The sequence below is a fragment of the Amblyomma mixtum genome, chromosome 7 (genome assembly GCF_055824585.1).
Source record: "Amblyomma mixtum isolate Tamu chromosome 7, ASM5582458v1, whole genome shotgun sequence".
In the NCBI taxonomy this organism is placed as follows: domain Eukaryota; kingdom Metazoa; phylum Arthropoda; class Arachnida; order Ixodida; family Ixodidae; genus Amblyomma; species Amblyomma mixtum.
The window spans coordinates 6,574,728-6,834,415 of NC_143018.1; the positions used below are offsets into that span (position 1 = coordinate 6,574,728).

General features: G+C 47.1%; 8 protein-coding genes across 16 annotated transcripts; 6 read left to right on the plus strand and 2 right to left on the minus strand.

Moving 5' to 3' along the window:
• Positions 1–14,237: 14,237 nt before the first annotated feature.
• On the plus strand, positions 14,238–18,440 carry LOC149334856 (endothelin-converting enzyme 2-like). Its single transcript, XM_089553681.1, has 2 exons — positions 14,238–15,905; positions 18,074–18,440. Exons 1-2 carry the CDS (start codon positions 14,296–14,298, stop codon positions 18,438–18,440), a joined length of 1,977 nt encoding a protein of 658 aa, XP_089409807.1. The 5' UTR covers positions 14,238–14,295.
• Positions 18,441–23,860: 5,420 nt separating this feature from the next.
• LOC149334857 (uncharacterized) lies at positions 23,861–38,879 on the plus strand. Of its 3 annotated transcripts, none has more exons than XM_089551487.1 (11): positions 23,861–23,920; positions 25,482–25,568; positions 27,041–27,103; positions 27,604–27,682; positions 30,718–30,803; positions 31,593–31,646; positions 33,923–34,054; positions 35,677–35,788; positions 36,302–36,461; positions 36,936–37,030; positions 38,719–38,879. In XM_089551487.1, the coding sequence occupies exons 1-11, from the start codon at positions 23,885–23,887 to the stop codon at positions 38,808–38,810; spliced, it is 996 nt and encodes a 331-aa protein (XP_089407613.1). In that variant the 5' UTR covers positions 23,861–23,884; the 3' UTR covers positions 38,811–38,879. The 3 variants fall into 3 exon arrangements, with proteins under 3 accessions (XP_089407613.1, XP_089407611.1, XP_089407612.1); XM_089551485.1 differs by lacking the exon at positions 23,861–23,920 and adding an exon at positions 23,927–24,704; XM_089551486.1 differs by lacking the exon at positions 23,861–23,920 and adding an exon at positions 23,927–24,704 and having other exon boundaries at positions 33,947–34,054.
• A 3,327-nt stretch (positions 38,880–42,206) lies between these two features.
• LOC149334858 (uncharacterized) lies at positions 42,207–58,158 on the minus strand. Its single transcript, XM_089551488.1, has 4 exons — positions 57,776–58,158; positions 56,131–56,314; positions 51,293–51,447; positions 42,207–47,044 (listed from the first exon to the last, which is right to left on the minus strand). Exons 1-4 carry the CDS (start codon positions 57,968–57,970, stop codon positions 46,772–46,774), a joined length of 807 nt encoding a protein of 268 aa, XP_089407614.1. The 5' UTR covers positions 57,971–58,158; the 3' UTR covers positions 42,207–46,771.
• A 3,011-nt stretch (positions 58,159–61,169) lies between these two features.
• Positions 61,170–112,206, plus strand: MAN1 (LEM domain-containing inner nuclear membrane protein MAN1). 2 transcript variants are annotated; one of them, XM_089551490.1, is made up of 13 exons: positions 61,170–62,042; positions 65,288–65,434; positions 67,585–67,670; positions 72,604–72,739; positions 76,127–76,218; positions 83,478–83,536; positions 92,975–93,126; positions 94,575–94,676; positions 94,756–94,849; positions 102,138–102,395; positions 104,435–104,540; positions 109,355–109,433; positions 111,895–112,206. In XM_089551490.1, the coding sequence occupies exons 1-13, from the start codon at positions 61,481–61,483 to the stop codon at positions 112,053–112,055; spliced, it is 2,034 nt and encodes a 677-aa protein (XP_089407616.1). In that variant the 5' UTR covers positions 61,170–61,480; the 3' UTR covers positions 112,056–112,206. The 2 variants fall into 2 exon arrangements, with proteins under 2 accessions (XP_089407616.1, XP_089407617.1); XM_089551491.1 differs by having other exon boundaries at positions 72,658–72,739.
• Positions 112,207–113,033: 827 nt separating this feature from the next.
• LOC149334860 (uncharacterized) lies at positions 113,034–124,696 on the minus strand. Its single transcript, XM_089551492.1, has 7 exons — positions 124,479–124,696; positions 118,390–118,719; positions 117,095–117,222; positions 115,496–115,771; positions 114,674–114,790; positions 114,367–114,503; positions 113,034–113,581 (listed from the first exon to the last, which is right to left on the minus strand). Exons 1-7 carry the CDS (start codon positions 124,578–124,580, stop codon positions 113,376–113,378), a joined length of 1,296 nt encoding a protein of 431 aa, XP_089407618.1. The 5' UTR covers positions 124,581–124,696; the 3' UTR covers positions 113,034–113,375.
• Positions 124,697–125,073: 377 nt separating this feature from the next.
• Positions 125,074–158,710, plus strand: LOC149334861 (transmembrane protein 209). 3 transcript variants are annotated; one of them, XM_089551495.1, is made up of 16 exons: positions 125,074–125,345; positions 126,431–126,507; positions 126,587–126,718; positions 128,175–128,337; positions 129,374–129,452; positions 133,193–133,274; positions 134,515–134,595; positions 136,898–137,046; positions 139,789–139,851; positions 141,681–141,777; positions 146,397–146,522; positions 147,368–147,468; positions 153,772–153,886; positions 157,131–157,225; positions 157,386–157,459; positions 158,230–158,710. In XM_089551495.1, exons 1-16 carry the CDS (start codon positions 125,194–125,196, stop codon positions 158,282–158,284), a joined length of 1,641 nt encoding a protein of 546 aa, XP_089407621.1. In that variant the 5' UTR covers positions 125,074–125,193; the 3' UTR covers positions 158,285–158,710. The 3 variants fall into 3 exon arrangements, with proteins under 3 accessions (XP_089407621.1, XP_089407622.1, XP_089407623.1); XM_089551497.1 differs by having other exon boundaries at positions 125,095–125,149; XM_089551496.1 differs by lacking the exon at positions 134,515–134,595.
• A 750-nt stretch (positions 158,711–159,460) lies between these two features.
• Positions 159,461–179,149, plus strand: CtsK1 (C1 family peptidase 26-29-p). Of its 2 annotated transcripts, none has more exons than XM_089551493.1 (10): positions 159,461–159,619; positions 161,864–162,010; positions 165,584–165,777; positions 169,558–169,843; positions 172,635–172,827; positions 174,310–174,606; positions 175,233–175,365; positions 177,481–177,639; positions 178,125–178,311; positions 178,901–179,149. In XM_089551493.1, exons 1-10 carry the CDS (start codon positions 159,577–159,579, stop codon positions 179,083–179,085), a joined length of 1,824 nt encoding a protein of 607 aa, XP_089407619.1. In that variant the 5' UTR covers positions 159,461–159,576; the 3' UTR covers positions 179,086–179,149. The 2 variants fall into 2 exon arrangements, with proteins under 2 accessions (XP_089407619.1, XP_089407620.1); XM_089551494.1 differs by having other exon boundaries at positions 174,310–174,503; positions 175,274–175,365.
• Positions 179,150–182,603: 3,454 nt separating this feature from the next.
• Asx (transcriptional regulator additional sex combs) lies at positions 182,604–246,332 on the plus strand. 3 transcript variants are annotated; one of them, XM_089551501.1, is made up of 15 exons: positions 182,604–182,719; positions 183,951–184,033; positions 184,462–184,570; positions 200,580–200,688; positions 202,222–202,373; positions 209,404–209,494; positions 212,780–212,892; positions 215,849–215,882; positions 225,224–225,303; positions 226,771–227,054; positions 228,661–228,790; positions 233,572–233,692; positions 238,762–238,994; positions 241,185–241,796; positions 244,866–246,332. In XM_089551501.1, exons 2-15 carry the CDS (start codon positions 183,978–183,980, stop codon positions 245,415–245,417), a joined length of 2,676 nt encoding a protein of 891 aa, XP_089407627.1. In that variant the 5' UTR covers positions 182,604–182,719; positions 183,951–183,977; the 3' UTR covers positions 245,418–246,332. The 3 variants fall into 3 exon arrangements, with proteins under 3 accessions (XP_089407627.1, XP_089407626.1, XP_089407625.1); XM_089551500.1 differs by lacking the exon at positions 182,604–182,719 and adding an exon at positions 183,209–183,425 and having other exon boundaries at positions 184,465–184,570; XM_089551499.1 differs by lacking the exon at positions 182,604–182,719 and adding an exon at positions 183,210–183,425.
• The last annotated feature ends 13,356 nt before the right edge of the window (positions 246,333–259,688 follow it).

Below are 259,688 nucleotides of genomic sequence, written 5' to 3' on the forward strand. Positions count from 1 at the left end.
CAAAGCAAGAGGTGACGCCCCCGCCTTCATCGAAGCACGTGAAAGGATAGAGCTTCGCCAGGCACATGGATACACTCAGTACATAGGCGTCACCACCATTGCTGGTCTGATGGTGGTGACGCGCGCATGCTATACAGGGCAATCAAAAACTAAGCTATTCAAATTTGCTAAAATTAGATGCGGAAAGCGGTGAAAGTGCTCCAGAGATTCTTAAAGGACTCGGGGTTGTATTCCCGTCTATAATCTTTAAGTTTTTAGTGCGCGCCCTCTGTCCCCGTGACATAGTGGTCGATGGACACTTGAAAAGCTCATTTCATTGCCGCTCTTTTTCCTTTTTTTCCCCTTTGCTCCCCTTCTCAAGTGTAGGGTAGCCTACTGGGCATCGCCTGGTTAACCTCCCTGCCTTTCCGTCCATTTCTCTCTCTCTCTCTCTCTAAACGCTGAGAGGTAAGTGAAATCCACGTGTGCCCACAAGTTACGCGGCCAGGCAGACACAGTGTGGGGTAGCGTGAATGTTTGCATTGGAAACATGCAGACGGCTTCCTTTGCAGACATGCATTTGGTAAGATTACTTTACGGAACACGCGTGTTCCGAGATATTCGCCCCCCAAAGTTTCCAATGTTTGCGCCCAATTATGCATGCGGAGCAGTGACAGTTGACGCGAAATTCCTCCCTAGTATGACGCAGCCGTCGTGTCGGGCGTGTCTTCCATTTCAGCACCCAAAAGAAGGACCGTTATCAGCTACATCGGTCGCTCTATGTCGTTGGCGGATGAATGCTGCGTCCCGCCGGGAGGATTTTCGCGCCGACCATCGCCGCCTTTCACTCGCAACTACGCGGATGAGCTGGAAATTCTGAAGCGAACATCTCGGAACACACGCGCGCTAGAATTGTAGCAAATGGAATTGTGTCCAGATTAGACTGCGTCTGAGCTTCCAGTGTAAACATGCCCGCTTACAGCAGTCGCTAAAAAGTAGGTTGGTTTATGGGGGTTTAACGTCCCAAAGCGACTCAGGCTATGAGGGACGCCGTAGTGGAGGGCTCCGGAAATTTCGACCACCTGGGGTTCTTTAACGGGCACTGACATTGCACAGCACACGGGCCTCTAGAATTTCGCCTCCATCGAAATTCGCGCGGCGGGATCAAACCCGCGCCTTCCCGGCCAGCAGCCGAGCGCCGTAACCCTTCAGCCACCGCGGCGGGTGGACTTGGATGATGAAGAAGGATTCATGTTGACGATGAAGCACTAAAACGCGCACCCACTACGGTGGCATATTGAACGATGGGGAGGATTATTTTATTCGGTCCTTACGATCTGCCTGTCTGAGAGCATGTATCCAGTCACAGCAAAAGCTACAACGAAGTGCAAGAAGACTTACACGAAATGTATTTCGAATACAACATTAGACCATCCCCCCCCCCCCCCCCCCCCACACACAGCTTCTCTGCGGATAACAAGTCCACAGACGCACACCGCAATACATTAGAGGAACATTCATGCACAAATCTCCTCGAGCTTCCTTCCTTGTGCTCAGCGATAGTTGTGAAGAAATAGCCCCTCGTATTAACGTAGACCCACGCAAATCATCTATTCAGGAATAGCGGCTCGGTGCCTGATAAGAGCTGCGCTGCCATGGTCCTGCAAGCGTTCCGCAACAAAGTGTAGAAACTTCCTCATCAGAATCTATGAATTGCTGGTAGCAGAAAACTCGCGCAATCACACTTGCCGCCTTTTTTATCCCGTCATCATACCAACAACCACGTAGCACTACAACCGAGGTGCATTTTTTCATAAAATCTAGCATCTGAACGTGCCCGTGAACCCCCCGCGCAACGGAGCAAACGGCGCGGTTTTGCGCGGAGATCCTCCTCAGATTGCGCGGTGTCGCCGCAGCGCGTGGCCTCAATTTCGTGAAAATCGCCATAAAAAGCTGAAGCGATCACGGCGAGCGTCCACTCCCAACAAGTTTACACACGCATTGTCGTGATTTTGCTTCGGATACGTTTCCGATATCGATTTATAGGTCAGCACCATTCCGCTCTACTGCTGGTCATTCTGTGACGCGTAATTCCGTTCTGTCAACGATACAACACCTCAACTTCCGATTTCACCTCCCGGCTCACCTCAATTCTTATTAAACGGCGAGTTCGGCTAAGAAACATCTCAGAATGCAATCTAACAGGTAGCATACACCCAGGGGAAATGGTGTACTATTTGCGCTCAAAACGCAGCATTAATCTATTGCGCCGTAGAGCTGTAGTAGCGGTACAGGTGCGCTACTGTACCGCTGCCAGAATGGAACCACGCTTTTGAGATGCAAATCCATACTCGCTCTTCTTGCCCTGGTCAGCAGCAGAGTCTGGACTCGCCGGGAGCGGCCGCTCGCCGGCGTCAGGGGCGCGAGGTTGCGGGGCGTAGCCGGGATTGTAGAGAGTGGTGCCGCAGGGCGGGTAGCCAGCAGGGCCAGGAGGAGGGGGTGCCCAGTAAGGGCCCGGCTGTGCCTGGTATGGCGCTGTATGGTAGTCCCCGGCGTAAACCGGACCTGCTGGCGGAGAGGCGTAAGCCGGACCTGCTGGCGGAGCGGCATGGGAATAGGGTTCATGAGTAGGCGCCGCCGGCCTGTAGTCTTGGTTCGGGTAGGCGTATGCGGGGCGCATAATCTAGACTCTCCCCGTGCGGTTGTCACACTGCCTGACGCTAACGATCTTCCTGGTCTGAAGACGGCGCACGATACGACAGTGTGTGACCGCTTCTTCTTCTTCTTCTTCTCATCCTCTTTATAATCTCCTCCTCAGCTTCCTCGTCTTCCCGATTCGGATTCGGATATGTGGCTTTCCCTTTGTATCGGGTGGTCCTTACGGAGAAAAACCTCCGAAAGTGTCCTAGCCTATTCTGGAGTCTTCCTCGTCTTCATGGAGATTTCTCTCCATAATGTCAAACGACGTTTGATTGTTTTCACCGCATCTGCCACGGCATCTGTCCCTCCAATATCTGCTGTTGCAATGGCAGCCGCATTGCCATCAAGTGGCCGGAGCGGCGGGAAACCAAGGGCCTGCGCAAAAAGGGTTCCAACCGGATGTTGTGGCTGAAGCACCGGACAGGTCAGAACTACGTGTACGGCCGTCTCTTCCCCTTGTTGGCACACCACACATGTCACTTCCGCTTCGGTTGCGTCAGAAGCAGGTCATGTTGATGACGATGACAAGTCTGCCAATGAGACAGGTTTAATCGCTGCTCTTGCTAATCCTACTTAATCTGGGACTTTATAGCCTGTGACAACCACTTTTTAACGTGTGGTCACCCTTCATTTGAGCGAGTTAAAAGACCTTCTCCAGCAAATTTAGAATTTAATTTCTCAGCTTTGGACGCGTGGTATAAGCACTCTTGCCTGTCCGTTGCAGTTGGTATAAGCGTCATCACTATCACTTGTTCCAGTCACGGCACCCTCCATATGGGAGGCGTGTCCAACACACCCAAAGTCCGCGCAGACGATCAGTCCGAAGTTCTGCTCGGTTATTGCAATCGTATCGAGTATGATGGTGGTGATGAACATTCACTAATTCGATAGCATTAAAGTTTTCAACACACCAACCCCCCCCCCCTCCCCCCCAAATTCACTGGTTAGTCGAGAGAGGTGACGTGACCTTAAGACGTCATCTCAACCTGCCCGCCGGATTGTGACCAACCTGTTCCTAGACAGCACCCTCTATAGAGAATCGAAGTCAAAAATCAGGAGAAATGTGATATGTGCAAATGTCGGTCTTAGCTTAGCGGACACTTCCTCTAGCAGTTAGCAGTTAGAATACGGCAGCTGACAGACGGATAGTTGCAAAGAAAGTGACGAAAACAGACACAAAAGTTAAAACACGAGCCACGGCAAGTGTAAAATGTAATGCTGTCGTATTCCTTCCCTGAATGTGACTTAAGCGTCCCCATAGTTTTTCATTTGTAGAAGGGAGAACCGGCTCCACACGAAAAATTCAAGTTAATACCTTTATTTTCAATGCCTTTATCGTCAGTGCGAGGTGACTGTGTTCAGTTTTTGATGCAGTATTCCGCCCCTATAATTCTACCATCGTATACATCCGAGCGTTCTTTCTCAGCCATGTGAATACTGCACATGCGCAACAGGCATACGTAAACCCGGTCTCCGCTAATACGTCTCCGGTGTGCTAAATCTCTCCAGTGTCACTGCCCATTTCTGTAATCTCGCCGCTGCTAGAGTACGAATTCCTGATTTGGCCAAATATAGTCTGAAGTGGCTTGTGATGAATTAAATGATTGAACTTTTGACCATAAAGATAAAAATGAAACTTCTTCACTCCAAAAACTAAAGCCAAAGCTTCTTTTTCAAGCTGACAAACCACCTTTTCTGAGGTAGTAAGCGTACATGGTGCATAAGCCACCGGCCGAACAGTTCCATATTCTGCAATGTGAGATAGCACCTGCGCCATACGGAGATACGTGACAAGCTAACTGCAACGAGGCTGTTGGATCATAGCAGACGAGGACCTTCGATGGAACGAACAACTTTTTGATCTTCTCAAATGCCTCCTTGTACTTGTCATCGTAGGGCTGTGTTGTACCCTGATGAACCAATTTATAGAAGGGTGCCACGACTGTTGCTAGCTGTGGCACGAATTTTCCATAATAGTTCACAGCTCCTAGCAATCATCTCAGCTGTTGACATCTTCAGGTGCGGTGCATTAAGGCCCCTTTTTCTTCAGCTCTCCGGATTCAGTCAGAGCAAATAACATGTCCCTACTACTGTAACTGCTCTTAGAAGAGAGCGCACTTTTTAATTCTAACCCCACGTGAAGCAAATATTTTGCGACCTTCAGTCAAACTCTCCGAATGGCTCCACGGAGTCTTGCCTGTGATAAAAACGTCATCCAGGTAAAAAGACACTTCAGGTATTCCACTCAACATGTCGTCCTTGAACCATTGGAAAATTGCTCGAGAAGAAGTAATCCCAAACTGTAGACGATTCGTTACATACAGACCCTCATGAATGTTGATTGCCAACACCTTCCGGGACTCCTCATTCAAAACCACTTGCAGATAAGCCCTTTTGAAATCTATCTTGGAGAAGGTCTGTCCACCAACCAATACTGAAACGGCCATCTACCCTTGGCAACGTTTAGTGCTCAATATCAAACACAGGATTTACAGTGGCTTTGTAATCGCCACACAACCAGGTGCCATCTCTCTTATGAAACTCGCTGCTTGTTGAAGGTGAAATGACATCCTGTGCCTCCACCTTCAACAACTCCTCTTGCACAGCAGGAATAGGCGCAAAAGTAGCGCTTCTCGTCTTCAGAAACTTTGGCTGGCTTCCATTTTTTAGGAGCAACCATGCCTTTTCTCCAGAAATCCAGCCTAGCTCATCCTTGAGCACCTCCTTGTACTCTTCCAAAATCTCGTTCAGTTTGGCAAGAGACTCGGAAGCCTTCTTGCTTCCATTCAAGCTATTAAGTATACCGCAATGGCTTTCCGATTCAACTCAATCTGCTGCAGTCATTCACGTCAAAGGGATGGTGGACCGGGCTGACCCAGCACATATAATGGCAACAACTTCACCACGTCGTTGAGTTGTATCTCAAAGTCGATCACCCCAGAAGGCGTAACAGTTTCGCCGGTGTATGTTCGAAGTCACAACGAAGTTGGGCGCAAGCAGACTGTCGGGAAGTTCTCGTTGAACTGCTGCTTTGAGGTGACGGATACGGCAGCCCCTGTATCCAATTCTATAGTCAGTGGGGACTTGTTGACCATAACTTTTAACATGAGAGGTTGATACACCGACGACTTCCACAGTAAACGACTTCTGCGCTTTCTTCGGTCCGCCGCGGTTCTTCCTCTTCGCGCAGGATGCAAAACGAACCCGCTGTTTTCCGCCAGTTTTCCCACACAGCACAAGCATGCGCCCAATGTTTACTTGATCCATCCACAACGGTGGCACTCTCCTACACGATGTTTATGTTTTATTTTGGACGTGTGCAACTTGTGAACGTTTGCCTCTTGAACACTAGCAGCCCCGTTCATTCCCGAAGCAGCTTTGATAGCTGCGTCCAACATTGCAGCTCGGTCAACTGCTCATTGGAAGGTCCATCAACGTCTTGTCTTCGGCGAACAAGGTTCGCTGGATGTCGATACGCAGCAACCCACAAATAAAACGGTCGCGCAACGAATGGTCCAAAAATAAACCAAAATCACACGTTGCTGCAAATTTGCGCAACGCCTTCACAAGCTGTGAAAATTTACTCGCCTTCCATTTGACCATTGCCGCCGGGGTGTCTCAGCGGTAATGACGCTCGGCTGCTGACTCGGAAGACGGGGGTTCGATCCCGGCCGCCGTGGTCGAATTTCGGTGGAGGCGAAATTCTGAAGGCCTGCGTACTGTGCGATCTCAGTGCACGTTAAAGAACCCAAGTCGACATTTCCGGAGCCCTTCACTACGGCGTCTCTTATAGCCTGAGTCGCTTTGGGATGTTAAACCCAACTCACCTCTGCAGGCGGCAGCGATTGTGGCTCAGCTCGAGCCAGTGGGCAGGCCCGTGCACTTTCCTTTTCATCCTCCGTTCAGTCGCAGCAACAACGCAAAAGAAGAGGTCCTAGCAAAAGGTCACCCAGAGCTAAGATCCTTTACGTTTCAATAATTTCCCTGCTATACTGCTGAAAGAAGAACATTGGAGGCGACCGTGAAACGACTGGACCCTCGTCCTCTCTCTGAGGAAACTCTTCTGGGCGCCAGGGCGATTGGTGCCGTGTGACAAAGGCCGTGCTCAACTTTTTGTGTGAAACAGGCCTGGATAGCCGTCTGTGACCGCCTGTGCACTACCTTCATGGTTAATGACATGTGTCGGTGTTTGTGTTGCAGACACCAGTTTTATGTGCTTCTGCTCACCGCGATGCGAGTGCCAGCCAGAGTGTGCGTGCGTGCGTGTGTGTGTGCGTGTGTGTGCGTGTGCGTGCGTGCGTGTGTGTGTGTGTGCGTGTGTGTGTGTGTGTGTGTGTGTGTGTGTGTGTGTGTGTGTGTGTGTGTGTGTGTGTGTGTGTGTGTGTGTGTGTGTGTGTGTGTGTGTGTGTGTGTGTGTGTGTGTGTGTGTGTGTGTGTGTGTGTGTGTGTGTGTGTGTGTGTGTGGACGGACATCACCCGTGAAACTCATTGTATTATGCCATCATCAACCTTCATTCGCACTTTCCCTTTCCTCCCCTTCCCCTGTGTGGAGTAGCAGGCCAGGGCCATGTTGCCACCGGCCGACCTCTCCACCTTTTCCTCGTTAAAATTCCTTTCTCTCTCTCTCTCCCTCGGGGTTCGGTCCTTGGTTCTTTTTAAAGTTCAGCACTTATCAAACATGGGTTTACACGCTATTTTACATTCCTTTGTGCAATCAGAGCATTGAAGCGGCAGTCCGCGATCTTTGGAGTTTAAGCGGCAGGCTAAGGTCTTTGTAGTTAATCAAATACTTTCTTTGTTCCCTTAATCTGTTATTCATGCAATGCCCTGTTTGACCCACGTACATTTTGCCACAAGATAGTGTAAGTTCGTAAACCAGCCCTTCAATACAATCTAGAAATCTGCTCTGATTTTTTGCCTTGCATGCATTCCTTGGCTTCGTCACAAGAGTGCTAATACGGCTAAGTATAGCTTGCACGGAGCAGGAACGTCTACATGAACATCTAAATTCTAACTTCTTTAGGTTGTAGGACAATGTATGCATGTAGGAAATGAGGACCGTCTTTTTCTGCTTTCTTGAAAGCAGAAATTTGTTTGGAACAGAATATCTGTTTGAAAACCAGAAACAGGTATTCCTGGAGAATTCTGAAAACCCACTACTCCAAGTTCATCAATGCATTCCTGAACGCCCGCTAACAACTTATCCTGAGGCAGGGAATAATACAAGTATTTTATGTCAATGGACACAGCACTGACGCGTTTCTCGGAACAGGAATTCAAAAAGTCAAGGACCTCGTCAGACTTCTTTTTACCACGAAACGATCGGTAATTCGCAGAAGGGCTAGTTTCTCTTGCAAAAAGAGTGCCAACGATTTCTGCCATGATTCATTTCGTATATTATAACTCGCAACGGGCATTCTGGCTTATGAGTTTTTACGGAAAAGAATAAATCTATGTGATCCTTATTGCTGTTTACAATTGATTTCACCAGATGTTGCAGGTTCAGCCTGCCACATAATTTCTTTGCATTTGGTTTGAGCTTATATTGACAGCTCAATGTCATCACGTGGTTGAAAAACTTTCTTTCTTTCTTTCTTTCTTTCTTTCTTTCTTTCTTTCTTTCTTTCTTTCTTTCTTTCTTTCTTTCTTTCTTTCTTTCTTTCTTTCTTTCTTTCTTTCTTCCTTTCTTTCTTTCTTTCTTTCTTTCTTCCTTTCTTCCTTTCTTTCTTTCTCTCTTTCTTTCTTTGTTTTATTGATTTCCATTTTTACACTTCCGCAATGGCATCTCCAGCTTTGAAATGAAGTAGTCCATAGGACCATGCATACAGTGAACCCACCTTCTTTGTGCGCTGGAACAACACACAGAGTGTGTTCTTTGAGAAAGCCCCGAGCGAACATTCGTAAGCTCTCCCGGCATAAGCACTTGTTCCCGTGCCTCTTCGTGTCATGTTGCAAAGCTGTAACTCTCCGCTGCCAAATCCTCAGTGCTTTCGGTGCCACACTTGCCCATACGCCTTCTATGTGGGGGAGCCAGTCACTCGCGCGATCGCATAGAACACGTATCGCATGCGTAATATCCGATAGCTGACGGAACATACACTGGTGCGTGACGCACCAAGGGTTCTCGCCTTCAGGCTCGCAATCCGGATGTGGGTCACGCGTTAAAACATTCTACACAACTTCCGGCACGAAAATTCATTCGTTTACTGACTTATTTAGTGATCAATAGATCGATCAGGGGCATCCGGGAGCCCTGGCTTCTCGTGCTGCCGGATGTTGTTGTTGTTGTAGTAGTAGTCTTTGACAGATAATGCGCCTGCCAGCCACGTCGTTGTTGTTGTTGTTGTTGTTCACCTTCTAGAATGGCGCATACCCACACAGGGGGATCGGCCAAGGAGAGGGGTGCATAGAGGATTTTTGTGATGTTTTTTTTTGTTTTCTTGGGAAAATAAATAAATAAAGTAATAAATAGAAATAACAGAATGCTAGGGAAGAGAAAAGTCAACAGAAGGCAGAAAGACCAAAAAGAAACGGGAGATGCATAACGCACGCAGGAGATGGACTCTGCAAGATCTGTAGCAGACGGAGTTGAAAAATAAATAAATAAATGAATAAAAATAAAAATAGTAACAGAAAAAAATTGTAATGATGAGAAAAAAATATTAGCAAGGTAACCGATTAGATTCCAGTAAAAAAAAATGGCGGTAAAAACAGACCTGTGGCTGTAACCAAGAATGGTGGCACCAAATGACAATATGATCGGGCTGCTCAAACTAAGGCCAAGCTGTTGCAGTGGTTGCTCTAAAAATCGTCGTCTCATCATGGTGAAGCGTCGACAAAACAGCAAAAAATGGTACATTGATTTTTGTTCACCACAGAATGCGCAAACGGGAGAAAGCGCCAAACCAGACCACGTCGAGCTCCACCTGCTCGAGTAAGAAAACAAAGAAGAAGAATATCCGCCCCCTCAACAGAAGCAGATCGTTTCGTGTCTCGAACAGCCATGTCAAAAGACACGGGGACCGAAGAGAAGAGGAAGCGCGGCCGTCAGACACCCAAGGCCCACAAAGGCGCAAGCAAAACCTCGGCCAACAAGTCCAAAGGGCCGCCCGAGGGAAAAGCTGCGCACCGAGGTGGACTCAGCGCGGCTAGCACTCGGCCCGTCTCCCCCGAATCTTGGACGGCTCAGTCCTCCAGGAGAGATCCGTCCGACAGCATCGCTGCTGCTTCTGCGGGAGCGGCGTCCCCGGGCGACGCGGCAGCGACCACCGAGGCGTCTGGAGCCGTGTCGCCCATCTCGATCCAGGCCGATCCGACGGCCCCTTCCCTGACAGATCGGTCCACGGCTCTCCTCACATCGGAACAGTCGCTGGTGGCGGACGAAGGTCGTCGGGCGTCGCAGCTGCCTCGCCTCCCGGGTTTCAAAGGTTCCGAAAGTGGACAGGCCTCCAACAGGCTCGTAGCTCACGGCCTCGAAAGCATAGTGAGACGTTTTTGTTTTTCTTTACTTGCTTTACACCCCTTTCACTAGCATTTCTCCTCCATCCCGCCGCGGCCGGGGTCGAACCCGCGTCTTTCGGGTCAGCAGCCGAGCGCCATTACCGCTGAGCCAGCGCGGCGGCTGATAGTTTTGATGGTCTTGGATCATGATTAGGAACGCCAGCGCTATCTCGAACCACAAGGCACGCTGCAGCGCGACTAGAGGGAGGCGTCGTTGTTGTTGTTGTTAATGTTGTTGTTGTTGTTGTTGTTGTTGTTGTTGTTGTTGTTGTTGTTGTTGTTGTTGTTGTTGTTGTTGTTGTTGTTGTTGTTGTTGTTGTTGTTGTTGTTGTTGTTGTTGTTGTTGTTGTTGTTGTTGTTGTTGTTGTTCACCTTCTACAATGGCGCATACCCACACAGGGTGGTATCGCACGATCGTGCGTCGCACGTCGCACGATCGTGCACCCGAGCACATTTATCTCGCCCGATATAAATCGGTGGTGCTCGCAAGCACCAGACGGGGTGGTTCCCTAGTTACGGGACGCATATGTTTCCCTTCCAACGTCCTCTTTGAAACGGGGTGGCGACAGTTGCCACCATGCTCGTTTTTTTTGTTTTTGTTTTGTTTTGTTTGATGTGATAGCTTCACTCTGCTAAATAAAGCCGGGTATCACCGTGTGTGCAACATGACCTTCGGGAGAGCTGCGGGAGCTCAGGTCTGACGTCACTGCCAGGTCGCGTGGTCGGGTGACGTCATCAAAACCTGCCCACTGGATTGAGAGCAAACTGCCCACTATGGCAGGTGGCAATTAAATTAATGATTGATCGCGAGAGGTTGCTCGGGAAGATCAACCTGGGTCGCATAAGCCCCTCCCGTTGCTATAGTTGACATTAACTAATTAACGCTGTTTCGTCGTACCCTTAAGGCCGAGCTTAAGTGTCCCTCCAGTCTTTTTTTTTCTTTTGTTTAACTGTGTTGCAAATTAGTCTTAAAATTCGCCATTTTCTTTAAATACGTTTTCCTTCACTTCTAACTCTATGTAACCTCTATGCTTTTGAGCCACCAATCTTCCAATTGCTTTTTGCTAGCTTCCACCGCAGATTTATTTACGGGACCATTATCATCTCTAAACCCTAGGACCTCAGGAAGAGTGACTGTGCCTGCATCGACATCCGGATGGGTACCACCACATCCGAGGATTAGATTTTCAATTGTGTCTACAGGTTTACCACGTACAGCACATGTGTCATCTTCGTTTTTTTTTTTGTAGCTGCGCGTTTTAAGACACCCTGACCTATAGCTTCAAAATAGTAGGGCATTATATATTAAGTTATCGCAGAACGATTACTTCCTGATCTGCCTTTTCCAGAATCGACATAGTTCTACACTATGCTTCTTTTTCATTGAATTAATCCAATTTTTACCTTCTGCGTTTTTTACCTGTCATTTAATGCTCTTTCTCCGTGTTCGTGTCCGGTATACTTACTGGTTGATGTCCTATTGCTTTTCCGCCATTGTGACACAACGTTCCTTCCGTGTAAGTATTTAAATACCTTAGCTGCCCACCTGTTATCGTCCAGTTTCCTCAGTCGTTCATTATATAGTATTTTACTCTCAGCTTCCTGTGCTTCGGCCGATGCCCAGCCCATATCCCCCTGTACTGCCTCGTTTGTGGTTTTGCCGTGGTCGCCTGGTGCTAATCTTCCAACAGCTCTGCGATTTACTTTTAATCTCGACTGAACTTCTGTCCTTAAGCACAGAACCGCATTTTTAAAAGTAAGCCCCGCCACCATTATTCTTTTCCAAATGCCTCTCAGTACTTCATATTTGTTATATCCCCATAATTCCTTGTATTTCATCATGCCGGCATTTCTTCGTCCTTTGCTCTAGGAGACTGTTCGTGGTTTTCCGTGTATATCTGCCCTTCGTTTAGCCATATCCCGAGGTATTTGTATTCGGCCACTCTGGGTATTTCATGGCCTTGTATTGTAAGCACCTCATCAGTTGTATCATCGAAAATCATCACACCTGACTTATTAGCGCTAAAACTTAAACCTAGAGCATCTCCTTCGTCTTCACAACAATTAACCAGAGTTTGCAGAGTTAGAGAGCAACAGAGGAAACGCCCTCTTCGTATGCTGGAGGATCTAACACTTACCATCAGTGAGATGTTTATGGTTTATGGGGGTTGAACCTCCCAAAGCGACTCAGGCTATGAGGGACGCCGTAGTGAAGGGCTCCGGAAATTTCGACCACCTGGGGTTCTTTAACGTGCGACAACGCACAATACACGGGCCTCTAGAATTTCGCCTCCACAGAAATTAGACCGCCACGGCCGGGATGGAACCCGCGTCTTTCGAGTCAGCAGCCGAAAGACGCGGGTTCGATCCCTGCCGCGGCGGCCGAATTTCGATGTAGGCGAAATTCTAGAGGATTGACTCATTTTCCGGTACGCGTGGCCACCATTTCCGCCCATTAAGGCTAACTGAAAATCATTTTCTAAGTGACAATATCCGTGAACTTTATTCACCTATAAGTGATGCACCTCTGTATGTTATATATGTGCGTTTAATTTCTATCCCCCCGTGCTCACTGTGTACAATTTTTATGCGACAGCGTATACAGCTCATTCGGTCGAAAAGCCGTCGCGTAGTCGGTACCGCTTGTCGGATATAATTGGGGGCTGCGTAAAAAAAAAAAAAAAAAATCGTATCATACTTGCCACGGTGGCTCGGTGCTTGGGGCGCCGAACTGCTCAGCCGGAGTACCCGGGTTCGGGCCCGACCACGGCGACCGTGTTTTGAGGGCGGCGAAACATAAAGAAAGTTAGGCAGTGGTTCAACTCTGGCGAGCCGAGTTTCATGTAGCTAAAGCCATATATACGTAAGCAAGCGATGTCTGTCGGATGGTCAGAAGCGACTTGCCGCAATGTTCGAAGATGTACAGTCTTTGTCAAAAGTAACCAGGCTGCACGTTTTGCTTCTCAGTCGTATATTAAAGCTATTATGCCAACCCACAAACTCTAAATCCCTGTATGGTAAGAAGAACCCCTCTTCTCACCTTCAAATAACTTTTTGATCTTTAGGGAAGCCGTGAGGACTCTACTATACGAGTGAGAAGCAAACCATACAGCCTGGTTACTTTTGACAAAGACTGTACATCACTATACATGCGTTCCTCAGCGAGCTCTCCTTCCTCCATAGCGTCTAAGTAAAGCGCACAGCTCTCGTTATATATACCTTATACCTGAAGTCACAACTGTGAATTGAATCACGTGCCACAACGTGTTTACCACATGGCTTTCTTACTGCCTCTGCTGAAACTTGCAAGATCAAATAACCATAAAATAAACATAAAATGCTTCCTGCGCTCGCACCGAAGACTGTGACGGCCGTAAGGAAACCAGTGCGTGGTGTACCAAGTCAATTTAAATTTGCCGCGGTAGATTTTAATGCTCACCGCCATGCAGCGCGTGCTGGCGGCCCCACAAATTAGAAGAGCTTGTCGATATTTCCTGAGCCTTTGTAAATGAACAGGTCTTGAGAAAAGACGAGCCGTCCTTCTAGGTTTTGGAAAACGGTAGCCAACTTAGGCAGAATGTCAGTCAATTGTTACTCATAACACATTGCGGGCCAGTCCATTTCCTACGTAACTCATTCGAACTACGACAGTGTGTCTCGTATGACTTCCTCACATGAACGGTGTACTCACGCCTGTTTCCTGATAACTGCGGCTGACAGAATTTAGCGGAATTTAGCAGATCGTCATTCTAAGAGAGCCACTGTAGTTGACCGGACAGCCTTACCTCGACCCCTGAGTACCGTTGAAGCCAAGCCAAAATAGGTGTACTTGTGTTTACATTCCAGTGCTCCCCCGTCCATCGAACTGCTGGAAGCATGCATGTTTGACATCTAAAATCATAGGTTTCCTTATGACGCACTAATCATAACAATCCGCGCTAGTGACTCGGCGCTAACCCACGCAGCCATTTTGATCAAACTGCATTGCTTTTTTTTTTTCAGTCGAAACCTATTTCTCCGCCCGCCGCGACCCAAGTGCCAGTCCAGAAGCGAAGCATCGCTGGCGCTGCCTGCTTCTTCGCAATCGTGGTATTCGTGCTTTTGATCCTAGTGCAGATGGTATTGCGCGTGACGCCGAAGCCTCCGAACCGCTTCTGCCAGACTGAAGGCTGCATCCGGCACGCCAGGCTCCTCACCGTTGACCTGAACCAAAGCATCGATCCGTGCCAGAACTTCAGCGCCTACGTCTGCTCCTCCTGGTTTAAGCGTCAGAGCTCCGACTACCTCCACTATTCCAAGTCGGCTATGGACGACGTCCGCAAATCCTGGTTCCCGTCCTTCCTCGGCATGCTCCGCGACGGCTCGAGAACTCTTCACGCCGGACGCAAACCCTTTCTCATGTACTCGGTTTGCGTGGACGAGCCGTCTCAGTACGGTTCCGACATAAACAAATTTCGCGAGTTCCAAGACACCCTCAGAGTTCCTTGGCCAGAGGCGCCGGAGGCCCGGAGCGCCAGGGCACTCGATGTCCTGATGACGCTAGCATTTAAGTGGCAGCTGCCGATCTGGCTGCGAATCAGAGAGCCTCGATCGGCGTCGGCGCTAAGCTGGCGCTTCTTCATAGATCCGGGCCCTCTTATACCACTCATGAGGCAGCATCACCTCAGTTCCAGGGCGGACGAGTACGTGCGCTACTGGACGTCCTTCTACAACCACCTTGCACACGGACGCGACAAGCCTGCGCTTGACCATGCTGCCATTACAGCAATGTACGAAATGGAGGGCGACGTACTCAACAGCCTCTACGCTGCCAGAATGCCTCCAGTCCTGCAACCCCTGATGACGCCAGTAGCGAGCATGGGCGCGCACACTCCGTCCCTAGAGTCGGAGCAGTGGCTCCAAGCTTTGAAGCAGCTGAAGCTGGATCCAGAGGCAGCATCCGGGGACTTGGTTCTGCTCAGTGACGCCGGCTTCTTCAGGACCTTCGGGCAGGTGTTCGCCAAGTACAACAACACCCAAATGATGGAGCTCATCGCCTGGTCCTTTGTGCAGCTCTGCGCGCCGGCCGCCGACTATCGCCTCCTCGTCATTCGCTACGGCACCGACACCGCCGCGAACAAGTACAAGCCGTATTTCTGCGAGCGTTTCGTCGAGTCCTTGTACAGCCTCTTGGTCGTCTCGCTGTACTCGGTAACGCGCATGTCGCGGCAACAGCGCGCCTTCATCAACGCTGGATTCGGCAGTCTCGTCTCTGCAGCGGCGGCCATGGCCAACGCAACGCCCTGGATGGACGAAGCGAGCCGGCTCCTTGCCGCCGAGAAGATGGCTTCCACGCGCCTGCGTTTGTGGCCGCCCGACCAGTACCTCGTGAACGGCACACTCGAGCAACTCTACGAAACGTTTCCCAGCGGGGGCCTGTCGTTCGTCGACTACTGGGTAACGGCGAGCCGCAGCACGGCCGCCAAGTACCACTCGCTGGCGGACGCGGACGCTTTCGGCTACCCGGTAAACTACGCTCTGCCGTACCACTACTACGACGGGCCCCTCCGAACCGTGAGAGTGGCGGTGGGCGCAGCGACCAACCCTTTGTACTACGCTGACGGGACAAAGGCCATGTTCTACGGGGGCCTCGGCTTCTTGATGGCGCTGAGCTTAGTGAAGGCCTTGGACAGTCAGGGGCTCAAGTGGCACCCAAACGGAACGTTCGGCGACTCGTTTCTGTCCAGGTAACGGAAAATAATTCGTTACTTTCTCCTCATTCCCGGCTCGAGCTTCGTCGCCTTACTTCACAACGTGAGGTTTGCGGTGCAGCTCATGCCTTGGCCATGCTTGACCCTCGTCAGTTACTGTTGCGCCATCTGTCATGACACTAAGCAGCTAGAACCGGTGTAGTAAACCCTTTCGTTTGTAGATGACTCATGTCTACATGCATCAAGCGGTTCCCTTACATTCGAGGCTGTCGAAAGCGTCCAGGGCCCCGTTCAGCGGAAAAATTGGTGACCTCGCGTTGGCGTTTTGCCGCGAAACTAAACGTCAAACGCGGATCTGCGCAATGAAAGTAATCAAGAAACATGACGTAATGTGGATTAAATTTCCTAATGCGGAGTAATTTTATTAAGTAAATTCTATCTGCTTCCAAGTTAATTATATCTGCTTGGTGGGCACAAGCGAAGGTTTATATTGGTGTCCTGTCGTGTTTCACGAAAAATGGCTCTTATGACTGTATGATGAAGAAGCGTGTAAATTGCAGGGGTCCGTATTACGCAAGTAGTTAAGGTAGTAGCAGAGTCATGGAGGAAGGAAAAGATCTAAATTTTCCTTTCTCCATGAGCACAGTGCATATCCTCCACGATATCCTCTTTGCTTGATGTGGCATAGTGGCGCCGACATGCGATGGCCGTCGCGAAAACCTCGCGATCTATGTACGCCGCTACAATAGATGGCGCGCGAACGCTATTAAGTGTAAAGCCCGTTGTGCTTATAGTCTCCGTTTTATTGCTCAGGGTCCGCATCCGAAGAGAGTCCGCTGAAATGACCGATTAACTCTATCGAGTCATAAGGCGGAGTGTAAGTGTCCCCCTATTTTTATGCGTGGTCCAATACCCACCGGGCGCATACACTGAGCGTCATTAAACAGTTACTTTTAATCCACTGTCTCTGCCTTCTTGGACCTCGGCCCTGCTTCACATACTCCTCTCAACAACACTGTTAAAACCGATGTATTAGCACGTCTCCATGGCAGAGCAATATATCGAATCGCGTTGTTTTTAAGATGTAGCAGCTTGTGGCACTTTCCTTTTCTTTGTCATATGACGTAACCTCTCCCGTTTACCTGTGGTCGAATGAGAATTCTGCGCAGATTAGCTCGGTCAGCAGCTGCGTGTTCTGGGGAGTGCGAGATTTCGAGCAGGCGTCACCCGTGGTCATGCTTGAGTGGTTATTTCGTTAAAGTGCGGTACGGTTTCGGATCACACAAAGTACAATTTTGAGCTTTGTGGACTTAAGTGGAAAAGATGGAGCTGACGAAGTACTAGACCAGCTACTTCTTACACCGTGTACTAGACAGGATACGGCAATAGAACAAAACAGACCGACTGTATACGTTGAACTGACAGACGAGGACCTCACCCGCACAGCTAATTAATTTCGGATTAATAGTGCACAACGAGTGGACAGATGTCCTGCCTACTTCGTTGGATGCACATGAGTACCTGTCCGGTCTGGTTCAGCAGTAGTGTCCTGTCTACGCCAACTGCGGCGTCGCTTCTTGTATTCGGTTCCGCGCCTGCGTCGGCAATGACGCAAATCTATCAACAGGCCCAGTTGTTTGCGCAAAGCTCATTGACGACTTTGGTCTGAGCTCCGCGTTCATCCTTTTTCATACTTCTAGTTGGTCATCGGTTATCATTCATATGGCTGCTGGTTGTTCGTTTCCAATTTTTAAGGCTTTGCACTCATCATCCATTTCACCCCTTTTTTTACCTTTGACACTACTTTGGTCTTAACGCTTCATTCTTCACCTTTTTTTCCACGTTTCTTGTTGGTCATCTCGTATCACTCATGCATTTGTATCGTTTTCGGTGTTTAAGAGTTGCTTGGTCGTGACTGTTTAGTGTTGTAGAGCTGTTTGCTATACATTTGTTGGGTTTTTTTTTTTTCGGATAGCCATGATAGTATGTTACGTGGTTGCTATTGTGCTTCATGTGTTAGATATCTCTCAGAGATCTATTCTACTGCGTGTGCGTGATTACACGGATGTTACGGCGTGTTGGCTTACATAAAGGCGGGTTTGGCGCGAAATAAAATTCAGTTGCAAGTTGAATCATGAACCAACTAGCCCAAACTAAAGTTCTTCTCATTGATTTGGAGCTCAAAAACCCGCGATGGCCTGCAGGAACTCGACGGCAGCGTTTGCGGTCAAGGACGGCTGCTTGAAGTCGGCGGACAGCGGACAGCGGGGCGACAGCAAAGGTGGCAGCAGCGTGTTTCCCGAGGTCCCCGCGCTCGAGGTCGCCTACGCCGCGTACCGTGCCTCCGTCGTGGACGCGAAGGACGACATTTCGCAGAGGCTGCCGGCAGGACTGTCGGGCGATCAGGCCTTCTTCATGACCCTCTGCTACATGACGTGCTCGCGCGAGCGGGGCGTCGATTGCAACAAGGCGGTGCGAAACTTCGCGCCCTTCGCTGACGCATTCCGCTGCGCCCGCGGCACGGCCATGAATCCCGACACCAAGTGCTCCTTCTTCGGGAGCTCACGTTAATGCCCTCCGCTGTGGGATGGAGGGCGCTGCGGTCTTTTCAGACACCGCACTTACCGAAGAAACGAGGTAGATTCGAAGACTGGACGGAAAGAATTTTTTGCGATTCAAACGGCTTATTTAACGATCCAGAAATCAATTAAGAAGCTTTGTTTCGTTATCGATGGTAAAAACAATAACTCGCCTGCCATTCATGCGCACGCTCACAAAATCCGTGAGTTTGCTTGTTTTTTTGTTTTTCCTGGGCCTTACTCGCCCCATCCACATGTATGTTTGAAGTTGAAGTTTATTTTACCACAAAGCAAAAATCGAAACATGAGATGTGGTAGGGTAGGTGGGAAAAAAGCTACACATTAGTAGCTTGACTAGCCCCACCTCCCAATAACTGACAGCGGACGCTTTGACAAAAGTGAGTAGCACAAATTCACGCAACAAATGTCACGACAGCGAAGTTAGCTTGCATACAATAGACATCAAATTCAAACAACTCTATTACATGTTTCTCAAACGTATGTTTTGTTTAATATCAGTGGTATTCTTGTTAAGTTTATATAATTGTTTAAAACAAGCGGACGGGTCTTGACTTCTTCAGGGTGTCGGTTCTGTGATTGAAAATGCACGTGACTTCTTTTGTGCATGATGCCTGTGCCCCACAGAGCTCCCGCATAGTGACGCAATGTGTCTCTTGCTGCCCGGTTTAAATTAGGCTGCTGTACTTTCTAAACGGGCAGTGGTCGGGGAAGCAGCTGCACACTGTCTGAAGTCATTTAATGCTTCCTTCCCGCGTTTAAATTTGCCGAAAGAATAGCGAGGAGGAGGATATGCGCGTAATATTTGCAAGGATGCAAGCATAGGCTCGCATCTCTGCAGCCGAATCCTCGTGCATTGTCACAGCAGTCAGTGGTCTTGACAATGCAAACGAAACGCCGCTTGCCACTCCCGCTCACCTAGTGTTGTGCCAAGACAGTTGCCGGGTTTTGTTTGGTGGCCTTCGATTGTCTCTCATGTAAAGCCTGTTTTTGTTGTTAAACGTACTACTCCCGTCAAAGATGCGGTTTCATTTATAATGATTCTCTGCTCTGCATCCGCCGTCATGTCTACGTCATTGAAGTCGACCTGTGCGCTAGCTTTATTTCTTGTCCAGCTGCGTGGCAAAGCTACACGCTCCGAGCTGCACGGCGAAAAAAACTGAAAAAAAAGATACAAGTGAAAGATCTGCTTCTTAGTCTGCATTCTACCCTTTTAGAACTTTCCCTGATAGTGATGATTTTACCACGTGCTGCTCCTGGACCTGATAGGGTAACATCAAAAATGATAAAGATCCTCTTTGAGGAGTCTCCTAATTTTTTATTACAGCTGGTAAATTATTCGATCAAACATGCTTGGATTCTTCCTGAATGGAAACTCGCCAAAGTGATTCCTTCCCCTAGAAATAATGGGGGCGGCTATTCTCTGGAAAATATTAGACCTATTTCATTGACATCAACGTGGTTAAATTAATTGAAAGCTTCGTACTCCTGCGTGTTTCGGAGATTGTGGACCGCGAAAATATCCTCATGCGCCTTCAAATTGGTTTCCGTCCAAAATGTTCCATATGGAATGCACGTGCCGACCTCGAGAGTCGAATTCAAATTAAAAGCGACAAAATATTCCTCAAGTTAAGTATTTAATATATCTTGTCATTTATGACGACAACCTCGCATGGCGCATGTTGCTGCAAAAGGGGCTCGTGCTGTGGGCATGTTACGTAGATTAAATATCCCCCCCCCTCCCTCCGGTAATCCCCGGTCTGGAATGCGGAGAGATGCACTTTTAATGATTTATGTTGTGTACGTCCGACCAATTTTAGAACTGGGATCAGCGCTTCTTTCTGGTACAACTGCTTACAAAATTCGCCCACCCGTTCTTCTGGAACTGGAGGCGCTTCGGTTGTGCCTTGGGCTCCCCAAATTTGCAGCTAACTACGTGTTTTACCTTGAAGCCCGATTTACCTTTATTATCTAGATTTAAGTTTCTCATTGTTCAGACGTACCTCAGGATATATGACACAAGTTTCCACCGATCCTTGCCCGTTTTTTGTTGCCAATCGACCTCCTTTTTTTGGGGTCCACTGGCCTAGATTTCATACCCCTCAGTTTCGACACAGAACAGTGGGTCTTCCGTGAAAATTGTCTATGATGACATTTTCCCCAAAAATTCTAAGCATTTACTACGTACCCCGTATTTTAAATGGATTGTCAGAAGGCCATTTACAAAGCCTACCTATAGCGATTGCTACTGACGCCTCCCAATGTGATGAAAAGGCAGGGGTGGGAATATATTGCCCGCTTCTAGATTGGTCTTTTTCTGTGCGCCTACCGGATTTCACCCCAATTTTCCAAGCAGAGTTCCTGGCGGAGGCTTCGCAAACTAGACCCATCTTTCTCTGCAGTGGCTGTCATTACAGACTCTTTTTCTTTGTGCTCGTCTCTTGCTTCGGCTGTGGATTCTCCAATCTTAAACACCTTCCTATCATTGCTCCCTCCAGATTTGAGCCTTGTACATATGATATGGGTACCTGGTCATAGCAGTATGACAGTCAATGAAATTGATGATAGCCTGGCAAACGCGTCCCTCAATGACCCCGTGCTACCTATCCTCCCGGCTACAGCGTACATCACAGCAGCGAGGTTTCGGCGAAGTATTTTACTTAGCATGACACCTGAATCTATTTTAACGTCTTATGATTTCCTCAATCTCAGGTATTCGTGGAGCAGGAAATCATGTCATTCACGGCAGTTTGAGGTCTCTCTATCTAGGCTGCACTGCCGGATCCCACGCTTAATTTTGATTTGCACAGGTCTGGTTTGGCGCTTTCTCCCGTCTGCGCATTCTGTGGTGAGCAAGAATCAGTAGGGGAAGCTTTGGGCCAGTTGGTCTGGCATGTTGGAGAGGAGGAATAACCGCGAACTTCGACGAGACTGGACAGGACGAGCGGTACCGCTCGTCCTGTCCTCTTCTCGCTCTTCAGTCTCGTCCAAGTTCGCGGTTATTCCTCCTCTCCAACAAGAATCAATAGACCATTTCTTGTTTTGTCACCGCTTCTCAAAACCACTGCAACAGCTTGGCCTTAGTTTGAGCAGCTCGATCATATTGTCCGTTGGCGCCGTTGAACACAGCACAGGTCAGGTTTTACCACCATACTAATTTTTTTTCCCTGCAGTCCAATCGGCTACCTCGCCAACATTTTTTATTATTATCATTGCCTTGTTCATTTTATTATTAGAATTGTATTTTTTTATTTAATCCCTCGGCTACAAATCACACAATGTCCATCTCCTCCGTGCGTTCGTTATGCATTTGCATTATTTTTGTGCTTTGTGTCATGCGCGTGTGTTTGTATTGTGTCCTACCAGACCTTCACGCGCGTGCGACCTGTATATATTTATATTTATCATGTACATATGTAAATAGATTTATTCCCAGTGTACCCATCCCCCTGTCCTTTCTACTATTCCCTCACCTCTTTCTTTTCACTTCTACGCACTGCCTGCTATCTTTTATTTCCGCTGCCCCAGCTCAGGTGCTTCCAGCCACGATAGCAAATGCCGGAGTAGCAAAAATTCTTTTACCTTCCATATTCAATGCAATTAAAGCCACTACTACTTTGCATTATGCATTTGCGTACTTTATGCATTTCCTGCTTTATTTCGGTGCTTTTGCATTCTGTTTACTTCTCTCTCCCCCAGCAATCATTTCTTTTTTAGCCATGAAAAAATTCATCCGAAAAACTCTGTGCACCCCAATTCTTGGCCCCTGTGTGGGCCTGTGCCATTGCACGAGGTTAACAACAACGAAAACTTTCTGAGCGAACGCCTGAAGCACGCTGTCAGGGAAGGAAAAACTGGGCAGAAATGGAAAAGAGAGGAAACACAATGACGAATTGCTGCATTTATTGAAAGCACTGTGGTGGTGCATACTAAAGCTTGCAATGAGCCCAAGTTCTCAGGTGACGCGGCCACGTTACCGAGCCAAGTCGACCGCAAAGTCGGCAGCCATGACGCTTCACCACATCCAGAACCTTTTCAAGGATGAACTTGGCTGTTCTTCACGAAAGGACGGCAATATAGGTGCACTTCTGTGTCAGTTTCTTTGCAATTGTCGGTTCGTCAACCACCATATTCGGACTGCTAGCTGCTGTAGCAGGTATCCACTATACTGTGACGGAGCCTGCATTTGCTCATGTCACATTTTTAAGAGCGTTAGCTCTTACTCATCACGTTTCGAGATTTCGTGGGGTCTGCTACCACTCTGAGATCACAGCGCCATCTATGGCAGCAACTAGAAAACAATGCATCTCGCACTGAGACTTGTAGTGTCATCTACAGTAGCACTGTAGGAACAACCACCTGCCGCGTGCAAATGATGACATTACGGAACTCGACATTGGACTGAAGAAACTTTATTGATCTAAAAGATCAATTGGGTGGGATGAATGGCCCCCTAACGGAGGGCGACCTCTGCCACCCAGTCCGCAAGCTTGGCTTGCGTGTTCTTGTCAGGCTCCCTCAGGAGCCTAAGCCAGGTCTCCCGGGAGGGAGCCGGTAGAACGTCTTTTGGTGGTGGATTTTCCTTACAGTCCCATAAAATGTGTTCGTCTGTTGCTATGCCACCGCAATGTGAGCAGTTGGGATCAATGGGTTGTGTGGTAATTTTAGACAAAAGAATGGGGGTCATGACTGTCCCAATTTGGGCTCTACGTAGGTTTCTGGCCTGTTGTGTGGTAAGGTCCGGGTGAGGTGCAGGGTAAAGTTTCCGCTCCTCACGGAGCTGATTGGTCATTTCTCGGTAAGTGAAAGTTTCGTTCATGTGAGACTCCGAGACACTCCCCGATCCCTCCCAGTTTGCTAGATCTTGGGCATATCGGTTGTATATGTAACAACAACTGAAACTGTCTAGGAACGTTGTTGAGAGCCCATAGTGGCTGAAGTAGCTGAAGTGGTCTCGAGGGATCTCCATGCAAACTCCCACGGCCGCTTGATGCATAGCGCAAAGCGAGGTCGCTTTGCGCTTTGTATCTAGCGGCCGTGAAACTCCCATAGACGGGTTGCCAGCTTTCCCTCTAGGTAATAGCTATGGTAATTAGTATAGTAGTAATAGTAAGAAACTCTATGGGAGCCAGGCTTTCAGCACTGAAAGATGGTTGCACTCGCCGCTATTCTAGTTCACTATACGCCTAATGGCGCACTTTGAAGCAATGCTTGTAACTATCTGTAAGTATCAGTAGGTATGTGTGTGATGGGTAAATAAATAATGGAGGAAGTTTTACTTCCTCCATGGTGTAAATACAGATTAACCGTTCAAATCGCTGAGTGGTTCAAATAGAGCGCGCTTGGTCACCTGAATTGTTACATTGATGCTGCGGTGCTGCCGCATGGCGGCAGCAAAGTTATCCAAGGGCTCAAAAAATGCCTACCGATTTCGTGCCACCTGCAGGTACCCAGGTATTGCGTAGTACTGCTACTTGTTAGAGCATGGTTATTTTAGAGCATTACAGAATAGTCTCTTTATGAAGGTACTGGTCAGAGAAGACCTCTATGTAGTTAGCCAAGTTGGCCTCATTGCCATAAACACTTTCTGAGGAGGTCATTTCCCACCTCGTTTTGCTTCACTAGCTTTGCTCTACTGTAGGAAACGTAGCGGGTTTACTCTAGCCGTTGTAGCTATGTCTGCTGTCTTCATGGCTGGTGTGTATGATTTGTGTCGCAGGAGTGAGCATCCGTGTTTGAGCTGGTTAGAAACGGTTTTTTGCCTTCAACTCGTCATCATGTGCTGAAAAGCCCTCCCTCCCCTCGAAGTGTCGCACCTAGTTTGGTGCCGAGCGCAAGGTATGCATCGTTCCGCCTGCCTGCCGAGGAGGATGTCTTCGACGCGATCGTTCCGAGACCCCGCTGGACATTTGCGCAATGAAGACGCGGCCCGTGTGGCGTTGGCGCTCGCACCTTGCCTCTAGCGCTCGTGCCTCCGTGCCCACGGCGCCGTACTGCTGGACTCGTTGGGACTGCGTACTGCAAACATGCGCGTGCTTGCCGCCCTTGCTGAACCGACATGACTCTGATGGAGCGCGCAGGCCCTGGGGAACGTTGTCAGCTGCTGCTGTTGTCTGTCATCACGTAAGGGCCTTGGGAAGCCCCTACGGCGGCACGACGAACCATGCAGAAGGAGGGGTCTCCCGTTTTTCTTCGGTACCACCAAGGTAGCGTTCGTGCTGTGTCCTTCAGTCCCAGGGTAAGGCTACCTGCGTCGCTGTTGGTGGGTCAGCTGTTTGCAGAGCTGACAACGCGTACCGTTCTGTGTGACGTATTATCTACGGACGGCGAACTTGCTGCACCTTCGTCGAATCTGGCGTAACTTTTTTCACTCCGTACCTTACGACCATAGCAGCAATCAGCGCCAGCTGCCTTGTTCGCGTTTGATAAGATTGCGTATTTTGTTTCTGTTTTGCTGTATTTTTTTTTAAATATAAATGCTGCGCAGATAGTCTGTTGGCGAGTTTTCGAGTCATAGCTGCGCGTACTTGTTCCAGCTCCTGAAACATCCTTGCACTTTCCACGGTACCTGCGTTACCACGTATGTGCTGCTGAAAAAAAGCACAAGTAATTCGCAAAAAAAAAAAAAAACAATGAAGGCAAACACTAATTGCTCCCACTATCCTCGCAGAATTGACCAATTTATTGTGTGTCTTAATCGAGAACTAGTTCACCTTGATGCCTTGGCAAATAAAAAAATATCAATGTAATTTCATTGGCAACATGCAAAACACTTTATCAAGGGTAAAGTTTGTTAAAAACACAGGTGCTGTGCTGATTGTTCTGTCCTAAGTATTCCGATTTTCAAGCAACTTCTGTCTCTCCATGTGTGGGTAGCTTCTTTGTTGTTGCCGTTTTTGTTCTACTGCAGTATAACCTGTGGAATGCAAACCAGCCCAGCAGCGGCATTGAAGTTTTGAGCAGTTGTTTTCACTTTGTTCTTCTCGTTAAATATTTGTTCTTATAATGCCTACAGGACAGGTACCTGTTCTGCTCTGGTGCCTACGATGGGAAGGTCAACCTTTACACAGCTCAACACATGGAGCTGCTCATGTGCTATCAGGTGAGGCAGTTTTTGGCTGCCCTCTTATCTGTCACTTTTCTTATTAGCTTCCTTAAAGGGACACTGAGGAGAGCTCTATTAATATTTTTTTTATTGCAAAATCCGATAGTTCGGCATTTCATGGCTTTGTTGCCACTTGGCCGGCAGCGAAAAATGCATTTATTTCTAAGAAATTTGGATTCGAAGTTGAAATAGTTTTTCCCGCCGCTCTGATTCAAACTTGGGATTCTCCTATGACGACACAGGACTAAGTGACGTGAAACATGACATAACGCAGACTCCGTGATTTCTGACGGCCAGCAGTGCGGCCCAGCAGCAGCCAAAAAGAAAGCTACTGCCGGCCGCACGTTGAAGGCATCTATCGGCTATTGCGGCCGTCGCTTCATTTACGTTTACACCGGCGTTTTGCCAGCGTTACAATGGATCCTGTTCTCGAAGTCGTCAACGAAGTTCTCGCAAATAGACACCTTTAGCATACCGTGTACCTTGTTACCATTAGCGGAATACCAGGAGCCCGCATACCGTTGTGAGCAGGCGCTGATTGGTCCCGGCGCTGCAGGAGCGCGCGTAGCTGTCGGGTACGTGGCGCCATCTGGCGACGTCAAGGAGATTTGCGCATGCATTTGCTGCGCCTCAGTGATTCGTGGCTTCTCGTGTCCTAGTATTGCTAGAACTATTGGTTCTAGCAACACAGTTTTGTCCTATGACGTCATGAAGCTTGTACTTGCGAGTTTGGCCTGTGGCGGCGATACCTGTATTTTGGTTCTTGCTCTTTTCTACGTTACAAGAGCTTTGTTAGTATGAATGGTGTTTTTGTAATCAGGAGCTGGTATTCTGTCGATGCGAGTCAACTTCAATTTCTCCTCAGTGTCCCTTTAATCCTTTACTTGCCCTAGTGGAGAAGTCTAGTCTAGAGACTGTTACAGTAAGCTTTTACTAGAACAGAAGAGTGCCTTACTTTGCATTTGTTACTAATGTCTTCCAGTTCTTTGGGGAACAGGGTATAGTTAAAACTTGATTCGAAGCAACTGTGACATTCATACAGTTAGAAGGAAACATGCACTCCTGAGTCTTGGCATATTATCTTTACCTTGTGAGCGAAAGAAGTAAACTGAAAATATATTCTTATGGTGACCTACTTGTCACTCTCAGTGTCTCAAGCATCCTTCAGTAGAGACTTAACAGAACCTGCAGGGTTGTCCATACTTAGTGTGAACACGTTAATGTGTGGCTGCAACCTTCGGAGCGAGAGTGCGTGCGACAGAGCTTTGCTTCGTAGCGAAGTGGCTAAAGCACTGCCTTCAGGTCCCTCTGCTTCTGTGCCACTTTGCTTCGATGCGCAGCCATGTTGCGCTCCAAAGAGTGCAGTCATATGCTCGCATGTTCACCCCAAGTATGTATGGCCCTGTTCTCCGCAGCGCTAAATCATGGCTGTGTGTGCTTGATGTGTGTGGATTATGTTTCACCACCAGGTTGCATCTGTGGGCATGACACGGAACATCAATGCAGTCCGTTTCACCAGTGATGGCTCACGTGTAAGTTCCAAGAGACATTTTTCGCATCGATTTGGGGACCATTTACTGGGCATCGGACAGAAACTGCTTAACATGTTTGCTGTTTGTATTGTTGGTGTAATGCCTTCAGTTCCTAAAGTAATCCCTGTACTTCCTTTGACAACCTTAGATGAAATTCACAGCCGTAATGCATTTAGTTTAGCTGTGCCGCTGATTGTGTTCAGTACCAGGCGTCTCATTTCTAACATGGATTGCTTCGAAGGGCTGTGTTCGCATTTAAGCCATACTTATAAGCAAATCAGTCAGGTTACTCAAGCCACTACCAAACCTTGCAGCCTGTAAGCAGCATAACACTTTGAACAGAGGTGCAGTTTTGGTAGTGCTGAACTAAATGCTACACTGCTGAACTAAATGTGCAAGTAGTTATCCAAGTGGGTCAGTCTTGACAATATCACAAATACCCTTGCAGTGAAGGAATGACAGTTTGCGGGGCTCATTGATATGTTGCTTCCTGTGTGCAGATTCTCGCAGCCACCACAGCCAGGAGGTTGGCTGTGATAGACGTGGAGCGCGGGGAGCAAGTTATGACCTACGACAACTGTGAGTGGCCACTCTGGGCTGTCATGCCTCTGCCGTAACTTTGCTCAAAGTGCCTGCTGGAGTGTGCAGTTCTACCACTGGGGGTCCTGTATAGAGAGATGTGCACTCACTTTCAGAGTGCACGGTATATTGCAGTGGTAATGCAATGCAGCCGTGCTCTTCTGTCTTGCAGTCATTCCTGACAGATGCCACGCTTTCTTTATAAAGATAGCTGAGAGAAAACTGACGCCAACCAATATTTTTTTTTACTTTGCCCAACGTTTCGGGACCAACTCGGTCCCTTCTTCAGGGGTGACTAAAGTGTGCCAGCAGGAGCGGAGTACTACCTTCGCTTTCCCTTTGTTAGCACAATGTATTTGGAGGGGAGCGTTCCTGGAGTCTTATTCATCGCCGGCTTTGTGAGCCGGATGTGCCATGACTCCACATGTCGCCTCTTGAACAGGTTTGGCTCCACAGCCAGAGCGCTCACCTCCTCGAAGGCTATTCGGTGGTTGGCTTTATAACCACCGAAAAGCAAGGCCCGTTGCTTTTATTTATGAATTTCTGTTTTTTGCGCGAATGTCTTCACTTGTTTCAATACTGTTAGTCAGGCGTATTTTCATTCGTTTTTCGTTATTCATTTCTTCCACATGCTTCCGCACACTGGAATAGGCTTCCCAACAGCTTTGGTGAATGTAAAACGTGTTCAGAGTTTCTGTCTTTATTGTCACGCAGTCTGCAGTAGATTTATATCATCCCGTTTACTTCATATCTTTTGGCTGGCATTGCGCTTCATGCGATATTGTACCCTTTCCATTTCTGTGTTGTGAATTTTGCACCGCGGTTACCTGAAGACCGTTTGCCGTTGAGATGACTTATCGTTGTTATGTATTTTGTTACTTTCTTGCTTTTACCAACTGTGTGTAGCTTTTTTTAAGTTTTCGTTACTTGTTTATTTTCCTCTATTTGTCCCCCCCTGCAATAATGCCCTTGAGGTGCTGCAAATACTTGTATAAATAAAAATAAATAAATTTTAAGTACCTTCTACTCAACGTACTGAGGTGGGAGCATCGTTACAGAAGCAGGATTCTTGTCTTTGCTCCCACTGCCTGAAGCTGTTTAAGTGAGGGCATTCCCACGAGCATTCCCTTAAGTTTTTGACAAAGGACAGGTCCGGTGACTTGTCTCGACATACGCTGTTGCCTGTTTGGGTTGGTTGGAGGAGGTCGGTCACCAGTTCAAGGCCTGTTTGATCAGCCAACATCGAGGAGTGATCTCCCCTTAGGCATGTCTTGCTGGTAGGCCCAGGCCATGTGTCTAGCTTTCATGTCTCCCACTACCAGCTGGTTGGTGCCGGCAGCTCTGGAACTATCATAAACGATGATCGTCGTCCTTCTGAGCCCTTGGCGGACTGTACAGATTCGGGATGAAAGTGCTACGTTGACCTCTTTTCAGCGGGAGGGTTTCCACTAGCACGTGATTGATAATGTGATGTTGGTAAAGTGTTCTCAATGCCGTCATCGATTTGTGAACTGAAACCACCTCCCTTGGTGGTCCCATGTGTTGAATTACATAGCAACCCCATAGATTGATGGCCTGGTTCCAAACTTCACAGCGGGGATTGCCCCCGGTCTAATAGTTGAAGCACTAACGTAGCGACATGGCGTTCAGCGGCAAGCAGCACCAGTGCAATGTTGCTGAAACTAGCACTGCTGTGGTGAGCATAGCCGTTGCCTATGATGAGGCAGAAGTTGCGATTGTGGCCTACCAGGTTGTCGTTCCAAGACTTCAGCCACTTGGCAAAAAATTAGCAGGTAATTCATGCTCTTCCATGCTCTTCGATTGGACACTGGGACAAAAAGCATGTTCTGCAAGCATCGCTGCTGAGTCTTCTTCACTTTATCCTTGTTCTTCAAAATGGTGCTTAGCGTGCTTCTTGGAATATCGTGTGCTGTGATGACTTTGGATTTTTTCTCACCTCGGTCAACCTGCTTGATAACTTCCAGTTTCGTGGAAAAGAGCAGGTTCTGTCATTTCACTGCTGCCATCACGCTTACACAGAGACAACGAAAAGCATGCGAAATTGCCAATGACAGGACGACGCACCGTACATCAAAACTGCGTAACAACGCAGGCACAACTGGCACAACACGCTGAAAACACGTATTCTGGTTGGCTGGGTTCACGTCCGCTCCCTATGTCATGGAAACTCCTCGTTATAATTGGTCTGCACACGTAGCACCATAGCACTAATAGCACCCACGGGCTGATGCAGAAGCGCTAATCTCTGGAGGTGTCCTGAGGGAAGGCTACTTTTTGAGTCGACTGGAATTGTCCGAAGTTCGATCAGACCTGCGGGAAGCTAACCCCCCCCCCCCGAGATAAGTTGAGAGGAAGCCAAAATTCTTTAGTCGTCGGGTGTAGCCCAAAGTTCAATCTATCGGATGTAATGGCTAATTTTTGTACAGTGTAGCTGTGCATTTCTCTATATACATTTACGATGTACCTTTACGGTGCTCAGAAATTATTCGATAAAAGGGATAATTCGATGTAACTGGGTTCAATATTGCCACGCGCCTAACGCGCCGCGCGGCCTCCGCACTGAGTCGAAGACGACGACGAAGCGGCGGTGGGCTCTCGAGGCGCGCTGTTCTGTTCTGTGTCGTGGAACCTGGCTCGATAATTAAAAGAAGGCTCCCAGTCTTGGGTTCTTCCCGACGTCTACCTTCACGGCTCCTCTGGTCGTGACAATATAATACGGTTCGACTATAATGTGTTACGTATCATTACCAAGAAAGGAGCACATAACCAAACATTAAGTACCCATACTCCTTTAATTCATTAGTCCAATATGCATCTTCGCAGAAAAATAAAACAAATCAAAGTAAGAGGGTGCAGATAGAAAGGTATTTTCAACATATTTTCAACACATGGCTTGAAACAGTGTTCCTCAAAAATGGAAGGACCGGTTTTGCTTTAAACATTCCTGCAGAGGTTAATTTATGTACTGTCATGTTCTCGAGTGAGTCTTATTCCGGCTCTGTCTCCATTGGCAGGTGCCTACGACACAAGAGAGAGGGCAAGCTTGGCGGCAGACCCCATCTGCCCCAACATGGCCGTCTGCAGCTCTGCCAATGGGAAGGTGTGTACAAAGCTTAGCTCATTTATTGTTAGAGTGAGAATTGATTCTTTGCTCCTGTGTTAAGGGGGGACCCTGGTCTTGAAAAAAAAATTTTTATTAATGAAGTCACAGTTATGAAATCTTCAGGGAATATGTATTTTTGTGTGCTGATTCTAAATATGTCATTTAATTTGATGTAAAACAATTCCTTGAGCACTTGTGCACTTTTTATGCAAGTATTTTGTGAAGAGTTCTGAAGAAAATTTGCTGCAGGAAACTCGCTGAAATGTATGCCATTGGATTCTCTTGATGCCAAGGAATACAATAAGGGTAAAATTGTCTTCCTGCCTATCATAGAACTTAAGTTATAGAGTTTTGAAGTTGTCGCTTCAGAAATGAGAAGGAAAGTGTGTATTCCTGTTTCTGAAGTGGCAGCTTCAGTACCCTATTACTCAAGTTCTATGATAGGCAGAAAGACAATTTTACCCTTATTGTATTCCTTGGTGTCAAGAGAACCTAATGGCATACATTTCAGCAAGTTTCCTGCAGCAAATTTTCTTCAAAACTCTTCGCAAAATACTTGCATAAAAAGTGAATAAGTGTTCAAGGAATTGTTTTACATGAAATTAAATGAAATATCTAGAATCAGCGCACAAAAATACATGTCCACTTAAAATTTCATAACTATGACTAGATTAATAAAATTTTGTTTTCAAGAACAGGGTGTGCCCCCTTAAGCTAGAAGTTTCACTCGTTATGCTTTGCACTCTTTCTTTCTCTTTTTATTCTCTCTGCTTTTTTGTTTTGCAGGGACTAACCTTGTTTGACCTTCGGATGCCACTGCCGCTTGACTTTGTCTACGACGTGAGTGCTTTTCCATTTTCAGCTGAGAAACCGAAATTGTTTCCTAGGTGTTTTTGGCTACTGCTGTTCCCAGAGCTACCAACTATTGGAGAGTTCTGGTCTGCTCTTTTTTTTCATGATTTTTTTTTGTTATTTTGTCCTATTTTGTACAAATTGTGTGCTGTGTTTTAACAGATGCGGCCACATGTGTTACCACACCCGAGACCAACCTAAGTACTGTAAAAACACTGAGCATCCGCCCATGATCGAATAAGTGCCCACCCTCCTTTTGTTGACTTTATGAAAATTTTCTTTTAAAACCGAGCAAGCGTCGATGCTATTATGTCTCATGTCCCGGAGATGTCCAAAAGCACAGCAAAGACACATCTAGTCCCCATTGTTCGATATCTCTGCGATGCTTATAGGGGATATTCAAAATTCTGCAAGTGCACTTTCCCGCATAACAATGTTGCCCCCAACAAGATGGCGGACCATGCGTTTCCAGCTGAAACAAAGCAAGAAAGACTGGTTTTTTGTTTGATTCTTCCAAAATACGTTTGTCACATTCTATCCACACCTTTAGCGCCTGTCCTGTAGACCACGTAGTTCATTTGTAGCGAAGTCGGCCATCTTGTCTGGGGCAACATAGTTATGTGGGAAAGCGCACTTGCGGAATTTTGAATATCCCAGTGAGGTCAATCAGACGATACACTGCAGCTCAAGGCCAAGCAATCTCCAAAGAAAAGCTTTGGAGTGTCAGAGACCGAGCCAGAAAGAAGATCTAGGAACTGTGTATGTTGCATAGGAAAGGGGAAGCCAACGAACTGTAAGCCGTATGCAGTGGTGCTAGCACAGAGGATCTCCAATCATGTTGTTACATTATATGTCTGTTTACTTTCTTCTCATGTGCATTCGTTTTTGTTCAGGAAAGGTGTCAGGCAGGGAGACACGATCTCGCCAATGCTATTCACCGCCTGCTTACAGGAGGTATTCCGGGGACTGGATTGGGAACAGTTGGGGATAAGAGTTAATGGAGAATACCTAAGTAATCTGTGATCCGTTGATGACACGGCCTTGCTAAGTCACTCAAGTGATGAACTACAAAGCAAGATCGACAGGCAGAGCAGAACGGTGGGGCTAAAAATTAACATGCAGAAAACCAAAGCGATATTCAACAGTCTAGCAAGGGAACAGCAGTTCACAGTTGGTAGTGAGTTGCTGGAAGTAGTAAGAGAATATGTCTACTTAGGGCAGGCAGTGACCACTGATCCGGATTATGAGAGGGAAATAACTAGAAATATAAGAATGGGGAAGGGCCCATATGGCAGGTTCTCTCAGATCATGAATGGAAATTTAGCAATACCCCTCCAGAGGAAAGTATACAACAGCTGTATTTTACCGATACTCATCTATGGAGCAGAAACGAGGAGGCTAACAAAGAGGGTTCAGCTTAAGTTAAGGACAACGCAGAGAGCTATGGAAAGAAAAATGATAGGTGTAACGTTAAGAGATCGGAAGCAGGCAGAGTGGGTGAGGGAACAAACGCGGGTTAATGACATCCTAGTCGAAATCAAGAGGAAGAAATGGGCTTGGGCAGGGCATGTAATGCGAAGGCAAGATAACCGCTGGTCCTTAAGGGTAACAGAGTGGATTCCAAGAGAAGGCAAGCCTAGCAGGGGGTGGCAGAAAGTTAGGTGGGCAGATGAGATTAAAAAGTTTGCGGGGATACGGTGGCCACAGCTGGCAAAGGACAGGGTTAATTGGAGAGACATGGGAGAGGCCTTTGCCCTGCAGTGGGAGTAGTCAGGCTGATGATGATGATGATTGCTGAGAAAATTGGTCTGAAAAATTTTCACGGCTCTGCATTCAGATTCATGACGTTTACCAAAAAGGGTTCCATGATCACCATGTTGAAGTGAATGGATGTGCAGCCTAGCCTCTGGGATTCACACAGAAAAAAAAAACGGTTGACACATCGGATTACTTATGAAATCAGCCGGTGATGGCGACACCTGTGTCTTGTTTGCTGACCTTTTTTAGCCCATTGTCACTGAAAGTAGCTCCCTTGTCATCGGAATGCAGTAATCTACACAGAGTTCAACTTGTGTCCAGCATCCGTTTAAAGTAATCATTCAGGGTATCTCCAGCTAGCTGAAGTTCTTGAAGCTCTTTTTTTTTTTCCCCTTATCAGTCTGGAACAGGAGATGTGTCAGCACGAATGGGTGCCTGCTATCTAGCGAGCTTCGTTTCACTGGTCACCGCAGTGGGGACAGGAGCCCCATCTACTATAAGCGTAGTGCTCTGCTCTTTCTTTTGTGCAGCTGCACGATCATGCCATTCGGGACCTGCTCTTTCTGCACAGCAGCTGGCCGTTTGTGCGTAGTCACCAGAGCACGGTGCTGTCACTGTCTGAGGACGGCGTCTGCAAGGTGAGCTGGGGGGGGGGGTGCGATTTATATCGTAAAACAGGGGTGGATCATCGCAATGCCACTTGAGAGAAGCTACTCTTGGTCATAATAGAACAGTGTGTGAAAGTCATGCATTGCTTTGTGCATGACTTTCAGGTCAATTTTTCTCATTGCTGGATGTATTTCCATAAAATTTTTTTGAGCATATTAAAAATAATTTTATGCCTGTGCTCACAAATTCCCACTGTTGTATATCTCCAGAAAATTGCGTTTTAATATATATATATATATATATATATTTAAGCAAACAAGGGAAGGGGATGAGGGGCTCGTTATAAATATGACAGGAGCCAACAGCCACAGAAACCAAGGGCCACAGGGGATTTTTTTTAGTTATTTATTTTATGGTGTTGATCAATTTAGAATATTACTGAATATGTTATCGTTTAAAGATAACTGATTAGAAAAGCAGAAGAAAAAACAACCACCTGCCGCCGGTGGGATCCGAACCCACGACCTCCGAATTACGCGTCCGGTGCTCTACCTCTGAGCTACGGCGACGGCTGTCAATTCTTCTGCTTTCGAGGGTTCTCACACAGCTTCCACCCTCTCCGTTCGATGACGTTCTACGTCACACCTGCGGTAACTCAGGATGTTCTATGTCCGCCGCTTATGAACGTGGGTGGCGCTGATGAACACTCTCAAGGTTAGGTTACTTGTAAACATAAATACCCCCGAAAGCAGAAGAATTGACAGCTGTCGCTGTAGCTCACAGGTAGAGCACCGGACGCGTAATTCGGAGGTCGTGGGTTCGGATCCCACCGGCGGCAGGTGGTTGTTTTTTCTTCTCCTTTTCTAATCAGTTATCTTTAAACGATAACATATTCAGTAATATTCTAAGTTGATCAACACCATAAAATAAATAACTTTAAAAAAAATCCCCTGTGCCCCTTGGTTTCTGTGGCTGTTGGCTTCTGTCATATATATATATATATATATATGACATATATATATATATATATGACATATATATATATATTATATATATATATATATATATATATATATATATATTCCTATAAATCTTGTGAAAAGGTTTCAGAGTTAAGGAAATGTGACTGAAGAAGATTGGTTGAGCATTCGCTGCATTCCTGCTGGCATGCTACAGGCCTCGACATTCTCGGAATTTTTTTTTTTCGCAAAGCGCAGATTTTAGTTTTGAATGTTTGCGAAAAATTTCGAACATGAAATTTAAAATTCGCAGTTTTGAAAAGCAAAGAATGTCTTGATCTGCAACTCTGGTCCCGGGAGTGCAACAAAACAAACGAAGGTCAATATAGGTAGAACAACAGTCATGATGAAACTTGCACCCCAAGGTGGGCATCTAAGCGGAAAACCATAACTGAAAAAGTCTCCATTGTTCTAGCATTTCGCTCATGAAAAAATTTTTTAGAGTACTTTCCAGTCGATTCCAGCAATGAAACTTCAGGAGGGCATAAAAAAACAAGGCATACAAACGGATACAACCTTTTTTAAACAATTTTTTTAATCTCAGAGCCAGTGTCCAGCATGTCCAAACTATCCCTACCCAGCATGTCCAGGAGTGCTGGATGTTGTGAATTCTCTCTGTGTGCTCTGTGTAGGTGACCACACTGGACGGCCGATATTTGCACAGCTTTGACGTGGGCCACGAGGCAAACTCGGTGGCTGCAACACCGGAGGCCTACGGCTCAGAACTGGAAAACGGCTTCCGCAGTGAGTGCACATTCTACTTTCGTTTCTTCTGTTCTCCTCGCTCTTTCACGATATATGGTGGGTGCACAACTACCAGATCTCTGATATGAGGGTTAGAATGCCGTGCGTACTTTAGTAACAGGAAGTTCTTTTGAAGAGAGAAATGTACAATATCACCATCATCATCATCAGCCTGACTATGCCCACTGCAGGGCAAAGGCCTCTCCCATGTCTCTCCAATTAACCCTGTCCTTTGCCAGTTGCGGCCACCGTATTCCCGCAAATGGTGCTCCAAATGTATATTGCCAGTAGCATCACTGGAAGTGCAATAATTTCCAGGTTAAATTGGATTAGCTCACTAATAGGAAGGATATAAATTTTCTTAAAAAGGCAGAGTGGCATGAGTATGATAGGGGCTATCTGAAATGGATCTCAAAGCTTGATTGTAGATGTGTATGAGTGGAGCTAGATGAGTGTGATAGGCAAGTCTTCAGGAGCCAGTGCCGTGTTAAAGCTTCATTGTGCTATGTGCAGGTGTGCTGTTGGTTGGGGGTGCCACAGTGTCGGGATACGTCCCGGATCTCGGGGTCCAGGAGAGGCTCCGCGAGCACGGCGACAATTCTGTGTGGAAGCTGCGGTACACCTCGAACGGCAGTCTGCTGTACACAGCCTGCAGTGGCGGCATTGTCAGAAGGTCAGCTGTTGCTGCTGTCGTGGTGATTGCAGTGTTGTCAGAGGGTAATCATTGGAGCTCTGCTGGCTGCAGGGCAATGCCGTGTTTTCGTGCTCCTGCACCTTGTGATGGAGCAAACGTGCGAAAATATCACATCTAAGCACAGGCTCACTAAGCCCGTGCTTAATATTGAGCTTTCCGCAAGTTTGCTTCGTCGTAAAGAGCAAAAGCGCAGAAAGAGGGGCTGTCGCGCAAGCCAGCTAAAGATTTGGCTGGCTGTACATACAGTAGAACCTGATGATATGATTATGGTTGATCCAAATTTTGGGATTATATGAATTTTAAAAATGTACCCACTAGAGTGCGTTACATACAATATGTTGTGGTTCAAGATGATTGCGAACATGCAAAGGCGCCTGCCAGCAGGTGCCTGGCAATGATGATGCCTAAGCTTTCCTTAAAAAGCACTCAAGGTTTGAGGGGGCATGCCTGCAGATACCGGCGCTACCCTGACCATCACAAGTTTTTGGGCGAAGTCCTCTGGCATGAAGCAAACATCCAGGACATGGATCTGTCACCATACGACGACTGTATCCTTTGGATGAATCCTGCAAGTGAGGTGGCTGCTAACTTGCTCACCAGTTGCACCTCTGACGTTGCAGGCAGGGCTTACAACATTGGCATAGACACGCCGGTTCTGTAACAGTCACTGGTGATCGCAGTGTAGCTTGAACATTGCTGCAGTTACGTAGGAGCTGCCTCTAAAGGCAGCAGTGGGAAATTTGGTTCTTTTAGCTAGCGAGAAATATATTTCCAGGCAAGATGTCAAGCATCTGACTCACTCGAAACCTCAACAGTCTTTCAGGCACTGTGTAACCAGGGTTTATAAGAGTCATGTACAAAGGTACTGGAAAATATGTTGTGGTTGTACAGCAACCATAGTCCTCCACAGGCAAAGTGATGGAATACCAGTAAGAAGGACGTCAGGCAGGGAGAAATGATATCTAGAGCTGTTCACTGCGTTTTTGCAGGAGGTGCTCCGAGATCTGGACCAGGGAGAGTTGGGGATAGAAATTCATAGAGAAAAGCACTGTGTTCTTCTCAGATTTTCTAATGACATAGCCCTGCTACGTAACTCGGAGGGGACGAGCTGCAAGGCATGATTGAGGACAGGCAAAAGAGCATGGTGGGTGTGAAAAATTTATTACAGACGATTGCGATAGTCGGCAATGCGAGATTTGAGCGCAGCTCTTCACACACTACCTGCCAGTGGTGGTAGGCAGTGTGTTACGCTGCTAGCCACCCTCCATGATCTAGCCATGGCGGTGCACAGTTATATATTGCGCTCTATGACCTTTGTAGAGTTTAGGACGCGTCCACAAAACTTTTCCTTAATTTGTGCACCCCCTTCTTGAAGCCTTAAAGAAAAGAAGTTTGCAAATTATGCGAGTAAATACAGTAAGTTGGCAGTGCAGGGCCTCTTAAGGTAACGAGTGGATTCCAAGGGAAGGGTAGCACAGTCAGGTGAGTGGATGAGGTTAGGAAGTCTGCTGGGATAAGGTGGCCACAGCTGACACAGGACAGTTCATTCAGGTATATGGGAGAGGCCTTTGCCACGGAGTGGGCATAGTTAAGCTGATGATGGTAATTTTGTCCTTAGTTGAGCCGTGCTTTTAGTACTTTTAGGTCCTGGCAGTCTTGGTGCTGTAAGTAGCACAAGAGAGTTGTACAGCTTTCGTCCTCACTGTTCGATCGTGTTTCACGCCACACTCATGGTAATACAGGACGTGCTACGTCCGCCACTGGTGAGCATTCTGAAGGTCCCATTGCACTACACGTAAATAGCCCCGAAAATGGAAGGTTGGGCAGCCAAAGATTCAACTGCATGTAGCTCAGTTGGTAGAGCTCTGTAATTCGGCGGTCATGGAGTTCAGACCCTACTGGCGGCTTGTGTTTGTTTTTCTTCTGCTTTCTAATTGGTTGTCAGCAAGCATTAAAGAAAGATTTATTAATCTCCCATTGGCCCACGCCACAAATTAAAAAACATCCCCTGTGCTTCCTGGTTTCGATGACTGTTGGCCTTCTTCATGGGCACAGTGCGATTCATGTTTCTTTTGTCCACAGGAGCAGACGGTGCATGCGACTGCACCGCTGTCTAGTGAGTCTTTCATTGCTAGTAGTACTGCAGCTGATGTGCTGAATTCACTATAACAACATGGCTTTGCATGTTGTTCTTTGTTGTGGCTCCTTTTTTCTTACCTTGACGTTGTTGTGGCAGTCTTGATCACTGCATCCAAGGACAGATCCGTGGGAGTGCTTCAACTCGGCCCACCTAGCCACGGCTGGACCGAGTACTGCGAGGTCTGCTGAGTGTGAATGAAGGCAGCAGCCAAGTGATTTGCTGTCGCATATTGATTAAAGAGCGAGAGATTTATTGTCCCTGGGATTTCTTAATGCTGTGTCCAGAGCATCAGCTGAATCCCGTGCACCTGCTGACACTGACACACAGTAGGCATTGGGGTAAAGAAAAAAAAAATGGCCGCCAGTTATTATGCCTGTGTAACGCATAATTCAGCTCAAGCTGTTTGCAATGCTCAACACACTGTGTGGCACCCTCTATGCGCAAATAATGCAAGAGCTAGTTTACGCCACTGTGCACAGAAGGCTCCATGGTGTGAGCAGTGCCACTCTCCCTTGCTCCTTTTTTTCTCTTTCTTGTTTCGCCAATGCCGCAGAACCACGAAATGTGCCTTTCACAGCTGTCGCTCTAGAAGTATCGCGTCACTTCAAAGCAGATGATGATTTTAATGATGTCTAGTGGGTTGTTTTTGGATCAAATGTGTATAGTGCAATGCACTTTTTAACCCTCTACCTACATAGGTGGAAAATCGAGTAGCTATAACTGGTTGTTGCTACATCTCGACCAACCTGAAAAGTCTCTAAGCAGCTACTGCAGTTGTCACAAGCAGTAGCATTGTCTTCCACCGTCCTGGTACTGCGCAGCTTTGGCCGATTCTTCATGCAGCTACTTTCGTGACCATGTGCCCAGTACCTGTGATGTTCGCTCTGAAGCACTGCCAAATGCAGCATAGCAGTACATATCCTTCATTTTGGAAACTAAATGGATTGGTGTGCAAAGGCCAACTCTCTCAAAAGTGCTACAGATGTGGGAAGTCGGCACCTGCTTCAGTAACCTAGAGCCAGACAGTTGCATTGGGCCTTTCACCTAGTTGTAACAAGCATTGCAAGCGCAGTTTTTCTAGTTGCTTGAAACTGACCAGCAACTTGAATGACAACAGCACACTTTCATTGCTGTCCTCATCAATCTGGCACAAGATGGTTGACATGCTGCAGTGGAATTCAACTGGGAAGTTTCATTTTGGGGCCATAAATTTCAAGTAACCTGTCACTGGGCAGGGGACAAATTTTACTACTGCATCCAATACTAGAAAGATGAATGCACAGTTGCGTGCATTACCAGCTTACAGTCAAATTTCACGTGTGAGGGTGCTGGTCATTTATGCGACGTGTAGGAGCAATTTCATTCATGTTGCAGTTGCCAGTACAAGAAAGGAAATTGGCAGATTTAAAAAAAAAGAAATGTGGTGACTGCACCACTTTTTGTTTGTTTGTTTGTTTGTTTGTTTATGGGGTTTAACGTCCCAAAGCGACTCAGGCTATGAGAGACGCCATAGTGAAGGGCTCCGGAAATTTCGACCACCTGGGGTTCTTTAACGTGCACTGACATCGCACAGTACACGGGCCTCGAATTTCTCCTCCAAAGAAATTCAAGAGAAGTCTATGATGTTCAAAGATTCAAATCAGTAGAGGCTGCAGGTAAAGTGTGCTAAGTATATTTGCGCTAGCACTTAAAATTGCGACCTAATCTTTAAATAAATTACAGGCTTCTCCTCTAAGCACCAGAGAAGTGCAGAGAAGCTCAGTGTGACGTTACGGACAGATTTAAAATTTTTGCTGCCATCACCACGCCTAGCCATGCATTGTTGGATGCTGCAAAACAGCACTCGGCAGGCCTTGCCTTCAGTGGCATTGGTTTTATTCCTTCAAAGAAAGAGTTTATGCATTGGAAATGTTTTGGTGCTGCAGATGACGTCATCATGCCCCCCCACTTAGCACTGCAGATAAGCTTGAAGGCCATCGTGATTTTAAACGTCAGTTATGTCGCCATTTCAAATGCTAATCCCGAAGAACTTCGCATGCTTTACCTGCAAGTTTGACGCATTTGATCTCTTCAGTCTATCCGAATTCTAAAATCTCCACAGTTGCCCTTCAAAGGTGCACTGAAGAGGAATCTGAACTCGCCTTTTTGCCGCGGGAACTCGATCTACACGTTCCGAGCATTCTTAGAAACTTCGACTTATTGCCCTGTGTGGCCGATTTCTCTAATTAAATCGAATTAACGTACGGCTCCCGCCTTTATTTTTTAATTCCCCCTCGTACGGTGGGCGGAGTCGACCAACGCGTGGAGTGCCTTTCAGCCAGCTCCGTGGAGGCTTTGCTTTCACTTTGTTGTTTTTTGGGTTTCCGTGAATAAATAGTTTCATTCGCAGATAATATAGCCGCAAAATAAGCCCGCAGAAATAAAAATACGCGCCGACTATTTGCTTCTGCGGATTACTACGTATTACTCCGCCGATGGCAGAGCGGCAAGCCGCCACGGGACTGGGTGAAAGGCACTCCGCGCGTTGGTCGACTCCGCCCACCGTACGAGAGAGAATTTTAAAAAAAAGGCGGGAGCCGGATATTAATTCGATTTAATTAGGGAAATCGGCCACACAGGTCAATAAATCGAAGTTTCTAAGAATGCTCAGAACATGTAGATTGGGTTCCCACGGCAAAAAGGCGAGTTCAGATTCCTCTTCAGTGCACCTTTAAAAGGGTATGGACACAAAATTTCGAACCCTGACAAATAATATGTTTCATGGGCATTAAAACGTGCCCCGTAGCAAGTTAGTCACAGGTGTTGAGTGGAACACATTTTAATGCAATTCTTAATGTTGTCTGAGCAGCTGCTTGCCGTTTGCACCGAAGTCTAGTGACGTCAAGGTGCCCTTTCCCCAATCATGGCAACGTCACCGAACCCAGAGGTTGTTCACAGGAACAACCAGCGCTTATCGGAGACACCAATGTCTGGTACCAAACTGTGGTAGTCAAGGTTGGCAGGCTGATCAAGGTGTACTTCAGAGCTGGCGCAGACAGAGACCAAAACTAAAATCATTTGCAATTAAATATTTACTTTGTGCACTGGTGTTTTGAGCTCATTTTCATGATTACTCAGCTCGTAGGCCTCTTTCAGGGCAAAAAGCAGGAACCAAAACACTTGTCTACACCCTTTTAAGCAACATGAGCTACGAGGGATGCTGTAGTGAAGGGCTCTGGATTAATTTGGACAACATTGAATTTGCTGACGTGTGCTGACATTGCACAGTAGACGGGCATTTTTGTATTTTTCTTTCATGAAAATACGGCTGCTGTGGCCAAGATCGAACCCATGACCTTGGGAATCAGTAGCCAAACATTAAAACCACTGAGCTACCATGGTGGGCACTGGGCTTCATGTAGCTATACTTAGACTGATCTTATGGTAGAAAGCTCGAAAATTTGAAACTTGAACTGCATGCATTCTGCAAGTCATTTCCTTTTTTTCTTCTTTTCTTGCTGAAAACTTCGAAATATAGTCAACTGGAACCTGAAAACAGTGTGGAAGGTGCAGCTCGAAAACTGTGGCTTTGCAATGAAAGAGTCTTTTTGTTTGTTTTTCTAACTCTTGTTTAATGACACACCACGAAAAAACGAATGTTGGCAGTCGAGGAAAAAAAAAATGGGGACATGCCCTCAGATGAACAGGTGGAGTAAGCAATTTGTGGCAACGACTGCCTCGCTACTCTGAGCATGCAAACAGACAACAATGCAACAGCAACAAATAAAATGGCAGAAAAAAAAATACATCTGCACAGGTGCAGCACGTAAGCTTTCCAGGAGACCCCTTTGGTCACCTTTCGTTATCAAATTAAAGAAACAGTAGTGGTAGGCATGATTAGTCTGAAGACGCTCTGCCAGGCTGAGAAAATCTGCACAATGAAAGCTCATCAGCAATAAATTACTTATTCTGCATTGCAGGAAAATCTGCCGGCATTGTCAGTGCAGTTTTTGGTCACAGAAGATGCAGCACTCATTGCTGGCATTAGAAGAAAAAAAAAAACAAGCTCTTAACACTGTATTATCACGCTTGTACGCATCTGCATGTTTACTAAAACACAAAACAAGAAGCACATTCATTTTGCACCATCTAATGCAGGCACCAAGGAAAGTGTTTTTCGAAACTGTTTTCACCGTGCATAGACGCAACCTTGGAATACACAGAACAAGGGTATCGGCCAATCAGCAAACCTTCGGAAAAGTGTGAGCACTTTTTTGTTGAGTCAATGAGTGTTGTGTTACTCTAAAGGTAAGGAGGGGGAGGTATGATATGACAGTAAGCTGCACCACATAAAGACAGTGCTATACAAAGCAAACTAACCCAACCTAGTAAGACTCTACAACAGCCACCACAGCTTACAAAGACTAAAAATCTGTCCCCTGAAGTCTGAAAGTACATAATACCTCGAGCACACATACACACAAAAAGAGCTACTGGTTTTAAGCACGCATACCAGCAGAATTATGCATGTATACTAGTGTACATGCATAGAAGAAAACATATAATACGCATGTGTGGCAGAAACCTGGCATTACAAGGATGACCAAGTCCCAATTTTGCCAGCAGTCAAAGCTGGGCACACTAGCAAAATAATTTCAATGTGCGTACACCCTAAATAGTAACAAAAAAAAATTGCGAATGCACATGACTGAAAGTCTCAGAGTTGCTTGCCAAGTATTGTTGGACCGACACCGGTATCTTGCACATTTTGTGGCAAAGAAAACAATGCCGTGCCGTAATGCGGCTGCCCCACTATTAATACGAGCAGCCATGAGAAATACCTAAAGTACACTCACACAGTTGTCTTTAACAACATCCCGGCAAACAGTTGCTAACCTAACACACCCCCTCACAAAAGCTGCGCAGGTGTCGGCAAAACACGAAGAAACAAGGACCAAAAGGAAGTGGCATTACTCTGTGCAGCAACAAGAACTAGTGCTTGTGCCGTTCGTGCCTCTGTTCATAGATGGCGCCACCGAATGGCACGTTGAACATCGTAAAGAGCTGTCGCCAAATCTTGCACTACACAGCCACAGTAGCCAGCTGTCTATTTCTTCTTTTTTTTTATTTTCACCAGCAAGCTGCTCAAGAGTTGACACAAACCTTCGAAACTTCGCATTTCAATGACCAGCTGTGTGTGTGCCCTGTAGCTTCCACCATGTTGCACAACTTTTGTGAGGGAGAGAGTTTACACCCTCAATCTTTGGCAGTGAGGAGAAGCACAAAGGCAGATACAGTAAACGGCTACCATGGCAGTGGATGGAAATGGAGGGCAGGAGTGTCCAACGACACTCAGAGAAAAGGGAGACAAAGTTATGGTAGCCACTCTTGGAAACGCAGAAGTGCAAACTTTACCCGAAAAGGACAGACCAGAAGGCACGCTGTAGAATATTTGGATCGCACAACAGCACACAGTAGACGCCGGAAGTGAACAAGGCATGACCAGCTTGCCATGTTATGCTGTCTTGTTTTGTCTTGTGTCCAAAGGTGCAGAAACTAGACAGCCATTTAAGTTGTGGATTTGGTTCCACAACATTTCTGTTGTTATGAATCTTTGTAAACGGCATCTTCCGAGACCTTCGATGCACCAAACTTTAAATCTGTACCTGCATACACTACAGTCAACAAAACACTCGACATAAGGGCCCAAGACAGGTGTAGCAGCTAGACGTGCATTATGCAAAGGCCAAACGCTGTGCTCAGTCAGGGAAGGCACGTGAAGATGTCAAACAGGTAACCAGCCTCCTCCTATAGATGCTAGCACCATCATTCGAGAAAAACGGGCCTCAATGGCTGAGGACATTTGTGGTGAACACTGGCACATTTTCATGCCTGAATCCGATTCAGTTGGCCAGCACAAAAAAGTGTGCAGGATAAAAATGAAGTTCTAGATTCTCATATTCCCACAGAGTGCCCAAAGGCATTGAGAAATGTTTAGGTAAGGTAACAAACATCAGCAGAGTGAAGTGCTTTGAGTTCTAGCGTGATGCTTTACTAAGCCCAGGCAAAACTGACACTTTCCATTTCAGGTGTAATGCACAGGCCTTGCTTCATAAAGTTCAAACCCACTACAAAAGTGGTGGCTCACAAGGTATTCTCACTTTCCACTACCAAACACTCCTAAAGGGTCAAGCTCATCATCGCCTAGGAACACATACAGGTAGAAAACAATATGAGAGGGGACACGGGAGAGCATGACTGCCGTACTTCGCAGACCGCCATCGCTGAGATATGGCGAGAATTTATGGCAAAGGTGCATACCCAGTAAGCATGACCGGCTGCTCCATTCTCGTTGGCTGTTGGCAGCGGCGCTTTGCGAAGGACGGAGGCCACGCGCTCCCATGTTCCCTCTCATAATGCTTCCAGCTGTACAAGCAGAATCCTTTCAGTGCTGCATTTCAGGCCTACCTCAGGAAAACAACTGTACTGCACAGGAGCACCTATGAGAAAAGATGGAAAACTTTTGTGCGTCCTCAACTTCGCAGCGGTTTCCTGCAACAGGTTTTGCTCTTCCTTCTTCACTAATATACAAAAGCATCACCGAGCTTAAGCTGAGTGACTTAAGTTTGCCACCGAGTATGCACACAAGAAAGTTTGTGTGTTTGCACAAGCTTCTTTTAAGAAAATGGCTTGGAGTGATACTGATGGTGAGGTTATGCATGACATGCAGCTGTGACTGCAATGACTCATTCTGCTTGGATGGTGACATGGATGCAGCATGAATAGAGAAGTTGAAACTGAACAAATAAAGCTCACCAGAAATATACATTTGGAACGGCACACATCACGTGGTAGCAGAAAAACCTTTGGCATTTTGGCAACAGATGCAACAGATGCCGCACGGTACGTACAATGTCGGTGCTGCATCAAGCCCGTTGCCTGGTGCTTCAACAAAATCCTGCAAAAGCCTTCACCTCCACCAGCACTAGGCTGCCACCACACAGTTCAAGTCCACTGAAAGATAAAGGTTTTTCCAATTGTCCCTGGATACCACTGTCACGCGCTACCCACAACCGCCCTAAATTGCAAGTTTTTCGACCTTACCATTTTGCCTGTCCCTCAGTAGAAGACGAAATCTCTGCTTTTTAGGCAGCGGTACAGCTATTCAACACCGCCAGTTGTGACGATGTTTTTGAAGCCAGATTCAGTGTTGGGCATCAATCTTCATCGCTCCAATATGATAGGCGAGGCAGTGATGGCTGTCAGCGCAGTGTTTGCTGAGCTGCCATATTCTCCCTGTATCAAAGCCTAGTCACACATTACCCTGGTCGATCAGCAACATTCATTAGCACTGCTTTGAGATAGACACTGATATCTGCCTTAATCTCATGTCAACAGTTTGGCATTTGCGTAGATAGAACCATGTGACATTCCAATGTGTTTTTTTCCCTCAAGTTCCCAAAGTTAGGGAGTTGCCCTACGTGCCACATAGCCAATATTTGCTAGTACGTAGACGCAGCAGTTTCACTGCTGCCCAGCGGACCCTGGGGTGGCTAGCTGCACAAAAAGCAATGACCAGATCAAATCTCATGACGGGAGCTTGTGCTCAGCTCTCAAACACTTCAACGAAATGAGGGTGAGAGAGAGAGAGAGAAAAAGGTGACTCGATTGGAAGACAAGGACATCAGTCAAGTGTGAAGCTCAATTGGTCACTCCAGGTTTGAAAGAACAAGAAGGATGCTAGGCAGTCTGTGGCAACTGTCCTGACAATTACCGCTCATGCAACCTCCAGTGATAAGCACAGACATATAGGACACAGAAGCTCGCCAGTGGCTTGAGCATGGACAGATGTCTAAGTTATTAAGAAGGCAACGATGGGGGTGCACTGCTGGTGGCACCTGGTGGCAAGCAAGCCTACTGAGACTGCCAAGCGAATGATGCCAAAACAAACCACGGCATACGCTTCACTGGTTCACTAAATGAACCACGCGCTGCAAGTCGAATACTGGCACCAATAAATCAGGCAACTATGTAGTAACGGCAGTCTTTCCAGCCACCAGATGTCACCAGCTTACAGCAGATCAGTTTGCAAGCACCTGTGACGTTAAGGCACCACACTAGAGAGCAGGGATTTACGCCCCGCACAGAATTACTCTGCAATCGAAGGTCGCTATTCAATGGCAACGCGCGTGTAGGTGGGGAAGAAGGGAGCCAGCCGTGAGTTGCCAGGGGGCGCCACGTACGACCCCTCTGAGCGGCGCACCACGTAGCTGTTTTCGGGCACGGCGTAGATGACATCCGCCTCGGGCAGAGTGACCACGGTGAGCTTCTCGCCCGTGCCCGGTGCTTCCTGCACGTGGCTGCGAGCCTCGGGCAGCTGCACGGGCCCTGCCACACTGCTGGGGGCTGCAGTTGTGGGGGCGCTGCTCTGGTTCTGCGGTGCCTGAAAGGTACATCACCAGCAAGGAAAAGAACTGCCTGTGGTAATGCTGCATGATGCCAGTCTGAGTGTCTAGCAACTTTAGGTACAAAGCGGTGTGACTTGTAAGCACTGAGGAGAAAAAAAAGGCTGAGGCTTAGCTTAGGTTAAGCCTAGTCAGATGCGAAGCATATTGTCGCCGAGTTGCATATCGAGCGCGCCGCTTGGCTAGACGTTCTTCACGCTCTTCATCAGTCTCTGTAGCACGCCGCAACTTTTGCTTCTCATTCCAACGAGCAGCCCTGTCTCCAGCAGGCATCTCTATCCCGTGTACGCCTAGCAGAGGCAGGCGCACCCCCTTGTATACCGCCGCTCCAGCATCACGTGTTCACTACAGCGCACCTGGCGGCAGAAGCAGGAAACACATTGGTCGCGACGCCTCGCGCGACGGCGCGAGCTGGGGCCCCGTTTCTCATCTGCTGTGACGTCACGCATCACGTGGTATGACATGGAGGTCACGAAAAGTCAATGGTAATGACACCGCCGCGCTCGAGGAGCTGGGTTGGGCTATTTTAGTATGCTTCGCATAAAAAATGATGGTCGATTTGCGTAGTTAGGCCAAATGCAAATTAAGTGCACTAGCAGTGTCATTTTCATTTCGGCTCCGGTGCTCAGATCCAGTGTTCACATAAGGCTGCTGTTCGGATAGCAATAATGGGCTAATGTCCGTATATGGCATTGGTCATTCTCTCCATTCATAGATCCCTGGGAGTCTTCCCACCACTCCTGGTGCAGCGGTCAAGTTAAGATGCGTCACTGCCCTTCTATGGCAGGTGCTGCCATCGGTGAGAGACTTGGGTTGCGACCCAGGTTGCTCTTCCCGAGCATCGTCTCACGATTAACTGAGCTGCCGCCTGACATGGTGGGCAGGCTGCTCACCTGCCACAAAAGAGGCTTTAGACATACAGACAACGGCTAAATGCGGGGAATGGCCGCTATAAGTGCTAGCGCACTACAACTCGGGAGAGAGCGCGATGCTACACGACCAGCCTTCGCAAGCCAAGTGCTCATGAAGCCATTCCTCCCCCGGTGTTTTGCCCTCCGAGTCAGTCCCTAATATTCTGGTGTCGGTATGTTTTAGTCGTGCATCAGTGTGGTCCATGGCGCAGGCGTCTATACCAAGAAAGTTGGTCTGCAGTCAGTTTGCTGCACTGGTCCGCAATGCGACGCGCAATGGTGATGAATATCACCACAAGCTGTCAAGCGGTGTGATCACTTGGAAGGGCGACTCTTTACTTTTTATGACTAGGCTTCAATATTATCACCAAATGCGCCCTCCTCGGTTTTCTTTTTGTTTTTTCCTCCATGCTTGTGAGGGAAGGCAGCGATGTGGGGTAGGTGTGCGCCATCTTACAATAACGCACCTTGTGTGGTCGCTCATGGTAGCTCATCCATCCATAATCCGTCTCTAGAGATAGATAAAGAGGGTGAGGGAAGTGCAGTGGAGTACTGGAGTAGCCCAGTGCAACAAGCAATCAACAGGTGTGGGGATGGAGGGGTTGGTGTTGGCTTGTTTGTGGCGTGTACAGTCGCGGGTAAAAAAGATTAGCACACATGACGGAACACCAGAGCGCCGGAATGACAGCGCGTGGCGCTGCGGTTGGCGAAGAGGTTGATAACGAGAATGCCGGGCCGTTCCCATTCTACAGTATTAGGGGGGTTCAGTGGACTGCCACGGACAGCAAAATTGCTGGCTAAAAGCAGCGCTATCATCTATTGTTCCCGCAAGTTCCTTTTGACAAACCATCGCGGACATAAAAAAAAAACAGTAATAAAAAGAAGCAATCTTTGCTCATGATAACCGAGCCAAAATAAATGCCGCAAGCACAGTCACGTAGGGTCGGCACTTCGACGCTCGGGCGGTGCACGCTTGATGAAGCTTACTTCCTGCCGTCCCCCCCTAGGCTGCAAACATGGAAGCGGCCCGTTAGGCGGGTCTGCGTACCGCAGCGCCGCGTGGTGAGATATACGAATTCTAATCGCCAGTGATCTGTGCTAATATTTTTTGCTCGCGACTGTACATAGGTGCTGCGGCCGGGGTAAACCTTGTGGTTTAGTGTAGCAGCTATGCGGGCTGTGAGGGTTTGTGAGGGTGCACAGACGTCACAGCCACTGCAAATACACTTATACAAATACAAAATTAGAAGTACACCCACGCAGCTGTCACAGTAAAACGAGAAATTTTGCTTAATTCAGGTGCACTTGTTTGAGGACGCCAGCACAGGTATACTAATTCTGGTAAAGCTCTGAAACCTCTTTCCACTTGACATCATTGATTCTCAAGACTAACGCCAGTCTGGGAAGCAAGCAAGATGCAGTGGCATTGCTGTCGCCTGATGGGAGCAACAGCTGGAGGCATGGCCCATAGGAATGCATGTCAACAAAAATTTGCATAGTTCTGCGATTTCACAGTCCACCTGTGAGTCATCCTTTCGCCAACAAAAGCCGAGCAGATCCCAGAACAAAATGTAAAAGCATCAAGCGTCAATTCAAACTCAATGAACAATTAGCCCGTCCCTCGTGTTATACCCCATTCTCTGGACCTTTAAAGTACTGATAATAATAATAATAAATAAACTGTAATATATGTATGCCTGTATAGCAGCCCATAAACACAGATGTAGACAAAGCATTCCAAAATAATTCTCATTTCGCAGTGCGCCTCATAGGCGGCTGTTCGTTAACACAGTGTTTACAGACATGCGAGATCGGTACTGGATGTCAATGTGAGAAACGGGAATGGGAATTTTTAATAATGAATTGTAACGGCTTGTTTTTTAAAACTTGTACGTGGCATGACCACTGAACAGCCTTCACTCTCCATTATGCGCGCCTTATATGCCCACTTTCAAAACCATTTCTCAGGCCCTTTATGCATGGGCTGGTGATATGATTCTGGCCATTTACCTGGATTACAGTACGATCACTATATACCCAAAGAATGAAAAAAAACTGCGCAAAATGACGAGGACGAAAGGAACGAATGGCGTTCCTTTGCGCTTCGTCCTCGTCATTTTGCACGTTTTTTTTTTCTTCGACCATGAACCAATCAACCCACAAGAGCGTGCTGAATATACCAGCTATTCCCGTCTGCAAATGTAAACATCCTTATACTGCACGGTCACGTGACCTATGCGTCAAGTGACCTTACTATGTGATGATGTCACTTCATGCAGTATTACAAGATCTCAGGCGGGGGGGTTAGGCTAAACCAGCTGACACTATAAAAGTCATTTCAGAGCCCATCTTGCTTTACAAGTACCGTATTTTCTGGTGTATAAGACGCACCCGCCATATATGCAGGCTGTCATTGAAAAAGTTGGTATATAAGACACACCCGTGTATAAGACGCACCCCAATTTAGCCAGTTAGGCTAGTGAGGCTCAATTAAACACCCTTGCGCCACCATCACAAAATTCACCATACCTGTGAGAAGTTCTTAAGCAACGCTAAGTGATCGAAAAAGCAACACTCAAGCCGTACCAGCCCACGTTTTAGCAAAAAAGAAAAAATGAAAGAACTCTCCTTTGTCCATAACAACATTTTATTTTTAATTAAAACCTTTGAAATCTTCATCTTCGGCTGCGCTGTCAAAAAGTTCGTCCATTTCTGAGGCAACGCAGCTGAAACATTCTCTTCACATTACGTACGTACTACATACACTGAGAAAACAAAGTTGCAAAGGGTGACTAAAAAAAAAACGCCGGCTTGTCTTGGCTTGTCTTGACAATGGCGAGAAGCGCGATTGTTGCCACCTTTTGGCATTTCATTTACTTTTGCTTGGCGCCTCCGAAACGGCCGCGTGTTTGCGATCCCGGAAGTCGTCATCCCCGCCGTTTCATGATAAAGTTCACCCAAGAAAAGTTGCGCACGGCGGTCCCTGTCCCCGTGTTGAAGTATTAACTGTGTTACAACCGCGTCATTTGTAGTAATATTTTTTCAGTGAAAAGAGCTTCAACATGAACGTGAGTAATTTCTGACCAGGCAAAAAAAAAAAAAAATCAAGTATAAGACACACCCTTGTATAGGACGCACCAGCAATATTTTTGAAAAAAAGCCGCCTCTTATACACCAGAAAATACGGTATGTCACTTCATGCAGTATTACAAGATCTCAGGTGGGGGGGGTTGGGCTAAACCAGCTGACACTATAAAAGTCATGTCAGAGCCCATCTGGCTTCACAAGTACTAACATCGTGCCCTCCACACCCACCTGTTTGGCAGTGACGTCCCTCTGGAAGGCATCAAATGTAACCAGACCAGCCCCGTTGCGGCACAAGTCGGGTACGGCCACACCAGCACAGACTCCTCCCAGGACATGGCACGTGTAGGTCAGCACCACTTTGGACAGGATGACTGCAAACAGGGCTGCCACAACAAAGCCAGGGTCACTGGCGGTCAGATCCGCCTACAGTGTCGTGTTTAAAACAGACTCACGCTCGTACTTACACAAACACACTAACAAATTTGAGGCGGACAGCAGCAGAAAAGCACGAAAGAGCTCTTGACATGTGACAAATGTAACCAACAAAAAAAAAAAGATACCTCATAAGAAGGCAGCTGTCAATGACTTGAAAAATTACAGACCGATCAGCTTACTGTCTGTTGCCTACAAGGTATTTACTAAGGTAGTCACTGACAGAGTCAGGACAACCTAGGACTTCAATCAAGCAAATCACCAGGCAGGCTTTCGTAAAGGATACTCGACAATAGACCATATTCACACCATCAATCAGGTGAAGGAATGAGCAGAATATAACCAACCCTTAGACATAGCTTTCATTGATTATGAGAAAGCATCTGACTAAGTGGAAACCTCAGCAGTCATGCAGACATTGCGGAATCAGAGTGTAGAAGAGTCTTACGTGAAAATACTGGAAGATATCAATAACGACTGCACAGCTACCATAGTCTTCCATAAAGTCAGCAACAAAATTCCAGTAAGGAAGGGTATCAGGCAGGGAGACACGGTCTCGCCAAAGCTATTCACCGCCTGTTTACAGGAGGTGTTCCAAGGCTTGGATTGGGAACAGTTGGAGATAAGAGGTAATGGAGAATACCTTAAGTAATCTGTGATTCGTTGATGACATTAGAGAGTTTTAGTATAGCGTTAGCGTGATAGCGGACCTTAGGGAAATTACGTTAGCGTACCGCAAGCAACTTATCCCCACAGACAGTTTTAGTGTAGCGTTCTGAAAACGTTAAACGCCACCTGCTCTACATGGATGCGAACGGTCCTTCTAAAATGGTCGACACTGCCGCTAACTAGCGAAAGTATAATATTTCTGAGTTTTTTAAACAAATTATTACTGTAGTGCTTATTTTCGTCTGCAAAATGACCCCGAAATGTAAATAAAATGAAATAAAAAACGTAAAACAGTGGCGCCGTCTAGTCACGGCAATGTTAACTTCAAGCAGTTCGAGCAAGGATATTTGCTATCACATGACGTGTAATGTCAAAAAAATTATTATAAATTCAATATAAACTCGCTTTACATCATTTAAGTCCATAAAACACCGCGAAAGCGCTCAAAATCTATTTTTGTTTTGTTCCGGACGTTTGTGCTAGGTTTCGGCTGCGTTTCGGGCAGTTGCAGACGGTAGCAGTGCAGCTGGAGGTCCCATTAGGCTTGTGCACTCCAGAATCGAGAGCGTAGCTCAAAAACTGGGCTGAATGGCAGCTTATACTTTATCGTCGAAGCAAGGTAAGTCATAGTGAAAAGCAACTGTACCAGTAGTTGCCGGTAAACATGCCGACCGGAATCGCAAGGACTGCTGAATCGGCTGAAGCGGGCGGCTCTCGCTTGGAAGGACGCCGCCATGTTTTCACGCTAAAGCCGCAACTGCCGTAACGGTAACTTCTGAAAATTGCGTTCGTACGCTAACGCTATTTCTCTGTTAGCGTTCTGCGCATGCGCAGTCTGGGCCTGTTATTCCGCTATGCACGCAATTACGCAAAGCCCGCAATACTAAAACTCTCTATTGCCTTGCTAAGCTACTCAGGACATGAACTGCAAAACATGATCAGTGGATTAGATGGGAAGAGCAGAATGCAGAAATCCAGAGTAATGTTCCAACAGCTTTGCAAGGGAACAGCAGTTCACAGTTTGTAGTGAGGTGCTGGAAGTAGTAAGAGAATATGTCTACTTAGGGCAGCCAGTGACCGCTGATCCATATCATGAGAGGGAAATAACTAGAAATATAAGAATGGGGAAGGGCCCATATGGCAGGTTCTCTCAGATCATGAATGGCAGTTTACCAATATCCCTCGCGAGAAAAGTATACAACAGCTGTATCCTACCGGTAATCAGCTATGAGGCAGAAATGTGGAGGCTAACAAAGAGGGTTCAACTTAAGTTAAGGACACCGCAGTGAGGTATGGAAAGAAAAATGATAGGTATAACGTTACGAGATCGGGAGCGGGCGAAGTGGGTGAGGGAACAAACGCGGGTTAATGATATCCTAGTCGAAATCAAGAAGAAGAAATGGGCTTGGGCAAGGCATGTAATGCGAAGGCAAGATAACCGCTGGTCGTTAGGAGTAACGGAGTGGATTCCAAGAGAAGGCAAGCATAGCAGGGGCCGGCAGAAAGTTAGGTGGGCGGATGAGATTAAGAAGTCTGCGGGGATACGGTGGCCACTGCTGGCAAAGGACAGGGTTAATTGGAGAGACATGGGAGAGGCCTTTGCCCTGTAGTAGGCCTAGTCAGGCTGACGATGATCGCGTTTGTATTCGACAGCTTCATATAGTGTTGTTCCTGTGCCCATGCAGCAATGAAAGTAGCGCAGCGTTCATGGCACAGAATATATCAGCTGCACTGTCTGATGCTGCCTTCGTGAGGTAGCAGCACAAGAGCTGAGCCGACAGAGCAGTCGACATATACGACGTGACCAGCATGGTCAGCAAGGCATTAAAACTTCTATCAATTGATGCATAACCGTGGGCACTAGCTTCGCTTTTGACGCGGCCCCTGTTTCACACCCACTGCACTTCTGCTTCCACTTGGGATGCTTTGCCCATCCGGGGAACACAGACGCAATGATAGACCTTGTAAGCCATCAACGTGCTTAGCTGGCAGTTACTTACTGTTTCAATGCCGCCTTTGTATTGCTTTTTTTGGGTCGACATTGTCTTTGTCGGCAATGTTGTAAGGGCTTCGTTAGAGACGCTCATCGATCTCCGATTGTGGAATCGAGAGTTCAACTTCAGAGGGCAATTTATGGCACCTCCTCATTTGCTATATGCTATAACCAAGTGGTGCGGCCAAAGTTTCTCGCTATTGCACTACTTTTGCTCTAATACATATTTTGACAGTAGCACAGCATTCATTCGTAATAAGCGAGCGTTTGTTATATGTGTGGCCATTATAAGTGGGCTCGACAGTACTGAAAGAAAAAAAGTAATAATCTAGAGTCCGCACCTACAGATAGTCCGCAAAACACAAAACTTAAATCTTTAATCATGCATAGTCCACAGACCATATATCGGAAATTACAGTACTTTGCTAAGTTTACTGACTAATATATACGGTATAAAAATTGTCAAGGTAGGCAGGAAGCACTACTTCGTGCTGCAACACATCATAGTGACATCCTCAACATGCAATGGTGCTTCCAAGTGTTACTAAAGACACCAAAGAATGGACGGCAGACTGAAAAGACATAAGACACGTGTGTAGGTACACTAACAACCCAAAGTTTATTCTTGTCACACAGAGTAAATAACTGTTGTCAAAATGATCAACACCCAGACAATTAATGCCATCATGCACAGCAAGCAAAAAGACACAATCCAATAGAATTTTTTTGTTTACACACCACACCCAAGGTATGTGAGTTCCTTTGCCGATAAAAACACCATGCTTCTTGATCTCAAGCACTCGTTCCCAGTATTTCTCCTGTTAACTGATCTTTAGCCCTTTCCAGAACACGGATTTTAGAATCAAGCCCAGAAAGTGCTTCATTCCGGGTACCCGGCAATGCTTCTATCTTCGAAAGCTGAGAAAGTGCTCAATGCCATGCAAAGCAGCAAGCCCACTATGTTGAATGAAAGAATTCTGAACAAGAAACTGACCACCATTCCGTACATTCACCGGGTTTTGCAAAAATGAAAAAGAATTTGGAAAAAAGCAGGAGTTTAGGTTATTTTTTCAGCTCCTCACCGCCTTTCCAGACTGTCTAGATGCGTCAACAAACCAGCCGATGAAGGAAAGAATCCATAATACGGCGTAAAGATCCGCTTCTCTGTTGGCTTAAAGATCCCCAAAACGTGTCCAAAATAAAATTGAAAGTTCAGTGCAGTTGTGTGTGTGTCATTGGTCTGCAAGCGCTGAGATTCGATGATGCCAGACCACAGGTATTGTCGAAGTCTGCACACATCCATGCGCCTTACAGTGAACACTTATGTGGCCCGAAAGCTGATTTTCAGTCTTGTACTAATGCCCATACAATCTGTCGTTTAAACATCTGTCCAGCTTATGTAGCATAACACGACAGAGGAATGGAATGCACCACTTGCTTTACACAGCTGACATGCTTCTGGCCGTGTTTCTTTAAACAAGCCTGCTTATTTTTTTTGAAGTTCTGCATTCACTTTTGCACATATCATTCCCAGACGTTAAAACCCCTACAGCTGCCCATTTGCCCACTTTTTTCAGATTGTAGGTATGACATGAATATACGGAGTGTGTAAACAAAAAAATGGTATATCATCACTTTATTTTTTTGCACTCTGTGCATGACTGCACTGATCTTCGGGGTGTTTATCACTTGGCCGCAGTTATTTATTCCGTGCGACAAGAATAAACTACCAGTTGTTGATGCGCCTATGTGTGTGTCTCTTGCCTTCTTCTCCAGTCTATTTTGGCCGCTTTCAGTAACAATGTCAAGCCTATTGCCCACCAATACGAGCTATAGCTTCCGTCATGGCCAAGGTGCCACTCATCTAAGCAAGCAGCCAGCCAAAACACTTTAGGTTAAAGCTGTGGGCAACCCTGTCTACTCACTCTGCTGCCATCATGGCCCGTTAGGTGTGTGAAAAGAAGCAACTTACCAGCTGTCCTGTCGCCAGTGTAAGAAGCAAGACACGTGACAACGTTGAAGCTGACGACTGCAACCAGGAAGGAGAGCAGAACATGCACTGCTACCAGAACTCGGTTGGGGTGCCCCTGTGCCCGTACACGACGGGGGGAGTACGCGGCCAGGGCAAAGGCACCCGACACGACGCACACCACACCCTGCAAGGTCAGCCGCAACTCAGCTACACCCTACTGACTGTCACGCTGGAAAATACATTGAATAATACAGTGCTGCACAAAATGATGAAAAATTTTCCTTGCTTAGGTCAGTTTTCTCCATGGACCCGAGTTTTGGAAATTTTTTTCACAGGTTTTGTCAAACACCAAATCAGGCATTTTTTAAATAAAAGAAAGAAGGTGCGCATTGCGACAAGACATGTTAACATGCTATGTATGCTAAACTTGACACCACAAAGCCACTTGTAATGCCTACTGCACCTTGCCAGTGGCGATACAGAATTCTTTCATAACGAGAATTCTTTCATAAAGAAAGAAGTACCTCTATGAAATGTCATCAGAGAGAAAAATACCACCACAAAGAATATTTAAATGAAGAGTCTGTAAACAAGATGCACGGACTAAATGCAACAGAAAATTCTTACGTGCTCCTAATAATTACGCAACACCAGGTACCCGCGTCAACAGACCCCCTTCAATTTGGCTGCACTCGCTACACTACTGCTGCGAAGTTCTTCGGTGATGCAGCCAGCGTGCAGCATCATTTCAGGCAGTTCTAACGCAGCTTGGCACTGGCTGCTTCCAAAACGAATGATCAAGTGTGCAGGGCTGACTGTCTGCTAGCCTTGGCATTGCATGGGTGCCTCATTACTTTACTGAAAGGGAGTCTAATTAAATGTCTGTCCTTAGAAAAGCATATCAAAAATGAGAATTAATGCAAGCTTATCGAGGTAGTTGACTACTGCAGGAAGCATTAAGCTGAGTTCCGGTCCAGTTAGCTGTTGTCAGGTTCTTGATACGGGAGGGCAGACAGCTAGATGGCAGCTTTTATAAATAAAAGACTAAAAATGTGCACCAAATTTTGCCCTTTACATTCAGCAAATATGAGTTGCCAAATCGAGCAAACTCTGAAACATGGAGGCAGACCGATACGTAGCCCTCCCTTTCCAAAGATTTTCTCGCCCATAACAGTATGTCTTTAATCACAAAACAGATAACTGGTCTACTACTAATCAAGAAAAAGGGCTTTCCGCGCGTTTATCATTTATCATTCTTCTAGTGCGCACTATGGAAGCAAGCATGTAAAATCTCAACACACGGTGTCCGTAACGCTAAAGTTCACCACACTTGCTTGCCCAGAAACGCTTGCCTGTAAGGAGACTAACGAAGTGCTGCGACAATTACTCGCTACAACGTACGCCAACGACGCACTCGCTCAGTACAACGTACCCTAGCAACACGCCGCGCTCGTCGGGGCACTCTGCATGTTTCGCGCATTTCGCGGAAGTTCTTCCGCGGAGCTGCTTGAGAAAAGCCGGGAGGACAGATGTTCGACGCCTGTACGCATGTGTACACGGCTTTTCCCACACGACGTCGCGGGTGAGCGCGCTACGCGTGTGTGCGGCGCCGCGTTAACACGGTGCTGGACAAAAGCAGACTCGCCTGTAGGAACGAGGCTCCCGTGCGGTCTTTGCAGTTGTGGTCCAGCGTGAACACAACGTCCGCGGCTCCCACAGCCAGCAGGCCCAGGCCGATGATGGTCTGCAGGATGGCCAGCACGAAGCAGGCCACCCATCTCCGCGGGAGACGTCCGCTTTTCGGCGCGTGCTGTCCTTTGGCTTTCTCGCGGGACGCCATCTTCTCCTCGGCCGCCGAACTGGGCGTGGATCCTGCTCCTCTGGCATTTTTTTGGCAACTTTCGCTCTCGGGGGACCGTCTACAAATATAGCCGCGCCTCCACAGCCTCCGCCGGGCTCGGAAGCTGCGGCCAGCATCTTACCGCTGGAGCTGTTCATTCATACTAGTCGCGAAACTAGCGATGAATTCTGCGTGTTGTAACTTAAACGCGCCACACTAAATTTTGCCATTTACAATTTGTGGCGCCACCTGGTAGGTAAAAAGTAAACGAGGAATTAATAATTTTGTTAATGTATAACGTTTTGGTAAATTGATATATTTATCCTAGACGTCGCACACAATTGACACAACTGATCTCGATTTTGTGGATGGTGGTGGTGAAAAACATTTATAATACAATAAATATTTACAGAGAGGTGATTGGGGTAGGCCCTATTGGCCCTTTCCCCTAACAATACTAGGTGGAGCCCCTATTCCGGGGCCCCATTGGCAAGCAACGCCGCCCGCGTCCGGTGAACCAAGGCCTTTTGGGTCTTTAGGTCCTGACAGCCGAGCAGGGCCGCCTCCCAGTCCTCTCTGGTGGGGTTGGGGTTGGGGGGGATAGATGGGTTTGACTGACACGCCCAAACCATGTGGAAGGTGTCAGCCACCTCCCCACAGAACTGGCACGCGCCATCAAATGATGTATTGAAATGTTTAAGCACCGCCGGGCACAGTACAGTGTTAGTAAGAATTTTGATGAGGAGGCGCTCGTCAGCGCGATCCAGACCCTTACAAGGGGCCGGGTAGCGCCGGTGCTCCTCCTTGTAGTAATCGGTGATTTGTTTGAATGTAATGGCCAGATTGTCTGATTGGGAGTACCCTTCCAAGGACAGGGAGATAGCCCGGGGAGAGAGTGCGCTGGAAAGTACTGGACAGAGAGCACACTGGAGCGTGACATATGTACCGCGTGTACGCGCGAAAGTTGCACTTGCGCGCTGCCCCGTACTTTGCGCTGTTTAAAAATGACCACAAACAACTACATTGTTCACGATCTGGTTCGGTTTATCGGGATTTAGCGTCCCGAAGCGTACTCAGGCTATGAGGGATGCCGTTGTGGAGGGTTCCGGAAAAGCCGACCACCTGGGGTTCTTTAACGTGCATTCACATAGTACGCGGGCCTCGAAATTCGATCGCCATGGCCGGAATCGAACCCGCGTCTTTCCGGTCAGTAGTCGAGCGCCATGATCACTATATAAGCCACCGCGGCGGCTTTTCGTGACGATGCTCCGCCTCAAAGCGCTCTGCGCGCTCGACGATGTGCTCAGACGGCCGTTTTTGCACCATTCCCAGCAAACCAAAAACCTCTCAGAGACGTCTAGCTAGACGTCTCTGAGAGGTTTTAGGTTTGCTAGATTTCTCGAGCGTTGCTTGGTACTTAATGCTGGAAACCTTCTGAATGGCACGAAATTAAACAACAGACAGGAAGCTTGTTCCTCGAGGCCTGGAGCGATAGGTGTAATTAATTTTTGTGGGGCGAGAGGGACCCTCGATCGCATGCCAGTACTCTCCCAAGGGGGCGCATATTATAGGTAGTAGAGAAACCTGGAGACCAAGCTTAACTGCTGCGCAGCTCGGACCATGATCTCCAGCGCTCCTACTCGTCCAACTGGCTGAAGAGGCCGCCGGACCTTCCGGCCACTCAACACCTGCCCCGCCGGCCGCGGGGGTCGGGGGGAGTTATAGTTGCCTTTCTTTGTTACGCAATAAAAGTTTTCATTACTTATACTTGTGGATCGTACGTGCTTGTATGCCGTTCGCGCGCGCTGAAATTGGCCAATGACCGATGGGGTAACCGCCGGCCGAGTTGGTAGCCGATGTGTTCGGCCTACTCGAGCTCGGACCAGCGTCGGGCAATGGCATGGCCAACTGCTGTGCCGGCCGCAAAAGGCTAACAACCGACCACTGACAAACTCCTGACAATAGTCGGCCGCCGACGCACACAACGTACGCCGGGACTGCTAGCCGCTGAAAACGCTTATCTTGATCGTAAGTGTAACAGCCGGCAGACGTTTTTCAAATATACGAAAGTATGACATGCAGTTGATCTCAGATTTGATTGCGCAAAGAACCCAGACAACACAAGTACATCCTCAGGATCGACGTCCTGAGGATTCATTTTTGAGGACAATCTGTTGTCCTGAGGACGTCGTCTTCTAATCCAAAAGGTCCTCATTTAGTCCTGTTGTCCGGCCTGGATATATCCTCAGATTTTCTCTGGAGGACTTTCTCAGTCTGTTTTCAGGACATTAGATAATGATATGTAGCCCGGGGAATGTGGATCACTGTTTTCTTAATTATTGTAGGCAGTGTGGACAGGGGTTGTGAGAGCTTTATTCGTGAAGGCTAGCCTTGGGAGCCCATGGGAACACTCCGAATGAGGGAGTCCAGGGAGATATGGGTTGGGCGTCGTTCGAGGTTCGGGAGGCCATCAGCAAACTGAAATATGATCAGAGACTCACTCGAATGGAGGAAACAAGGTGGGCAAAAAAGGTGTACAAGTATCTGTACATGAAAAGTATTAACACAAAATGGATAACCCGAAAGCTATAAGAACGAAGTATTTACGGGTGAGAGCGGAGGTAAAGAAGACGGAAAGAAAGATGTGGAAATAAAGAATGCAGGAAAAATCGGCGCTAGGCATATATAGGACACGAAAACAGGACATCAAAAAAGAGCGATTATTCGATAATTCGCGGGGCAGGTCACTGCTTTTTGAGAAGTGGATATTTTGTGCTCTGCTTGTAAAACGGAAACGGAGACCATAGAGCACTTGCACGGCCGCTTGATGCAAAGCGCAATCTAGCGGCCGTGGCACTTGGTTCTGAGGTGCGCAGAACTCCCAAGGGGGGGGGGGGGGGGGGGGGGGGGCGGAGGGGGGGGGTCAGCAACGGCCATAGAGATAGCGCTGGGATTTACTGGGGAGGACGGGCGAGTGGATGGGAAAAGCGTGACATTGACGAAGGGGAGGTTGGAGGATTGGTGGCGGAAATCAAGGGAGGGGTGAATTTCGAGGGGAAAAAGATAGACAGATTAGACATTGTAAGAGCGAAAGGGAAAGAAAGGGAAAATAAAAATAAATTAACAATGGGGGAAGTATAGGCTAGGTGGCGAAAGCTACCGCCCGGTACAAAGGGTAAATCCTTTATCATCCATCCATCCATCTATCCAACAAAAACAAGCCGTAGACGGGTAGACGTTGCCCGTCTCCTTTTTCCGCCGTTGTTTACTGGAGCCCCATTCTACTCAGATAAGCTGAATAACGCCGTGCAGTGCTTACAAGCAAGGGACTCGTTGGGGCCAAAAGACAAGCGCAAAACACGCGGTCATCGATGGCAAACTGGTGTCGGAGCCGGCTGAGCTGACGCCCACGCAAGAGCGGTGTCGCGGAGCGCGCCATGACGAGCGCGTGCTGCTGACCGTCCCACGTTCCGCCGGGTCCGGCTTGCTGTCGAGCGCGCAACCGAGGCCATGGGTAGCCGTCGTCGCACCCCGCAAGACCTGGACGACGACAGCCTGCGGGCGGCGCTATCCAGATACGACGAAAACGTCGGTCCGATCACGGACACCACGCGTGCCACATACCAGCGAAGGCTGTCGCAGCTCCAGAACGGCGCCCAGAGCAGCGCGCGCAGGAGTAGCCCTGCTGTGTCGGACGGTTCCGCGAATCTGGCCACCTTAAGCTCCGATGACAGCGACGCGGGGAGCAGCAATCAGCGCAACACGCGTCGCAGGTCAGCAGCCGCCGCAGCGCCGGTACGAAGGAGGGCGAACGCGACGACAAACACCGAAAGGGCGCGGCGCTCGATGCCCGCGTCCCCGCTCACGCGTCCCAGCTTGAGGAGCCGCACTGTGCACACATCCACGTTCGCGGATGAGTTCTCGGACACTGACAGTGACGGCGCGCTGCCTTCGCGGTCGCACCACTTCCAGACGTCGCAGGCATCGCCGCTGTCACAGTACAGCAGAGCGCCATACCAGCCTCCGCAGACGCCACACAACAGTAGCAGTTTCCTCGTGCACAAATTTGACGGTGAGGCCTGCCTTGTGGACCCGCAATGCAGCGTTCGGTGCCGTGTTGCAATTTTGGGTTGTGCAAACCGACATGTTTCATCAGCGCGTTGTTCCGTTTTTGCTTCCCACCACATTTGAAACATTGCTGTCGCGCCCAGAATTTGAGCCTGATAGCTCGCTGTTAGCAGCGGAACGCGTCGCGTGTTCCTAAAGCCTCTGCAACAAGTGTCCAGGTGCATTGCTAAAGTATTCTTTCATTCTTGCAAAGCTCCAATGTGTTTTCAGTAAGATTGGGCGTTCGAAAGGTACTGAAGCTATGGCAGTCATTTACCAATGCATAAATGTGTTCCAGTTGGCACAGCAATGTTCAAGCTGCATACATTCTTGGATACCTTATCAGCTGCCCTGTCACCTTATTGCCATGACAAGAGAATTGGCCGGCAGTGCCAACTTAGCAGCTGAAAGGTTCAGGCTAATTGGGATTTCTTGTGGGTGTTCATAGCATGAAGAAGGAATGTTGACAAAAAGGGAAGAAAACTTGCGGTAGAGGCAATAACTTCTTTATTTCGCGTGCAACAGAATATGTGTTAGGAAAGAGGAAGATTATGCAACTGAGTTGCCTATTAGATAGAAATGGAACATGAGGAAACATCCATCATTGCATGCTTTATTCTATTACACCGAAGCGTGAGAGTGTTGCCAATGGAATGGGGACACATTTTCCCATGTGCACACACGTTGCAACACACTGGTGAGCACCAGCAGGGTGTGTTTTTCTTGTGGCTTGCACAGCTATGTCGCCAGGTTTCTCTCAAGTTTAGTCAGCTCACCAGCGGTTGTGAAAGCAGCTGTGTGCAGCAAAGCAAAGAACAAGCCTGTTATTGCCTCAGTGCCTGCAAAAAAAGTTTGCCACTGAGCTTGAAAATGTGCGGTCACCATCAAACAGCCTGACAGTGCCAGCAGCCACTTGTGCACACACCGAGCTAACCAACCAGCTAAAACAGAATCCCGTATCCTGTATGTCTTCTGTTTGCCCGTGTCTTTCACACTGGTAGGTCACCATGTATGTTCAACCTAGCCGTCTTGCTATTGTGTTGATACAGAGACTCTGTGGCGGCACTGAGCAAAAGCTTAAATTAAGCAAGCAACAACCAGGCAAAATCATGGTTGGACGCGGGCCCTCATGCCCGTGACCACACGCTAGGTGCTTCTGACTGGGCTGAAAGCCACACACTCCAACATTTGTGCTTCATTCTGACCGCGCAGTGCATTCGAAAAATTGGCTGTTTCCTGAAAGGTTACGTATGTGAGCATCACCACAATGCGCGAAGCGGGCTGCTCAATTTCACTCCCACCAATGCGCATCTCTATTCGAAGACTGCTTTGAAACACACACAGGTACCAACCAGTGAACTAGAGAGGCTACTGAAGCCTCTTAAACAACGGTGTCTAGAGTCTGACGAAAACTCATCTGGCGAGAAAATGGTATCATTCTGAAAAACCTAACACTCGCCAAGAAAAGGACAGGAAAAGGGAAAAGGAAGAAAGAACAATAGGGTAAAAACAAATGACGTTTCGGGACCTCTACGGATCCCAATTAACACCTTGGAAGTAACAAACACTTGTCGTGCTAGAGGCCTGTGCTCGAGGCCCGTGTAATGTGTGATGTCAGTGCACATTAAAGAAGCCCAGGCGGTTGAAATTATCCGGAGCCCTCCACTACGCGTGCCTTATAGCCTGAGTTGCTTTGGGACTTTAGGCCGCATACACCAATCAACCAAACCATTTTGAGTTCTAAAATTGCAACACATGCAGTTGACCTGAGAGATCAGGTAGCGTTGCATGTGTGACTCCAGGCAGAATAATTCTACGGAAGCTATAGTCAGACACAACTTGTGAACAAAGCGGCAGATTCTCTCATTGGAGACCGCTCAACCAATGGCATCATGACGTCGCAGTAAACTGTTAAGGCTGTTAGCCTGCCTTCGCAGGTGCGAGGTGTCTGACCACAATGACGTTGTGACAAGAGGTTGATGCCAGTGGTTGGAGCACCTCCTTTAAGGGGCACCTGCCATACTTTAAAGAACCCCAGGTGGTCGAAATTTCCGGAGCCCTCCACTACGGCGTCCCTCATAACCAGAGTCGCATTGGGACGTTCAAGGGACAGTGAAGAGAGCTCTATTAATATTTTTAAAAAAGCAAAATTCAATAGTTCAACATTTCATGGCTTTGTTGCCACTTGGCTGGCAGCAAAAGATGCATTTATTTCTAAGAAATTTGGATTCGAAGTTGAAAAAGTTTTTCCTGCCGCTCTGATTCAAACTTGGGACTCTCTTACGATGACACAGGACTAAGTGACGTGAAACATGACGTGCACATGACGTAACGCAGACTCCGTGATTTCTGGCGGCCAGCAGTGCGGCCTAACAGCAGCCGAAAAGAAAGCTACCGCCGGCCGCACGTTGAAGGCATCTATCGGCTATTGCGGCCGTCGTTACTGTCGCTTCGTTTACGTTTGCACCGGTGTTTTGTCAGCGTTAACATGGATCCCGTTCTCGAAGTCGTCAACGAAGTTCTCGCAAAAAGACACCTTTACCCTACCGTGTACCTTGTTACTGTTAGCGGAATACCGGGAGGCCGCCTACTGCCGGTGAGCAGGCGCTGATTGGTCCCAATGCTGCAGGAGCGCACGTAGCTGCCGGGCACGTGGCGCTATCTGGCGATGCCAAGGAGATTTGCGCACGCATTGGCTGGCTGCGCCTCAGTGATTTGTGGTTTCTCGTGTCCTAGTGTTGCTAGAACCATTGGTCCTAGCAACACTGTTTTGTCCTATGACGTCATCACGCTTGTACTTGCGAGTTTGGCCTGTGGCGGCGATACCTGTATTTTGGTTCGTGCTCTTTTCTACGTTACAAGAGCTTTGTTGTCAGTATGAGTGGCGTTTTTGTAATAAGGAGCTGGTATTCTGTCGATACAAGCCAACTTAAATTTCTCCTCAGTGTCCCTTTAAACTCCATAAACCAAACCTAAACCAAACGTTGTAATCATGTGACAGGCTGTCATGTCCTCATTGGCAGAGTTAACTGTTCAGCATTGGCAGTTCGCCAAGCTACGATGAGCTGGAACACACTTGGCAGTTTTCAGTGTCGCAAGTGTCACATCGGCCAAAAAATGCCAGCAGTTGTGTACTGTTATGAAGTGGTGTGTTAACGGTAGCCTACCAAACCAAATCGGGACTTCATACGATTTGTTGTTGTCTTGCAGATACAAGTCGGGGCAATGGTTACACAGCGCTTGCAGAACCGAAGCCCCGCTACCAGTGGGTCTCGTTCGTGTTGCTCCTGGCTGCTGCCTGCTTCTTTGTGTTCTTGGGTGCGGCCTACCTGGGCGTACGCTACCCGTCACACATTGGTGAGCTCAGTATGGGTCACGTATGGAAGCGACTGTAAATTTGTATTGCAGCGGTGTGTCGCAGAAAAATCAGTGTTATAAAGCTGATTTAAACCTTTTGGTCATGTTTCCATTCTTCCCTTTCGCTTTTCGTTTAGTTTATAAAATGTGCAAATAGAGAGCAGACTCTGCAGCTGTTATGAAAGAGTGGAGACCCCAATTTTCATGGTGTGTTCTAGCTTTAGCATGAGTCGCGGGGATTAAAGGTGTAGCACCATGTGGAATTCGTCTGTGACCAGTAATTAGTTCGTGATTGAATCTTCTTCCACCAGGCTGTCTCTTTTTCTGTTTCAAGAGCTATGCTGTAGCTACAACGTCACAGGTGTGGTTGAAGTCATTTGATGAGCCCAGTAACTGCAATATAATTGGTGCTCGTTCCTGTGATGTTATTCCGGACCCTGAGGCAGTCATGTGCAAGAGTTAGGGTGAATCAAAACGACAAAGCAGCGATTGTTTCACAGTTTTAGTCTACCTTATGTAACCTCAGTGCTGCTGTTTGTCACACCTACAGTTCAGTTGTTGAATCTAAAACTGAAACTCCGCATGAGAGAGAAAAAATTCAGTAATGAAGTGTTAACTATTCACAGGCAAAAAATTACTTTCGGTGATCTATGTTGACTAATGTCTAACTCACCATTCTGAAGAAGAAAAAGAGTTCAGCAAAAAATTTGTTGTCTCTACTCCTTCAATGATTGCTTAAGCTAGTAGCATTAGCAACAAGTTTCAGTATACTGTACCCTTAGCTAAGTCAGCACAACCTAGCTGAAACTATGGGGGTGGCTCGTGTTCCACCTGAAGCGCACCCGTCATGTTGTTATAGAACATGCTTGAAAAAGGTCTTAGTTGTGAAGCATAAAAACGTGTATTTTTCAGTGAACAGAAAGACGAACAATGAGATAAACCATGTAGCTCTTTTATGGTAGCAGTGCAAATATCACAGGTCTTTTCAGGCTGTAGGAAATTCAGCAGCCAAAGTGAACGTGCATTTCGGTGGTTGTTAAAGGTCTGCAGGATAAGGTACAGGTGTAATAAAACAATGCATGAGCATTAAGGCAACAACAAAACATTTGTAGAAAAATGGGGAAGTTTTAATTAATGCATTTTTAATTAATGCACAAGGAAAGACACATCAAAGAAGTACACTGCTATACAAAGTCATTCAAAACAGAGCGTTGTGTGAAGGTCCTACACAAAAATTTTAAATTGTAATGTTGGGGTTTAATGTCCCGAAGCAGCACTGGCTGTGGGACACCCTAGTGGTGGGCTTTGGATTAATTTAGACCAGCTCAGGTTTCTTAACACAGCTAACCGTGGTTCTCGAGAAAAAATTCTGAAAGTAACACATGCATTTGGCTTAGTTCGCCTTCCATGATCTTTGATGAACCAGCGCAAGAAGTCAACGGACAAGTAGAAGAAGGATGGCGTGGGCTGAATCACTGAACTAACAACTTTTATTTCAGAATAAACAGGGACAACATATTACATATTTATACAGTGTCTAGTCCAGACCCATGACTTAGAAAGCTATTAAGAACCATTTTGATCTTGAAAACTTGTCAGGAAACACCAATAAAACCAGAAAACGGCATGACAGGACAGGCAGAATTTTTCCACATGAGGGAAGGCATTATCCAGCAAAACCTGCAAAACTATTTTTTTTTTATGCAAAAGGTGAAAACTAAACATTGCTAAGATGAACAGCCAATAAGAAACACTGCAAAAAACCCACGGTGATAACAGTGAAAGCCATGATCTTAAAAGCTAAAAACGATAAAATAGGTAAAAGGCCAACAAGCAACACAGTAAAAAGCTAAAGAGATACAAGGAACAGTGAAGTAAAAGCCAAGTGAATAACTAATGGAGGGTACAGCATATGAAGAAAATAAGGCAAATGTCATGAAACACATTATAAAGCTGGGTTGCACGACCAAAATATGGAATCACATAACAGGTAGGCAAGTTGTTTTTCAGAAAGTAAAACTGAAGGTTTGCTTGTGCACTGTTCTTTCAAAGCTAGTATCTTGGCTGGCTCAGTGATTTCACGAGATCATATTTCCGAAAGGGTCTTCAACTTTAGTGTCAAAATATTGTTGGATCACTACTTGTTTCAGGTCATCTGCCTTCTGATGCCAATGCACAAGATCGGCCGCGTGCCGATGCACCTTTCAACGTCACACTGTGTGAGAACAGCCGTGAGGTAAGCATTGCTGCTTAACCATTTCATTCCTTCCCCTCTGACTTTGATTTGCTGCTGTCGTACTCCAGCAGTCACACAACATGCATGGCTGCCACACGGACAACGGCTTTCCACTGGTCTCTTTCCATGCTCTCTAGGGCGCCCTCCAGTGTTTGTTTTAACAGCTATTAAGACACTAGCACCCTCGCATGGGTGGCACTTGCGGACGTCTTTGTCACCGCACAACCTACTAACAGTGCGTTCTTAAATGTGTAGAAATTTGTACTGTAGTACTTTATGAAGACTTGTATCTCATGTGGGGATGGTTGCACTCTCAATGGACACCTGAACCGTGCTGTGATGTTAGGGATGAAAAGAGGAAAGGAGGAGTCGCTGCAGGGAAGGAATCGGGATCAGTTTCCACCGCTCGAAGTTCTTTTACACGTTCTGACATAGCACAGGCATCTTCAGCATAATGGAGATGCGGTCGGAGTTCGATCTCATACTCTCACACTTGGCAGTTCAGCAGCCTAGGAAAGGAACAGCAGTCTATGATAGGCAGCAATGCCCCGGAAGTGATTGGAGAATGCGTCTAGTTAGTGCAGGTAGCGACTGCGTTCCACTCCGTGAGTGTGGAATAACAAGGAGAATAAGAATGAGGTGGAGTGTGCTTGGTAGGCACTCTCGCATGACGACTAGCAGTTTACCAATATCCCTCAAGAAGAAAGTATTTCAAGAGCTGTATCTTGCCAATACTTTTCATGGGCCATAAACATGGAGGCTAATGAAAATGGTCGAACTTAAACTTAAGGATAATGCAGCGAGCTATGCGAAGGAAAAAAAAACAGGTGTAATGTTAACAGACAGGAAGAGAGTTGAGTGGGTCAGAGAACAAATGCGAGTTACCATATATTGTTGATTATAAGTAGACTCTGATTATAAGTCGACCCCTCAACTCGCGACCCCCTTTGAGCAAAAAAAACGTGAACTCCAAATTTAGGTCGACGCTGCCACACCCTGCGGTCCTAGCTCGTCCAAAAAGTTTTTCAGAAGGCCGAGTCATAAAGAAACATTTATTTGTTCACGAGACATCTCTGACTCATTGTCGCTTGTGAGGACACAGTCGCGATCATCATCTTATGAGCCACTGCTGCCACTGGTTTGTTGATAACAAGTTGCTATCGTATTAAAACAAACCTTTGGTGCATATCTCAATTAAATTCAAGTTTTTTAAGCAGATCCACTTTCGCGCCGTGTCTGACAACTATTATGGAATTACGAGCATACGGGGCGTGATATTATCCGGTCGAAATTACCTACTTTTGACCCCGCATATACATTGACTTCGGTTATAAGTCGGCCCCCCAGCTTTGGAAGGACATCAAAAAAAAAAACGTCGACTTATGCACGGCAATATGTGGTATACACCTGTCACACGGGCATCACAGAGATAGCCTTTGACGCTAGGGGCCTTAGAAGTGAAGGCGCCCGTCCCAGACATTTGGCACCTGAAGCAGCAGCTGTTGAGGACATGTGATTGCAGCGCCATCCAGCGTAGAAAAGTAAAAGCAAAGAAAATATGATATATAAAGATCTTTCTAGTTTTTCTTCCTGGATGAGTGCTTATATTTTATGCTCAGATCTCTGGACAGTAAAAATGCTGCAGCAGTCGGCAGCAACTCTGAGTTCGCAAGGTGGCCAGGGTGACAAAACCTGTTGCTGCTGATTAGAGAAGCTGTGAAGGAAGTAAGGTGAAAGAAATTCCCAAGCTCAACGAATGAATTCTAGCTCTTACTTCGGCTCCCTTGCGCACAGCTGTGGGCACTAAACCTCAACGACTTGTTAACGTTTTGTCTTTACCATGTAGCTGTATCACTGCTTCTTCGTGGTTTTGCTCCTTTGGGGAAGCGGGCAGAGCAGGTGAGGTAACAAACGCGGATTAATGACATCCTAGTCGAAATCAAGAGGAGAAAATGGGCTTGGCCGGGGCATGTAATATGAAGGCAAGATAACCGCTGGTCCTTAAGGGTAACAGCGTGGATTCCAAGAGAGGGCAAGCGTAGCAGTGGGCGGCAGAAAGTTAGGTGGGCAGATGAGATTAAGAACTCTGCGGGGATATGGTGGTCGCAACTGGCAAAGGACAGCGTTAATTGGAGAGACATGGGAGAGGCCTTTGCCCTGCAGTGGGCATAGTCAGGCTGGTGATGATGATGGCTTCCAAAGAAGGCAAGCGTAGCAGGGGGCAGCAGGACAGGTGGATGGATGGGGTTAGGAAAATTGCGGGGATAAGGTGGTTGCAGTTGGCACAGAACAGGGTTAATTGGAGGGATATGGGAAAGGCCTTTGTTTTGTGGTGGACTTAGTTAAGGGGTGATGTGGGGATCAGATTGCAAAAATCGCGAAAAAAGTCGATTTTTGAAAAGTACACTTTTTGGCATCTCCAACACTGTTTCTATGTTGTGGTGAAATATTTCACCCAAAAATCAACTTTAAGCGCTCCAAATAAATATATTTGTCGGCATCTACACATAGAAAGTGTGTGTTAGCTTAAAACTTTCAGGCTTGTTTTCTCGAAAGTTTGTTTTCAGCTTAATACCTTGTTCGTGGAAAGCGTAGCACAGCAATGGGTGCATGGATTTTTACCCTGTTTTGTTGTGATCACTGAAATGTAGTCTCTGTCAAGACAGTCTCAGATTTACCATTTAGACTCACATGTTTTTATTACATGGCAATAGGGGATATTCAAAATTCCGCAAGTGCGCTTTCCCGCATAACAATGTTGCCCCTAACAAGATGGCCGACTTCGCTATAAAGGAACTACATGGGCTTCAGGACAGGCGCTAAAGGTGTGGATAGAATGTAAGAAACGTATTTTGGAAGAATCAAGCAAAAAACCAGTCTTGCTTTGTTTCAGCTGGAAACGCATGGTCCGCCATCTTGTTGGGGGCAACATTGTTATGCGGGAAAGCGCACTTGCGGAATTTTGAATATTCCCTATTAAAGCATGACACATTCAAAACATAAAAGAAGGTGCATATTGTGTCCTTTATAAAAAAGAGCAGAGAAATTAAAAAAAAAATTTGAGAGAGTCTTTATTTACTCCGCACTTCTTAGTAAATATTAAAAGCATTTACAGACCTGTAGCTTTTTTTTTTGTCATGCTAGGCTTTCCACAAGCAAGCAACATGGGGACGACATTAAACAATGATAAGAGAAACTACTAAAGCTTTCATTGCGAAACTTTATATCTGATTGTTTGATGCTGTTTTAAGCCGGTCTTCCAAATTTCATCACTCTAAGTCGAAAAATAGAGAAGTTGCCTTCGATCCCCTCATCCCCCTTTAAGCGGGTGGTGATGACCTTCACACCCGCTGAGCTGAACGGTATGACTATGAGGGTGTGCATGTGATCTGCCAGCAACAGTTGCTGGCTAGCGTGTCCTGGTGTGACTAGGTGGCCTGTATTCACTGTCCATAATTTTTGTCCAGGTGAGGGCACCATTGTTCAGCAACATTCTAGTCCCAGAGGTCTAGCGCCATCTACACTTGACATTTGCCAGTGTACTCATGCTTCCACTGGACAATGGTGTGCACTGGAATCGTAGGTTGCAGGGACCTCCTTCATGTTTCTAGTCTAAAGCATGGTGATGTTGCTACAGAAATAGTTGGCGAGCATTGCTTTGGACAATGCACATGGTGTTCATTCCACATGTCTCTGCTGTGCTCGGCTGCTGACCCGAAAGACGCGGGTTCGATCCCGGCCGCGGCGGCTGAATTTCTTTGGAGGAGAAATTCTAGAGGCCCGTGTACTGTGTGATGTCAGTGCACGTTAAAGAACCCCAGGTGGTCGAAATTTCCGGAGCCCTCCACTACGGCGTCTCTCATAGCCTTAGTCGCTTTGGGACGTTAAACCCCATAAACCAACCAACCACATTTCTCTGCTGTTTTCGGCTGCTGACCCGAAAGACGCAGGTTCGATCCCGGCCGCGGCGGTTGAATTTCTTTGGAGGAGAAATTCTAGAGGCTCGTGTACTGTGCGATGTCAGTGCACGTTAAAGAACCCCAGGTGTTCGAAATTACCGGAGCCCTCCACTATGGCGTCTCTCCTAGCCTTAGTCGCTTTGGGACGCTAAACCCCATAAAACCAAACCAAACATTTCTCTGCTGTCTGCTCAGCATTTGCTCCTGCACATTCTCAGGGGTAGGCATGCTGGTAGGCATACTACGGTTGTATATTAACTGGCGCCTGACACGGTGCATGGATATACTCAGCGACAGCTTTTCTTGGAAATGAAGGGAAGGTATTGGAGCGGAGCGCCCGCAGTTGTGTGATTCTGCCTAGCAGTTGGCAGCCTCCTTCTGCCTGTAGTGCTCCTGTCCCTGTGGTAACGTCATTCCATTGCTAGAGTAGCTGGCACCATCTATTGAAGCTTCTTGCAACTACACTTTCTTTGTAAATTTGTTATTGTCAAGAAAAGTTTTTTTTCCTTCTGTTTCCAATATTGAAAGTTTACAGTAGTTGGTTGGTTGGTTTATGGGTGTGTTTAACGTCCCAGAGCAACTCAGGCTATGAGAGATGCCGTAGTGGAGGGCGTAGTGTAGTGTAGTGGTTTACAGTAGTGTTTGAAGTATGTCTTATATAACGAATATTGACAATGTATTATGTTTTAAGAGAAAACAAGTAACTGCAAGTGGGGACTGTATTCCACTGCTCAGGTAGAGAGGGCATATTTTTCTCCATAGCTTCCACTTCATTGCAAGAACAAGTTAGTGATGTGCATGTCAAATAGTCGTCATTTCTCTTTTGTTTTGCACACTGTTACAAGTCCACGTTTTCATGAGTAAAACTATTTTGTGCCTGTCATTTGGTTTTCTAGTCCTTGTGTTTCATTGTAAAGTCATTGTACTTGTTGTCATTGTTTCATAAAAAGTCATTGTACCACCTTGTCCTGTAGTTCGCAGAGGACACAACACACACTGCATGGAGGGCTTTTGGGGATGGCTTGCAGAAACCCTGCATCAAGGAAGCTGATGTGCCGGTTGCCTTGGAACTGGCCGGACGAACACAGAAGCTCCTGGGCCGCATTGCAGGTGTGTGGCAGAATGTTCTCAAGCAGATTCTCAAGACTGAAACAGATATTTGCTCTCAGAAATGCTTGAAATGATAATCATGCATATCTGCTTGCTTACTTAATGGTTCAAGTTGAGCTTGCACCCGTGAAAAATATTTGCGTATGATTTTTAGGAGGTTGATGTGTTATATGCATAGGTCGGCACACTCACCACACTCACTCATGAGTGTACATGAGTGAGTGTGGGTGAGTGGTTGTGAGTTTGAGTTTGTGGATGTAAGTGTGGGAGGTTATTAGTGTGAGTGAATGGTTGACTGTGAGTAGTGTGTGTGAGTGCGAGTGGTCAAGAGTATGAGTGTGGGATGAGTGGTTGTGAGTGTGAGTAGAGATGAGTGTGGGTGCGAGTGAGTGGATGTGAGTGTGAGTGAACTGTTGAGAGTGTGAATGGACGTGTGTGTGAGTGAGTGGATGTGAGTGGGTGGTCATGAGTGTGAGTGCGAGATGAGTGGTTGTGAGTGTGAGTGATGACTAGTGTGAGCTCGAGATGAGTGGTTGTGTGAGTGGAGATGAGTGGTTGTGTGAGTGGAGATGAGTGGTTGTGTGAGTGGAGATGAGTGTGAGCGTGAGTGAGTGGATGTGATTGGGAGTAGAGATAAGTGGCGAGCGGTCATGAGCGTGAGTGGCTGCGAGTGCGAGATGAGTGGATTTGAGTGGGGTGGTCGTGTCAGATGAGTGGTTGTGAATGTGAGTGATGACTAGTGTGAGCACGAGATGAGTGGTTGTGTGAGTGGAGATGAGTGTGAGCGTGAGTGAGTGGATGTGATTGGGAGTAGAGATGAGTCGTGAGCGGTCATGAGCGTGAGTGGCTGCGAGTGAGAGATGAGTGGATTTGAGTGGGGTGGTCATGAGTGTGAGATGAGTGGTTGTGAGTGTGAGTGATGACTAGTGTGAGCACGAGATGAGTGGTTGTGTGAGTGGAGATGAGTGTGAGCGTGAGTGAGTGGATGTGATTGGGAGTAGAGATGAGTCGTGAGCAGTCATGAGCATGAGTGGCTGCGAGTGCGAGTGGACATGTGAGTGCGAGATGAGTTGATGTGAGTGGGATGGTCATGAGTGTGAGATGAGTAGTTGTGAGTGTGAGTAGAGACGAGTCGTGAGCGGACATGAGTGGTGAGTCGATGTGAGTGGTTGTGAGTGGACGTGACTTGCGAGTAGATGTGAGTGGCGGGTAGATGTACTCGGGTAGCGTGTACTCGGCTATTTTCATGTTGGGGGAAGCCAATATTCACTGGCGAGCACACTCGAGGCAGCATAAGGCATCATGCTGGTGTCTTTTTTACAACCAAAGCAGAGGATTACGCTGGCGTGGGAACGACAGTCTTTCATTACTGTTCGCCTTACTAGTTCACCGTTGGCGTGGGCGCAGGCCCTTTTGCGGGTGCAGTGAACCGCCACGAGTTGTCAGGTCCTTTGATTAAATTTCGCATTGCCTTTGCTAGAAAGGTAGATATCTCTTATCACACCTGCTATACGGCTCGAGCTCATATACGCAGAGTTCCAGTGCTTGTTGCTGAAACGATTGTCCACTTTTTGACAATAACTAGTGTAAGGTGGGATCTCAAATACTGTAGTGGATGCTTAGGTTTTTTTTTTCTGTGCCCGGGTGTGTGCATTGGAGAGCTCTGTTCTGACCACAGACGCAAGGTATTGCTCTCCTGATTACTCATTACCTGTACTCAGAGGAAGTGTAAGATCCTGATTCTATTCCCGTTGTAGTCCTTGGTTTCTGTAAAAATCAGTAGCATATATGCATTTCGAAGAGTCTTGGCCATGGTTTTTTTTTATTTATTCTCTTATCATGGTTTTCTTTATTTATTCTCTTATCAAAGTGTGTGGTCATGTTTTTTTTTAATTTATCCTCTTATCACAAAAACAGCGCTCAAAAGCAAGGACTTGTTTTTCGTGAAAAGGAATCAATATTTATTTATTTATTGTATTTATTTATTTATTTCACATACTGTCAATCCCATTGGGATTTTTACAGGATGGGCATATAGTAAGAAGGTACAAAGCGAATACAAATGGAATGGTATACATTAACCCTTTCGCTGTCGGGTGTTTCTGCCCGTGACGCACCCCCAGTGTCGCACGCTTCCGGGATGATGGTCCCGCTGTTTCAACATCAAAATCTGGCGATGCGGAACTCGCCTCTTCCTCGGATGAGACGCTGTCCTGTCCGAGTCCGAATCCGAGCTCGGCTCGTATTCAGAATCGGAAGAGCCACCGCTCCAATGCGCAGAGGAAGGTCCCGCGCGATCAGCCATATCCGAAAGTAACGGCGCGCAGCGGGGGTGTGCTTTCAGTGGCCCGCAAAACGGAGAGAAATGGGACGCTGTGTAATAAAGATGAGAGAGGGAGATGGAAAAAGGCTAAAACAAAGTTAGAGGAGCTTTACGTTTGCTGCTGCCAGCCGCAAGCGAGGGTGCGACGAGAGAGCGAAAGCAGCGATCGAGTCATGTGTCGGTTTCTTTGACTTTCTCGGAGTGGCAACGGCGCGCGTCCTTGAACTTGAAGCGCCGTACCTCACACGCCGACAGAAGAAAAATAAAAACCTGCAAAACAGCGGCAGATGGCAGAACAACCCTTGGACCCATAACCACAAGCGCGCGCGTCATGATCCGGCGAACGCGGAGCGACCGCGCCACTCAGCAAAGAGAGAGGGGTGGGATGGCAGTCGCTCCGTACTCTTCCAATACACGTACCAAAACAGTAAGGAGAAAATACGAACTTGTAGAAAGATTCAACAGATGGCGCGGCTAGTGCAAGAGCGTCAGCTTTGCGCTCAAGCGCGAAATTTTGAACGCACGATAGAGAACGTACCGGTACGTCAGTGACACTGTGGGGGGGAAGCGCGAAAACGTACCGGTACGTCCGTGACAGCGAAAGGGTTAAAAACACTGTTATTTGCAAGTAACTACATGAGTATGGGAAAAAAAAACACAGATAACAGAAAATAAAACACATAACGAGAGTATTTTTCACAGAAAAGGGTGCAATTTTATACATTTGATACGAGTGGTCTGTTGTACTTGAATAATTATGATTTAATTATCTATTTAATTATCGCGCAACTGTTCTTCTACCAAAGTTACAAATTTCTGCAAAGATGTATTAGTAGTATTATATGTATTATATGTATCAGTATATGTATTATTATATGTATTATTATATGTATTAGTATATGTATTATTATATGTATTAGTATTATATGTATTAGTAGTATTAGATGTATTTAAAAGCAGACTCAGCATGTGAAGAAACGGTCTCCAAGGTTTTTGCATCTCTGACTTGAGCGGTGAAGTTCTTTTTGCTCTGGAGGCTGCAAGTGTGTGTGCCCTTTTGGCAGGGGACTACGAGTGTGGAAGCGTGCCCTACCGCTCCCTGACCAGTGCTTCCTGCCTGGAGTTCCTGCGGGCCAGCAGTCCATCACCCATCGATGTATGTCACGCTTGTTGGCTGTTTTGTGTTCGTGCTTGCATCTGTCTCATTGCGGAACTAAGGTGCTAGCGGGGGACACTGGTCTTGAAAAAAATATTTTTATTAATGAAGTCACAGTTACGAAATCTTCAGGGCGTATGTACTTTTGCGTGCTGATTCTAAATATGTCATTTAATTTTATGTAAAACAATTCCTTGAGCACTTATGCACTTTTTATGCTAGTATTTTGCGGAGAGTTTTGAAGGAAATTTGCTGCGGGAAACTCGCTGAAATGTATGCCACTGGGTTCTCTTGACACCAAGGAATACAATAAGGGTGAAATTGTCTGCCTGCCTATCATAGAACTTAAGTTATAGAGTTTTGAAGTTGTCGCTTCGGAAATGAGAAGGAAAGTGTGTATTCCTGTGTGTGGCCGCCGCGGTGGCTCAGTGGTTATGGTGCTCGGCTGCTGACCCAAAAGACGCGGGTTCGATCCCGGCCGCGGCGGCAGAATTTCTTTGGAGGAGAAATTCTAGAGGCCCGTGTACTGTGTGATGTCAGTGCACGTTAAAGAACCCCAGGTGGTCGAAATTTCCGGAGCCCTTCACTACGGCGTCTCTCATAGCCTGAGTCGCTTTGGGACGTTAAACCCCATTAACCAAACCAATTCCTGTGTGTGAAGTGGTAGCTTCAGTAACCTATTACTCAAGTTCTATGAGAGCCAGGATGATAATTTTACCCTTATTGTATTCCTTGGTGTCAAGAGAACCCAATGGCATACATTTCAGCGAGTTTCCTGCAGCAAATTTTCTTCAAAACTCTCCGCAAAATACTTGCATAAAAAGTGCATAAGTGCTCAAGGAATTGTTTTACATGAAATTAAATGACACATCTAGAATCAGCACACAAAAATACATGTGCCCTGAAAATTTCGTAACTGTGACTAAATTAATAAAATTTTCTTTTCAAGACCAGTGTCCCTCCTTAAGGGGGGACGAGGGTCCAAAAACTGTCCTTTTTATTTGTGGCTCAAATCTCATGAAATTTTGCACACAGATGTGTTTTTCTCTTCTGATTGCAAATAAGTAGTCATAATTGAGCTGGTGGTCTTAGATCGAAAGTTAACTTAAATTCTAGAGTGTAATTAGGTAATTTCTTACGCCGCTTTAATGAACTTTCTCATTGCATTTTGTTGCTTTTAATTACGCGAATTGATAGCCAGCAAATTCTCATACCCTATGACATTCTTACTTTTTTTGTTTAGGCCACGTATAGATAGCAATTTACAATTAGCTTAACGAGTTGCAGTGTCAAATACTGTGACCTTTTACTCTCGACATAGTATGTCAGGATGACATGCCTTTAGAGAAAAACGAAGAATGTCACCGGGTATGAGAACTCCCTGGGTATCAATTCATGTAAACAAAAGCAACAAAATGCAATGAGAAAGGTCATTAAAGCTGCGTAAGAAAATTACCTAATTACATTCTAGACTTCGTAGGATCTAAGACCACCAGCTCAGTTATGATTACATATATGGAATCAGAAGAGAAAAACGCATCTGTGTGCAAAATTTCATGAAATTCTAGCCATAAATAAAAAGGTTAGTTTTAAGACCCTCATCTCCCCTTAAGATTGCACTGGGGAGGAATCTGAGCTAGTCTTTTTGCCGCGGGAACATGGTCTACACGTTCCGAGAATTCTTAGACACTTCGAATTATTGCACTGTGTGGCCGATTTTCCTAATTTAAATCGGCTCCCGCATCCAGCTCCCGCTTTCTTTTTTGAATTCCCTGCAGACGGAGGGAGGAATCAACCAACGCATGGAGTGCCTTTCAGGCAGTCGCGTGGCGGCTTGCCTTCGCTTTTATTTTGTTTTTTAGGTTTCCGTGAATAAACAGATCTAGTTAGAGACTATATAGCTGCAAATCAGGTCCACAGAAATAAGAATACCCGTGGACTCTTTGCTTTCACTGATCACTACGTCACTCCACCAATGGCAGAGCGGCAAGCCGCCACAGGACTGGTTGAAAGGTTCGTTGGCTCCTCCCACCGTCTGCAGGGAATTCCAAAAAAAAAAAAAAAGCAAGGGCAGGAACCGGGACGTTTAATCAGATTTAAACTGGGGAAATCGGCCGCACAAGGCAATAATTCAAAGTTTCTAAGAACGCTTGGAATCTGTAGATCGAGTTCCAGGGGTAAAAATACGAGTTCAGATTCCTCTTCAGTGCACCTTTAAGAGTGCGGGTGTCGCATCTTCACTGACCCCACGCTTGAAGTGCACATCTGCTTGCTTTAGCTGATTCTGTATGACCGCTATACTGGCTCTCCATGCTACGTGGTTTGGGTTATTGCGATAGTGTTAAAGGCCCCGTTGTCCAGAAAATCTGGTGTCTGCGTTGTCAGCGTCGGCATTGTGAGCGAAAAATCACGCTCATGGCTCTGGCAGGTGGTCCCCAGAGAGCAACCTAGGAGGCAGATGGACCACCTTGGTCACGTGACATTGCGGCGTCATCACAACCTGCCCACTGGATAGTAAGCTTAAATTAATGATTGGTCGCTCGGGACTCGGCGTAAAGGCCCACCGCTGGGAGCACCTGCCATCGCAGGGCAGTGGCGCATATCTTAACCACTGCGTCAGGAGGGGTATGAGGACTCTCGGGGATCTATGAATGCAAAAATGACCTTCTGAATAGAAGGGAATTAACCCATTACGGTATGTTGTACCCTTAAGGGGTAGCTTAAATGTCCCCATTTTGTTTTTGGCTCCTGAAGAGCAAAGATTGGCAAGAGGACGAGCTTTGAAGGCCCATTGTGTTGTTTTTTGCGTAGTGTGTGTAAATTCAGTCAACGGGGACACTGAGGACAACTTTGTTCAATTCTTGTTCTTAGTAAGAATCACTTGTTTGACACTTGATGTCTGTGTGTGATGATGTTTATTGCTGTGAGAACTGAATTTAAAGATCAAAAATTCTTTTTTCCACACGCTTGATTCCAACTAGTGACATCAAGACTAAGAAGTACTCCTTGAACACTACATGCAAATGAACGGTGCTGCAGCCTAGCCTGAGAGATATAGTCGCCCTCGCACTTTGTTCGCGAAAATTGTGAGTGGTGGTGATATACCTGTGTTTCATTTTTGTGGCCTATAAAAGCTCTGTTGTCAGCGAAAGTAGTAGCCTTTTTTTCAGAAGACTTTAATCCATCGACACAGGCTCCTTAAAGTGACACCGGGAACAAATTGATTTGAGTGCACTACTCTATCAGTGCAGGCCAACTTCAAGAAGAGAGAGCACTCTCTATACAGTAAAACCCCGTTAATACGTAGTTCGCGGGAATGCGGGAATAGTACGCACTATCCGGTAGTACACCTTAACCAACTAATAAAAATTTGCCATTATTCACGCCCCAAAAGAGAAGAAATTCAGGCACAGTAAATATCCAACAAATACACGTACGTACGTGCACTTTATTCTTGTGCCGCCGACCAGAAATCGGTCATGTTGACCGCAAAAGCAACTGATACTCTTTCTTTCGAAAGCTTGCCACCGGTGCAGTGTTCCCCCTTGAACTCCAGCGTCCTGTTGGGCAGAAGTCGGTAAAAAAGCGCCGACTCGTCCAAGTTGAAAACGTCTTCTGCGGCGTAGCTGGTCAGCTCTTGTTGAAGTAACCCATTCTGCCATTCTTCGGCACCCTCTTTGTCCGCGTGTGCTGCCTCTCCGCACACCACCCTCGAACTTATGCTGTAGTGTGCTTTAAAACGGGCCAACCAACCGTTACTGCACGAAAAGTCTTTGCAGTTGAGCTGGGCCGCAAACACTTCCGCTTTTTCGGCGAGGAGAGGTCCGGTGACAGGCAGGTTTTCTGACCTTGCTTTTTTCAACCACAGCACTAAAGCTTCTTCCACTTCCGGAAAAGCTGATCCCCTTAAGCGGCACCTCTTCATATTCGACAGGGCCCTGCTTTTCAACTTCTCCCGAGCATTCCAAATGCCGCAGACCGTTGTTAACGGCAAGTCCCACGCACGCGCTTGTGCACTTTTCGTAGTTCCATTTTCAATTGAACGAATAATGTCCAACTTCTCCTTAACTGTTAGCACGCGATACTTCGGTCGCGTAGGCTTCGGCATGGTGCCCACCGTTCGCGTGCACACGGAACAAAGACGCGCTTTGCCTAACTGCAACACATCCACAACACGTCACGCGCGCTGCGAGGTTTCCTCGAGGTGTAGCGAGATCACATGACATGGGTAGAGTGGGGGGTGACGGTGATGGTTACTGCGATAGGGCTGGCGACGATGCATTCGCGCGCAAGAACGCAGAAGCGGCCGACGCTTCTCGGGCTCCCCATTGACATGGACATCGCCGCGCTCGTCGCGACATGGCCGAAATGGCCGCAGTGTTGAATCGCCAGCGGTTTGCACGTTGACAATGCTCTTCGGAAAGGCGGAAAACGTTTTGCGTAATAGCATGGCGCCAGCCAAATCGCGACGGCAAGTACGCATTAAGCGGTAGGCAGTTCATGGGCTACTATGTTTTAAGCGGTCAGCCAATACATTGGTTTCAATGGTGGCTACGCCGGGGAATTCACACAACTACATTTTAACCGCAACTACTTGGTAAGCGGGTACGTATTAATGAGGTTTTACTGTACATAGCTCGCACGTGACTTCACTTCGGCCTCCATCAAGCGCTCGCGGCCATGCTGCCGAACCATTCGGCCGTCTCCGACCGTGCGCCCTGCGGTGCCTGACCACTCCTCGGAAGCTTTGGATCATTTTCTCATCTTTCGGGCGCGATGCCTACTCCACAGAAGAATGAACCATTCAGTGCAGGCTACTGCTCTGAACTTATTCGATCGGCGCGCGTACGCTACGCACACAAAGTGAAAATTTACGACGATATAGGTCCGTACACGCTGCGACCGGTAGTCGACGCGGCCATGGGCGTTGATGTGTTCCCTGAAGTGACCCAGGGGGGGGGGGGGTATCGTGTACTCTTTCCAGCTTTGTGAAATTGGAAGAAATGAAAGCCTTCTAATCAATGGAGATTTCTACAGTAGGTAGGTGAGAAGCCTGTCTGCGATGCGCCTTCGAGACGAAAAGCTCGGCCTCGGGACGCCGCTTTCTCTGCCGTCATTGCTCTCTGTGGTCGTGGCGATCCGAACCGGCTTGCCTAGTGCTGTAGCTAGGATGCAGCGATGCGGGACCCAGTCTGGGTTTGTGTTGTCAGACAAATCGGATGGGGTCAATCAAAACAGCAACATTCACTTCAGATTGTAGCCATTGCTTCCCACATTTTCACAAATATTTAGTGGACGACACAAGCCTCTTACCTTTCACAAAGTGCACTCCGCACACAAGTAAATTTGAGTTATCAAGGTTCAAATTATCACGCATAATGCGAGCCAGCCACAGCTCGCGCAGATTCGTACTGAGTCATGGAGTGCTCGCACTTGCATTCCTGCGATTATGTGACGAATGCAGATGAAGTTCGTGTTAATTGGCTTCTTGTTTCACCTGGACCTGTCGCTACGGTCGGAGCAGCCAAGGGTGGCACACAAAACCATACTGAATCTACGGATGGACGAGAACCAACACGATGCGAGCTAACATGGGCAGCGGTAAGCTAGAGGCGGTCTGGCGGTGGTGGTTCGGCAGCATGGCCAACTAGCAGCCGACGGCCACCAGATGTGACGTCAGTGCAAGCTATGATAAGCTAGAAAAGAGCAATAAACGAAAATGCAGGTGTTGGCATCAGTGGCCGATTTCACAAGTAAAATGCATGCACCAACACAAATTTTTGGGCGCGGATCCCAGAAGCTGTGCTATGCCACCATTCACTTTGAAATGGTGGCAACCCATTTAAGGACATACAAGTTTGATTGAGCTGTTGAGAAAATTTTAAAATTCAATTTTCTCAGCCATAAATACATCTCTTGCTAGAGAAGGGGGACGCATCGACAACGGCGCAAGAAAGAGAACACATGCGCACACTGCAAGCTGTTTATTTGACAGAGGTGCGCGCTCACACACACATGCACACACACATGCACACACTAGGCAGCCAGCAACACGAAATCGTTGAGTCATGGGTCAAAACTACCTGTCGTCACAGATTCCTTCTTATCCTCTGAGACCGTGAAACTTTCGAGATGAGTACTTTAGAGTATAATGGATCCGGATGTGCCATTTCTTTGAAATTGAAATTTTCACATTTTTTTGTCAGTCTCCCGTAAAGCACACTCATGTGCCCTTTATAAACAAGGGAAGGGGCTGGTTGCATCAGCAGCACATCCATCACACTCTGTAGGGCTGAAACAAAGCCCTTCACATTTATTTTTTTTTATGACCCATATATTTCAGATATCTGAGTGCCTTGTGCAGTTGAGCAGGTGCGTATATATATATATATATATATATTGTGGGGTTTTAAATAGGGGAGATAAACCCGTTCTCCCCGTTTAACCGTGGCTGACACAGTTCAAAACCGCGTGGACCCCACCCCGTGGTCGCGAGCGCTACCGAGCGCACGCCGACCACAGCGGGCCTTGCTCTACGGGAACAAAGGAACAACACACTGGCTGACACAAACAAGGCATTTATTGCTATAACAACAATAACGCCATCTAGCAACAAAACACACTGAGGAATCGAGGACGTCCGACATACCAGCACGGTTACGAGCGAATGTTCGCCCACGCTAGGGCAAGGGGAAACTCCGAAGCCGGACAGGACGGGCTTGGCGGGAACATGTTCTGACCAAGAGGCGCCCTTCAACGAAGAGCGGAGCCGCGCGCGACACTCCGCACGCTTTCCCGGTTCCAAGGAGAAGAGGACAGTCTCTCCCACGCGCTCGCGCAGCAAAACGCCATCCGTGGCGCTAGTGTCGCTGCGACGCGAGCGCCCTCCCCTGTTAGTCAAAGTAACACAACTGAGAAGAGTGCGTTGCGGGGAAGCGAACTGCAAGGGACGAGTATTTGTATAAGCTGTGTGTCTGATTTTTCATTAAAAATTTCAGAGTAACACCTGTGTTCATCTTCTGTTTATCATTTTCTGTCTCCTCTGTGCTCTTTTAACTAAGACAACCATAAGTGCACAATGCCATCTAGCCCAGAGGGTAACACTTTAGAGCTGCATTTTTTAAAGCTCGGGATTCGGAATGTGCGTAGCAGCAGGTGCAAAGTGCAGGGAAGTGATTCTTGACAGGTTGATCTTAAAAAAACAGAGCACTTGATGTTTCACATGTCCCTCCGTTTTTTTCCTTCTTCCTCTTGAATAGGAATCCACTTTCAGGAACAGTCTGCTGCTGCTGTTTGAAAACCCAGCCTGGGGAGTCAAGTAAGATATAGTCTTTTTACCTTATTGTTTTTTTTTTAAATGTTCATATTGGTATGCGTGTAGTGTGTTGCATGTTTTCTCATTCCCCCACATTGTCACGAACCAGGAGGAGGGCAGCCGCAGACGTAGAAGGGGACCTCAGAGTGGCTGAGTTTAATCTCAAAAACCTAGCCCAGCCAGAGCGCTCCTCACGTGGCCATCTCTGCTTTGTCTTCTTCTAGTCCGTGACAGTATGTTTCTTTGTTGATTGTACGTGTTGTCTGTCGTAAGAGGTTTTTATGGGACATAATTGGGTGGTCTTCAAAATGGCTGAGAAATCTTGCTCATGCCAAACTTTTCCTTTACAGGCTTTAAGATTTATTTTCTTTTTTCCAGTAATCCAAGAAAATACTAAACAGATAATGCGACTACCAGAATGCGCATCAGTTTTTACTCCTGAGTGTTATGCCATCTTTGTAGCTGTAGAAAAAATAGTAAGGGCCGTTTCACATGCATGCGATTCTCGCCTGCGACGCTGCGAATTCGGTCGGTCTGCGACTGGGGAGGGCCGTCGGTCTAGCCGCAGACGGCCTGCGACCAAGTTCCGTCCGGTTGGAATCCAGTCGCAGCGTCGGTGTGGTCGCTCTGCGACTGACCAATGGGCAGCGCCGAGTCGGCACGTGACGTGACGTCACGCGGGAGCAGCTGCCGCGGCCACGACCGGTCTCCAGGCGCGCGAGCGAGAGCGCACGTGCGTCGAGACCTGCCGCGGCAACAACTCGCACGTGACGTGACGTCACGCGCCGTCTCGGCGTGGGGTCACGTGGGAGCTGTTCCCGCGGCGTAAGCAAAACTGTTTATTCTAATCAAAACATACGAAATATTGCCTTGCATCTAAAAACAAGCTGGTCATTACATCATCAACACATTCCGTGCAGTGTTTCTGTCGGGTTTAATCGTGGGTTGCCTATGCGAACATCGAGCAACCTTGCGCGTCCCTCCGACCGAATTCGCTGGGTACGCGTTGCATGTGAAAGCACTGTGCGAAAATCGCACTGCGGCGTCACCGACTAGGCCGACTATTTTCGTTCTAGTCGCAGCATGTGAAACGGCCCTAAGAGAGAACATCAAAAATAGCATCATCTACACCGACTCCCTGAGTATGCTTAAAGCACTGCACTCCAGAAATGCTGCTGAACCCATAATAGGAAACATCATACATAACATAGTTAAAATCACAAAACAAAAGCATAACATTAAATTCTGCTGGGTTCCTAGCCATGTTGGAATTGTTGGCAATGAGAAAGCAGATGTATGCGCTGCACAAGCCCGGAATGGTCAAATAAAACAAGTGAGCATACCGCACAGGGACTGCTTAAAGTTTATCTACAGTAAACTCAGCAATAAATGGCAGGCTGCATGGCAAGAGCACGTAAACAACAAACTACATTCCGTGAAGCCAATTTTAGGGGAATGGCAATCATGTAGGCATCAAGAACGTTTTACCGAAGTTATTTTATGTCGGCTCCGCATTGGACACACCCACCTCACGCACAGCTTTCTACTAACCAAACAGAACAAACCTCTCTGTGACATGTGTGGTGCTGAACTCACGGTGAACCACATTTTAATTTCATGTAGCAAACTAGAAGAACTAAGAAAAATATTTTACAACATTTTACAGGGAAAGCATCCCTTTACACCCCATGTTACTTTTAGGTGATTGAGCACTGGTTTACATCTCTTGTATTTTTAGGTTTCTCAAGGAAGCCAGCGTTTTAAACAAACTCTAAGTATAAAAAGCTTCACCTTTAACAAAAACTCTAACCTTGTGTTTGGCGCATCATAGCCTCAGTTGCTTTTGCGCCATTAAAATCAACATAACTAACTAACTAACTAACTATTTTCCATTTTAATTTTGTGAGTGATTACTGAACTTACCTTGATTTCTCTTGTTGCAAGGCCAGCCAGCTCCATATGCCCTTTTATTTTGAAGATTGAGGTGTGAATGCCTCATGCCACTGTGTTGGCAGGAAACTTGTCAAGGTGTCACAAATCGGTTCTGTATGTAGTGGGCTCTCGTTAACCCGCCTAATTGGAGTGCCCTCTTTATTGGAACCAAAGCTGTGGCCCCATCAACATCAGGGGCATTAGAAAGGCTCATCTTAATTTGAACTTGACATGCAGTAAAACCTCGATACAGTAGACTCTCATTCATTCAAACTTCAAGGGATCAGAGATATTTGTTTGAATTGTCCGAAGTGCACCTTAATATGAGTAAAGACTAAATATGGCTTGCTTTATGGACATGTATGCAATACAAATAGTAATCTAGAACTGTTTCATCATGTAAACGGGGCTAAGTGATTTAGCACGGCATAAAATATAGGGTAAAATGCGAGGAAGGGAACAGCAGCTTATGATTGGTAGCTAGGGGCTGGAAGTGGTAAGGAAGTCTACATAGAGTAGGCAGTGACCGCAGATCCGAATCACAATAGTAACTAGAAGAATTAGAAAGGGGTTGAGCGCATTTGGCACGTTCTCTCAAATCGTGAATGGAAGTTTACCAGTGTCTCTCAAGAGAAATGTATATAACCTCTGCATCTTAACGGTACTCACGTATGGGGCAGAAATGTGGAGGCTAACGAAAAGGGTGCAGCTTAAGTTAAGGACCGTGCAGCGAGCTATGGAAAGAGAAATGATAGACGTAACGTTAAGAGATCGGGAGCGGCGTAGTGGGTGAGGGAACAAACACAGTTTAATGACATCCTGGTCAAAATGAAGATTTAGAAATGGGCTTGGGCAGGGCATGAAATCTCAAGAAGACAAGATAGCCGTTGGTCCTTAAGGGCTTGAGGGTAAGAGATTAGATTCCAAGGGAAGGGGAGCGCAGCAGGAAGCAGCAGAAAGTTTGGTGGGCAGATGAGATAAAGAAGTTTGCGGGGATAGGGTGGCCGCAGCTAGCACAGGACAGGGTTAATTGGGGAGATATGGGAGAGGCCTTTGTCTTGCAGTGGGCGCAGTTAAGGTGATGATGATGAAAGTATGGGTGAAAGGCACTGATCTCTTTACGCAACCAGCAGTGTCTGACTGCTTGTATGGTTGAAAGAAAGTTATCAGTAATGCCGTGGTTTCCCACTAGAGTGAAACCACATTGATTGGAACCTCAACGGACTGAAAAAAAGGTCCCAGTTATTGAAAGTTCTTATAATCGATTGGCTATAAAAATGTCTCGGAAAGCAGTTTTTTAACGCAGCAGATTTAACTGATACAAAGTTCACCTGCTTTTTAGTGAAAACCGCGCGGCAACGACGATTTTTTGCGATTCCATGATGGTGTACTCTATGCCCACTGTCATCAGTATCAAAGCAGAACTGCTCCAAAAGAGTACGTCCCTCTGCGTCCTCCTTCACGGGTGCGATGCTGTAGTGGTGGAGCCAGCACACAGTGAGTAGCTCACAGTGAGTAGCGGGCTTGTAGGGAAGCTCAGAAAAATTCAGGGGGGGGCACTTCGTTGACCTAAAGTGCAGTGAGGCAGAAGAAGCCTTAAGCATGCTGTTGCTGCTTGTGTCACTGATGTGTGATTAAGATGTTAAGCTTTGCCTCTAAGAGTGGAACGCGACAGCGTCTTGCAACGCTGCCAGGGAGTCCACAGAACGCCATCGCCCGTTCGGCGTAGCGGTGGACACCTGAACCTCGCGGTAACGGGAAGGGAAGAAAATGGGAGTGAACGAAGACACGCGGAGACCCTGGTTCGATTCCCCGATTCCCCACTGGTAAACTTCCATTCACGATCTGAGAGAACCTGCCAAATGCGCTCCACCCCATTCTTATTCTTCTAGTTACTATTGTGATCTGGATCTGCGGTCACTGCCTGCTCTATCAGTTTTATTTATATTTCTGGTCTGACTCTAAAGGTTAATTAGGCTATTTGGTTAATTAACTAATTAACTAAACTCAGTTCCGTTTACTTAGAGCATCACTATATCATCCCTTTGATTGGTTGCATGGTTACTAGCCAGAGTACGATTGGCCCCGTTTGAAATTCGCTGACTGTGATGTCACGACCATTTCGACCAATTGAAAAGCGTGACATTTCTGTCGTCAACTCCTGCTTACAACGATGAGCCATTAAAGGCTTCCGCCTTAAAACGAAACTATGCAGTGACTGGACAACTTTCATCCACACAGCCCCCCCCTAATGTCTTACGTCCATTATCTTTGCTGTGCTCACCTCACAGTGTTTTGTTGCACGCCTTGCAAACCTATCACTGTAACACGAAAATTAGAGCAAGCCCAGTTGCAGTCGGTGCTGTTTTGGTTCAGAGGGGACGCATATCCTACACAATACATTGTTGAAAACATAACCATAAAAAGCGTCTCAGAGTGCAAGTACCTTGGTGTTTATTTTATGCAGACTCTTAAATGGAACACACACATACAGCAGTCAATATCTAAGGCAAGTAAAATGTTGTACTTTATTCGTAGAAATTTCAAATCAGCATCAAAAGATGTTAAAGAAACACTTTATTTCTTGCACGTCAGATCTATCCTCGATTATGCCTCCATTATTTGGGACCCATATCAGGCATACTTGATTGAAGCAATTGAAAAACTCCAAAATCAGGCTGCACGCTTCGTATCCAATAATTATAACCCCTTCCAAAGTATCACTGAGATAAAATCACTGCTGGGCTGGGAACCGTTAAACATCAGAAGAAAAAATTTGAGACTTAAATTCTTCCACCGCATCTTCTATAATCAAACAGGAATTCAAAAGAAAACATTCGACAGAAGTCTGTCTGGTTGGGAAATTTAATGTTAGGAGAAGGTAAGTGACGCCAACCAAGTAAAATACAGGAAAAACACGACGTTTCGGGACCGGCTCGGCCCCTTCTTCACGGTGTGACTACGGGCGAGCGCAGCTTGGCTTTTTTAAGCCCCTGTGTGGAGGACCTGCGGGTCAATGGCCGCAGCCCATGGACGTAGGATGAGGGGAGAGTCCCCAGGGAACGATTAACATTCTCTCGTGTTTGCTGTATGTGCCACGACTCGAGTAGAAGCCTCCTGCGTGGGTTAGCTTCCGTTTCCAATACAATGGTGCTGTCGAAGTCAATTGGGTGGTCACACCCTTCACAGTGTTCGGCCACGGCGCTGCGTTGACGATTCATGTGACGGACGTCCGCTTTGTGTTGGTTCATCCTTTCCGCGAAGTTCTTCGTTTCCCCTATGTACGACGCCGGGCAGACGGAACACGGAATTTTGTACACGACGCCCTGGGCCTTTTCTCTGGGCTGCCGGTTTTTTGGGCGGGGGAGAAGGCGACCGATAGTGCTGGTCGGTTTGTGCGTTGTCAGCACCCCTTCTTTTCCGAGAATGCGACCGAGCGTCTCGCTCACGCCTCTCACGTAGGGGATGCAAACACGTTTCCGCTTCTGGCATGCGTCTGAGGAAATAATAGACCGGATTTTGTTTTGCCTTTCTTGCTTCCTGATAATGCGCCGGATGAATGAGCTTGGGTAGCCGTTCTTTTGGAGGTCAGAAATGACTCGGTTCTTCTCCTTCCTTTTATCTTCACTTGAGGAACATATGGAGTCGGCTCTCTTCAGTAATGACGTCACGACAGATGCTTTGTGCGGGATGGGATGGTTCGAATCGAAATGTAGGTACCGTCCTGTGTGGGTTGGCTTCCTGTGCACCGAGGACTGCAGGCCTTTGTCGTGCCTTGTAAGTAGGACATCCAGAAAAGGCAGGCTGCCCTGCTGTTCATGTTCAACAGTAAATTGTATGGCCGGTTCAACTGAATTTAGATGACTCTGGAGGTTTTCTATCTCTGAGGTTTTCACCACACAAAAGCAGTCGTCTACATAACGGAGGAATAACTTTGGCTTGGGATTAAAGGAGGAGAGGGCCCGGCTTTCGACGTCTTCCATGGTTAGGTTAGCCACTGTGACTGAAATTGATGCCCCCATAGCAGTTCCGGTTGTTTGCTTGAAAAATTCTCCGTTGTAGGTGAAAAAGGTACTGCGCAGACAGAGGTCGAGAAGGCGACATACCTCATCGACGTTGAGTGGAGTTCTCTCGTGCAGCGTTTGGTCGTTTTCGAGTGCGCGGCGAGCGACGGACACAGCAAGGGGAACCGGTACGCAGGTAAATAGCGACACCACGTCAAATGAGACTAGGCTTTCGTCTTCCTCCACGGTAAGGTTCGAGACAAGTTGGACGAAATGCCGCGAATTCTGTACATGCGTGGGTGTTCTGCCGGCGAGCGGCGCCAGTACCTTGTGCAGGTAGTCAGAGAGACGTCGCAGAGGAGACAGGGTGAAGTCTACAATTGGCCGAAGGGGGACGCCAGGTTTGTGAGTTTTAGGTAGCCCGTAAAAACCTGGAGCTGAGCCGTTTCTGGAGATGACAGACTTCTGTCGAATGTTTTCTTTTGAGTCTATACGCCAAGACTTCGGCATCGAGACCATGCAGCTAGTGAAGCGATACGTCAACATCACCAAGAGTATTGCTGTCTTCCGGACACATCTAAACTTCAACAAGACCTGCAAGGAAAAGGATGTGATACCCGTGAGCCTTCGCCTAAAGCGCCCTGTAACCACCGCAGAGGGCCTACGGCTGGTGTCCAAAACGGAGCAACAGTTATTAAGTGCGCGGATACACGAGTGCCATTCCGTTCTCCGCAAAAAGGAGCTGGACCGGTTCTTCGCGCGCCGCCAACTAGAACACAGGATGCCTGAGCTCTTCCCGCGGGTGGACGCCTTTGCCATGGAAGCGGCCTCCACTGCAGCCAACAAACATCGTGAGTGTCAAAACAAGAAGTTGTTTGCCCTACAGCAGCGGCAGAAGAAACAGCCTGACCCCCATAACTCTGGCTTTGTAAACAACCTCTCCTCCCGTCGCTTAACACCGCCCGAATCCTCTGTTCTCGCAAAAGGACATGGATTCAACATATCATCTGGTCCCGCCCTCCCAAAACTAGTCGCGGCTGTTGAAGATGCGGTCCAGCACCTGGAGCCGCACGTCAGGGAAGAGGTCCGCCTGAAAGCGATTGGTGTCATCGCCAAGGTACCCCCCAAATTTCCGAGCAATCTGTCTCAACTGGAACGAAAAGCCCTACGCGGTCTCAGGGACGACACCGACATCGTCATACTCCCGGCAGACAAGGGCAACTCTACAGTGGTGATGGACCGACGCGACTACGAGGAGAAGGCGTCAGCCCTTTTGAGCAGTGGGGCGTATGAGAAGGTTCGCAAGGATCCGACTTCAAACACTCAGGCAACACTCAACAAAACCTTGGCAGAGATGTTCAAGCGGCATCCTGATTTCAAATGGCTTTACCTCCGCCTCATCTCCAGAAACGGCTCAGCTCCAGGTTTTTACGGGCTACCTAAAACTCACAAACCTGGCGTCCCCCTTCGGCCAATTGTAGACTTCACCCTGTCTCCTCTGCGACGTCTCTCTGACTACCTGCACAAGGTACTGGCGCCGCTCGCCGGCAGAACACCCACGCATGTACAGAATTCGCGGCATTTCGTCCAACTTGTCTCGAACCTTACCGTGGAGGAAGACGAAAGCCTAGTCTCATTTGACGTGGTGTCGCTATTTACCTGCGTACCGGTTCCCCTTGCTGTGTCCGTCGCTCGCCGCGCACTCGAAAACGACCAAACGCTGCACGAGAGAACTCCACTCAACGTCGATGAGGTATGTCGCCTTCTCGACCTCTGTCTGCGCAGTACCTTTTTCACCTACAACGGAGAATTTTTCAAGCAAACAACCGGAACTGCTATGGGGGCATCAATTTCAGTCACAGTGGCTAACCTAACCATGGAAGACGTCGAAAGCCGGGCCCTCTCCTCCTTTAATCCCAAGCCAAAGTTATTCCTCCGTTATGTAGACGACTGCTTTTGTGTGGTGAAAACCTCAGAGATAGAAAACCTCCAGAGTCATCTAAATTCAGTTGAACCGGCCATACAATTTACTGTTGAACATGAACAGCAGGGCAGCCTGCCTTTTCTGGATGTCCTACTTACAAGGCACGACAAAGGCCTGCAGTCCTCGGTGCACAGGAAGCCAACCCACACAGGACGGTACCTACATTTCGATTCGAACCATCCCATCCCGCACAAAGCATCTGTCGTGACGTCATTACTGAAGAGAGCCGACTCCATATGTTCCTCAAGTGAAGATAAAAGGAAGGAGAAGAACCGAGTCATTTCTGACCTCCAAAAGAACGGCTACCCAAGCTCATTCATCCGGCGCATTATCAGGAAGCAAGAAAGGCAAAACAAAATCCGGTCTATTATTTCCTCAGACGCATGCCAGAAGCGGAAACGTGTTTGCATCCCCTACGTGAGAGGCGTGAGCGAGACGCTCGGTCGCATTCTCGGAAAAGAAGGGGTGCTGACAACGCACAAACCGACCAGCACTATCGGTCGCCTTCTCCCCCGCCCAAAAAACCGGCAGCCCAGAGAAAAGGCCCAGGGCGTCGTGTACAAAATTCCGTGTTCCGTCTGCCCGGCGTCGTACATAGGGGAAACGAAGAACTTCGCGGAAAGGATGAACCAACACAAAGCGGACGTCCGTCACATGAATCGTCAACGCAGCGCCGTGGCCGAACACTGTGAAGGGTGTGACCACCCAATTGACTTCGACAGCACCATTGTATTGGAAACGGAAGCTAACCCACGCAGGAGGCTTCTACTCGAGTCGTGGCACATACAGCAAACACGAGAGAATGTTAATCGTTCCCTGGGGACTCTCCCCTCATCCTACGTCCATGGGCTGCGGCCATTGACCCGCAGGTCCTCCACACAGGGGCTTAAAAAGCCAAGCTGCGCTCGCCCGTAGTCACACCGTGAAGAAGGGGCCGAGCCGGTCCCGAAACGTCGTGTTTTTCCTGTATTTTACTTGGTTGGCGTCACTTACCTTCTCCTAACAAACAGGAATTGATAGCCGTAACTACCTTTTGGAACCAACTTGCGTCTCGACTCTGCACGACCACTCCAAGAAGGTGCGCGAATACAATACTAACACAAACAGTTTTTCTAAATCATTCTTTCCACAAACTGTCAAAGACTGGAACTTGCTGCCGGAAGAGTGTGTTTCAGTCTTTGATAATCGCGATCTTTACTGTCGACTGTATTCCTGACAATCTAATCCTTTCCTACTATTGTTCAAGATTTCTGTTACCTTTAATAATGTTCACTTATTGTTCTGTTTTACTTTGATGTTAACTTCGCTTAATGTTCTTGTTGCTTTTTGTGTGAAAATGAATACGTTGTTTTGAAACTGTCTCCCCTGCGATAATGCCTTTGAGGCGACGCAGGTATTCTGTAAGTAAATAAATAAATCCCTCTGTCTAACCACGAGAGCAAGTCGCACTCGCACAGTATCTAGACAGCAGGCAGCCATCGTGTGGAATTGAACGGGGAGTGTGCGGACAATGCGTTGCAGGCTCTTGGATCCTGACAAGCAGCCGCTGGCCACCTACCAGCAGAGCGACCCCGTGGCTTCGCTGGAGGCCAACCAGGCGGTCAAGTCCTTCTGGTGCTGCCTGCGACTGGCCATGCACAGCTTCTTCTACCAGATCCTGATGGCCGCCTTTGGTGAGCACGCTTCGCAGTGCGTCAACTTTGCAGTGCCCTGGGACGACCGTTGCAGAGTTTCCTAAAATTACCTAGAGGGAAAAAGAGGCCCTGCATTCATTCATCCTCCGCCCATGCTTGCATGCTTGGATGTGGACACTTCATATTTGGCTTGGGCAGCGTTTGGCGGAAAGTGTGTGCTCAGTTGCAGCAGTTTGACATTTCTCAAGTTGCAAAGTGCAATTTTCATGATGCCAGACATTTACCGGTGTGAAATTTGTATTGAAATGAAACATAGACGAGTAAATGAACCTGCACACAGTGAAGAGCACCATGGTACAGTAGTGATTCTGCAGCAGAATTCATGTTCTTGGCCCAACACTAGCCTGCATGCTCTGCCTGCAATTTAAACTGCTTGTGCCATTCGACCCCCCCCCCCCCCCCCCCCCCCTCCCCCCACAAGTGTTTTCCCACTTATTTAATTTCCGTACATTTTAATGTTTAATTTTATATACTACAGCTTTGCCTTATATATTCTGTACTATTTGAATTACCTGACGCTAATTGCACATCAAACTTGTTATTCTTGTTATTTTTTGTTATGCTTTTTTATGTTTACATGCCTTTGTATGACCGTTTCACACCACTGTCTTTCCCCCCCCCCCCCCCCTTATGTAATGTCCCAGACGGGATCTTTAAGGGTTTAATTAATGATGATGAAGAAGCCGAATGCAGAGTGTCCACTCCCCACACTCTCGTGGTGGATGAAGCTCACATAGATGGTGGCACCGCTTTTTCCTTGTGGGTAATATTGAGAAACCCAACGGCTAGATGAGCAGAACTGGACTTGAGGGGAAGAAATGACCCCAGCCAACACATGGGCAAAGACAGCATGAGATGGGATGTATGGTGGTTCTCTCTCTTCTCTTCTTTCACTTAGGTTTTATAGTTTTTTTTTCCTTAGCTGTCTTTTTCAAGGCTTCACAAACCATCAAAAAAGACTTCAATAGGTTGTGGTGGTGGTGGAGGATGAGTGAATGGACAAACAATGATTTGATGAATTAATGAGTGGCGCTTCTTGAGCCTAAGTGTGTGAGTAAAGGCAGGTCTATGTTCATTCAGAGCTACATTCTACGCTGCAGCAATGCATAACACATGCACTGTCTCGGTAGCGAAAGCAAAGTCATGTTTTTGAACTCTGGACAGTAAGGTTGGGTTGCCTGTCGCTGCAAGGAGAGCTGCACTTGGTACTCTCCAATTTCATGCCGCTCATCTGTTCCCTTGGAGAGTCAAACATGGTACAGAACAGCAGTGGTAAAATATTTCCATAGAGCGGTGCGTAGCACAAGACGTGCTACAGAGAGGCATCTGCCATACACAGGCGTTCTCAGGATGCCATCTGTGTGTTTTGGTAGAAGCGTTGCTTGTCCCTCCCTCACTGCTTCCTCCCACGCGTTTCCTTCCCGCAGTGCTCGTGCTATTTGTGGTGCTGTACCTGGGTGCCGTGTGGTACAAGGCCCGGAGGGACCGCTGGCATCTGCAGGTCTACAACCTTGCCGAGAAAATAACGGGTGAGTAAGCTCAGTGGCAGGCACGAGCAGGAGACCGCCACAAGCTCTGGAACTTGATTAACTTGGTCTCGTGGTGCAGCCGTCTTGAAGGAGCATGCTGAGCAACCCGACTGCAGGGAGCCATTCTTGGCCCAGGTCCATGTGCGGGACATGCTCATCAGCCCTTCCCAGCGGTATGCAGCCCTCTTTCATATCCTCATCCTTGTATCGGAGGTTTCACTGATTTCTTTGTTGCTATCTCACTGTCAAGAGCAGGCTTATGTGTGAAATGATTGTAGTGTGAAGCGCCTGGAAAGCTCTAAAGCAGGGACCGCCTCTGAAGGTAGCCTTTGCATTCCCACCTCTCCTTGCTCCAGCCTCCACCTTTACCGTATCAAATTGGGCGTTCCAGGTGGCGCTAGTGTGAAGCAAGCCAGGTGGCGCCACCTTTAGCACACAGTCACAAACAGGGGAAAAAGAAAAAAAACCTTGGCTGGGCATGCATAGTAGGAAACTAGAGGAGGACGGATGAGATGTCGCCACTTTAGTTCTTCTTCGGGTTGCCCGCAGAGGAAAGGGTGGCCGGAGAAACAAAATAACAAACCGGGAAATCAGCACGTGTGGATGGCGCAGCAGCTGCGCTTTTATCAGCTGTTTTAAGAGAAAGATAAAAAAAGGCATATGGAAAGTGAAAGAGAGAAGGAGCTTGGACCAGCAGAGCTTTGCTGGGCTTAGAGCCAGCATAAAATAAAAAGGACAGTCGTGCTTGATGCCATGCGAGAAGCCAATTTATGGCATAACCAGGCAGAGAAACACCAGGCGACGAAGGCCTCATGGCAGCGAGAGCGGCGCCAGCGACAACGCAGAGAGGGCAGACCAACTTTCAGGACTGCCGCCTCGGAGAAGGTTCGTGCTAGGAGCACACTGGAGCGAGAGCGGAGGAAGCTTCGAAACAAAGCAGCAGCCGCTGCCACCACCCAGCTGCCGCCTAAAGGCGCATTCACTCTGGTGAGTCGCCGAGGTCACGCAACACAATTCAGCCGATCCCTCACGGAGGAGCCCCAAACAAGTCGCCAGCGATCCTTTGGGGAAGCTCACCAACTGATTTTTTGCGACAGAAATTCATGTCGCAGAACTTCTCAACCAGTCCACAGTATTACGGGGTATAACTCCACTTCACAAGATGTTATCTTACTTTGCTGTGGAATTCAAGCCATGACACGCAGCAGTCACCCACGCGTGTGCCTGTCCTAGGCGGTTGTGTTCAATAGTACACGTCTTGGCGACCGCATTGCACTTTTTGCTGCATATGTTGTTTTTTTCTATATTTGACAAGTTGTTCGTGCCTCTGTCTTGAAATTTCCCGCAGAGGCAATCAACGACGTGATAAAATAGTTTTTCATTCCTATGATTAAGCAGCACCTCAGTTTCATGTGCCGCTATTAAAAAAAAAAAACGAGCTGAAACATGGAAAGAGCCATTGGAGTTGTCTTGAACATTCATACAGACAACAGGGTATGCGTGCATTTTGCATGCTGCCTTTGTGATATCCGAGTAATTTTTCTTGATTGACGATTAACGATGTACTTTTTCGCGATAAGGTTACTCTCACTGCATGTCGTTAGGTGACGCATATGTCCCTGGCCATTTCTCCCCCTGTAGTAGTAGAGATAGAGTGTGTTACATGATAAGGTGTGTTACAGCAGCCAGAAGGAAGAAACTGACTTTCGGTGGTGTCATTCGTCTTGCGCACTCTGCTGGGTCTGGAGACACTCGCGTGACTGGGTAGTTGCTTCCACCGCAAGCATGGGCACGTGCACAAGCACCACTCGTTTCGTCATTGCTGCACTACAGCTTTCTCGGGTTTCAAAGCTGCTCACACCTTCATTCACGAGCTAAAGGGGGAGAGGGCATGCGAGTGGTGCCTCTCCTCTCCTGCCAATTCTCCTTCAGAGGGAGAGGCCTCGGGAAGCGAGTAGCTAACTTGACTCGCCTGTGTGGACACATCATGTCGCTCGGCGCCCGCCTCAAGTCTGCAATAGCAAGTTGCGTAGCTTTCGTGACTCGCCAGTATGAATGCGCCTTAACGCTGATTGTTTAACTGGTTTAGCTTTTGTGTGTGTGTGTGTGTGTGTGTGTGTGTGTCTGTGTGTGTGTGTGCGCGTGTGTGCGTGTGTGTGTGTGTGTGTGTGTGAGAGAGAGATGTGCTTAGAAAAAAGCTTTGTTTTCATACAATGAAAGAGCAGTGATGTAATTTGTCATGCTTATGTACTAGAACTCTTTATAGGGTTGTCTCTTTCAGGACTGTTTATTTTTAAACTGAGAGCTCTAAAGGAGGGTAGATGGTTTTAAAAATTTTTTTTTATTAAAGAAGTCACAATTACTAAATTTTCAGGAAATGTAATTTTTGCTTACTAATTCTAAACATGCAATTTAATTCAACAACTCCCTGCACACTTATGTAATGTATGCGTAACTTTTTGCCGAGAGCTTTCAAGAAGCTCTTCGCTAGACAGCTTGCTAATGCATGCCATTGGTATTTGACTTCAGGGAATGCAATAAGGGTAAAATCATTAACCTGCCTTTCACAGGCACAGTTCCGCACTGTTATACTATGGATCGCAACCAACTTGCCCACTTTTCTGTCCTTCTAACTATCACAGAAGTTGTGTTATAGGTTTTTGTTAGAATCCAGAAATTCAGAATCCAAGTTTTGCTTTCAATTTCTGAAATACCAAATCCAAAAATCTATAACTCAACTTCTGTGACAGGCAGGGTAATGATTTTACTTTATTGCATTCACTGACGTCTAAACCAATGGCATGTGTTTTAGCAAGTTGTCTAGAGCAAAGCTTCTCGAAAGCTCTTGGCAAAAAGTTTCCCATCATACTACATAAGTGCACAAGGAATTGTTTTGCATAAAATTAAATGATGTATTTGGAATCTGCACAGACATGTTACCCGAAGATTTCATAATTGTGACTAAATCGAAGAGTGGAATAGGCTGCCGCGTGATTGCATCAATGCAGGTACAGTTGAATTGTTTATCAAAAAAACTGAGAGCTTGCTTAGTCAGTGGAGCCCTTAAAGTACTATAGACAAAACATTTTTGTTTTTTTGAACCAATGTACGAATGGCCATGTTTGTATTGTCAGTTGTTGTTGTGAGTGTGCACTTTATGTCTGCTTGGATGAAGCTCTACAACCCACTCCTGTATGAGCCTGGAAATCAGGCTCACATTATTGTCAAATAAATATTAAGTTAATAAGAAATTGTTTTCTAAAACCCTCTTCCCCTGTTAACCCTTTCAGGTGCTTTGTACACAATTGTATAAGCGGCAAACTTGCAGCTTTTTCTGAGAAACTGGAGCACTTAACAGTGATTTCATTATTTCAGTCAAATTGAGCACCCTTCTTGTTGCAAATAAGTTGCTTTTTTGTATCATGTAGTGAATGCAGTGAATAACATTTCACACAAGAGTGAGCTAGGTAGCACTTTGTCTGCCGTTTTTGTGCACACAGATTTTGCCGCGAGTGAGAATATCGATTGTTTTTTGCTCAATTTCGAGCGTAATGTGAATCTTCGAAACACAAAGCGATTCCACGATCCCTAGGGGGTTTACCTGACAAACGAGAACATTTCGATGTTGTTATTTCTAACAAATCTGACACTTTGTACGGAATTCTCTGCATCGTTGTAAAAAACTTACCTGCTGGTCTTTGATGTTCAAAAAATGGCGCCTGAAAGGGCCCCGTTTCGCAGAAAATTCAGTGTCATTGGTATTGACGATGCATTGACTGTGCATTGGCAGTGAGCAATGAAGCATTCATTTTACAATGCTGGAATTGGTTGGCTGGTGTGGCAGCTTGGTGCAACTGTTTGGTGCAGTGGCACTGTCATGCGACGGCCGCCCGAACAAAGACGTGCCACGGAGCGCTGCTACGCCAAGAGATGTCATGCGAGGTGCGGCATGCACAAGCAGCTCTGGGGTTTACGCTGCAGAGTGTTTGCGTCTCCGAAATGGTATGCAGAGTACTCCAGGCCACTGAAGAGAGCTATTAGATCTGTAGCAGGACCACCGCCGGCAGTAACGCAGTGGAAGACGAGACAGAACCAATGCTTGGCACCATCCGTGTTCGCGCCAAGTGTGTGCAGTGACCTTAACTGAATGAACCAGTTTTCTCTCCTGGCAGGTTTGCAGTCATTCGCGGCTTGTGTTTGCCACGCTTTCTTTGTGTTCACCTCTTGCTCTTCTGAGTCATGTGATTTGATGTTGCAGATCTGTTTTATACTCGAGTTCTTAATTACATCCCTCAGGAGAAAAGTATACAACAGCTGTATCTTACCGGTACTCGCCTATGGGGCAGAAACGTGGAGGCTAACGAAGAGGGTTCAGCTTAAGTTAAGGACAACGCAGTGAGCTATGGAAAGAAAAATGATAGGTGTAACGCTAAGAGATCGGAAGCGAGCGGAGTGGGTGAGGGAACAAACGCGGGTTAATGACATCCTAGTGGAAATCAAGAAGGAATGGGCTTGGGCAAGGCATGTAATGCGAAGGGAAGATAGCCGCTGGTCGTTAAGGGTAACGGAGTGGATTCCAAGAGAAGGCAAGCATAGCAGGGGGCGGCAGAAAGTTAGGTGGGCGGATGAGATTAAGAAGTTTGCGGAGATACGGTGCCCACAGCTGGCAAAGGACAGGGTTAATAGACCTTTTCACAAATTCCGCCGCGCCACCAAGCGGCCGCGCAAAGCACTCTGGGAAAACGGAGCGCCGCGGCGCCCGCGGCGCCGCGCTCGCGTCTTTTCGTCCGTCTCTCCGACTGCGCCTGCTCACCGGAAAGCCTTTCTCTGCCATCTCGTCGCCATCGCCGTTTCTTATACCTGTGCTACACGGGAACGTTTGAATGACATCTGAGTCGAATGACATTCGAGAACTGGAATGACATTCGGACTCAACGGACGCGCGCGGTGCTGCACGAAACCTTCCAAACGCATTCGAAAGCCTCAGCTCGTTTTCAGTGTACAACGACGACGACGACGGTGGTCACACTGCTCCGCCAACGACACTATCACGGTCAACAGCAGCATGTGATTATAGTGAAATATCTATTTTACTATAATATGATTGCAGTGGGACACGTTTTTCAGGCCAATGACACCGACGAATCCGATCGGCGGACGGTCAGCCTTGTCGGCGGCTGAGCGAAAGCACGATGATGAGGCGGCGGTGCAAATATGCTCGCGCTTCTAAATGAGCGAAACGAACAGCCATATTTCACATGTGCACACATGAACAGTCACCAGCGATAAGCGCTTGCCAAATTAATTTCCGTCGACGACGACTCCCTTCACTTCCGCGACGACTAGGCCTAGCGAGTTCGTAGGATATGATCTGTGATTGCGGCAGTTGTGATGAGCGAATCACTCGTTTTAGCGAATGAAAATGGTCACTGAGTGTAGTTTTGGCAACAGTGACCTGAAATTAACTATTGCTTACATCGCAGGGCACGCATATGATGAACGGGAAACGTGTGACTCAGACTGCCGAGCCGTGCTTTACGGCCAGCAGCAGTCGTCGCCATCGCTAGCTTGTGGATAACAAGTTAGGCCGTTTCAGTTAAAGCGAACGGTCGCCAAAAATACTTCTGGATAAAGTAGTTTAAAATAAAGTACTGGTCACGTCGGAGGAAGCCGGGACAAGAAACGAGAAGCGCCGGTCCTGCGCGATGTCAACAGCCCGCGGCTGTCAAGTGTTTCTCAGGCGTGCGATCTCATCATCGTTTCCCACACATTATCGCACTGCGTAAACAAGCACGACTACAGCCGGTAAAAAAGAGAACAGGTTGTTTAATATAACTAAAGCGCCGATTGCGTTTTATGTCATGAAAACGAGCACTAGCTGTTCGTACACGCGATGTAAACAACAGTATGAGTGCAGTTGTCCTCATCGGCGCACTCCTGGGGAAATTTAATGCTGACGCAGTAAATGTTCATTGCTGTAATATATAATCTTCAAGCACTCCCTTAGACAGAGCACGAGCTATTTGCTAAACATGACACAGTAAGCATGACACAGTTGGATGTGGCGTTCCGCTGCCATGGCCGAGCACCAGCAGACGCAAAGACCGGCGTTCTCCCAATGAATGTATACGCAGAGCCCTCGCCGCTCATGTGCCCATGGTGGTGGTGAATAACTTTATTCATAAAAGCCTAAAAAAAAAAAAACGAAAATTATGCAGCAGCATTGCAGGCGGCCTTCAGGCTGCCGGTTGTGGCGTCCTGGCCGTACCTAGTTGCGACGTCCTCTGCCCCGGTCACTAGCCGAAGTTGGAGATTCGCATGTGCATGCCCATTGCTCTGTGTCCCGCTGCTGCCCAGCTGCCCGAAATTTGTGTGCTCTTTTCGTTTGGGACGCGTTATAGCTTCCGGACGTGTTTTTATTTGCTGCTGCTGTTGACAAGTCATCAGACAGCTTGGTCTTGCACTGATCGTTCGGGCTCGTGTTGTTTCAACTTTAGCCGCACCTGCATATGCGTGCAACGTTGCTGCCATTTCTTCGGAATGCAATAGTATGCCTTTTCCGACGCGAATAAGTGTCCGCGCAAGGGCGAAGTTTTGCCGCCAACGCTTCAGCCGCCGCTTAGGCGTGTGATGTGATGTTGCGTAAGATCGCGCTCATATGCATGTTATATACGATGAAAGGGGAAAGTTGGGCAAGCATTAGCAGCAGACAACCGTCTTCTCTCGAAGCGATCGTCTTACCCGTAATCGCAGCAGGCGTCCGTTCCGCATATACTCGGTGTGGAAAGATCGTGGGAAGACGATCGAAGTATCCCTTGCGCCCGCTTGTGTTGAAATGCGTACCACATATTTTGTGGTGTTTCGAAGGCTTCAACAGGGTAAATCGCCCTTGCGAACCTTGCCGATTTATCCTGCGCACCCATTCTAGCTTCAGCTTCTTGTCCTTGGGGAATACGTGGTATGAAATGTTGATGTCCTTTCTCGTGTTGTTACTACAGCCGGGCACGCAGCACCTTTGACCGCCACCGCGATTCTCCTCTGCAGACATGTCGAATGTCTAAAAAGTGTCTAAAAAGATCCCCAAATAATTGCAGAAAGATTAACAGATAACCACCACAGCAGTGCGCTGCAACATTTTGCTAAGAGACACCAACAACGCGCACGAGAAGACGCACAACGCCTGAACGCGGCGGCACAACACAGCAACGCGCTTGACAGCAGACGACGCGGGCGGCGGTCGCTCCTTTCTCCCATCATGCTTTGCGCGGATCCGCTAGGGGATGGCGCGGCGCTGCGATTTGTGGAAAGGTCTATTGGAGAGACGTAGGAGAGGCCTTTGTCCTGCAGTGGGCATAGTCAGGCTGATGATGATGATGGTGACTTAAGGCGGAGCTTAGGTGTCCCCTAATAAGCCGGCTGGGAGGCTGATGTGTCGTGCTGTCATTGAATGCTGGTGTGCAGGAAGGCGCTGAGCGGCCTGTGGCAGAGTGCAGTGGCGTTCCTCGAGCGGAACGAGTCACGCCTGCGCACTGAGCGGCAGCAGATCGAGGGCGAGAGCTACCTGGTGTGGCGCTGGCTTGGGACGGCGTCCCCGCCTCGGGCCAAGGTGTGGCAGGGAAAGGCATTCGAGAGCCAGAGCAGTGTCTCAGGTGCCCCCCTGGGGCTGTCCTGCGTGCCGGCCCCGTGCCTCAAGATACGGCACATGTTCGACCCTGATGTGTGAGTGGACTGCTGGTGCATAGTTCTGTCGAGAACCTCTGTCGAGAACTGTCAGTGCATGTTAGGGGTCGATCTGAACAGATACCAGTTTTGTGCAGACGGGCAAGTAGGAAGAAGTATTGCTACCTTGACTCGTGGGACAGCATACAGTTAAACCTGGATGTACCGAACCTCTTTATAGTGAATTCCTCGATATTACGAATTTTTTAATTTCCCAGCGCCGTGCCTCATTGATGCGCTTGTATTTGAGACCTCTATGTGACGGAGGTGTTGTGGCGGTTGACCTTGATATAACAAACTTGCTATGCCGACTATATGTTACACAATTACAAAGTTACAAAATTTGGCAGAAAATTTTCTTGATGATAAAGCACTAATTGACATGAGAGGAACGCCTACGATCGCAATGAGCGTCCGCATTTTACATAACATGTGCTCTAGCACCGTGGGCGCATCTCCGCAGCTTTAATTTTGGAACATCGTACCACGTGGCACTACGAGAGTTCACGCTGGAAAGCAGTGCAAAATGATAGGGCCTAGCAAAAAAGAAATTACACGATTTGTGTGCACCCATCGCCTCCGCGCGGTTGCTCGCGTGATTCCGCCGCCAATAGCTCCCGTGCATCGGGCAGACCAAGAGAAGGAACATGCTGGAAAAAGCATGTGCTTCCGCGGCCAGTCTACGGCGGCTGCGTGACCGCGTGCGCTCCCCTCTGGCTCAGCCGCGGTGCCCACACTTGTAGTGGCATTGCGCAAGCCACGGCGGAGGTGGCAGCGGTTGCCGCGGAAGTTGCACTATCAGTGTGATCGCAGATTACTCTGCTTTTATGACTTCAGAGTAATGAGGTTTTCTGTAGGCATTTTCTAGGTGATTTCACCCTCCTTTATTTCTTATTTTGGTTCTCCATCGTCCTTTGAGTCTCCTCACGAAAACTGCATGTAACGAAAAAAAAATCTCGTAACAAAAAATCCAGGACTTTTTTTCAGTTTCGTTGTATCAAGTTCTAACTATATTTTTTGCGAAATTGGTGAAAAATTTTTTATTGCAAATTTTTTTAAGATTCGAGGGCCAGTTTTGAGGTGCGGCCCATATGCACGATGTGTGAAAAAAAAATTTTTTTAAGTAAGAATACGCCAATCAGGGAATGAGCGGCATTTATTCTGCATTCATTCGTCACTTGCGGAGTCTTCAGACTCCAAGCTGGTGCTCTGCTCTTGTGCATGCTCATCCCACAAGAAATCGTGCATCATGTCCGTTGTCAACGCGTAGCCATTGTTCCACACTTTCATAGCAGAGCAGTTCTTCCGGGAAACTGGCACAGCTTGCCTTGGAAAGTGCGCTTTTTGCAACCTGCGTTCCTCTACGCATTCTTTTGGTTGTACCATCGTCGGATGCACTTCACGTCCTCGTCGAATTTCCTGCCTGCCGCATGCTTGCCGTATTCGAGAGCAAATTCCCAGCCGTGTAGCTGCTAAGGTGCTTGCCCATCGTGCTAAAATTGCAGTGCTCAGTGGCACCACACAAAAGTGACAACAACTACAGAGAACTACCTTGCTACCACAACTCCTGTGCCTTTGACAGCCACAAAAAGCTGGAGCTGGTGATACGGATGCCAATATGGATGGCGGGAGCTCGTGGTGGAGGAAAAACTTGACGATGATGATGATGACCCGCGGCCTCGAGCGCCATCTGGGGTCGGCACCTGGAAGCTTCTGTGCACGTGCGAAAAAAAAAAAAACCATTTAGTTCATTTCTTTCCCCGTGTGTCGTGCCGGAATTCATGAATGCTATGAGAAAATGTTTAGCTGCTTGTCTTCATGGGGACAGTTAAATGAACTGCGTCTCTGTATTGGCAGTGGGAAGCATGGAGGACAGGAATTTCTACCGCATACTTATGATGAGACAGTGTTGATCGCTGTTTCTGCTGATGAGCCAGTGTGCTCCTGTTTGGAATCCCTGTTCCAGCTCTGGGGCTAATGACATGTGTAGTGCGTCCGCAGTGCCATGCACAGTTTTTGATGCGGGGGCTCTGTGACAGGGAGTACGAAGATGACTGGCCCAAGCAGATCGAGAACGCCATCTTGGAGAAGTGTGAAGGCAACACTGGCATTGTGCACCTCCACGTGGACACGTCGTCTCGAGAGGTGAGATCCAGCATGGCGCAGCACTATACCTCTCGATTTATTTAATGATGTGTTAGAGGCATCTGTGCTTGCGGAAATGGCATCTGCCGTCTGTCAGTGGCAGGGGGCCCACCTGCCCATCATGCTACAAACGCACTGAGTATATATCAGTACGAACTTTGGTGTTCGGACATTGTATGTAACAAACTTAGTGTGTAGACCTTGGAGATACCCTTCAGGCACTGTGTCCACATATGTGGGCGCGACCTAAGTCTGCTCGTATTTTTTTGTATGAGTCGAATGTTTCCTTTGAATTCCGCGCTGTTACCAATTTGACCCTCCCTGCCAAGTTTGTGATGCCATCTCGTGCAGCTACAGCGAAATGTTTGTAGAAAACAAACTATGGGCATCACAGCGCTTTTGGGCGGGACGAGTAAATAACTTATTTTTGCCTGCTATCTTGCAAATGATTGTACATGATGCAATTTACCTTTTGGAATGTGTCAATAGGTTAATGTAGAAATGGTACACCAGTTTTCATTCTTATTGATGAAGGAAAAGTGCTGCGGTGGACGTGCAGAGTTACGCATCCAAAAACTTGGGCACCTCACCTTGATGCCCAAAATATCAAAGTGATGTTTTCTGCCCACTGTGCGCCGTTTTTGTTTTTGGACAGGTGTGGTACGAAATGGGCTTACTGCTTACAGGTGTTGAAAAATATGCTTCTACAAGGTGAACGTTGGACGACTCCAGCAATGAAGCGTTGTTCATGAAAATAGCTGATGAAGAACCACCTCCAAACAAGCGCGGCCGACCGAGCAACAAAGACCCACAGATGGTCGGAAAGAACCGCCACTATGCCAAGCCATTGCCGATAGACACAGCGCGCTGTGATAAATGCTTAAAGTCAGGGGGTCTCGGGCCTTGGAGGGTCTTAAGCCCCTTACCATTACTGAAAGGGGTCTGAGACCCCCCATGCTAGAATGTAGACTGCATGAACCTGGTGCAAGGAACCATTTTTTATGCTTCTTTTCAATGGTAGTTTGGATTGTTCTAAAAATTTCGCTGTGGTTTGTAGCAAAAATCGTTAACATTTTGTGTAAAACCAGAGTGGGAGAAAAATACAAAGTGGCAGCACTACACAAGTGGGGAAGAAAAAAGGGAACCCGTACCCTCACGGCACGAGTCAGTTCAGAGCTGGCCACTCAGCTCTAAGGCTACACAGAACAACAGTCAGCACACTGGTAGAACGTGGGGATAGTTTATTTCATGTCCCTAACGTGAAGTGAGCATACGGCAACCTTTAAAAATGATTTCTTCTGTTTGTGAAAACCGTGTGTTAAATTGGTAGCAAGCCGCTCTCTCTGTCTCTTCCTCTCCACCTGTGCTCAGGTCACTCGAGACCCCTTCGATGGAGCCAGACTTGAAGCACTACCTGTGATGGCAGCAACTATTGGGCCAAAGTTCTCTGAATGTGTTAATTGCACAACAGTGCCGGCGTGAAGGCCAGGCATCTAAAAGCTGCATTTGGTACCGGAAAGGCGAATTTTTCATAAGTCATGTTTCGTAGGTCATGAACTAAAGAATAATTCTCTGAAGCGTATATTCTCACATTTATTCATGTCGAACGATCAGTTTGAAAGGCAAGCAAATGTTGCAGTGCTTACGTACATGTGGCAGCTTTGAAGCTCTTTGACCACATGTGTGGACACGCATAAAATATACTCAGATATGAATATTTTTGCATAATTTTTTGTATCTCGCTGCGGTTTGGTCTACTGATCGTGATTTATGCAAAAAAAGGTTTTTTCCTTCCAGCAGATGTAATTGGCACCTGAAGGAGGTGTAACTAACCTAAGTGTACCGTAACTAACCCAAGTGTACCGTAACTAACCCAAGTGTACCATCTCTGATATAACGAACTTCCACGTGTCAGCCTTGGATATGATCGTCAGGCTGCTAAAGCATTCAAACGATCCACCGGGGATTGCCTAAGAGATTTTATTATTTATTTTGCAACAGCAGTTAAAGGCATATTTTTTGATTCTGTGGTGTCGGCTAAACGTTAAGGAGAAATGAGGAGCAAAAGAAAATGGCACTGTAAGTCAAATGATGGATTTGTGGCATCCTCTGTGCGCAGGTGTGTGAACTAGAGCTTGCACTGTTTTTGTGCCTCGGAGCACAGAGTGTGGCACTGTTCAGCACAGTGAACAGTGCACTCGCCACTGCTGACAGCTGCTGGAAAATCCCATGTTGCACAGGCGTGGTAACCGTCAGCAAATTTTTTCATTTTTATTTCCATCATGGTACCACACACCTGTTTGGTCAAAGCAGGAAGTGCAGAAAGTAAAATACTAGGGAACAATGTTTGCAGTGCCTTGTACAGAGAAAAGAGCACATTGCATGAATATTTTTAAAAACATGCATGAAAAATTGCTGATAACAAAAAATTCGGAACACGTTTGCAGCACCTCTAAACATCTAGATGATGAGCAAAAATTGTTAACATAAATTGGGAACATAAATTGTTAAGGCCTCTGACATTGTTTCTTGTTGTTTAGTGCCTGTTTGAAAATTTCACAGGCAGCAAGTTCCACTCGGATGTAGTACAGTGAAAGCTCGTTAATTCGACCCCCGTTAATTCAAAAAATCGGATAATTCGACGCGCGCGCGAGGTCCCTACAATTATACATAGGAGTCTATGGGGCGAAACTCTCGTTAATTCGAACAAATTTTGCCGTGCGTCGGTTAATTCGACTTCACTCTGCAGCCCGCCAAGCCGGTTTGCCGAGAGCAAAAAGAAAAAAACACTGCCATGAGCGGCGCTACTGTACGGCTGATAGGCCATCCGTATGGTCATATTATCATCCATCCATCCATCCGAGGAAGCGAGTTAGCAGCGGCCGAAGCGGCCGGCGTCTTTTTTTTTTGTGCTTTGTTGTGTCGCAGCAGTCGCTACGATCGCGGTTATTTACGGCACCTTTTTTGGTAAATGCGCGCTTTGTCAGCGTGTTTACTGCACTGCTTGTTGTTGCTGTTTTGTTGTGACTGAGAGAAGGGTGAAAGGAAATTGCAAGGGATTGCCTACTGGCTCAGCCGAGCCACCACCGCTGCCATGTGCAGATAGAGGAGAGTTAAAAGATCAGAGGAAAGATAAAGAGAAAAGATAAGACGCGCGTCCCGGCAACAACGCGGTCCCCGCGGACGCTGGCTGAAAAAAATAGATAAGCGGGGAGCCGCGCTCCCTTCACCTCCTCCCCACCTCCTCCCCGCTCTGCTTTCGGGTGGGTAGCGTGCAGGGCCTGCGCGCCTCGCCTTTGTGTCCTGTCAGCTGACCGAGGATGAAATAATTAAAGTGACAGGCGCTGACAACGACGACGATTTACGATTGTGAGCAGTTGTCCCAAATGCCGAAGTGCATGGTGAAAGAAGCCGCAGAAGCCTTGTCCGTGCGGGAGGACTTCTGTGAACAAATCCCTGACGGCGCGTGTGCCGCGGAGCACCTGGCAGCTGTTAGAGCTATCGTAGTCGCTCAAATTCGCTCGAAAAAGCAGACGGTGATTACAGATTTCCTTGCCAAATAAAGGTATACGTCCTGTTGCGGCAAACATTGTTTTTTGTTGTTCATTCGATAATTCGACATTCGGATAATTCGACAATTTTTCGCGGTCCCGTCAGTGTCGAATTAACGAGCTTTTACTGTATATGGAAAAAAATACAAACTTGTGTTTGTTCTTTCAGAGTGAGGGGTGGAGCTATACCTGTGTTTACGTGGTGTTTTTCGTGATGATGGCGGCATGTCGAAAGGTGTTGCTGAGATGCCAAGTTTTCCATGAGTCGTGGAGTGCAGTTACACTGATGCTGCCCTTGGGTTGGCGTATCTTGTGCTCAGTGCACTGCTGTATATTCCAGCACCTCGGCAAGTGGTGCCAATTACAAGATATTGGGGGATTGTTTCATTATGCCTTGTACAGCACAGCAGTATTTTGTCCCTTTCTGACATTTCCTTAGCTGGCTCGGGCAGCTTGACCTAGCCAGGGCAATGACATGAACATTTGCAGCCAGAACAACGCAAAACTCACTTTGGCGCATTTTCTCTTTCCCCATGCTGCATGGAGGAAATAAGACTTTCCCTGTTAATATGCACGAGGGCTTCTAACTCTCACAAGTTTCAAACAGTGCCCCAGCTTTTGCAAAGTATGCGTCGTATTATTCCGATGATGACATAACAGTGCAACAGCACATGTCCAAGGAAGAGAGCAGAGCAAAGACAACAAAAGAACACAACAACTGGCATTTATTTGGCGCGCTACACATATAAGGAGACTCAAGCAAGCCAAAAATGGAAAACAAATATACTCAATATTAGTATTATGGCTACGAGTGTACGTGTTAGGGTGGACGGCCTACTTTTTGGAGACTGTTTCCAGTGCAAAGTGGCAATTAAAGATAGCATAAAACCGCTTTTTTTCTACTGCTTGAAGTGGATGACAGGTGGCTTGGTAATTGGTTTGGCACACCCAATCCGGCCGAGCATTTCACTAGCAAGCCATCATGTTAAAGGTGTTCTGCAGCATGAGCGGTGATAGTCATCGCAGTATGCTGAGACTCAAATGCTGAATTGTAGGCAGTGAAATGCCATTATGGCTGCTTCCCTTTTACCTCTCGCGCCGCGCTGTTCCTCCCAGAGCATGTTGCACCAACTTGCCCAAACCTTTATGCTGCTCAGTCACCTTTCACCGTGTCCTTTGATTCTCTAACCGGTTATGGTGAAGTTGTTAAAGTGCTTTTAACAATTCTCCTTGGTTTTTTTTTTGGTTTTTTTTTTTAACTAGGGCTGTGTCTACATGAAGTGTGCCAACCTAGATTCGGCAGGCCAAGCCTATCGGGCCCTGCATGGCTCATGGTTTGACGGTAAGTGCTGCACAATTCAACCTGCTTCTCTCCCTCGTGCTAGGACATGCTTTATTTGCTCGCACATAGCTCAGCCTGTTTTTTTTTTCTTCAAAATTGCACCGTCCAAACCCAGTGTGCAACTAAATGTGGTAGTATACCATATTTGCACAAATATAATGCGGGTAGAAATGACAAAGTGTGTCTAGTTGAAAACGTGAAGGAATCATCTCGGGTGGCACAAAGAGTAGTGTGTGAGGCTGTGTGGGCAGCGGGTGGGGCGGCCAAGGTAGAAATGACCGCAGCGCCTGCATTACCTTCATAGAGGAGCTGCAGAGATGGAAAAAAAAAAAAAAAGCTAGAGGCATAAGATGCCCTGAAGAAAAAGAAGGGGGAAGACACCTCAAGGCTGGACATCTGCAGGAAAAATGGTCTGGTAAACGTTAAGAGCAAATGTGTTTTCACTGTGTCAGTTGCAGTTTCAGTCAGTAGTTTTTGTTGTGGATTTTGCGTGTATGCTTTACATTAACTGCAGCAATCCTGCCTGTTCGCTTGTCATTGAATTTGAACAGAAATAATCGGGGAAAACCTTAAAGGTCAGGAATTTGTAAATAGCGGCTTGGTAGATGCCCTGTAAGAGGGTGAGGAGGAGAGCAAATCAGCACCCCTCCCCCACTTTCCTCCTTGTGAGCTACTTGGTGGGAGAGGGGTCCGTTTAAGGGGAGCTGCATCTGTTGGACAGCAAGAACGATTAGACAGGACAATGAAGTGACCACCTCGCACACGCAGTGCGTGCCTCGTGCAGCCGTTGATGTCATTGGAATAGATGATCTCTGGGCTGGACAGATACCTAAGCTTACTGCAGTAGCGCTTATGTACCCTTCAGCTTCAATGCACGTGATGATGATGACGAGGGCATCTGTGGCCAAAGAGCGTCATGGCACAAGGTTTTTTTTTTCTTTACTCAAGGTGGGGTCAGAGACCCATTTCCCAAGCATTTCGCGTTAAGCTGAGCACCAGGCCAGGGGAAGCTTGCACCCATTGTATCACCGGTGGGTACCCGGTGGCACTGGAGATCGAACCCCGCACCTCCTGCATGCGAGGAAGCTCAAACGACTAGGCCACCGCTGCGGTTAGCTTCGACACATCTACGCCATGACACTGGCAAAGAAAGCACAATGACCAACGTTGAGTGTTACCTCTGGTGCATGGCAGTTTATGCTCATTGACCAAAAACACTAGGCCACAAGAACTGCATAAACCCAACTGCGTACGGATGCTTGAATCGTTTAATCGTTTAGCCACCTTTACAGCGCAGGGGTTTAGGATCCATTCTATGGGTTGAGTAGCAAAGGGGGGGGGGGGGGGGGGGGGCTCTGGTTGTAGAGATGGCACCCTACAAATTCCATGACTACAGTGCAACGAAAGGGGCAAAAAGGAGGACACAGGCAGGGACACTACACCTACTCACCCAAGAACTTACCCTGCAAATGGCGTGGGCTGGTGGCGCCCTTGAGCAAATTCCACCTGTGTGCATTGTCCTTGTAACCGGTGACCACAGGCAGCGTTCCTCACTTGACGAGCAATACTATGTGCTCTCACTTGCGTTGTGCATTTGCATTGCCAGAAATTGCAATCGCACAAAGAAGTGTTATTAGGAGCCCACCCTGAGCTAACGCATGGCTGAAGCTGGTAGGATTTGGCACCTATCCGAGCGGCTAAGTAGAAGAGAGAAAGAAAAGAATGGGAAGGAAATGGAGAGACGCCATTGTGGGGACAGGAAGAGAAAAAAAGCTTAATCCGAAGCTGTGGGCAAAGCAGCAAAAAACAAAGCCAGAAAGAAGAGCAACTCTCGGAGAGCACTGCACTGCTGTAGTCCAGGTTAGGCAAACAGGGTGGAGCTTTAACTGAGGTCTCTGGCGAGATTCATATAAAGAGGGCCATGTAGCAGTGAGATCTTGGCAAACGTCAGTTCCAGGCAGCCACCACGCAAGCTTTCCTACCAATGGTGGCTCTCGCCAAATGTTTTAACCAAGCTGTAGCTTAGTTTAGCTACTTTTTTTCATGTTATGTCACCGCAGTGTAGTTGTGGAAACACTCAGCTCTGGTGGTGCCGGTCTTTCAATTTTCGCCCATTTCTAGCTTGTGTAAGAGCTTAGTTTTCAGCTCAAGTAATCTTTATGCCTTAAGAAAGTGGTAATCCCACAAAGCCTGGTGTCCCTTTGAAGGCTAAAACGCCATTTAGCATTCATGCCACATGCAAGTCCATGATTTAATTCCCATTCTCATGCCTTGTGGTGCCTCTTTTCTTCCCCTCTCTCTCTGTTTTATTTTGTCTTTTTCTCTTTCTTTTGTGGAAGGATGATTGAATATCTATTGGTCTCTTGCTTATTGCACCGTTTGTTCAGGGGCCCTTTAATGCTACTTTGAAGTTGGGGTCTGCTCTGGAGGGCCTGAAAAGGATTTCTTGTGCTCTTCCCAGGCAACCTGATAACGGTGAAGTACCTGCGACTGGAGCGATACCACGACCGCTTTCCAGAGGCAAAGTTCCGCTACGCCCCCCTGCGGCCCAGCAACTCGTTGCGGTTGTCCATCAACAGCAGCCCGCCACACCACTACCCTCCAGAGGAAGACACCCTTTGAGGGGGACTTTTAGGCTGAACGTTTATTATGAATATAAATATTCTCATGTTCTTTTCGGGCACTGCCCAAGCACTTCGCCTGGGAGGCGTGGAGCACTCAAAATTTAAGCTTCGTAATAATAATAAAGACTGCATTAACTGCCAAAATTCAAGCAGTGCTCTTGTCATTGACCCAAGAGGAATACATACAGGAGAAGCTCAATAATCAAGGGCAGCCGAGGGGTAAGTTAATAATGCAATAGCAGTTTGGTTGTCTTGCCAAAAATTTCCAGGTTCTGTCGTAAAATTCTCAGATTGGTCGAGAGAGGTCATGTGACCTTGTGACATCACAACCTGCCCACCATGGAAGGTGGTGACCTGCGTACCAGATAGTGAGCAAGCTGTCCACGATTGCCAAATTTAATGCAGTTGCCACCTGCCCACTGTGGTGCTGCACGTGAGCTCAGGTTTTATCGTGGTCTCGATTAGAGCAGGAAGTTAACAGCATGATTATTTTAGATACAAGACAACCACACATTGCCAGCTCGACCCAAACCAACGACTTGTGCATGTCGCATGCAACCAACTGAGCTGTGGCGGCAGATGTCTTTCCTTCCCCTTCTGAAGGTGTTTGCATCACGTGCAGCCTAACCTTAAATGTGTTCAGGAGCATCACATCTAAAGAGAAAACTTGAGAGGAAGAAGCATACATGGGCTAACACTGTTTGCACAACAGCACCTAGCCATGGCAACCTTTGCTTGGATGCAGGAACCCTTGGTAAGTGACACTAATTGCTTGGCAGCTATAGTATAATGCGATAATGGATCCAGTCAAAAGAGTTGTGAGGCTAAGCGTTTTCTGTCATTGTGACATTAGCTTTGCACATTAGAGTCGCAAGCTGAAAACGAGAGTTTAGCATTTAGCATTGTGAAATGCCTATGCTGATCAGTTCTCGTAGCATACACTGCAATCATGCAATACAGACTCGTAACTGCCACATTCAGGTATTAACGGATTTACTCTCATGAAAGCATCTCTCTGCCTGCACTTGCACGGCTAGTCTTTACACACTGAAAATGTCTCAATGCTGCTGTATGAGGCAGAAGGCACAGCATGCTTCGGTCTTTAGTGCACTTTGAATGATGGGAATCTGTGCTGTAGTTGTAAATCTTGAGATTTTACGTTCTCAGTAAGCTCGTGCAAGCCTACTAGGAAGCAGTGGAAGTCCATCACACTGCTATGTGTAGAGAGTGCTTCGTTTCGCCGATAGCAGATTCTTCCATGGAGCATCTGACGTCCCACACATCCTCGCAGTTCTCTCGTGGTCAGTGGCGCTGTTGTCTACAAAATCACAAAGCGTGGTCTCCCTCTCAGGCTACTGTTCTCTGTCCGTTGAGATTGTAGGAGGGCAAGTGGTTGGTCTTGTGGTGCGGCTGATGTCACAGGTGACACAGTGGTGTTAAGTACAGCAGAGGTTGATGTCGGCGCAGGTGGTACGTTCTCGGCCGGGCTGGGTGGCTTGGTGCTTGTGTTTCCGCGCCAGTAGTCTGGAACAAAGGCAGAGAAGCTCGTAGCGAGTGCTGTGGTATTGACTGCTTAACGTATTGCGACTATGTAGACCTATCTCTCACTGTTGCAGCTGTTTACACTAACGACTGTCATAGCAGTGAATATGAGCTCTTCTCAGAAACACTTTTATAGAGGGCACCTTCCATGCTCCACACATTTCAGAGCACCAACCATTGATACAACCATAAAAGTAGCTTTAGTCATTATGCAGAGAATGTATTGTATTCGTTCTCCTTGTTACTTTTAATTAACAACATAGCCAGTTGCTGAACAGCCCCTCTAGCCTGTGTAAAGTAGCTTATTATTTTTGAAGTTTGCGATTTGTTTTGCGATGAAGTTTGAAGTTTTGTTACACTCGTGGGCCTCCACTTATCACCACTAGCACATGGCTTTTTTTAAATTTCTGGTCGGCACATGAGAAGCTCTCTTGCACCCTCGGAACATGGCTAGATTGCTCACAAAAGGATCGTGATCACTGATGATTGTGCAATACTTGTGGCAGCTGACAACGATGTAAGTACTTGCTTGCTTTGGAAGTCGCACTCTGCACCCTTACGGAATGGTATCAGTATTTGTTTCTGATACTTGCTGGGAGATGATTGTGCAAGCAACCAGTTGTGATAAAGACGAAGTGTGGCAGGTGCGCACAAGAGAAGAGGAGGAAGTAGAGAGAATACAGATCGGCTCGACCGTATGCTGCGTGTACTGCTTCTTAATTTCTAATTAACCCTTCTTACGATACAACGAAAAGTGGAGAACTCACCAGCTGGCACGGAGAAAGAGTAGATGGCGATGCAGAAGCAGGCCATCATCACAAATGAAAGCAGGGCGGCCACCACAATGAAGCGAGACTTCGGGATGGAAATTATCTCCTGGTGGCCCGGTTTGCTGTGTACCACGCTGCAGAAAAACATTACACCAGACAAATGGACTTAGGCAATTGAAAATGTGGCCGCTTTGATCTCCCACACCCTAACAAGTGATTATCGGTAAGTGAGATATATATGTATGAGTGAGAGAGAGATTTCGAAACCAGTTTCGATTAATGTTGCATCATATGGGCGCTTTACCTGACCATGGAGCTGTCACGTTGCAGACTTCTCTCCGACAGCGACGGGTGTGTGCTGCATGAGTGTTTTACAGTCATGAGGACCTCAATGCTTGTCGGGAAACTTGTTGGGAAGTGGCTGCGAAGGGGAAAGAATGCAAGCAAGCACTGACCATTAGTATTTAGTGACTCAAGATTTCACATGCAGAGATGTTTGGAGCAGCATGCCATCTCAAATTGTTCAGCAATGAAAACAGCATTGCTTTTAAATACCCTGAGCACAAAAGCTGTAGCACCACTGAAAGGCCACTGCACTAAATGTTTAGCAGTTCAAAAAACGGCTTTTACATTTCCCTTCTGGAAGGGACATCAAAGGCGAAGCACAGTGCACGGCGTCTTTTGCGTTTCGCCTCCATCGAAACGCTGCCACCATAGCAGGTGTTTTATTCTGCGGCCTCGGGCTGAGCGACTGACTGAACGCCGTAACTACTGAGCCAACGCGGCGAGTCTTAGCATCCATCTGTCGATATGTTCAAACCCTTCTGTCGTTTCCAGTTTTTTGCGGCGTCAGTGATGTTGGCGTAATACCAGGTGCAACATGCTTGATCAGAGGGGAGTGACGTCACGCATGATGTCATGACAAAACACCAGGCTGGTTGGCTAGAATGCCAGGCCACGAGGCATTCACTAGATTTTATCCGTGACGCCAATGTGAGACATAAACGCGGCACCCAGAGGTACTAAACACAGTTACTGGCGTCGGAATCAGGCCAGTCGTAACCAAAATTCCTGCGGTGCTAAAGCTGGGTCTCCACACCAACGCGTGTCGAGTGAATTGACTGACCATCTGCAGGGCGTCGGAGCCACCTCCTTCATGGTGCATATTTCACTGCTGCTCTTCTGGGCAAGCGACTGGCATTCCTCATGCTGTCTATGCTGGTGCTTGCCGTCCCGACGATCCTTGACCCTCATGGCGATGTTGCAATGACCTGAACACAGCTGGCCGAGTAGGGCGTCTAGGGACAGAACGCCCGTGGCCCGCGAAGGGCTGCGCGCTCGCTCCCGTGATGGAGACTGGCTGGGCGTCACCTCCTGACCTTGGCAACCCGGGAACGCCAGCCTGAGGAGGATATGGAGAAAAAGGAAAGATGCCATGTGCATGAAAAAAAGGAAAATTGTTTCTTGAGGAAAGGAAATGGCACAGTATCTGTCTCGCATCTCGACGGACAGCTGAATCGCAGCGTAAGGGAAGGGACAAAGGAGGGAGTGAGAGAAGAGGTTTGCTTTATAGGTTTATGGGGGTTTAACATCCCAAAGCGACTCAGGCTATGAGGGACGCTGTAGTGAAGGGCTCTGGTAATTTCGACCACGTGTGGTTCTTCAATGTGCACTGACATTGCACAGTAGACGGGCCTCTAGAATTTCGCCTCCGTCGAAATTCGACCGCCGCGGCCAGTATCGAACCCGAGTCTTTTGGGCCAGCAGCCGAATGCCATAACCACTTAGCCACCGTGGCGGCTAAAAAAGACGTCATGAAGTGCCCATAGGCTTTATGTGCCTGTATGTGCCGTGCTGACCTGTACCACCTAGTTTGGCATCAAGGGAGGCGACAACCTCGTCGCCAAGCACGGTTTCCCCACCAATGTCGAGGAATTTCGTGCATTGACCAGAGGCGGAGTGAACGGCATCTGGGAAGATATTTGCAAATATGCTCCAACAAACGACCTCGAGCCTCCCTGTCTAAATAAACAGCTCATTCATTCATTCATTCATTCATTCATTCATTCATTCATTCATTCATTCATTCATTCATTCATTCATTCATTCATTCATATTCATTCATTCATTCAATGGATCCCACCTGTAGCAATGCTTTTCTTAAACTAACACATCAATTAAACAGCAGACATTCACGAAATAAAATGACAAAAGGGCTTTTTTGTGAGACAAAATGACAAGCTCTGAAGAGTGGTAGCACATATACTGTGAGAAATTAAGCTCTGATGCTATGGATGTCTGAAGTTTTAGTAGTGGACGGGAGACGCTAGTTGGTTCGTCAAATGGGACTTCTTGTTGTGTCTGGAAACAAGCATTCAGTATAGCATAAAGAATACCCTGCGTTTGGCGCATGATAGCCGCAGTTGCTTATGTGCCACTAAACCCAACTCAACTCGAATAGCATAAAGAATTCCTAAAATTTGTAGCTATAAGCGAAATACTTTTCTTAAAGCCACTCGCTCGCCTTTAATGAGTTGATCGGAACGGATGAAATGTGAAAATTCGCAGTTCGATTTCAACCACATGCGATTTTGTTCGATTAGAAAAATTGAGTTATCGTAGGTGGATACTGGGATTTGCTGGTTCCTATAGCTGAAGGTGTATTTTGTTGGGGTGTCTATAAATTTCGGTAATTCCAAAAACCAAGTGCTGACTGAGTGCGTACCGAGCTCTCTCGGCGGGGCATAGCGACCTAGACTTCCCAGGCAGCTGGGCCGGCTGACACGACGCAGGTCTCGGCGGCAGTGCTGGCACTGCTGATGACGCTTTGTATTTTTCTGCACTTGCAGTCTGCAAAAAGGTGAGAAAGACAGCATTTAACCTTTGCACGCGATAATTCTTCACAGTTACAATCTCCGGTTCAAGGGAAAATGCACGCGGGAACCTCCATTGTCCCAGGGGCTAGGTCGACTCTGAAGGCCAGCGAACGGAAACGCCTCATATAAATTCCTATTGCTGTCATAAGCAACACAGTAATTCTACATTACTCACCGTGCGAATCTTCCGGTATACGTGTATGTATACTGCAAGAGTCCGAGTAGAAATGTATTTGAACTGCATGTCATCACGGCTGGCACAAAACAGCAAATATTACACATCAGCGGAAGAAGGCTTTGTCCTGCAGGCATGAATAATGATGCGACTATGGCGGTGACCTTCGCACTGCTGTAGCAAAGCTTCGCGTTATCGTGAAAGCCGCAGCCTTTGAGAAATTGTCGGTCTTTGTTCGCCTTTACTTTTTTTTTTTTTGCTTTATTTGTGTCCTATGTTCGACCCTTGCGCATTTTTCATCCGCGCAGAACCAAAGAAGTAAAGCTTGATTCGTTACCCCGGAACTGCACGGTGACGGCTGTTGAGAGACGATGGAACATTCGCCACAGCCGCGAAATTATCTTCGTCGTCTAGGAAGTTTTACCCAGCGCTGATTGCGCGGGGTCATGTTTATTTAGTCTGAATAAATGGCTCTACGTTTACGTACTACTTGGTGTACGAGGGACAAAAAGGCCACTAGAGAGAGAGCAGAAGAGACAAACATTACGACACTTCGAGAGGATATACAGTCATTCCGAAAGAGTACTGCATGGGCAGATCGGCGCAGCAATGTACCGTTTGAACATCCCAGGAACAAGTGTAGTAGAAGGGTACCCGTGTACCAGAGCTCAAGAGCAGTAAATTTTCGCGAGCTAGTATTGGACCATGATGTTCAGAAATGTAATTGCGTTCAGTAGACACGGACATATAGAATGAAGAACACTGAAAATGGTTGGTTTTGTGGAAAGCGAAGGTGCAGTAACTGTCTCGCTTTTCAGTGAACATCTCAACCGAGCGCCGTGAGGGAGGAAAGAGGGAGCAGCTTCCTCGGCAGCCGAATGCAGTAATCACTGAAGCGCGCTGTTTACGTGTTTAAGATATGTTCGCGTGCAGTAAGCGCCAAGCCCCGGTGGTTTTTCAGTACATTCGATTTGAGGACGTGAGAAGAGTGCTCGCCTGGTGTCGTGCCGCCTGCCTGGTCCTGGTGCTCAGATCTTCCTCCGGCAGAGAGATGTGGACCCGGGGTCTGCTGCAGGCTGCTGTCGGGGCGGGAGGAGGTCTGTGGGCAGGCGGGGGCGGACAGGGCCCCTTGGGCGGTCGCGTGATTGTAAGTGGCACTGCACCCGACGACTTCGCCACTGGCTGCTGGTTACCGCTGCGCGCCTGCTGCTGCGAGCTGCCGCTCTCGTGTCCGGCATCGTACTCGGCGGCCAGCAGCTGGGCCTCGTCATCTTTGCTTCGCCTTCGGCCACGATACCACTGGGCGAAAATGAGAGTAGTTTTACAGCGACAGCATTGACGTTTGTGCTGGGTACAGCTAGTTCGCCGCCCTGATTGGTCAGAGTAGAGGACAGCACTTCTGACATCAGCTTAGGACAACGCTTCATGCTGACTGACCAGATTGTTTGGTGCGAGTATACAGTGACAACGCGCAAGACGTCACTTCTCCCTCCTTCAGCCCGCCATCCGTTTCCCTCACCATGGCTGTAACGCCTTATATGGATGGATACACGCGACCGTGCCTGATGAACAGCCGGGCGTGACTCGATCATGACTGGTTAAAGCCATTAAAGCTTAAGGCAGTAAGCATAATGGCAATAAATTTGCCCATGTGGCACAGGTATAAGCTGGGCCTCGAGCAGTCCAACTGGGATTGATTTGTCTGTCCGCTGTGCATACTCATGATGTCTTGGGGATCATGTCTGGGGACGTTTTCAGTACTACTTCAGGATTTATATCGACCTTTTTTTTTCATGTGATGGGAGTGCCGTATTGAAAGCTAATGTAAGAGAAGCTAACTCGAATAAGCAAAAAGAAGAGGCACTACATGAGCTTACCATGCCCATAGCTGCAGAGAGCGGGCCGCAAACTTTTCAGCCGTTATGCGGCATCTCTAAGTCATCATCACCATCATCATCAGCCTGACTACACCCACTGCAGGGCAAAGGCCTCTCCCATGTCTCTCCAATTAACCCTGTCCTTTGTCAGTTGCCGCCACTGTATCCCCGCAAACTTCTTAATCTCATCCGCCCACCTAACTTTCTGCCGTCCCCTGCTACGTTTGCTTTCTCTTGGAATCCACTCCGTTACCCTTAAGGACCAGCGGTTGTCTTGCCTTCGCATTACATGCCCTGCCCAAGCCCATTTCTTCCTCTTGATTTCAACTAAGATGTCATTAACCCACGTTTGTTCCCTCACCCACTCCACCCTCTTCCGATCTCTTAACGTTACACCTATCATTTTCCTTTCCATAGCTCGCTGCGTCGTTCTTAACTTAAGCTGAACCCTCTTTGTTAGCCTCCACGTTTCTGCCCCATAGGTGAGTACTGGTAGTATACAGCTGTTGTATACTTTTCGCTTCAGGGATATTGGTAAGCTACCATTCATGATCTGAGAGAACCTGCCATATGTGCTCCACCCCATTCTTATTCTTCTAGTTATTTCCCTCTCACGATCCGGATCTGCGGTCACTACCTGCCCTAAGTAGGCATATTCTCTTACTACTTCCAGCACCTCGCTACCAATGGCGAACTGCTGTTCCCTTGCTAGACTGTTGAACATTACTTTGGTTTTCTGCATGTTAATTCTTAGCCCCACCGTTCTGCTCTGCCTGTCTAACTGATTGATCATGCTTTGGAGTTCTTGTCCTGAGTGGCTTAGCAAGGCTTAGCATCTCTAAGTAACGGTCTTAAAAGGTAGGACGGGGATTTTTCCTTACCCTCTGTACAGAACCGAACAGCAAAACCAGGTGTTTGGCCTAAAGGCTTTTGCTAAAAGTGTAAGTACGTCCCGAAAGGGAATGACGGAATCAACATACCGGACAGGAGTGACAGAGAAAAAAATAAGCTATTTAGGCAACTAGTCGGCTGCAGTCACTCTGAAGTAGCATATAAGGTGCCGCGGTCTATGGACCATCGAATCTGGTACGTGCGATGCCTTGCAACACGAGCAGTCCTTTTTACGCTAAAGGAAAGCAGACAATCTGCATATCTTAATCCGGATTTCAAACCGCAGCGCGCCGAATTTCCAAAAGCGACGCCTGCGGAACAAAAAGCGAAACTATTCAAATAAACGCGTACACGAGCAGCTTACGCTCTATTCAGGAAAGCACTGCTGAACTCGCATCTATTATATAGTGCACAACACCAGGTTGCAGGGATATCTGAATCATAGCCAAATATCCTAACACCTTTGAGTACTTGCGAGGGACGTCTGTGGCAAGTTCTTTTAGATGTCCTGACACTGTTCCGGTGGATATCCCGTTCTAATGATATTATGGACACTAACTTGATATGCATTCTTTCTTGTGGAGTACTGGTGGAGTAGGCCCGGGCCATCTCACCCTAAGCCACGCTCTTGATTTGTGGCCCAGTCGCCCGGCCTCGAACACTCCCTCCTCAGTAGGAGAAGAGCAAGCTAGGGGACGAAATAAGTGCATGGTTGGTTGGTTGGAAGCACTGATGGGTCCCCGCGGAGGTGTTGGGTCATGACGCTGAGGGCCGTTAGGCTGACGACCTAAGCCTCTACTGGCTGGATCACATCACACATACTTCCGGTGTCTGAAAAACCGCGAAAAGCATTCGACGGTAAGTAGCCGGCTGGTTGGAAAAGCCCCCTAGGGTCGTGGAGGGGCCCCAGGTAGCTGCTGACCCCGTGTTAGGTTTTCCTGTCTCCGACGGTCGGAACCCGCTGCATATGGTGGGTGGTCGGGCATCCCGTGAGTGGGGCCGCACCATTGGGCAATCTCGATGCTCTCCCTGCCCTGGCCAGGCAGCAATGGAGTCGAGGTAATCGAAGGATCTGAACAAAAATCACGCTGTCCCCATTCCCAGCCTTTGTCCCAACCCATTCCCTACAACCATTCATCCCATCCATTTGTCCATCCCTTCCGCTACTTCCCAGGGGAGATCAGGGGAGTCTCCCCAGGCCCGCTCCCCCGGCTGTGGGTCGCTATAGTAGCTTTTCCCTTTTCTTTTACTTTTCCACCTACGGGTGGTGAAATTACAATTTGCCTACGTGCCTATTCTTTTATTTTCGAATTGGTGTAAGCCTATTGTACGTATGTGGTGCAGGCAGGGGCTTATTATTTTTATTTCCTTTTCGGTTGCCCCAACCTATTCTTTGTAGAGGTCTCCTGGCACGTTATATGCTGGACATCTCGTCCGGGTGATATTACGGACATTTACTTGAATTGCGTTTCATTATGTTTGCGTAATGTTCGAGACAAAGACGGCAGAGTGGTCTCACGTTTTTTTTTTTTAATAGAATATATCTACAGCGTGGTCCGCTCATTTTTTTTTACTGTTTGTGTCAGCACAGATTCATAACTGAATGAAATAATGTTGCTTAATGTGCAAGAGCCACTGTGCGGGTCTTAGATTTGGAGTAAGCTCGCGGGAATTTGTCTGTGGATGTAAAAAAAAAACATATACTGAATATATATCTTGGTGCTGCAGGACTTTGTAGCGTTTCTGTAGCCTGATCTATATGTTTCGCCTAGGCTTGGTGTTAGACGTGTCCGCCGTGACAGCATGTGATATGCTATGCAGATTTTACCAATAAAAGTTTGGACTGGGTGAAGCAACTGCACCATTATAATAGCCATTTCCTCACTTCTAAATAGCAGAAAATGTAAATTAGGTATCGCGAATATTTTTCACGCAAGCTGAACAAGTTTTTTCTCCGCTCCATAACATCCCTCATGGAAATTTAGTGTTATTTAACCAATAACCGATATTTCCTTGTAAGGGCCTATAAAAAATGCCTGCAGCTTAGCTCGGCTAAGCCCCGTTATGCAAGCGAAAGCTATTTTATTTTATATGCGTGGTTATGCTGTGTTGCTAAGCCAGGTTAGTCTCAACCTCCGTCGCCGAAGCTGTGACGGAGGCAGAAGCAGCAGCAAGACAGACATGCCCCACACCTCACAGCTGTAGACATGGTGAAAAACACACCCTTCGCCGACTACAAGCACAATGCTCACACTGTGGGGAATAGGTACGGCTTTTCATGTGCATGTGAACATGCCAATTAAATCCTGCTGCAGACAGACTCCCGAATCCCAATTTGGAGCAGTGGGAGGCCATTCTGCTCGGCGAGGACCCCGACCAGCAACGAGGACTGGTTCGCAGGGACCACACTGTGGCGCAGGCCAACGGTCTGCCGGAATCTGCGGACCACCCATGGCTCTGATACTTTCCATTTAAATAAGTTTTTCAATCAGTCAGTCAGTCAATGCCTCCAAAGCTATTCGCTGCTGCCTTTCGGCATCTTTCAACCGTTGTTGAGCCAGTCGATGCTCCCGCTCCTCATCGGTCTTTGCCGCTAGCTTGGCACGTTTAACTTAGCATGATTGGCAACGTGAGCCGGATGATCAGACTCGGCTCGTCGTCTACGAGAGCGTCCCGAAGTCGTAGACGAACCTGTCCGACTCGCTTCATCCATAGCGAGAAACTGAGAGGCTGCAGTGTGTGTAGACCTTTTCACTGTTTACAGCTTGGCTGAGCGCGCATGCGTGTTGGACTGTGCTGCGCATGCGCAGTAGATGCCTGCATAAAATCTGCCAATCAGAACGCTGCTGGCACAGCCCCGTGGAAAAAAATTCAGGAGGCACTTTGGCTCTCTAAAGTGCTGCAAGGTGAAAGCGTTTCCTGGTGCACTGTTTGTTTTTATTTTTCATATTTTTTTTGCTCTTTTTCTTATTTTTGTTTTTATTTTTATTTCTTATTATCACTTTGTTTTTATTTTTGTTTATTTTCTTATTTTTATTTTTCCTTTCCTTCACTTTAGTCCATTTATTTTATTTATGAAACCCATGCATTCACTAGATGCGCCTTTATTCATGCTCGAACCTTGAGCCTTCGTGGCGGAGTAATAAAGAAAAAAAGCCTTCGTGGCGGAGTGGTAGCGTCTCCGCTTCAACTGCCAAAGGCTCTGGTTCGATTCCCCCTCGGCGCAGTTTCTTTTTAAGCAGTGACGCCGAAAGGCGGACTAACCTGCCGACAGTGTCTGTCGACACCGCTGCCGACGCGTCTGCTAACGACAGTATGAGGCATTAAAGGCTTTCACCTTAATATGGCTGCGCTCAAAAAGGCAAATGCTCGCGAGAGCGGTGCCTTCTCCCTTTCAAGCGAACGGCGCGTCACGTGGTTAGTCACGAGGACACAGCTGGCGGTGCAGCGACGCCGCGCGGCCGCAGCTGCGGCGAGTCACGTGGCTTACACACCTCCGATGACCTTGGCTCGACGAGGCTAGTAAAACTTTCGCTTTAAAATCCTCAGGGACTACCTGCGGACCTCCCTTGAATACAGAAAGTACGACCAAAAGGATATATGAGGGATGTCCGCGGGAGTTTCGAATTTCCTGGGGATATCCGCATGCCTTTTAAGAATTTTGGAGAGACATCCCTTGGATATCAGTGTTGTCACTGGGATGGACCCAAGCGAACCCGTGCATATAACAGAAAGGAAGTGCTGGCAGCAGGCAGAAGCGCCCGAAAAACAATGCTGGCAGTGTCGTCTTATTGGCTCGCTGTGGTGACTTGACGTGCACAGCTCCCCATCCGAAAGATTTTTTTTTTATAAATAGAAAAGAGGACAGGGCAAATCAATACTTGTTTCTCCTGGGAGTGTGTCGCCTTTGTAGGTAGCATTCTGTGAATCTTTCGGATTAGATTTGATTGCCAGCTGCCAGCAGTTTTTTGTTCACGGTATTCTGCCAGCAAAACAGCTGGCAAAAGGAAATAAATGCGGGCAGTATAGTTCTACCGGCAGTATCGTTTCTGTGCGCCGTGAAGTGAACGGAATCAGCCAGTGGGGTCAAACTGCCGGCAAAGTTCCCTGCGGGCTATTTTGCCGGCTACCCCATCGTCCTAACCGAAACGATCAGTGCTAAGCGAACAGATGCTACTCGAAATTATTTCGTGGTGAACTCGCTCCCCTGGAGCCCCCAAGAATAAAGAAGGACGCAGTCTAGCCACCGCATGTGCCCTGTACCTCATAGAGTTAATCATAGAGCTGTACCTTGCTGAGAGGATTCCTGAAGTGGTGGTCGTCCCCCGTGTTTTCAGCGCGGCATTCAACGCTGCGACAGCGCCGAGAGTGACCTTTGCGAGGCTCCTTCATGCTGCAAGCGGCGTGGCGATTTTCAGCTGGCAGCGGACAATCCCGAAAGCCAGCTCTGCAACGCCGGAGCGTAGCGTCGTCTTTGTCGGAGCTGCCGCTGACGCAAACCGCGCGCGCCAAAGAAACGCCGCATTTTCCTTGTCTTCGAACATGGGGTCCGTAACAGAGGTTGCAGTTGCCATATATTGTTAATTTTGCAAATTTAAACAAACGTGCAACTTGCAAGAAAAGAAATGTGCTTGCTCGAGGTTTTGTGTGCCGCAGCGTAGCATCTTTGGCAGAATCGTAAAACCCGCGCGCCCTCGCTTCTCTAGATTGTTTCACTTTCGTTACTGCGCTCTTCATCTCTTTCATTATGTGTGGAACAAAGTATAATTAAATAGGTAACCAAAAAGAGGTGAAGTGAATGTTTCATTACTTTTATCGCGGAGATTTTTGACACACAACATAATGCCGTTGCTCGGTCGCTGTAGTGGTAGGGTGGCATCGCTGTACGCATCAACATAAATTTGGCGGCGCGTGCTCGGGAAGCAGAAGTGCTGTAGCAACGGTTGTGGCATGGTATTTGTGTAATGGACTGTTTTGGCTGTAAATGTGTTAACTTACCGGCACAATGAACAGCAGTCAGAGAAGTTTGAGTGGTCGCTTTTTCTCGAAACGCAGTGGAGGCATTTTTTCCAGAAAAAATGTGGCGGAAAGGGTGAAGTCAGCGCCGCAGTGGGCATGCATGAATTTCATTCTAGCGTTGATCGTGCTCGTGGATATGTGAGTTTTTTTTTTTTTTCATTTTGCTTATATTTTTAAAATTTTGCATAAGCACGTCATATGTGCATCATTGAACACCCCCGCGTCACCTTGATTTGCATGAACACTTGTGCTTGTGAGATCGAAAAGCTCGACCTGAGGTGCCACTGAGTCGGCTTCAAGACATAAATCGGGCATTGATAAATTGTCTGTTGCTCTTTTCTTTTTTTCACGTATTGCATTCCAGCAGAATACTAAGTGCGTTCTAATTGCCCCATCCCTGGAACGAAAGGCGTCGTATACGTCATTGAGTGGACACCTCAACTGTACCGAGACGGTAGTCACGAAGGGGGTGACAGGCTTGGTTGTCTTCTGTCGCAAAGCATCTGGCATTTGTGTCAGCGCCACTGTTTATGCATATACACTGGAGACCGTTTCACACGGTGGTAATAACGCAATACAAGAGTTCAGCTTCCTTGACGACATAGTCTGCACATCTGACTCCACATATCCCCTTCTTATGTCGTGACATTAACTATTGACTGATGGCACAAAAGGAGATAATTACATAGAAGAAAACAGGCTCACTGTCCCGTTGTTTTCTTGTGCCTTGCTTGTTCTTGTCCCTTTTGTGCTGTCTTCAGAATCGCATCTTAGCTATGAATCAGCTAGTCCAAACCAAAGTACTTCTTGAAGGAATGAACTCGAGTAACGCTAGAAGTCTTGTTGGAATTTCTCCATTTCTTGCACTGTCCTCTACAGCTAGCCTCATATGCATGCACTCTTCTCGAACTTTTCCTTTGTGCATGCTCTATGAATGTCATATTAAGGGAATAAATCTTTGCACTCGTTAAATTTAAAATACTGCTGTTTCTCACTGCGAAGATGTATACGCAGTATTGGAGACATTGTTTTTCTGTGGAGCGTGACCTGTTATTTCTGAAGGGCCAAAACGAAAAATCTAACGTGTGGTTATAGATGGTTCGTATTCCGTAATCCGAGGTGACCGCAATGCCTCGTGCTTCTTTGCTGCGAGACACCCTTGCGCAACATTGTTGACTTTCAAGGTGGGGCTTATTGACGTTCACGTGCTTTGTTCTTCCCAGGCGCCAGGGCTCACTGATAAGATTCTTTGAAGATTATGATGAGGAGCTATGGTATGCTGACGCACTGTGGTATGCTGGTGAGTTGACTAGCCTGTTGGATTTGGCTTCATTTTGGACCTTGACAATCCTTGCTTTTCTTTACTTTTTTTTATGCAGAGTGCCTTTTAGGAATCATATTTGGGTGCAACTGTCTTGTGCACATCGCTTCGTTCGTCTGGGTTCACTTTTGGGAGCAGCCAGTTCCTGTCACTCCGAAACAAACGAAGTTACTGCGTATTTCTGACACAGGTGAGACCATGTCCCTTCCCAATTAAGCTTGTGCAGAGTAGTGTTTGGTTTTCATAGTTCTGAACTTTACTCACCGACACTTGACTTATGCTATACTAATACTAGGGTTAGTCATCTTTCAGAGATTGAGTGCTGAACCTGCATGCTTGTGAGAGGCATATGGAGCCTTCACAGGTGCCACTGAGTAAATAACTTATTCATTTTAAACCATGCAAGACGTGTTTTTAACTGTTTCTGGAATTGGATGGGCTCTCATTGCTTTGACTTGTAGTCTTGTAGTGGCCAACAGCTTATGCAGGGTCTGTTGGTAGTTGCACAAAGAATAAGTGAATGCAGAAAAGTCTGAAGCAATTGAATTACAAGGAAGGAATTTTGAAGTGTAAATACTTAAATTAATAGTTAAAGCTTCTAAGCAAGCAGCTCTTCCTGGTAAAGAAATCATCATAACTGAGTTGACTATGCTGAGCAATAACATATTGAAATCCTTACATTGCACTCCACTATTCATTATGGACGCTTCTGAAATTTTTGTGGGTAGGTTGTGGTGCTTTTGTTTCAGGCGTCAGCTCTTGTGCAGGACAAACTAGCCGCACCCCGTACTAGAGTTTCTCTCTCTGTCTTTCCATCTCCCTCACATGTATATTTATTTATTTATTTATTTATTCAACACTGTCAATCCCATCAGGGATCGTAGCAGGGAGTGCATTCAAAAGTACAGAGGCACACAAAAAATAGCAATGGTAATTAATCGAAGTACATAAAAAATATGACAGGAGATTATACATTAGAAGATACGTATAACAATTAAACCAGAATGAGGAGCATGTGACTAGATTTTGGCGGACAAATAATACCACAAGTGAAAACACAAACGGAAGAAATAACTTCGTAATGACATATATGAACTCAATAAATACTAAGATATAAGTAGTTGATTTTCCACACGTGTGCTGGAGGAATTTAATGATGGATTACTAACAATGGATGTGTTCAAGGTGTTCCATTTGCGTATAGCACGAGGGAAGTATGAATATTTGAAAGTGTCAGTAAGGAATGAAAACTCGTTTAGAGTGTGTATGTGATTATTACGTGTTTGTCGCATTTGTGATTTTGATATGTATCTTGAAGTGTCGACTTTTAATTGATTGTGTACGAGTTGGTACATGGTTTTAAGGCGCGCTAGTTTTGCTCTGTTTTGAAGGGTTAGTAGTCCTGCGTGTTTGAGTAGTTCTGTTGGTGAGTCTGTCAACCTGTGTTTATTAAATATACATCTGACCGCCTTCCTCTGCACTGCTTCTATTTGTTTAGTAAGCTTGTTAGTGACAGGAAACCAAACAACATTAGCATATTCTAGAATTGGTCTGACATGTGTTATATGCAAGGAGCTTTGTTTCTGATGGTGCTAGTTTGAGGCGTCTGTTAGCGAAAAATAACTGTTTTGGAATATGGAATGCAGATGGTGGGTTCAACGTAAGAACCCCACCCAAGCCTGGCTTGCCCGAGGCAAAGTGGCCCGGATGGGACAACTTTGTGCTGCCCTCAGCGACTTCCTCCCCTCTCTCAAGGTCGATGGCGATGACCCCACACGACACCTCTGCGACGAGCTGGGCCTCTGGAGGGTGCGAAGTTCCTTCTCTCAATTTACTAATTTTCTAGGTTGGCCACATCACCAAGGCTGTGTATATACCTTATATTGCCGTGCATAAATGGACGTTTTTTTTTTTTTAATGTCCTTCCAAAGTTGGGGGGTAGACTTATAATCGGAGTCGACGTATATGTGGAGTCTTAAAGTCGGCCTATATACGGGGTCAAAAGTAATTTTGACCGATTCGCGGATAATATCACGCCCCGTGCACTCATAATTTCATAATAGTTGTCAGACACGGTGTGAAAGTGGATTTGCTTAAAAAAATGAATTTAATTGAGACATGCACCAAAGGTTTGTTTTAATACGATAGCAACTTGTTATCGACAAACCTCATAAGATGCTGATCGCGACTGTGTCCTCACAAGCGACGATGAGTCAGAGATGTCTCGTGAACGAATAAATGTTTCTTTATGACTCGGCCTTCTCAAAAACTTTTTGGTGAGCTAGGACCGCAGGGTACGGCAGCGTCGACCCAAATTCGGAGTCTAATTCTGAAAAACTTTTTGGGTGAGCTAAGACCGCTGGGTACGGCAGCGTCGACCTAAATTCGGAGTCTAACTTTTTTTTGCCTAAAGGGGGTCGCGAGTTGGGGGGTCGACTTATAATCGGAGTCAACTTATAATCGGCAATATACGGTATTTAACGGGGTGTCCCATGCAAACTGGGGCCAAGCTTTGAAACAAGTATGTTATAGCATGTGTGACTTAAACTTGCTTAGCATCATTGGTGGTTTCCTTGCACAAGTAGGAATATCTTTACTTCTAATTGGCTGGTAATTAAGAAGGCGTAATCAACCTTTCAGAATGACAAAGGCATGGGAAGTTCCAATTAGAAAATATTCATCACAAGAGAGATGGAGGGTCACGAAAAAAATAGAAAAATTGAAAGGTTTGACCAAATTAACTACTTTATTTGCTGTGTCTGTTCTTAATATACTGGAGCCTGCAGATCAAGGTGCATTTCTGTGATGTCACTCTGCACTCCATCTTCCGTTGATCTTGTTTCAGTTCGAGCTTTGGGCACAATGCGAGCCTGTCGTCCAGTTCTTGGGCTTACTACCCCGGCTCAAACAGTCCTCATGACAAGGTGAGTGTAGGCACATGCATTGTGTGCAGCATTCATGGGTTGCTGTAACCCTCTTGTCACATTTGATGCATCATCAGGCTTGCATTTCACGCTGGCATCTCATTTCCATTTAGCGACAAGCTGTCCTATATCCCTGTCACATGGGCATTTTCAGAAGCTGTTGAGCCTTCTAGATTCTCACTCACTATCAAATATGCTGCTGCACAGCAACCTTAATCACTATCGGGAGGTTTCATAATCTCACACCACAACCTCTAGACTGCACCGTCGCCACCAATAATTTTGCAGGTGTGCCAGCAGTCAACGAGCAAGTTTAACCTGGAACAGTTAAACACAAAATTTTGATCTGTTACAAGGGTATTAATCACTTTTGAAATGAACTTTTGCTGTCTTGGACATGCTGTAGTAATATTCGTGCACTTTTGAGGAAGCTGGTATTTGTTATTTTTGTATTGCTGGCAACTATGGTATTACGCTTTCTGCAGTGTGTTGTCACCCGGGCTTTCTTTTTTTTTTTTTCTGTAAAATGCACTCGAATCTCGATGATGCAGATCTTATGGGGGGCTAAAAAAAATTCTTATCCAAAATTTCGTATCAAACAAAATGAACGAAATCCATGCATGGGAAATGCACGTGCACATATCTGCTTATGGTTGACGGGATCATTTACAACAGCGCGTCCACAGCCCGCAATGGGTGCAGCATGTGGACGGTGCACGCGTGCTTGCTCCCTGTGCATACAGTGTGATTGTAGGAGTCTTTGTACTGCATGTCACTGCTTACTGCTCACAGTGCATACTGCACAACTAATGATCGTGGCATCGGCAGCGCTTAGTGCTTGACGCATTTGTGTCATCCATAGTGGCGCGGGAGAGTGTTTGGAATGTCTGAATTCTGCACCTTGTGCACAATGCACTCCGGCTAGTGAACTTTACAAATTCGTATCATCCTGAAGTTAGTATCAGCCTCGTTCATATGATCGAGATTTTACTTAAGGGGGGAAGCTGGTCTTTAAAAAAAAACTTTTTAATGAAGTCACAATAATGGCATCTTGAAGAAACATGTATTTTTGCATGCTGATTCCAAATAAGTAATTTAATTTTATGTAAAACAAGTCCTTGTACACTTATATGTTATGCAACTTTCTGCCAAGAGCTTTCAATAAATTTTGCTGCAGGAAACTTACTAGGGCGCATGCCATTGGCTTGTGTTGACATCAAACTATGCAATAAAGGCAAAATTATTATCCTGCCTGTCATAGAAGTTGAGTTACAGGGTTTTGAATTTGCCACTTCACAAACGGGAAGGAACTGATGATTTTAAAATCCCATAACTCACCTTCTATAACAGGCATGATGATAATTATACCCTTATTGCATAGCTTGATGTCAAGAGAAACCAATGGCATGCAATCTAACAAGTTCCCTGCAGTAGAATTTCTTCCAAACCCTTGGCAAAAGTTACCCAACATGTTGCATAAGTGCACCAGGACTTGTTGTACAGGACTTCTTGTGCATAAAATTAAATTGCCGTATTTACTCGCATAATAGGCGCACTTTTTTTCCAGAAAATCCGGCTCAAAGTTCGGGTTGCGCCTATTACGCGGGGTAAAATTTCCGGAAATTTTTCGACTCGCAAAATTGAACATACCGCATAAATGCACTCGTGTGCAGGCCGCATCCCGTTTTCCTGAAGAAAATATTAAAAAAAGAAAAATCCGTGTAAGGGCCGCACCGAAATTTTCAACGTCCCACGCGGGAATAGCCTTTGAAATGCACGCGCCGAGGCCTCCGCGATCAGCTCCGGCTGCGCGCAAGGCGCGCTTGATCGCGGAGGCCACACACGTGCATGAGCTTCTAGACACCGCCCACGGAGGGCGCCCGAGGCCAAGCTCATCATCATCATCATCATCGTTTTTCTCCTCTGCGAGCTTTCGCTGTCCATATCGCCACCAGCATCACCAGTTCGTTTTTTTTTTGTGGCTGTCAATTGCCGGGATCTGCAGTAGCGCGTTAGTTCATCGCGGTTGTGGCTTTGCCGCTGAGCGTTGCGGCTTACACAATTGCGGCTTGCAATTGTGTAAATACAGTGTAAATTGATTTTTCGCGACCAAACTGGGGGTGCGCCTGTTATGCGAGTGCGCCTATTATGCGAGTAAATACGGTGCATGTTTGTAATGAGCACACAAAAATGCATGTTTCCTCAAGATTTCATTGTTGTGACTTCATTAGTAAAAATTTATTTCTGAGACCCTCTTTCCCCCTTAAGTTGTGTTTTTGAAGTTCCATATTTTTCAAAGAAGATACTGCTCTGATTTTATTCCCCAGCGCGTTGCTGTGAGCATTCTGCATCTGAAAGTGCACACAACTGCACGAAGGCCTTTGAAATCTCAGTAGAATTCCGCGCTGCTCCGTTGAAGTGTAAAATTAAACTTGCTTTATGTAAAATTAAATGGCACGTTTGGAATCGGTGCACAAAGTAACATCTTTCGTGAAGGAGCACTGTCGTCGCACATGCAAGCCTAGCTGCTAATACTGTGCAGCACTGTTTGGGTGAGCAAGTTGCGCATTTGTTCTCAAAGCTACTGTTGCATTTTTGTGCTGTTTTAGTTAGAGAAGTGATGGCTGTTCCTTTTGACTTTAATTTTAATGAGTAAAGGAAACGGTACCTTGAAGGAACCGCTCAACTTGCCCACCTCTGACAGGGGTGCAGTTGTTTCGACTGCTGTGGGGTTGAAATTGGGAGAGATAAATCCGTTCTCCCCGTTTAACCGTGGCTGACCCAGTTCAAAACCGCGCGGACCCCACCCCGTGGTCACGTATGCTACCGAGCGCACGCCGACCACGGCGGGCCTTGCTCTGCGGGAACAAAGGAACGACACACTGGCTGACACAAACAAGGCATTTATTGCTATAACAACAATAACGCCATCTAGCAACAAAATACACTGAGGAATCTAGGATGTCCAACTCACCAGCACGGTTACGAGCGAACGTTCGCCCACGGTAGGGCAGAGGGAAAACTCTGAAGCTGGACGGGACGGGCTTGGCGGGAGCAAGTTTCGACCAAGAGGCGCCCGTCGACGAAGAGCGGAGCCGCGAGCGAAACGTCTGCGCGCTTCCCCGGTCCCAAGGAGAAGAGCCCGTCGCTCCCCACGAGCGCGCAGCAAAACGCCATCCGTGGCGCTGGTGTCGCTGCGACACGAGCGCCGTCCCCTGTTATTTAAAGTAACCAAACTGAGAAGAGTGCGTTTCGGGGGAGCTAACTACAGTTGGAGTGCATTGCAGGAAAGCGAACCACAGGGGACGAACGAGTGCGTCCCCACACTGCTCAGCTTGCCTCTTTGAAAACTGTACTTGCAGAGGTGATGGGAGTTTTTTATTAATTACGGAAAATCCAAGCAAGTGCCGGTGTTAAATTACTTGTCAAATAATGCAGGGCATAATTCAAGAGCGTAAAATGATTTGCTAGTTGATTCATAACTCGCAGAAAGTGGAAGCAGCGAAAGCTGACGCAGGACACCTCCTCTGTCCTGTCCTGCGTCCGCTTTCGCGGGTTCCACCTTCTGTGTAGACCATAGTATTCTACTTTGGGATTGATGTTTGCTCTTGAAGAGGCCAATAGTTTGCAGAGAGGAATATTTTAATGTCTGGCACCCAAATACGGGAGTCTCGGAAGGTGTCTGTTGCAATTCCCACAGTTTGCTTTCATCCTGTTTCTAATTTTTCTTGTTTGTGCAGAGTGGCTTTTCAGACAGGTCTGTTGACTCTTCACTCGGAGGGACCCCCGGTGGATTGCGGTGGCGGGGCTCATCTCCTCTGGGTCTGGCTATGAAATTTCTTTCTGACTTATTTGAGCGCTTTTGGTTCAAGAGGTGGTAATCTGCAAAGAAAGGGGGAAAAAAAAAAAAGAGGGGGTTTCTTGGAGTTTGCGTCTAGTTTCTTAAATGCATAATGCTCTGGGAAAGAAGATTGTGTGCCCAAGATTCACTTTGCTTTGCTGAAGTATTGCTGATGGACTTTTGTTTCCATATGTGATTTGATGACATGGGGGAGATTTGTTGGATGTGGCACCTCCTCTGTGCAAAGTTTGCTTGTACAATAAAAGCTTGTTAATTCGTACTTCAAGAGATTGCAGGAATTTTCAAATTATCCGAAAGTTTGAATTGTTACATGACTCCCCCAAAAAATTAACAGGAATCGCTTGCATCACTGTAAATTTGTTTGGTGAAAGACTTGACTATGGTTGCTTGCTTTTGAGCTGAGAACAGCGCACCAGTGCCTATTTTTATAGGTAGAACTCCGCCACTACTGCATTGCACATCTCACGAGCAGCAGAGTCGTGCGTGAAGAAGCTTCTCTGCACTAACTGAGAATGGCTTGTGACGGGCGAGCAGTTTCGGCGCTCTGGAAGAACGGAAGAACCACGCAGACAAAAACGCTCAGCGGCAGCAAAGCAGCAAAAAAAAAAAAAAAAAGTGGATGGGAAAGATAGTAAGACGCGCCAACCAGCTCCCGAAACAGCACGCAGCTGGGTTTGGTTGGCTAGCTGACGCAAGTTGTAACAAATTTCAGAAAAGCGAAATTGAAACTATGCGATGGGACTGCTCTTGGAAATGGGGCCGTCCATCGTCGTTCTGCCTGCCATTGAGTGCAAGGCAGAGGTGCGCGAACAACTCTGCAGCATGGAATTCATCATTGAGTAGGGCTATTTGTACGATCGCTTGCCATGCCAAATATACCTGCACTTACACGACCTCTCTTTGGGAGTTCATTCCAGCTGGTGCGAGACCTGTAGCTTCCGAATTAGCGAGCGTGCAACACTGTGCATAGACTTGCATAGCATTGGTCGGCACTGCGCGGGAGTTTGGCTTGTCTGGATTTTCGAGCTAACGGGGTCCGAATCAAAGAGCTTCCACTGTATGATGTAGAACAGCATCTCTGCATTTAAGCAGGTGCCTCCATTGGGAGCATTGATCTGCTGTGAATCGTGGTACCAGTGGACTAGTGTAGGTTCTGAAAGGGATGTTGCCCCTTTTCAACCCATTCTTGTGCTTCCACAGGCAAGTGGCACATTACGGATGAGCGCAGCCTCAATGAGTACCTATCTGCACATGAGGAACCTGAGCGAAGCCTCTCCTTTGGTACGTAGCAGTGGAGAAAGTATGGCATACTTATTTGCCAGTGCTCCGAGCCCTTTTTAAAAAAGCAAACAAGGGCTCTTGTGGCAGGAACAACGTGGTAGTTGTGTGCACTGTGAGGTGATGTGTTATATCTGATGGCTGTGTTCAAGTTTGCTTTCTTCAGCTGCCTTTGAAATGTGCTTTTGTGCATGCATATGGATTTGTGCGGTTGAGGCAAAGCTGAAGTGCTGGGCAAGAAATAGACTAAATTTTGGACTATTTTTACTATGCATTCTGATATAGTAGCCACTCTTGAAGACAGAACTTGCTGTTGGCATTTTAAAATGGGGATTTTAGGGTGGTTGCACCTTTCTGCTGGCTCCTGTGCATCACATTTATTGCATTCGTTTTTTTTTATATGTACCTCCTCAGAGGAGGCCGCCGCGGTGGCTTAGCGGTTATGGTGCTCGGCTGCTGTCCCGAAAGACGCAGGTTCGATCCCGGCCGCGGGGGCTGAATTTCTTTGGAGGAGAAATTCGAGGCCCGTGTTCTGTGCGATGTCAGTGCACGTTAAAGAACCCCAGGTGGTCGAAATTTCCGGAGCCCTCCACTACGGCGTCTCTCATAGCCTTGGTCGCTTTGGGACGTCAAACCCCATAAACCAACCAACCTCCTCAGAGGAGGGCTTGTTTTAAGTTTAGCACGTGTTCTGTTCGAAAAACACATTGCCATCTCAGGGGAGGGCTTATTTGAACTCTAGCACCTATTCTGTTTGAAAAACGCATTCCCATCTGTTGTCGGTTTCAATAAGTCGATTTCTCCGGAGGTTCACTGGTGGATGATGCTGCAACCAAGAAAATGTAAGAGTGGCCGGGCCACGGTGCACAGGAATTTGGGCCCCGAAAATCGCTGCCACAGTGAACCTGTTAAGAAATTTACAAGGGTAGACGTGCAGGCTAGTTGGTGAACCGTCATTCCTTAAAAGAAATGAATGCCACATTTGTCAGATTTAGTATATTTGCTATAATATGACAAGTCCGCTTACTATGAACTTAAAGTGAACGCTATCCATTTAAATGTGACCCCACGCCACATTTACTACAGTTGACCTCAACTGTAGTAAATGTAGCGTGGGGTTACATTTAAATGGTTGCTGTCATTTTGTGCAGCTGATACCTCCTGTGACTGTTTCGTTTATTTTGATTGCATTTGTATTGTTGCACCCCTGCAACTGTACAGCATGCCAAGACTTTTTTTTTAGTCTAATTTTTTTGTATGAAATTTTTTTTCTCAGTATATAATGTGTCCGCGAAGACTGCATTGCAAGATCCAAAAGTGGAAATTTGTTTTGAGAAAAAAAAATAATTCTAAGCATGTCTTAACCTGTAGCATGCCTGCACTAACACAGTGAATGTTGAACCAGCTTTCTGTGACATTTTGTTAACCCTGCAGACTTTGCACAAGATTCAGGAGAAAAAAATAAATGATAGGAAACAGTGTTATTAAGATATAACACTGAAGTTTTTGTAATCATTGTTGCAATGTTATTCTTTAATGTGCTCAAAAAATTTTATATGAATGCATCAAGCAAGAATTTTTGCTGTAGGCTGAGACTCGCCTTAAAACGATCTAAGATTTCTCTCTTATTATTGTCAGACATCGTGTAAGTGAATTTGTTTGTTCCGCAGTTCTGGTTGGTTGGTTGGTTTATGGGGTTTAATGTCCCAAAGCAACTCAGGCTATGAGAGACGTCGTAATGAAGGGCTCCGGAAATTTCGACCACCTGGGGTTCTTTAACGTGCACTGACATCGCACAGTACATGGGTCTCTAGAATTTCGCCTCCACAGAAATTCAACCGCCGCGGCCAGGATCGAACCCGCGTCTTTGGGGTCAGCAGCCGAGCGCCATAATCCCTGAGCCACTGCGGCAGTGTTCCGCAGTTTATTTATTTATTTATTATTTCTCAAAGGTCCCTTTCGGGACATTACATGTAGGGTGGGGATAACACAGCAAAAAAATATTATACATTAATAAGACAATGGACAAAAATTACGTTGATGAGTAGGCTTCCTCGATAGTGGTCTTGAAGAGTCGATGATTCATGATGGTGGCCACTTCAGCAGAGAGGTCATTCCAGTCACGGGCAGTCTTTAAGAAAAATGATTGCTGGAATGTGGTGGTATGTGCACGTTCAGGGTAAACAGCGTTCGGGTGGTTATGGCGGGAAATGCGATGCACGCGTGGAATTAATCGGTTGGCTTCGGGAAAGTTGTGTTCTGAATCGGTTGAAGAAAACTAAAGCCCAGCTGTTCTCTTGTGCAGTGTCGCAGAGTGGCGGCCTGCTGAATTCCTCGGTGCGGCTGGATGCTGACTCAGTGATCCCTCAGCTGAACCACTACCAGAAGGCCACCAGGTCTCCGCAGACCATGCACGATGACCCCGACTCCTCGACCACCTTCACTGGAGACAGTGTCAGTGTTTTATTTTTTTTTGCACTAGCTGTTCTGAGCTCTTTTTCTGGTTCTACGGTGTTGTTGGCATCCACAGGCTCTAGCCTGCACTGTTGTGCAAAGAGGGCGTAGAAAATGATGCCGCATAAAGCGCCTCTAGCGAAAGCAGCACCAACTGCTCTCCTCCTCTTGGGCGCAGTTCAACGGTGGCATGCCTGCTATGATAGCAGACGACGGCTGACATGCTGTGGGAAATTTTGCTTTGTTTTCGAGCCTTGTGGAGTGCCTTTTCAAGTGTGATTCTAGTTGTCATTTACTAGCCCCGAGAATGCCGCTTTGGGATGGCACGAAAAAAAAGTGATAAAAGAGTCATTTTTTGTGTCCGCGTATTGAGAGCATGTGTCAGATGCAAGCAGTGCCTTGAAATGGACAGAGAAAGTGGCAAGGTTAGTGTAACTTCAAGCCTTCACTGTTTGGAAAAAGGGTATAGTGGGCACCTTTAAGTGTCAGTAATAAAGACAGAAGTAATTTGTTGTACGTGTGAAAGGTTCCGATGGTCTTGTGTCACCAGTGCTCGGTAACAGGGCTCCCTCTACACTGGGTCATGTTGCAAATGTGTGAAGCTGATGCGCAGGTATTGCAATGTGCATGAGCGAAGGTGTTTTTCGCAAGTGTGGAGAGAGTATTGAGAAGGTGCGGAACAGTGCGCTGGTAGTTTCCTTAGCTCATAGAATTAGCTTTTTTTTGGATACGGTGTAAGAGGTTAGAGTATGACTGCAGGCTGATAAAACTGATGAGAATAAAGGTAGAGGGAAGTCTTGTCCTTGTCAGGGCTACCACTTGTCCTTTATAGCCTTTCACTTCTAATCTCTCGCAGATGCATGCGAATAGGCGATAAATTTGGATGACGAAAACTTTTGGCCTTGTATAACTGCGGCCAAGATGCGCTAAATTCGGATGGAGCTTGACACACGGCCCAAATAAATTCGCTTCAATTTCGCAAGCAAGCCACAGGTGTGAGCATTGTGCAGTGAGACAGGGCTTTGGTGAAACAAGGCACACACTCTCGAAAAAGCCTGCAGATTCAGTGGAAGATGTAATGGAAAGCAGTGGCAGTTCTCTGAGGCATGCCGTTGCTACCGTGTTGAGGTCAGCTCACTCAGTCCTATGCAGGCAAAGTTTTCTTCTTGCCCCGTTGCGCTTGCCGGATGGTGTAAAAAAAAGTATCTTGCCCTCGCCTCCCCAGTTACCACGTCAAAGGCGCAACAGCATGGCATTGCAACCAAGTTGTAGTGGCTTTTGTCGCTAAACACTCAATCTGTCCACCACAGTCATCATTTATTTTCCCTTAAGGACCCCTAGGTGGGGCATTACATAAGGGGGGAGCAAAAATACGAAATCACAAACAATAGGAACATTTGAAATATAACAGTGAAGAAGGCAAAACAATTGCTAAAAGAGCATTGAAAAATGAAAAAGGGAACAATCACAGGTACACTGTGGCCATCACGCTATATATACAGGAAGAAAACGGGAACACTGATTAGCAGACAAGGGTTCAAAAATGTAACATATGCAGAGGTGGTACTGAAAATTGTCAGGCATTACACTGTAAGTGCGCTAACGAAAAGGATGAGATAAAAGCAGGGTTTTGAATTTATTTGCATCGCACTCAGTTACAACTGCCTCAGGCAGCTCATTCCACAGTTCAATGGCAGATGGCAGGAAGAATTTTTGAAAGGCATTGGTGGAACCATGTAAACGCTGTAGGCTCAGACTGTTAAAAAGACAACGAGATGTTCTATTGGGAGGGAGTAGAAGTGTGCAGTGCAATTGAGGAAAACGATAGTATAATTTGTGGAAAAGGCAGAGTTGGGAAATTTTACGGCGAAAAGACAGTGGCGGTATGTCAAGCGATGATTTTTTGCCAGAAACACTGGTTCTGCAATCGTAACATGAAGTAAAAAATCGGGCTGCACGACTTTGTACTGATTCTAATGCTTCAATTAGGTATGACTGGTGCGGGTTCCAAATGGGTGAGGCATATTCTAGTTTAGTACGAATGAATGTTCCTTAAGCGAGTTTGCGGATGAATGGAGGGGACACGGCTAGGTACCTTCTCAGTCTGTTGAGCGATTTTGAACTTTCAGCTACTATGTTTAATTTAAGAAACTTTCAACTTGAATGCTCCAAGCTTGCACTTGGAGCATTCAAGTTGCACAGGCACGAGAACGGCGATGGGTGTGTGCTGAGAAAAAAAAAGAGTGTGGGAAATGCTACCTCCTATTGTAAAAATAAAAGCGCGCACACTCCTCGCACTACTCAGTCTCTACCTCGTATTGGTAAAAAAATAAAAACGCACTCCGGCATGACAGGAGTCGATGAACAGGGTGGCGGTAAGATCTAATAATGGCGTTACTTTTGAAACAGTAGAGGGGCTTTAGCGCCGTGGCGCACGGAGCCAGCACCAGTTTGCATCGCTTGCATAGAGGGCGCCACACTGCAGCCAACTCAGAAACATTCACGTTACATGCTTGTAACCATCCTGTGAGTTTATTTCTTTTTCTTCCCTGGAACCCATCACCGCTTTAGTGGTGTCTCCTTAATAAAGAAAATTAGCGCAAAACTGCAAATGGATAAGTGTACAACACAGTGTGCTACAGAGAGTGTTGCCACCCCAGTTTTCATTGAGTGATCTTTTACTTTTACCGTTGTGTGTGAAAAGCTTTGATGTGTTGCTCTCTTCCATTGTGCTTGTTGCAGGTCTGGAGGAAGTGGTCCATTGACGAGAAGAAGCTGGAGAGATGGGTCGAAAACCTGCGCAAGGTTTGTGACAGCTCAAACCACACTCATTGCCTTCCACAAGTTGCTGACTGAGATAAATAGAAGGAAGGGAGGAAAGGAAGGAGGCAGCACACCTCACTTCTCAATTATAGGGGCTGAAGGACACTGACGGAAGTCCCCTAGGCTGTGCTACGGTCCCTAGAAATACTTGCTAGTCTGCAGTCTCCATGCTCCTCTCTCAAAGTCTCCGTTCTCTGTGGAGAGTGGTGTCCGCGCTCCTAATGCAGTCGGACAGCCGTGTCACCGTTGTGTTGCTTGGATGTAGCAGTGCTGTGGGCCGTCCTGGTTGCCAGTTTCTCGTGTCTGTTCTCTTGCTTGTCATGATGGTGACACTTGAAACCATGTTTTGTTGTGTGTATAGTTTCTTCAAGCTGCCCTTCAATCAAGCAGGCATTCATAGTCCCCTTCACAGCTGGGCCAGCAGCAAAAATCCTGCTTGTCCTCGCACAAAAAACGCCAACTGCTGCGCATCGTTTGCTCCTAAGGTGTAGGCCAACACCGATCTGTGATGCAAGCAAGATGCGGTGGCGCTGCTGTTGCCGGTTGGAACCATTGGGCGAAAACCTCTGGGGAAAAGTAGGCTTAGCGACCATAGGAATACATGGAAGCAAGAGTTTTCTAACACTTTGCTGATTTCACTGTGCACCTATGATGTCGTCCTATATCAATATAACATGAAAAATATGAGCTGCAGACGCAGCAGAACTGTGTGCACTGGGGTTGTTTGGAACGCGCGCTGTTCCACCGCTACATTGACGCACTCCGACTGTGTGCAGCACCGCCACAGCATGCATTACAGGGGAGACCCCGTAGTGTGCTTGAGAAGGCAGACTAGCAAGTATATTTCTAGGGACCGTAGCCATGCAGGCGGGCTTCATTACGAGATTTTCAGGACAACAGGATTGTCTAGCTACCGCAGTGCAATGCAACCGCCATATTGTTGTGCACCATGGTTGCCTGCATAGGTGCGCATGCAATTTCTGCTTCATGAAAAGTTCTATGAGAGGCCCCTCACACACGAGTGCAAAACTGCTCTCCAGCGTGTGCCTGGAATTCGTCTGTGCATGTTTGTGGTGCAAAAAAGTGCGAACTACCCAGTTCACATGAATAAAAGTGTGCACTGCGGGATTTTCTTAATTGGATGTGCTGGAGGTTGTTGGGCCTCCAAGTTCTGTAGTTTTTGCTGTGGAAGTTGTTATGGCTTTGGTTTAGCCACATAGCTCTGTATTCTAACATGGAATCCATGCTGTCAGCCGCAAGACCTGAATTACTTGGTGAATTAATTTAATTTACCCTAATTATTGTAAGTTTATGAATTTAATCACCTCCTGCCAACTGTGGCACGTGGTGGCCGCCTGCCACGGTGGATACATGGCACAGTGCAGAGAGAGAAATCTCGTCTCCATTTTAGGGCCAGGAGAGGAGATGGATGGAATGTGCAAGAGGTAAGAGAGAGAGAGGGGCTATGGTGAGAGCGGAGGTGTGCACAATCGGAAAGTGACTACCGCGGAAGGTTATGAAGAGGGCGGAGGAGTGTCAGCCCGGGGGGCTGGTTTCACAGAAGAATGCAGGGCTGTGTGGCTAAGCCAAAGCTATAACAGCTTTTGTGATTTATGCGCTAAGGCAGTGAGCCTAGCTCTGCACATTAGTAGTTACAATTTTTTTTCTTTTCTTTTCTTTTGGGGTAGGGGGGGAGGCCAAGAATCTGCTTGGCTTCTTCGTGTTTATCAAAACCTGTCTCCACTGTCTTGCGGGCTTGGCCTTTGACTGGAAAAAAATTGCTTAGGTAATCTGTTTTTCATCGGGCGCAGTGGATCAGCAGGACAATTGTGACGAATGTGGCCTCTGAGATCGACAAAATCAACACCACGCTCCAGAAGCTGGGCTCCTCGGATTTGCGCATTGGCGGTGAGTGTTGCTGACCTGCCTTTCCTCCTCCTGGTTTGGTCAGGGACTGTATCGCAGTGCGAGCAACACGTGTGTGCACAGTTTAAACGAGTTGGGTCTGGAGGGGTAGTTGTGATTTGCTTTTTAATTAGTTCTTCAGGCCGTCGTCATGCTACTGACGGCTTCCTAGGGGCAAAATTGTAACTGAACAGAAAAATAATGGGCACGTGCTGCATCTGCAATGTTTTAAAACAATGTGTATGCTAGACAAGTGCTATATGAGCTTATTTGAATGTAATTAATGGGATGCCCGAGTGAATTCGAAATAGAATCTCTCTAATATGAACACGGTTGATATGAATTTCAGGGTGTTCGAACTTTTAATATTCTCTGGCCAGAGTGCATTGTGTACGATGTGCAGAATTTTATTTATTTTATTTATTTATCATACCCCTCGGGGCCAGAGGCATTACAGAGGGGGAGTATGCAATGCTAGCTATAGCTTCATGGAGCATGTGGTAATTATTGATGTCGGCAATATCTATGGGAAGGGGATTCCAGTCGCGCAAGGTACGTGGCAAGAATGACTGAGAAAAATATTGAGTGTTACAAGAATCGAAACCAACTTTATGAGGATGGTCAGTATGATGGGATACATCAAATGGATTTGGGATAAGGCGACCGCACAGTACAGGATGATGGTACAACTTGTGAAACAGTGCAGTACGAGACACTTTTCGAGGAAGTGACAGCAATGGAAGAGAAAGACTAGATTTCATAGTAATGTAATTAGCGAGTTGTAATTATGTTGTAGTTGTAGTTTTGTTGTAATTAGTGAGGATGAAACGCGCAGTTATTCTGAACCATCTCAAGAGCAGTAATATGACTGTCATAAGGAGGATCCCAGACTGGTTTTGCATACTCCAGTTTAGAGGGAATTAGTGTTTTATGTAGCAAAAGTTTCAATGAAGAGGGAACGTTGAAAAAATCACGACGTAAGTAATCTAGCATGCGATTAGCATTGTTGGTTATGTGCTCGATATGAAGAGACCAGCTTAGGTTAGGACTGATATGAACGCCAAGGTATTTATATGATGCTACAGACTCTGAAGACATGTTATCACTGTAATACGAAAGTGGGGCAGTAGGTTTTTTTTTAAATACGCATGACTTTTCATTTGTTAATGAGTTTAGTGACACCAAAAGTATCAAATAATATTGGCGACATAGTTGCTTAGTGGTGATTATGAGTTGTAGGTATGTGTGCATCAGATATAACGAAAAGTTCTCACCAAATGAATGGTTAAGAATTGCAGCAACAAGGTCTGAAGGAATGGGATCCCCAGAGGAGTCGAATAAGACGATATTTTCATCAGTCGCGGGGTTAATAACGTGTCAGAATTTTCTAATATTTGTTGTGAGCAGAGACGGAAGAATCTGTGAATGACAGTGTTTCTTTGCATCTTTAATTGCCTGCACGTATGCCTCGGATGCAGCCGAGCACGAAGCCCAACGTTCTCTGGTGGGGGAAAGCTTAGCGATGCGATAAAGTTGCTTCTTTTTATTAGCTAAGCGCTTGATAAGATTGCTATACCAGGGAGCAATAATGTGGTTGATGATGGTGCGTTGAGGAATGAACTGCTAAGTGAGGGGGTTTACACTGACTGAAAACATTTTTCAGATGGTTTGAACAGTATGATTGCCAACGCCATCAAGAACGATGTCAATAAAAGAAGATAGCTCAGTGTTTATTGTCTGAAAAATGGCTTGCTTATAATTGCATATCACTGTTATTTTGTTGTTAGATTTTGGACAAGTTAACTTAATGAAAATGTTGAGAAGGCTGTGATCGCTAAGGCCGGGCAGAAAAGTTATTATAGGTGAAACTATTTTGGGTTGAAGCGAGAATTTAGTCTAGTGTATTGGCAACATTAGCTGTTAGTCTTGTGCCTTCCGTGCACATTTGCTGTAATGAGAATACTGAGCATACATCCAAAATTCTCTAGCTAGAGACGAGTATGGTAACAGAATGGGAATGTCGGAGCTCGATATGAGGTTGGGAAAAAATTAAAATCACCAAGTAGAAATATCTGAGATGTGGGAAAACGTGTAGTAACAGAATTAATGACATCGTGAAGCTCATTGCAGAAGGTGGGGGAGGAAGATGGTGGGCGATAGCAAACTCCTATTATGGCTTTCTGGTGATTAAGCGTTATTGCTGCCCACACCATTTCTAAGTCAGTCTGAACGTGTTCACATGATGAAATGATATCGTTTGAAATCACCAACAGCACACCTCCGCCTCTCTGTGTGGAGAATTTTGAACATTTGGATGTTGTGAGCACTGTCTTGCTTGTTCTCCGACTGCACCTTCGAGCACTGAGCTCTTCCCATGCAGTGCGCCATGATCGCCATTTGCGTGGTGGTGCATGACCTGTACATCGCTGACATATCTGCTCAGGCTGTCCACACGACGAGTAGTGAGCGATGGCGCATGGCCTTAAATGGACTAACTATGGAACCGAAATGCTTTCATATTTAATTCCCAGTCTTCTAAATAAACATACACAGGCCATAGAAATTATTCAGAAATCTGTTTCCCAAAAGTCTTTCAATATGAATGCTAAAGCTTACCTCCTTTATCGTCCGAATGATTAAAGGGTTGTTCACACAGAATTTCTTGATGTCCCTGTTTTTCCGTCAACTCTGTGAATTCTCGTGTTTTTCTTATTGTGATGTGCCTTGTAAATATTTACTTTATAATTATGTAATTGCAAAAGTATGCACCTTCCTCCTAGTTTTACCTTGTATAATTATGTGTTTTTTTTTTGTAATGTATGAAGTTCTTGCTTCTTTTGCCGCTTGTCCTGAGCATTGTGTCGGGTGCTTGGGCCCCGTCAGGCAGAGTGCATCTGCCTTTTGCCCCTGTATCCGAGACCTTGTCTGAAATAAAGATCTATCTATCTATCTAAAAAAAAAAATAAATCACGGCAGCCGTAAAAAGTTCTGCATGAATGTATGTCTTGTGTTTGTTCACACAGATTTTGTTCATTTTGGATGGTGAGAATTGTGGATGACTCGAATACCTAGTGTTCATTACACCGTGAGGTTTGTGTTATCAAGATTCTACTGTATGTTTTATGCATAGCTAGGTTTAAGGATGCATTTTGGAACTTGTACTTGAGAGAAAAAAAGTTTAGTAGCAGTGAAAGGCTCTAGCGACTTTATTAATACTCAGGCATGTCACTGTATGGGGCAGTGATAGTGTGTTAGTTTGGTCTGTTGGCTCAGCCCATCCTGTTAGCGAAGTCAGCATCACCAAGCGAAACATGTGGCATCTGTCACCATTAGTACCACCCGAAAGCGCCCTCTCAGGTTTCTTGCATTAGCATAACGGGTGGTTGCGTTGAGAGTCTGAGCGTAGGGTTTATATATTCTATTAGGATCCATTGTCCACTTCCTATTTCATTTGGCGTGACATCGGCATGACGGCAGCATCAGACGAAAGCACCAAGCGACTAATCACAGAAATCACAACATAGCAGGTCCCCATGTCGACGTTGGTGAAGGAGTTGACATAAGTAAATAAATAAATTGTTAGTTTTACATGACTTACATCATCGCCACACACACTGGCTCACCATTGGCTGCAATAGGCAGATGATAGGGTCTGGTTGCTTCCCTCAGACGCTTTAAAGCTGTGGCTATGTCAGTGCTCAACAGTGACCAGTGGCAGGGGACCTAATGGATGATGGGTCCCCAGGTGGCCTTACTTAAGGGGGGATGTGGGGATCGAAGGCAACTTTTCGACTTAGAGTGATGAAAGTTGGCAGACAGGTTTAAAACAGCATCAGACAATCAAATATAAAGTTTCACGATGACACAATATGCACCTTCTTTTATGTTTAGAATGTATAATGCTCTAGTTACCACATAATAAAAACATGTGAGCCTAAAGAGTAAATCTGAGACTGTCTTGACGCAGACCACGTTTCAGTGATCACAACAAAACAAACAGGGTAAAAATCCGTGCACCCATTGCTGTACTACGCTTTCCACAAGCAAGGTATTAAGCTCAAAACAAACTTTCGAGAAAACAAGCCTGAAAGTTCTAAGCTAGCACACACTGTCTATGTGTAGGTGCTGACAAATATATTTATTTGGAGCGCTTAAAGTTTATTTTTGGGTGAAATATTTCAGTACAACATAGAAACAGTGTTGGAGATGCCAAAAAGTGTACTTTTCAAAAATCGACTTTTTTTCACGATTTTTGCGATCTGATCCCCACATCCCCCCTTAAAGCACATTTCTCTTGAAAGGAGTGAGATGCAGTGGACGAGGTCTACAGACTCAACTCTGATGTGCAGTTTCCCAAAGCTGATGAACAGTATTCGAAATAAACTGTGTTTGCTCCTTCTGCATCATTGTTTTCGGAGTAGATTCTGTGCATATGCAATGACTGGCTTTCACCTCGGTAACCGTTGTGAGATGGCATGCAAAGGAGCAATGAGTGGTCCTCACTGGGAACTAAATTAACGGAGTGCATCCTGTGGGTCCAGGGCAGATTGAATTGTGGCGGAGACTGTGAGGGCGCTGTTGTTCCCTAACCTGCGTGTCTTCTGTGCTCCCAACAATGGCAGAGGCCAACCCGTCGACATTGCAGCAGGTGGCGCTGACCAAGGGACAGCACGTCCCCACCCTGGCTTCCCTGCTTCCCTACTTGGACCTGAACAGCAACCACGAGTACCTGGTTCAGAGGATCAAGGGTGGGTCTTGTTTTGTTAAACAGGCTGGTCAAAGCCACGAAAGAGAAGGAAAATTTAAAATGCCATGGCATTATGATTTTTCTAGAAAAGGTATTCATTTCCTGCTTTTGATTGTGCAGTGATGTGATTGCTGTGCCAAAAGGCAAAGCCTGCTACATGCTGCTCTATTTTGACAAAATACGGGTAATCTGCAAACTGGATAATCTGGTAATCTGATAACTTGCCCGAAAAGACAAAACTGCTGAGATTATTCATCTTTGCTGGAGTCTGCGCTTGGTCGCGCTAAAGATTCGGGGGTGAAAATGACATAACTGACTTTTTTTGTACCTGCTGTGGTGAATCAATGGTTTGGATGCTCAGCTAAGGAGCCAGAGGTCCTGGGTTTGATCCTGGCTGCAGCGGCCGCATTTCGATGGAGGGGTAACACAAAATGTGCCCATGTGCTATGCGATGTCGGTGCACGTTGAAGGTCCCCAGATGGTCGAAATTATTCCGGAGCCCTCCGCTACGGCATCCCTCATAGCTCGTATGTCACTTTGGGACATTGGACACCACAATTTACATCCTTGTTTACATTGAACGGCCAGGGACAAAAAAAGGACAGAGGCTCGAAAAAAGGAGAATCATGGGCAAACTCTCAAGTATTTCTAGTCTAAATGATTTCTCACCTATGTGGTCAAGTAAACGCTATGTCTGTGCTGTCCTTGATCATTGCTCCATTTTGTCCATGAAATCCTGGAATTCTATTTGAATTTAAAGTTAGGTATTCTGTACATACCCTGGCGGCCGCTGTCTCTATGCCGCCTCACCATGGAGTATCTTGCTGCATTAATGCGTTCTTCCAGAACTGGCCCGGGGAGGCTGCATGAGTGACTTTCGATGGAATGGCGGCAGCCAGGACTACCGGGGCAAGCCGTGGAGCGACTCTCTGCCCACTGATGCTGCTGTGAGTAGTAGTCTGGGAAGGCTCTCTTTTTGCTGCTGTGAGCATAGTCCTAAAGTCCGGAACTGCACAGGTGTTGCTGCTGATACACTCAGTTACAGCTTTTCTTAGGACTAAAGGGAAGACTACGGGGATGGAGTGTCCATAACTGTGCTGTTCCGCCAAATAGTGCGGCCACAGATGTTCCCCCCCTGGAACCTTAAGGGGGGACACTGGTCTTGAAAAAAAATTTTTTATTAATGATGTCACAGTTACGAAATCTTCAGGGCATATGTATTGTTACGTGGCAGGAGGCGTTCACAGCCCGCAGAACACTGGTGCACTCACACTGAACAGAACACAAGCACAGGGCGCACCGGACGTCAAGACACAGGCCACTGCACAGGATTCAGAGCCCGAGCACGCGCCAAGCGCCCTCTCACTTCGTCTGCCTCATCGTCTCTGAGTCGACCCGTAGCAGTATTTTTGTGTGCTGATTCTAAATATGTCATTTAATTTCATGTAAATCAATTCCTTGAGCACTTATGCTCTTTTTATGCTAGTATTTTGCAGAGAGTTTTGAAGAAAATTTGCTGCAGGAAACTCGCTGAAATGTATGCCATTTGGTTCTCTTGACACCAAGGAATACAATAAGGGTGAAATTGTCTTCCTGCCTATCATAGAACTTAAGTTATAGAGTTTTGAAGTTGTCGCTTCGGAAATGAGAAGGAAAGTGTGTATTACTGTTTCTGAAGTGGCAGCTTCAGTACCCTATTACTCAAGTTCTATGAGAGCCAGGATGATAATTTTACCCTTATTGTATTCCTTGGTGTCAAGAGAATTCAATGGCATACATTTCAGCGAGTTTCCTGCAGCAAATTTTCTTCAAAACTCTCCGCAAAATACTTGCATAAAAAGTGCATAAGTGCTCAAGGAATTGTTTTACATGATATTAAATGACATATATAGAATCAGTGCACAAAAATACATGTGCCCTGAAAATTTCATAACTATGACTAAATTAATAAAATTCTTTTTTCAAGACCAGTGTCCCCCCTTAACTCCGTCCCTGGGGCAGCTGACACCATGTATGGTTTTCTAGACGTGCCTAGCAAAATTCATTGTGATCGGGAAAACTGTTTTTTCTTCGACTTTTTACATTGAAACATAGTAGTTGTTTTGGAAACTTAAATAAGAAATACATTAGAACCCAAAAGACGCAGATTCAATCCCAGCCATGACGGTCACATTTCGATCAAGGCGAAACGCTTGAGACCTGTGTACTGTGCGATGTCAGCACACGATAAGAACCCCTGGTGGTCGAAATTATCCGGAGCCTTACACTGTGGCATCCCTCATAGCCTGAGCCGCTTTGGGATGCTAAACCTCATAAACCAACCCAAACCCGCTTTTACAATTTCATGAGCCAGTCCCTTCCAAGCTCCCATATAAACCCATGCAATACAAACTCTACTGGTATGTCACAACTGTAGCAGCTCTCCTGCATGATATATCATGAATGTCATTTCGGGATTGTGGTTTCCCACATGGCGGCACTTTAACAGCCTACGTTTAGTATGCACGGATTGGCTCCGCCACGCCAGACAGTTTGGTACTCCAGATTTCATTGGCACTTGGATGCCATCGTGTTCAGTGGCTTCTGGCGTGTTGCACAAACCGCGACACTAAGCACTCTTGAAAGTGGAGTTAGTTATGTATAGTCTTGAGGGTACTATATATAACTACTTGTTATATATAGTACTATCGATTCTATAAAATCAACCATGCATACCTACTGCATCCCAAACTTGGTTTCTCGAGTATGTGGTATGGAGGTGATGGTATGAGTAAGTTACAGGACTCGGCCGTTTTCGCGGCCTAGGCATCACCGAGCTCTGTAGACGTTCCCTACGTAAAATTGCTGGATAAAATGTTAGCGTGCGAATGTCCTAGTTGCGGAGCATGTGTGCGAAAAGCATTTCTGTAGCGGTTACAACAGCAAGACGACGTCTGCAGTGCACGATAGTGTCGTGTAAGCCAGCACAACTTGTGCTGTCTGTTCTTTTATCAGATGCAGTTCCAGGCATTTTTCCGAACTGTCCCAGTGCACGTTAAAAGAACCACAGCTGGCCGAAATTAACCCGGTCACCTCCACTACGGCATCCCTCATAGCTTGAGTCTCTTTGGGACGTTAAGCCTCATGAGACGGTGAAACCAATCAGGTATCGCAAATGTCTTGGTTATATCGCTGGCCAACAAATGCATAATATCAATATTGTTATTATCAGTAGTCTTACCATCGACAGTTTCACTATTGATTGTGTTTTTAGTGATTTTTTGCTGCTATTAACTAGTTTCTGTGTATTATTTTATTGTGCTTGTCTATTTTGTATCATATTTTTATGTTTAGAGGTTTAGAGTGGATATTTGCTTGCTATATAACCGGACAGCGCCCTCTATGTAATGGCCGAAAGGTGCCTTTAGGGTATGTGAATAAATAAATGAAAAGCATCTTCTCGATGCTCCCAACCTGCTCCAAAATGCAGTTTTTCATCCTCCTCAGATTGCTCCAGATTGCTCAGTTCCACCCCTCCTGTAGCCTTCCCTTTATTGCCGAGGAAAGATGTTGCCGAGTGTAGCTACTGCAGCAGTAGAAATGGTACGGCTCTTGGGAAACCATTTAAATGCACACAGACACATCCACCTCCTCTTAAGGGGGGGACGAGGGTGTTAAAATTGACTTTTTTATTTGTGGCTAGAATCTCATGAAATTTTGCACACAGATGCGTTTTTCTCTTCTGATTCCAAATATGTAATCATAATTGAGCTGGTGGTCTTAAAGGGACACTGAGGAGAAATTGAAGTTGACTTGCATCGACAGAATACCAGCTCCTGATTACAAAAACGCCATTCATACTGACAACAAAGCTCCTGTAACATAGAAAAGAGCAAGAACCAAAATACAGGTATCGCCGCCACAGGCCAAACTGGCAAGTACAAGCTTCATGGCGTCATAGCACAAAACAGTGTTGCTAGAACCAATAGTTCTAGCAACACTAGGACACGAGAAGCTACGAATCACTGAGGCGCAGCAAATGCATGCGCAAATCTCCTTGACGTCGCCAGATGGCGCCACATACCCGATAGCTACGCGCGCTCCTGCAGCGCCGGGACCAATCAGCGCTTGCTCTCAGCGGTATGGGGGCTCCCGGTATTCCGCTAACGGTAACAAGGTACACGGTATGCTAAAGGCGTCTATTTGCGAGAACTTCGTTGACGACTTCGAGAACGGGATCCATTGTAACGCTGGCAAAACGCCGGTGCAAATGTAAACGAAGCGACGGCCGCAATAGCCGATAGATGCCTTCAACGTGCGGCCGGCGGTAGCTTTCTTTTCGGCTGCTGCTGGACCGCACTGCTGGCCGCCAGAAATCACGGAGTCTGCGTTACGTCATGTGAATGTCATGTTTCACGTCACTTAGTTCTGTGTCGTCACAGCAGAATCCCAAGTTTGAATCAGAGCGGCGGGAAAAACTTTTTCAACTTCGAATCCAAATTTCTTAGAAATAAATGCATCTTTCGCTGCCGGCCAAGTGGCAACAAAGCCATGAAATGCCGAACTATCGGATTTTGCTAAAAAAAAAATATTAATAGAGCTCTCCTCAGTGTCCCTTTAAATCTTGGACAGTCTAGGGTGTAATTAGGTAATTTCTTACGCAGCTTTAATGAACTTTCTCATTGCATTTTGTTGCTTTTATTTACATGAATTGATATTCAGAGAGTTCCCATACCCGGTGACATTCTTCGTTTTTCTCTTAAGGCATTTCATCGTGACATACTATGTCGAGAGTAAGAGGTTGCAGTATTTTACACTGCAACTCGTTAAGCTAATTGTAAATTGCTATTTATACGTGGCCTAAACAAAAAAAGTAAGAATGTCATTGGGTGTGGGAATTTGCTGGCTATCATGTAACTAAAGGCAACAAAATGCAGTGAGAAAGTTCATTAAAGCTGTGTAAGAAATTACCTAATTACACTCTAGAATTTAAGATAACTTTTGATCTAAGACCACCAGCTCAGTTATGACTACATTTTTGAAATCAGAAGAGAAAAATGCATCTGTGTACAAAATTTCATGACATTCTAGCCACAAATAAAAAGGTCAGTTTTAGGACCCTCGTCCCCCTTAAAGGGACACTGAGGAGAAATTGAAGTTGGCTTGTATCGGCAGAATACCAGCTCCTGATTACAAAAATGCCACTCATACTGACAAGAAAGGTCTTGTAACGTAGAAAAGAGCAAGAACCAAAACACAGGTATCGCCGCCACAGGCCAAACTCGCAAGTACAAGCGTGATGACGTCATAGGACAAAGCAGTGTTGCTAGAACCAATGGTTCTAGCAACTCTAGGACCCGAGAAGCCACGAATCACGGAGGCGCAGCCAATGCATGCGCAAATTTCCTTGACGTCGCCAGATGGCGCCACGTGCCTGGCAGCTACGCGCGCGCCTGAAGCATCGGGACCAATCAGCGCCTGCTGACCGGCGTTAGGGGGGCTCCCGGTATTCTGCTAGCGGTAACAAGGTACACGGTATGCTAAAGGTGTTTATTTGCGAGAACTTCGTTGGCGACTTCGAGAACGAGATCCATCGTAACGCTGGCAAAACGCCAGTGCAAACGTAAGCGAAGCGACTGTAGCCACGGCCGCAATAGCCGATAGATGCCTTCAACGTGCGGCCGGCGGTAGCTTTCGTTTCGGCTGCTGCTAGGCAGCGCTGGCCGCTAGAAATCACGGAGTCTGTGTTACATCATGTTTCACGTCACTTAGTCCTGTGTCGTCATAGGAGAATCCCAAGTTTGAATCAGAGCGGCGGGAAAAACTTTTTCAACTTCAAATCCAAATTTCTTAGAAATAAATGCATCTTTCGCTGCCGGCCAAGTGGCAACAAAGCCATGACATGCCGAACTATCGGATTTTGCTATAAAAAAAATATTACCGTATTTACTCGCATAATAGGCGCACTCGCATAATAGGCGCACCCCTAGTTTGGGCACGAAAAATCAGATTTTTTTTTATTTCCGCGCATAAAAGGCGCACCCCGAACTTGGCACTGTGATTAGTACTGTATTTACTCGATTGCAAGCCGACACCTCGCCACCCCCCCGCTCCCCAATCTTTATTTTAACAAAGCTTTTGCTGAACTGACTGCTAGTCCTCACTAGTGCCGCTGCGGACCCACAGCACGTACAACGACATCGCGTAGAACAGCCGCACACAGTTTTCAGGGATGCTCACTTTAAGCGTCTGTTTGGAAAGCTTCATCTCCAGCCGGAAACGTTCCCGACTTAGGCCCACGAAAACCTCGGCGCTTGGAGTCGCGTACGAAAATTTAGGGACGCCGCAGTCGCAACTGCCCCACTTCTCGGCCTTGTCGTATTTTCCGACCTGCCGCACGCTAGCCGTGTAGCTGTTAAGGTGCTTGGCCGTCGAGCTAAAACAGCAACGCTCTGCGGCAAAGCCATAAACCACGATGAACTATCGCGCTACCGCAGATCCCGGCACTTGACAGCAACAAAAAAAAAACAAAAAAAAACGAGCTGGAGATGCTGATGGCGATATCGATAGCGAAAGCTCGCGGCGCGGCGGAGGAAAACGTTGATGATGATGATAAGCTCTAAATCGGGCGCCCTCCGTGGGTGACGTCTGGAAGCTCCTGTGCGCGTGTGTGGCCTCCGCGATCAAGCGCCCGTTGCGCGCAGCCGGAGCCGATCGCAGAGGCCTCGGCGCGAGCATTCCGAAGGCTATTCCCGCGTAGGTCGTGGAAAGTTTCGGTGTGGACCTTACACGGATCTTTTTTTTTTAATATTTTCTTCGGGAAAACGGGGTGCGGCCCGTACACGAGTGCGTTTACGTGGTGTGTTCAATTTTGAGAGTCGAAAAATTTCCGGAAATTTTACCCCGCGTAATAGGCGCACCCCGAACTTTGAGCCGGATTTTCTGGAAATAAAGTGCGCCTATTATGCGAGTAAATACGGTAGTAGTGCTCTCCTCAGTGTCCCTTTAAGTGTATTGACTTAAAAACGAAAGTTGCCTTGGATCTGAACGAGTATGATGCCTCATTTTTGCACTGGTAACAAAGCAAGGGTGACCATTGGTAAGTGCAAGTGCAATGCTGGGAGAAATACTGCAGGTCACTGCGCAAGCGCTAATGGCTCTAAGCTCACCGTGAAATGTGGTGGGAAAGGGAGCGACTCGCTGTATGTGAACGCATGCTCAGTAGCCTTGTTTGAACCTTTTTGTTCCTCTGTGTCTTGTTTTGTGTGCAGATTGTGCTTCACCTGCTGTGCACGTATCTGAACTCGAGGCTTCCCCCGGACCCACGCTTTCCCGACGGGAAAACCTTCACCTCGCAGTTTTTCTACAAGTCACCCAACAAGCCCCGTGAGTAGTACTGTACAAGACACAAAACGGAGCTGAAAAAAAAGCCATTCAGGCATGATGACTGCGAAAGTGCTAGGAGATGTCGTTCGGGCATTTAGGCGTTAAAGGTGCACTGAAGAGGAATCTGAACTCGTCTTTTTGCCACAGGAACTCGATTTACACGTCCCGAGCATTCTTAGAAACTGCGACTTATTGCCCGGTGTGGCCGATTTCCCTAATTAAATAGAATTAACGTCCGGCTCCCGCCTTTATTTTTTTAATTCTGCCTCGTACGATGGGCGGAGTCGACCGACGCGGGGAGTGCCTTTCACCCAGTCCCGTGGCGGCTTGCCGCCCTGCCATCGGCGGAGTAATACGTAGTAGTCCGTAGAAGCAAATATTCCGCGCGTATTTTTATTTCTGCGGGCTTATTTTGTGGTTATGTTATCTGAAAATGAAACTATTTATTCACGGAAACCTAAAAAACAAAATGAAGCGAAAGCAAAGCCTCCACGGAGCTGGCTGAAAGGCACTCCCCGCGTCGGTCGACTCCGCCCACCGTACGAGGCAGAATTCAAAAAGAAAGGCGGGAGCCGGACGTTAACTCGATTTAATTCAGGAAATTGGCCACACAGGGCAATAAATCAAAGTTTCGAAGAATGCTCGGAACGTGTAGATTGAGTTCTCGCGGCAAAAAGACGAGTTCAGATTCCTCTTCAGTGCACCTTTAACTACGACGTGTTGCGAGATCTGTTACAAGAAAGCCTGTCTTTGTGCAGTCCTGTGCAGAATCTACGCCTTCACTACATTGCTACGTCTAGTTGTTTTATTTTCTCATGTATACAATCTCCAACTGCAAATTCCGACCCCCGGATTTTTCAAATATCCTTGATTCACGGCATCACGACCTGACCCATAGAGGCCGTCCACAAGAATGCCTGACATTTTGGATGCATCACAACTGACTGCTCAATTTTTCAGACTCCGTTTGCACTTTCCGCAGCAGCGCTGCCAATAGCCAAGCCGCCATATATTTTGTGTAGTGGAACCGAATTAAGGGGTCTTGACAGCACTTTTTAGGCTCGAGTTGTTTATTGCATTTTGTTCGCAACGCATCTTGGAACAACTGGGCAAAGTATGAGCTCATTTCATGCAGCGAATAATTTTTAGTTGAATTTTTGATAGTTCTCCTGACCCATGTGGCAGTCGGGCAACACTGGCGTGCTCACGATCCATGATGCTATAAACTGACGGTCATGTGCTTGCTCGCGACTGATTGACTTTTAGGGGGGACACTGGTCTTTGAGACCAAAAAATGATCAAAAAATTGATTTTCAAAAAATGACATTTGTGGAATCTGCAGCTATTATTTTCCAACTGTACCAATTTTTTCCTTCAAGAAATCGGCATTTTGACCTTCATATTAGATTCAGATCATCGTGTAGGCTGAATTTATGCAGGAGCAGACAATTTAATGGCATGAAAATTTTGAACGTCTGGCTGTCTTAGTATGTCGATATCTAAACATCTAGGACAGATAGAGATGTCATATTGTTTGCTAAGGGAAGCTGAAGGCACTGTGTGTGCAGTAATCAAAGCAGATTTGTTCAATTGCACTTCAAAAATTTATAATTTTACATTCACACATTGAACATTGATGTTCGAAGTGCTGTAATATTACTAATTAGGGCAAAATGAAAAAATGGTTTTGATTATTGCACTCTTTACTCACCATACTATGTAGCCATAAATTAAAAATGATTTTTATTGGGCAGTTTTTTTTGCACCGAGGTACTAATGAATGACTAATTAAAATTAATTATCTTGAAAAAGAAACTAATTTATGAGACAGGTAATTTGATTGTTGAAATCAGTATAAACAACTGAGCAAGGTGGTGCAGTTTCATTAGGACTGGACTAAAAATAAGGAAAATAGGTCTAAGACCAGTGTCCCCCCTCAAGAGCGCACTGCGCATAGTGAGCATAGGGGAGTCGGTTGTTCTCTGTTCGGGCTAAGGGTGAAGGGGGGAACTCACAACAGGGGGACAAAGACAACAAAGGCCTGTATCCTTCCCTTTTCTGTCTAGCTTCTGCCTGATTTCGGCGACAACGCCACAGCGTGCTGCCACATGGCCGGACTTGAATGGGTGCGCTCTGCTTCTCACCGACCATGTGCATGGTAGTTTTTCAGCAGATGGCGACACTGTCAGCTTATGACCACACTCAGGCTGCTTCAACACGGGCATCGTTGCCAGGGGCTCAGAGCCAATAACTTCAAATTGCAATTTCTTGCTCAGATGCTTGTGTAGAGCCCTACTTCTTTTTAAAGTACAAATCACGACGTCATGGCTAGTACCTGCAAAGTAAAAACACTGTTTGTTGGCAGACCATTTCATGACCTTTTTTTAGTTTGGTTTGGTTTGTGGGGTTTAACGTCCCAAAGCGACTAAGGATATGAGAGACGCCGTAGTGGAGAGCTCCGGAAATTTCGACCACCTGGGGTTTTTTAACGTGCAATGACATCGCACAGCACACGGGCCTCTAGAATTTCTCCTCCAAAGAAATTGAACCGCCGCGGCCGGGATCGAACCCGCGTCTTTCGGGTCAGCAGCCGAGCACCATAACCACTGAGCCACCGCGACGGCTGACCTTTTTTTAATTAGGATTTCAGTGTGGATGGAAACCAGATGGTTGTGTCCACCTGTATATTTGCTCTAGATAGCTAAATCTCTGGATTGGCTTGGCTGGAAGCTTAAAATACAGTGGATTGTCGATGATATGATCACGGATGATGCAAGTTTTGGTATGATAGAAATTTGTAGAATTTCCTGGCCCAGTTGCGTTGCGCACAGCGTGCAGAATTTCGAATGTTGCACCCCTTTGCTACTACGGTTGGTGCAAATGCAGAAGCCGCGAGCACACCTGTGGACACTAAGCCCTGCTGTTGCATTGCTGACGTCGTCATTGCCAGTCGCTCATTGCATACTGTGATGCACTATCATAACAAAAAAAAGCCACTCGGTGGGAAACAATTCTGCGTGAATGCATTTTTCGTGCATCAGTGTGTGGATTCTGCTCTGTTTTTGATGACGTGAGTTTCTGGTGCTGTGAACATTTTTGGTGATCCCATGAGGTTCATATTTTCGAGGTTTTGCTGTGTTGGCGGTGCTTAAAATCGTATTGATTCTAGAGTATTCGAGATTTCTGGCTGCGGTGGCTCTCTGAACTGGGATTTATTTGGATCCTGTGCTCTCTCTCGATGCAGCTGCATCCAAGGGCACCCTTTGCATTTACCAGACCAGCGTAACACCGCCTCACTATCGGTTCATCGTTGGGGAGGACACGTGGGACCTGCCAAAGGTATGATGGGCGAAAACTTGTTTCTTTAGTTGAATCGAGTCATCTTGCTCTAGTGTAAACAAATATTAAATTATGTTTTGGAATGACATTGGCACTTGGGACATCTCTTAGAATATCGCTTGAAACTTTGTTGTCGAGCCGCCGCCTTCTTTATTCGCAGGGACGAAACAATCTCTTCTATGCCATCCTGCTCTTTCTGCACTACATCAACACCAAGCTTGGTGGCATGCTGGGGTGAGTGATCTGCTTTCGTTGGAACTGAAAGAGAATTCTTCAGAATCATTCTGAAAATTGTTGGTCTTTTTGGTGTCGTTTTTCTCTTTTAAGGCGAAAGCCTTTAATGCCTCATACTGTCGTTAGCAGACGCGTCGGCAGCCGTGTCGGCAGATTCGTCCGCCTTTCGGCGTCACTGCTTAAAAAGAAACTGCGCCGAGGGTGGGAATCGAACCGGGGCCTGTGGCATTTGAAGCGGAGACGCTACCACTCCGCCACGAAGGCTCAAGGTTCCAGCATGAATAAAGGCGCATCTAGTGAATGCATGGGTTTCATAAATAACATAAAAGGAATAAAGTCAAGAAAAGGAAAAATAAAAATAAGAAAATAAACAAAATAAAAATAAGATATGAAACTAAAAATAAAAAACAAGAATAAGAAAAGGAGCAAAAATACAAATTAAAAAAGAAAACAAAATATGAAAAGTAAAAAAGTAAGTAAAACCAAACAGTGCGCCAGGAAATGCTTTCGCTTTGCAGCACTTTAGAGAGCCAAAGTGCCCCCTGAATTTTTTCTTCTTCGGCTCCAGATTTTCTCCGCAAATAAGCTCTGCCTTCAGAAAGAGCGAAGCTAGATTTGCTTTTGCAGATGTGCCTTCATAGTCTTTGTATTGGATCTAGGAAATATTGGTCATTTACGGTTGCTGCTCAGGTTAATAGAGTTCACTGAGGAAATGTCTTTAAGTTGCAGTCATTCGTAACAGACATTGTTATTTCCACCCTTGCTTGCAGGAGGATCAACTTCGGTCTGTCGGGAGTGAATGTCCTGTGGGTTGTGGATGGATAGTGCTCCTCGCCTGGACGCAACGATATTGGTGCTTCAAGTCTAACAGTGCTCATCCAAGCAGTGTGATCTCTATCTACATGGTCAAGTGCTTCTGGTGGATTTCAGTTCGTGACTCATGGTGCAGTGGCTTGAACTATCACAGTGCTACTACACTGCCATTTTGTGAAAGAGCACTGTGGCTAAAATGCCTTGGCTTTGCATTGGCATCATCCGCGCCATCTGCTTCGCAGTTCCAAAGTGTAGTTACATAGACTCGAGCATGACGTTTCTTCACAATCATTGTATGCCATCTAAGTTATGACGACCTGCATTGTAATGATTGTTTGCTGTTATGATTGTACGATATCTGTACTAATAAACGTGGTCATACTAGTTACTAACATCAGCTGCAAGTATGCAAGGCCTTCTTGTGTGACTTCAACTTCATTGTTTGTTTTTTGTTTCGTTTTTTGCCTCTCATCCACAGCAAAGACTGTGGGTAAAAGTGCTACAGTGGAACTTGGTTAATTTAAACTCGTTAAATGCAAACCTCCGATTATGTGAACAAACCTCTTTGGTCTTATTAACAATTGTGGCATTAAGAAGGCAACCCTTTACTGAAACACTTCACATTTTAAACGAATTTTCGGTCTCTTTCAAGATCAAATTACTCTAGAGTCAACTCTATGCATGGCTTGTAATGTGCAGTTATATGGTCAAACAGGTGGCTCAGACTGGCTGCAGTTATTGAACCAGGATGGGTGCATGGTATATGCTTAACGCATAGCGACATTTGCAAACAATTTTCTATTTGATGTGGTGAAATCTTAGCACAATTTCTTAGCTGCTCCATTATCATCTGATGATTTGTGAAGCCGTGCTTGTTGTTTTTTGTGAACATCGGACTGATGATCAGGGAGATTCGAGTGCAGTGAAAGCTGTGTTTTCACTAACGTGTGAAAACAATTTCACTTTTATTGATGCCTTTTTAATTTGAGACACACACACAAAAAAAAAAGCAAGCCAGACTTGTAGTGCCATTATCCCAGCCTTGACCGTGAAGTAAACAGCAGGTAAAACCCTCTGTGATTTCTAGTGTCTGTGTGCGGCTGGAAGTGGCAAACGGAAACTGTTTGCAGCTTCGAGTGCCGTTCCATTCATCCGTGTCCAGTCGTATCTTGTTTGTTCTGGGGAGACGTCTGGCACGAAAGCAGATAACTCGTTCGGGCTATCTCTGGAGGGCGTCTTCTATAACTGCTGTCCCCTGGTTCTGGAAAGCAGAAGCGGGGCAGCCGTCTTCGAGAGCAGGTGAAATGATGCGGCTCGCTTGCATTGTGCTGCTCCTTCTAGCCAGTGGTAAGTTCGGCTTTTCATGCGCCTTTTTTAACCCTATTCTTTGTCTTTTGTGTGCATTCTTACAGCTGTGAGTGATTTGATGATTTTTACAACACAGTGTTGGTTTTTTTGTCATCAAATGAGGCTTTCTTTGAGGGAATTGACTCATCAGCAAAAACATTACGCCAATAAATTGGTATTAATCTGCTAGGTTGATAAATGAAAATAAATTAAATCATAATTCAGTAATGTTGGTGTTTTGGCTTGTTGGTTCACCATTTGTTCTTGGAGAACAGCACACTGGAAACACAAGGATGTGACTTGCACCTCAGTGCTTGCCTTTGTCTATCTGTCTTTCACATCCCTGTGTTTCCAGTGTATGGTTAGCAAATTAAATGGTAAACTGTGCTTTGGTCAGGACAAGGTGCAAATTCTCTCCACATTTTGTCTTGCTGTGAATGAGCTACCGTAATTATTTTGCACACGTTAACTGTTGGAATATATAAACTATCACCGTAGCTCATTTGGTAGAGTACTGGATGCGAAATTCAGAGGTCATGGGTTCGGATCCCACCAGCGGTATCAATGGCAGAGAGATGGTTTAGAGGTAGAGCATCCGCCTCACGTGCAAGAGGACCAGGTAATGAATCCCGGTGCCGCGCAGTTCTCCACCAGATTAAAAAAAAAACTGCATGTCGATGAAATTGCATAAAAAGGTCTGGGGTGCGACCTGATCTTGGCGACCAGAACCGACAACACATTCCCTCACCAGGACAGGATTTGGCCACCCTGATTTAGTACTTGGCCATAACCTCCTACATGAATAAACCAATTAACCCTTAGCCCTCAGTCCCCAGTGGCTGCGGAGCAACTGACCAGGTTGGCAGTCATACCTGTGACGAAGCGGAAGGTGCTAAGGGTCTCTGGCTCCAGACAGGCTGCCATTGGAAATCAATCAATCAATCAATCAAATCAATGGAATCTGGCATTGTTTAACACTAGAACCTTACCGAGTCAGGCTAGTCTAGCAGTGCTGTTCGAGGAACTAGCGGGCATTAAATTGGATGTCATGGGGGTTGGTGAAGTTAGGAGGACTGATAAAGTGTATAAAGTGCTAGGGGCGGGCACACATATTGCCATTGTGGATCAGTGGGCAGACAAGAACTAGGTGGGTGACTCCTCATCAATTGAGATATAACTGGCAACATGGAGGAATTCAATAGTATTATTAAGAGGATGGCAGTTTTTGTAATTAGGCCTAATAAAAGGTACAAAGCAAAGGTGGTATTGGCCTTTGCACCTACATCCAGCCATGATGACCAGATCATCGAAAGCTTCTATAAAGATGTGGAATCCATGAGTTAGACAGGCAGAGCAGTGTGGTAGGTCTTAAATTTAACATGCAGAAGACCAAAGTAAGGTTCAACTGTCTCGCAACGGAACAGCAGTTCATAATTCGTAATGAGGTGCTGGAAGTGGTAAGGGAATATGTCTACTAAGAGCAACGCAGATCTGGGTCACGAGAGTGAATTAACTAGAAGAATAAGAATTAGTTGGACTGCATTTGGCAGATTCTCTCAGATTATGAATGCAGTTTACAGATATTCCTCAAGAGAAAAGTATACAACAGCTGTATCTTACCGGTGCTCACCTATGGGGCAGAAATGTGGAGGCAAACAAAGAGGGTTCAGCTCAAAAGGACAACGCAGCGAGCTATGCAAAGAAAAATGATAGGTGTAACATTAAAAGACTGGAAGAGAGCAGAGTAGGCCAGGGATGGAATGCTAATGACATCCTAGTTGAAATCCAGAGGAAGAAATGGGCTTGGGCAGGGCATGTAATGTGAAGGCAAGATAACCGCTGGTCGTTAAGGGTAGCGGAGTGGATTTTCCAAGAGAAGGCAAGCGTAGCAGGCTGTGGCAGAAAGTTAGGTGGGCGGTTGAGATTAAGAAATTTGCGGGGATACGGTGGCCGCAACTGGCGAAGGACAGGGTTAATTGGAGAGACATGGGAGAGGCCTTTGCCCTGCAGTGGGCGTAGTCAGGCTGATAATAGATTGAAGTACCAATAAGGCAGGCAGTTGTGAATGGTGTTCATGTTCAGGCTGCAGTCATCTGCTGTATTTCAACTCTTCAGGTATCCCCTTTTGAAGCTTGTCAGGGCATTTTTGGTTGCTGTTTGCTATTTTCACAGTGCCATTTTGGCACACACACATGGATGCCCTATGCACCTCCTGTTTTTTTTTTGTTTTTTTTACCCTTATAGCTGGCTGCCTGGGCCAAGAGTTGCCTGACTGGGGTGACTCCTACAAGGTGAAAGGCATTCTGTACTTGCCCTATGCTGAGATCCGTGAGCCGTTCACAGGCTACTACGACGGTGCAAGCAAAACCAGTCGCATTGACTACTACAATGGTATGTGTTCGCACTGTAAGCTTTAGGAATCCTAACTTAGAGCCAGTGCTTTGACCCTCACAATAAAGTTCACCGGCACAAGTACTCTGACAAGATGAATATTTGCATTAGACACTACGCTTTTATGCACCCATTATCTAGCACACCAGACATTGTTCCTGTTTGCGGACTTGCTATAAGCTATAAGGTCACCACTACAGGACTGAGAAGCAAACTATGCTGCCTGATTACTTTTGGCAAAGGCAGTGCATTCATTTTAAGTTGTGGTCACAAAAAGAAATAAAAACTCTTGCATGCCACACTTTTCACTAGGGGTGTGCGAATATTCGAAATTTTCGAATATATTTCGAGTATTATATTTTTAGTATTCGAATTCGATTCGAAATCCAAGTATTCGTGTTGTTTCGAATATTCGACCCGACGCGAATATTCGTATCTAGCCGAATATTCATTGTGAGCACCGGCGTGCATTTCGGTCCGCAAGCCCTATCGGCAGATATATAACAACATGGCGGCGCCTACACTGAATGAAAATTCTTCCTTCCTCCAATGGCCATGCCGTAGCTGACTGCGCTGGTGAGCTTTTTTGTGGCTACACCTGCGAAGCTGGTGTAGTCAGAGCTGTGCACGAAGTACCTCGCAATACGTGCCAGGTCAGTGCCAAGTGAGAGGGCATTTTCTGTGGCTGGAGGAGTCGTTTCAGTTAGAAGGGAACTACTTCTGCCTGACCATGTGGTGCAGCTGGTTTTCCTTCACGACAACCTTTTACGTCATCCCAGCAACGCGCTTTTGTGCTATGTACTAGCCATCTTCTCTGATATTTCCACTCTTCTAAGAATAATGTTCGACACTTTGATACTTTTTGTGCAGCCGCACACACCTTTTGTGTTCATTTAATCATCGATAGTTGAACCGTGATGTTCTTGGGTGCCCAAATAAATGTTTTGTAGTTATTAAATGCGTCTGTCCTTGATTATTTGATATTCGATTCGATATTCGGAACTAAGTATTCGATTCGTATTCGAAAAATTTGATATTCGCACACCCCTACTTTTCACCCATGTTTCTGTCCGTTTTGTGTTCTCTGCACTGCTTTCGAAACAGCTGTTCGTGTGACGAGTGCACTTTCCGAGCTGCCGTAGCTGCTGATGTGGCAAGAGCGTGACCTTCAGCCCTTTGCTTTGGGCACGTTATCTCGGGCTATCGTCTTGAGCCACTTGTCGAGGCACGTGCATCAGCATTTCTCAAGCGCGCTGGACATTGTATCACTACTATGGAGGAACTCCTTTGAGAGGGATTCAGGCAAGAATATCAGAAAGTCACAAGACGTTCTCACGTGTGCAGTCTGTTTCATTTGTTGCGTCAAGAAAGGGCTGATGTGAGAGCAGCAGATTACAATCCTTCTGTCTGTAGCAGGCTAGGCTGTGTGAGCGGGTGTGCTTTTGCATGGAAAAAAGAAAGAGAAAAGCTGAGAGCGATGCCGCTGAGTTTTCTCTTGCTCTTCAGATAGCTGACGCTGCTCTTTTGTTCCGTTGACTTTATCAGCAGTGCCAGTCAATTGTTAAGGTCATTCAGTCAGGTGCATCGACCCTGCATGTTAGTGCAGTAGTTCAATGGCTCTTCCACTTTTGTTTCTAGCCTTTGTTTCTGCTTCTTCTCTCTGGGTACTTAATCTCTCCTTTGTCTTGTGACTGGTCTTTCTTGTATTTTTTCTTATCAGTTCAGTTGTTTCCACGAACACTTTCATGAGGTGAAAGTTGTGCAAAAAAGAAAGGGAAGCAGCTGTCATTGCATTGTATTCTGCAGATATCCCGAACAAAGAAATCACCATCGCGCCATCCATATATCAGCCATCTTTTGTTCAGAGTAGCTGACTAAGCTGTGTTCTCCTCAATATCCTTGTGCTTTGCTTCAAACGCATGGCATGGCAGTTTAGCAGCAAAGTTGGTCTTCTGTTGAGGACAAGATTGGGAGTTTGATTCCTAGACCTGGTGGCTGCATTTTGATGGAGAAGAATACAGACACACTGGTGCATGTAAAAAAACAAATATGAAGAACTCCATTATGCTGTCTCTCACACCTCAGGAGCTGCTTTGGTGTGTGAACGTGCATTAATTCTGACTTTTCTTAATTCCCCTCTACCTGATTCATATTTTCGGCAGCTATAAATTTGCATTGATTAGCCTCGCTTAAATGTCCTCTTTTTCAACAGACAAAAAAATGCCTCAATGTACTTTTGTCAAAATGACAACTAGCATCATTCCACTGGTTCTGTGCTTTCACTATGTTGCAGTGTTTTACAAAAATGTTTAAAGTTTTCCTGCAATCTGACTTTTGTATATAATGGTACATATCGCCTTGTTAGCCTGTCTTTGGAGTGCTTCTGCAATTCTTTTTCGCACCTTGTACGTTGTCTCTCCTGAGGTCATGCAAGCACACGGTCGCTGGTTTTTCATTGTTACTTTTTATTCACGGCGAGTATTCAAGACTCCTTTTCTGAGATTAATTTGGTGTATGCAACCTAGTCACCGCGAAACTGACACCTGCTTTAACGCTGTGAATTCATTGTCTAATTTTTACTAAATTACCTGCTTTGTTGTTAAGTTTGGCTGAAGCACAGAGGGTTGTAGTGGAACAAAACAATACAGTTACATGTACATACAGCATCGATAATATAGTGTCTGGTTTGGCACGCAGCTGCTGATTGCAAGACCATGGGTTCGATCCCAGCCATTGCGGCCATATCGCGAGGACTCAGTGGTTAGGGTGCTCGGCCACTGACCCAAAGGGTGCAGGTTCGATTCCCACCACAGCAGTTGCATTTCGATAAAGGCAGAATGCTAGAGACTCGTGTACTGTGAGATGGTAGTGCATATTAAAGAACCCCAGGGGCTGAATCCATGAAACAGTTCGCTTTGGAACCGGTTCACTTTGGAACTGGTTCAGTTTGGAACCGATTCAGTTTGCCGCTACGTCATTTCAACATAGACATGGGTGGGGTGAACCTTGTGGGAGAATGAGGGGAAGATCGCAGCCAATCGGCAATCAAGCGAGCTTTTTTTTTGCATTCCCAAGAGGGTGCCACTCATTTTTGAACTTGCGCATGAAGCTTATAGTATTGCACAACTTTCGTTGCTGTCGGTTTCATGTGATCCGGGGACAGTGCCGACACGTAGAAGCTACCGTCTGGGTGTGCACAACTCTCTGCGCCGGTGTGAACTGCCACTTGAGCTCATGGAGCAGTTTGGTTGAAGATGGACTAGTTGGTGGACATGCAATGCAGAAAAAATGGTGCTCACAAACAGAAGCGGGACAAAGACACGCATGGACTAAATATTAATGCGAATATCACATAATATTTACACTGCACCTAAAGAAAAAAGAAAACAGATGAGCAGGAGATAGCACCCAAAGTAATGCGTCATTAAAGTTCATATAGGATCCACGAGTCGCACCTCACTGTCCACTACATTGGGCTCCCTGCCACACTCGCTACTACTGCTGACCCTGCGTTATGCTCTTTTAAACATTCCACACATGCACTGTGGCCTGAAAGTTCTCTTCTCCGCGCAGGTATTGTGCAAACGGTGCAGCTTGCCCCAGGCTCAGAATCGTCACAAGGGTACCCCTATGGCGTTAACTACAAGATAGCGTACATGCCGGACTCCAAGACATGGGAATCGGTCCGCACCTGTTTCCAGGTCAACGGCACAGAAAACGGCACTGTGTCCCTGCAGAATGTGCTGCCAAATGTCACAGGATTCACGGTGAGCCACGCACTTGTCACTGAAGTCTGGGAAAATTTTAACCCTTTGCGAATCAAATGGAATGAGGGTTCTCTGCTCGTTAAACTTTCTTTACTAACTGCCAGCAAGTGCGGGTAAATTAGTAGTCCTCTGAACTTGGGCTAGCAGGATGAGTTTTGTGCTACGTCAGCAGTACCAAAAGTAATGCTTAAAAGTCCCGATGACAGGTACTGCTAAGGAAGATTGCAGGCTAAGCTAAAAGGTCTGTGAGATAATTTTTTATTGATGTCACCGTTCCTTTGTACCTGGGAACTCGCTGGTGTTGGCATTGCTGGCATGCTGCTAGAGTCGCACACCATTATGCTGGATCTTTTCTGACAGTGAATGTGGGTGCATGGCCTCTTTTCCTCTTGAACTAGCAGGTTGGCCTGTTGTGGAACCTTGGAAAAGCCACCTATCTTGTTTTGCCTTGGGTGTATAAAAATGAGAACAGCTGTCTCCTTCAAGACTGCAGTTACCAATGGGTTTATACTGCCTCTTGCTTGCCTGTATTGCCAGTGACCTTAGCGGGCTCAGTTTCAAGTCCGAATTGCATCATCTTGTTGTTGTGAAAATTTGCTGCAGTGTCCAGGTACGGGAAGAAGCGGCAGGCAGCAAGCAGCAGTTTTTCTCTGTGTGGAGCTTTCCTGCAAGCATAGTGTCCAGTACTGAGTTGTGAATGTCTGAGGGATCTTGCAATTATAACGCATAGGCTTGGCTAATCATGGTTTTATCATTGATGGTTGGAAATATGTTGGCCACGAGTTAGGTGTTTGCCTCAGTTAGTGACTTTAAGAGAAATTGCTGTCCTGATTACTTGTGTACTGAAATTTTTAGTGCAGCCAAGGAGTTGATTTATGCTTCTGAAAGCAAAATGAGAGTAGAATGCTAGGCTGCTCAAGCTTTTCTTGACATTTGTTTTTAGTGCTGTCTTTGCACTTTCTTACATGCCCAAAAGGCATTGCAGTGCAGAGTGGAGAGAAGTCTCGGAGAAATTTAAAAAATATTGCACCAGTCTATTTTACCACTTCACCCTTTATGACATCATTACATTGCAGCGCTGGAGTTTGAATGTATTAGCATTAGAAGTGTCTGCGCATGATCACCATCACGCGTGGCGCATGACATGGCGCGAACCTTGTGACATCATCACAGGTTGCTTGGTTAAAGCACCCTGGGTCTCATAAGACCCAGCAGTGGCTGTGTTTAAGCAACCGTCTGCTGGGGCAGTGGTGCATCACTTAATCACTGCACCACTGTGCCAGGAGTAGTACGAGGACTCTCAGCAATCCATGAATGTCAAGTGGCGATTGACCACTTCCGCATATATGGGCAGTAGTCCATATACGCTAAGCCTCTAAAAGCCGATGCCTCTGAAAGCCGATGTGGTGACAGCATGGTGGGACTCCAAGCTTATCATCTTCTCAACCTTATTTAAATTCTTTTCCGTGGCTGTCTTGAAATAGAGCGGGCTCATGAAACCTTCTTATGTCAATCTTCATATTAATCTTGCAAAGGCTCAGTATTTTGGTTGGAGGCCCAACCACTATGCAAAGAGTTTCTACTACAATCTTCCCGAAATAGACATAGCTGGCCGCTCTGTGAGTAGCAAATGTCCTAATCAGCCAATCAAACATGTAGGTATATCGTTTTTCGCTAATAAAAATCCAAATGTTGAGTCTGCCAAGACGGTAGACTTGCTGCACTTAATAGCAAAAGCATCTGTTAAACCATTCCAAAAGCTGGACTGCTGGCTCCAACTGGTCTCGCCAGCCTTTCTTTATAGTACCTCTAACTCACTCTTAGTTGATTCGGAGTTGGCACATTTCGATAAGCTTCTTCGCAGCAAAATTTAAAAAATTCGGCATCTTCCTCACTACTTTACAAGTTCCCATGTCTTTGGTTTCATTCAACTTGAACATACTGCACTTAGTATGCATTTCAAAGCACTCTCCAGGCTGTTAAGACTCCACGAGCCATCTATTGTGCCCCTTTTTGATTCCACCCTCCAACCTCACTACAACCGCATTGCTAACATCTTTCAAGTTCCGGCAGGCATTATAGCAGCCGCCGATGTCAACGCCACCCTCAGACATAGTGCTTCTCTTTGGTCGAAGAAGTACATCGAGAAATACAATAACAAGGACCTTTCTACACGTGTAAATCAGCCGCTAGACAGCACTTGTCTCAGCTACCATTCCAAACATCTGAAGGACGAAGCCCATATTCATGCATTGCGGTTCCGAACCAACCTCTTTCCAACGTGTTCCCTAACCAATAAACATAGTTCCGATCCTAGTGCCCGCCTGTGCAGCAGGTGTGGTGCAAGAAATGAAACAACCTTCCACATCCTACAGGAATGCAAATCAGTGAGTTTGCCGTGCACCGAGAGCCATAACTTCATTAGTCGCCAAATAGCTCGCCTCGCCAGGGAGCACCACTCCAACGCAATAGTCAAAGAAGAGCCTACTTTCGTTTCAGCCGATGGAGTGAAATTGAAACTCGACATGGTTCTGATCACCCGTACTGACGCAATAGTTCTCGATGTCGCCATAGCTTGGGACGCCAACGAGGGCATGCTGCTCTCAGAGTGCACTTTAAAGTCAACAAATATGCGTGTCTTAAGAAACTTTCCAAACATACGATTCCAATGTCTTGGGGCAGCATTGGTGCACACAGCATGTCCTGCAGAAGGAGACGCGTTCTCGCGTGAAATTTACTTCTCTTCTCATAATGTCATGACCGCTGTGGGGCTGTTTGTTTTTTTGGCTGGGGGTCATCAGTTTACGCCTTTGAAGACGTCTTGAATAATTGCACTTCCAGTATCCCTCCTCAGTTAGCTTAACGGCAACCTGGGAGACCAGTGCAGGTAAAGCAGACCAAAAGTGGTAGGGCTTTGGCCCTGTCTGCTCTGGCCGGCCAATGCTGCATTTTCTACCTTCTGATGACCCCTATTTACACCCCACTAAGTAGTAAGGAAATTCATGTTTTTAGCCCTGGTAGCAGCTGTCGCAGTATGTTAAGGCTCAAAGCAGCCTCGCCTTCCTATGAAGATGACCAACAGAGAAGCCAATTTAGAGTGGCAACTGTTAATGGCATGTTTCCCGCTTCTACGGTGTCACTGGCATAGCACAAGTACAAACGAGTTGTGAAGGAAAGTGACGCCCTCCATGCACAACAGCACAAACTAACACTTGCACCGCTTGCATCTAGAGGGCATCGCACGGCAAATTGCCCATTCAGTACCGTGAACAGCTGTTGCTAAAGCTTACATTACACAGGCATGCTAACTGCCGGTAAATTGGTAAATTGGTTTTTGGGGAAAGGAAATGGCGCAGTATCTGTCTCACATATCTCGGCGGACACCTGAAAGGGAAGGGAGAAAGGTGGGAGTGAAAGAAGAAAGAGAGAAAGAGGTGCCGTAGTGGAGGTCTCTGGAATAATTTCGACCACCTGGCGGTCTTTAACATGCACTTACATCGCACAGCACATGGGCACCTCTTGCGTTTCGCCTCCATCGAAACGCGGCCGCCGTGGTCGGGTTCGAACCCGGGTACTCCGGCTCGGTAGACGAGCACCTTAACCACTCAGCCACCACGGCAAGAGCTTACTGCCGGTCAGTTTTGCTTTTGGTACTTTTGTTCATAAACCTCGACCCGACTTTTAATATGCTGTAGCATCGTTCCTTGCTACATATTTTGTTGGCAGAGAAACAAGCCAGCCTGTCTTTTTACCTCAGAAGGCGTTCTTTTCCCCTTTCAGTTTGTGCGGCAGGAGTCATGCTGGTTTGGCAACGAAGAGCTGCTCGCGCAGCATGGCAGGAAGCAGTGTGAGCGGTTCCAGGCGACAGTGCCCACCGAAGGCCGTGTGAGCAAGTACACACTGTGGGTGTCACGGGATCACCAGGGCCAGGCCGTGCCGCGGCGCTATTTGATGCGTGGCTACAACACGCTGCTGGGCTCCCACTTCGACAAGTATGAGCTGCTCTACTACGGCTTCTCCAGGGACGCCGTACCTCCGAGCATCTTTGATGTCACCACCCTCATCAGTGAGTACTATGCTCTCGAGTAAAACCTTGTAGAATCAAACAAGGGCATTGTGTGTGTATGCACTTGGCAGGAAAAAGAATGCTTGTGCTCTTGAACAAATTTTTTGCAGCACTGCCTCGTGACCTAGTCACTTGGATTGGTAATGAATGGAGCATGTTTGCCGGTGTTTTGTCTGACAGTGCCAAAATCGCTCACCCGCATCCAGTAAACTTTTGCTGCAGACTGTACAATCGGGGACAAAAGTCTCCGGACCACGTGTTCCTCTAACGAAGCCGATAGCTCTGCTATTAGCCGGCGGCTGGAGACCACACTTGTGGAGGTGAAAGTTAAATTTTTGTTCTTTCATCTACAAAAGTGCGGTCTCCAGCCGCTGTCTGATAGTCGAGCTATAAGCTTCGTTAGAGGAACACGTGGTCCGGAGACTTTTGTCCCCGACTGTACGTATGGATGGAGGTCCGTACGTACATGCAGTAAAGGAGTAATTACTCATAGTATTCTCCCAAGTGGGTCCATACAGCTACTCAGGGAAGCTATACAACTTTTCAGAGAGACTTCATAGTTAAAGAAAAATTCGTTCCGGTCCGGGGTTTGAACCCAGGACTACTGCCTGTCTGGGACAGTCTTCCTTTGTGACCATATGACTGCACTTGGGTGGATGCTGTGAGTAATTAGGTGCTCTCTTATCACAAATATGCTCCACCTAGGGGTATTATTCAACCAGGAGTTCTCAAACTTTTATGTCTGAAGGAACCCCAACTGCCTTCACAACGTACATGCGAAGGAACCCCCATCACAGTCTGTCGTCACAAGTGTCACATGTGTGGGTGGGTGGTGTGTGTGTGGATGAGTGTCGGTCCACCCGGGGACAGTAATGCTTTCGCATTCTCACACATAAGCAGTCCTAAGTGTCTGTGCCAAATTTTGTTTTTCTTGGCTTGGCTCGGCTATATAGTCGGATACAATTAAAAAACGAAGCGGCAGATACCGCTCAATCTTGACCCTTCAGCCACTGGTGTCAGCTGATTTTCATGGTGCTGCAGTTGATCCGATTAAGACATGGTTAATTCCCTTTCATCTGCCACCCCTGCGATTTCATACTGGCTGGTCAAAGAAGGTTAATCAGGGTGTCATCAGAGCCAGTTGACGCTAATGGCTCTAGGGCCCCCTCTGAAGGGCATTTACTGCTTCATTCTTGAGTGGTATCCAACTATATACCTCAGCAGTGCAGCCCACATGCACGAATGCATGTCTTCCAACTCCAACGCACATGAGCTTGTGTGCCGTGCCCCTTCCGTACCGTCTGTGCCCAGCAGTGTCTTGGCACACTGCCAAGTTCGCCAACACTGCCGTCAAAACATAAACGTGGTTACCGGCGTGCACTATCTTTGCATGCTGCCAAGTTGTGAGCTGAGGACTGTACCGGCACCAGAGGTTCGAAACTGAAGAATGAGCTAGGAAGAACTAGCGTCCTGAAATTAGTTTTAACAGCCTGGATACTGTGTCTGGCCTGCATGCACCCACAAGAAGTGTACCAGAAAAGGAGAAGAGGCCAGTGTGTGTGCTCGTGGAACCCACAAAAGCAGCCTGCGGAACCCAGTTTGAGAACCCTTGCCTTAAACATCAGGTTACTCTCTACGCCAGCTTCCAATCACACCTTAATGCACTGTGAGATGAATGTTGTTGCACCTGCCACGATGGCCGAGCAGCTTTCGGCATTCAGCTGCTGATCCCAGAGCCTGGGATCAGACCGTGGGATCAGAAGTGGGTGGCTGCACCTCAGTGGAGGCGAAACATGAAAAACACCCATGTGCCAAGTGATAGCAGCAGATGTTAAAGAACCCCAGGTGGTTTGTCTAAATAAATCTATAGTCCTTTGCCCCAGTGTTCCTCATAGCTCACATGCCATACCATACCAAATAGGTGTTCTTGACAGTTCTGTAGCTACATGTACAGGAAGGGGGCAGTGTACGAGACTGTGTGCACACCTGGGCTTGAATGCACATTGATGACCTTAGGGTTTTGGAACTCACTTACAACCCCACCTCTGCATTGCAAAATTTTTTGGGACAGGCAGCTTGGCGGCATTTTACTCAGCATGAGGCTGTGGATGTTGATGTAAAAATGCAAAATTTTATGGTACGGTCTCTGCCTGGAGATTTGGGAGTACGTATAATTAAGGTGTTTTGGAAAGTGGATCGCATCTAACCCTAGCAGCAGCCTATGAGTGATGTGGGATATACAACCCGATACAATGAGAAACAGAACGATACACACCACAAGCGCTTGAATGTCCCTCATTGTATTTGGATGTGTATCCCAAGTAGTGCATACACTTCAGAAATGTTCAACCAGCTGGCCCCTGTGTTAGCATCACTAGCAGTTATAAATCAAAACGGATGTTTATATTTACTACGTTTTGGGGCATACTTCTTGTCGGCAGAAAGAAGGGAAGGTTTAGTTTAGTTTAGTTTAAGGGGGTTTAACGTCCCAAAGTGACTCAGGCTGTGAGGGACACCGTAATAAAGGGCTCCGGAAATTTCGACCACCTGGGGTTCTTTAACGTGCACTGGCTTCGCACAGCACACGGGCCTCTAGAATTTCGCCTCCTTCGAAATTCGGCTGCCGCAGCCGGGATCGAACCCGCGTCTTTCGGGCCAGCAGCCGATCACCGTAACCACTGAGCCACCGCGGCGAGGGCAAAGAAGGGAAGGAGAGGCCTTTAAACTGTGTGCACATTAGTATTGGATACAAGGAAGCATCCATGGGAATCCCTTCTTTTTGTCTGTGCAGATGACACTTGTCGCAGCTTTCCCGGCCCCGGGGCTGAACGTCTAGCCCTGCACAACCCCATGGCCGAATTCCTTGACAGTCATGACGGCCACACTGAACTGTCATTCAAAGACTTCAAGGAAACACACGGACGCACCTACGAGCACGATGTGGAGCATGACAGACGACGCGACATCTTCCGGCAAAACCTCAGGTCCCTTTCTTTCACCTCCGTCAGGGCCCTTGTTCAGAAGTTACAAACAACTTAGAAAGATTGCACGTAGCATAGCTTTTAGGCAGAAATTTAAGGCATCAAAATTGTGAGTTGGGTCTGGAGAGCTGTATGTGCTGTGCATACCTATGCACGGCACAAATATGCTGTCCACAAATTTTGACCTCTACCTTGTAAAGAGTTGCAGTGTTGGAGTCTTGTCACTAATTTGCCTAATGGGAAAAGCTATTTTCTCTTAGGATCCCTCTTTTTGAAATCTGGAAGTTTAGAGTCACTGCAGCTGTTTTCATGTCCGTGTGTTTTTCCTCTGTAATTTCTTTTTGTCTTTTTTTTCTGTACACTTTAACTATGTTAGCTCCTGCAAAAACTGGACCTGCTTGTGACTTCATGTTTGTTAAATCACAAGTTATGATGTGCATTTTTGGCATTTGATGAAGCCCAGTGAGAAGCATGGAATGTAGATAAAGCCATAGTTTTCAATGTTACATCTATGTACAACCAGTCGTCTCCTCTCAAGCTGCGCACATCTACCTTTCCTAAATTTTTCATGTAATGCATGGACCTTACTACTTTTTTGATGTTTTATGTGTAGAGGTTACAAAGCATCAGAAGGAAGGGAGTAATTACGCATTAGCATATGCTGTTTCAAACCTACTGCACTCTAGAGGGATTCTCCCAAACACATTTATAATATCAAAAATTTATTCCCTCTTTGATTTATTTGTAAGGGGAGGTTGAGCTTTTCAACTGATCTTTCGTCTTTATGCTTCCTTGCTTACTTCTCCTGTTTGCATGTGTGACCATAGCCTCTGTGCATAAAGTGTTTGCAGAAATTCTCTCAGCCTTTGCCAATGTATATGTGAAACAAGCTACGCACATCACCTACATGTAACTGAGTCATGTCAGCAGTTGGCGAGATGCTTGCAAGACCTCTCATGCTACTGGTGAAGTTTTTTCCATCGATAACTTCGAATAGGCACGACAGTTAAGCCTGGATATATTGAAATTGAAAATTAAAGTCTGGGATTTTTCCATAATACAACATTTTGGGCCTAGATTCGAATAAATCCGGTACTTAGCACCGAAATTCCCTATTTCAGTCTCTATTTCCCTGCAACAGCTTTAAAACTGCCAGTTTGGAAAAAGTGAGATGATTTCGGTTCTTGAAATTCCCTGTAGCTTCATAAATTTTTGGAAAAAGGGAAAATTCACCAAATGGAACATCACTGTTTGCTCTCCTTACTATGTGAAAGTCATTTTTCAGTATACAGCTGTCAGCTTATTTCTGTTATCTTTTTTCCCTTTTCTCTTGAACCTGTCTAACAGAGGAGCATATGTATGTATTGTTTTTATGTGACTGAAACTGAAACTGTTTGTGCACACATTCCCACCTGCTTGATCCCTGTGAGACTGCGGTACGTACTGTTAAATGAAATGCAACGAGATGACCTTGCCACTGTGCAGGTTCATTGACTCGACAAACCGCGCTAACCTGGGCTACCAGCTGGCCGTGAACCACCTGGCTGACCGCACGCCGGAGGAGATCAGTGTGCTCCGCGGACGTCTCCAGTCCAGCGATGGGGCTTCCGCCGCAGATCCATTCCCTCGCCACAAATTCAGTACCAAGTTGCCCGACCAAGTGGACTGGAGGCTCTATGGTCAGTCATCACCATCATCATCAGCCCGACTACACCCACTGCAGGGCAAAGGCCTCTCCCATGTCTCTCCAATTAACCCTGTCCTTTGGCAGTTGCAGCCGCCGTATCCCCGCAAACTTCTTAATTTTATCCGCCAACCTAACTTTCTGGCGGCCCCTGCTACGTTTGCCTTCTCTGGGAATCCACTCTGTTACCCTTAAGGACCAGCAGTTATCCTGCCTTCGTATTACATACCCTCCCGAAGCCCACTTCTTCCTCTTGATTTTGACTAGGATGTCATTAACCTGCGTTTGTTCTCTCACCCACTCCGCCCTCTTCCGATCTCTTAGCGTTACACCTATCATTTTTCTCTCCATAGCTCGCTGCGTTGTACTTAACTCAGACATCTCAGACATCTGACGTGACAATTCTGTGTGCAGAGTTGGATTTATTCTTGATGGTTACTCAGATGTTTTTACTCTAATGAATGCTTTTACTCTAAGCCGAGGCTTCACACATGCTACAACTTTTTTGGAGGATGAAGGTGGGCAGAGATGGGTCAATGTAGGCAGTGGATGAGTGGTTTTGATAGTGACCTAACGCAGCAAAGGATGCTAACAGAGAAATATGACATGTGCAGAATCCCTAACTTAAACTGTTAATTGGTTTGTTAGGCTGAGAGCATAGCCTGCTGAGAGTATGATGACTACCTAATGCATTTGTGTGACTTGTGCTTGACAATTTACTCAGATGCATTACTGATGCACAACGTGGCTCTTGTGCACTTGCAGGAGCAGTGACACCCGTGAAGGACCAGGCAGTGTGTGGTTCGTGTTGGAGTTTTGGAACCACGGGTGAAATGGAAGGTGCATACTTCAGAAAGGTGAGCTACTGCCATGGCTACCTGCATTTGTTTGTTTTTTTCTTATAATTATTGCTTGCATGTAGCCTTTGTGCCGTGCATATTTTAAAGTCGTGCTTTTTTTGGCCGGTGTGAACGAAGATTGCATTTTGTTGTGGTCATCTAAAAATTAATATTCAGAAAACAGAAGTAATGTTGAACAGTCTCGAAAGGGAACAGCAGGTTACGGTTGGCAGCGAGGCGCTGGAAGTTATAAGGCAATACGTCTACTTAGGGTAGGTAGTGACCACAGACCCAGATCACGAGAGTGAAATAACTAGAAGAATAAAAATGGGGTGGAGCGCATTTGTTGACAGGTTCTCTGAGATCATGAATGGCAGTTTACCAATACCTCTGAAGAGAAAAGTCTACAACAGCTGTATCTTACTGGTACTCGCCTATGGGGCAAAAACATGGAAGCTAACGAAAAGGGTTAAACTTAAGGACAGCGCAGCATGCTATGGAAAGAAAAATGATAGGTGTGGCATTAGGAGACAGGAAGAGGGCAGAGTGGGTCAGGGCTCAAAGATGACATCCTAGTTGAAACCAAGAAGAAGAAATTGGCTTGGGCAGGGCATGTAATGCGAAGGCAAAATAACCGCTGGTCCTTAAGGGTAACGGAGTGGATTCCAAGAGAAGGCAAGCGTAGCAGGGGGCGGCAGAAAGTTAGGTGGGCGGATGAGAGTAAGAAGTTTGCGGGGATACGGTGACCTCAGCTGGCATAGGAAAGGCTTAATTGGAGAGATATGGAAGAGACCTTTGTCCTGCAGTGGGCGTAGTCAGGCTGATGATGATGATATGTGGTAAAATTATACCTTTACTCTGAAAAAAAAAAAGACATACCTTTCGTGTATGTGTTCCGAGCAATTCTGTAGACAATATTATATACCGTATTTACTCGCATAATTTGCACACTTCTTTTTCTTTAAAGGAAGGCTTCAAAAAAGAAGTGCACAAATCACGTGAAAATTTTCCGAAAACATCCTAAAAAATTATAGCAGATTTGAATAGTTAATCAAACGCGAAGTAGGTGCGCTAGCACTGTTTACCCCTGCTATACTTTTCTATAACATGTAAAGAGAATGCAGGGCATCAGCAACAGGCGCTTGTACAGCAGTGCCCAGTGACGGCCGCAACGCCCGCAGCTGTGATATGCGCCACTGTCTCATTGGCTGTAGCTGTGCTGCCGCTCCACCTCCTCAGTGCACCGCGTGACACATGCATCTTCACCTTCTCCTTTGTGCTTCAGGTTCACGTAGAGAGAGAGATACAGAGCAGCCTCGGGCAGACATTGGTGAAATCCGTAATTGCGGCTAGAAGTGCTATGCACTAAAAACGCTACGAAGGTCATAACGCGCAATATATAGTGTACGTTGCCGCCTATACATAGACAAGGCCCCCTCTCATAACCCTCGCTGGCTAAAAAACAAATCTGACTCCTAATATAACACGCCTACCCTCTCCTTCCCCTCCACACGTTACGTAGTTCCCCGCGGGATGGTATATGCGCAGCTCAAAGCAATAAACACGCAACGATACAATCGCGAAACCAGCAGTGGGAACCAAAGGAGATAAAGGGTGCGATAAAACGGTGCCGTCGCATGTGGCCCGGCTGACTAGGGGCAAATCGAAGAGCAAATGGTTCGGTAGTTTCGGATTAGGTGCTCATGCAACTGGTCATCCAGGAAAGTGACTGCCAGTGCAAGCAAGCCGGATAAACAGCGCATAATTCGTGACCTCACAACTCGCATGTTTCGCAAACACACTCGACAACGCGGCTGCACCGATCTTCCCAAGCCTGCCTTACGCATTCCCGCGTCTATGCAGGTGGTCTGGCTCAGCAGAGGCCACAAAATATGCGCGTAAAAGTATTTTTTTTTTTTCCAAAAATCCAGGTTATAAGTTGGCAATGTGCAAATTATGCGAATGAATACGATAATAAATAGCGTTGGGCCACTGTGCAGGTGTGTGGTTGCTGAATGTAGTAAATCTATTCCTGTAGTGTTTTGACCTGCCTAACAAAAAAAAGTTAATTTTTTTCTGTAGAAGCAGCTAGCGTATGTGCTCAGTGGTGGTTCTCAAATCTCTCATTCCCAGACGGGCAAGCTAGTGCGCTTGTCTGAGCAGCAGCTCATTGACTGCAGCTGGAACAGTGGCAACAATGGCTGCGACGGCGGCGAAGACTTCCGTGCCTACGAGTACATTCGCAAGCATGGCTTGGCCTCAGATGAGGACTATGGGGCCTACATTGGGCAGGTAATGACAGACTTCTTTCCTTTGTTCTGCTTCACACGCAGAAGACTGCGTGGTTTGCGGCTGAAAGCCTGTGCTTGAAATGCAATGATGGGCCCCGTGAACATTTATGGTCGAGTTACAAGTACTACCTTTGGAACTTCAGATGTATTGATCGTAATTTTTAAGCAGCTTTTTACATCACTTTAATTTCCTTTCTGATGGATGTTTGGTTATTTTAAAGCCGATTCAGTTAATGCTCTGTACGATGGATAATTCCGGACATTGCTCATTGCCTCAGATTTCATGCTATGGCTTGTTTAAGTGACCTTTCGTTAGCTCAAACTAAAAACGTCCCAGAATCACTTCTAAAAGATTCTTTGGCACGCAAATGACTTACCTAATTAGCAAGAACAGGCATGCACATGCTGTTGGTCTTAAAACTGCAGTAACGGTTACACTTAATTAAAAGATATGTGGATGACGACAAAATTTGGCACTCCTAACAGGATGGCATCTGCCATGATACCAAAGTGAACGCAACCATCTCCACGATCAAGAGCTACGTCAACATCACCAACCGTGACGACCTCCTCCAAGCACTGGCTAACGTTGGGCCAGTGTCTGTCAGCATTGATGCGGCGCTCCGCTCCTTCTCTTTCTACTCGAATGGTGTCTTCTATGATCCCAAGTGCCGTGAGTGGTCATTTTTTTTTTTACTGCAGCTGGTTCTTTGGTGTAACATGAAGCAGTGTAAGGAGCGGACGGGAATGGCCCTGAGCCTAGCGCTCGTGCTGTTAACAGTGTCAAGGATTTGTGGCGCCTTCTATGCACAACGGTGTGAATTAGTGTTTGTTCGCCACCGCACTGCTGGCACAGGAAATCACTATGACTCAGGCATGGTAACGGTTGGCAAGTTTTTTTGTTGTCTGCCGAAGGAATCGTGCATGAGGTTAGTGAAACAACGTGCTAGAACTAAGCCTGAAGCTTGACTGAATGCATTCCTAGCAAGCACGGGTTGTGGTTTGCCTTTTGTGTAACTCTTAAGTCATACGAGGCTGCACTTCTAAATAAATAGTACTTCGTTCAGAACTACTCATTTGTTCCAGTACTTTGTTGAAGTGCTTAATTGTTTATCTCAAGACAGTGCTAGATATATTGTTGCGCAGAGTTCAGAAGGTTGCTGCTGCCATTGTGAACATTAGACATTGTTCAGGATACATTCTTTTGTCTCTTCGTTATTTGTGTTATTTTACATTGCCTCATTTATCTTTTTAATGAACAGGGAATGACACAGACAGCCTTGACCATTCTGTGCTGGCTGTCGGCTACGGAACATTGCAAGGGCAGCCCTACTGGCTGATAAAGAACTCTTGGTCCACCTACTGGGGCAACGATGGCTACGTTCTCATCAGCCAGAAGGACAACAATTGCGGCGTGGCTACACAGGGAACCTATGTTGAACTTTAATGGCAGCCAACACAAGCAGTCGTTAGCTTCAGCATTTGTGTCAATAAAAATATTTCGAATGAAATTTTCTCACTTTGTATACATATTCTATGCTTGAAGGAGAGACTGTCCACCCTAGAAATATGAAGAAAATTTAATGCAGTTCAGATGCAGGCAGTAGAGGATGCTTACAAGCCTAGAAAGCTCACAGCCAGCATCTGTGCTTCTGCATTGTGTGGCTTTCCGTTTTATGAGAGTTTAAAGGGGCTGCGAAACACTGCTTGGGGGAATACCGGATATACTTCAGGTGGGTTCTTTATGTCACACAGATGCTGACTTAAAAAGAAGTACAGGAATCGATGTACAGGAATGGGAGTTATTCAGTGGAGAAATTTCAAAATACAAGCAAACAAAACGCTGCCCTCAACTCGATTTTGGCGGGGCTTCCCACTCCTATTTCGCTCTCCCAATGACGGCACCTGGCGCAACCAATCAAAACAGCCAGCCAGAGCACGTCGCGGAAGTTTGTACTCCATGGTTGCCTGCTCCTTGTAACTCGTTTTTGCTGAGACTGGCAGCATCGTTTCCATGCCAGAGCGCCCCTGGTGGTGTATTTTTATTTTACTTGCTTTGCAGGGCTTTTACCTAAGACAAACAAGTTGTTTTTGTTGATCTAATATAAAAAGCAGACAGGTGCAAAATGTGTCTATTTATTCACACAATTTGCAGTATATTTACTGTTTGTCCGATCATCAAGCTCGCGCCAGGTGATGTCATATCCGCTGCTAAAAACCCGCCACTGTGTGGCGACACCATCAAAGCCATGAAGTTGTGTTTGGGAGGACATTAAAATATTAAAAAACGGAATATACGCGGTATTACCAACGCTAATAGCACCTTTATAACTCACTGTATGCAATCAACAGGCAAAACAGTTAACTAAGATTGTGTTTCTGGGCCCCTTTAACATCCCAAAGCGACTCAAGCTACGAGGGACACTTTACAGAAGTACTAAAATGTGCTTGTGACAAGTCACAGTCAAGATAGACAGTCGTGCTTTCAGGCCTCTGTCGCACGCTGTCATATACTGCTTCAAACCTTGGCAGTGCAGGGACTGTGGAAGTCTTGATGCGCAAGTGAACGCCAGCCGATCTTAAGATGATGCGAGAAGATACCTGGAGGTGTATAAATGAGTAATGAATGTACATTTCCAAAGTTGGCTTCATTTAAAGGAAGAAGTTGCAACTTTCACTGCCACAGAGTGTTAAAAGGGGGACACTGAGGAGATCTCCCAAGATCTACCTTGGAACTCCATTCAATTTTGTTGTTTTCCATAGAATTTGATTCTCTGGCTCTTTCTGGGTAGGTTAACGTTTGTCCGGCTGCAAAAGACATGAAAGGCTGAGGAGGAGGAAGAAAAACTTTATTGATTCCAGAAAAAGAATGAAATTGAACTTGAGGTCGACGCTAGGTGGCAGGACGTCGCTTTGTGATGAACTCGGTGGCTCCCTTGAGGGCCTGGTGTTGGGCAGCCAGGTTTGAGCAGAGCAGCACCGCTTCCTATTGCTCAAAAGTACTGAGTTGCAGCTCCTTTTTAGGCTGAGAAAATTTAAGTTAAAAACGCGGGACGGTTATGGATGTGTAACATGGACATTTGAGCATTAGATGTACAGTCTGGGACAAAAGTCTCCGGACCACGTGTTCCTCTAACGAAGCCGATAGCTCTGCTATTAGTCGGCGGCTGGAGACCACACTTGTGGAGGTAAAAGGTAAATTTTTGTTCTTTCATGTGCACAAGTGCGGTCTCCAGTCGCTGTCTAATAGTAGAGCTATAAGCTTCGTTTGAGGAACACGTGGTCCGGATACTTTTGTCCCCGACTGTACGTGACAGCCAAGAAAGAAGCTGAGCTGAACGACTCTGTACCCAATATTGTCCGGTGATGGATTTCAAACCAACCAGTGATGAGGTAAAGAAGTTTGCAGAGATACGGGGGCCGCAGCTGGCAAAGGACAGGAGAGACATGGGAGAGGCCTTTGCCCTACAGTGGGCGTAGTCGGGCTGATGATGATGATGACCTCCCGCAGCTGAGGCGAGTGCCTACTTTTCCGCCTTTTGCCTCCCACCCTATCCCCTAAAAGTGGAGAGAAAGGGAAATTTCCCTTTCTACTTTGCCCCCTGCCAACCGAGGCAGGTGATGCTGTGGACGCCAACAACGGCACGAAATTTAGGAACAAGACAATAAGAGCTATCGCTCTAAAATTTTCTGGCCACTCGATCTAAACATATGACATCTGCACTGAGGGCTATTGGCTGCCATTTAGAATTCGGAGTAGTATGCCCACGCAAAACTTCGGTGCTGCTGCTCGCACTTGCGGAATCGGCTGGTGATAGCAACACTTGTGTTTCGTTTTTTTTTTTTTTTTGTAGCTTTGAAAAGCTTCTTTTTCTATGAGAGTGGCCTCTCTGCCTTTAGAATGCCGTAGTACGATGCAGGCCAACTTCAGTTTGTCTTCTGCAGTTTCGCTTTAAGCCCTCTGGACCATGTTTTCGGCTAGTGGTGTAACTTGTGTGGGACAATATATCTTTGCTACCTATGTTTTATCATCATCATCTATAGTGTTGACATTGTGAAGCGTATGGAAAATGAATCAACACCAACAAGACTTCTGCAGTAGTGACAATGTGTGTTATGCTTATTTCACAATCCTTTTGTTAGAATGGGATTATTGCATCCATGTAAATAGTAACAGTTAAAAAAACAATGTGCATTAAGCGTACCGGAAACAACCCTATCCTGCAACTCAAGGTGCTCAGGTTCTACATCCGTAATAAGGTTTTACCTCCTGAACTCCGCTGCTTGTTCGGAGGCTACCTACCACCACAAGGCCACAGCATCAGGATGTGCAAAATTATGAGGTCGGAATGACAGGAGCTTAACTGCCTTCATAGGGATGCTTTGTACCTTCAAGCTGCGCCAACAGCTCTACCTGTCGACGAAGATGACGTCACCTTTTGGCAGCTGCGCTCGTCGATGAGTTACCCCAGGCGCTGGATGAAACGCCGGACGGATGGACGGACGGGAGAATGAGCCATTAAAGGCTTTCGCCTTAAAATTATGAGGTCGGAATGGCAGGAGCTTAACCACCTTGCTTTGTACCTTCAACTATACAAGCAGTGTGCGGTCAGCGCCCGTTTGTAGATCTCTTCCTGTTGTCTGTATCTTTAGGTTTAGCCACACAACTAAACTATGCTGAGTAAATAATGTATGGCCGGAATACACAAAATGTGAGCACTATTACGATTCCTAATCTGTCTAATAATAAAGCACAAATAAATATAGAAATAACGAATAAAAAAATAGAACAATTTTGTGGTCCACATACCATAACAGCTTTATACATCGGCACTTGCGTGGCAGCATTAAATTGCTGTCATCATCCAGCGTTATTTAAAAAGCAAGCCCAGGCCACTGCGGGGACCGGTGGCGCCATCTACCGGACAGGAACGATGCTAGCTAATAGGGGCCAGCAGCACACTCCACTGCTGGCTGCAGAGTTACTGGTTTCTATCAAACAGGTGGCGACAGTGTCCAAGCTCAGCAGGAGAATGAAGTTGTAGGCCAGTTGGTGAGACATGACTAAAAACTGAAACGAGGTACAGCCTTCTGTTGTCGCCAGCTTCCATCCTGTCTCTGTTGCGGTTTTTTAGTCGTTATGTCTCCAAGCTCGCTTTGTGGAACTTTGAGAATTAAGCGCCGGGTTGGCAAAGAATGGCAGTTTTCATTTTCACCGTGTGTAGCTACCGAGAAAGTGCCTACGCCAAATGAATTACTCTCTCTACGAGGCATTGCTTGTGCGAAATTTGATAGCTATCAAACCAGTGGTATGACCAAAAACAAAAAATTTATTGTTTTTTTTTTGGCCGGGCGGTTTGTAACTTGACGTCGATACTTCCGCGGTTCGCGCAGCAGATATGTTTTCGCAGACAACTCAATAGACAAATGATAAAAGTACTTGGTTCGAGACTGCAAGCATAGAGCGTGAGCTTTGCCTGACAATCGTTACAATCGTTTGGTTGCAGCGCTGGATCTGCACCAACGCGTACGAATACGGCTTTTACGCGAATGTTGGATGCAGTTGGATGGGAGGGGGGTCTCCGCAGAGCGGATGTCACGTGACTTTGTTGTCCACCTCTGAACATGGCGATGTTTACGTTATCGCACTAATCAAGCCGTGCGGAGCAGTAGCGTCCGTTTTTTTCCTGCATTTCGTAGTCCTGGAAAACTATGCAGCAGGAGCCCGTCAGAGACAGACCAGTCAAAAAGAAAAAGATCCGGGCATGGACCGAAGCGGCACGAATTGTGAGTGATTTGTCGTTAGGCCTAGGCGGCTGCTCAAGTTGTCAGGGCTCGTTAACCGCTGCTCGAGTTGATTTACGTCAACCATTCTCGATGTACTCCCGTAGCTCGGTTTTCTCCGTATTTAGAGCACATCAAAGTCCACCGGAAGGACGGCAGTGCCAGCGCGGTCAATGCCACGGCTCGGATCGGTTTGAGCACGTCCGGACGACCAGAGGCTGATAACCTTATAAAGCCAGTTTGGGGCTTCCGCAGAATTGCACGACAGCTGAGATCTGTTCCGGGTGCACTGGCGGCGCGTGCCTTTTCGCTTTCACTGTCAGTTCTGAAAGCATTTCACTGGCGATTTTACAGTCTGTCAAATCCGGGCGACGCGGCAATCCGGGATGCTCGCAAACCAGTGTCACACACATGAGATGCTGCTGGAAAGCTTAAATCGGGTGCTGAATATTTTGACATGCCGAAGCGGCCGGCAGGTAACAGTCGCCTACACTGCTCAACGTACAATTTCGGCTGTCTTTTTCATAGGTACTGGAGCTACATCCGCAGACTCCAATGTCTCACAAGGAGATCTTCTCTGAAATCTGCACCCGCGGGCTAAAGGATGCGAGGTGAGCGTCTTGTTCGGTATATAAGCGGTTTTACTATTTGATAGATTCATCACTCGCCGCCGATTAGAAGGTTCGGTTCAAAGACGCAAAATAACGGATAAGTGAAAGCCCACATGGCTGTCTCCTTCAATGCTGCATGTTGTCACCGGCACACGTGTTGAGCGTACCTTCAACACCAACAAATGGAGATCTTAGGCTAGACTTTCCGTGCCATTGTAAACTCAGAAAAGCTGCCCCTTGTTTAAGCTGCAAGGCTTGCTCAACAGTAGTAAAGTCATTCTTTGAAGCAATTGACTTGCGTTTTCAAAATCATGAGTGTCCTTAAGCTGCTTCTTGACAGGTAGCATGCGTAGCCCTTCTTAACTGCACGAAGCGACCGCCATGCAAATTCTTTCATGGTTTTTTATGCGCATTTCATCACAATGCAGCAGTCCTGCCTCCTTGGCCTGCCTGAATGCAATGCTGCATGCTCATTCAAGGGGACCAGAGGCCATCTTCTACCGTCTATTTGGAGCTGCCAGTGTGTTTGGTCTCAAGGTTGGTCACCCATGCGCATTGCTGTAGCAGCTTTCTATTGTAGCACACGCTGTCCAAGTGTGCAGTACTGTCACCAAACTTGCCACACTTTACGTTTAACTGTCACAGATTAGCAAAAACGGTATAGAAATGGCAAAGAAAGTAAGAAAATGTACTGTAACCAAGATATCTGATTGCCAAGAATAGGGCTGAGAAGCACTTTGTACATATCTTTTGTGGAATTAGCTTGGATGTATGTAGCCAGTATTCAGCATGTTCATTGAAGGTTTGCTAAAGCTTGAATACATCTCTGGAATTGAAATTGAGACCCAGAACTGTCACCTGGGCGGCACCAGTCTGTACGTGCTTTAATTCAGTCAGCTAGTGTTTGGATGTAAGCAGAAATTAATTTTAGTGTGAAAGCACTGCTTCACTAGGAATCCTTGAAAAGGCGATGTTTTTCTGAAGACTCTTATATACCTGCAGAAATAAAATAAATATTGTTGCGACTGGGTTTTGAACCTACGAGAGCACTAGGCTGTTGCCGCAGTTGATCATGGCTCGTTTTAAACTGCAACACACTCCCACACTGTGCATTGCATATCGTCATCCTCATCAACTTCCATCTGTGCACAAAAGTCACAAAAGGAAAGGAAACGCGCTTAACTAGCTCCCTGGGTCAGTGGTCGCTTCAGTCGCGCTTTGAGCTACGTAGCGGTAGTGACAGAGGGATGTGTGCTGCTTGTGTTTGCGTTGACGATGTTTAGGCAGAAACGCGGCACTGGAACAGTAGGCCACCAGCATTCGATGGGTTCATTGGTGTTGGCGCTGAATGTTGTGGACTCCATTGATTTTGAGAAAAGGAAAGGTGGCTCTCATGGCCAGTCATGATTTCAAGTAGGTGGCAGTGGTGTCCACCTGCCCAATCCACTTTCACTCATTGCTAAGCATTGCTAAGCAATGCTAAACTGCCAGCAACATTTTTTTAATGGAAGCATATTGCCTGGGCCTCTTGGAAGTGCCTTGTGCTACTCTGGCTAGGAAAATTTCCCATGACGCCCGCTGTTGAAGAAATGAGTCACTTCCATTGGTCTCTCTCGGTTGAATTTGTGGCGTTGAGCATGGTCGTTTATCCCTTTCCAGCCCAAATTAAAACTGTTTAATATCAAAAATTGGTGTCCAGAGACCACTATGTGCAGGAGGAAAAGGCTAGCAAAAAGGGTTCAGCTTAAATGAAGGACAGCGCGGCGAGCTATGGAAACATTAATAGACAGGAAGAGGGCAGAGCAGGTCAGGGATGATAGACGGGTTAATGACATCCTAGTTGAAATCAAGAGGAAGAAATAGGCTTGGGCAGGGCATGTAATGTGAAGGCAAGGTAACTGCTGGTCCATAAGGGTAACAGACTGGGGCCGCCGCGGTGGCTCAGTGGTTATGGTGCTCGGCTGCTGGCCCGAAAGACGCGGGTTCGATCCCGGCCGCGGCGGTTGAATTTCTTTGGTGGAGAAATTCTAGAGGCCCGTGTACTGTGCGATGTCAGTGCACGTAAAAGAACCCCAGGTGGTCGAAATTTCCGGAGCCCTCCACTATGGCGTCTCTCATAGCCTGAGTCGCTTTGGGACGTTAAACCCCATAAACCAAACCAAACCGTAACAGACTGGGTACCAAGTAAAGGGAAGTGTAGCAGGGGGCGGCAGAAAGTTAGGTGGGCGGATCAGATTGAGAAGTTTGCAGGGAAAGGGTGGTGGCAGCTTGCACAGTACAGGGTTATTAGATAGTTTTCAAGTGACATCATGAGCGCCGTCTTTGGGTACTGTGGCTAGCTTCCATAGTGAAGAAGAGAAACCAGCCAGGCAATTGTTTATTGGTCTTTCCATCAAATATAATGGAGGAGGGAACCGGTTGCCAATGGGAGGGTTAACGTGGACCCTGAGATGGTGGCCACGATGATGTCAGTGAAAACTATGTATTGGAGAGATATGGAAGAGGCCTTTGACCTGTAGTGGGCGCAGTCAGGATAATGGTGATGATGAATTAAAGGTGATCACAAAATCAATGTTCCCGCTGTTCTTTATTGGTGTTTTTGCATGATTCCAAATGGAATTAGTGGGACTGGGTGGGTGCAGAATGCTTAGTTGGGCGATTTCTTTGAAAATATAATTTATTCTCAATTGCTTTGAAACCACGCTTGTATTTGCTCAATTAAAGATGTGTGCCACTGTTGTCACCAAGAGTATGCAAGAATGACATGACAGATGTCTTGGAAGTTTTTTTTTATTGCTTGTCAGTCAGTGCGCGGGTTCTTGAGTGTATTGGAGACAAGTACTGGTTCTTTTGAGCGATGGCGTGTGAGAGGCAGGGCGGTCATACTCCCAGTGTTCAGATTTCCAGCCTGTAGCTTTGTGCAGTCACTAAAACTTTGTGATGCGAAATTCTCAAAAGCTCAGTTGTTGCAGAAGCTGTTCAGCTTGAGGTAAGGACAACGCAGCGAGGTATGGAAAGAAAAGTGATAGGTGATAAGTGTAATCTCATCCGCCCACCTAACTTTCTGCCGCCCCCTGCTACGCTTGCCTTCTCTTGGAATCCACTCTGTTACCCTTAAGGACGAGCGGTTATCTTGCCTTCGCATTACATGCCCCGCTCAAGCCCGTTTCTTCCTCGTGATTTCGACTAGAATGTCATTAACCCGCGTTTGTTGCCTCACCCACTCTGCGCGCTTCTGATCTCTTAACGTTACACCAATCATTTTTCTTTCCATAGCTCACTGCATTATCCTTAACTTAAGCTGAACCCTCTTCAGTAGCCTCCACGTTTCTGCCGCATAGGTGAGTACCGGTAAGCTTTATGCTGCGGCTCATTAATCTGAAAGAAACATTTCGAGGCTGATTTAGTCTCCCCTTTTGTGCTAATGCACGGATTGTGCAGCGACGCAGCTGGTAAGTACATGCTGCTTCTGCAGTGAGTGGGTATGATGCAGCCGTGTCGTCCTGCTTGTAGCAGCGGCAGCAATGGTAGGCACAGCTGTTTTGCACACCACGCGTGCCACCGAAGGCCAAGTGCCGCCACATTTCCCAGAGAGATGGCAACTGAATGTACCTACCGGCCGAACAAAAAGCTGTGACGCTGCGCAGCGTCTCGAAGGCGTGATGGGTACTGTAGTGCCGGAGCTCCTATTTCGCTGGCGGGCCTGTCTAAACCAGCGCTGCGCGCCCGCCGGCGCTCAAAGCAGGCCCAGACTTTCTCGGACAAGTCGCGACATGCAGCGTGACTCATCCCGCCGCCGCGGCGCCAGGGCTGTGGCATGTTGCAAGTTGCGCGTCCGCGCCGAGGGTGGCGCCCCGGTCGAAACGATTGCAGCGATCCTGGTATCGGCGGTAAACGAGGCTGCAGTTAAGCCTAATAAAAGTGAAAATTTTCGACCACTATCAATAATAAAAACATGCTTATGAACTAAATTATAACCAGCCATAGGTATTAAAAATAAGACATCAAAGAAATTAGTTGCGAAGATGACGACGCGGGTAACGCGGCAGCAGACGACAAGCAGACGACGCACGGTCAGCCGCGCAAGCGAAAACGGCGACGTCGGCGACATTCTCACTGCAGCAGCGTCATTGGCGTCATGTCGAGTCACACAGTGAGCTTTTCTTGGAGTCTTTATACTAAGAACTAGCACTGCAGCATATTATGTTGTCCCTAGCCCAACGCACTGTGATTTCTTCTACACGAATCAAAGGTTGAAAATTTTCTCTGCCTTTCTCTGCGTGTGTTTATTCATAGCCACAGACTGATGCGTTTCAATACAGGTCAGATGTTTTACTTCTCTGCTATTTACCTAAATCTCTTAAAAAGTCGCGTAAAAACGTATATTCAGTCATGTAGCATTTTATTATGTATACTGTACCTTGATACCTTTTTTTATCCCCTATATATTCTCTGTGCGCTCATGTCTTCTAGGTTTACATAATGGCGTTTTTTTTTTATTTTGATTTTCAGGATGTCTGTTACTGATACTGCAATGTCACTCATACTTACAATCACTTTTTGGACATCGATTGTCACTGCTGATGTTCTTTTAATAAATTGTTCTTTCTACAAAAACCATTTACGCTTTTCGTTCTCGATCGAGCGCAGCTGCTAAGCAGTCGCGCCGCTCGCCACCATACACCATGCTACATCAACAGACACATCGAAATACAAAAGCGAGTGAGCAGATTCCGTAAGTACTTAGGAAATCAAGCGTGAATGCAGCGCGGGATCAGTTAATCACCACTATTTACAAAGCTTGGATCGAGCTAGCGGCCGCCAGCACCAGGAACGCGCGAGTACAGTGCACTGTAGCGCGAGCAACCAGCCACAACCAGCCGCCTAAACGCGCGCCGCCATATTGGATTTTTGATGCGTTTACCGCCTCTCCCAGGTGCCGCCACCATCGCCTTCGAAAAAAAACGTCCCCATTGGCTCTATGAGAGTGTCACTCCCTTGGCGGCGCCGACACGGACCCTTCCTCCTCTCCTCCTCTCCGTCGGTGCGAACTCCTCCGACGCTAGCCGGCTCTCGACCATTGGTCTAATTTGAACGGTGGCCAGTGATTGGAGGATTTGAACGGCTGGCTGCCGTAACCGTTACCAGCGGCTATAAAAACGGAGCCGCGCTGAACCCGAGCAGCAGACGGGCAGCAGAGGAGCCAGAACGCCGGAGCTACGCTCGCCGCCAGGGCCGCCTGTAAGGTATCGGTAGCGTTCGCGGGGGTCATTGGAACGCGGCTGGGGGCACTCAAAGCGGAGCGTCTCCTTTCTTGGAACGCGCCCGCTCGCGAACGCGCCGGGAAGAACGGGTGTCCCCCGCCCCGCGGTACCGATTCGCGCACGTGCTGGCACGAGTGTATATTTGTGTTTGTTTTATTTTTATTTTGTGGTGGAGAGGGTGCTTCACCCTACGGTAGTTGGAGGGCTGGCCATGCTCTTGATTAGCGAATCATATGAATAGTCTAAAATGATTGGGTGCTACCAAATGTGGGCTGGGCCTTGAGGTCTTTAAAACCGGGTTCCGGCGCCAGAAAAAGGGTTCTGGGCTAAGGTGAGATGCAACGCATCTTCGGCAACGCCGAGTAGGGGCCTCCCCTAGTATTAGCCAGTTCCACCTTTTTGTTGTTTGTCCTTTGCAGTTTTAATTTGTCTCTAGTGCCTTAACTTGTATCTATTGTAAATACTGTACATAAAATTTGAAGTGTTCGCCTTACCCCTGCGTCTCAACTGAACACAAGACCGTCTCTGACGGGGCACCCCTGGTGCGAAGAGCTTCAGTCTTCCAGTTGGAACAACCGTCCCTGGCGGGGCACCGCTGGTGCAATAAGGAAGACGAAAGAACCTGTGAAATTTACTGGCGCAGTCGACAGGATCCTGCTGCCATCTGAGGACGGCGCAGGAAGAAGACTGAAGGCAGGGTAGAAAGGCGACGGTCAGGCAACAGCAGCGTTCGAGCAAGGACCTTTTGAGAGACGGCGGCAAGGACGCAAGGACCACGGCAGTAGTTCAGCGACGCGGGACTGCATCCGACCAAGAAAAGCAGCGCGTCGAGGACTTGACGGTCACCGGCGGGTCGCAGCAAGTGACAACGTGCACAGGACCAGCGGCGTGCGACAGCTCATCGCAGCGTCTGGTGAAAGTGGCGGTGGACTGCGACGCCAAGGAGCTGGCAATGCGGATCGACGCATCGAAACTGTGAGTTTCCTTCGTCGCATTGTTAGCGTCCCTGTGCATGTGTTCGAGCCGGTAGGACAGTTGAGGAGTACAGATGGCGGTATGGAGGGCTATCCATGCCGGCCCTCACTCGATGTGAGGTACCAAGTGGAATTAGCGAAGGCGCGCTTAGCGTACTTTCAGGCTGAACTTGCGAAAGTGAATGGAGGAAAGGCGCCGCTGTGCGAGGAGAAACCTCAGGATGTTAAGTGCGTCTTGGAGGAATTAGAAGCAAAGCGCCAGCAGTTAGCGCTGGAGCTCGCTAAGCTCAAAGAGTCCAGGAGAGCTAGTCAACTAGCCATGGAGAACTGCTCTGAGTCCCGAGTGGAGAGGCCGCCAGTGCTGGAAGGCAACGGCATATGCCTGTCGGGCGCAGGTCAAGAGGACAGCCGGGCAGAGGTAAAGGGTGAGCCAGATTTCTGCGAAGCTGGAGTCGCAGTTCAAGAAAGTATCGTGACGGAACGCAGCGTCGCGGTATTAGAGGCGGTGAACGCGCACTCCGACGATCCAGCTACAAAGGTTAGCTCTACCCCAAATGACAACAGGGACGCGGACGCGAGTTCACGGTTGTTGGAGGTCACTCTGACAATTCCAAAAACGAGGTCTCAAGGAAGCCGCGAAAAAGGGCCGTTCGCTCAGCCTGAAGCGGCCAGTGACTATAGATGTAAGATCGGCGAGCTTATGACAGGAGAAAGTGTAACGTTGTTGGAACGGCACACTGTGTCGGGCATGGGGCATGAAGAGCCCCGTACCGTTATTGATGGAAAGTGCCTTTCATCCGAGGCAGAGAACGGAGGTGGGCCTGTTGCGCCGACCGGGCAGAGCGCCGCGCAGTTGCTGAACGCACCCGATGTGCGTCCGACCAGGTCCTTCGAGGACAAGGAGATGCGTGGCGACTTGCCACAAGGCGAATTAGGGTCAAGCGACTGCCAGGGATCTCATGCAGCCTCAGAGTTAGACGATGCCACGAAGTCAGCAAGAGCCGATCAAGCAGGACGCGGCGTTTGCAAGGTTTGCCCGTGCAGGAAGAATGCCAATGGCTCCAAGCGAGGCAAAGTAACAGGAGGCAGGTGCGTGGCTTTCACGTTGAAAGGCGGCGCAGGGAATAGTACGTTGCGTGCTGCAGAACGCCAAATCAAATGTGGCAAAAGTGGCCGTACTGATATGATTAGACTGGACAGGGGCTGTGTTCCTCACGCAGTACATGGTTCGAACCGGCGCGCCGGAGAAAGCTTGCCCTCAAGTGTGTCGCGCGCTGGGGTATTTGGACCTATCGAGGATCATAAAGTGTTTGATTCTGGAGGGCAGCAATTTTTGAATTTTTGCCCCGCTGTGGCACCAGCCTAATGAGCCGAGTGGCAGTTAGGCGTTGTGTTGAGACGCATAGTGGCTCGAACGCACACAAGGACGCTCGGTGCGACTAAGGAGGCTCATGTGGCCACTTACGGACGTCGTGCGAGTGCTACTGAACGCTCTAGTTGCGAGTGTCGGTGTGTGTGTCGAGCAGGACGCGGGTGTGCATGCTGGTGAACTGGGTGCAACGCACCAACTTGGACGCTGTGTTACGGCGCACGGCAGGCATGCCACTGTGTGTATTTAAGTGTGCATTTTGAGTAATGTTGTGTTGGTGCCCGTGTACAGTGTTGTTTTTGGTTTTGTTGGTGCAACTGGTCGCAGCGCGACAGCTTGGACTTCGGTGAATGTGCTGGTTTTACAGGTGTGAAACGCTCATTTGAATGTGTACGTTTTGTTTATGTTATGTCACCCGAAGGGTAGTTTCGTGTCAGACACCGATCCCTTTTGTTTGTAATTCTAAAAGTGCCATTTGAGCCCTTTGTAGAATCTTGGGAAGGGCGTGTAAGGTATCGGTAGCGTTCGCGGGGGTCATTGGAACGCGGCTGGGGGCACTCAAAGCGGAGCGTCTCCTTTCTTGGAACGCGCCCGCTCGCGAACGCGCCGGGAAGAACGGGTGTCCCCCGCCCCGCGGTACCGATTCGCGCACGTGCTGGCACGAGTGTATATTTGTGTTTGTTTTATTTTTATTTTGTGGTGGAGAGGGTGCTTCACCCTACGGTAGTTGGAGGGCTGGCCATGCTCTTGATTAGCGAATCATATGAATAGTCTAAAATGATTGGGTGCTACCAAATGTGGGCTGGGCCTTGAGGTCTTTAAAACCGGGTTCCGGCGCCAGAAAAAGGGTTCTGGGCTAAGGTGAGATGCAACGCATCTTCGGCAACGCCGAGTAGGGGCCTCCCCTAGTATTAGCCAGTTCCACCTTTTTGTTGTTTGTCCTTTGCAGTTTTAATTTGTCTCTAGTGCCTTAACTTGTATCTATTGTAAATACTGTACATAAAATTTGAAGTGTTCGCCTTACCCCTGCGTCTCAACTGAACACAAGACCGTCTCTGACGGGGCACCCCTGGTGCGAAGAGCTTCAGTCTTCCAGTTGGAACAACCGTCCCTGGCGGGGCACCGCTGGTGCAATAAGGAAGACGAAAGAACCTGTGAAATTTACTCCGCCCTTCTTCTGTGTGCCTGCCCGTGGTGCTCTTGACCCTTGTATCATGTAAAAGCCCTTGTACATACTGTACATAAACGTCCTATTACTCACCGTCGCCTCGACCGTTTCCTGGCTCGGAGGCCCAGTCCCAACAGTGGATGGCAGCTGCGGGATCGACCGGCGTCAGCTACCTCGGCGCGGTGAGTGCCTGATGTTTTCCCCTCAATTCGCCAGACTGCTCTAGCACACGTGATTGTAGTTTAGAGTAGGGCTGTGTGTTGCACTGGAGAGAGCTTTGCTGTTTCGAGCCAAGTCGGAGCGCTTTGAAACGAAAGCAGGTGCAGAGGGAGTAAACGAGGCGTTTTGGAAAGAATTACTTGCGCGTGTCATACTAGTAGCGCTATAGTAGTGAACGGCAAGGGAATTCTAAGAAAAGGGCAAACTACAAGAGGCTATTGTGCACGATGGAGAACTTCAAAGTGAAGGAACTCATCGAAATTTGTGAAGAGTTGGGCATTGATTTGGGCCCCGCAAAACGAAAGCATGCGATTCTCGAGATCATGCGAAAGGAGAATGTAACGTCTGAGGAAGCCAATGAGGCCTTGGATGAGATCAAAGAACGCCGTGAGCGCGAGGAGGCCAAAGAACGCCGTGAGCGCGAGGAGGCGAAAAAACGCTTTGAGCTCGAACAGGCAGAACGTGAGCGCGAGGAGGCAGAAAAACAGAAACAGCTTGAGCGCGAAAAAGCAGAAAAACAGAAGCAGCTTGAGCTCGAAGAGGCAGAAAAACGGAGGCAGCTTGAAATGAAACGGCATGCTCGCGCTAAGAAACTGATGGACCTGGAGCTTGAAGCACACGAGATCTTCTATGAGAGAGATAGAACATTGTTCGCTCTGCATGAGACCAACGGTCAGCAGCTGAGAGACAGGCCGCAGCCCTTCGTGATCGCCGAGGATATGGCGAAATATCTTGCGGAGTTCGAGCGCGTCTGCGAGTGAAAGCGCGTTGAGCGGAATGGTTGGGCACAGAAGTTGGTAGCCCTGCTTTCCAGCGAAGCGTATGACGTTGTCAAGCGCCTGTTGGACGACGGCTTGGCGGACTACGATGAGCTGAAAAGCTTCTTACTGGCGAGATATAACGTGTCACCGCTGGACCTTCGCCAAAGGTACCTGCGAGAGAATAGTACCCCATCGTTCAACGATTTTCCGTACCAGTTTAAAGCCGACATTTTAGAGTGGCTCGAAAATGCTGAAGGGTCGGAAGATCGTGACGCAGAGGTAGAGTACGTAGCTGTAGAGCAGAGCTGCCAGTGCGGCACAGAGGAAGGTAGTCTGTACGTGGCAGATGTAACTGCTGCTGTAACATTGGGAATTGCCCCGCATTCGCCAACTGAGAAAACCTCTACACCATCGGATAAGGTATTCACAGCATCGGACGATGCACTAACAGAGGTCTCGCCCATTGAGATTGTGGCGGAGTTACCGGAAAGCGAATCTCCTAGCGTGTCGAAAGCAGGAGAAGTTGCCGAACAGGGCAGAGAGGACGTCCGTCTGGACATTAGTGAAAACACTTGCGCCGACGCAAGCGAAGTAGATGAGGACGGCACACCGTGTTGTTCCGCGCGTTCGGCAGAGATGCAGAAACCCGAAACTTACGATCAACGGATGCGGACGCATATAGAGTTTGCGGACGCTGAGTTGTGCGCTAGTGTTTGCAGCGAGCGATGCGAAACGAGTCCCGTGCTTTCGCACTGCTCTGAGCTTTGCGACTTTCCAGAAAGCAGCTGCAGTAGCGGGAACACCGCGACTGAGTGCAGAGCCGACCCTCATCCGCTATCAGCTGAAACGCGCCAGGAGCACGACGCGAGCTGCGTGTCAACACTAATGTCAGGAGAAAACACTGGTTCGTCTGCGCCTGAAGAAGCTAAGGCGCTGGACGACAGTGGAGAACAGAACGTTCCAGACAACATAGCGGCGGTAGACGTCAACCCGTCCGAGAAAGATGAGGCCGAATGCGCACTCAGAGACGCTGAGCAGGAACAGCGCAGCTTTGAGGAACTTGGTGAAGGCGCAAAAGACAGGTCTGATCGAGGTAGCGCACGTGAATCGGCTGAGAATCATAGTGACATTGTCAGAGAACAGGAACCTAGGCGACGAAAGCAGCATGTGCTTCCTCAGGAGAAAATGAAAGGAAAGCACAATAAAGAAAGCTGCAACCGGAAGGAAAGTAACAGCCAGCTCCGAAATGTGAGCTATCACCACAAGGTGATAGACAAGCAGTGCTGCCGCCGAAAGGAGAGTAAAGGCAAGCTCAAGAGAGAGAGCTGCCACCGAAAGACGATGAAAGGTAGGCAGAAGAAAGAGTGGTGCCGCCGAAAGATGAAAGGCAGGCAGAAAAAAGACGGGCGCCGCCGAAAAGAGAGAAAGGGCAAACGCGCGAAAACGGGTTTCCACCATCGGAAGCGCCAGCGTCGCCGGCAAAATGACTTCAGTAAAGTCAGTCACGTTGTCAGCCCTGAAACTAACGTCAGAACCAGAGCTAGAGAAATGTGCGAGGCATCACTATCGCGCAAAGCGAAGCGCATAAGTGGGTCAAGGCACATAGATCTTGGCAGTAATATAAACTGCAAATAGAAATCATACAAGCATTCACGCGAGAAAGAGTATCAAGGGATGAAACCGAGATACAAGAGAACGCTGCTCCAGAAGCTCAAAATAAAGGAGCGAGGCAGGGGTGAATCTTGCCGCGAGTACAGAGAGAGCAAGACGCGCAAAGGCACGTGCTCTCATGCGGGCTCTCTCTTTCCGCTGCAGTCACGGGAGAAACCGCGCTCCCACAGAAAGCGGCACGCGCGCGCAAGGAAAACACGAGTACGGCTCAAAGAGCGAAAGATTGTACGAGGCCGCAGTGACAGGGGCAAGAAAATTGGCAAAAAACCGTCTAAGCGCTCGGCCAAGCACACTTATCGCGATGGAAAGCCGCGTGTCAGGATAGCGCTCTCCAGTACGCGTAAAATCAACAGGCTGGGTAGAGGCGAACCTCACAATCAGCGGAGAGGCAAAAAGGTGCGCGAGAAATTGGAGACTCGTGGGTCTCACTTGCCACCACGAACAAAGAGAAAGCAAGAACGGTCCCATCGGAAGCGTTGCGCACTCTCTATGGGACGTCGTGACTGGCGCGCGAAGCGCAAAGAAAGGGACAAGTCGCAAGTGAGTGAAAGCGAATCGCTCTCGTACTGTACCTCCCCTAGAAACTGGAAAGACAAGTACAGAGACAGAGAAAAGCGCGTATACCGCGAAAGAGGCAGAGATATTAGCTACCACGGTAGTAGTGAGAGAGAGAAAAGCGCAGCTACAGCGAAAGAGGCTGAGTCATTAGCTTCCGCGGTAACGGGTGTCGTTTAACCGAGTTCAACGCTGGCGTAGACGCACTAAGCCGTGTGTTCTGAGCAAGGCTGCCTTCGCCTCCTCGTGACCTATATTTTGTCTCTTCGCGAACAGCTGTTAAGTTCGCTCGTAGATCCGGGAAAAATTAATGTCCTCATTTGTGGCCTCAGCTGAGTGTTTTCCTGGCCGAGTGATCTCAGGAGAGCAAATTTACTTTGCATTCATTTTATTCTGTCTGTGACATGTGTTTGACACTGAGTTATTACTTTGGAGTTCTTGTATCCCACATGTGTCTCTTGTAGAAGAGCGAACAAAAAGGGGACCGAAATATAGCTAGCAGAGTTTTTGTGACTTTAAGTCTGGTGTTTTGACGGGTGACGGAGGGCACTTGCTCGTGTTGGGTGTTGCCTGTTGTCGGTCGGTTCTTCGCAACATGCAGAACGATCAACGACCGATGCTGAGAAGCAAGCTCTTCCGAAGGACCGAGCGAAGCTGATCCAGTCACCTGGGCGACTAAGCTGCGGAGCAGTGATCCTCTCCTGACGAGCGGGACCCGTTCTCGGAAAGGAGCCTGGAGCTACCTGTGGCGGAACACCGGACGAGAACTTGGAGGAGCCTGGCGTACGAGCGTGCCCCGCATCCGAGCCACGCGGAAGTAGCTCGTCTTCGTGGCGCATTGTCTGGCGGCGGTGGTGCTGTAGTGCCGGAGCTCCTATTTCGCTGGCGGGCCTGTCTAAACCAGCGCTGCGCGCCCGCCGGCGCTCAAAGCAGGCCCAGACTTTCTCGGACAAGTCGTGACATGCAGCGTGACTCATCCCGCCGCCGCGGCGCCGACACGGACCCTTCCTCCTCTCCTCCTCTCCGTCGGTGCGAACTCCTCCGACGCTAGCCGGCTCTCGACCATTGGTCTAATTTGAACGGTGGCCAGTGATTGGAGGATTTGAACGGCTGGCTGCCGTAACCGTTACCAGCGGCTATAAAAACGGAGCCGCGCTGAACCCGGGCAGCAGACGGGCAGCAGAAGAGCCATCACGCCGGAGCTACGCTCGCCGCCGGGGCCGCCCTTCTTCTGTGTGCCTGCCCGTGGTGCTCTTGACCCTTGTATCATGTAAAAGCCCTTGTACATACTGTACATAAAAGTCATTTGACTCACCGTCGCCTCGACCGTTTCTTGGCTCGGACTCCCAGTCCCAACAGTGGTGGCAGAAGTGGGATGCTCAGTCCCAACAGTACGCAGCTGCCGTCACTTAGGAGGGGGATTCCATTGCCTGAGTGAATACAGCTTTAAACACCACAATTTACGATTTTATTTATTTTGGGTTAGTTATGGTGCATCAAATTTTTTGATCAGTCAGTGCTTTGTAAACTGTGCGATCTTGGAACACTTTCCTGGAATTCTTAGTCTGTTCCATGAATGACAGTTTTGAAGAATCACTTTGTTGACATGTAATTTCAACCCTGATGTGTGAGCAGGTAATGTAGCTTTGTAAATGTGCCTGTCTGAAGTGTGAATCGCTTTTATGTGGCACTAAGGTTTCATGAACTGGTTGTTGTGGCACTCAGAATTTCTCCACTCTGTGGCTGTCGGTGGAGGTTCATTAGGGAACGATCTGAGCGGTAGGAAAGTAACAGTGACATTGGTGTGACTTGTTAATCCCTCTTGGTGTATTGAGAGATGGTGTTTAGTTTCCATCACAGATGAGTTCCTTGAAACATCTAGAGCATTTTCCACAGTTTTTAGATCAGTTTGAGGGTGAGAGGTTGGTTCAGGACATTCGGGTCCTTAGAAAGGCCTGATTGTTGTCGATGTTCTCGACTGTTACTTGTGAGGTGTGAGTGTAAGTAACTTTATCTGAGGTGAAGTTTTGTAATGGAGGGTTGCTGTATTCTGCTTAAAAAATTCTTGTGGCAGTTTTTGACACGGTAAGATGACACTCTTGAATCTCTGAATGTTTATGGTATGTTTGGAATGCCCCTGTGGGCTGTTGGCTGTCATGTGTTTCGTGTTTACTGATATGCTTGGTAGTGTCATGCACTGGTGCTTCACGTAAAGGAACATGCAGTTGAACATATCTTTCGTTTGTGGTGAGATTGTTTTTTGGCAACCACCTAGCATGGGTAGGGCCATGGGGCCAATTTATTTATAAAATCTATCTTCAGTAGAAGCGTTTGTTCCGAACTTGTTACCACCATGTAGTTGTTTGCTAAGCCCGATGTGATGACATTTTATGCACTGCTATGGATTACATATTAGTGAAGATTGTACTTTAAGTTTGTTAAAAGGGAGAACAGCTCTTGAAATCAGTGCTCAGCTTTGCGTACCAAGATGTTTCCAACATTTTTGGAACACTCATTGTTAAACATTCTTTGTAGCCTATGTTGGGAGGGGGCCAGCTGTGTACTGCTGCGCTCCATCTGGCATAACTTTTTTTCTGGCCTATTTGTACTCGTACGTGTCAGTAAGACAGAATCACTTAATGTCTTGAAGGATGGTTGCATGTGATGATGATGATGATATTCTTGCTAAGTGGCAGCATGCCCTGGTGAAATTGTGGAAAGAGTAGGCAGCAACAAGGCAAGATAGCAGGGCAGTATACTGTTGTCATGGCAACTACATTGTTGCTATTTCCACCATGTGGAAATGGAATTACGCCAGAAAATCAGAACACTGGAGGGAAAGCCTCCATGTTGAGGTTGGCTTTTCAATCCATTGTATTTTGAGAATGGTTTGCCATACGACTACCTTTTGCTTTGGCCTAATTCTATCATATTTCTGTAATTCTCACGCAAATGCCTAGAGAATTTGCATTGTAGTAAAGTTTGAATTGAAAAGTACTTGGGGGAGTCTTGCTATTCCTGGTTTTGCTATTCCTGGTCTTGCTATTCCTGATCTCATAAGTTGTTTGCAGCCCTGTGAAAAGTAGAGCTCTTTCAACCAGTGAAAGCGAAGGAAGACTACAAATAGTCCCTCAAATATTTCAGTAGTGTTGTGACTATTTTTCAAAGAATAATTGCAGTAATTGAGAAGGTTGTCGAGGATGGTGTTTTGAAAGTGCTTCGTTCACGGAGCAGAGGAGATCTGCATGAACACTGCACTACAGAGGCCTGCTGCGAAGTGGTGCGCAGCCATTCGTAAACATAGCGCTCATCAAGTCAGCAGCTGGACACTAATACCCCTGTCACACGGGCACTTTCGATCCTCATTGAGTCAATGCTCATCGAACTCAATGCAGATCGACGGTTGTCACACGGCCACTTTCAGGCGCAGTCCAGCTCAATCCTGCTTGACTCGATGCTGCTTCCTCAGGAGTGCTTGGGGTTCAAAGCACAATCGAAAGCACTCTCGCTCTCACGAAGCTCTAAAAATCAAACACTCTTTAACAAAACAAAACTACAATTGTTGTTGTTGTAATTGATTAAAATGCAAGACATAACATTTTCAGGCACTATGCCTGCTTATATGCAAACATATTTATAAATAATCTCGATGCCACGCTCCAAGCTACGCCGTCGGTGTAAACAAAGATGGCGTCCTCCAGCTTGTCGACGCTCAAACTGTGGAGCGAGCACGATACAGCCGCACTCATCGACTGCTGGCAAGACCGCCTAGATGATTTGTGGCGCCAGAGGAGAAACGCCGCAGTCTACGCAGAAATCGCGGAGGCATTGCGGACCCTCGGGTTACATCGCACAACAGCAGAGGTACAGAGATGTGCCATACGTCTGGCTACAGATTTGGCTGCCCCCGACTACCCCGACTGTACAGTGTTGCCGGACATCACCTTGTTACGGCTGTTGGAGGAAAATTTGGCGCCACCTAACACACATGAGGGAAACTTCTCAAGGAGCATTGAAAATGCCCGTGTAGCAGCGGATGTTTCGAGCGTGCTCGAAAATGTCATTGCAGATCGAGTTCAGTGAGCATCGAAAGTGCCCGTGTGACGGGGGTATAATTCTGTTTCCTTCCCAAGGATGGAGCCACCTCACAGGGTGAAGGGCAGGGAGGAACACGTTTTGCAGTGGACGCTGTTCCGATGGGCTCAGATCGGAACCCCTGGCGAAAATCTTTCCCAGCCCAAATGGTTTATGGAACAATTTCCAGTTGGTTCCAGTCGGAACCAGCTGGGTTCCAGTTGGTTCCAACTGGAACCAACTGGAAATTGTTCCATAAACCAGTTGAGCTGGGAAAGATTTTCACCTTCATAGCGCTGCAGACAACTTCTGAAATGTAGCGTATTTGGGGAGCTGGCACACTGATGGCTCCTCCCCAGTTGTTTGCGCATCCAGTTGTTTGTACATCCCTTCTTTTCTCGACTCCTCTCTGCACGCAGGTGATGAGCTTTGACCGCCGCTGTGCGGTGCCCTTGCTTCTTCTTTCTTTTCCTTTGTGGCTGTGCTGACAGAGTGACATTCCTGGGAGTGCGGTCAGCTTGGAGGTGGATGAGGATTCGGGGCCCGAGGTGGAAGAACCCGGTGCGGTCAACTTTGTACGTGACCGCAAGAAGGCCAAAGGTACTACTACATGTGGTGGGGGTGCCACTACTCTCGTCTCTGACAGAGTCTTGGTGTACCTGTTTTAGATGAGGTGTGCAGTGTGGAAATTTATGCCTTCTCTGCATTTTAGTCTCTTGTTGAGGTACAAAAGCAGCTCAGAAAAGGCTGTTAACATCTTTATTTATTTATTTTATTTATTTATAAATACTGCGGTCTTGAACAACAAGACCATCGCAGGTGGGTACATGATTTGTGTAACACCAAAGGACAAAAAAAGAAAATACAGCAGACAAGACGTCACCAGCAGCGAAATTACTACATCACACTGTACTATATTGTTTCGCAACATCAGAATACATACACTGCAGTCATAGAGCCAAGCATACAACAGGTTATAATTAAGTAAATCAGAAAAAAAATAAAAAAAAATTACTGAGCAACCGAACACTCAAAATTTCGTCACTTGTTGCAGCAGCGCCTCAAAATGGGACAAATTATTCTCTTCGACTATATGACCAGCAAGGTTGTTCCATTCGGTAATTGTTCTAGGAAAATAGGAATATTTGTAGCAGTTAGTTCTCGTGGATAAGGATTTTACGGAAAGAGCATGTCTCAGGCGGGTTGCATAACCACTAGAGTAACTAACAATTTTCGAGATGTCAATGTTGTACTGCCCATGAATTAACTGGAAAAAGAATTTCAAACGACAAATACGGTTTCTATCAGTAACAGATGGTAAGCAACTCATTTTAAGAAGATTAGTGATAGAGGTGCGGCCATAGGAATTATAAATAAATCTTACTGCTTTCTTTTGAATCCTTTCTAATTTGTTAATGTTAATCTTGGTATATGGGTCCCAGATCATTACGGCATGTTCTAAGATTGGCCGCACAATAGTGTTATACGCAAGGAAACGTGTTTCAGGAGTAGCGAACCGTAGTGCACGCCTCAAGAAGAATATTTTGCGCAGAGCATTTGCCGAGACGGTATCAATATGTTTGTTCCAGGAAAGTGCAAAATTCTGTGTGCAAAATTTCATGACATTCTATCCATAAATAAAAGAGTTAGTTTTAAGACCCTCGTCCCCCCTTAAAATGACTGGATTCGCAGCTGATGCATGCATGCTGAAACAAGATGCACCATTCTGTCTGTCTGTCTGTCTCTCTCTCTCTCTCTCTCTCTGTGTGTGTGTGTGTGTGTGTGAGAGAGAGAGAGAGATGTGCCATGCATTTGTTATTCCTTGCTTTTTTTTTATCGTCCTTATCTTCGAGATTACCAGCTACTTGTGAGAGAGGGCAAATGGACAGTGCATTTGAGCTGTTGATGCTTGTCAACCTTCCTGTATTCGGTGTTCCCTTGGTATTTATATATTTCGGAACATGCGAGCTGCCTGATTACTCGGCTACGTTTCGGTACATAGCCACCTCGGCTTTGAATTGTGCATTTCAGTCTTTGCTGAATTTTTCACATCCTTTGGGTGATTACTGGACCGTACACTGCACATGCCAGGCTTCAAACCTGGGGTGCGCCCTCCTCCTTCTATTTGTCCAGTTCTGTACGTGAAGCTGCCCTCTGGCTACCGCATGCCCAAAGGCTTGAGCATGGAAGTTGTTGCCAATGGAGAGACCATGCCCATCTCCCAGCAGCAGCAGCAGCAGCAGCCCATTCCCAATGGCATCTGTTCTGTGCCACTTGACCGAGAGGTGAGAGGGACTGCAGTCCGGTAGCAATTGTGGTTTTTAATGCACTTGGAAAATGACGCTAGCGACCGTGCTACTTTGCAAGGTTTCTTTTTTCTTTCTTTTGTGGTTCTCTGCCATGCCATACGTGACCGGGAAGCCGAGACTAGTGACAGGAAGGCGAGAGAAAGGTTTTGCCCATGCATCTGTGACAGTTGGGCATTGTGATGTGCAAGCATTCCATGAACAAAGCTGTTTAGTTGTTGTCTTGAAGGCATCATTGTAGAAGCTATCAGAGTGGGCTGAAACTGCAGTGGCGTTAGACCGCCAGTGGTGTGGCTGTTCTTTTTAACCGAATGTTTTGTGCATCTTGGACTCTCTGCTGGCTCTATGCAAGTGTGGTGTTTTGCTGCGCAGAAGCTCTGCGCAAAAGGTGCTTGTCTTGTGAAAGTGTCTCCTGTAGTGAATGCCTGAAAATGTTGACCCTGCTTTAGGTTTCCCTCCGTGAATCGCAATACCCGAGAGCTTGTCTTGTGAGAGCGTATGCAATGTGCAAATGCCAGTGGTACAGTCTCTGGTATTGTGTTGCTTCTCAGTGGTCAGTGGCATAGCCAGGAATATTTTTCGGGGAAGGGGTCGGGGTTATATGCCGCTGGTAAAAAAAAAAAATAGAAAGGAAGAGATCCTGCGCCCAAGCCATATCTTAGTCATTTGTCTCCTTTATTAAAGTCGAAGGATCAGTTGTTTCGTTTTCGTTCACTGTAATAGTTACACGAAAATGCTAGTGCATACAGGACTCTGAGGACTTGATTTGTAAAGAACATTTATTCTCTCCCAAAAAAACACTCGTATGAAAAATTGCGCCTATTTACAATATTTTTCACATAATGTACCACAACACAAAAGCTTCAGCTCTACAAAAAAGTCAGCAACTGGGAACGAATGGCATTTGTCACAATTTCTGACCCATGCATGTGAACCTGTGCCCGGCCGCCGCAGAGTCGCCTTAAAAAAACAACGCTTTTTATATTCGCAATAGCTTATAATCACTTGGGGACAATGCAAAGGATGAAAAAGTAGGCTGACGTGAAAAGCTGTGTATAATTGGGTGAACTGTGCATACAATTAAAAGGAGTGCCGTACGTTGTGCAGTGGCGAAAAACAGTGACTCTTTTCTGCAATAACTTCCGCTTCCTATTATAGAGCCCTGACTGCATACATCAGTCTTTCCGAGAATAGACAACAGGGGACACAAATGCATCAGATCGTTCCTTATTACTGAAACTCAAATATAAGGGCCACTGTTTGAAATTCAACGCGGAACTGTCGGGCAAGGAAAAAGAGCGCTATTAAAATATGGTTGCGGCAGTGCATGAAATCGCTTCAGTTCCTGTACGAGCTGAACATTACTTGAAATTGTCCGTTTACCTGCGTGACCATAAAATCATCAAAGGGGCAGGGGGGGTGCAGAACTCAGAAAATTTCAGGAGGTGTTCTGACACCGAAACACCCCTCCCTAGCTACGCCCCTGTCAGTGGTGAGGTATCTACACTCTCACGCCTGCGTGGAGCCATTTGTTGTGCGACCTGATCTCTTCACATGTTATCTTTCAGTTCTCCACTGTGAATGCTCGGTGCCGTTCATTTTGTTTCTCCATCTCAGATTTGTATTTAAATTAACCTGTTTAGAATTTTTTCTGTGTACTTTTCACTGAAGACCTCAAGCTTACATTAGGTTTTGAAATCTTCATTGTATGGCCAGTCTGCCTCATGGGTTCATGGATATGTGCCATGTAGTACTTGGCAAAAAAAAAAAAAAAAAGTCAAGTGTTAAAACCAACTAAGGCTTTGTCTAACGACATTAGCATTCTGCCACTCTTTATTTGTGTGCCTTTTCTGCTTGCCTTTATCATGGGAACAGAGTAGGTTGTGGTTTTGGGAGTATTTAAGGCAAGGCCATGGTTCCTATCCTTCATGCTTTTTAAATTCATTTATTTTAAGGGCTGTAATCATTTAGGTGCTCAACCTCTGTTTTTGTACTTTTACTACATCTCGGAATGTTTTTTATTTACAGTTAAATCTAGGTGTAGCGAACAACATTCATGTAGCAAATTCTTCGATATTACGAAGCTTCTCGATTCTTCGATGCCCCCCTCCCCTCTTTCCATTGAAGCGTGTGCACAGTAAAACCTGGTTGATACATTAAAAAAAGATATAGAAAAACTTTTATCTGGGAAAACATATGATCCAGACCACCAATATTGAAACATCTGTTGAGTGAGGTACAAAGACACTTATTGACAATTTCACTTCATAAGAATGTCGGTGAGCATTTTTTGGCACAAGATCTGAACAAGTTCTTTTCTAGTGCTCACAGAATTCAATCTATCTTTGCGCTGTCTTAAGCATGAAGGATCTTCATAACACAGTCAGTCTTTCAGCGGACAAAATCTCTTCCTGGTATTTTTTGAATGCTTCGCCTCTTCACAATTAAGGAAAGTGTGGATGCTACCGTGGCAACTGACACGGTGTTTCTGCACTTATTCCACTTGTATGTAAGTGCACCGCTGTAGTTATGGATGCTTTGCCACCTTACCCCTATGCACTGCGAAGAAACCTCAGCATTCGTGCTCTTCATGTCAGCGCAAGAACGACCGTCTTGAATGCTAGCGTACAGTTTTTGTTGGGAGTGGTGATGGTGGTGCTGTGCCTTCTCGCACCGAGGCACTGCAGAGAAGCCACCACAGCGTGTGACTGTTGCTGCATTTCAGCTCTTCATGTCGCGTGCCCTCACGTTTGGCCCACTTGTCTGTTTGCACATGTGTGGTTGGTCAGTAAACATATTATATAACACAGTTTGTCAAAATTTTAAAGGAGTATAGACGCCTAATTTTATTTCGTGTTTTCTTCTTTCTAATGATGCTTTAGACATTAGAACACGTGGAACACCGCGTGGTTGTCGCCTATGACCACTAAATAATATATAATTGAATTTCTTCTTTCATGCTGTTTCGGTTTCGGTTTCATCAACCAAACGATGGCTGTGACGTGTAGTTGATATTTAGGTCACGTGATGCACAAAAAAACAAAAAAAAACGGCAATATAAATGTTGATACCTAGTTTTATTTCACTACAGCACTTAAACCAGCCTTCTTCAATAGCTAGAATTACAAAAACTGGCGTATCAGCAGTTATATTGCTGTTTCTTTGTGTCTCGCATGACCTGAACATCAACTACATGTCACAGCTATCGTTCGGTTGATGAAACCAAAATAGCGTCAAGAAGAAATTCCAGTTATAAATTATTTAGCAGTTCTAGGTGAATACAACAGGCTGGTCCGTGTACAGTCGAACCCGCATATATCTAACCCGCATATTTCGAATTATTGGCTATATCGAACACACAGATTACCCCCTTGAAAATACTATGTAAAAGTATAGGACAGTTGCGTTGTATATCGAATTCCATTTTTGCCGGACATTGGATATATCGAACGCCGCGCCGCGCCCCTGGAAGGTGCGCTTTCCCTAAAGACATTCCTGTCCGGTCCTCAGCCGCCTCAGCGGAGAACATTTCCGCAGTCAGCAGGCGCAGGGCCCTTTTTTTTTTTTTGTTCCCCGTTTTTGCGCCCCACCGGCGCGAGCTTTCCCGCTCCTCCTCTCCTCCTGTACCGCCGGCGTGTGCTCCGTCAAGGTCATTGGAGATCAGCGAAGAGAGAGCGCCGCATGGAGACGCGCGGCGACCACGCTTCTTGGGGAAAGAGAGAGAGAGAAAACGGGCGCTCGTGGGCACATCGTGGGTCTGGGGAAAAGAGAGAGCTCAGAAAAAAAAAAAAAAAAAACGAAGCCCAGAGCGCCGATTTTTCTCCCTGCTCTTTCTTTTCCCTCTGTCGTTCCTTCGCAGCCACGTTGACTGCCGCTCGCATAGGCTTCGCTCTTATCGCTCCATCTGCGCCTCGCGTGTTTTTTTTTTGTGTGTGCTGTGTTTCAACGCGCGACGTGAAGCAGGCCCCAGTAGCCAACTGTTTTGGCAAGGCAGGCCTTGAAGTGGCCGGAGATGAATGTCCGGAAGATTTAGATGACGATGAGTGCTTGGACGACGCGTTTCGCGACTTGTCCAATTTTCTCGGCGCCGTTCCGTCCGAAGTGACTGTTGAGGACTTTAACGCTGACAGCGAAGTTCAAGCGGTAGCTGGCGTTCAAGACGCCGACTCCAGCGACGACGAGGGCAACTGTGTTGTCGAAGAAACGCGTCCGTGCGCAGCCACTGAACTGGCGTCAGCGTTAGCCTGATTCGGCGCTGTTGCGGCGAAATGGAAGGCACTGTGCTCTCGCACCTGGACAGTCTCGAGAAGATCGAGGCCAGTGTTTTGAACTTCGTTTCCCAGGGGAAAAAGCAGCCCAAAATTAGTTATTTTTTTTCCCACGAAATAAAGCGCTTTCACATTGCGCGCCCATACTACAGTAAAACCTCGTTAATTCGGATCTCACGGGAGTAAAAAAATTGTCCGAATTAACCGAATGCCGAATTATCGAATGAACAACAAAAACAGCCCATGAACGAAGATTTTATTGCGTACCTTTACTTTGCAAAGAAGTTGGTAATGGTTGTTTGTTTTTTCGTGGAAAGCTGGGCGGCAAGGACGAGTTTTCGCACATGTGCCAACCCCTCCAGTGCACGCGTGTTATTCGGGGCATCAAAGCAAAATTCCTCCAAAACGGCGAGGGCATCCGCAGCTTCTCTGGCGTTACGCCGTACCGGAAGTTCTTCGCGGGGGCCGTCTTCGTCGGATACTTCGTCGGACAATTCGTCCGTCGCACCGAGGGCATCGGCGATAATTTCCACATCGCTTAACTGACCGGCTACGGTAACACCGTCATCGATGCCAAAATAGTCGACGAGCTGTACTTCGGCGGGAAGCAGGGCAGCGAGTGCTCCTTCATCTTCTTCATCCTCGTCAGGCGCTGCGACGTCCGGACTTTCAGAAGACTCCGGTCGTCCAAATCCACTATGCCTGAAGCAGTTCGCCACCACTGCTGCCGGCGTGTTGGTCCACACGTGCGCCAAAATGTGGATAGCGCTCAGGAGCGTTACATTGTAAGCTTGCCTTCCGTCCATGCAAAGAAGCATACGCTCCAAAATTTGCTTTCGATATTTTTTCTTGACGTAGTGGATGATGCCTTGGTCCATAGGCTGCAGGGCGGAGGTCGTGTTTGGTGGTAGAAAAACAAGTCGGATCGCCTGAAGATCAGAAACGCTGCAGTGCGCGGTGCAGTTGTCAACAACTAGCAGCACATTCCGTTTCTTGGCTTTGAACCGCCGGTCCAGCTCCTGCAACCAGGAGCGAAATATTTCGGCAGTCATCCACGCCTTCCGATTTGCGCGGTAGTCAACCGGAAGGTGCTTGATGTTGTTAAAACATCTTGGTTTGAGCGCCTTTCCGATGACGAGAAGAGGAAGGCGCTCCGTGCCCGTCATATTGGCCGCTAAAAGCACGGTCACACGCTCCTTGCTTCGCTTCCCGCCGGTGCAAGGGTCCCCCTTAAAAGTAATTGTCTTTTCTGGCAGCGCTTTATAAAATAGTGCGGTCTCGTCCGCGTTGAACACATCGTTCGGGCTGTAGGCTGCGATGTGTTCGTGAAGGTGGACGTTCTGCCAGTCCTTGACGACGCCTTCATCCACCGCACCTCTCTCTCCGCACACGGTCTTGAATACTAGCCCATGTCGTTCCTTAAAACGTGCAAGCCAGCCCTCCGACGCTTTGAAAGAATCAATGTTCATGCGGAGGGCATAGCTTTCTGCTTGCGCGCAGATTAATGGACCACTTAGTGGGAGTCGTGCGTCCCGTGCGGTGCGAACCCATCGCAACAACGCATCTTCCAGTTGAGGGTGTGCTGCGGTTCGCATGCGCTTGCGAGCTGCATGAAACTTCTCATTTTGGAAAGCTTCAAAGATTTGCGCTTCATTTTTCACGTATGTTCCCAGTGTGCTTCTTTTCACGTCAAACCGACGCATCACTTCTTCGCGGGAAACGCCATCTTTCAGCGCCTTCAGAATATCCACTTTAGTCCCCAAGTCTTTGGCCACGTACTTAGCCCTCTTGGCAGGCGTAGCCATCACAGTGGAGCACAACAGCACAACAGCACAGCTGCACCACAAACGCGAACGGCGCACTGTCACGGCCCAACCACGCCGTAGCAAGCCTAATCCGCACTCGGAAAATCACAAAATGGCAGCCCTGACGCGCGCGCACACACACACGAAGGAAAGAATGCCAACGACCGCGCACGCACGCCTCAGGCCTTCTCGTTCTCGCTCGAAGTGATGACAGTAGCGATGCGTGCTCTGAAAACTCACCTTGAACCACGGTTTCGGTTTCGGAATGGAGAGTGGTTTCCGGCTGATGGCTATAGCGATGCGTGCTCCTAAAACTCACTTCAGCGCCGGCCTTGGCCCCGTCTCCAGTCCGAATTAAGCGGCGCGCGCGTAATTTTGCGCCGAATTAGCGAGAGTTTGCTGCCATAGACCTATGTACATTTTTGAAGGGAGGGAGTGAGCGGGCCGAATTAACCGAATTTCCGAATTAACGGGGGCCGAATTAACGAGGTTTGACTGTATGTGATTCGCGGCTGTTCTAAACGGTAAGCCACAATTTGTTATGATCGGGAGTGCAGTTTTAGCCTATATCTGTACATCGAATTTTCGCTATATCGAACTATTTTCCGATCCCCTTCGAATTCGATATATCCGGGTTCGACTGTATACCTATGTCTGGCGCATCGTCTGAAAGAAAAGAAAGCACGCAAACAAAAGTCAGGTGTCTATAGTCCTCTAAATGTAGTATCCGGGGAATCGTGTTATCTGGGAACATATTAACAGGGAGAAATATAGTGCAACATTGTGGGACCACGATTTTGAGCATATGAGCCGGGAAATCACATGAACCAGAAACATATCAATGATGTTTTAGTGTATTTGCGAACTCCATGTTATGAAGATGTTGCGGCAGTCGACCGTGATACCCCCTCCTCTCCTCTTTTTTTTCCTTTGCAGCCATTGCGCCATTCTATCCGGCAGCAGAGGCGTCCCGTTTGCTACACGGACGAGCCAACAGAGCGTCGCACGTTATCACCCGCTGTGCAGGGTGAGCCAAATGAATGAATGAATGAATGAATGAAGGAATGCTGCGACTGGGACTCGAACCTGCGATGGCACGAACAGAGCAGCTTCGTTCGCCACTGTACAAGAACATTAAACTATCGCCGCAGCTGGTCACACCTCGTATTAAACAACACACTCTCGCGCTGTGCATTCCACATTATCATCTTCGTCAACTTCCATCTGCGGTGCGAACAGAGCAGATCAGCTTAACCTCGATCAGAGCTTGGCTTGAGTCTAATATTGTCACCAGCCGTGCCAACGACCCAGCAAAGCAAAACCATGAGCCAATCAGGCTAAACACATGCTTTCGTACGTCTGATCGGTTTAACTACGTTAAAAACCCTACCGTTTTTTTCTCCATCTGGTACATGGGATTGCGTTAGGCATTTCTTGCTATATTGAGTGACATTAAAAGAAAAAAAAGCTGTATAGCCCACTATGATAGTCCGCAAAGCCCGAAATTTCAACTTCTAAACTTGTATAACATGCTGCCCACCGGAATTGGCCTTGGGGCTTTCCCCTATGGGGCTTGCTCATCTGTTTCACACTCTACATACAGTCATGGACAGACTAATGTGGACCGCGCTTCGGCACTCAAACTTTTCTGGCGCATTGCTCAGCGAAAATTACTGGGTGTTTAAATACGCACAACTAAATGCCGCTTCTGTGCTTGCACATTAAGGAAACAAACGTCTTATTCCTATTACACGAAACAAAGGATGTTTTGGAATACGAAGGCATGGTTCATATTATTTGCATTTTTCAGCAATGGTGGCGCCCCCACGCGGCTTTTTTCCAAAGTGGTTAACCGGTGATAAGCGTTCGCAATGCATGCAACTACCATTCGCACAGTGGACGCGGCGACGCATTTGCATCGTGTCCCCAGTACATGAATCGTGCAGTGTGAGGTGAATTGAGTCTTCATCAGTTCCTCTTAAGTGCAAAAAATTCAAAGCGCTTTGGAGCTTAGAGCTGTGGATAGGGAATACAGTTACTGATACGAATGCAGTGGTCGTATACACTGAGTACGTCTGGACAGTATTCTTCTGGCGTTATCTCGGTGAGTTAGCCACCATAGCGGGACTGCTTACGGTGTTCCTTGGTCCGGAGTTTTATGACAAGACTTTGGATTCGTTAAAATAAGGATCAGAACCCTGTGCGACTATGGCTGAAGGCCGCCACTGTGTCGTCGTTACAGATTACCGTGCACACTGGTGATATGGTGTCAAGAATGAAAAAAAAAAAAAAAAAGTAAGGCATAAGCCGGCTAGGGAGGTTGAAGATATGTTTTGTAAATTTGTGGTTTGAATGTGAAGAGTTAAAGATGTTGTGACCGTGGTGTTCATGAAATATTTAAATGTAACGGACCCTTTTGCACAGTAATGTTGTACGAAACATTCGGTATTTGACACTTGTTATCATATTCATGAGTTTTGTAGATCGAGCGAGGTTGAAGCAGTACATTAGTGTCGGACGTGGTAATTTCTGTAATTTGGAGTGTACAGTTCACACCCGTCAGCAGGGCTCAATTTCTTCAGAAAAAAAATTCGTTCACTTGGCTGTCTGCGCCCGATACAGTATAGTTCACAGAAACAATGTGTGCGTCTGGCACATGAAAATGTATCTGCATGCACAGAGAAAGTATCAGCCTCGTAATTGAATAAGCGCAGGGAATAGATACTGTACTGTCCGCACCTATAATTATTGGGCAAAGCCCAAATTTTCAGCTTTTAAACATGTAAAGCCCGCGGACTGTATACCTGAAGTTACGGCACATGACAGTCAGTTAGTTCGCCTTTCATGTTAAAAAGTTGCAGCACAAAGTAATGCAGTAGAGGACCGAAAAGAGTGGCACTGAAGTGTTTACTTTGTCCACTGCCTTCCTTTGCATTATATGGTTTCAAGCAGTTAGGTGTTTCGTCCTCTGCGAAGCACCTCTGTGTTTCTGTACCGAGCGGCAGAATCGCTTTGACAAACACAACAGGGCCGGGAGCTGCATGCTGCTTCATATGCACGCGCTTTGCGACGACGTCCTTCGTGACGATGATGCCGTCATGCCACCTATAGGTGCTGAAAATTGCGTGTGCTGTCTGTGAGTGTACACTGTTGAACCTTGTTATAATGGACAGGCTGAAAGTTGTCCGATGTAGCAAATATTCATAATATAAGATTTCATTAAAAAGTGCTCGCAGGGGTAGTGTAGTTTACTCAGTAATGGGATGGTACCTTACGGTGTTTGCCAGAGAGTAAGCAGAGACCTTTTCTGAATTTGTCGCGCAATATTTTAGGCGCTGGTGACAATTCTAGAGTCCACAAAAGGCAGAGTGCCGAGTGCCAGTACTTCTGTGTAGTCGGATATTGGGACTCATTATTAAGCACATAGTACAGTAGAACCTCGATTGTACGGTCACGGTCGATACGAGCTTGAATTCATAAAATTCCCTGGCAGTAGTGCATTGTGTACAATGTGCAGAAATTTCAGATGTTCCGAACACTCTCCTCCACCACTACGGAACTCGCAAACAGCAACCGCGCACTGGAGTGCTAAGTGCTACCTGTACAGTCGGGGCCAAAAGTCTCCGGACCACGTGTTCCTCAGAGGAAGCTTATTGCTCTACTATCAGACAGCGGCTGGAGACTGCACTTGTGGAGATGAAAGAACAAAAATTTAACTTTTACCTCCACAAGTGTGGTCTTCAGCAGCCAACTAATAGCAGAGCTATTGGCTTCATTAGAGGAACACGTGGTCCGGAGACTTTTTGTCCCCGACTGCACATTGCCAACACCTGACCGCCATTTGCGCGGTATGCACCGCGAGCAGTGATCATTGGCGCTTGCTCCCATAAACAGATCTGCATGAAGGCATTTCCCATTCTCCTGCGTGCAGATTTTGTTTGATTCGTATGATATGAACTTTGAGTGATGCGAACAGTTTTCATGACACTGCAAGGTTTGTATCATCTGCATGCTACTGTTGCCCTTCACTACACCATCCTTGTAGGCTTTGGCTTAGCTCTGCAACATACACACACTAGTTTATTTTATTGCATGCTGTTATAATTTTTTACAAAGTTTTCATATCTACCGAAGCCATTTGCGTGGTGTAGCTGGTGGAGATGAGGAATATGTCGAGAGATAGTCCTCTTGCATGTCATGGAACAACTCCACGCAAACGGGTTCCTAGCAGTGTTTGCAGCAGTTGTAAGCCTTCGCAACGCACTGAAAAAAAGAGGGAGCACCACTTTCTTCTCTGTCTTGGTTCCCTCAGCACACCGCAGCTCGGCACGTGTTGCGGCCAAGTGCGGAGCGCAGCAGACGTCCAGCGATCGACCCCAGACCACCCGAGAAATCTTGGCCTCCTTGCCTGGCCTGGGCGTCAAGGTGAGAGCCAAGGGGGCACTGGGCAGTTTGTCCTGTTGCTGCACCAACAAGCAGGCAGCCAGACAGGTCTCTGTAAACCTAGCTGTTTATTGGCCCAGCAGAGAAAGGAAGCTTGGTGGTCTGGAGCTGTCCAGCGAGAGTGTAACCGCCCTTAGCCACACTGCATTACATCAGCACCGGTAGCTGATAGAAGTGCTGATGCATAGTTTCTGTTTGGCTTGGTTTGACATATTTGACTTGTCTGACGGCCACGTTTTACTAGTTTTTAAAGGGACACTGAGGAGAAATTGAAGTTGGCTTGTATCGACAGAATACCAGCTCCTGATTACAAAATACAGGTATCGCCGCCACAGGCTAAACTCGCAAGTACAAGCGTGATGACGTCATAGGACAAAGCAGTGTTGCTAGGACCAATGTTTCTAGAAACAATAGAACACGAGAAGCCACGAATCACTGAGGCGCAGGCAATGCGTGCGCAAATCTCCTTGACGCAGCCAGATGGCGCCACGTGTCCGGCAGCTACGCGCGCGTCTGCAGCATCGGGACCAATAAGCGCCTGCTCAACGGCAGTAGGCGGGCTCCCGGTATTCCGCTAGCGGTAACAAGGTACACGGTATGCTAAAGGTGTCTATTTGCTAGAACTTCGTTGACGACTTCGAGAACGGGATCCATCGTAACGCTGGCAAAATGCCGGTGCAAACGTAAACGAAGCGACGGTAACGACGGCCGCAATAGCCGATAGATGCCTTCAACGTGCTGCTGGCGGTAGCTTTCTTTTCGGCTGCTGCCAGGCCGCACTGCTGGCCATCAGAAATCACGAAGTCTGCGTTACGTCATGTGCACGTCATGTTTCACATCACTTAGTCCTGTGTCGTCATAGGAGAATTCCAAATTTGAATCAGACCGGCGGGAAAAACTTTTTCAACTTCGAATCCAAATTTCTTAGAAATAAATGCATCTTTCGCTGCTGGCCAAGTGGCAACAAAGCCATGAAATGCCAAACTATCGGATTTTGCTGTAAAAAAAATATTGATAGAGCTCTCCTCACTGTCCCTTTAAGGTGTTGCTTCGTCAGTCGTCATTTGTGCGGCGGGGCCGGCAAGCATTCGGAGTTTGTTCATGGGTGCATTCAAGGTGGCTGTCATTCTTTACGGTGAAGAAAGGAACAAAGTGCACGCCGGGCCGCAAGTTCGATGTTTCGGACCGGGTGATACGGTGTGACGGCTGTAGTGAGGCAAAATTTTATGCTGTTCCACACTATGTCGTGGTGCGGTTGTTTGTGAAGTGCGGGACTTCGCTGGGCGATGACATTAGAACGACGTGCTGTGGGACTGCAGCAGCGATGACAATGGCTGCGCTAGTGAGGACGATGGCACAAGCATGGGCGAGTAGTGAAGTTAGGTTTTCATTTTTTAATGTGCCCAACGGCGCGGCCTTTTCTTTTTCCCTGACATGTATTATATGGGGGGGGGGTTGACTTACATCCGAGTCGAGTTACAATCGTTTGAATACGGTAACTTGCCCTTAGTGGTGAATCAGAGAACAGTGACAGCTGGCGGCAATGAAAAGAAGCAGCGCAAGAAAGTAAACAACACAACCTAGCGGCAGCGTAGACTGGAATTCAGTGTGGTGGTACCCGGGAGGATATAATACAGTAGGACCCCTCTATGGTGAAGTAACTCGGACCAGCAAAAATCTTTACTATATCAGGGTCTTTACAATATCAGTTGTTGGTTATGGCATGGCTGGAAGGATGCTCACTGGTAATTTATTGGCTACTTACTAGGCGAAGTGTTGGTTTTTAAAGAAGCACTCAGAAGTACTTTCCATCCTGCTCTTACCGTCGCTTTGTGTGGTAATTAAATATACGAGCATAACCCGAGTTTGATCCCATGTGAAAACCAAAGCTTTCAGTGAATATGGTTTCATCTTCTGCAGCCTCAGTGTCATTTAAAGAGCAGTAGTTAAAGGTGCACTGAAGAGGATTCTGAACTTGTCTTTTTGCTGCGGGAACTCGATCTACACGTTCCTAGCATTCTTAGAAACAGTGACTTATTGCCCTGTGTGGCCGATTTCCCCGATTAAATCGAATTAACGTCCGGCTCCCGCCTTTTTTTTTTAATTCTCCCTCGTTCGGTGGGCGGAGTCAACCAACGCGTGGAGTGCCTTTCAGCCAGCTCCGTGGAGGCTTTGCTTTCGCTTTATTTTGTTTTTTAGGTTTCCATGAATAAATAGTTTCATTCGCAGATAATATAGCCGCAAAATAAACCCAAAGAAATAAAAATACGCGCGGACTATTTGCTACTACGGACTACTACGTATTACTCCGCCGATGTCAGAGCGGCAAGCCGCCACGGAACTGGGTGAAAGGCGCTCCACGCGTTGGTTGACTCCGCCCACCGTATGCGGGAGAATTAAAAAAAAAGGCGGGAGCCGGGCGTTAATTCGATTTAATTAGGGAAATCGGCCACACAGGGCAATAAATCGAAGTCTCTAATAAAGCTCGGAACGTGTGGATTGAGTTCCCGCGGCAAAAAGACAAGTTCAGATTCCTCTTCAGTGCACCTTTAAGAAACAGTCAAGGGCACCAAATCCGCCCATGCAGTGTCGCTGTGCCTCTGCTTCTTGATGCGGCTACCTCGTGCTTTGCGCTGCCTTGCTACGGGCGTTCGCCCTTTTCCTCCTTTCCCTACTCCTCGCAGCTCTTTTACTGTCGTGTTTTGCAGCAACATATGCCATTCATAGGCACCTTTACTTTTTTTTTTTCCCCCTCTTTTGGGGTGTCTCAGGCATGCTTATTCATTGTTACTGCACTTTAGTGTGCCGGGTAAACTGCTCATATTCTCTGAACTGCTCATATTCTCTGCTTTATTCTGGTGTGCATTTTTGTAGCTGTCTATTGGGTGTGCGTGTATTTTAGCACGATCTGTTCTTTTTTTCCTTATTCTCTATGCAGCCTCACAAGCGTTCATCTCGGAAGCTCAGCATGAGTGAGTATGGCCTGATCAGGTCTCATTGACTTGCTGCTTTCTTGGCCTTTTTTGTGACTGCGCATTGGTCAACTTTGGCAGCAACCGTGCTGCTGTGTAACACAACTCATTTTTAGAAAGGTCTTTCAAATCATAATGGCCGCCGCGGTGGCTCAGTGGTTATGGTGCTCGGCTGCTGACCCGAAAGACGCGGGTTCGATCCCGGCCGCGGCGGTTGAATTTCTTTGGAGGAGAAATTCTTGAGGCCCGTGCACTGTGCGATGTCAGTGCACGTTAAAGAACCCCAGGTGGTCGAAATTACCGGAGCCCTTCACTACGGCGTCCCTCATAGCCTTAGTTGCTTTGGGACGTTAAACCCCATAAACCAAATTATAAACCATCAAATCATAATGAATATGTGCCCGAATTGCTTAGTGTTAGTGGTCATGCTGCTTTTGTGCCTCTTTTGGCTTAGTCGTGATTTGTGTGTAATGTTTTATATGTATATTTTCTGCATTGGTGTGTCTCTAAACACACAGAAAAATGCCTGCGTAGGGAGTCCTCAAGGAGCACTGAAGGGGAATGCTAGGTTCAGCTATATTGGGAGATAAATGTTCCAAGATTGCATTAATGCACCTAGAAAAGTGCCTGGCTAAAAGAGAAGACCTCATAAAAGTGAAAGACAGCGGTGATGCTCCCTGTAGTAACTGCGCCTCCTCAAGGGAATTTTTCGCTGCCCAGGACTGGCTCATCACACCTTCATGTGCAACGCTGTTTTGACAAGAAATGGGAAAGCAATATGATAAGTTCTGTTCAGACATGAAAATATGAAGCACTGCTCTCTTAATATGCTGCCCACTTGACATGCATAAAGCCCTTGTAATAAGGGAGTAATTGCTCATTCACATCCACCCAAGCGCAGCCATACGGCTACAGAGGAAAGCTGTACAGCTTTCTCAAACTTTGTAGTTAATGGGGGACACTGGTCTTAGACCTATTTTTCTTATTTTTAGAACAATCCTAATGAAACTGCACCACCTTGCTCAGTTTTCTATACTGATTTCAACAATGAAATTACCTTTCTCATAAATTAGTTGGTTCCCAAGATAATTAATTTTAATTAGTCATTCATTAGTACATTGGTGCAAAAAGCTTCTCAATAAAAAATCATTTTTAATCCATGGCTACATAGTATGGTGAGTAAAGAGTGCAATAATCAAAACCCTTTTTCTGTTTTACCCTCATTAGTAATTTTACAGCACTTGGAATATCAATGTTTTAGGTGTGAATGTAATGCATCGATAAACTTTGTGAAATTATAAATGTTTGAAGTGCGATTGAACAGATCTGCTTCGATTATTGCACACACTGTGCCTTCAGCTTCCCTTAGCAAACGATATGACATCTCTATCTGTCCTAGATGTTGAGATATCAACATACTAAGACAGACAGATGTCCAAAATTTTCATGCCATTAAATTACCTGCTCCTGCATAAATTCAGCCCACACGATGATCTGAATTTAATATTATGGTCAAAATGTTGATTTCTTGAAGGAAAAAATTGGTACAGTTGGAAAATAGTAGCTGTAGGTTCCACAAATGTTATATTTTGAAAATCTGTTTTTTGTTCATTGTTTTGTGCGAACATCACCATCACAAAGAGGACATATAACACGACTGGTGTGTTGTGAGGTATAGGTTTGGTTTTATGGGGTTTAAGGGGGGACACGGCTCTTTGCGGCCGAAAATTGGTCAAAAAATCGCATTTTCAATCTTTTCATTTTCGCGATCCTGAGGTGATTGCGCAGCTATCTACAAATTTTCGTTGAAAAATACCGCCTAATTCATAAGTTATAGCGTTCCAAAGACGTGAAACCGCGCGCGCGGCCCTTTAAATTGAGGTCTAATCGCACCGAACTTTGACTGCCCGCAGTTCGAAAAATACGCGCTCCGCCGGCGCCATTTTGGTTTCGTTTGAAAGGTCTCGATTCAGGCTATTTCCATACTCCGGTTGGCAACTATGAGCAAGCCCAAGCAGCGGCAAACAAAAAAACAAAATTGAGCAAAACGCGCTCTGCTATTGGTTCTCAAAATCACGTGACCAAAATGGCGACTTTTGGTTGGTTGACGGCGTCGACCGTTTGCAGCCCGGCGCCATTTTGTGTGGGTCGGGCAGTCCCACTGTCACGGCGAAGTGAGGTTTGTGGGGCGCTAAGTGCGAAATATTTCAATTTACGCAAGTCTTAGTCTAAAAGCACTAAAAGATATTGATCCGAAGCGCGCTGGGAACGCTGTATCGTTGCATCCTTGTGTCTACATTCAGCAGCCACCATGGAGGAAGAAAAATTAGGAGGGACCATGACGTCACAATCTTGAAGCCTAGTCATAAAAAATATAATGGAAAGCATCATGGGAAATAGGCCCTCACGTGACAAGGCAGTGGTAGCTCTTAGCTGGATTTCGGTTTCGGTTTCGCTCTCTTGCTGTACGAGCAACTAGGCGACCATCTGCTTGCGTTCACTGACGGCTCCGTGGTGAGCGCAAACTGCTCGCTCGCCGCAGCGGCCACCATCCCCGAGCGACGCGTGCGCTGACTGCGGCGCAGTGGAGACACTTGGAGCACATGCTCCTTCGCTGTGCCGCTTCTGCAGTGCCGCGTCGCGAGACTCTCGCGGCCTGCAGGGCGCTGGGAATCATCCCGGACAGTCTCGAAGCGCTCCTGTGGCCGCGCGGCACTGCGCGCACCCGTGATATTTGAGCCTCTCCTGGGCGCGGCCATTTTGCACCGACTGGCGCGCCGCGGTGCGGGCGTTTCTTTGGGGACTGCGGGGCTGCGGCAGTTCCGCGGCCGCGCCTGCATATAGCCGCGCTTCGGGCGCTAAAAAAACATTGTCGAGCATACTTCCGCTGCGTGGCTGTGTTGCAGGAAGTATTTACGTTATCAAAGCGATAACATTGACGCGTTTTAATGACATTTAGTTTGACATTCAGGTTAATTGTGCCGGCGCTTAGAACGCGCTCGTGCTTATATCGAATTCCGTCTTGGTGCTCCACCGCAAAGAAACTTTTTATTCAATATCAAGAATTAGGTGTGCGGCTAGTATGCAGTTCCAATTCCCATGCACTCTTATTCCTTCCTGCCGGCCATAAAGCCCCCCCCCCCCCCCCCCTTCCACAAACGGCTTTCTTGTCGCCGCGCCAGTTTATCAACAAATTACCGCTGTGAGCTCAACTGAGTCGCAGCGCCAACAGAAAACAAATTTTGTCATGGTTTATGCAACCTGGTGCATAAAAACGTACTTTCGCTTAATTTATAAAAGCTTGAATAGATATGAGCAGCTAATCCAGCTTTCACTAATTCTGAGGTCCGAAGTCGCGTTATGTTATTCAGGAGCTCTCGCCGCGTGTGAGAGCGTCGCGTAGGGCGTTTGGCTAAGTGTGGAAAATGTAATGAAATCGCGCATATTTTCCTATGAATAATGTATATACCGCACCGCTGCGGTGGCTCAGTGGTTACGGCTCTCTGCTCTGGCCCAAAAGACGCGGGTTCGATCCCGGCCGCGGCGGCCGAATTTCGAAGGAGGCGAAATTCTAGAGGCCCGTGTACTGTGCGATGTCAGTGCACGTTAAAGAACCCCAGGTGGTCGAAATTTCCGGAGCCCTTCACTACGGCGTCCCTCATAGCCTGAGTCGCTTTGGAACGTAAAACCTTAATAAACCAAACCAAGCTAAGGTAGATACCAACAGCAGAAAGATACTATAGATAAACCTTTACCCCCCAGATACCTCTGACATATGCGTGCGGAAAAAGCAGCTGAAATCGGTAGCGGTCGTGCTTACAATCCTGTGCATGAAATGTTCTGAATGGGAACAAGAGCAAGCTCAGCGCAAGGATGCTGAACACGTACTGGTGATCGAAAACACGCGCTCCGTCGGGACAACCTTCAGTCTGCAGCTCGCCTATCCAGTTACTACTCCACTGAGTCAAGTCAATAGATCTACATTCTAATGCATAATATTATCATAGATGATATCGCACGTAAAAGGCGACAACAAACGACACGACAGCGCAGAAATCTGCTTCGAAGTGCCGGTTTCCAGTCCGTACACTACCTGGTCGACTACTCTCGGATGTCACGTTAACGAGTAACTGCGCACAAGATAACCGCAGCACTGTCTGGAAGAGGCAAATGTGAGTAGTGACGCACAGCACACACCCTCATACGTTAGCTGATGGAGCACAAAACGGCAGAAGCGAACACGTAAACATGCGTTCTATGCGCGGTGCCGGCGCGACCCGCAGTCCCTCGGGCCGCGCGCGCCGACAGATGGCGACTGGCGTCGAGAGTAGGCGCGCATCCGCAGCCTGCGTGCGAGGGTAAAAAAATCTGGTCTATAGACCAGATTTTTGAGCCTCTCCTGGGCGCGGCCATTTTGCACCGACTGGCGCGCCGCGGTGCGGGCGTTTCTTTGGGGACTGCGGGGCTGCGGCAGTTCCGCGGCCGCGCCTGCATATAGCCGCGCTTCGGGCGCTAAAAAAACATTGTCGAGCATACTTCCGCTGCGTGGCTGTGTTGCAGGAAGTATTTACGTTATCAAAGCGATAACATTGACGCGTTTTAATGACATTTAGTTTGACATTCAGGTTAATTGTGCCGGCGCTTAGAACGCGCTCGTGCTTATATCGAATTCCGTCTTGGTGCTCCACCGCAAAGAAACTTTTTATTCAATATCAAGAATTAGGTGTGCGGCTAGTCCCCCCCCCCCCCCCCCCCCCCCACTTCCACAAACGGCTTTCTTGTCGCCGCGCCAGTTTATCAACAAATTACCGCTGTGAGCTCAACTGAGTCGCAGCGCCAACAGAAAACAAATTTTGTCATGGTTTATGCAACCTTGTGCATAAAAACGTACTTTCGCTTAATTTATAAAAGCTTGAATAGATATGAGCAGCTAATCCAGCTTTCACTAATTCTGAGGTCCGAAGTCGCGTTATGTTATTCAGGAGCTCTCGCCGCGTGTGAGAGCGTTGCGTAGGCGTTTGGCTAAGTGTGGAAAATGTAATGAAATCGCGCATATTTTCCTATGAATAATGTAGATACCGCACCGCTGCGGTGGCTCAGTGGTTACGGCTCTCTGCTCTGGCCCAAAAGACGCGGGTTCGATCCCGGCCGCGGCGGCCGAATTTCGAAGGAGGCGAAATTCTAGAGGCCCGTGTACTGTGCGATGTCAGTGCACGTTAAAGAACCCCAGGTGGTCGAAATTTCCGGAGCCCTTCACTACGGCGTCCCTCATAGCCTGAGTCGCTTTGGAACGTAAAACCTTAATAAACCAAACCAAGCTAAGGTAGATACCAACAGCAGAAAGATACTATAGATAAACCTTTACCCCCCAGATACCTCTGACATGTGTGCGGAAAAAGCAGCTGGATTCGGTAGCGGTCGTGCTTACAATCCTGTGCATGAAATGTGTTTAATGGGAACAAGAGCAAGCTCAGCGCAAGGATGCCGAACACGTACTAGTGATCGAAAACACGCGCTCCGTCGGGACAACCTTCAGTCTGCAGCTCGCCTATCCAGTTACTATTCCACTGAGTCAAATCAATAGATCTATATTCTGATGCATAAAATTATCATAGATGATATCGCACCTAAAAGGCGACAACAAACGACACGACAGCGCAGAAATCTGCTTCGAAGTGCCGGTTTCCAGTCGGTACACTATACCTGGTCGACTACCCTCGGATGTCACGTTAACGAGTAACTGCGCACAAGATAACCGCAGCACTGTCTGGAAGAGGGCAAATGTGAGTAGTGACGCACAGCACACACCCTCATACGTTAGCTGATGGAGCACAAAACGGCAGAAGCGAACACGTAAACATGCGTTCTATGCGCGGCGCCGGCGCGACCCGCAGTCCCTCGGGCCGCGCGCGCCGACAGATGGCGACTGGCGTAGAGAGTAGGCGCGCGTCCGCAGCCTGCGTGCGAGGGTAAAAAAATCTGGTCTATACCCGTGACAGAACAGTGGTGAGCCTCTGTGCGTTCATCGAACAGGCGGGCTTGACTTCTCGCTCGCTCTTCGCCAGGTAGTGCACGCGTGACACGAACGCTCCGTGGGTGCTACCTCCGACGGTATACGCGGCCGGGCGCCCCACCCCAGCCGCTAGTGCAGTATGCCGCGCGCGCGATTAGTCCGAGACAGGACGCTACGAGCGCGCGGCTATGTATACATACAGTTTACTTCTTTTTGTAAGTGATTGTGCGCAGTGGCCGGGAGACCCCGCGCAGGGGCAGACGTAAAGCCGCCGGCACTCTCTCTCGAGAGCGAGAGAGAAATACTTCACTGCTGAATTTCACGTCGGAACCGCCTATGTGCGCGCGCGTATTCGGCACGACTTGTGCCTTGAGAATAGCGGAGAACGGAGGGCCCATGGGCGGGCCGAAGTCCGCCTGCCCGAGAAATAGAATCTTGCGCAGCGCGCCGGAGCGCTCGTTCAACACGTCCGTCCGCCGTGAGCGCTCTGGAAGCCGCTGCGCCCTTTTTTAGAGGCTCGTTTCTTCGCCTACTCTCGAGTTCTCCGCTCATAGCATGCGCTGAAACAAACGCTCCGTATGCGTGTATAACGACGAAAGGAATTCCTCTCCATTCTCTTTATGAACCACAGTTGAACAGTGACGAGGTCGCGGCCGCACCCTTTGATGAAAAGTTTACCCGCAGTTTTCTACAGTGCACCCAAAAACTCGAGTGTAATCAACAGAGACGCGGAGCCTGCAGACAACCTCGAGCTCGGTACGCATTCCGCCAAAGCGCTGCGCTGCGCTACTTCGGAGCACGGACGTTCACTAAAAAGCACCGCTGGCTGGCAGTCTGGTAACTGTGGAGGAGGGCCTATTTCCCATGAGTCAGTGCGCAAAAGGGCCCTCGGCAGCGGCGTCAGAGGAGGATGGCTTGCAGAGGCTGAGCGCACTCCCTCCTAGTTTTTTTACCTCCATGGCAGCCACGCTCCACGACGTCCGTACGCCGCTCGCTCCAGGACGGTCCGATAACGCCGTAACCAGCGATGCTTAGTGTGACAGCGAAGATTGAACACTCATCCTGAGGGAGCGAAAGGTATAGATAGGAAGCGCGTTGTGTACGCTCATCGTCGCATCCCGTTATCTATAATCAGCCATGCGGCGCCGACCGGTTATCTACAATCAGCGATAAAGCGCCCACGCTTCGTGATGACCGCTTCGTGATGACCTGATAACGCCGACGCTCCGCGACGGCGAGGAGTGATCAGGGCGATTCCTGCCGCACAGCGTAATCGTGACTGTGCAGATGAAAAAGCGATACCTAAGCAGCTTCCGTTGACAGCCAGCAACGGCAGGCGCGATAGATCGAGCTCTCCGATAAACCTGATGACGCGGCCCCTCAAAGCGCGGAATGGGAAACCTTGCCGAAATAAATTTGCTTCTCAATGTTTTGGGGGGCAAGATGAGCAAAGAGCAGGTATCGTTTGTTAGGGGCTGACTGCAATCACAGCGCCGTTGTGAGGTAGAATCGCGCGCTGCAGCTTGGGGGAGGTCACAGTGCAAAGGCACTCCTCCAAACAATGCCATCTATTCGCCGGCAATTTGCTTGTTGCAACTGCAATTATGTCGACGGGAAATGGTGCTTTTATATCAGAAACCAGCCAGAACTCACTTCAGTGATTTCTGGTTACCCTTAGTGCCACAAAAATATGCCAAAAACGTTTTTTTCGATTTCTCAAAACTGAAATTTTCGCATGCACAGAATTTTGGAGGAGCGATATCTCCAATTCTATATTAGCTATTACTACAATTCTTTTTGTGCTAGAAAGATAAATGCACAGGTTGTGCAATAGGGCTAAATTTAAACTACTGCTTCCTCAGGAAAATTTTGGAAATAAATCGTTTTTCTCAGTAGTCAAAATGAGCTTTTTCTCTGTAATGTTTGACCAGCTGTAACTTTCGTCCAAGTCGTCCTAGAATGCTCATTTATGCCTTATTGCACTCCTTGGTGATTCTAGATCATTTATAAATAGTAATCTTCTCCACAAGGTCTTATGTTAATTAACCAAACTTCCTCCAAACAAAAGACATACTTTTCATGATAAATACAAAACTTACTGCTGCAGGGGGAAACTGTTTGCAGTTTTAGAATCAGCACATGAAAATGTACAAACAGTGAAAATTTGGTGTAAATCTGTCCATAAATAAAAAAAATAGTTCTAAGAGGGGTGTCCCCCCTTAACGTCCCAAAGCGACTCAGGCTATGAGAGACGCCGTAGTGGAGGGCTCCGGAAATTTTGACCACCTGGGGTTCTTTAACGTGCACTGGCATCGCACAGTACACAGGCCTCTAGAATTTCTCCTCCAAAGAAATTCCACCGCCGCGGCCGGGATCGAACCCGCATCTTTCGGGTCAGCAGCCGAGCACCGTAACCACTGAGCCACCGCGGCGGCTGTTGTGAGGTATAAAGGGGAAGCAAATAAAGGACTGCACTTGTTATTTTCTCGGAAACAGTCAACTTTTTCTGCAGCAAAGAAATGCTGATAGTGTTCCCTTGGGGCAGTCTAGCAGCCAAGCGCAGCTTCTTATTTCTGTTAACTTTTTGTTTTAACATCCCTTTAAAGGTGCACTAAAGAGGAATCTGAACTCGTCTTTTTACCACGGAAACTTGATCTGCACGTTCTGAGCATTCTTAGAAACTTCGAGTTATTGTCCTGTGCGCCGAATTCCCTAATTTAAACCGAATTAAACATTCCGGCTCCCGCCTTCTTTTGAACTCACTGCTGATGGTAGGAGAAGTCAACGCATGGAGTGTCTGTCAGGCAGTTGCGTGGCGACTTCGCTTTCGCTTTTATTTTGTTTTTTTTTAGGTTTCCGTGAATAAATAGGTTCAGTCAGAGACTACATAGCTGCGAATTAGGCCCATGGAAATAAAAACTCGCGTAGACTCTTTGCTTTTGCCGACCACTACGTATCACTCTGCCGAGGGCAGAGCAGCAAGCTGACATGGGACTGGCAGAAAGCCACTCCACGTGTTGGTTGACTCCTCCTACTGTCAGCGGTGAGTTCGAAAAAAGGCGGGAGGCTGGACGTTTAATCCGATTTAAATTAGGAAAATCGGCCGCGCAGGAAAATAATTAGAAGTTTCTAAGGATGCTCGGAATGTGTAGATTGAGTTCCCGCAGTAAAAAAAACAAGTTCAGATTCCTCTTTCGTGTACCTTTAATGGATCCAGTAGTAGTTTTGTTGGTGTGAATGAATTTATCTGTTGTGTCCCAGCATGTTGTGGTTGAGAGGGATTGTGTGATTGCTTTGTGGTGAAATCTTCTTGGTTCTGCTTCTGCAGCTGCCCAGATTGCTGAAACCCGGAGAGGTTTGGTGGACTTGGAGACACCCGACTCCATCTTGGTCAACACTAACATCAAGGTGAGTGAACAACAGGGCCAGGAATAAAAATGTCAGGCTTCTCTGCAAGCTAACTTGCCGATTGCACAGACTGATGTGAATATCCTAGTGCACGGCTAACTATACTAGTCTGCATTGCAGAAAATAACAGCTGCTACTCACTGTGGTGACTCAGGGGTCCTGCTGATCCCAAGGTCCCATTGTGACTAATCCCACTAAGACGGTCCCTCATAGAAGAGCACTGGACGTGCTGGAAAAGGCATTTTGTCACTGGGTGTGGTTCGAGCCCGGGCCTGAAGTTGCAGGCCTGGTCCAGGCTTGGGCCCATGTACAGAGGGCACGTGTCTGGCTTTTGATTCATTATGGCAGGGTGACGGACACTTGGTGTGTTCCAGCAGAGACATAGATGAAATAGAGCCATGGTGTGGGGTGTGAAAAAAAGATTACTCAGTGCTAATCTACTGATTTCCATGATGTCTGTTGTACGTGATGAAGTTTGCGTCAGAAACGAGGACCAAAGTAGGAGAAGAGACGGAACACGAGCGCTTTTTCGCAACTAAAACTTTAATGGAAGAACACATGAATATATACCCATCTTGTGAAAGTGAATCAAAAGAAACATGCATGATAACCTTAGGGGGCGATACATCTGAAGAGTGCTGGATAACGTAAATGGTGCAAAAACAGGAAACTTCATGGTCACAATCACGAAGAGCAAACCTAAAAAAACCTGTGATTGTGATCCGTGTGGGTGAAAATGGTTCTGTGAGCAGCTGTGCTGAATGTGTCCTGTGACCAAGTTATAGTTAGCCTGTCTGCTGCTGTTTCTGGCTGATAAGCAAAAACAGGGCAACACAGATGGCACACACACACTTTGGTGCAATCTGCTTGCAAGTGCCTGGACTTAGCACTCTAGACAGTGCGGGCGGTTGTCTTTCATGGAGTAATAATAAATGCACACAGGGCACTTGCAACCATGAGGCAAGGCATCATGGCTGATTGTTTCAAACGGAGGAATATTGCCGCGAATCTTTGTAGCGTTTGTTTGTTGTGTTTATTTGTTCATGCTTCAAGGCTGCTGGCATGTCGCTTTATCGCTTCATTTGTGACGCAAGACGCGCCTAGATTTATCTCAATTGACCGCATCCAGGCGGAGCCGATTCTACTTTGTGCCAGAATGTTCTAGTAACTTCCGAAGCTTTATCTCGAATGTTCGCTATCAGCTTTAAAAAGAGCACGGCCAACAGCGGCGGGCATTCTGTGCGACGACCGCCGAGCACGCTTGTTCCTACGCCGCCGACGAGTGATTCAGTTCTTTGCGGGCGCAAGTCAGCCCAAATAAAGAGCTTCGTTTCGAAGACATTCTCGCTGTTTTCCTGTGATTTTCATTTGTGATTTTTGATTGTTCGACTGTTCGCAACCGTGTTTGGTCCCCCTCGAAGCCCGCCCTGGGGACTGTCATCATGTATCTCATGTGTGTACACGCAGGACTTGCTGACGCGGCACACGATGGGGTCGCTGCCCTGGTCGTACCAGTGCCGGCTGGCCAGTCTGCTGCCGGCGGTGGACTGCTGGCAGGATGCGGGCACCGTGCGGCTCAGCAGCAGTGCCCTGAGCAACGAGTTCTTTGCGCGTGCCTGTCAGGAGTGGCGTGAGCGGCTGGCCGATGGGGAGCTCACCCACGAGAGCCAGATGCGGATGCGCGCTGAGCAGGACCGGGCCACCCTGGACCCCTGGAAGGGACGCCACTTCGAGCACGTCTGGGGCCTCAGGTGGGCGGCCACTGCTGATGCTGTTGAGGGAAACGATCAAGACAAACTTTGATTTTATGCCTCGATTTTCTCAATTGGGTGTTTTTTTACCATGACATGTTAATGCGTGTTAATGATATCCTAGTTGAAATCAAGATGAAGAAGTGGGCTTGGGCAGGGCATGTAATGCGAAGGCAGGATAACCGCTGGTCCTCAAGGGTAACGGAGTGGATTCCAAGAGAAGGCAAGCGTAGCGGGGAACGGCAGCAAATTAGGTGGGTAGATGAGATTAAGAAATTCGCGGGAATAGGTGGCTGTGGCTGGCAAAGGACAGGGTTAATTGGAGAGACATGGGAGAGGCCTTTGCCCTGCAGTGGGCGTGGTCAGGCTGATGACGATGATGATGTACTCTTGCCCACAGTATCTCGTGGTTTAGTGGTCGGATTTGAATAATTTTCTGTACATGTGAAAGCATATACCGTATTCACTCGCATAATAGGTGCAGTTTTTTTTCCGGGAAATCCGGCTCAAAGTTGGGGGTGCGCCTATTACGCGGGGTAAAATTTCCGCAAATTTTTTCGACCTGCAGAATTGAACATGCCGCATAAGCGCACCTGTGTACACCCTGTTTTCCCAAAGGAAATATTTTTGAAAAAAGATCCGTGTAAGTGCCGCACCGAAACTTTCCACGACCCACGCGGGAATAGCCTTTGAAATGCACGCGCTGTGGCCTCCGCGATCAGCTCCGGCTGCGCGCAACGGGCGCTTGATCGCGGAGGCCACACACACACACAGGAGCTTCCAGGTTCTGTCCATGGAGGGCACCCAAGGCCAAGCTCATCATCATCATAAACTTTTTCCTCCACCGTGAGCTTTCGCTATCCATATCGATATCAGCATCACCAGCTACATTTTTTTTTTTTTTTGTGGCGGTCAAAATGCCGGTATCTCAGTCGTTTGAAGTGAGCATCCCTGAAAACTGCGTACGGCTGTTCCATGCGATGTCGTTGTACGTGCTGTGGGTCCGCAGCAGCTGCGACGGCAGCAGCACTAGTGAGGACCAGTAGTCAGTTCAGCAAAAACTTTGTTAAAATAAAGATTGGGGAGTGGAGGGGGGGGGGGGGGGGGGGAGGCGTTGGCTTGCAATCATGTAAATACAGTATTGATCTCAGGGCCAAGTTCAGGGTGCGCCTATTATGCGAGTAAATATGGTATGTTCTCCTAGGCAACAAAATAAAAAAAGCCACTAGGTTTCATTGTAAAAAGTTTAATTAAGTTAGCACTTTCAGGAGAAATTTAGGTCTATATTTAAGCATATGAGCCGAGGCTATAACTTTCACACTGGTGCTTTTAGAATTAAAGTTATTGTGTAGTTGCAGTTTATGGTTACAGCACTACACATAGACTCAGAATTTTTGCCAGTCTTTTGATTTGGAAATTGCAAAAACATGGTCACAGTAATTAGTCATAAAGTAATCAAAATCTAGAAATTCGTGGGGAATAGAGAAGAAATCAGTTTCATATTTGGTTTTAGGATGCCGGCATGAGGAGAAAATTTCATCTCTGCAAGTTGAAAATTACCACAATGTGATTGAAGATCCGTCGCCTTTCTCCTCCTCCTGCGTAGGTTGCCCTCTGAAGAGCGTGTGGCCTCGCTGAACTTGGCAGCTGGTGTTCCCCTGGCAGCACCCCTGGCCAGTCGCAGAGCAGGGCGGCCGCTACGGAGGCCGCACCGGCCGGGCAACAGCACCAGTCCCGTGAGTCCCCTTGCCGTTCTCTGTCTTCCAGTGCAGTGTGCTTGCAGTTCGACTTACAATGAGAGAGACGTCGGTGCTGTGCCATGTGCCTTGTCAGCGCGTTGCTTTGACACTGTGAAAAAAATAAGAAAGCTGCGTGATTTGTACTGCTCTATACCAGAATGCAGAAGCACTGCCTTGACGTTGAAATGTCCTTCGTACTTTGTCCATCATTTTACATATGAGTGGCTGCAAGGTACTGCACTTGGTACACTGCTTGCAAGAGTTTCTTTATAGGGGAGTGTGGTTCTTGTTGAAGGGGGAGCCTGGTCTTGAAAAAAAATTTTATTAATGAAGTCACACTTAAGAAATCTTCAGGGATTATGTAATTTTGTTTACCGATTCTAAATATGTCATTTAATTTCATGTAAAACAATTCCTTGAGCACTTATGTAGTTTTTATGCATGTATTTTGTGAAGAGCTTTGAAAAACATTTTTTGTGGGAAACTTGCTGAAATGTATGCCGTTGGGTTCTCTTGACACCAAGGAATGCAATAAGGGTAAAATTGTCTTCCTGCCTATCATAGAGCTTGAGTTATAGGGTTTTGAAGTTGTCGCTTTAGAAATGAGAAGAAAAGTGCGTATTCCTGTGTCTGAAGTGGCAGCTTCAGTACCCTATCACTCAAGTTCTATGAGAGCCGGGATGATGTATTCCTTGGTGTCAAGAGAACCCAATGGCATACATTTCAGCGAGTTTCCCGCAGCAAATTTTCTTCGTAACTCTTCGCAAAATACTTGCATAAAAATTGCATAAGTGCCCAAGGAATTGTTTTACATGAAATTAAATGTCATATCTAGAATCAGCGCACAAAATTACATGTGTCCTGAAGATTTCTTAACCGTGATTAGATTAATAAAATTTTCTTTTCAAGACCAGGCTCCCCCCCCCAGAAGGGGAAACCTGGGTCATCAGGGCTGAAAATTTTTGGAGAGGTAAATGTTTATTTTGTCGTATTCAGCACGAGGTTCTTTTACACTGAGAGGTGAATGTGGCTGTCCTAGACTTGCATAAATTTAGAGAAGGTTTGGGTGTGCCCCTCCTTCTCTCTGGGGTGGCTATACGGTACCCCCTCAGTTGGATAACAAAGCAGACCACGCTGAAAACTGTGGAGTCCCTGGCCCCCTCTGCCACATGCGCTGGGCGAGAGGCCGCTTTCTTACCTGACTTGTTGTGGTTCGTGTGACCAGTGGTGTGTCGCCTCCGCGAGACAAGCGAGGAAATACGATGCACCACACCACTGTCGTATTCATGTAAATGCGGTTTATGGAATCTTCCTTGTCTGAAGTTGAATCGCTCACGTCTACATCATCGGACGAGACAGCAAAGCGTGGCTGGAGGTGGCAATTCACTGCCAACGAAGCGCGAGACCATTCCAATGTAGCGAAACATGCGAAGCGAGCTGCTGCAGCGAAGCAACATTCACCCTCCATGTCTCGACAACTCAGTGGCACACTCATTGCCAGTAATAGGGGATATTCAAAATTCCGCAAGTGCGCTTTCCCGCGTAACATTGTTGCCCCCAAGAAGATGGCTGACCATGCGTTTCCAGTTGAAACAAAGCAAGAAAGACTGGTTTTTTGTTTGATTCTTCTAAAATACGTTTCTCACATTCTATCCACACCTTTAGCGCCTGTCCTGTAGACCACGTAGTTCATTTATAGCGAAGTCGGCCATCTTGTCTGGGGCAACATAGTTATGTGGGAAAGCTCACTTGCAGAATTTTGAATGTCCCCTATTCTCTTGCATTTACACACTGTAAGGATTGCTTAGGTGCCCCTATAATTTTTGATATCATTAGCATCATTTTGTTAATTGCAGTTAAAGTAGTAATGAGAACAAAATTGCACAAGAACATTCATAGTAAATGTCAGTCCATTTTCTTACCTGTTAATTGCTTTCAAATTTTTAGCTTTAATATAACGAAGTAGATTTGGCCGCACTTTCAATGTAACGAAATTTCGTTTCTGGCTGGAAACGAAATTTGATCGGAGGGCGCTCTTCCTTCTCGCTGTCACTGAGATGGAGTAAGGGGCAGGGGAGGTGGGCAAATGGGGTCTGTCCATGAAATCACAGCGGCGGAACTTGTTATGTTGGCGTTGTGCTCGGGGTGGTTTGGGGCACTTAGAAGAGGGTGAAGACAGCAAAACGAAAACTCAAAACGAGTGCGCCGTTCCTGTCACCCACGAGGAGGTTGGCACAATAGATGTTCCGAGGTGGCTCGCAAGCGCACAACATAAGCAAGCATTGTTGTTGGCGAAGAAAGGGAAGGAGTAACGAGCCACCTTAATCGCAAATAAGGTTTTTGCAGTGAGTTATCCACATGCAGTGAGTTTTTGGCGGATTCGTAGCTTGCTAGGCGATGAATTTCAGTGTAGCGAAATTTCAGTATTGCGAAGTAAACGGCCGATTTCACCGACTTTGTGAAATTGAGGTTCATCTGCAAAAAGCAAGGTGAGTGGGTGAGGAAGACTTTGGCACATTCGGCAAGGGCTGCTGTGGGCAGGACACAGGCAGGACCTGACCGCAGAGGGTGGTGAGAAAAAGGCATTGTTGGCTTTTGTTGAATGTTGAAGTCAGGAGTGGAAGTTTCCGCTGTCCGTACATACACAGCATGCATAAAATGCAGAAGAAAGTTGCAGCAGAAAGCACTGGTTTGTGGTTGTCAGCAGCCGTGGCAGCGATCAGGGCCATTCATGCATTGCTTGGATGTTGCGCTGGTCAGTGGACATTGACTGGTGCAACAGCCTTGCTGTTGTCAGGTGGTTCATGGATCAGTGAAGCATGCAAAAGAAATTCAGGAAATAGCCACTTCATCAGCAACATCTACAAGTTAGGAGCGAGATGTGGACACCACTCATTGCACCAGCGATGAAGAAACTGCTTTAAAGTGTTTTACCAGCAGCGTTCACTGTGTGTTACTTGGGAAAGAGGCCGATGCTAAGCGGTGATGAGTGTATGGTATAGTGTCAGTGCTATGTTGGTATGGGGTGGGTTGTTTTTGTTTTATCTGATTCGCTTATGAATATACAGATGTGTCTTATACGCTGATGCGACCTGTGTGTGATTTTTCTCGGAAAATGTGCCCTTTGCAGAGGAGTGTGACTTAAAAAACTGGAAAAAATAGTAGTATAGTTGTCTTGCAGAAAAGGGTGTGCTGTATCATGGGAAAGTCTCTTCCCCCCCCCCCCCCCCCCCCCCCTTTTTTTTTTTACACAACACGTGTCTGATGCTTTCTTCATGACCTCACTGCAACTGCAAACACTCTTGTCCTTGCTTAGCACCACACCGCACTAAGCTGCCAGCGGCGAGGAATTTCTTCTCTACATCTCCTCGTGGCAATGTGGTTTGACTGGCAGTGCATCTTCTTGGTGAAATCATGGAAGAGATTAAACTCTGCCTCAGTTCGCTGCCACACTGCTTCCTCTTTTCAACACGTGTCTCCACGACCGTGCTTACGACTGCTGCCGTGGGACGCATTCAGGGCAGCGCAGCACTGGCGGCCACTCGATGTCAACCTGTCGAACAATGTCACTGCTTTCGCAAGAGGAGATGGCGGATCGTGCATGGAAGCACACATGAGCTTTTGCATCAAGCTGCGAGTCCCCCCACGGGGCATGAAGTCGTAGTGTGTTGCCACGATATTCGCAAAAACTCTTGAGTGCCGTGTCTTAATTTCCCAGTGTTTGAGCACTGTTTGGAAGCACTTTTCTGTTGTTGCAGGAGGTTGTCACTTTTCTCTGTGTGTTGTGCATGAGTGAGTGCATAGGTATGTTCGTTTTCATGCCTCACACCCGTCGCTGAACAATTCAAAATTTTTAAACGGATTTCCTGTTTGCAACATGAAAACCTATGATGCTGTATGCAGTGTCGCTGTGCTAGAGCAGGAAATCAAGCTGTGTAATCTGAAAGCCAGTTGGTGTTGCGAAACAAGAACATTTGCTGTCAGCATTGCTTGTGTGGAGGATGTGTTGCTAGTGCTGTTTGCAGCATTGTTGAGGCTGGTGATCTGTTATTTACTTGTTCAGTAGTCCTCGTATAAACATTCTTGTTTTGAATTTTCTTTTCTGATTTGCATATGTGCAGTAGGACACCAATCACACTCATTTCCGTATGTGTCGTTTTCTGGCTTCCCTGCAGATTCTTCAGTTTTCCTGTAATTTGTGGATTTACTTTTTTTTTTTCCAGCCGTGCTAATGCTTTTGATTAGAATGAGGGAAGCAGTCAGGTGTCAACACTTTTCTCTTAACCTTCGTTTTACCCTCAAGTTTGGCCAGTGGCGTGCTTCACTGAAAGTAACATATTGTTTCAATCTGCTCATATACAGTTTTGTGTATTGTCCCCGTGGGAATGGTCGGTATGTTTCAAGGCACACTGTCGATCCTTGCTACTAGTGCCACTTGCCAATGTGCTATGATGGTTTGTGGGTGCCAAAGATCTTCATACACTGAATACCTTGGCTTAAACTGAGTAGTTTTTTCAAGAAGTTGGCTTTCTACGGGCCTTCTCTGAGCGCGGTTATGCGTCATCATCAGCAGCAGTGCAGCGCCAAAATGAAGCTGCACTCTTTCTTTTTTCTCCCTGTCTTGCTGCAGTGTTCTGCTGTGTGTGTGTGTAAATTTCCATCACGACACTTTGCGACAGTGGTGCTGATTAGTGCTGGTCACCACAACTATTCAAAGTTATACTATTGTGTCAGTCACTCAGTCATGCAAACAGGAGTTTGTTGTATGCTGTCCTCAGGTTTCAAGGAATCGTTGCGGTCACCCAGTTCGAAGTGGTTCCCTGAAACGCGCTGCCACTACAGCACGTGTGAAGGACGAGTGCCTGGCTAAGCGGTTCAAAGAGGGGCCAGCAAACTCCGGTCAGTTCAGTTTTCTGCCTTTTTTTTATCTTCTTTTGTGTTGTTAGGTTATCCTGCCAGCTCTCCTGCGTGCATCCTTTTTTCCCATTGCTGATGCAGCCATTTAGTATTTCCTGTTTGGTGCGCTCTGTAATATTTGTGCCACTTCAAGCACACTGCTGAATGCCCACACTATGGCAGTCATCTCAAAAGGGTTGTGCAGTGAAGAAGTTGCATGCTGGCTTAAGGGGGGACACTGGTCGTGAAAAAAAAAAATTTTTACTAATGAAGTCACGGTTACGAAATCTTCAGGGGATATGTATTTTTGCGTGCTGATTCTAAATATGTCATTTAATTTCATGTAAAACAATTTCTTGAGCACTTATGCACTTTTTATGCTAGTATTTTGCGGAGAGTTTTGAAGAAAATTTGCTGCGGGAAACTAGCTGAAATGTATGCCATTGGGTTCTCTTGACACCAAGGAATACAATAAGGGTGAAATTGTCTTCCTGCCTATCATAGAACTTAAGTTATAGAGTTTTGAAGTTGTCGCTTCAGAAATGAGAAAGAAAGTGTGTATTCCTGTTTCTTAAGTGGCAGCTTCAGTACCCTATTACTCAAGTTCTATGAGAGCCAGGATGATAATGTTACCCTTATTGTATTCCTTGGTGTCAAGAGAACCCAATGGCATACATTTCAGTGAGTTTCCTGCAGCAAATTTTCTTCAAAACTCTTCGCAAAATACTAGCATAAAAAGTGCATAAGTGCTCAAGGATTTGTTTTACAGGAAATTGAATGACATATCTAGAATCAGCGCACAAAAATACATGTGCCCTGAAAATTTCATAACTGTGACTAGATTAATAAAATTTTCTTTTCAAGACCAGTGTCCCCCCTTAACTGTGCACCGTGAATAGCAAGTTCTAATAACTGTCGGTAGCCTTGAGCTCAAGAGCTTAAGTCTACTCTCGCTAGTATGCCTCATTGTGAAACTATCAATATTCGCAGGGGCAGTACTGTTGAGATGCTAAAACAAGAAACTCTGTGCACTGTTGGCCTAGCTCAGGTGATGCTACTTTCAACCAAAGGCTCTTGCACATGGTAGAAATGGGTAGACAGAAAGTTGACCACAGCTCAGAGGTTGCCTTTGGGGCTTAAGGGCTGCTATGTCTAAGGTCGCAGGATGAAATCCTGGCCACGGCTGACTCGTTTCGATGCAGCCAAAAGGCAAAAATGCCTGTGTGCTGTGCAATGTTAGTGCAAGTTAAAAAGGTGCAGTAGCCAAAGGTAATCTACAGCCTTGTAGTGCAGCGTCTGTCATAGCCTACATGTATAATTGGAAGCCACCAATTATACTAATCGTATTGTCATTGATTTGTATTATAGCTGCTGTTGTGACTGTTTCTCAATAACTTGAACCTTGTGATAGCGGCTTGTGTAGTTTTGTTTCTCACCCTAAAATCTTTATTGTATACTGCATACTTTTTGTAGTCATGTGTAATATGTATTTCCTTTGCCCCGTAATCCTGCATATGCTGCAGTATTTCAATCTAAGCGTGTTAGTTTTTGCTGAAGAAAGCCTGCTCAGCATTGTTCTTGTCTACTACTTTGTAGCAGCTCACTCCCCTCTCTGATGCCCTCCATGGGCTGTGAGGGAACTTGAAATAAATAAATAAAATAAATAAATAAATATGTGATTGGTGATTAGGTATAATTGGCTCGAGGTCCTTGCAGAAACGCTTGCTGTTACATGCTGTTACAGTAACCTGTACTGGTTGTAAGTTGACATTGATTCCTTTTACTGGTTTTATGGGGGTTTAATGTCCCAAAGCGACTCAGGCTATGAGGGACACCGCAATGAAGGGCTCTGGAAATTTCGACCACCTGGGATTCTTTAACGTGCACTGACATCGCACAGTACACGGGCCTCTTGAATTACGCCTCCATCGAAATTGGACCGTCGCGGCTGGGATCGATCCTGCCCGTGTCTTTCGGGTCAGCAGCCGGGCACCATAACCACTGAGCCATTGCGGCGGCGTAAGTTGACGTTGAGTACTGAGAAATGTAATATTTTGCTTCTTTTTGGAACATGTAGAAATTATGCCATAGTTGAAGCACACGAAGCAGACTGCTGGAGCATGCATTTGGTGCAGCTGGTAGGTTCTCTGTCTACTGAGTCTGGCTCAAAGGTCAGGGTGACAGTATGCTGGTATTTCAGGAAAACTGTGTTGATGACAGGCATTTTGCTAGCAGAAGTTGTGTGGTTGAACTTACTGGTGATAGTGGGGAGAAAGAGTCTGAAATGCTGCATAAAATTGATGGAGTCCTTTCCTTTCTGTGATTGTGAAAGCATTCATCATGTACTCTCATGTACTACAGTAAAAGCTCATTAATTTGGAAATTCGGATAATTCGAACTGCCTCAGTCCCAGCCGACGCCCAGCCCATGGCTTTGTATGCACGTTGATTTGGATGCTGTGGGTCTCGCACTGGTTGATTTGAACGAGCTCCCGAAGGGTTTTTAGATCCAGGTATGAGCGGCGCAGCAAGGGATTGTGTAAGTAAGTAGCCCTACTCAAAACCTGACTTCCGTGCTGCAGAGTCACTGCCCGTGCACCTTTGATAGTGACATGAACCAGGAAACATGGTGCGGATGAATGGACCCGTCTTGGAGAACAGTCCGACTGCTCAGTTTTGGTTTCACTTTTCTGAGCTTCTTTTCCCACTAGCATGTGACTTGACCAGCCAGCATCAGCCAGACAACCGATATTTTGGACACTGATTGGTGCTGGTGTTTCCCCCCAGTGTTTCCTTCGCTTTCATGGGTACCCTGGTTTGAACTTGGCCTCAGCAGCCGCGTTTCTATGGAGGCGTAGCCCAACAGGCGCCCATGTGTTCTTCAGTGTCAGGGCACATTAAAAATCTCCAGGTGATCGAAATTGTTACAGAGCCGTCCTGTACGGAACCTGTTTTCCTCTTTCTTCTTTCACTCCCACCTTCCTCCCTTCCCCAGTGGCGCAGTTGAGGTGTCCACCAAGACGTGAGACAGTTACTGCACCATTTCATTCCTCAGAAAAACCAGTTTATCGGTTTCGGCTGCGCGGTTTCATTCTTCGAGTATGTCGAAAGTGTGCGCTCGTCACGTGCCGTTCACCGTTCGTGCGGTGACACCATCTCACAAGCGATGGTGCCACTTCCGAGAGGTGTTAGGCGATTGCGATGGAGCTGCACTGCTTCGCACCATGAAGGATGGCGGGGGACCCCTTTAGATTTTGGAGTACAGTTGAATCCCGCCACAACGAAATCGGCGGGGCGTACGAAAAATTTCGCTGTCGCGGAATTTCGTTGTCGAGAAATTACAGGCGAGTCGGCTGATCCCGGGCTGGCGTTCCATATGTCTCCTCGCCCAACGCCGCCTCTCCTCCTCCTCCTTCTCTTCTCGCCCAACACCGCCTCTCCTCCTCCTCTTCTCTGTTCCTTCTTTCACCACCTCCTCTACTTGCCTCCTCCCCCACATCGTTTCGAGAGCCGTCGGGCCTCATCGCATCTGCTCCGCTACACTGTAGCTCCGCTGTGTGCTACCACCATGGCTACCACGGCGCTCTCGCGGGCTTGCTGCCGCCGGCCTGGCGTTGCATAAGTCAATGCTCACGCGCGCTCCAACGAAACGTCTTGATACTGCTACTCGGGGTTCAACAGACCCCTGCGATGACAAAACACCGGCTGTAAGCCGCCCTAGGCTAACATCGCAGTTGGCTGCGTCACCTTCTTGTGTTGAGCTGAAGTGCCCGACGCAAGTGCCTTGCCGATGTTCTCTTTGCTCTTCAGTATCGTTGATAACGAACTCGGCGCGATGTCAAAATCTGTGGCAATAATCGACTACTTCTTCCCGCTTTCTGCTTCGGCGATAATACGCGCTTTTTCTTCTAGCGAAAGAAATTTCCGCTTCTTCGCTGGCGGCGACATCCTAGGAATTCAGCAGAGCAGAGACGCGACGAGACCACGCTAAACGGTGCACACACAAAGGAAGAAATGGTGAAGCGGAGTGGGCTTCTTCCTGCACTCTCGCGTTTTCCTTTTTTTTTTTTTCTCCGACAGGACACGAAGCTCCGCCCACCGATGGCTCCGCCCACCGGTCCACACAGACTGACTGAAACGCGTTCGGTGCCTAGCAGACGACGCGGCCACGGAGGACGCGGCCGAAGACGCTAGCAGATAGCGTGCGCTGGCGCATTTTACACGCGCTTTCGAGGAGCCCCTCTTCGCTTGGAGGCCGCGAACGCTTACCAGCCAACACCGCTAGCAAGTGATCATGACGCGCTTTCGTGCTTGACAGGAAACCGCGAGCACCATGACAGCGAGCTACATCAATCGAAGAAGCCCAGCAAAGAGCCAATGAGCGGGGCGTGACGTCACTTCAAAAATCACTTGGGCATCTGGAGAGAAAAAAAAAGCACACGAGGGTGTGCGCGAGGAGGATGTGCGATTGAGTGCGCGTACCCCCCCCCCCCCCCCCCCCCCTCCCAACAGTCTGCGATGCAAAAAAAATTAACGGCGGGAACGGGAAAGTCGCTCTTCAGCACTGAACTTCTGAAGAAAGACAAGACGGAGGGGCCACTCACCCGCGAAAATTCGCAAAAAAAATTCGTAGAAGCGAACACGTGCTCGCAAAGTACTTCGTTTTTGAGGAAATTTTAATACATTAAGTCCTATGGGGGTTTCACGGGGAATGCAAATTACTTCGTTGTGGCGAAAATTTCGTTGAAGCGGCGTTCGTTGTACCGGGATTCAACTGTAGTAGGCACGCAATTTAACTCATTGGTGAAAATGTGAAAAATAGTCTTTGCCGTGCCATCTCCTATACAGGCACCCATTGCCCAGTCTTTCATCAAATAAATTTATTGTGATGCACACAGCTTTTGACGCTTTTTTTTTTTTTGGGGGGGGGGGTCATTCGATTTCGGTGTACATTTTTTCCGGTCCGTTGAAGCTTGAATTAACGAGCTTTTACAGTATGTTGTGAAATGTGCCTGCGAAGAAAGCAGCCTGTGGGATTCCAATCTGTGGCCTTGTCTTTGTTGCACGACAAAGCTCTCGGGGCAGCGCAGCAGCAGGAGAGGCTAGAAGTCGAGACGGCTGACACGACCACCCAGCTGGCCCTCCAGCAGTTGTCACCGGCGGAAGTCGAAGAGCGGCCAGCGGAGTTGGTGGCCAGTGTGGGAAACACTTGCCACCTCGTCTTGCCAACCCTGGAAGAAGAAGTGCAGGAAGATGCCCCTTCTTTCACGGACTCACCATGTACAGGCACCGAGGAGCTGCCTGAGGTATTTCTCCTCCCTTTTGGTCTCAACTTAAGGGGGGACCCTAGTCTTGAAAAAAAAATTTTTATTAATGAAGTCACAGTTATGAAATTTTCAGGCCACATGTATTTTTGTGCGTTGATTCTAGATATGCCATTTAATTTCGTGTAAAACAATCCCTTGAGCACTTGTGCAATTTTTATGCAAGTGTTTTGGGAAAAGTTTTACAGAAAATTTGGTGCTGGAACTTCACTGAAATGCATGCCATTGGGTTCTCTTGACACCAAGGAATGCAATAAGGGTAAAATTATCATCCTGGCTATCATAGAACTTGAGTTATAGAGTTTTGAAGTTGTCGCTTCAGAAATGAGAAGAAAAGTGTGTATTCCTGTTCCTGAAATGGCAGCTTCAGTACCCTATTACTCAAGTTCTATGATAGCCAGGATGACAATTTTACCCTTATTGCATTCCTTGGTATCAAGAGAACCCAATGGCATGCATTTCAGCGAGTTTCCTGCAGCAAATTTTCTGCAAAACTTTTCCCAAAATACTTGCATAAAAATTGCACAAGTGCTCAAGGAATTGTTTTACACAAAATTAAATGACATATCTAAAATCAGCACACAAAAATACATGTGGCCTGAAAATTTCATTACTATATCTAGATTAATAAAATTTTCGTTTCAAGACCAGGGTCCCCCCTTAAAGGAGGAAGAGGGTCTTAGAAATAAATTTTTACTAATGAAGTCACAACTGTGAAATCTTCGGGGGAACATGCATTTACGCATGCTGATTCCAAATAGGCAATTGAATTTTATGTGCAACAAGTCCTTGTGCACTTATGCAATCTGTTGGGTAACTTTTGCCGAGAATTTGAAGGAAATTGTACTGCAGAGAACTTGTTAGAGGGCATGCCATTGGTTTCTCTTGACGTCAAGCTATGCAATAAGCGTAAAATTATCAACCTGTCTGTTATAGAAGGTGAGTTATAGGATTTTGAAATCATCAGTTTCTTCCCATTTGTGAAGTGGCAAATTCAAAACCCTCTAACTCAACTTCTATGATAGGCGGGATAATAATTCTGCCCTTATTGCATAGTTTGATGTGAAGACAAGCCAATGGCATGCGTCCTAGCAACTTTCCTCTAGCAAAATTTATTGAAAACTCTTGGCAGAAAGTTACATAACATATTATATAAGTGCACAAGGACTTGTTTTACTTAAAATTAGATTACATATTTAGAATCAGCACACAAAAATACATATTTCCAGAAGATTCCATTATTGTGACTTCATTAACAAAAATTTTTTTCAAACACCAGCTCCCCCCCCCCTTAAAGGGGGGGCTAGTAAAACTGTTTTTGCTATTTATGCATGAAATGTAACCAAATTTGGTACAGATATATAACTTTTAATGGTGATGTCAGAACTGAAATTTATTTTGAGCTAGCTGTTATAGTTGCTGAGTAAATACAGTTAACACCTTCATAAAGGCGTGAAATATTAAAAGAGAAAGGGCACAATTTTTTATGTCAGCAGTTCATAAAGCCCTGCTCCTTATGATGTCATGCTTACGCTTTATGACGTCATGCTTTCCAGGTGCCGCAGTGACCTCTAACATTTCGATGCCATCGCTCTAATCTAAAATGTGATGGGTGCATTGTCTTTGTTCTCACTGGGAGTGTTCATTATAAGTGGGCTTGACTATACAATGCGTGCCCACTCACTGTGGTCAAAATGCCGCAGCTGCGGGACCAAGTGGTTCTGAGTGTTGTCATTTCCGGCACTTGGTAGTGACCGCCCTTTTTCATGTTTCGGTTTAAAAAAGAGCAGTTTTCGCGAGTGATTCCTCATGCATTCACTTCTCTTACAAATGCCATCTCATTGTTTTTAGGTCTTTCTCTGACAAAGAACTAGAAAATATTCTTTTACAGGCAGAAATTTTCGTTGCTTCTGGCCTGTAAAATGTTCCAACCTAGCATTCAGTTGTGTGTGAAGCAGTGAACCATGACTTCTGAAGAATTATCTAGCTGTCAGAATTATAAAGATTTCGGTGGAGCACTTTCTCAAAGCTAGAAGCCGAGGGAAATTAGGAAGGACATAATGTTTCTTAGCAAGTGATCGCTGCTAGCTTAATGTTTAAATGGGCAGTGTGTAGGCATGGGCTGATGGTAAGTGCTGATTCTCTGCATTGCCCCCTTCGCGTGATTTGCAGCCGATTCCCGAGGAGCTTGCAGGCTGCGAGAACGTCTCCAGCACGACGGTACGGTTGCCTGAGGCCCCCGAGTGCGTTATTCCCGAGCCTACGGAATCCCGTGAGGATGAAGATGGTGAATCCCTGTCGGCAGAGCAGCTTCTCCTGAGGGTCTACGACGACAAGTCCGAAGAGGCATCACCAGCGCCTCTGTCAGAGGGCGCCTATGCCACTGTTGCCGAGGATGCAGTGGTGCTGGTGGAAGACGACGATGCCGTGGCGGAGGAAGTCACCGTTGAAGACCCATCGCACGAGGCTGTGCCACAGCCGATGGATGCCATCACGCTGGCACCTGAGGCAGCCACGGAGGTGATCCTGGCGACCGACGTGCCACCGGCAGTGGGGGCCGAGGAAGAGGTGGTCTATCTTTCCTCCTCACCCGTGGAGCACCACTCTCTGATTGTGGCCAATGAGGAAGAGGAGGAGGGGGAGGGGCACATGTCCAGGGACCTGGTGGCGGCCAACAACATGCTGCTGCTGCAGGAGGAGAGGAGAGATAAGTGCACTGCTGATGTCATGCTGGAGCACGACGGTGTTGCCGACCAGGTGGCCTTGGAAGTGGTCGCTGAAGAGGTGAGACTGCATGCTACTGATGGTACAGCATCCTCATTTCCTGTGTCGCCTTTTGGCTTGTCTTTTGGCTTTCTAAAAGGCAGTTTTGGCTTCAAAGTATCTCAATACCTAACCTAAAAGGTAACCTGCACCTAAAGCCCGAACCACAAAGCAGCACTTTCCCGGTGTCGCATCTGCGCCTCGTCTACCGGCGTTTTTAAGACCCGTTTTCCCGGCAACTGTACCGCGTAGTTCATTCGGTTTCGTTTTCATTTCTCATCCACTCTTTTAAAGGGGGAAAAAAAACAATGTATTGAATCTTTGTTGCCCTCATTGAAGCTGTATTGACGTCCTGCAAAAATGGTTATTGGAAATTGGGGGAGTCGACCTACATGTGGAGCCGACGTATTTGTGGGCAGTGTTGCAGGCGTCACCGAAAAAAAGTAACTAAATACGTTACCCGTTACGCTAAAAAAAAAAAAGTCGTTACCGCCTACGTTACCTACAAAAAAAGGTAACGCGTTAGCTTTATCGTTACCGGAAAAAAGTATCGCACGTTACTTTGCTGTTACTCCATGGCCATAAATCTTAATAAGTGCGTCATCGCTGTAAGAACTCAAGAAAACAATTTTATAAAGCTCACATTTCACATGATTTCAACTTCACAAAGAAAACATAGCTGAACTCAACAAATTTACAGTAATTCTCGTGTGCTTCTGCTTACGAAATTGCGCGAAAATTTTGTAGCAATAAAGAAATGCTTAAACGACATAGTTCCAGAAAAAAATATGATTGCGCTCATAAACAGTTTTTTTTCCACTTGAACGTGCGTAATTATCGCAAAAATGCGAATGTTTATGTCAGGGTGTTCAAGGTCAGCCTCGCTCACTTAGGAACTCAATAAGCAGAAACGTAGCTGCAGTTGCAGATAGAAATAAGGAAAATTTATTGTGAAAACAATGTTGATGAAGGGAGAAAGTTGGAGCGACAGTGTTGTTGAGCAGAAAATTTTTTAGAAAGTTTAGTATGAGGTAGCTCACTACTGCCGGCACAGGGCCCATTTCCTTCTTTTTCCGCTACTTCGGTGCCACAGCCGGTTGACTGCAATCCCCTTTTCTGTGCTGCACCATTGTACTCTTTCGACAGCCCTCGTGGGGCCATCTTGAAGTAAACTGGCGACATTCCTGAGTTTACTCAGAAGAGGGAACTGCTTCCACCAAGATTGCGAGAGTGTCGCCTGGGAACGAGACCGTTTGGTTGGAGAACAAGCTTACACAGAAACTGACTTACAGATTTCTGCAAATGGTCCATTGGTGGCTCGGCATGCGTCCACTCTTTAGAGAGTTATGTGTGTGAGTGGTTTGGGGGTGATGACAAGTGTGTGAATGCGTTTTCGTGTTTTTTTTTAGTTTAGTGCTTCGTCAAAGGCAGGTGTTTTCTGGCATGCATGCGAGCCGCAACATGGGTCGTCGAGAGCACCTGGAGACTTTGTTTGCAGCATCATTTTCGGCGTTTTTTTTTTTTTTTTCTGAAAAAGAGGCGGTGGGGGACAATTGGAATAAAAAGTAACTAGTAACGTGACACCTCACGTTACCAAAATATGTTAACGTAAGTATGTTACCCGTTACAGTTCCGAAATCGTAACGAGTACGTTACTAAGTTACCGAAAAAAGTAACACGCTACCGGTAACGCCGTTACTTGTAACGCGTTACCAACAACACTGTTTGTAGGATCCGAACCTATCTACAGGACCCCTGACTGCTGGCCTTAATTGCGGTTGTATCATTGCACAGCTATTGCTTTTAAGCGGCGACTCAGTCAACATCTGCTGGGTATCGGGAAGGGGCACCCACGTCCAAGTGCCTTGTGCCAGCTTTCTTTGGTGCTCGCGCCGCCGTTGCACTTGATTCGTTTGAAAACTGTTGGAAGCGGCATCAGCTGTTGGAGGCCTCGTGGTCGGAGCAACTGGCCACTCCAGCAATGTAGGTAGGCCACCTGGATGACAAGACCTTGTTGGCTTAATCACAACGTGTCCAGCAGATTATGAGCAAACTGACCATCATCAGAGCAGGTGGCAGTTAAATTAATGATTGATCACGAGAGGTTGCTCGGGAAGAGCAACCTGGGTTGCACAATCCACATCGATGGCAGCACCTGCCATCGTCGCACTGCTGGGCGATGGCTGTGACGTGTATTTGATGCTTAGGTCCCATGAGGAATGAAAGATCTGCTGTATAATTGTCGATAGGTTTGTCATCCCAGGTTATGAAAGAGGCTGGCTTAACTGTTGTAGTGAATTAAAACTACGTATCAGCGATTATGTTACAGTTTTCCTAGTGCATCACGTGACCTAAACACCAACTACATGTCACAGCCATCATTCAGTTGATGAAACCAAAACAGCACGAGAGAAGAAATTCAATTATATAAATTATTTAGCGGTCGTAGATGAATACCACGTGGTAATCCATGTATTATAATGTCTAACTCATCATTTGGAAGAAGAAAACATGCAATAAAATTAGGTGTCTGTAGTCCTTTAAAACAGAGCTTAAGTGTCCTCTCCAGGTTTTTATGTTCTTTAGAAGAGTCGTAATGCATGTAGTATTTATTCCACCAGCATAGTTCCTCTCCTGGTTTTGCTGCTCCAAATTTTTTTCGGAAGATTTTAATCTGTGTAACGAATGCCCCCCCCCCCCTTTCTGAAAATTTTCCGAGAATTTCATGGTAGAAAGAGCGTTCATTATGTAAGTAAATACCATATTTATTTCTTGCATTACAGGACCAGTATTAGAATTGTGGTATGGACCGTTTTTTGCTGAGGTGTTGAATGTTGCGAAATGGGAAGTTGTTGCAAGTGCAGGTCTTCTTGTGCAGTCCAGCATATTTTTTTTATGTGATTTATTTATCTTAATACCTGGAGTGCCATTGCCTGGCATTACAGTGGTGGTGCAGGTAATGAGAAAAAGAAGTAACGTAATAAAACACCACAGTATTGTGAAGCATAAACATGTCACAGCAAGAAAGAAAATGAATTGTTTGATATAGTAGTATGAAAGAATGTGTGCCAAGATCCTTTCCCCCTCCAGGAGCCTGCCTTGGAGGAGGCCGTGGCTGAAGTGGTCGAAGTGGAGGAAGTGCCGCTCGACTTTGACATGGTGGAGCCGTCGCCCCCGCTCGTGTTTCAGGCCCTGGTCAGGCCCAGCTCCCGAAGCGCGACGCCGGAGCCCGCGATGCTAATCCACGGCGCTCAGCCGCTGGTCGTTGTGTCGCGCCCCTCCAGTGCCCCCGTCACGGGACCCGAGACGGCTCTGCTGAGGACGGCAGCACGCAAGTCACTGAGCTGCCGCGACCTCCTCGCCCTCCAGCAGCAGGTGTCAACGGTCTCAGCTGGAGGCGCAGCCCAGCAGGTGTGCGTGTCCATCGACCAAGGCGGTGGCGTTGCGCTTGTGCCAATTGTGGTCTCCGGCAACGGTCGCCGGCGCGGCCACGGCGAAGGCGGTGCGGGGTGCGGCCGTGACGAGACAGGGGTGTGTGCGTGCAGCTTACGGCCGATGGCAGTGTGTCGCAAGTGTGGAGCGTTCTGTCATGACGGATGCATAGGGCCTTCCCACCTGTGTGTCACCTGCCTGATACGGTGACAGAGCGAACTGTGACACCGTGTCAACTGAACGCCCCACTGCGTTGCCAATAGTTGAGCAAAGCAGCTCAGTAGCATGGCGCTGTTGCCGATGGTGACCCTGCCTGCAAATAATAGCCAGGATGCTCCTGTGTAATTTGACTCAACAGGGATTGCCTGTTTGTTTTGTAACTTACTGCGTTTTGGTGTGGGCTGCCTGATGCCTAATATTTATTTGAGCCAAGCTTTGCTGGCTCTGTCCTAGTGGAACAGAGGACAACTGTCACAGCTTCACGTATGACGCCATCGTCAAGCTGGTAACGGATGCAAGAAACACAAAACACGTAGGTTGAAGTGTGAGCAGCGTTAGAGGTCGCTGCAGTTATTTCTGTGCCGATTGGGTGAGAACAGCAGGTTTCGCCATGGTTGCCAAAGTCTAATTGTTTTCCAGCCTTTCTGTCGTATTTGGTATACTTGAGAGCCTGCAGATGTGGAGGACTGTCGGGAAGTTGGGGGATGGTCTGCGTTTTTGTGTAGATGCACATTTGGCAGCAAGACAGAATGGTGTGATGCTTGCACAGCCCACAGCTTGTTTTTTTTTTTTTAAACATGGTTCATTTGTACATGGTTGAAAGTAGATGGCATGTTTGATGTATGAAAGACTATTTATTGAAATGGGTTCGTGATGTGTCACTTGGGCTGAGGGGTTCAGACTGGAGACTCAACTGTATGCAGTTTGCTTGAGCGAGTTTCTCGAGCATGCGTGTTCAAGGATCGTGAAATGTTGCATGAAATGCTTGTTGCATAAGGTTACTTCTAGCGTATAAATATATAAATATATATATATACATAGGCCAGCTATGCTGGGGTTTCAGTTTGGCTACTTCCAATATACAGGCTCTTTTCTTCATTGTAAATAAATATTTCCAGTTCGATAGAGCGGCCTTTCTGTCTGCATGCTCAGTCAAGAGTGCTGGCAGTCGCTTATCTGCCTCATCAGAAATATTGCACATTGACACAATAGCGTACAACCTGCAGTGGATATAGATGCCATTGGTTCGTATCACTTACTGTTGTTTGTATACCTTTCTGTTGGCACTGACACCTTTAATTTCAATGCTATTTTTTTTTTAAACAAATTTTTAACACTATTTGCAAGGTGTTTTGTGCCGTTTAGTTCATATCGTGACCTATTTTGGAGTTTGTCTGTACAGCTGTGTGCTTTGTTTTGAAAATTGAGTAGAGCCGGCTTACAAGGAACAGAGTACGCTGATGCATATGGATGTGACTGCAGTTGTTTTTGCACACAGAAAGCATTCCACACCATCTGCGCTTAAGGGGGGACATGGGTCTTAGAACATTTTTTGTTATTTACAGACCAAATGCAATGAAACTACACAGGCTTATTCAGTTTTTTCTGCTGATTTCAAATATGCAATTTGTTTATTTCTAGGCCGACTAGTTCCTGAGATATTAATATATATCATGCCATTGTCTGCTCAAACAATAGAAAATAAATAGGTCATCAGAAATTTAATTTTAATATGTGGGTAGATACTACAATGTGTGAGGAATGCAACGCTGGAAGCAGTTTTCAGTTTTTTGTTCGTGTGGTCAAATGGGCTTAATAGTTAGTTTTCAAGTGAGTTAACCAGACATACAGTGCCAGAAAACACATGGCACACATGAAACTAACTATTAAGCCATTTGTCCACACGGACAAAAAACTGAAAACTGCTTCCAGCGTTGCATTCCTCACACATTGTAGTATCTACTCACATATTAAAATTAAATTTCTGGTGGCCCATTTTTTTTCTATTGTTTGAGCAGACAATGACATGATATATATTAATATCTCAGGAACTAGTTGGCCTAGAAATAAACAAATTGCATATTTGAAATCAGCAGAAAAAACTGAATAAGTCTGTGCAGTTTCATTGCATTTGGTCTGTAAATAAAAAAATGTTTTAAGACCCATGTCTCCCCTTAATTTTGCGAAGAAGCTAGTTTCGGCCGGAATAAAACGCGGAGACATTCATTGAGTTTACCACAGGTACAGTGCAAAAGAAAGTACCATTGTGGGATGCTACCATCACCGTGACAGAGAGCAAAAGCGAGCTGCCATGTGGTTCACATGTCTACTACCTTGAAAATGCAGATTTGGCGAAGTGTACGTGCGTGCCTTTTCAGCTGGTTTCTATTTAATATACCGTATAAACATGTGTAAGGGCCGCACTTTTTTTTCCGGATTCGAGGGCCAATTTTCGGGGTGTGGCCCATACACACGATGTGTGAAAAAAAATTTTTTTTTAAAGTAGAAACGCACCAATCGGGGAATGAGCGACATTTATGCTACGTTCAATCGTCACTCGCAGAGTATTTCAACTTTGAGCTGGTGCTGTGCTCTGGTGCATGCTCATCCCAAAAGAAGCTGCGCAGCATGTCCGCTGTCAACACCTAGCCGTTGTTCCGCACTTCACATAGCAGAGCAGCACATCTTCCAGTTCGGGAAACTCGCACGGCTAGCCTCGGAAAGCACACTTTTTGCAGCTTATGTTTCTGAATGCATCCTTTTGGTTGCTCCATCATCGACGCACTTCTCGGCCACGTCAAATTTTCTGCCCCCTACACGCTTGCCGTGTTTGAGCGCTAACTCCCAGCCATTTAGCTATTAAGGTGCTTGCCCATCGAGCTAAAATTGCGACACTCGGCGGCGGCTGCCCGCGAAAGCTACAACTACCATAACTACGTACTTCAACGACTACGGTGAACACTCTTAACACGCCACAAAAGGCCGGAGCTGGCGATACTGATGGCAGTGTGGATAGCGGGAGGTCGTGGCGGAAAAAAAAGTTGACGATGATGATGGTGACCGTGGCCTCAGGCACTATCCATGGCTATCCATGGACGGCACTTGGAAGCTCCTGTGCACGTGCGTGGCCTCCGTGATCAAGCACACCGTTGCTCGCAGCCGGAGCTGATCGTGGAGGCCACGCGCGTGTATTTAGAAGGCTATTTTCGCCTGGGTAATGGAAAGTTGTGCGGCCCTTGCACGGATTGATTTTTTCTTAAACATTTCCTTTGGGAAAATGGGGTGCGGCCCATACCGGGTGCGGCCCTTACAGGCGTTGATATGGTAGCTTTGAAGGAGTCTGTATTCGATTCATACAGTGAAGGTGATAACTGTTGCAATCAAATATTATGCTCCATCATTGGTCGAGACTGTGCCACCCCCCAGCCATGGCTCATTTCAGATGTGGTGAGGTCTTCATGGCCCACCATAAAGAGGTTCTTGGAGTTCCTATGCTTAAAGGGCAGGGCAGGTAGGTTTGGCAATTCATGAATGTGCCCCTTCCTTTTCCTAGCTGCAACGGCGTTCCCTGAATGAGCCATTCACGCAGTGTCCTTCATGTGTACAAAAACCAGGGTGTTTCAGTCCCGTGGCAGGGTTTCCTTTTTCGTCTTTTCTTCGCATTCATGTAACCCTCTTTTCATGCTTACTGAAGAAAGTTATGGCCTTGTGGTTGAGCATCCACCATGCATTCGGGAGGTGCTCGGCTCGATCCCCAGTGCCGCCAGGTACCGACCAGTTTTCTAATGGGTACAGTATTTCTCCTGTCCTGGTGCTCGGCTTTTCTGGGCGAACTGCTTAGGAACAGTGTCTTGACCGAAGCAGTGGCCTGGTGGTAGAGTGTGCGCCTCGCATTCAGGAGGTGCTGGGTTCGATCCCCAGTGTCGCCAAGTACCCAGCAGTTTCCTAATGGGTAAAAGATTTCCTCCGGCCTGATGCTGGGCTCTTCTGGGGTGAACTGCTTGGGAAAAGGGTCTTGGACTAAACCGTTGCGTTGACAGGCCAGTAATTCGTTCTGCCATCAAGCAACCCTAAATCTGCCTTGTGCGGTAAAAGCCCACTTTTGGCGCTTCTGTCCACCATTTGCAGCCTGGGCATCCCTTGTGAGGGGGGTTAACATGTAGCACTTAAACGTCACTGAGGCAAACACGAGGACAGCACATGAACACATATCGCGCCGCCTTTTCGGGCAGCTGTTCGAAAGAGCGCGAAGGGCATAGCGGGATCTGCAGAGCCTCCCCCAGGACAACACCCTCGAAAGTCTCCTTGAAAGCGAGCCACACGTTTAGAGAGGAATGCGCGGATATAAGAGTGCATGCGGGAGCTACAGTCCAGGGAGGCGAGTTGAAGGATGCGGTCATGGCAAACACCGCCGCAGGCCTAGCGATCACAAGTACATGAATTTTAGCGGGGGTAGGTGACAGAAAGGTGTGCTGGAGAATCGGAAACATGTCCTGTGCACAGACGCGGCGTCGGAAGCCGATGAGAGAGTGGGAGAACTCCCTCGCCTCGAGAAAATTAGACGAGGCAGGGCCTCAAGGGTCTTGCCAACGCACGACGTCAGGGAGATTGGGCGGAGGTTAGAGAGAGGGAGGTTTGCCCCGCTTTGGAATTTTAGAAATGAGGGAGGAGGTCCGGGAAGTCGGCAGGCAGCCGCTGTCCCAGGCCTCATTGTAGGTTTGGAGGAGGAATTCTTTGGCGCAGAGAGGAAGGTTACGAAGTGTGGTGTATGTAATGGCTTCCTCACCGGGATCCTGAGCGTGTAGCATTAGCAGCCAGAGACGCTTCGAGCTCCCGGAGAGTGAAGGAGTGGTCCAGATCGGGGTTAGGTCCACTCGAGTACACCGGGTAGGAGGGTGCCAGAAGGGGCGGGAGGTACAGAGAGGCCAGCTGATCAAAAACATCGGAGGGGATTCCCCTGAGTGAGGGCTTTAGCTTGAGTGGGTGCAAGGACAGGCTTAGTGCCAAGGAGGGATTTAAAGAAGGACCATGCGGATCGCTAGTGCAACGCAGAGTCGAGGCCATCACAAAGAGCACTCCAACGAGAGTTCTCGAGGGAGGCGCAGTGGGTGACGATCTCGACTCGCAGAGCAGTGATCTGGGAGGAAAGTTTGGCATTGTGGGGTTGGGAGCGAAAGGAGCGTTGAAGACATTTACGGCGACGCCATAAATGGAAAGGGACTGGGTGACGAGAGTGAACGCGACGCCTACTGGACATGAGCGCTGCAGAGATGCGCGACGTCCAGTCGTCGTAGGATTGAAATGAGTCAGAGGCGAGATTAGTGCGAAAGGCGTGTACTAGTCAAATGACCGAATGACATCGAGGGATGTGGGTAAGAGAGGTGGTAATATGGATGAGAAAGTGGTCACTGAGAAGAGTTTCGGCTGTCACCTGCCAGTGAAAGGAAAGTGAACCCCGAGAGGAGGTGTGGTCGGGTGTCGTGGGCCAGAGTGTGTGAGGGGCATTAAAGTCACCTCCAGAGAGGAGATGGGAGGTTGAAGGAAGAGAGTGAAGGAACTTGCCCAGGACGGAGAATAAAGAGGAAGCAACATGACCCCCGTCCTGCACGCCGGCCGTCGTCAGCACCATTCCCCTCTCTTTGCACCCAGGGTGTAGCCTACATGGATGCCTCCGTGGCTCCTCGAGGTGCCTGCGGCTATGCCCTGTACCATCCCCTCCTCCCCGCTCCTGAAACCCACATTGGCGGGCCGTATCTACGCCCTCCGGATGCATTGTCCCTCGAGGTCCTCGCCATCCCGCATGCCCTCCGGTAATTTGCCCTCCTTTCCTCTCTCCCAGAGTACAGTCTACTGAGACTCACAAGCCGCTACACACCAAATACAGAACCGCACCCTAACCCCTTCTATCCAACAGGAGGTCGAACGAGCGGTCTCCGCACTGCAGTCTTCCATCGTTTTCCTCCGCTGGGTCCCTGGGCATTCAGGGATTGACGGCAATGACCTGGCCCATCAGCTAGCCCGCGACACACTTTTCTGGGCACCGTTGACACGTTGGGAGGCTCACCCTTCGCCGCACAATAAGAGAGGTCTACCTCGAGCTCCGCCTCGACAGACGCCTTTACCCTCCCCCTCATCCACCACTCACGGTGCCGGAGGCTCGCCTTCTTCGGCACATCCAAATGAATGCAGTCATCACCCCGTCCCGCCTCTTTTTCTATCGCTATCGATCGGTCCCTTCCTGTCCCAACTGCCCCTGTATCTATGCGGACCTGGGCCATTGCTTCTTCTATTGCCCGGCTGCTCAGCAGTCGGGTTCCTACCCCCCACGTTCTTTATCCATCACCACCTGGCTCGACTGGCTTGGCGCTGAAGGGGGGGAAGAACAGCGACTTTTGGTCGCCTAGGCAGTCAACATGCTCGGTCTGTGAATTATGGCCGAATAAAGGTCTACTACTACTACTACAGCGCCAGAATAATGCTCAGTCTGAGCGTTGAACTAATTTTTACCCACCAGCATACACCGTTATTCTTGGATTTTTAACATTAACCTAACGTTCAAATGTGACATGCAGCACTATACTGCAACTTGCACAACAATTTTTTTTACATTATTCTAGTGTTCGTTGCTACCTGGGTAAGTTATCTGTCTCATTGTTATTTAGGCGGAAACGTCTCCTTAATAGAAATAGCCAGAGGGAGGCGGATGCGAGGGCCTGAAATTCTCACCAAAATTATCGGGGTGTTCACTGACTAAATGTGATAATCATTCGTGAGCAGCAGTGGTAACAGAGTTGAAGGTCGTTCATCGTTTTCAAGAGATCTGGCATCTTCAAGGGAGTGCGCGAAAATTTGTCTGCTGCGCACTCCACGTGGGCGCAAAGCACCAACTGCGAAGTGGTAGGCGTGTATTTGCAGTTGGTGCTTTGCAGCCGTCAGTTGTCGCCAACACGAACTACGCATGCGCGATACAAGCTGGCAGTTGAATGTTTCCAACCTAAGGAGTTCTGTAGCGGGCAAGGGAGAGAGCCACGCATGTGTAGAGCGGCTGCGTGAATAAGGCGAATGGAGCACAGAACTAGTATTTGTCGACGGCTTCTGACGCCCAAATATGTTCTCCCATTACTCCGATAATGTACCGGCGTTTTGAAGCGAAAAGCTTCACTACCCGCACCACGCCGCGCTTCGCGTGAGCCGCCGGATCCGAGATTTGCCACAGCTGCGCATGCGCGAAACCGAAGGACGTCACGCGCGGCGCAGGTGGCCACCGCCACGCCGACTCCGCCGCCTGACCTTTCGGCGCAGCCGCACGCTACTGCGCATGTGCGCTGCCTCCTCACCGCCGCTACTACTGCGCGCTCGCCTCCTCGCCACCGTTTGACCTTTCGTTGCAGCCGCGTGTTTACCGCAGTTACTACGCATGCGGAAGGAGGGCTATATAACGCGCTTGCCTACACCGTTATCGTGGTGCTCCCAGTGCATTGTGCGCGAACTGCGACAGCCATGACGTCAAACAAAGCATAACTGCAGCTTTTCGCTTGTATATCCAGGCTTAACCAGAGCTAAGCCACTGCCAATTTTTTTATTTTTTATTCCACTTGGCGCTCAAGGTCGTGTTTACCGTTTCGTTCTTGCAGGAAGCCAGCCATTGCTGGCGCATTCTGTGGCGCACCAAGAGGCTCTCTATGTCACAAACGTACGTAATGGCCATTTCAAAAGAAACACTATAAACGCAATACCCGGCGTCCGGTTCCGAACAGCAGTAAGCGTTAGTAGTGATTGGCTTCAGTGTTGGCCGTGCAGAAGTCGTGAAAAAAAAAATAAACCCTGGTAAACTTGCAGGAAGGCGGCAGAGGTGCATATGTGCAGGATATACTTCCACATTTACAGGGACGAACGCGAAGGGACCTGGAAAAATCGCCAATAAGTGATATGTTCCGTTTCGTAACCGAAAATTCCTGAATCAAGCCCGAAATTCTCCGTCAGGCTCTTTTTCGATTCAGCAACTTAAAAACTACGAAAAAAAAGACAACATATGTTCTTAAAGGCATACGAAGTACAAATAGAAATCGGCTGTGTTGATAAACTACCTCGTTCTAATCATAAAGAGACCGTTATCGCCGAAAACGGAGGTTATATAAGCAAGAAAAGGCCAAAAAAATGGATTACATATGTCGCCACAACCGGCCGATTTGTCGGGTAAAATGATGCGTCGAAATCAAGGAGGTTACATATAAAGACTTGGTTTTTATATACCGGCGTGTCCCAGCTAAATGTAACCAAACTTAAAAAAGGCGAAGTGTCCTAGTCCTGTGAAACCAACTGAGGGTTATTCATAGTTGCGTGGCCTAGTCTTGAGTATTTTTTTCCCTCTTCAAAGTTAATTAATTAGTTAAGTTTAATTAGCTAACTCTTTAATTATTGACTTCAGGAAGAAAATGTCAATGAAGTTTTAGATCGCCTCGAAAAACCGCTAGTAGTGCTGTTTCCGTCAAGTTACGATTTACGTAGCTTCATTTATTGGCCTTAAAAGAAAGTTATCACGTGACCAGCTGCTCGCTCACTTCTCTGTACCAATGTGCATGCAAAGCCTCATCGAGGAGAGGACTTCAGAAAAAATGGATTTTGGGTCGTTGAAGTGGCACAGTTGTCATGTGGAAGCTTTTTCTTATTGTGCGGGTTATGGTTAAAGGCCGGTAAAAAGCTACTTTACGTAAATATTACTTTGCTGCAAATGTCTCAGTAAGCTGTTTCGCAAAGCGATCTACAACTTTTCATTGACACTTTGTTCCTCAAGTCAATAATTAAAAGTTAGTTAATTAAGCTTAACTGATTAGTTAGCCTTGAAGAACGAAAAAAATATTTCAGACTAGGTCAGGCGACTCTAAACAACCCTCATTTGGTTTCAGACGGCTAGGGCATCCCGTGTTTTTTAAAAGCTTGGTTACATTTAGCTGGGACACCTGGTATATAGCCTCCTTGGTCGAAGCCTATTTTTGTTTCCAGAGGCTACGTTTCACTGCCATTCACTTCGAAACGATGGCAACAGGTCCTTTCCGGCAAGAAGTCACGAGTCTGAATCCGCCGGTGGGAAAGTTTTTAAATCCAATTTTTTGGCGGCAGATGAGTCTTTTGCAAAAATTCTCTTCGACAAATTTTGGTGTGTGTGTGCTCGCGCGCGCGCGAAAGCGCACAACACACACACACACGCACGCACGCCATTTTTAAATGTTTTGTGCCATTGATGTGTCGCGCTGGACTAGCAGTTAAGACTCCAACACTGATGGCAATGATTGAGAACAATTCGTTTTACACAAGGGAACAGACTAAAGAACAAAGACTACATAAACTGTGTTGAGAACCTATGCGGCAGTTGAGACTACTACCAATAAACCTTACAACAAAACCTAGTTGTTCAACACCGCTCATGTAGCAGAAACATGGAAAACACTTATAAGCTACTACGTGTGGAAGTTCTTGCGGAACTCGTGGTTTCTTCTACCACAACAGCGATTCGACGGGCTATACATAGTTGATTCTGCATGGTGAATGTGAAGAGAACTTCTTGCTGGGCTAGTTAATTCATTGTAAAGTAAAGGTGCCACACGCGCGCACGCACACACGCACGCACACACGCGCGCACACACACACGCGCACACACACACACACACGCGCACACACACGCACACACACACGCGCACACACACACGCGCACACACACACGCACACACACACACACACACACACAGAGAGAGAAAGAGAACGGGACAGAGGCGCTCTGTCCCGTTCTCTTGTCTTGTGTGTGTGTGTGGTTTTTGGCGCCTTTACTTTACAGTGAATGTGAAGACAGGGCAGCGCCCGTGTGTGCGTTTGTGTTTGTCCTTTTGTGGCGTCGCTAAATGCACCTTGTAAAAGGTTCTTGTCGGCTACACCGCTGGCATATTCATGCTGTAAATTGACGCTTGAGATCGCATTTCGTGGTTAATCTTTGAGTGGAGTACTTGCGTGTTAGATCAAAGTTTTCAGAAATATTCATCGTCTGCCACTACGAAGAGCCGAAACAAGCTGAATGCGCAGCAATGGTTGTGGTGGCGAATTTGCGCTTACTCTGGATAAACGACTTGTCCGCCATGAAAGGAGTTGTAGTTTACCCAGAGGAGGAGGCCATATGGACCAGAACCGTTTCTGCGTATGCCGCTTGTTTCAGCTCTTCGTAGTTGAGGACGATGAATATTTCTGATGACTTTGATCTAAACACGCAAGCACTCCACTCAAACATTATATGGACAAAAAGGAACCACGAAATGGCATGTCACGCGTCAAATTACAGCATGAATATATGCCAGCGGTGTAGCCGAAAAGAACCTTTTACAAGGTGCAATTAGCGACGCAACACCCGAGCCAATTAAAGATTTGGCCGGGTGTACGTGGCCTTCTTTAAAACAGAATTCCCCGTCATGTACAAAAAGAAAATTGTTACGAATTATTCAGAAAAACAAGGGCGAGTGTGCATGGAGACCAGTGTTTGCCCTTCAAGTAGTACTTTGGTTTGGGCCATAGCAAAAGTTGATTTTGAGGGCGGCGCAAAAGAGATAAGGATAAGGAAGTTACGAGGAAGGCGCCTGTCTCGTTGTTTTCGTGTGCTTTCGTCTGCTCCCTGGATCTTTTGCGCCGTCATCCGGATCCCCCTCAAGTTCTCCGAAAAAGGAAAATTCCCCGAATCAGACGTCACACTATCGCCGATGAAGACGGTGCACGAATAGACTTCAACTGGGACAAAGTAACTATAGTAACGTGCTATTATCGATAATTCCAGACATATTACGTTGTCCTATATGGAGCACCTAGTTTGCTAATTATATGCAGTTTCAGTACCGTATACAGCGGTCAGTGCAGTGTGTGCGTGCTGGTGCAGAGCCTGCGTGTAACACTTCTGTCGCCTCCATGCCAAGAATCCGATCGAGTGTGAGTCTAACCATTGCAGTGATCAGCTGTAGTTCAGTCAGTGGAAATTCATTTGTCCGAATGACGCACAGATCGTATCTTCTATCTCTCTGCACGAGGGCAGCAGCCGGCCAGCCACGCCCATGGATGTCTGTTCATTCGTTACTGCATGCAGACAAGTCTCTTGCTTCGTCTAGCACAAGGGCGAGCACTGGCCGCCACAGGGCCCACGAGGACGGACGGGCTACTGGCGGAAGAGGAGCATGCAGGCGACTAGGAAGACCATCGCCCAGCCGGTGTTGACGAACAGGCCCGTGAGCACGTTGGGGTGGCTGAGGCCCCACCCTTTGGACATCACGCTGCGCAGCGCGTCGGCCGGCAGCGTGAGCGGCATCACGTAGCTGAAGAAGCGGATGGCCTTGGGGATGCCTTCCAGGGGCCACAGGATGCCTGCGTGATGCGGAAAGACAAGTGGAACGACGTTACTTGCGCCGTACAGTCGCGAGCAAAAAAATATTAGCACAGATCACTGGCGATCAGAATTCGTATATCTCACCACGCGGCGCTGCGGTACGCAGACCTGTCTAACGGGCCGTTTCCATGTTTTCAGCCTAGGGGGCGACGGCAGGAACTAAGCTTTATCAAGCGTGCACCGACCGAGCGTTGAAGTGCCGACCCTACAGGACTGTGCTTGCGGCATTCATTTTGGCTCGTTTATCATGATCAAAGATGGCTTCTTATTACTGTTTTTTTTATGTCCGTGATGGTTTGCCAAAATGAACTCGCGGGAACAATAGACGATAGCGCTGCTTTTAGCCAGTAATTTTGCTGTCCGTGGCAGTCCGCTCAAGCCCCCTAATACTGTAGAATGGGAACGGCCCGGCACTCTCGTTATCAGCCTCTTCGCCAACCGCAGCGCCACGCGCTGTCATTCCGGCGCTCTGGTGTTCCGTCATGTGTGCTAATCTTTTTTACCCGTGACTGACACTGTATACTAAAAAAGAAAAAAAAAAAGTGAATGAATGAATAAGCTTAACAAAAAAAGGGAGGGCCTCTATACCCACTGTATGGGAAAGGAGGAAAAGTGCTAAGGTTCGATGAAATCTTGTTCTTGAACATATTTCAAGGTCCGTGCACAGATTCCCTCATGTTAAGTAGAGTTTGCGCTGCACGGCGAAGCTCCTTTGGTTCGCGAGTGTATCATCCGGGTCCTTCTTGGGAAACACCCAGTCATCGTACGAGTGAGAGAGAAACTCTTTCACGAAAAAAAAAAAACAACAGAATTTAGCCGGCGTTTAAAAATCGCTGGCATGGGGGAGGGAATTCGGGAGATAAAGACGGGACGAGAGCGGTGCGGAAAAGGTAAAGTAAAATAAAATAAAAAGGGGAGATTATTAAATGCGTACTAAGGTGCATTGCCGAGTAATGATGTAACATGTGAAATGATGAAGTGCATAGTCCGATGAATGGGCTGACAAATGGTGTTTTGTGCTCTGGCACTCATTCTCCACACTTAGCCGTTGTGAGTTTGTTTGTTTGAAGCCTGTTGCTGGAAGGTTGACCACCGCGGCAGGGAACAGTTCAATTAATGATTGGTCGAGAGAACTTGTTCGGGAAAGCAACCTGGGTTTCACAAGCCCCACTGATGACAGCACCTGCCTTCGCAGAGTAGTGGCGCACTACATAACCGCTGCACTGCTGTGACGAGAAATGTTGTGAGGACTCCCAAGAGTTCGTAAATTTAAAAGTATAGCATATACGGGCACTAACCCATTATCGCTACCTGAACAACTTCAATATCGTGAATAATGGATCCGAACACCGGAACCGAAGTGAAAACCGAAGTGCTAGCGCACCTAATTCGCATTTAACCTAGCTGCAAAAATCGACCTTTATATATATATATATATATATATATATATATATATATATATATATATATATGACAGAAGCCAACAGCCACAGAAACCAAGGGGCACAGGGGATTTTTTTGTTATTTATTTTGTGGTGTTGATCAATTTAGAATATTACTGAATATGTATATTCAGTAATATATATAAGTAATATATATATATATATTACGATGAAAAAATTTGCTCGACTGCTGATAACATAAGGAAAGAGTTGAAGTACACTTCTTAGAGAAACGTTTATTTACCGACGGTTTCGGACGGTCCACCGTCCGAAACCGTCGGTAAATAAATGTTTCTCTAAGAAGTGTACTTCAACTCTTTCCTTATATATATATATATATATATATATATATATATATATATATATATATATATATATATATATATATATATATATATATTCACTTTATTTCGGAGCGCTGAGTCCAAGAAACTCCATTTAAAAATGGGAGTAAAAAAAGAGGCGAATCCTTCTTTGTTGGTTTTTCGATTGGCCAGCGGAGTAGCACAGAATTCCATGGACCGCGGCCCAGTGTTAGCAACTGCTGTTTTTTTAAGCTGTACCCTACTATAGATGAAATATGCATGGATGTACAGTCTTTGTCAAAAGTAACCAGGCTGCATGGTTTACTTCTAGCTCGTACAGTGAAGCCCTTACAGCTTCCCTGAAGCTGAAATTGAAGTTAGAAGTAAGGACTGGGGGTCTTCTTACTTTCCAACAACTTTTGATCTTTAGGAAAGTCACAAGGGCTCCACTATACAAGCTAGAAGCAAACCATGCAGCCTGGTTACTTTTGACAAAGACTGTACGTTTTCTCGGCCCGCGTGTCTGTCACTTACCGCTTATCATCATAATTGGGTAATTCACACCGTCGACGACCAGGGCAGCGGTCGTGGCAGTCTCCAGGATCGCAGAGCACAGGAGCCCTGCGGAAAGCCGTCATTAGGCAGAAATTGAGATGTTTTTTTCTTATTTTTGATTTCCTACAGAATGCCAAGGCAATGCTGGATGGATATTATGAGCTTGAAAAAATAAAGGAAAGCGAGGAAGAGCAGCGAACACAGTTCACTGTTGTGGTCAGTCTTAGCATGCGAGATAATGGCTTTCCCTTTCTCGGGCTACTAATGGCTCTCAAATATCGCAGTTCTCTATTCTGGAGACCTTGAATTCTGCAACTCCATCATTGAGCCATGAGGCTCGGCTGCGTTGCGCTCCTGGCTTTGTAAAAGCCTTCTTCATGCAGTGAGGCGGTTAGTAGGATGACTGTCCTTCTCACTGAGACGCTAAGCACCAGCAGGAGAGGAAAAGGAGGCTGACTGCACGGCAAAGCATCATCATCATCATCAGCCTGACTACGCCCACTGCAGGGCAAAGGCCTCTCCCATGTCTCTGCAATTAACCCTGTCTTTCGCCAATTGCGACATTCCCGCAAATTTCTTAATCCCATCCGCCCACCTAACTTTCTGCCGCCCCCTGCTACGCTTGCCTTCTCTTGAAATCCTTGGCCAGTTGCGACCACCGTATTCCCGCAAATTTCTTAATCTCATCCGCCCACCTAACTTTCTGCCGCCCCGTGCTACGCTTGCCTTCTCTTGGAATCCACTCCGTTACCCTTAAGGACCATAG

What these genes read in the sequence shown, in the direction of transcription:
- LOC149334860 (XM_089551492.1), bottom strand. Translation starts at nt 124,580, where the DNA reads ATGAAGGAGCCTCGCAAAGGTCACTCTCGGCGCTGTCGCAGCGTTGAA. An exon ending in TGCCCCGCCGAGAGAGCTCG is followed by an intron (nt 115,772 to 117,094) that starts GTACGCACTCAG and finishes TATCCTCCTCAG; the next exon opens with GCTGGCGTTCCCGGGTTGCC. An exon ending in CTCTTTCTCCGTGCCAGCTG is followed by an intron (nt 113,582 to 114,366) that starts GTGAGTTCTCCA and finishes CCTTTGTTCCAG; the next exon opens with ACTACTGGCGCGGAAACACA.
- Asx (XM_089551499.1), top strand. Translation starts at nt 183,351, where the DNA reads ATGCAGCAGGAGCCCGTCAGAGACAGACCAGTCAAAAAGAAAAAGATC. An exon ending in ATCTCGGAAGCTCAGCATGA is followed by an intron (nt 215,883 to 225,223) that starts GTGAGTATGGCC and finishes CTGCTTCTGCAG; the next exon opens with CTGCCCAGATTGCTGAAACC. An exon ending in AGAGGGGCCAGCAAACTCCG is followed by an intron (nt 233,693 to 238,761) that starts GTCAGTTCAGTT and finishes TGCACGACAAAG; the next exon opens with CTCTCGGGGCAGCGCAGCAG.
- LOC149334858 (XM_089551488.1), bottom strand. Translation starts at nt 57,970, where the DNA reads ATGGCGTCCCGCGAGAAAGCCAAAGGACAGCACGCGCCGAAAAGCGGA. An exon ending in CACTGGCGACAGGACAGCTG is followed by an intron (nt 51,448 to 56,130) that starts GTAAGTTGCTTC and finishes TTGTTGTGGCAG; the next exon opens with CCCTGTTTGCAGTCATCCTG. An exon ending in GGGACGTCACTGCCAAACAG is followed by an intron (nt 47,045 to 51,292) that starts GTGGGTGTGGAG and finishes TGTACCTTTCAG; the next exon opens with GCACCGCAGAACCAGAGCAG.
- LOC149334861 (XM_089551495.1), top strand. Translation starts at nt 125,194, where the DNA reads ATGAACAGCAGTCAGAGAAGTTTGAGTGGTCGCTTTTTCTCGAAACGC. An exon ending in ACGAGCTGGGCCTCTGGAGG is followed by an intron (nt 128,338 to 129,373) that starts GTGCGAAGTTCC and finishes ATCTTGTTTCAG; the next exon opens with TTCGAGCTTTGGGCACAATG. An exon ending in CAAGTCACCCAACAAGCCCC is followed by an intron (nt 153,887 to 157,130) that starts GTGAGTAGTACT and finishes CTCTCGATGCAG; the next exon opens with CTGCATCCAAGGGCACCCTT.
- LOC149334856 (XM_089553681.1), top strand. Translation starts at nt 14,296, where the DNA reads ATGGTATTGCGCGTGACGCCGAAGCCTCCGAACCGCTTCTGCCAGACT. An exon ending in GGCGACTCGTTTCTGTCCAG is followed by an intron (nt 15,906 to 18,073) that starts GTAACGGAAAAT and finishes GATGGCCTGCAG; the next exon opens with GAACTCGACGGCAGCGTTTG.
- CtsK1 (XM_089551493.1), top strand. Translation starts at nt 159,577, where the DNA reads ATGATGCGGCTCGCTTGCATTGTGCTGCTCCTTCTAGCCAGTG. An exon ending in TGATGTCACCACCCTCATCA is followed by an intron (nt 169,844 to 172,634) that starts GTGAGTACTATG and finishes TTGTCTGTGCAG; the next exon opens with ATGACACTTGTCGCAGCTTT. An exon ending in AAGGTGCATACTTCAGAAAG is followed by an intron (nt 175,366 to 177,480) that starts GTGAGCTACTGC and finishes TCTCATTCCCAG; the next exon opens with ACGGGCAAGCTAGTGCGCTT.
- MAN1 (XM_089551490.1), top strand. Translation starts at nt 61,481, where the DNA reads ATGGGTAGCCGTCGTCGCACCCCGCAAGACCTGGACGACGACAGCCTG. An exon ending in CCTCGTGCACAAATTTGACG is followed by an intron (nt 62,043 to 65,287) that starts GTGAGGCCTGCC and finishes GTTGTCTTGCAG; the next exon opens with ATACAAGTCGGGGCAATGGT. An exon ending in TGTGTGAGAACAGCCGTGAG is followed by an intron (nt 67,671 to 72,603) that starts GTAAGCATTGCT and finishes CTTGTCCTGTAG; the next exon opens with TTCGCAGAGGACACAACACA.
- LOC149334857 (XM_089551485.1), top strand. Translation starts at nt 24,630, where the DNA reads ATGCAGAAGGAGGGGTCTCCCGTTTTTCTTCGGTACCACCAAGGTAGC. An exon ending in CTGTGTCCTTCAGTCCCAGG is followed by an intron (nt 24,705 to 25,481) that starts GTAAGGCTACCT and finishes TAATGCCTACAG; the next exon opens with GACAGGTACCTGTTCTGCTC. An exon ending in GCAGCTCTGCCAATGGGAAG is followed by an intron (nt 30,804 to 31,592) that starts GTGTGTACAAAG and finishes TTTGTTTTGCAG; the next exon opens with GGACTAACCTTGTTTGACCT.